The sequence below is a fragment of the Cygnus atratus genome, chromosome 1 (assembly GCF_013377495.2).
Source record: "Cygnus atratus isolate AKBS03 ecotype Queensland, Australia chromosome 1, CAtr_DNAZoo_HiC_assembly, whole genome shotgun sequence".
Lineage (NCBI taxonomy): Eukaryota > Metazoa > Chordata > Aves > Anseriformes > Anatidae > Cygnus > Cygnus atratus.
The window spans coordinates 39,215,113-39,503,470 of NC_066362.1; the positions used below are offsets into that span (position 1 = coordinate 39,215,113).

The 288,358-nt window shown below is 38.2% G+C and overlaps 1 protein-coding gene across 1 annotated transcript; it reads left to right on the forward strand.

Annotated features, from left to right (window-relative positions):
- The first annotated feature begins 7,240 nt into the window (after positions 1 to 7,240).
- On the forward strand, positions 7,241 to 210,744 carry TRHDE (thyrotropin releasing hormone degrading enzyme). Its single transcript, XM_035544377.1, has 19 exons — positions 7,241 to 8,082; positions 12,926 to 13,199; positions 46,841 to 46,967; positions 91,646 to 91,800; positions 97,610 to 97,723; positions 108,915 to 109,052; positions 126,094 to 126,159; positions 142,541 to 142,606; positions 145,112 to 145,299; positions 163,761 to 163,849; positions 171,775 to 171,908; positions 172,007 to 172,062; positions 186,308 to 186,455; positions 188,467 to 188,564; positions 189,101 to 189,208; positions 203,112 to 203,279; positions 203,886 to 204,026; positions 208,295 to 208,376; positions 210,601 to 210,744. The coding sequence occupies exons 1-19, from the start codon at positions 7,241 to 7,243 to the stop codon at positions 210,742 to 210,744; spliced, it is 3,138 nt and encodes a 1,045-aa protein (XP_035400270.1).
- Positions 210,745 to 288,358: the final 77,614 nt, after the last annotated feature.

A 288,358-nucleotide genomic window follows, 5' to 3' on the forward strand; every position in this document is an offset into this window, starting at 1 on the left:
GTTGCAAGCTGTATTTCCCTCAGGTGTTAGATTTCTTCATTTCTTCCAAAATTGTCTGTTTTTACACTTATCCAGGACATTTGGCAAGTCACAGACCCCTAAGTGTTTTGACTGTGTTGTGGTTTAGCCCAGCTGGCAGCCAAACACCACACAGCCGTTCGCTCACCCTCCCCCCTCCCTCTCCGGGATGGGGGAGAGAAACGGGAAAGTGAAGCCTGTGAGTTGAGATAAGGACAGTTTATTAAGACAGGGAAAATAATAACAATAATAATAATAATAATAATAATAATAGTAATAATGTGTACAAAGTGATGCACAATGCAATTGCTCACCACCCGTTGACCGATGCCCAGCCTATCCCCGAGCAGCCGGCCCCCCACCCCGGCTAGCCACCCCTATATATTGTTCAGCATGACGTCAGATGGTATGGAATACCCCTTTGGCCAGTTTGGGTCAGCTGTCCTGGGTCTGTCCCCTCCCAGCTCCTGCTGCACCCCCAGCCTGCTCGCTAGCAGGACAGAGCGAGAAGCTGAAAAGTCCTTGGCTTGGTGTAAGCATTGCTCTACAACAATTAAAACATCAGCATGTTATCAGCGCTCTTCTCATCCTAATCCAAAACATAGCACCCTGCCAGCTACTAGGAGGAAAATTAACTCTGTCCTACCTGAAACCAGGACAGACTGAGAAGGTGAAGATGAGTGTGTGTACCCTTACAATAACTCGGGAGGTCTGTAACAGGTTATGACTGGGCATGGTGGGGCTGAATGAATATGTTCACATACTCACTTAGGGAGTGACGCAGGGCAGGGTGAAGTACAAGTGCTCTTGTGTGAGGAGGGACTCTCCCGCTTTGCAGCACCAGGAGGTGACCTACATATTCTTTGCTCATCTGGAAAATGGGATACTGAAAGAAATAAAACAGTTCACATCATGTTTATAATGCTTTACAAAACATGCTAAACTCTGAATGCATACCTAACACCAGAATTATGAACTTGTGCTACAGAGTTAAATGGACAAAGAACTTACCCACAGATATTTTTTCAAAATGTTTTAAAACAATTTCCAATTGAAATAAACCCTTAGGTTGCCATCTACTGTGTTCCTTGTATTTTTTTTTTCAGTGAAAAGGTGCTGAACTAGCAGGTATTACATGATCTAGGTGGGGAAATGTTGGTTTCTAACATAATCTGGAGTTTCTACAAATTCTTGTTTTCCCCCGAGACTAACTTCTTACCACTAATTGATTCCAATTAGCCAGTTTTAAGTGTAATCAGTGAAAGAAACAAACTTATTTCTACGCTCTGCACCCCACTACTAGCAACATCTCTTTATTGAATTGGTAGAACTGAAATGGCTCATAGTTGGAAAAAAAAATCTTCAAGAAGCTCTGTTTAAAAGACTGAGAAAAAAATTGTAAAGGAATTGAAATGTACTTTAACTAAAACTTGCTAGTGGAGAATGAGGACATTTGTTTTCTGCCTTAAATTGCTGCTTAAATGAGGAAAAAGAAATGAATGGAAGAAAAAGAATCAGTTGCTGAATAGACATGGGCAAATATGAAAACTGAACATCTGGGAAAAATAACGCATCTCAGTCACTTAATTTGGAAATTTAAAATACTTTTCAATTCTCATATGAAAGTAGATATTTTTATCCTAAGATTTTAGGTTTAAAAACATTGGCTTTTAAGTAAAAAAAAAAGTATTTTAGGACTTGGTAGAATACTAATGCAGACTAAAATTCCATGGAAGAGAATAGCAATAGTACTATTTCAAAGAACAGAGAGAATGGGAAGCAGTGGGTGGTCTCTGAGGCCTACTGGTACATGGGCAACACTTCATCAATGCCTCCTCCTCAGATGTTCCTTCCAACCTGAGAGGCAACTGAGGAGCAAGAGGTGATGATAGAAAAGGAAGGGAAGAGGAGAAGGATCCAGGGTACTAAGGAGCCTGCCTACCTTCTGGTAAACTTCCAGCTTCTCTTTCTGTAGGGTTTTATCCACAGCATAATGCAGCACCATGCCTTTTCCTCTTCCGACTGTTCCTTTACAAAGGGGAAAATAGAATTTGTCCAAGCTGAAGATGCATCTAGTCACCTGGTCATCTCTAATTACAAACTAAACATTAATACAGCATAATGCTGCTAGACTGAAGTAAGAGCGGTTATTTATGCAAGCAGCATGAGGACAGTTAGGTTACAGCTGAAGCAGAGGAGAACAATGGAAGGAAAGCTCCATTTCTTGGTATGCTCAAGCCAGCACAAATCACCAAGTTTCAGCTTGTTTTACTATCTGGTGCTTTGGCTGTTTAGACTTTTAATTAGAAAGTCTTTCTCTTAGCATTTTTCTTAGCAGCAATATTTAAAGTAACAGAAGGTGTATTCACCAAGGCAATACATTAAACTGGACATGTTACTGAAAACATCCTCTGGAAAATACCAAAGAGAACACATGAATGTAGGGCCATTGTCCCAGTTCGTCCCTTTCGGCCCACTTGCAAGCCTCAAGAGGACACAACAGTCCCCTGTTTGCAGCGGTTCTTCTTTGGGTAATTATGAGTAAGTTGCAAAACCAACAGATTATAGGTAACATGTTGTGCCTTGAAAACTGTCGTTCCCTAGCTGCCACTTGGTCTCGAGGACTGTAGGAAGTCACAGCCACCTGGAATCTGGGTCTGTGAGAAGTGAGTATTTCATAATACTTTGGGAGGTCACCTTATTTATGTGCTTTTGACCAACATGTTTGTAGGCTGTGGAGTGTGGTCTGTTTTAGTACTTAAACAGAAGGGATGAAGAACTGTGGGTAGCCTTGACTTTGAAGTATGTGAGGAAAATCCAGCTATGACCACAGAAATGCCTGACTGAGGCTGAAAGGGTCAGCGGAGCACTGACTGATGGGGGCTGACTCGGTCTCTTTTCCCCTGTAATTCCTCTCTGTATATATTTCAGTGCATTTTTTTTCCTGGACTTTGCACAGAAAGACATTTTCTGAGCCCTTTACTGTTTTTTTTTTAATATTTTTTTATATCATTTTTTTGTGTGTGTGTTTGTGTGTGGGTCAGTAAGATAAAACTGTCTGTAAAACTTTGATATACCTGGATGAATGAAGGATAGATCAACCAAGTCAAAAAGCAGAAGTTAGGCAGCCTCTGAAAGCTGTAATGTGCTGATCCTCTGTTTGGATGAACTGTACCCTGTTGCATGCTACACAATACAGTTGCTCGTTTATAGAGCTTTTCTGCCAAGACTGTAAAGTACCATTGTGAATACCGAGTGGTGTTTGTGTGCAATCTTAACATAATATAAGCCACAGCTTTATTGGGGTCCCTCATCACCTCTTTGCTGGCCATAGTATAAAGTGGTATAGAATTGGAAGCTGTATTGTCTGAAGTTTATCTGTGTTTCTTCTGATACTTGTCTAGAGAGGGCCATCTCCACAGCAATTCGGTTAAGGTGAGATATGCTCTTTTATTTTGTATGAGTAACTGAAACCCAATCCTATACGCTCATAAAATGTGATTGCATACAAGATGTTGATGGCCTAGGGGAAGTTTTGAACAACTGGGAGTCATTATCAGGATTTTGCTGCAAAAATGATCCATGATCTGATGTGTTTTCCAGCACTCTACAGAAAGGCCAAAGGGATTGCAAGCTTCAGAGGCACTACCCATGAAATCCACGTGTGTGCTTAGAACTGTGGACAAAAGAAAAAAACAAGAATCTTTCCCAAATGTACACAAATTGTTTCTTGGGCACCCCATGCCTTTGTGATTGTAATTTCTCATCAAACTGGCTATATATAGTAACCTGCACATGGAACTGCTTGCAGAGAGTAACGTTTGAGAACAAATTAATAAATTAATACCTCACTTGACCTGTATCTTGTCTAGCTAAATTTTAGAAACCCATCATTACTAATATGAAGAAGAGGTTAATCTAGTAATGTGCAGTTTTAGAGTGATAGATGAGTTGAGGCACAAGGGCTATTTAGCACAGTACCTCCTAGCAGCACCTCCTTATCATAAGTCTCCAGACCGACAAGGATCCCATGGGGTGGCTGCAGACCTCTCGATACTTTGAGTAATGGGACCAAAGCTGGAGGTGAATATAAAGAGCTTTAACCCGGCTTAAAAGGAATTAGCGACATGGCTTCTTACTAGCATGTACCTTAAATCTTTTACATACCCTCTCTGACACTGGCCCTTCAATTTATAGACTAATATTGTCAAAGCTGAGTTGTGTGACTGACTCCCTTAGCTGATCGTGGAAGATCTCAGTCCAGAGAGTTATGTATTTGTTATTTGTGTATCAAGAAGGCCAGAATTATGTACCTGTGCTGTCACAGGCAGCCGTGCTTTCCTCTTTAGAAGTGGCGGAGCTGGCTAGCTAACAAGCACAGCCCAATTGTCTGGCACCAGAGCTCACTGCTTTGCTGAGAAGGCTTCACAAAACCTTAATCTGTGAGCCTTGTGAGCCTTCAATTGTATTTAATTAAAAATATGATTACAAAATAGTTATAAATGACACTCAAACTATTCCATTTCATTCCAGTCTGCTTCTATTCTTGAAGCACATCTTTGCCTGAATGTCTCCCTGATGGGAACAAACACAACTTAAAACCTATTGCAGAAAGCGATAGAGGGAAACGCTGCCTTTTTTACTCACGCCTGATACTGACAGCCTGCATACAAAATCTTAAAAGCACTCGGGCACTTCTTTTGTGCCCGCTTTTAGAGGGTTTAATGAAACATATAGAAACTGACATTTTAAAACCTGTAGCTTTGGATCTTATTTTGCAGTGTCAGTTTGTTTCTTTTTTCTTTTTCTTTTTTTTTTTTTTTCTCCAAATCACATAGCAATACTTTCCTACCTTTCTGCTTCAAATTTCAGTCAACAAATAATGAAGGCTATTTTCAGATAATAAAACATTTCTACTCTTTGTCCTGTTATAACAGGTGGGCAGCTAAATAACGCCACAGTAAATATGTGGGAATGCTAGTTATGGAGCAATTTTGGTCCTCCTAGGATGTACAAAACTACTTAGCAAGTGTATCACAACATTTACGATCAAGACTACTTGAAATTATAAGCCTTTGTTAGAGCGTGCTGCACGATAAAAACAAAGGCTCAGATCCTTCCAGGGAAAGCAGCCCTGTATATATTCCTGACTTAAAGTGGTTTATGTGTCAGTAAATGATCATTCATATTCCGCAACAGCATGCAAAGTCAGATAACGTTTCCAAAAGACATAGTATATTTGGGGAAAACAGAGATCAGGCATTCCTTCGGGAAGTAAAATGGCTAATACAGCCCATTTCAGGAAACTGTGCAGATTTGCTTTGCTTATGAAAGAAAAGTAGGACTTTTTATTATTTTCTTCACTATGGAAATTAAGGCCCTTCTTCTGCAAATCATTATGTACACATTTAACTTAATGTACGGCATATATTCCATAGGACTGAGTGCCGCGGATAAACACATATGTAACTGTTTACAAGATTGGCGCTAAAGAGCTTCCAAAAAAAAAAAAAAAAAAGAGTTTTTGAAGTATGCAAGCAAAATAAGGAGAACGGGGATGTTTTCAGACATTGATCTAGATCCCCGCTGTGTAGATTAATTCTGCGTTTTTGCAATCCCTAGATGCACAAGTTAGGGGGTGGGGGAGCAGGTGGAAGAAGTGGGCTCAGATTCAGTAAATCACTTTTCAGTAAGTCACTTCGCCAGACTGGGGTTCACTCCTAGGACTCCTTAAGCCACGTGTCGGTGCATTCCCCCAGGCAGCATTTAACGCATCCTTAAATACTTCCAGCCGAGAAGCGGGGTTCAGCACGGGCTGGAGGGCGAGCAGGGGTGAGAAGCCCGTCCTGGGGCCGCGGAGTAACGGCGTGGGGATGGCTGCAAGTCCCAGCCAGCACTTAGGGAGTGATTTTTCTCGGCATATTAATCCTATCGATTTGAGCGGAGTATTTATCCTTTTTTTTTTTTTTTTTTTTTTTTTTTCCGGCTCCATCCCCGCGTTAGCATGACAGCACTATTGTCGTCCAAACGTGCAGTCGGCGGCTCTTTATTAAGTCCGTACGAATCTGACACAGTGCCAGCCTTCTGTATCCACACGGGGAGCACAGCCCCGGGAAACCCCACGGCTCGGAGGGGCTGCAGCCGGCCGTCCCGTCCCCCGACCACCGTCCCTCGCCCACCTCCGGGGCTCCCTCCGCAGCCTCGGCGACCTCCCCGGGTGGCAGAGCGGAGAAAAGCCTCCCCCGTCCCCGTGTCTCCCCGGTTCCCGTGTCTCCCCGGTCCCCGTGTCGCCCCCGTCCCGGTGTCGCCCCCGCCTCCCGCCCCCGCCCGCTCCCCCGGGGCGCCGCCGTCACCGCCGGCAGCCGCTGAAGGCGAGGGGCGGCGGGGCTTGCCCGCCTCTCCCCCCTTCCCATCCCTTCCCTTCCCTCGCCTATCCCCGGTGCCTATATATAGCTGCCTCTGCCCGAGCCAGCCGGGAGAGCGCTCTGTACCTGCAGGAGACAGAAAAGCCAAAATAAGAGCGGAGCGCCGAGGAGTGACTCTCCGGAGCCAGCCCCGCCAGGAGGAGGAGGAAGAGGAGGAGGAGGAGGACGTGGACCGGGACGGGCCCAGCGCCGCTGTCCGGTGCCGGGCGAGCCCCGCGGGGGCGACCCTCGCCCCCTCGCCCCCTGCCCGCCTCCCGGGGGCCCTGCGCGGCGGCGCGGGGCTCGCATGGCTCGGGCGCTGCCGGGGTCCGGCGCGGAGCCCGACCCCGGCCCCGGCGGCTCGGGGGGGCGCGGGGGGAGGAGAGCTCCCTGCGGGCGGCGGCGGAGGCGCTAGCGGGGGGCCGGGGCGGCTCAGCCCTCCCCCTGGGCGCCGGGGTGCGCTCCCCGGCATGTGCTGAAGTGCCCCGCAGAAGCCGCACAAGTTGCAGGAGCGGCTCCGGCGGCCGGACGGCGGCGAGAGCCCGCGGCCGCCCCGTACCCTCGCTGCCGACCCCGTCCCGTCCCCCTCCCACTCCCGTCCGGGGGTCGTTCCCCGGCGGGGTTGCCAGCGGCGAGGGTGATGCGGCTCCTCGGGGAGGGGGTGAGGGAGTGAGCGAGAGGCGGTGCGCCCCCCTCTCCGGGGCGAGGATCCCCCCCCGCCCCGGGCCGAGGGGCCCCCCCACCTCGGAGCCTCCCATGCCTTCGGGGCCCCCTCGGGGGGCGGCGGCCCCGCGGGAGGCGGGGGCGGCGCTGGCGTGATGGCCCTGGAGGAGAAGCGGGAGAAGCGGCCGCCCGTCACCCCCATGATGATCGAGGAGGAGGCCGCCCTGCGGAACGGCAGCCGGGGGCTGCCGCCGGGCCCCTGGGCCGAGGCGGCGGGGCCGAGACCCCGCACGACGGAGCGGCACATCGCCGTGCACAAGCGCCTGGTGCTGGGCTTCGCCGTCTCCATCCTGGCGCTGCTGGCCGTGACCATGGTGGCCGTGCTGCTCAGCGTCCGCTTCGAGGAGTGCGGCGCCGCCGCCGACGGCCCGCCGCGGGTCGGCGGCAACGGGAGCCTGCCCGGGGGGGCCCGCCCGCCGCCCCGAGCCGGGCAGCCCCCCGGCCGGCCCGAGCCCGAGGAGCAGGCGCGGGGCGGGGAGGCGACGGCGGCGGCGGCGGAGGAGGAGGAGGAGGAGGAGGAAGAGGAGGAGGAGGAGTGGCAGCGGCGGAGGTTGCTGCCTCCCTGGGCCCGGCCGCGGCTGCCGCGGCACCTGCGGCCGCTGCACTACAACCTGATGCTGAGCGCCTTCATGGAGAACTTCACCTTCTGCGGGGAGGTGAACGTGCAGCTGGAGGTGCGCAACGCCAGCCGCTACATCGTGCTGCACGCCCACCGCATGCACATCGAGGCGGTCCGCGTGGCCGAGGACAAGCTGGCCGGCGCCGTGCGGGTGGCCCGCTCCTTCCTCTACCCCCAGACCCAGGTCCTCGTCGTCGTCCTCAACCGCAGCCTGGAGGTGCAGCGGAGTTACAACCTCAAGATCATCTACAACGCCCTCATCGAGAACGAGCTGCTCGGCTTCTTCCGCAGCTCCTACGTCCTGCACGGCGAGAGGAGGTGAGGGGGGACCGGGGGGGCGTGAGGAACTTGGGCCGGCGCTAGGACCCGGCGGCTGCTGGGGATGGTGGGGGGCTGAGCGCCCCTCTCAGTGCTCTTTACTTCAATACTTAAAGAAAAAAGGCGGTGGGGTGGGATTTCGCATGCCACGGACCGATTTGCTCTGCTTGGTGCAGCTGAGCCGCTGTAGGTTTGCAGGCAGTGGCGGAGCAAAGCTGGGCGGTGCCACCTGGTGCAGGTGGCACCGGGCTCGGTCCTGAGCCGTGCCCGAGGGTGCTGAGGCAGCGGGGTCACCGCCTGGGCCCTTGTCACGGCGGGCAGGTCACAGGGGAGCCCCCGTTCAGGCAGGCAGGCAGAGAGGCTTTATTTAAAAGAAAAAAAAAAAAAAGTTTTCTAACTGCTGTCAAACTTCGTCAAATAAAGGATGGGATGGGTTCTTGTTCGTCGTGTCAGCGTTTGTTCTTTTAGATTTAGTTTCTTTTTATAATCTGCCCTTTCTTGAAACATCCATGCAGTGATGGGTTCTCTCCCAGTTCTGTACTTCCTGCAAAGTTAAGAGTTTATACTTGGAAGAATAGGGCAGAAAAAAAAGTAAGTCGGGCAGAAAAAGCAAGCTCCCCAGCTCAAATCTACATCCCCTGGATTAAAACATACCTTTGTCAATGTGATTGTTGACAGTTTTAAACACTCTGATATTGGAATTGAGAACGGCATTGGAGTTATTTGTGTGATGTGTCACTGCAGTGAAATGAAATGAAAAATTGGAAAAGTACGGCTGTAGAAGATACAGACAAAATGCCTTTTGTCACTGAGGAGTTAGTGAGTGGGTAATCAGAAGTTTTAATGGACCTGTATGGAAACAGGCAAATTGGAAAACAAGACTGGTAACAGCAGGGGGTATAATTCACTTTCCAAACCCAAGAAGTTATCTAACTGTTAGCATTCCTGCGCATCTTAACTTTACGTGCAAGTAGTCGAACTGCCAAGTCTCTGCTGCAGTGACATTCCCCCAAAGTTACCGCACTGTGCTTCCATGTCGATGCTCCAGTTATGATTAAAAAAAAAAAAAAGTTTTTTTTAACTTTTAGAGTCATCAAGAGAGTTTAAGGCACAGGGGTGGAAGGCAATGGTAAAATGTGCTTCTCAGTAACTTTTTGTGTAACTTTTCAATATAAACATTTTCAGCTTTAATACACTCGAATAAAGTCATATTGGGCACGATCCTTACCTTGTGTAAGGTAGCATTGTTATCTTGAGATCCCTGGCACTTTTTCTTTACAGCAGCTCACGCTTCTTTCAGTAAAATGTTGTTTATAAAACTGTAATCAGTTCATGGTTACAGTTTCAGGTGTTTAATAGAAATACTATTTTTCCTTTTGAACTGTCACAGGCTTAATGACTCACTGTGATATAAAATAAATAATACACATTCTAAACCACGAAACTTCTTTGTTCGGAGTGTGCTCTTGCAGTGTAGCAATTTGCATTTTGATTAATAACCCATTTTTAGTGTAATGCATATAACCATTTGTAGCCCTTAAACGTGGAGAGTTTCTGCTGTGATAGACAGAAAGACTCCTCTCATGCCCTCAGGGACCCTGATATTCCAGCAGAACTTTAGCTTTTTGACATCTTTATATTCGACTAAAATACAGCAACATTGTTGGAGTAGTGGTTGCTGTGAAAGGATCTTATACATTGTTTTCCACTTTTCATGTATATGAGGACTAAATAACTGGTTAACTGTGAGGCTTCACAATCATAGTAATGCCTTCACTTTATCACTTTATAATTCCTTTTTTCTTTTTTTTTTTTTTTTGTAAAGTTAGTTCATTTACTGTGCTCTTCACAGGTGAAACTCATAATTTAGCCTAAGATGTTCATAGTAGTATGAAAGTATCTATTTTCTTACTGAAATCTTTAATACTTTAATTGAATAGTGAAACGCAAGTGATGAGCTATTTTGCATTATGTGCCAGAATTTACTATTACTGAATCAACAAACATTTAATGCAGAGATACTGTACAGTACCATAATAATACGCACACATAATTTAAATGAACATCAAACTTTGACATAAATGAAAAAAAAAAAAATCTTATATCATTCAGACAAAACAAACAGACATATTCTTCCATCTTATAACAACTAAGATGTCAAAATAGATAGGTTGTTGAGGAAACACGTCTTCCTTTAATAGATGAGGTGGAATTAAAATACCTGCAAATTACTGCCGTGGGTATGCTGAGAAGAGAGGCTGCAAGGCTGTCATTCCCAGAGGTACAACTTTTTATGGTAATATTTTGGGGAACTGGAGATAAAAATGTCAGTGCCCAGAGAAGTATGTAGAGATGTGGATGAATTACTCAACCTGCTCTTCACTTGCAGTGTGGTATAGAAGTTTTGCTTGGTTTTCCTCCTAATGCAGAGAGAAATAGAAAAACACAGACTATTTTATTTTAGACATGCACGACAGTTTAGTCTTTGAGAAACAGTTTTTAACTTTCTGCTTGTTTTACTTTATGGCACAACAAGCAAATCAATATTTGATAGTAATGCATGTTATAAATATCACAGTTATTGGTAGCTGGTGTATTTTTAGTATGAAGTATTGACTGCCCGATGTTTGCCCAGTTATGTCTATCTGGATATATGCATCTATCCGTGTGAAGACAGAAGTTGCAGAGTTTACCAGGTTTTATTAATCTGGTGTAGAGATTATATCAATGGCCTAACTCATAACAAGACTACTGATACAGTCTCCAAAAAGTGGAAGAAAAATACTCCTTTTTTAGAGAGCATCTGTATTTATACAGTAGTCCCAAAGTATGCATTTACATGTTTGTCTGAGCTCATTAAAATTGTTAATTGCAGAGGAAAGTTCATCATTCTTGCTTTATTAATAACAGGCAGGTACAGTTTTCCATGCTCACTTGAAGCTACTGTTGACTCCTAGTTGCTCAGAGTGTGCCTAGAATGCAGAATCAGGTCCACTTGAAATACTTTGCATATAAATCAAGTTGCTTTGCTTCATTTAATTGGGCGATTTGGCTTTGTTGCACTAGTGTAAATCCACTGATAATAATGGATTTTTTTTGGATTAACACTGGAATACCTGGCATCAACTTTTTACCGTATATTTAGCAACCTTATGCAGAATTTTGATTTGTCTCATTATAAAATGTGGGCTAGTTAAAAGAATACGACATGCTGAATTCCTCCAGTAATTACTAACCAAGTAAGGCTTTCTGTTTTAGACAAAAGACCAATGGTAAAACCTTCAGTGGTAAAAAAAAATTCATGTAAAAAAAAAAAAAAGCCCTCTGAAAGAGGTGATCATTTCACCAAGAAATGATCTGGTTCTATCAGGCACAGATGCGCTATAGCGAGGTAAGAGTAACATTTCAAGAAATTTATTTCTTCATTGTTTTTGTGAAAGAATGCTACTAAATATTTATTAAACCCAAGAAGTTTTAGAAAAAAAAATAGATATTTTGTTTTCCTTAAAAGTTGCCTATTTTTTTTTCTCCCTCAGTGTTTGGGAGTATCGTAATGGAGAATAATGCTTATGGACTAATTAATAATAGGTCCCACCATTTTCATTTCATCAAACATATCCACCTGTCCTCTTCCTCCAGAGGAATAACAGATGATTAATCAACCTCTAAAATTCTGACAAATGTTTACCAAGTATCTAAAGTTGCGTGGTTGTTTTCACTGATGGAACCTTTAAAACAGAGACATGATTCAATACCTCTCAAAAAGCCTACATACTTGCGCTTACGCAGTTAGATCATAGTCATTTTCTTGTCCTGTGTGCCTCCAGAAAATATTACCATTGAACCCCATTGTTCTACCTTTTAAGTGTAGCCCCTTGTTTCTGCAAAGAGATCATCCCACATGGATTTTCTCTGAATGGTGTAAATTTGGAGAAAATCTCTACCCACAAATGTTCCTCTTCCATACCTGGATTAATATATGCTTAGTTCCAAAGCAAATAGTTGCAGATAATTTTATTTTTTCTTTTGGTCAAACTAAAGCTTTCCCATTCGATACAATGGCATAATAAATGCCTTTGACTTCTTCAGAGATCTTTTCATGATTTAACCCGTTAACTGACAACGTGTATTTGTTCTTTATAAAATACACTACAAAAGAAAAGCACTTGTGGAAAAAAAGGTAAACTACTTTGTGCTTTTTAAATCATTTGTTTATATTTGTAATTTTGCAAAGGTCCCAGAATGTTTTTCCTGGACTTGCACAGTAACATTAGTGCTGTATCATAGCGTGTCTCAGACCTGCATGCAACCAGTAAAGAAGCAATCAGCAGTGGAAAACAATGACCCTCTTGAGTACGCGATGTGGTCGTAAGTTGTAATGTCCAAAGAAAGGCAAAGTGTGCTGTCAGTGTCTTGGGGCAGAGCAAGCCCCCCGAAGGCTCCTAAATCCTGGCTTTAACTGAGGACTGTGCTTACTTGTTCTGCATTGTGTGACCAATATTGGCCAACTTTTTTTTCACATATAGAACAGAATTGCTGTGAGAACCCAAAGTTTCATATGAGGCAAAGGATTATTCATTATTCATCAGGGTGCTGCCTGCAAATTTCCTACAAATTTTGTAGGCTGTTACTTTATATTGATTGTGTTACAGTACAGGTAGTAAGAATTCATGCTAAGAAAGGCTACAATGATAAAGCAGTGTTCAAACACGCTATAGGTTGTACTGTTGCATTTGTTGTTAAACCACAATAGTCAAGCAATGTCGTATTTAGTATGTCTGTGAATAGAGTGCTGGTCACAGTCGATAACAGCGTTGTTGTTTTTTGTTTGCCTCTTTTCCAGGTTTCTTGGTGTTACGCAGTTTTCTCCTACTCATGCCAGAAAAGCCTTTCCTTGCTTCGATGAGCCCATCTACAAGGCCACTTTCAAAATCAGCATCAGGCACCAAGCAACTTATATATCTTTGTCCAACATGCCAGTTGAAACTTCTGTTTTTGAAGAAGATGGATGGGTTACAGATCACTTTTCACAGACCCCTCTCATGTCCACGTATTACCTAGCCTGGGCAGTGTGCAATTTTACGTACCGGGAAACTGTCACCAAGAGTGGAATAGTTGTAAGTATTTCTCATGTTGTACACACATTTTCTTACTGTGAAAACCATTGCTTTTTGTAAGGGATCATGACATCAAATACTTAAAAAACTTTTTTGATTAGCATTCCTAAAATTTGCCAGTTTATTTAATGATGGTGTGCACTGCTTGTGGCCTTTTCTGAAGGTTTTTCGTGGAATCATTAAGGTTGGAAAAGACCTCCAGGATCATCTGGTCCAATCATCCCCCTACCACCAGTGTCACCCACTAAACCACGTCCCTAAGCACCAGGTCCAACCTTTCCTTAAACACCCCCAGGGACAGTGATGCCACCACCTCCCTGGGCAACCCGTCCCAGTGCCTGACTGCTCTTTCTGAGAAGAAATTTCTCCTAATTTCCAACCTGAACCTCCTCTGGTACAACTTGAGGCCATTCCCTCTTGTCCTATCGCTAGTTATCTGCGAGAAGAGGTCGACCCCCAGTTCCCCACAATGTCCTTCCAGGTAGTTGTAGAGATCAGTAAGGTCTCCCCTGAGCCTCCTCTTCTCTAGACTAAAACCTGAAATCTAAAATTTTTGGTTTGTTCAATACTTTTTGTAACTTATTAGCTTAGTAGGTGTGTCTGCCTGATGAAGCTTTCAGGTATGCCTTTTCACTTCACTTTGATTTTCTTAGGAAGTTTTCTCTTGTTTTTCCTATGGCCTTTTCAATACTAGTATTTGTCGGACTTTATTCAAAGAAAACAGTAATACTGGAAAGGTTTCTAGTCTTCTTCCTTTAGTACTGACATGACCCTTGGTGTGCTGTGTGCTAGCTCAAGAGGCCGATAAAGCACTTCATATCATAGAGATTGCTTTAGAGCAGGACTTTGCATCCTATCTGCCTCCTGTGGAGCTCCAGGTTGGTGGAAGCACTGACTTTCTGGAGCTGTTGTTTCCAAGTATGGCATGGTTCCAAGAATTATGCCATGAAAAAAAAAGAGGAAAAATCCTTTATTTATGTCAGTTTTGTTTTTGTTTACAAATATCAAGCACAGAACTGTATAACAAGCCAAAATATACATGAGAAATGCTGTCAGCTTAATAGAATATTCCACAATGCTGTCATCTTGATTTTACAGGTGTATGTACAGAGAAACCCTTCCTTCATAGTTTCTGTGAATAACAGATTTGAGCTACTTTTGGAAGCAGAGGGCTAGGCTGGAGTTTTAGCTGTGTGTCTGAGCAAAGTGATTTTTTAAATTTGTGCTTCTGCAAATGCTCTATAAATTTGTGCTGTAGCCTGGGGGCATAAGGAAGGGCTGCAGGCCTCCTTTCCGTGGTTGATCAAGACATGAAATGTCTCCATAATCACTTTTAGCTATCCTAAGCATTCAGCTGCTGTAGAAGGAGCTGATCCCACCCTCTCTGAGCCAAACACCTTCTTTGCCTTCTTGCGCCAGCACTCACCTCTGCACAGCCATACAATATGGCTGAAAACTGATTTGAAAAAAAATAATGGAAGTGTGTGAATATGTTTTCAGCCAAATCAGTTCTTTGCCCCTGCTTTTTGTGTGACTCCCTGAGACCTAGTACGGATTCAGGGCTGTGCTGAAGATGTGGGAGGGTAGATCCAGACCTTTTTATTGGTATGGAGGAATAAAGGAATAATAAAGTCATGAGTTTTTTTTTGTTGTTGCTGCTTTTTTTTTTTTTTTTTTTTTTGTCACTGGAACAGCAGGGTAGGACACCAGGGGACCCTTTCATATAATGGCCAACAGACTGACACTGTCCTTTGGTCCCATTGAAGGCGAGGGAGAAGCATGTTTAGGAAGTGATCGTCTGGGATGTTTTACCCTAGAAGTGTAAGAATGTTGGAACTGCTGAAGCCATGCTTGCAGTCCCAGTGGTCACCTATGATGAGTGAGCTGGTCTTGTACCTCACCATTACCGAAGGGGAAAGGCTCCTAGACCTGCTTCTTCTGGCTGGGACCTGCTGTTCCTTTCCATGTAGCAGCTCTGGGGCAAGCCGAACCATTAGTTGAGCTGATTTGCTGATTTCAATCATTATTCTGAAAAATGAAAGCTTTATTATTATTATTATTATTATTATTATTATTATATTCAGTGAATTGAGTTAATTTAGAAAAAAGATTGCACAAATGCCAGTGCAAAGAAGTAAGAATGGAGCATGGTGGAGCTGATGTCTAATTCCTAGTACAGCTACCTGCAGATTGATTATCTGAACAAGAAGCATTGCTCTTGGGATGAGGAACTGGTTGCCTCTGGCTGTTGTAGTAGTTGGAAGACTGAGCTAAGTAGAACAGGCTAGGATTTAAGGCCATTTCTTACTCCTTATCAGTCAGTACCTAAGCAGACTTCTGTCCAGGTAGGAGTTGATGATCTTCGTGGTAATGTACTCTTCCTGCTGAAGGATTTGGTCTTAAGCTAAGAATGATCTGTTATTCTTCTGCTTTAGCAAACAGTGGTTGCTTGAGTTTCTCCTTTAACTCCTGTAAGATGGAAGTTGTTGCTGAACGCTGTAGTAGCTGGGTCTTATGTTTCTCGCTCTGTAATACAATGTAATACTTGCAAGCTCATCATGCATGATACTCCTGTGTTATTTCACTCTTGACATGTCCTATGGCAATCTAAAAAACGGTTGCAAACAGTTCATCTTCCAACATCAGCGTAAGCAAATACATGCAAGATGAGGGATGAACTATCAATTTGAAAGATACAGCCTATTTCCTTTTTGCCTTAAGGAGAATCTCACGTCCTTGTAACATTATTTGCAGCTCATATGCTGTAGACTTCTGCTGCTTTTGGATATTTGATATCCTGAAGACAGAAGTACGCTCATGTCATATAGACAATAACTGTTACTTTCTGCTGTTCTGATATTTGGCAAAACTGTTCTCAAGTCTTTAGATTTAAGAGGAATCCAAAGAGAACATAAAGGATTAATTTGGTAGGAATTTGTGACTACTGGGGCCTCAGTTATGTTTGAGTCTGTTTCTTCAGCACGTGCAGGACATACATATGTATACTCACTCCTCCAGCCAGACTAAACTGTACAGAACTTTGCCAGCAGTTGCACAAATTAGTAAATCATCTTGGCAAAGACCTGTAGGCCAAAAGCCTATATAGTTTGAGATGGTCTCTTATCCCATAAAATTCTCTAAGTCTAGAGTTGCATCTCTTGTTCTTTCATAGTGTCCCTACCACAGAGATATATTAATGTCACAGGAATACCAAAATAGTTTACAATGAATTGCTGGTTAAATATTTTTTGCCATTTTTCGGTTTGTCAGTGGTCTGTTCATCTTGTTCAGATTTGTTGAAATAGCATCTTTCACAGTATGAACTTACGGTAAACAGTTTAGAGCTGGGTTTGTTCAGATGAACTGCTGAGGTAAGCCATCTTTTCATCACTTTTATATTGCAATCCCAGGAGTTTGTGTACATTACCTAGGTGAATTTTTGAAATTATCTGAACTCCTGGGACATGCAATCTAAACTTCTAAGTTTCCCCTGAAGTTGCTTTCTTGCTCCAGTATCCACGGCAAGTCAACATAAATGTAAGAAAAAATTAAGTTATCTCATAATAATAAAGGAATGTTCAAGAAAAAGAACCTAACCCCCATGATGAAGCATTTTGATGGGCAGTTTCTTGCATGGAGGAACCTTTCTTCAATTAACGCAATGTACATTATACTTACTCTGTAGACCCCTAAAAGATTTCAACTTGCATACACTTCTGCTTTCATGAGCTTGGTTTTGGTTCACAAAATGTTTGGGGAGCATTGGGGAAAATGTCTTTTCAGATTTTGAAAGCATGCTAATGATTAAAATCTCATCTCTCTTTCAGCTGACCAGTCTTACTAAACTGCTGTGGTCAAGGGTAGATAAACTCTCCAAGGAGTAAAAGAAACAGTGATATTAAAAGCAGGTTTGTTCTTCAAAAATGATTACATGTTAACTGTTCAGTTTTTCTCAAAGAATGACATTGACCTCAAAATTAACCTTAACCCAAGCACGAGATTCAAATATATACCATATTACAAATAGAATCTGAATTTTAGAAAACATAGGTAGTCAATCAAAGTAATAATACTGATATATCATATAATTCTTGCAGACATGGAGAAGTTATGTATTTCACACACTAAAATTAACTTGGAAAGGGGAATTAAGACAAGTTGTGCCTTGTGCAAGCACAGCTCAGTGTATGGGAATCATTAGCATAACTCTTTAGTCCATATGGGTCTGATCAGAATCCCTTCCAGAGCAGGTAATTTAAAAGCAGAGTTGCCTTCTTATGTGCATTAAAGTTATATACTTTGTTGCTCAGATTCATCTGGGATTACAAGGAATGATTCAGATCATTGTTGGTACTGCCTTTATCTGGGTACAGCTTGATTCCTGCAGAAGGGACTGAGGTGCAGATACCTCTTCTGTTGTGGGTTAGGGAGCAGTGTAGTTCTACCAGGGTGCTTCCTGAGGTAACGGTATATTGATGGAGCAGGGATATCCTTACGAAGAGGCTTAGCTGATCTTTGTATAGCTTTATACCGCACTGCAGCTGTGCCAGCTGTAGTCGGTGAAAATCATGGGATCTGTGTATTGTCATCTTTGCACAGCGAAATAATCTAGAAGGCTGTGCTTACCTTCACATGCTTGTTTGTTTTTACTTGTGTGTTGTGTTTCCTAATCACACTTCATACGTATGTTCTTTGTCAGTAATTCTTAAAAGCAAGATATCGCTGACTGCATTGTAGTGTCTGGCACATCACTTCTGCGTCTCTTCTCCTCACTGTTGTCTTTATTTGTCTTTTCCATCCACCAGGCTTTTTCCTACTGTTGTAGCTTCATTTTTCCCCTATCTGGATTGATTTTTACTTCATGTTAAGCTGTGCTTCTATTCTCCAAACCCTCTGTTTCTTATTGTTCTGTAGTCAGGTGAACATAAAAACTTGCTGTCTCCTGCACCTGTCTCATAGGTTATTTTTCTTCTTTGCTTTTTTTTCCCTGCTAATTCTTTCTCTTTCAGTTAGTAGAAGGAGTGAGCGCTCAGGGACAGAGTGTATCAGCGGAGATGAATGCATTGCTGGAAAGAGATGTTTCAGGGAGATTCATCTTCTATCATTCTTCTGCTGTGAATGGGGTGTGGAGATAACTATGGAAATGAAGTGACAACTTGCAGCTTTAAAGTGTATGGCTCTTGTCAGGGCAAATATCTGCTAGAAAGAAAAAATGTGTGGAAAGGAGTGGATTCAGGAAGAGTTCTGGGTGAAAGGGTTAGAAGAGCACGTGCAGGTGGTGCTGGAGCTGGTGATAATGATTAGCAGTTAAGAATTGGCTGGCAGACTGGGTGATGATGCTGTTGGAGGGGAGGGCTGGAAGAAGAATTTTGCATGGTTTCACTCTGGCTGCTCCCACTCCTATCCAAACTGGTCATAGCATATGTTGCAGGACTAGCAGTGTGTGGGCCTGACCAGAGCTTGTTCTGCTGCTCAGGGTAAGTCCTTCACTGGGTGTCTGAATCCATGCACATGACATTTTAAGGAGAGCTCTACGGCTGGGTGGGTCTTGATTTTAGTTTTATTAAACATTACTGTACAGTCATCAGTGCTGAGTAATTTGTCATGATACAGAGAAAGACCTTGAGGCTAAGAAAGATCTATGAGAGGAGGTAACTGGAATAAGGCCAAGCTTTATTGCACTGCTGTTATTGTGTTATTGTTTTATCTCAGACATAATTAGAGATCGCAAGCTCCTGGTTAGTAAAGATCTTAATTCAGTACTTTGGTACAGCTAGGTCTTATCCTGTCCAGTGAGGTGGAGCTGTAATAATCTGGCTAAAGGAAAATAAGATAATTACTGCTTCCATAGTGCTAACTGGTTTGCAGAGAGCCTGCATCAGTGTCTCTGCAGTGAATTCTGTTAAGCTTGTGTCTGGGAGACTCCCTCAGTTTGCCTTGGCATCGCTGAAATAGATAGCTCTCAAAAAGGGCACCAATGCAGAGCAGTCACTTGCTTCTGCACACGTGAAAAATTCTTCTTCCTTGAAAAGGGCCTGTGAATGAAGTCGCATAAGCAGAGGTAGGTCAGAATCAGTGAACATCACACAGCTCTTGTTACTTTAGGTTCAGTGCCATGTGAGCATGGTTTTGTACTTGTCCTTAAGACAGGAAGAAGTGTCATGATTCTAACCATTCATGAGATGCTGAAGAGCTTGGCTGGGTATTCCTTCATGTGCAGTGCAGTTTGCCTGAAGTCTGGGCAATCAGCCTGAGGAGACTGAAGACCTGTCTTTCATTAATAGTTAAAAAACAAACAAACAAACAAAAACAGAGGTTGAAAAACTGTTCAGAATAACTTTCTCTAGTGGGTTCCATCATTTGTTAGTTGCTAAAAAAAACCACACCCAGCAAACATCAGTTCTCTGTAAAATAATCCATGCTTATTGTGCAGTCCAGCCTGTAGCTTTTAGAAAATTATTCTATATTTGAAAAATATATTAATATTTGTAGGTAATAGCAATAATGACCTCAAGACCAATCATTTTCTGTCAGTTAATGACTACCTGGGTTAAAGGCCTGAGGCTCTGCCTTAGGCCCTCTCTTCAGGTGCTGGTTATTAGCTGCCAGCAAATAGTCTCTCCATCATAACATAATCAGTTATTATTTATTAATCAGCACTGAAGCAATTACATACCAGATAGTTTTTTGTGGGTGAGCAAATTGGCTATAGCAGAATGATTTAGCTATCAAAAGTAGAATTAGTCCTCAATTAAAATTAAGTTTTCTTCCTCTGCAACCTAAATTTTACCCGGCTTCAAAGTTGAGCTCTGCTTTCTAAACCTACCTAATATGTAAAAAGTAACTTTTGTTAGCCCATCACTCACCACTGGGAGGCCACACATGTATCTGATAAACAGATAGCAGCAGCTAATGCAGGAAGCACCAGGCTTATTTCTGAAGCCTGGTACGATGCCGACTTTTAACATTGTCCTCAAAGGCTGCTATGATAATGATATGATGATACTCATTAATTTCTGGTCATCAACACAGTTGTCCCGCTCTTGTGTTCCCCAAAGAGCTTTCATCAATCTATTAAAAAAGAAAAAAGAAGCATGTCACAAAGAATGTGATGGGAGGTATGCAGTTATACGGAGCTAGAAAAGCACACACACATATGAACAAATTAGTTGTTTGTGCTTTTTTTTGCTTGTATGAAATTTCCTCTGTAGTAACAGCAGTAAAGGCCGGTTCTACAAATACTTCTTTACCCACTTCAGTGCTTACTATTGTGAATTGTTTAGTTAAGTGGGAAGCCCTAGTACATTAGTAATCCAAAGAAATTGTAGCCTTTCTAGATTCACCACATCAATATTTGTTTACCCATTCTGTTTCTTGTATATTGAAAATGACTTTTTGTCTATTAATTTTTAAATACTGTAGCTACAAAATATGCCACAAACAAACAAAAACCTATGTGATCAGCATCCATGCTAAACTGAATATGCCAGGGAATCTGTTAAAAACATAAATTGCAAACTTGCAATCCATTGTTATTGATTTCTGGTTGAATTTGCAAGTCGAATGCCCTAGGAAAACACTGCACATGTATTGTGCTTACTCCTTTTAAAAAATGCTCTTGGTCAGCACTTGTAGTACATGCAGTATTTAAATGTGATATTTATTTTATTAACAAATTCTCAGCTGCACTCTGAAAAGAATATTATTGAGTTGAAAGGCTTGAGTTTGGGAATATCCCGTTCTGTTTTGTTTTTGGCTGGGAAGATCAACCTTAAGTATCTGGTGGTAGTGACGTACTTCATAGATAATAGCAAGAAGACTGTTGGGGGGAAAAAAAAAGCACAATTTGGTCTCTTAATTCATGGCCAATTCATAGGCTTGCAATAACAGGGAGTGGAGAGAGAAGCAGCACATGTGATTGTTGTGACAAGCGTCAGCCCAGGAGCTTGACTGTAATTCAGTACCTTCGACAGCATTGCTGCATCTGAGGTCTCTTCTGGCTAATGACAAGAAAGAGAGGTCCAGGACTCTAAGTACTGGACTCTAAGTACGTCTCTGCCATTTGCTTACAGGACTTAAAAGTCCCTGGAATTCCTTACATTTCCAACATTATAAGCAGGAGAAGTGAGGAGGTAGAGGAGGAAAGACTATTTCATTTTCTTTTCATGTCCTAATGAGCATATGCTTAGTAGTATGTCCTGTGACAATGTAACTCATAGTGAAGCCTGAACACTCTATCTGTGCTCTGCTTTCTGTGCTACATTCTTTTATGTTTTCTTATGCCTCTTATGTTCTGCTGTCATATTTGACTTCATTAACTTATTCATTGAGGTCCCTGTCCTTGGCATCAACATGAATTCTGCTTTCTGACACCCACCGAAGTACTGAAACGCTATTAACGTGTTACTGTAAGAGTCATGCTCTTCCTAGAAAAGCAAAAATGAAGTACTGAACAATCTGTAGGAGGCATCTCACTGCAGGACAACATAAAGGCACATGCATTCCTGCACCAGCCTGAACATCTGTCAGTCAAACCAGCCTTATCCTGCATACCCACCATAGTCACTGCTCTGTGGAGTGAAAATGGATTACTGAGGCAGGTGTCTTAGTTGACATCTAGCTGAGTGACAGATACAGTATTTGTGAAGGAGGAGAGTGATGTGTACTTTTATTTATTTATAGACAAGACTCTCTTCCAAGGTTTAGGTAAGTTTTAATCATATTTTTCATAGAGAAACTAGAAATTTAGCCTGTTTCCAGTTTTTATAGCCATCTCATTTTAGAGATTCATAACTCTTGCCGGTCTAACCCCTCAGTTTTTGACAGTCATGTGTCTGTAACATTCACCTTCTAGGCTTGCCTTTTACCTGATTTTTTAGTGTTGGAAAACCTCCACAAAGGTCATCCTATTTTTGCTTTATCTCTGTATTTTTTTTTTGCTCCCTGGAGTGTGGGAAAGGCTCTCTGGTTTGTGGTGTTACGCCTGTTTGTACTTGTAGAGGATCCAGTTTATTTGGTTTTACATGAAGGTGTCCGTAGTGTTAACGACACTTTCGATTTTTCCAGTTGGGTGCTTTCACACTTCACATACATGCTCAGAAGATTTTTATCAGATGCCAGCATAGCACAGCTTCATAGCGTGAACATGCTTTTCCAGGGCTGGAGAAGGCTGGCTGCAGTGGTTTACGTGTTCTTCCCTGCTGCTCACAAAGGGGGTCCTTTGCACTGGCTGAACTCTGCCACAGTGGGCATCGCTGTGGGGACTCTTACGTGCCTTGCCGGTGGTGGTTTCATTCTTGAGTCTATTATATCTCTCATGGTGGCTGCTGAAGTGCTTGAGCACAGCACATAGCCCCGTCCCCTGGCACCCGTCTTGTACAGCGGGATGGGGACAGGTGGCAGAGAACCAGCTGCTTTGGCTTGGCTCCACGGAGTGGTACCCTTAGGAAACCCTCGATTGCGCCTTCCTGGCAGCTTTCTGTCTGTTCTGTGCTGTTGAGACATAGCAAGAGCAGCCAGAGATGAGGACTGAGCCCGTTATCTTCTTATTTGGAACAGCATAATTTGAAAGCAGATTATGTTTCTCTTTGAAGGGTAAATGACCTAATGTGTATTAAAAAAGTTATCCCGCAGTGGATTATCCCAAAAAATATTTAGCGACATGTTTTGTTTAACAGCATGCAGTGGAGCTATGTGGCGGTTTGGGACAGAACATGAAGGCTAATAATGTTATTTGAAGTGACTACAGCTAGGGAGGGCCTAAGAAGCAGGAGGTAGTTATTAGCATTCATTGGGGGCACCTCTGGGAGTACCCACACTTTCTCCCCTCCCACCCCCCATTTCTCAAGAGCAGCAAGCAGTTTGGTAGTCATGGCAGCTTGGAACCTCAATTAGAGTTTGTATCCTCAGGACAGCAAGCAGTACCTTGGTTTGCAAAGATAAAAGAAGGGAATAAAGGGTGGAGGAGGAAGAAAGGAAGCAAATTCCTATGGAATAATTTCAAAGAAAGAAGTATACTTACTGAATCATTCACGCACTGCATATGCGCTTCTTGTAGTTCTCCAGTCCTCTGGATAATTAGATCACAGTCCATGGTTGAACAGTAGATCACGCTGTGGGTTTTACTTTACTGAAGTGTTCGTGTATGTTAAAAATTTGATAATGTTGTTTTGGAGTAAGCTCATTGTTTTCCTTTAAGTACCAGGAGAAGAAAAAGGAGACTGATCTATACCTGATGAGAAAATTTGATATAATATAGTTTTTTGTCTGACCTCTGTAATTCACATAGAAGCCTCGTTTGTATGTGGGAATGTCAATGAGTGATAATGTACAGCTTCATATAAAATGATATGTATAAGTGTGTATGCATTCATAAAACAAATACTTAAATTTTTGGCTACCACTGTTGACGGAGAAGATGTAAGTAAGACTTTTGCCAAGACAAAAGGAATAATTTCCCTCTGATAACTGGATTTGGGTTATGGAAAGTGAGTGATGCCAGACTTGGTTTTCCTCTCTTCACTAAACTTTGCCTTTTATTCCCTAGCATCTCTATATATTTAAAATGTGTTAACTATGCAGTTCTAGAGCCAGAGAATGGAGGGATCACAGGTATATGTATTTCTGATATATTTCTATATATATATATGATATATTTCAGTCCACAGGACTTCTACTGGATACCTTTCTGAGATAAGCACCAGCAAAGCTACTGGCAGCATTCTGCCCGTATTGGGAGTCTTCCTGTGATCCCATGCTCAGATTGTATGAAAACTGTGTTCATCCAAACATTTGTCTATCTACTTTCACAGAGAGAATGTGATGCATATAAAGTGTATGCTTGCCTTTGTGCATGAATTTAAAAACTCTTGTTATACTAGTTCCTACTACAAAAGGAACTTGTATTATTTCTTCTCCATTCCCTTTGTTTCTTCAGAAGAAGCATGTAGCTGGGGCTTCTTCTGGAACCTGAGACTTTTCTCAAGTTCTCTGAGGTTTAGTTAGGTTTCTCCATTGGGCTGTAGTCTTTGGTATGCTTTATTGTGACTTGCTGTTTTACCCACCTGTGAAATATGGGGTGGTATTTGCTTTTAGTATGTACTTTAAAAATACTGAACAAACAAAACAACAACAACAAAAAAACCATCCGCCAACTACAATAAAAAGCCTTCCTTCCCCACCCTCCCATTTATTTTTCTTGGAGCTGTAGCTGTTTAACATTTACTCTTGACCCAAGCCCAGTTGGGCTGAATTGGAAATGTAGGCAGTTAATAGGAGCAGCTCAGATTAAATTACATTAAATCTGCACTTTGACCTATATGACCATTTTTTAGAGTTTTAATATGCATAGGATTATGAAATACAGTAGTCTCTAAGTTTTCTACACAAAAGTATCATGCCTGTTGTTGTCAGGGATAGCAACGAATATACTAAAGGCCCCAACATAAAAGAAAGATGACTTCCCTGGGAGTGTGTGATAACTTGGTTTAGTAAAGAGAGTTTGAAACTTGTGTCTCTCTATCATGTCGTTTGTGGTGATCCACAGAGGATTGGTCATTCTGGGTTGACATAGGAATTTTTATGTAATTTCTCTGCCAAGAAAAATTGTATCAGCTTCTGGCCATGATAAACCTTTTAAGGCATACAGAGAAGATATGTTGGTAGCTTGGAGTTAAGAACCTAGTATGAACCTTTTCAAAACTGTGATGCGGAAAGCATAATAAGACTTGAAAAAGTGAAAGGGGATGAAGAAGGCTGACTCTGAGAAAGCCTGGGACTCATCACTATGAAACGACTTCAAAACACCTAACTAGCTTGTATGGGAGAGCTGCTTGAGCAGCAGAAAAAGTTCAGAGAAAGCATAATTTAGGTATGGAAATTAAGATTTGTAATTTGTGTGGTTACAATAGGGCACATTATTAACACTTGTCTTTACAACAAAATACTTTGATGAGTCACACATGACTGGGAATGATTATACTACCATGAAGTACTGCGAGGATAAAAAGGATTGGTGAATCATAGTGCAGCTGGTAGAGTTGTCTGTTTTCATAGTTCTGTTATTCAGGGGTTGATGGGTAAGAAGAAATATCCTGAGTACTCTTTTATATATATGTGTGTGCTTTAGCAGCATTTGAAGTATTTACATGTATTTAGTTATTCAGTCTACTCCCTAATCGAAGTCATCAGTACAATAACACCTTGCAATACCTACCTGAGAAAGTCAAAGAACAAAACTGATTTCTGTACAGAACCTATCTGCTCTGAAAAATGCTTCCTCTCAAATACAGGGATTTATTGCTGCTGGGGTGTTTTCATAAAGTTGAATTATTATAACGGTTATGGTAAACATCTACAAGTTGAAGTGCTTTTCTGTAGTTATTGAACTACTTCAGCTAAACTTGCACATGCTTCTCTCTACCACCTAACTCTTAACCATAGATTTTCATGTCTTTGTCTTTCTTCTTCCGTGGCTGCCTTGTAGCATCTAGTCAGTTCAAATTCATTGTCTTTCAAGTCCAAGGACTCCTGTGTTTTCAATAAAGCAGAACAAGTTCAAGTAATGTTGCTGAACTTTAGATTGCACCGTCACGTTGTATATAATGCATTGTAGCTGAAAGCTGCTGCAGAATGGAGTTTTCTCCTCACCTCCCCTGCACACTTTTGCTATATCATTTGTATTGGATCTAATGATCAGTGGCTAAACAGTGAGCCTGTTCAGTGCACTAATCCAAAGGGAAACTACCAAGAAAATTTAATAACCTTTTGACTGAACCATCTTACCCAATATCTGGGTAGTCCACGGACCCAATTTGGGAAGAGGTGGAAATGCACAACTGCCCTTTTTAGCGATATGCTATCATAACCATGGGGTAGTTGCAACATAAAACTGCCTATGCAATTATTTGGGGAATCTCTAACTTGAGGTGTCACACTTTCAAATTTAAGCTGTTCTGATTATTATTGAAGTGGAGAAGTTAATGCCAAGTGTTTGGTCTGTATTGACTACAAGTGAAGCCTTCCATTGGAGTGAGGTGTTTCTACCATTTTCTTTATTTGTACCTCACTTTCCTGTTTATTAAGAATCCACTACAATTATTTCCTGGAGCCTAGTTGCCTTGGTCACATTAGTTGGAAAAATAAAACCTGTATTCTTCAGTAGGAAGAGGTGTTGTGCAAGGGTCCCAGAGCCAGAGCTGGCCTATAAGTCATGTGTTAGATTACGCTGAAATATTGTTTTCAGTCTTTTCAAAAATGTTCCTATTGTAAGAACAGCCATAGAGGATGATATTTTGTCCTGTCCTGTGTGGAGACCAGTTTTGAGATGACAACCAATGGAGCATTTCTCCTCAACTCCAGCTATTGAGGACCTTGGCCTGGAATTATACAAGGGCGACTAGTTTGCTAGCTGCCAAAGGACCTGCCTTCTATGAATGTACATCATCCATTTTGGGAACTTGCTCATTGCTCTCCACAGCAGTTGGTGGCAACATGACCTGTATTTTACATACATGTCTAATGTCTTAAGTGCATTTATTCCACATATTCATTGGCTGCCTCTTTTGTCATGAGGATCAGTGACTGGTTGTTCATTTACTTCTTGTGCACCAGCCCTGATTTTACAGATGGTTTAGCTGTCCTTTTTCAGAACTCAAAAGTACTTAATCTGTCCTTGTATGGGATTCATTTCCCATCTCTTCTTATTCTTATCACCCTTCTCTCTGCCTTTTAAGTTCTACAGCGTCTGTTTTGATATTCTGAGCAAGAGAGAGGGGTGGTGCCACAACTGCCTGCAGTGCTCAAGGTTTATATATGTGAGTTTGTACTATGGCATGATGATGTTTTGTTTTTTATTCTTTTCTTAATCAATTGTAACAGTCTGTTTGCCTACTGAATATCTGCTGAACACTGAGCTGACATTTTCAGGGAGTGACTCCAAGAATTCTTCCCTGAGTTATAGCTAATTTAGACTCCCATTACTGTATATGTATAGTTATGGTTATTTTTGCCTATTTGCATTTCTCTGCGCTGATGTTGAATTTCATCTGCCATTTTATCAGCCAGCCACTCAGTACCATGAGATCCACCTGCAGCATTTTGTACCTATGACTATTCTGAATAATTCTGTACAGACTGCACACTTTTCTGATTATGTGTCCGTGTCAATTCTGGATGCATTCCTTATTGCTTATCTCTGATGATGCGGCAGAAGAGTTCATGACTAGCAAGAAAATGCCAGTTGTGTATTCTGTTTTGTGGCAGGAAACTTTCAAACAACTTTACCAGAAAGTCTTGCTAAAAAAGATTTTGACAGTGTAATACTACATAGGTCTGGACAGGTGAAAAGAGAATATAAAGTTTGTTACTAGAAGACATAGGTAATTAGGGTTCAGGTCACTGCTTTGTGACAAGTGTAGTAACGTTAAAAATTGCAAGACAGTTGTCATGACCGCCATCTATATGAGTGTATTTTAGTCCGATTCAGCTGCCTGGGCATAGGTGTATCTGTCTTGGAATATTCTGAATCACTTTTAGGCTTCTATTGCCTTTGTTGAACAGATCTCTGTTGACATATAGTGGAGGCACAGACACCATCTTGTATGCAGACATATACATCACAGAGACCTTTAAGACCTGAAAGACATCTAAGGCTTCTGCTTTGTGAACCATCACTATAACCACAAGCTGTAGTGTTGTGGCTATAATTCTGCTACATTTATTTTTTTGAACAAATCCTAGGAAATGAAACATCCTGCTTTATTTCAAGAGGAAGGTGTTGTCTGACATGACATGAAATACTTTGCTCTTGTTTTGGTAGGAAAAAGCATTATGACAAAGTCAGTACTGACAAATTAAGAATGGCAAGTTTGGCTCATGAATTGAAAAAGTCAGTTGTTTGCACATTCCTAGTGAGATGCTTAAAGCCTAAGTACTAGAAGACTGGTAAGATTTTTTCTTTATATTTTCTATTTTCATGATTTTAGAAGATGCTAGTGACCTACAAATATAACAAGTTGAATGCCAAAAAGAAAGGAAAATTGTGGTTTTGATAGGTGGAAAACTTTTTGTATTGGTCACTTTAATTTTTTTTTTGTTACGACATCCAACGCTGCAGAGACATGAAGTTTTTTTTTCTTTTTTTTTTTCCTTCTCCTCTTCCTAGCAAAGAGAATATTAGAACCATGAAAGACACATCATGTCATTGTCTGGAAGTCTTTCTAGTCTAGAGGAGGACAGCTAGTGAAATATGTAATCAATCCCTATATATTTGGACAATGCTAAATATGCAGCTTCTGTGGGAACTCCAAAATGGAAAAAAAAGTTGGACCTTCCATACCTGAACTTTTCATCTGAAAGGGACTGTCTGTGGTTTTGTACCGTTTTCTGCTCATCAGCATTCAGCAACACTGCAGGATAGAGGAAAAATACAGAAACATAAGAAAGAGAGATAAAAGGAGACTGGGAGCTGAAAAAAGATAAATGACTTTGCCGTCAGTACAGTATAATGAAAATCAAATCAGTGCTTGGCAATGCACAGTTGCCCCGTATGGCTAACCCCAGACAGGGTTTTAAGTAAAATGTATGTATTTTGTATTTTATTCTTAAGTTCATATAAAGATAAATGACTTGGTTATTCATTGATAGCAGTGAAAATAGAGGTCCTGATTCTGTAAAGTCGTAAGAAAATGTATGACAGTGTTTAATGTCTGTTCAGTTTCTGGCTTTGTGGGTAATGGAATTTTGTTGTAAAGGTAAGGCCTGTTACAGCCCCTCTTTGGTTTGTTCAGGTATCGTTAGCTGGGTATTTTGCAAGTGGGATATACGCACCTGAAAAGTGTAAAAGAATTGTTTGATAATGCACACAAAAGATGCCTAGGAGTTAATGAGCTAGTAGGCTCAATGTTAGTATGCTCATGGCTGCTGACAGGACACCTAAAGAGTCTCTGTTGGCCAGGCAGGCAGCAGCCAGGAGGGAAAGAATTATCCTGCATTGCTCCTTTTGACAGACCCTCAATGGTGCTGAGCTGCCATCTTCCACCAGCTCTGATCACACTGATGACAGGAGGTGGTGATTCCCAGTGGGGCCAGCTAAACTATCTTTTTATTTTCCATCCTACTACGGTTTTATGCCATCGTGTGTTGGTGTTTTCTTCTTGAATCCCTGGATAAGCTGACCTCTGTCTGTAAGTTTCATATTTTTATCTGCCTGCAGACTTTCTCATACCTCTTCATTAGTTACACAGCTAGGTAATATCAGAGATGGACCTTGGAATGCAGACAGGTAAACCCCAGGGTGGTGCAACCAGTTACCAGAGAGGGTTATAGCTTATAGTGGTAGTATTCAGATGACCAAGTTACATTTGTAATTGAAAATAGCATAAAAATAATTTTAAGACTTATTTCTTTTGATAAAATCAGATTAATAATAATAATACCTTTCCTGTGTTATTTGCAAATAATTTTCATAGTTCAAATTATTATGCATTGGCACAGTGCTACACTGTTTGTGGGAAATATACAATGGAAGCATAATTCATTTTAGAACGTGCTTACACTGGAAGCAAAACAAAAAGGAATCCACAACAACTTTGAAAGAGTTTTGCAAACTTGCATTTTGTTCCAGATTGGATCTGACAATATATTTTTAATGAATGTAGTCTTGAACATCTGCAAACTGTTTGCAAGCTGGAATTTTCTTTTCGAATAGCTGACTGTGGAATCACAGACTCTATAATCACTGGTGCTGTGTGCCCACAATACCTATTTGCAATATAGTAATATAATAATCATAATAATAGCAATAATAAAATCCCTTCCCTCCCAGTTAAAATTCAGTGTTCTGGATAGCATTTTATAGCAGTATAATGTGCTATATTGTTTATCATGGCCCACAGATGACTGCAAATGGCCTCCAATCCCCACATACAGCTGAAAATATGCTTATTTTCTGAGTTGCTCCCTTCTACTTTCTTCATTTTAGTAAACAAATCCCAGAATCCCAAGTGTACAAGAAACCTCTAAACCAGAGCTCTTTTTTTACGGTTTATATTAAAATGTACAAACCTGTCAGAGGCATTGTTTCTGTGACCACAGATTGAACTCAGGATACCACTAACTGTATCATGGGAGAGTTATAAACGAGACAGAATTGTTCACAGGGTCATATTCTTCTATCCCTTCCTGTACTTAAGTGCTTGAGTTGATATTGATATTGTTCTAGATTTTAAGTCCTTGAATACATCTATATGAATGCAGTGCAATGTACAACTAGGAGATCTACTGGTATAGAAACCAGCAGGGGCAGGTAAAGTGCCCACTAAGGTAAGGTGCAGAAACACCACTCGTAAATTTAGACTGTACAGTTGTGATCATGCTGCAATCATGGGAGTAAACACATCACAGATCAGGTATTTAAACATTGCAGTGTTCAGTGTAGACAGTCCCTTCATCTTGTACTTGCTTTCTTGGCTCATCTTTTTAAGCTGCAGGGCCAAAAGAGAATGAAGGATATCAGATCATTTCTGTGCTTTCTAATGTGAGTGACTTAGAGTAACTTTATCTGTTTCCATAATTATGGATCCCTCAGTGACCTAGGTGTTGGAGTTGGTTCCAAAATACCTGCTCTTTCTAGCATGTGATGTTACTTCACTTTTTATAAACTCAAAGGCCAGCTATTAAACTGGTATTTTTTCATTTGATGCTATACTAGAAATTTCAGAATGCCTATTGCTCGAGAATCTGAAAAGCCCTGAGCAATCTCAGCAGTAGTGCTGAAGTAAAATCATCATTCAGAGCCACTTCTTAGGGTCTTGCGTGAGTGTGCTTGGCAGAGCATATGAATGCATCAGTGAAACTTGGGTTGGAGAAGACCAATGGACCCTGATGCTTCAGGGTCTGTGGTATGGTGTCCAGATGCAGAAAATGATGGAAAAAATGTGGAGAACGATGGCTTTTGAGCTGACTAAAGCTATCGTACAGCTCATATGTGACCCCATTCCTGCGTTGGTGTAAAACGAAATGCATCTGTTCTTGTAGGGGGAGATGAGTAATCCTGATCAGAGTACAGCTCAAGTACAGCACGGTGATCCCTTAGTTGGTGCTGATATAGCTGCCTCTGGAACGAGAGTGGGACAGCAATGTCAGTACAGCGTCATGGCCCAGGTTGTTTACTGTGCTGTGAGTCGAGGCCTATTAGCTCAGGCACGGCTCGGCCTCTGTGGCCCATGTGTCTCTGTGCGAAGCAGGACTGCATGGTGCAGCGATGCCAGCCCACCTACCAGCTCCTCCCTGCCCTGCTCTGCTCTGTAGGACAACCTGGGCTGCTGCGGTGGTCACTCTTGTCTCCGCGTTCCCTCTCCTCCAAAAGCTTACAGGTTTCTGCAACCAAGCTCACCATAGCGATTTGTGGGTTGTTATTATTACTTGCCAGTAATGAGGTGCTTTCTTTCTGTTAGGAAGAAAACCAGAAGCAAAGTACCCAAGTAGTTGTTTAACACAATCTATGACCTACTAACCTTCTTATTTTTTCATGAGCAAGCTGAGCAAAGATCAAATGCAGCTGTAGAAGTCCGAAGGCCTGTCTGCATTTGTAAGTGTAATGCACGGAGGCACTTGGGAGCAGCTGCTGGCTGCGCGGCGTTCGGGAGGCCCTGAAGTACATCAGCTGGGAGAGCCGGCTGTGGTATTGCTCCCCAAAGTTTAGTCCTTTGGGGTGCTAATGATGGGCTTGACTGGTCCTTGAACCAGGCAAGGCTTTCAACTTCGGCCTTTCTTTTCAGAAGGAATCAATCAGCGCTGTGAGCACAGAAACCAGCAGCAATGCTGCTCTCTGGGATTTGTTTCATGTTCCCTCATCATTTTTTTTTCTTCCTCCTATGTTCTGTCTAATAGGAGACAGTGGCTTTGAAAGACCCTCATGGGAAAAGCATAGTGGATAGCTTGTTGCTAGTGCCTCTAAAATACTTGAGAGCTTTAGGCAAAACTGGCAGCAGTTATTAGCCAGTGATATTTATACAGATGTTTTTCTTAGAAGCTTCTGGTAGCAGTTTCCTTCACTTCATAGGCAGGTCTGAAGGGTCTCAACTGAGTATTAGCTTATACTTTCTCTGCCTAGCACCTTCAGTCCTCGTTCCCATTTTAATAACCTTCTCCCATCCCCATGGCATTAGTTGCAGATTGTGTCTTACAGAAGTCAGATTTTCAAGAGCAGACTCCTACTCCTCGCTGATACCTTTTGCAGATAATTTAAGTACAGAGGCTGTGGTGTGGGATCATTTGTCCTTCTCACCCACTGCCCTGGCAACAGCAGTCAAGCGCCAAAAACTTAGAAAAAAGCTGCTGGAGGGCTGTTGTGAAATACACTGAACCTAGAGAAAGCTTCCTGATAAAGTCCCCACTTTATCCTTTACAGTGCTTACATCCCATGAAAGCTTCCAAATGATTTTGCATTTGTCCATGTCAATATCCGCTGAAGTGTGGAAATGCACTTGCATTCTGCCCATACACTGTTGATATTGCTTGTAATAACTTGTGTTAATGTTTGTTAATATGGATACCTGCAGGTGCAAATCCTCCGGCTGTAAATAGTTTATTCTGTGGGTACGGATAAGATGAGAGCAAATAAAGCCTGCGATTTTCAAGGTTTGCCTGGCGCTGTGCAGTTAAGGTATTTCTCATGAGAGGGAATGTTATCTTAGGCTCAAAGAAAGTGTTAAAAAGAAAGGCTAATGAAGCTGTTACACTGACATGAATGTCAGCTGGAAGCTAAGCAGGGGAATAGCTTTCTGCATCAGCTGAGAAAAGAGAAGGAAGACCTGTTCAAACAGCAGCGATCTGCTCCACTGTCAGCAAAGGAATATATCTCTGCAGTCTGTTTATTGTGCTAGGAGCTGAAGGAATGATTGTGGCAAAAATGCTGCAGAATTCTGGCTTCATGTTTGCCTGATTGATTGGCTCTTTAAGACTTAAAGCTTTAGTACAAGTTCAGTTTTGCCAGCAGTGTGACTGCCTTGCTTGCAGCAAATAAGTTTGGAAAGTCTAGTTCAGAAATATTTCTCTTCTTTCAATTTTACCATAATCTGTTGAACCCCGTTGTTGCATTTTGAGCTAGTTAGCTTCGCGGGGAAGGAATCATTCCAATGTTTGGTGTTTTTTTTTTTTTATAAAGAAGGTTTCTAATCCCGTTTTTTCTTAGACATTATCCTGTTATAAATGAACTTCATTAATCTAACGCTAACCAGCAAGTCAGTAGGAATAAATAGGTCAGCGCTCAATAAATTGCTTTATTTTGGGTAACCTGTGTGACGGTGATCCAGATCTAACCATGTCTTATCTGGTTAGCTGACTTGCTGGCTGTCCAGATGTAAATCAGATGTGGCATTTGAGCTATGCCACTTTTGATCAGACAGTCTTAGCAAATTGGTAATCAACTATTTTCCATAGGTGTGCAGAGGACAACACTGGTTAACTAGCATCTTTCTAATAAGAAATATGTCCTAAATAGTGGACATTTTAAGATGGGGCATGTAATTTGAATGACAAAATGTGCAAAAAGGATTTTTTGAAATCATAAACACCTGATCTTTTCATATATTGGAAGGGCCTAATTGGAATTGGAAGGGACTAATTAATAACTCTGCAGTTAAGTATTTTATAACATTTTCATTTTAATATAAACAATTCATATTTTGTTATGTGTTCTGTAGATAATAACCAACATGCCCCTGAGCCTTCTTTATCATCTTTGTCTAAGTTTGCATATGTCAGAGTATTTGGATTTTGCAGCTTCTTCTCTCTTAAGCAGCAAAAATCCTCTGTTTGCCAGTTCAGATTGTTTGTGTGTGTATGATCTGCCACTTCTCATCTACATCTCTACTGGCTGCTGGCTAGGTGGTTAATCACTTTGATCCCTGGTTGTGGCCTTGATCTTTCTCAGATGGGAGTCATCAGATAGGAATAATGTTCTAATTGACTCAGCCCTTCTATTTTGCTTTACTCTATAATTGTAATTTGGCTTTGTAATTTTTTTTTTTTTTTTGTAATTCCTGTGTTTTACACTGAGATTGGTATGCCCAGAAGGGGGCTGGAATCCTTCTAGCTGTGAGATGGAGACATTATTGATAGGTATCTAACTCCAACAATTTATATTCTCTGGAAGAAGTAGTTCTTGTTCTGCCCATGGTTTTGTCGGAGGCTAGTTGTGTAAAAGTGTTTGGATACTTCTAGCAAGTTTAGCTTTTTTTTTTTTGTGTATTTAGAGGGTTTTTAAACACATTTGGAATAGTTGTTTCTGACATTCAACAGAGCCTTTAATAATTTTTTTTAGTGGATTTTAGTGTATATCCATATGAAAAATTCTGATTTCTTGTTTCCTTATTTCATGGTTTATGGATTTTGCTTTTACTGGCCAAATGGTGTGTCTCTGCTCTGACAAGTTTCTAGCCTGAAGGAACTCTCATTGTTAAAATGGTTGCTGCTGTTATTGATGTAACCTGTTTTTTGTTTTGCTACGTATTTTATACTAGTCAGAGCACAAAATCTCCCATGTACGTCTTTTTTCTCACTCTTAAGGGTTAGGTACAGGTTTTGAAAAAGTATTATGTGCTTATGTCAGCATAGTGCAAAGATTTGTCGATGATGCACTGAGTTTCTTCAGTGCCAACAAGTTTCAAAGGGTTAAAGGGTGCAGCACCTTACAATGCTGTTTAGCTTGCAATCTGTTTACCTTGCAAACAGTTTTTCCATTAAGTTTTAAGCTCAGGAGATACTTCCCCGTGTTTCTTTTGCTTCTTTGTCATTACAAGGCATGCATTGAGTAAATGTGTTTTCCTAGTGCTATGCTTTGCCATGTTCCCTTTATCACAAATTATCATTATTTTCCTTAATACTGATCAGAATTTAGTGCAAAAGTATCATGAGTGTGGCAGAATTTATCTCTGCCAGACTTCACATTGTGGTTTTGCTGAATTAATAGAAAACATGAAAGTACTGACATGCCTTTGCCATAATCTTCTTTGTGTTGTCATGGACAGCCTGTCTCTATTCTCCACTGTTTTTTTCTTTTTTTTTTTTTTTTTTGTGTGTGTGTGCTCTGGACAAGTGGATTGTGATACTTAGCGGCTATTTTGTAGGGAACCATTTAAATGAAAACTCTTAAAGTATTTTATTTTAAATGAATAAGAAAATATCCTTTCCCCTTAAAGCTAAATAGTTTCGGAATGGTTGCCACTTAAAAGATGTTATTATGGGTGTGGGATGGTTACTCCTGGACATGACTGAACCTAGGGAACTTCAGTTTTCAAAATGTCTTCTAAAGTTGAGGAGTTTCAGGGATCCCAGTCTACAGCTTGGGATATAGTTCAGGTCTGTTTTTTATTTTTTTTATTTTTTTTTATTTTTTATTTTTTTAAGCTGTGTGTTAAAATAGGATTATTTATTTATTTTAATGGAAAAGGTGCTATTTTCTAGAAAAAGTGTTTTAAGAATAGTAATTTTATGTTTTATGATGAAAAAATGATTCATCAGTTGAGGGCAGTGAAGACATTCAAATTTTGTGTCCATTTCTTTTTTCAGATTTACTTATTGATATAAAATCTATCATTCTCCATCCTTCATTTTTAAAATGGAGATAACAGTAGTGCATTTTCCATGTGTTTTGCCTGTCTCTTTTTAGACAGAAAGCTCTGAGGGTAACAGTCAACCCTTGTTCCTATTTATGTAACTGGCTTAGCACTGTGGAGCCTTGTTATCATGTTGATGGCCTCTAGACAGTGCTAAAATATAAATCAGCAGTTATAACAGTTGCAGATTGTCATTTCAAATGGAATTGCTCTAAGGTAACATCTATGTGCTTGTAACAGAGCAGTCAGTAGCCAGGTGAATCTGGTCTTGCCGCATAGCTTGTCAAATGTTGTAGGTCACTTGTTAGCACTTTCTTTAAACTTGTGGTCTTCTATAACTCTTTTTTTTTATTTTTATGTATATATCCAAGGTTAGATAAAATATTATTTATGAATGATGTGTGAAGCAAATGCTTCAAGTATATGATAGCCAATGAATGAAATTTTTTTAAATGCCAATACCATCCCAGTCAAATCAAAAGGACATGGAAACTGGTGTAAAACTTCGAGATATGTCTATTGCAGAAGGTTTTTCTTGGAAGATGAAGCTGTTCTCCCATCATCTTGCCACAGTGTTGTGATACAGAATTTTTATGTGTGATGGGTAAATAATGTAAGTCTTTGTGCTTTGTTTCTTAAAGCTATGCTGACTTTTCACCTTCTACAAAGAACTGGAAGGAGCTTTAACTACTGTGAATCTCAACAGTTTAGACACTGAATTCCCTGCTACTGTGATTTTTTTCCTCCTGGCTTGAAGTTCTGTAGTGACTCGAATTTATCTCCATCCAGTCTGGCGTGGACCCCTCTTCCCTCTGCAAATGCTTTCTCTTGCTGACTCTGGCACTGACTGGACAAGGGTGGCCAGGTGGAGAAGCTGGGCTGCCTGGGTACTGCCTGTTTGGTTGGTGTAGTTAGTCTACTCACCTGGTTGAAAGCTGACTGTGTGAGGAAATGAGCCCTAGTGCTGATGTATGGGAAGAACTGAGATTGAATGACTGTGTAGTGGTGGGATCGTGGCAGTCTTAGTTGGCTTAACTGGCTCTGCAATGGCACCTGTAATTACACTTGTTACACATTAGTTGTTAACACATTCACTGTCTGTCCCCGAGCCATTTCAACGATACAACACAGATCTTTGAGTGCTCTAAATTAGTCTAATGGCACTGTGGTCAGTGACATAGTATTTTATTTTATGCCAGCTGAGCATTGGTTGGATTTATATGCTAGTGCAGCTCATTAACTTTCCAAAGTATTTTATGATCTCTTCTCAAGTTAGAAATTGTAGCATGTCTGCAGGACAGTTTTGTCTCCTGGGGGAATATATTGTTGCACTTTTGGCTTAAGCAGTCAGCAAACACTTGGATTTGTTCTGTTCAGATGAGAAATTGATGAGGCAACTAGATACTTCTCCCATACAGTCATGCTTAGTTGGAAAGAAGACGCATAAAACTCTTTTTACTCTGAAAATATTTGACAATTTCTTTGCTTAATCTTCCTCATTTTCTCTCTGTCAGGTGGACTCCAGAAGCTTCTTTGATTTCTTTCTCCTTCGGGTTCATTTGTGCTCAAAGCCTCTTTCCCCTTGTCCTGCAAAAATATTCAGGTATCTCTGTGTTTGCATTTAATTTCCAGAGAAAGCTCTTTCCCGGTAGAAGTCCATCCGTGACTATTTCTTTCATATAAATTTTACTTTTAATGACGGCTTTCTGTTATTTTAATTGGTTTATTAAACCAGTTAAAGCTGTCTTTAATGAGGATGTGAAGGTGATGTTTGTTTACATTTAAAAAAAAAAAAAGTTGTTTCCAACCTCCAGCAAAAGAATGTTTCCTTATAAAGTATCAGGTCACTGAACTCTCATAGCAAAAAGAAAACAAAACAAAAAACCATAAAGCTAATAAAATATTTGTGGTTCTAACTATATCCAAAAAGGCTCAGAGCAGTGCTGTGTATGACTGCTCTGAGTTTGGAGGAAAGTCTTCTCCTTACAAAGATGAGCTGTCCCTTTGGTATTCAGTAAGCACATTTCATTGCTATATAGTCTCTTCTGGGTATTCTCCATGATGAATAATGAATAGGAAATTGAAACAAAGCATTTTTTTTGTCATTTTTTCCCATTATAGAGTTTAACTATGTTCACTACAGCAGATTTGATATTTCAGTCCAGCTATCTCTCATTCTTTCCTTCACTCATCAGTATATCCTTTCTCAGTTGTAATGTTTATTGTATTTGAACACACAAAATATGTGGAGCTATGCACTCAGGTGAAACAATTCATACTGTTTCTTAGTGGAACTTGACTTGGAGCTTGTTTGCTTGTGTAGAGAAGATGATGTCAAAACGGTAAGTCTTTTGAATTTATCAGATTTGAAAACTCACTTGAGATGCAATGTCAGAATTGCAGAAGTGACCCAGTGAGTTGGCAGGCAAAACTGCTGCATCCATCTGTCTTCTCTATTAAATGTGAACATTTATCTCTGTAACAATAATAAAAACAATACCTGAAGTACAGTCAGTGAGCAAATTAAACACCAAAGTGATCTCAATTTATAAGGTAATTAAGTCTTTGAAGTACAGAGGAACTGCGTGTGCTTTGCAGCTTTCACTTGCTGCAGAAGTATTGCAGATCTTCAAATAAAGAGCATAAGACTATTTCCCCCCCTTTATACAATTTGTAAGCTGCTGCTCTATTGAAATGTTAGGGCCTGCTGAAACATCCAAGTGCATGTTTAAGGTTAAAGACATCCTTAAAATTTAACGTATGCATAAGTTCCTTCCTGAACTGAGATTATTAAATCACTGTGAGTCAGACCCCAGATGTAGCAGTGCTGGGCTGAGCCTCTGGGTATAGCCACACAAAGGACTGGAGCGAGTTTGTAGGGGCCTCCCAAGAAGCTGCGCTTCATGTGTAGTCTGCTGGCTTTGAGGAAGGGATTAAAGAACGAACGTTATTCCCAGGGTGGTATTGCTGACACCAGCTGATGTGCAGAAACATCTGTTTGTAACAGGAAAGCACTTTGAGCTGCTTGAAACAACTGACAGAGTTACTTTTAATTCTGCTTCTAGTTGGTGGGAAGGGAAACTGTCCTTAATTGTGAAGTGGGTTCCTGTGTTGATACCATTTTACCTAATCCATATTTGTCTGAGAAAACAATGATTTAAGGTTGTCATCTGACCTTTGCTCAATTTCCATACCCTCATTTGTTCTCAGACTGTTCAAACTTCAATACATCTAGGAAAATGTACAAAAGATAGAAAAATCAGAGAAGGCATACACAGTAGCAAAGTAAGTAGATGCTATCCTTGGAACATCAGCCACATTCACTTGGAAAAATGCTGCAATGATGCCAACTTAAAAGAAAGAGAGGTAGATTCAGGTCTTTGGCAGTCCCATAGTCCTATGTAAAGTGCTGTAGGCAAAGGCTCTGCATGGGGTTACCTTGGAAAGTCTTTTTTGTAGTTGCGTCTGTGGAAATATCCATGGTAGCGGATGGTTTAAACTGGGGGATGGACTTATAGGTGCTTCTTCTGCCCTTGTCAGCATCCAAGCTGGCCTTATTGTACCTGATGCTGTGCCAGAGATAAAAAGCAGTGGCCATTTCTGAGTAAATGCTATGTTAGGATGCTTACAAGCAGCAAAGAGATATTGGCATGTGTGATATAAGATCCAGCCAGTGCTCCTGCTTCTCATGATCTGAATGATCAGTAGCTGTGACCAGAGAATTGGCATTTAAAGTATGCCCCCTCCACGTGCATTGCATAACAGGGACTTCTCAAGTGGTCTGAAAACACAGACTGTAGAAAGGGCAGCTGCTGGTGGTAAAGGTTGCCTTGGAGAAAGTGTCCCTAGCCCAGGGCTGGAGCTGGTCATGCCTTGTCTCCTCTGGAAACCTGATTTAAAACCCCTGTAGTAAAAAGTCATTCCCTTGAGTTCAACAGGTGTCGTGTTAGGTCATTACAGCCCAGTGAGCCATCTGTTCTCACAAGCCTTCCCTTGCTAACAGAGGTGTTTTTATTCCCTTGGAGCAGTATTTCTCTTCCAGTGAGCTGTAACTCCCCCAGGGCATCAGTGAAGGCAGTGGTGGCAGTTGGAGTGGTTTTAAGTCATGGAAAAGATGGATAAAATTTTAAAGAAAATATGACTTGTAGAATTAATTCAGGGTGTGTAGATCTTGAAAACTGAATCTGGTATCTGTTGGACTAAACTAATATATGGCATTATCATGATCAGCAAATTTATAGCTGATGTTGTGGCAGAGATAAAGCAGTGGTCATCACTGTCTAAATTTTTTGTCAGGTTGCTTACGAGCAGCAGAGAGCTATTTTCCTCAAGGCACAATTTCCTCACTGTTGCAATAAATAAAAGAATAAAAATATGTCTAGATATCAAACAAGGTGTCACTCTCCTAAGAAGGTAATTCCACTGCAAAACTGAAGGTTTTTCAAAGGGAATGCACAAGCTGAAAAAGAAGGTGACATATAGATGAATGCCTTCAAGAGTAGGCTTTAAATGTACAAGTGGATATTTAATTCTAAAGTGATAGGTGGGTTGTAGTGTGTGGCACACTTCAGGCCTGCAAGCCTTTTGCTTGTAACATCCTGGTTTCTGCCGAGTCATGAGTTTTCTTAATTCCCCGGGGAAGCAAATGGGCAGGCTTGGGGAACTTCTAGCCAGGTTGTTTGTGTCTTTCCCTAGTGTCAGAAGGAAAACACATAGGTTCTTTCCAGTCTTCCTTTATCTTTGGTGAATTCCTACAGAGGGAGGAGGTTGGACAACAGTCCCTTTGCAATTAAATGTCTATAAAGAATAATAGATTTTGACTTTTTATTCCTGTAGCCAGAATGTTGAATGTATTCCATATTCCTCCTACCTGCAAAGCAAAGCAGAACTGAAGAAAGCCTTCAGTTTGACCCAAAATATTTCACAGAATGGAAAACAATGACTGTAGTTTTTTTCTTACCATTCTTCATCCCTTTCATCCTTTTATTTCTTCACATACTTGAATTTTAATGCAAAACAAACCAAAAAACCAGTTGCATTTTTAAAATGTCAAAATAGAACAGTTCTACTTCTAAACTCCATCCTGAGTTTATTATGAACTGATATCACTAGTCCTTGGTGCATTGGAAACATTTTTTTGTGAACATATTCACCAGAAGTAAGGATATTCATCGCTATTTACAGTTTGTACTTGTCAGAATTCACCCATTGTACCTTGTATATGGTTATTAATTCACATTTTTTTGAAATTTTATGAAATAATAAGACAAGAACAAGTCTTTTTTTAAACGTTAGCTTTCTTTTTGATGAATAATTTTTACCTGCATCAGAGAGGAGGATTTTTCTCATACACAGTAGTTAATAACCTAGCTTTGGTTCGATGTGATTTGTTCTAAATCTCTTACATATTTCTTAGCATATATCACAACTGTCCCTCGCTATGGGAAACAGCTCTCATTTTGCAATCACATTTGTCTGTTTTGGTGACCTGGCATTACAGATATTTTTAAATTACTTTGACATATGTTATGTATCAAATGCTGAAATATTAAAAGATACTACAGAAGCTGTTGCTATATATACAAAATCATTTTGAAAGTGCAGTTTTTTACAGCAAATACTTTTGACTAAAAACAGAGGAGACCACTGATCACTTATGACAGGTATGTGGAATTTACCATACAAGTTTCAGGAACATTTTATGATTTAGCTGATAATGCTGCCAAAGTCATTCTAAGAACCTGGATTAGGTTACTAATATTCCTTAATCAGTCTTCAAGGATGATTTTTCCATGATGGTATCTGATTGTAGTTGTTGTATTGCCGTCATTTAAAGTTCTACTGAAAATAGCTCAGGGTTTCTTGAAAGGAAACAAGGGGAAATAATGCTGTTTTGCTCATGTTAGAAAGGAATGAGAAAATACGCAGTGCAGCAATTTCATTTAGGAACTCTAACTTCTTGCTCTGCTGTTTACAAAAGTGAAAATGATTTCTGGCAAAGTGTGTCGTGTCTCCTGCATCCATGGCTGCACTGTATAAGAACAACAGCACATTATAAATGCTGAAAGGAAGGTCTGGGCTGTATGGCTGAAGATGCAGATCTAGCTCTTCAGACTGGTTGTAGGAAGTATGTTCCATTCAAGAGATTTACGAGGGGGTGATTTTTTTTCTTAATAGTCAAATTCTGTTGAAAGGTTGTTAATGATTGCAAATAGAGATGGAAAGAAGGAGGAAAAAAAAAAAAACACCTCAAAATTTACAGAGTTGTTTCACCATGTGAACTTTGGTTTGTCCACATATTTATAGGTATTACGCAAATATCATTACTACAATGATCACACACAAAATTTTTCCTATATTTGCCTCATTTAGACACATGAGGAACAATGTGACATCAGGACAGCACCACTGGATAACGAATATGTCTGTCTCAACAGCCCCTGCCTCATCTATTGCGATACTTGGGAGGAGGTTGGTGCAGGCTGTCAGGTGGCTGTGAGGCTGTGCCATCTTCGAGCTCCCTCCCTTCCTCTGCCACCGGAGCTGCTATGAGATGCTGAGTGAATTACATAAACTGACACAGTCTCATTTAGTTACTAATCGTGTGTTACTAATTTTCTTAATACCCAAACTAAGACACCTGTGACCAGACTCAAAGCTGCGTAAAGTGTTCACCGCTGCAGTAAGATGTAATGGGAACAGTGCTTTCAATGTGTGCTATAGAGATATTAATTATACTTGACACTGAGAAGTGTCAAAATAAGCACCCAGAATTTGTCTTCCTTTGTTCTCCATTTTCTTAGATGAAAATATTAATATCACCTAATCTTGCAAAGCCTGTGGAAAAGAGCTTCACTTATATTTGCAAGGCAGTAGCATACTCTCAGGTTACTGTATAAAAAGGGTAATAAAGGGAAATCAAATAACTGTCCATTTTTGAAAGAAGCAAAAGTCATGCAGTAAAAGACAACATTTGATTATGTAATCAAGGACTGCACCCAAATGCAGGTATGCAAGAGGAAATGGTTTGTGTGGGTTGTCTTCATGATGAACATTTTTAAACTTCCAAGTCCTTAACTTTGCAGCTGCAGCATTCTAAATATGTGTTTTGTAGTTATCAATGGCATAAAGAATTATTCCTAACATCACCTGCATAGCTCCAAACCCCAGAGATCCATGAGCACTGATCTTGAAATGCTGTGTAGACATTCATTGTGGGTACATGGCTACAAATAAACAGCTAATTGTACTGATTTTGGTGGAAGACAAGATCACGAACCAAAACTGAGTACATTTAGTGTAGGCATCTAACTTTTATCTAAGTCATAGCTGGAAGTAGTCTTCTAAAGGGAGGGTCTAAGTTTCTACTATAGGTTAGGGAGATAAACAGGTGCCTTTGAAGCTTTCAAGACAAAGCTTTGCTGGTTTAGTTTTGGTGACCACCCTTACTGTGAAAGTGTCTTTGTCTGCAAGCCTTCCAGGGCACCTTTCTCTCTCTATTCACAGAGTGAAGCTCAAGTTGTAAAATACCCCAGACTTTCCCTTTATATCAAGTCTGATACAGCATTCTGATTTACATGTATAAGAATGTGTGTGAGATCTGGTTAAGGGAGCAAAAATACAAGAGAGCTGAAGAAATCAGAAAATAATGTTATTTCAAAGTGAATATCAATACTGTGAGCCCTTTCTTTGTGAGTGGTCCATATACACTTGTGCCATTGCAGTAGGTGATGAATTATGCAGATAAGCTAGAATCCTCTTTATCTTGCATAGCAGAACACGTACTACTTTTATTTATATTTAGGTCTGACCCTGCAGAAAATTATCTGTTTGTTTTCTTATTTAAATTAATGTAAAATCAAATTCTCTAGTGTAATGATCAAACAGCCTGTGGGAAAGTATGTAATAATTATGCACTGTTGTTCAGTCCAACATATTTAGTTACAAAGTAATGCAGCTTATCTGCCTTCTGAAATGAAAGCAGTAAACAAGTGGAAAAAAAAAAAAAAGTATGCTAAACACAAATCTTGTGTCTTAATCTTCATTCTGGTTTATCTGCTGAAGCTCCTTGTTAGAGCAGCATCTGAACACTTTACAGTCTTTATTGCTTAACGCTGAGCATGTTTGTATAAGCTAAGGAAATAACACATTCCCTATTTTATGGACTTGGAGGTAAAACAGTGATGGCCAAGATGAGCCTATACCTATTAAAGGACATTGGCTTATAGAAATTAGGGGCTTTGATGTCAAGCTTATGTGTACCTGCCCTCAGATTGAGATCTGGACCAAGCTCCTCATATTGTGAATGAGGGAGACACCTTCGAAAGCATCACCTGAAACAGCCAGCCAGGTGATCAGTGCCACAGGTAGCCCCATGCAGCAGCCCTCTGCTCACCCAGAGGGAATTTTCTGAGGCAAGAGTGAGTCTAAGGTTTCTTCATATGTTTTATGTTCAGTGGGTGTTGGGTGGAAGGCAGAAACAGACCCAGCTCCCAGGAGGCTGTCTTCTGGTATGAGTGCCACCACCACCCAGTTACCTTTTACTCCTTTATTTCCCTTCACACCCTTTCTGGACAGAATGTTGATTTCTTTTCTTAACAGTGGGAATCATTAGATATGACAGGTGAAGACTAAACCTGCATACAGCCACTTCTGTTCAGAAAAGCCTATAAAGAAGTATTTAGAGTATTTTCTTGGGCCATGTAATTTTGAATTCCTTAAGAAAGTGGGAGAAGCTAAACTTCGGTCTTTCATAGCTTGGGGCAAATTAATAACTATCATGTGAAGTAGCCAAAGAAGATTTGTTGTAGAAGAGAATGTCAGCATCAGCTGCATTTTGTGTAGAGCCATCCTGTCATCTGAAAGTGGCTGGCATGCTTTGGGAATGCCTCTTGCCTCAAAGCTTAAAAGACCTAGGCAACAGCACAGATAATTTTTGAGCTGTGTTCCAGCTTAGGAGTGTTAAGCAATACAGCCTTGTTGGTCTGGAGCTGTTCTAAGCAGGCAGAGATACACTTCACGGGGAAAAAATAGAACTATATTCAACATTAGGCAGGTATCAAATGAAAATTTGTAGCATTGCAGTTTTTGAGCTTTGATACCCGGGTGCCATCATCAACACCTTTAAATGCCTTTTCTGCATTTGCCAAAAGGCACACGTTGAGCCTTGATTTTTCTTTTACATACTTTTTTATTTTCTTCCCTTCTGTTGTCCTAATCCTTATAATGGACACATTTGGCCACTGTCAAATTGAATGATTTTTTGCATACCTGGTTGGCTGACTCTTCTTTTTCTAATATGCTGATACAGTCAACTGTGCCAGTAAAGCAATTATGCAAAATTGTGTATAAAGGTTTAATGATACACGACAGTGTTCATCACAAATTTAATTGTGATTCTTAGCATCATTTCATAAACTAAAGGTTTCAAGAAGTTTGAATTAGGAACTTTGTGGTTAATCTCTATTTTAATAAAAAATTATGCATAGTTTAGCTGATAGGGAATGTTTAATATACATGCCACTGTTAACTTTGGAAGGAAACAATAAATGGATATAGTGACTTTGAGGTGCTTAGATAATGTTTGATATGCTTTCAGGTGGTGATTATGAGAAGTCTGCTTTATTACATGTCTCATTAGGTTACACTGTGTTATCCATTTTGCCTTACAATCATAACTGTGTATGGCTGATTGTGTACTGGATCTGTAATATGGCACAAAGGTATAAATATAAAGATGGACACAGTTAGTAGCAAAGCAGAGCAATGTGTCTGAATGACCATAAAAACAGATAGTGGTTTAAAACAGAATTGACAGGTGCAGTGCATTGAGGTTCGATATCTGGTTTCCACTTAGGTAACTGAACTGGTTCAGGAAATGAGCAGTAAAGCAATATTTGGTAATGCTCTTACTGAAGCTGAAAATCCCATAATTTTTTTTTTTTTTGGTTCAGAACAGGGCATGTAGAAACCTTTCCAAACTGAAATTTCCACTTCATGTTTGCATTGATATTTTCTGTTTTCTGCCGTGGTGCTTTCCGTGGAACCCTGAGTGGGATTAAATCCTACCACAGGAAGCATTAGGTCATTATGAACGGCAGGGAGAGACCTTCTGCCACAGCCACCAGTGACAAAGCACACGCTTCTTCCATCACTGGCTGCGGCCATCAGGCTGCATGTGAAGAGGGAGTATGGAAAGTGGCCCCCCTTTCTATGCCTTTCTTGGTTAACAGTTGTCATAAGCTGTATGTCATCTTTATACAGGACAGGGAATAACAAATAACCTTGTGGTGCCTTGCGCTACCTTTTTCATCTGAACAGGAGCTGGTCAGCTTGATGCTCCGTGCAGGCAGATGTGTGCGCAATTCTATATCGAACACAGCAGCCTGTGACTTGTATAAACAGCTTTAACTTTCTGCTTGCTGAAAACAGAGGCCTGAAGCAGTCATGAAGGTTTGGGGAATGTTAATTGTTTGTCTATAAGGATGAGCTTATAAATGGTTGTTTTGCAGTGTTTTGTAGCTTGTCGAGGGTAACTGTGTCACTGCCAGAGAAAAGAAAGGAGAATGATCATTTTTTTTCTTCACAGTCTACTAATACTTTCAGGGTTCGATGTAATGTGCCTTTAACAAACCGTGAACTTCCTCCTACTGAGCCACTGCATCTTGCCTACATTCAGTGTAGGCAGAGAACCATTATACTAATCCACCCTACCATCATATCTCTAGCAAACACATGTAAGCGTTTTCTTTGAATATTTATTTTGATGCAAACAGTGTTAATTCTTTTATTTGGCAACACAAACAAGTAGGAGATTGTGACTTTTCAACTTTTTAACCTTAATTGTCTAAGTTCCATTTTTCAGCCACAGCATGTTTTGACAAGCCGATGACAGCTACATCTTGCTATAGGGGAATAACCCTGCCACCTCACAATGACCTTAGAGTAGTTCACCTCTGCAGGTTGCAGAACTTTAATATGTAGACACTGAAATGATCAGTCTATCGCTTTGTTTTTTAACAGGTACGATTGTATGCAAGACCTGATGCAATCCGAAGAGGATCAGGGGACTATGCTCTAAATATTACAAGAAGACTAATTGAATTTTATGAAGATTATTTTAAAGTGCCCTATTCCCTGCCAAAATTAGGTAAGATTTCCCCTAGAACATGAAGTTCAATTGGAGCTTGGGACACTGTCAGCTTTTTTAAAGGAAATTTAAGACTGGAATTTACTAGGTTTCAAGGTAAGGAATGTCTGGGTTAATTTGGAAGGATCAATAAGTAAGGAGTTTTTCTCTTTTCCCTGGAGAGGAAGGGAAGCCAATTTGTCCCCTCTCCTGTCTTGCACTAAAAGGAGCAGAAAGCAGACAGCACTTGGGTATGTTAGGCAGTGGAACACTAGGAAGAGAATGCAGCAACTGTAACTACTGTTTAGTTTCTTCTTCATTCTTTTTTTTTTATTATTTTATATATAATATATATATATATATATATAGTTTGGCCTCCCTTTCATTAGAAAGTCACTGGGAGACATTTGTTCTGTAATATTTATTACTTGAGGCCTTAGCCTTAGGTGGGGAACAGAATTGAAAATATTTGTAGAAATGGGAGCCTCTAACAGCATAAGGCAGTATTTGTTATGCTAGTTCATGTTGTTTATTAATGATGGCTAACATATGCTTAATTGTATTGTTGCTTACTGAAAGAACTGCTGTGAACTTGTTTTGCTGCCCAAGTGACTTAAATGTTGAAGCTGTCAATTTCATTTATTTTTGAAATAGTTTCCTCTCCTCCTCCCTTTCACCACAATCATTTGTTCTCCTATATGCTTGAATATTTTACACCATATTATTACACCTCCCTCCTTAGGGGCATGTTTGATCAAGATCCAGAAAAGTCTATTGCTCAGCAGCGGGAAGAAAGCTTGTATTTGATCAGAAGTGTTACAGTTGGAACCACAGGTGATCCTCCCAGGAACTCAGGGTCTATTTCATTAAAACCCTTGCCTGCTGAGTAGCATTATTAGTCTTACAACTAACGGTGTAGAAGATAGATAAAGTAATTGATGTTGCTAGATGAGGGTGTCGCATGAATTTTTTATTAGAATGTTGTGGTATTTATTTCTTGTTCTCTTTAAATGATGGGTTACAGGCAGTGTTTGCTTGGAGGTGTATGCAGATGGGTTTATTAAACATGGCACGTGCATCAGATTTCCTGTGTATCTTTTATACCTGGCTTCAGGTATGGAAGTTACTCACACTGGAAGTTACAGATTTACTGGTGCCAAAAATTTAAAAGGCAAAAATAATCAAAAACTTTCCTCTGAATAAAAAGAACAGTGGGACTCTGATCGTTACTTCAGGTAGTTTACTGTGGATGCCAGGTAACAGCAGGCACTAGTGGCTGTATCTGTTTCAGAATATCTTTCACAATTACAACATATGGCCTTTCAACTCAACATACTTTATGGGTTATCATTATGCTGTGGCATATCTTTTTAAAATATCTCATTGGAAGTGAGTATGTTCCAGTTTGGATGTCCTTGCACCAGATTAGGAGGAATTGTCACAGGTAAAATGTATTTTTTCATCAAGTGTTTATAGCAAAATTGTGTTAATATGAAGCACTGGTTGAAAACTTGAGTTATCCTGTAGTGATACTACAGGAAATAGTTTGGAAAGTTTGTTACATGATAATAAAGTTAAATTTATTAAATGTAAATATAATAAGTAAAATTTCTACACTCTCTGTGGTGTATTTTCGAAAAATTTCTTTGAATATGAACATAGGTACCTTTGTATCTGGTTCAACAGAACACTAAGATTACCAAGTTTAAGCATGTGCTAGTGCCTTTAACCTGAAGGAGTGCTGATTTATTTTATTTTTTTACTGGGAAATGGAAAGTTAGGGCCAATAGTCTGGGAGGTGAGGGAGTGCGCATGGTGAAAATGTGTTGATACAGAAAACATGCCTGTGCTTTCTGAAGCAAAAAACCTTGGGACTGTCACCTGGTACACTTCTATCATCATTGCAAAGCATCGTGTACTTCATTAAGGCTTTTGTGTACAGGGTTGTCCGTTTGAACTCTGTGTATAGTGGGCATAGTCAAGGACAGTTAGGCTTCAGAGGTGTTGCTATATCAAAAGGACCTGTGTTCATTTGTTCACGTATCACTGAGATCCCTTTCCACAGGCACTTGGTATTTATTGTTCATCATCTGACACTGTAGTAAGTCAGCTAGGGTGCTGTACAGGAACCACTTGGTCCTGACAGTTTTGTCTACTTGACTGCCAGGCTTTTTTGCTTTACTTATTTGCAGTCAGACGTTTGTAGTTGCTGTTGCCTGTTGTGGGCTTCTCTGACTTCTTGGCAGCCTGTGTTATGATTGGGAACTGTGGAGAATGTGGGGGAACCATTTTTCCACCTAGTGACTAGCATTTTTTGGACTTAAATGGCCTGTGCTGACTTCTGAATATACTGGAACAGTAGATCTATTTGCCAATTGATGTGAATTATGGTAATGAATGTGAATTGGGGATTTTTCTCATTTGAATAACCAATTTCCACAGTTAAAAGTTCTACTTAGCTTGTAGACATGTGCTCTTTTTTTCCACATCATACTCTGAACTGGAAGGTGCTTGTGTAGGGTTTTAAACTAATAATTCTCATATGAATTTCATTTCTGAAAAATAAGTCAGTTCTTTAAAAGACAGATTTCTCCAAGACTATAATATCATTATAAACACTACTTAAAATGAGAGGTGGATAAGGCATTGGGCTTTGCTTAATTCTGAAAAGATATGCGGTAGGGTTTTTAATTGTGTTTCTGTGGCTGGTGAATATAAAATACATTTCTGTATTTGTGTCACATATTTAATTTTAATCCGGTTTGCAATACACAAAGCATTTTCTTAATGTGTAGAGCTTTTTCTTACAAGGATCTTTGAGATTGGAATAGTTTCCCTGTGGGGAATGATTAGGTAAGCAAGAGCTTTTCACACTTGGACAGTTGTGACTCTTTAAGCTGTGAATGATATGGGGTGGAGGGGCTGACTGTCTCTTCCAGCCAAGAATAAAGGGCCATACAATGAGGCTGGCAGGTGACAAGTGCAGAGAACGCTAAAAGATTGCAGTTACTGTGGCAGGTGGTAGATTTGTGAAACTCATCAGAATAGATTGTAGATGCAATCCAGAGGTCCAAATGGAGGCATAGACAAGTATTTGGAAAGGAGTTCCATTGGAGAACATCCCCTGGTCTGAAAACAGAAGCTGGGAAATACTCAAGAGAGTGCTATACATACTTCCCTGGTCTTTCTCTTTCTTTAGCACCTGCTTATGGCTGCTGCTGGAAAGGAGAATACTGATCTGACTAATCCTTTTGACTGAATAGGCAGAGCTATCCCTATGTTCATAGTCTTCCAGAAAGAGTAAAGCGTTTCTACTAAAAGGCTACAGAATTTCTTTTGCAGAATATTTCATATACTGGAACTAAGAAACTTTATACAGGTCCAGTTATAAAGGACTGACAAAATGTTGCATGTACTGCATAAACAAGTTACCCAGGTGAAGAGTTTTGGATTTCTGAGATAATTTTTTTTCCCTGTAATGGGACTGTAGGATTGCAATGTTAGTGGGATGCATTTGCCGCTTCTCTGAAAACTCATTTTAAAACTCACTTTCTTTTATTCTGAGTACTGTATTTAGATACCCATGTAATTAGCATAGCAATTATGCGTTAGATGTGTAAAGAAACATAGGCCTTTCAAGGGTTAGAGGCATGGTGCCTAACTCAAAGACGTGCTAGGAATCATTCAACTGTAGTCATCCAACGTTCAGCTAGGATGTCTAAATTAGCTAGCTTGTTGCCCTAGATGTGTTCCTTACATCATCAGCAGAGGGGAGATCTTCCCGAGAATGGATCAAATCTTATGTGGGCAGACTCTCCCACTGAAGCTGCCTAAGTAACAGGAAGAAAGTTTTATTACCCCTGAGCTCAACTTAAGTGTGGGTAGTAACATTAAATTTTCACAATGTGCAGACCTGGGAAAGAGAAGTATCTAAGGCAATTTAGTGATGCAGAGCTGTGAATAAGGTTTTGTAGGGTTGGGGACAACCTTAGTCTTTGCAGAAAGCTTTTTATTTTCCCCTTTGAAAGTGTTGTGAAATGTGGAAAGATGGACAACTGATGACTCCACTTTTATGTATATGTTACAGAAAGGCTGGGTGAAAGTGAATCCCCTTGCTGTTTTGTCCTCAGGCCTGTAGAGATGAACCAATATTTACTATATGAATACTATAATGTGTGTGAACATTATAGTGTTAAAATATATCTTAAAAAATAGTATATTTTTTCTGGACCTTAGAAAGTCTCTCTATAGAATTGCTGCACAGCAACTTTGGGGTTGCATCTGACACGTTTTTTTTTTCAGGTGTGTTCAAGGTATTAATTACTTTATGCAAAAATGATAAGTTCTTGTTTTCATTATGCAGCATGAAACACTTTAAAGTTCTCAATGCAATCTCAGAAAGTGATTTTCCAAGGGATTCAGTGAATGTGCTGCACAATGGAAGACAAGATTGGACCGTTAACACTTGCTCTTTGAATATTTTTGAAGAACAGGGTTCAGTTTTTTAAAGTGTCATACAGGAGTTTAAACCGTTTCCTGCAATATAAAAAAATGCTTAACCATATAAAGAAAAGGTTCAAAGGGGAACTGTTCTGATTTTTAAAGGAAACTCATGTACATGTGCTCTGTTCCCTGATTCCCTAACCAACCAAGATAACTCTTTTTGTTTCTCCATCTATAACATGAAAGCACTATGTAGTACTTTTCTGGTCTTGTCTTAAGAGTGTTTGAAAATGATTGTCAGCTGTTTGTTTGGTTGCCTCTTGATTAAGAGGTTGCCAATCAAAGAATTTAAGAAATGCTGATCTGATCTGACCTCCAGCATCCTAAGGGCTTGTAGAGTTTCGTAGCATTCTTATGACATCATGGTTATAGTTTTGATCTGAGTGATACACAGTCTTTTTGAAAGATGTCCAGTCTCTTCCACTAAGAGAGAATCCATCACACCTCTGTTGGAGAGAGGGAAAGGAACGTTTGATGGTTTTACTCAGCTGGGCAGCTGAGCTCCACCACAACCACTCTCTCACTCCACCTCCCCAAAGGAGAAGGGGGAGAAAATATGATGAAAATGGCTCAAGGGTTGAGATAAGGACAGGGAGATCATGCAACAATCATTGCAGGCAAAACAGAGTCAACATAGGGAGATTAATATAATTCATTACCTATTACTAGCAAGCTTGAGCAGTGAGAAACTAAAAAAACAAACAAACAAACAAACAAAAAAAACAAAAAAAAAACACAAAAAACTAAAAACACCTTCTCCCTATCAACCTTCTTTTACCTCCTCCCCCTGAGCAGAGCAGGGGAACAGGGAATGGGGGCTGCGGTCAGTCCCTAACACTTCGTCTCCGCCGTTCCTTCTTGGTCACTCTCTGCCCCTGCTCCGCATGGGGTCCCTCCCACGGGATGCCGTCCTTCCTGAACTGAGCCTGTGGGGGCTTCCCACAGGCAGCAGCTCTTCAAGAACTGCTCCCACATGGCTCTGTACCACGGGGTCCATTCCCCAGGAGCAAACTGCTCCAGCATGGGTCCCCCACGGGCGGCAGCTCCCCCCAGACTCCCTGCTCCTGCGTGGGCTCCTCTCCACGGGATGTCCATGTTTAGCAAGCAGAACTGAAACCTACTATGTTTGTTGATCAGCTGTATGAAACACATCTGGTGGCTCTGCACACATTTTGGTTGGTACAGTGCATTTGTACGCAGAATAAACTGTCACTTTTACCCTGACCTTTGCAGCTTCTGTTTTGACGCTGTGGTTTTATTTTTCTGTTTTTTTAAACATTTCTAAGCTCTGAGCACTTCAAAACAGCAACTGGTCAGGGCTCTAGAGGAAAAAAATCGTTCTCCAACCTTAGCAAAAGGTACTGAAACAGTGCTTTGAAATATGAAAAGATGCTGCGAGTTACCAAGTTGAAGCTAATGATGTGTGGGAGATCAGTCCATAGTATAATGATAAGAAAGAAAAGGAAAAAAATCTTCACCTATGACTTTGTCTTAATGTATTGCACTAAAATATGTTAAATGGTAAGCCAATGTATTCTAGTAATTAGTACAATAAGGACCATAATGGGCATAGTAACTGGTTTGGAATTTATTAAGGAGAAGCTGAGCTCTCTCTGGTGACTTGGCATGATGCAAACTTGAGTCTGATATTGTTTGCAAGAGTCAAGACAAGTTATGTATGGAAATAAAGCAGCTCTATATAGAATAAGATGAATAGACCCTGGTGGAAATAATCCTCTTCAGAGTGAAATGTGTTCTTTTTGTTATATAGGTATTGCCTTCCCCTCTTAATTAGAACATGAATAGAAGCCAAACCTCTCAAACAAGGAAAATTCTCAGATTAGCAGCATTACTGCAAGTAATGCTGTTCAGTTAACCCATAGTAAAAAGAAGGTGACCAAATCTGACAGTAACCACTGTTACTCAACTGTAACCACTGTTACTCAACTAAACTACTCAACTAAATCAGCTTGTGACATCAGTTGGCTTTTAAATGATTAATTAAAAATAATAAGAGAGGGTGATGCTGTTATGAGATTGCAACAGAATGTTGCATTGTCGGAGATTTCATGGAAATGCCAGGGCTTTTTTCAAGCCATGAGAATGCCTCGTGCTCCATCTTTCATGTGCATTTAAAGGGTATTTTTCCTAAGTTTCTAATAAATGAGTCATCTGAGCAGTTGGCACCAATGTAGAAGTGGGTGCATTGAACTGTAGCCATCAAAAAACAGCGTCTACTCCAATTTCTTTACCATGTGAGAAATGTAGATGCCTTCAGAAAAGATGCATTTTGTCAATAGTTAGGAGAAATTAATCATCCCTGCAGACGTATGCACGTTAAGGTATCTCTGCTAACCATGGAGAGAGGAAACTAATCTGGCTAGTTTAAATTTGATGTCTGACTTTTAGGTGGCTGAAAGATGGGATGAATCTCTGTGTAGAAGTTATAAAGTGTAATAAGGTCTTTGACAGACACAGAAGCTCTATGGAAATGATGGGAATCACCAGGAAAATGTGTGAACTTCCACTTGGTAAGAGAGTGTTAAATGTCTAAAAACCCATGAATCCAAAATGCGCTTTAGATAGCCATGGCTAAAGCAGTTTTCACTATAGCTCTTTTCACTCTGCTGCAGCAGAGATGTCATCTGTGATTGTCTTCTCCAGGGCTGCTAGTGATTGTCTGTTTGTTAGCTTAACCATACTGTTCTTGACCAGAAATAAGGTTTACTTATGAATATCACATTTTGAAGGGTAGTAGTGATTTCTGCTGTAAAATAGTATTATTGGAACAGGAACCCTCTTGGCCATGTCCGACTTTTGAACACAGTTTTTTTTTTGGTATTGGTTGTTTTTTCTTTTTCTTTTTTTTCTTTTTTTCTTTTTTCCTCTTCCTCTTTTTCTTCTGAAGATTGTTAACAATCTGTTAGATCTGAGAGTTGAGAGAATTTATTAGACTTTCACCAGAAATTTTTTTCACCAGCAACTTTGTCTTAAATTAGCATATGTAGGAAAGCAGCTTAGGCCTCTGCCCACAGTGAGGCACTGGGAACCTTAGTTTTTACAATGGGATAAGGGCTGTATGTCATTAGGATATTGGGAGGGCTACTTTCTGGGCAGGGCATGGCACTGTGAGATCAGAGCTGTGTGGAGAAAAAACATCTATAGAAGGGTTTGGAAGAAATGGAAAATGACATCACAGGAGAATGTGGTAGATTTAGATGGCATTTGTGAAGGTTTACATATGTGAATCCTTGGTCAGTATGTAGGAAGATTGGATTGCAGTAGGAAGTGCTAAACTAGGATTTTCCTTTTAAAATAATAGCTAGAATATTTAGTTTGGATAGAAGTAGGTAGTGTGGTTGGTTTAAATCAGTTAACTAGAATGCTGAGGAGAATGTAGGAAAATATAGTGGCTTCTTTTTCTCAGAAATAGACAGGTTTGAGAGGTAGAAACCTGACAGTCCTCTACATGTGGAACATGGTACAGAAGTGTTATACAATCTGTTCAAGTATATTGTCTGTTGATGGAAAAGGGAAATGACTGTTGTTGCCCTAATCATATAGTTCACCTCTGCAATCTTCCACAGTGAACGGTATTTAAACAGCACGTTCAAGATAGCTGTGTACCCATAACACAATAATAGTATAACACAACTAACAGAGTAACAACAACGTGTTTCTAGTGACACTATTTGAGTAAATATGAAAGTTTCATTAGGTCTTACTTCACTTTTTGTATTTTTGAATGTATCTGGTTCATAATTATAATCATGTGACAACTTTTAAATAAAGATAATTTCAAGTTCATTTCAGCAAACTTCCAGTTTACATATAAATGAGCAGTTACAAATACAGGGAAAAAGCAAGGGTACTAGACTGAATTCTGACAGGCTGGGGTTTTCCTGCACTGTATGTGAAGCAGAGGCTTTTCCTGCATCAGGAATGAAGCTCAATAATACCAAGGCATTGCGCTGAGGGGGGGGAAAAAAATATGGCAGCTTAGGGCGCTGCTTCATCCTGGTCCACATCCAACACCGACATAGCTCAGTCAGACATTTTTAATATCTGCAGTGTGAGCGCACGACTTTTTTTTTTCCCAAGGCTTTTTGTTGTGAATTGACTGAAATGGGTTGTTGTGCCTACTGAAGCAGCAATGCATTTCAGTGGTATTGTCTTTCCATTCAACATTGTGGCAAAGGTTATTGGGCCTCTTGCATTTCGTTTGAAACATAAAGAAGACCAAGTTTCAAGCCGGACTCAGAAACAAGTTCAAATGAGTCTAAAATGAGTTATAAATGGTTGCAATGGACTTTCTCTTCCAGTCTTGTCTAAACACGTGTTCTGTATTTGCTTTAGCTCTGCCTAGTGTTATGCTTTCTGAACCCTGTAGATTGCTGCACTGGCTCCCAAAGCCTGGAAGAGTTAATGTCATGCCAAAGCCTCTACAGAACCCTAGTTTAGAAGCACAATTTTATTTAGCTTGAAACTCAGAGAGCAACACCCATTTAGCCTATTTTCTTGCTGAAAGCAGGCTAAAGAGTCTTAAATGACTTTACTCTTGGCTTTTCCTCTCACTCCCTGCACTTAGAACTTGTTATGGTTTGCCTAGCTCCCTGCCTTCCTTCTCCTAGGTTCATCTGACGTTTGAAGAGTGGTTAGCTGTGTGTTTTAGAGTGCTTTGCTGTAATTTTAGAGGAGCTCTGTAAGTTCTACTGCATATTCAGAATGTCTGAGTGGCTGGAATGACAACTTCCATGGAGAAAGACTGAAAGATAAGACCAAAAAGAGATTTCAGCAATAATTGTACTATATTCCTTTTTCAGAGATAACTGGTTTTGCAGCAATTTTGAAAACACTGCTGTCATATTCATGCTGATTAGGGCTTGTAAGAATGTGTAATTTTTATTATTATATTTTAATCAACATAATAAATGAAAATAGTAAGCAAGTGGTTTTGTGGTGGTGTGGGGTTTCTTTTTTCTGTTTGTTTGTGTATGTGTGCCACACTGGAGAAGCATTTCTGGTAGCTCTCCAGGTTTTCAGTGTTAGAAGGATTGTGCTTCTTTGGGATAGTTCGCTATGCTGTCCAGATGTGCTACCGTGACAAAATTTGTTTTCCTTTAGATGCTGGTTTGAACGCACCAAATATATTACTTTGAGAAACAGAAGTTTCACTAGGTAGAACTAATGAGAAAACACTTCGTCCACCGACTCACTTAAACTGACTTGTGTTTGCTTTTGTTTATTTTCTTTTTTTTTAGCTTGAAATTTGCATTTATATTTAACAATTTTAACCTCATTTGTGCTTAGTGTAACAGCAAGGTCAGGAAAATTCCTTAACTGTTCTACCAAGAACAATCATTATTCTTCACTGAGGATCCTTTGTGCTAAAAAGAGAATAGATGAGGAAAGTATGCCAAAAATTTCTATACAATTAATATTTTCATTTCCTAATAAATCTGAAACGAGTTATGCATTACTGGTACAGTGAGTTACAAAATGTAACCACTTACTGATAATGTCCTGAATATTAGAAATAGTTAAAAGTCTGTATGCAGATGTATAAAATGAGCTTTCACATCTTTCTTCTGTGCCATAAAAAACCCTCATAGATACAGACATAAAGCAGATATTTTCATATATTATCAAAGAGCATGAGAAGTTTCTTTCAGGAGATTATGACAGTGTCTTGGAAAAGATTATAACACATTAAAGTGGGACTTAAATAGGCCAGAGATTGCTGTCTGTACAAAAGATGTGAAGAATTGTATAACTACAGAGCTGAATAAACCTACTGCTGCTGCCTAGTTTCTGTTGGCTTAGTTGTAAACCTTCCACCTGTACTAGGTAGTTTCTGTAAGCTACTGAAATTCAAAGGGATGTATGTGCTCACCTTTTATTGCTTTTGCTAAGGATATTGTAACTGAAAAGATATCCTAACACAATCAATTATGCTATGTTTGCAGTACCTTGCCTGAAGCAACTTCATTTTTGCATTAAGAAGCCAATGATTTTCAGCGTAAAGATGAAAATATTAAGATGGCTGAACAACTTCCATTAAGACAAGTGAATTGTCACTGTAGATACTTTTATTTTATGCATACTGGCAAACATGTTAAAATGGTATATGTACATTAAAAGAATCACTTAAAAATGCTGCAGAAATCTCTGGCAGATACGTTAAACTTGCTTTCCCTGTTCTCCCCTGCTGTATATAAATTTTTCCTTTCTTTGCATCTAATTTATTTAAATGCCATCTGCTTGTGTATTTAAAACATAACATTTCCAGATTCAGGATCAGTTCTGTGAAGGCTGCGTTTTCCTTCCCTCTCTCTCCGATTCTTATCAGCAACACTTTCTAGCAAAGCTGTCCTCATGAAGATATATATTTGTCATAGTGGTAGCACACTTCAGAAAGTGTATTAAGCTAAACCAACTCCCACTGTTCAACTCAAAAATATGTTCCTTGTCATATGCTACTCCTCACTGAAATTAAACTCGGAAAATGTTTTAGACTGGAGAGACCTAGTCACTTTCTCTCATGACTTGTTCAACTTTGGCATGGCTGTGCGTAGTTGTCCTGTTCTACAGTAATGGATGGTTGAATCCCAGAGCAGGTGGGAGGCAGAGGTAAGGGGAAAGTTACACAAAGACACATGAAGGAGAAAAACTTAAAAATGTATTCTAGAAACCCCTATCATAAATGTCTGCAGCTACTACTGCTGTCTCTTTGGTGGTATAGGTAAAGCTTCAGAAACCATCTCAGAATAGTGCCTGAGTCTGTGGCTTTGTCACTATTCCCTCAGCTCAGGAGTGATAGGCAACTTGTTAGCTGGAGCTGATCATGGCAGGAGAGCTCCTATGTGTATTTTATTCAGCAGGTGGTTTGGTCTGTCACCACCAACATTATGATACTAGCTACAGACAGGTTTCCTTGGAGAGTCGTGATGTAAAAGCACAGGTACATTGACAGAACATTAATTGCATGTGGCCAGATTTATGATGTGACTCAAAAACAGTAACAGAAGTCAGTGGTTGAGTTTCTCATATGAAATTATGTGAGATATTTTCATAGTTGTCATAGTACCTAAGCATGTTATAATCACTGCTGTCTGTTTACACGTAATGCATCTCAGAAATGGAGGAGTACAGTGGCTCAGTTGTACTGTTTAGAGACGCAACAGAAAGCCAGAGTGCTGAGAGGTGAAGGCAGTCAGATGTCTTGATCAGACCTGTATAAAGTGCTCACTTGTTGGGTAAGATTTGAGTATGTATTGAAAGAAAAGAAACAGAAGGCAGTTGGAATTTGCATCCTTTCATAATTAAGTATTGATTATTCAGTTTCATGTGAGGGAAATAAATGTGACTCCAGTAGTTCCTACTTTAAAATTAGTCTGAGTGTTTTTCTTCATAGGGTGCTAATTCTCAGGTGTGGAAATACATAAAGCTTCATGAGATTGCCAGAACTGTAACTTAGACACATAGAAAAATACATTATATGGCTTTTCACTGTTAATTTAGGATGTTTTCCTAGGCATTTCTTCTCCATGTTCTTGAAAGGGTTTAAGTTTTGGTTCTGTCTTAAGGTAATTGCAGATAACTGAATTTTGTGAAGAAGCATGGCTGTTACTCAGTAACAACCAGATACACTAGAAATGCAGTTTTATGCTGCATGGTATCTCTCCAGGTATTGCTGTAGAAACTAGAACAGTTTCCAGCTGATTAAAAGGTTCCAAATTGTACTAGCTACTATTGATAACAGAATGATATAATATAGCTCTTAATAAAACCTTCCAAAGATGAGAATGTTGTCAGATGACACCGAAGGATATGCAGGAATTGCTATAAATCATTCAGAGTAACAACGAACAGACAGCTTTCTCTAATGCTTATGTTGCATTTGGGGACAGCTGGATGAAAAGTCCAATCCCAGAAGAATTCACTGTATTTTATCTTCACCAGTCTATTTCTTAAAAAGGAAAAAAGAAGGAAAAAAAAAAGATAAAGGAAAAGAAAAAAGAAATCTCTTTGTAATTAAAATACCTCACTTATGTGGCAACTTTTGTGAATTCACTATTTGTGACTATGGAATATAAAATGGCCAAATCCAAGTACCTATCTGAAGGGTTATTTAAGTTGCATTCATTAAGTGGAGAAATAAAACAGCGCAAGTGAATATAATGCAATTTTAAAATATAAGAGCAAGTCTTCCTAGCATCTCAAAACTCTACATTCATTTTTTTGAGGTCTACTTTAACATTAAACTGTCTTTCCGACCATGCTTAGGTACATGTAGATGGACATATGCAAACATATATACTCGTTATCTTGTATTTGTATGTACACGTGACTAATCCTGTTAATTAAGGTTATATAAATACTGATTTCTAGATAAAAGTCTAATCAGCAGGTGCCACAGACATTTCTGGAGGCTCTCCCAGCTCATAGTTCCCAATGCTTTGCTGTCACATAATCAAAAAGTGAGGGGGCAAAGTCTGGTCACACACCCGAAATGTGGGTGCACCACATAACAGGGAGCCTGGGAGCAGGGACTCTGACTTCCAATCATGAGATGAGATTGGTTTGGTGCCTAATTAAAGAACTGGGGCAATATTGAGTGTGCTCTCTTTCAGTCCCTTATCTGAGGATCCTGGCAGGAAGATGGGTCCTGTTTATGGGCTGTGGGCTGCAATCTTCTCTTACTTTGCAAGTCTCATGACTTTTTTTTTCTAGCTGCCCCCTCCACTTACAGATCCTCATTTCAGTACTTTCTCATCAGACTCAAAGGTGAGGCAAGCATTCTGTATCTTACATTCCATTTCATAAAACATCAGCCTCACTGGTATAAAGTTATCTTGTTCCCTTGTATTTTGGGAGGTTATTTTTGACTAACTCTTTCCAGTTTTTGCAGAGATCTGTTTTTCAGGCTGGTCCCACAGTTTTAACTGTACTGCTGAACAGCAGCAAACTTTAATGTGGACGTGGGGACTGGTGGCTGGACTCTGGGTGAAATCAGAACTTCTTAAGATGGCTTTGCTGACACTGTTCGGGAAACTATAACCCGGGAAGATTACAGTCACAGATGGTGCGGCACTAAGAATATGTTAAGTGTAATTTCAAAGTAACTCGTAAGATTCATATGTAAAGAATGTGTGTTTATCGGTGTTACAAAAATCATTGGACCTCATCATCAGAAACTCCCTGGTTGCTACCTGTTAACAGAGTGAAGGTGGCAGAATCAACTCACCTAGAGAGACAGAACTGTCTGATACTGTACCACCAGCAGCCTGTTTCCATTGTTCAAGTAGTCTATAAGTAAAAGTTGACAGATGCACAAGCTGTAAAATTGTTTCACTTCAATAATCATGTTTAGGAAGAGGGCTCCCACAGGGAGATAATAGCACTGGAGATAATATAAATGTCTCTCTCCATATCAAAACTTTTGACTTGACAACCAAGCTATTTTATATTTTGGAAGGTAATTCCATGTAGAGGCGGTCTTGTGACAGCATATTTTTTGATCTGTAAGACTTTCACTGAAACTCATTTTAACACTTCTAGCTAGGAATTTGCCTTTGCTGCACATCCAGGGTCAAGGCATTTTGACCTGAGGATTATGAACAAGTCCAGGCAGTGCGGTGTTGCTCTTTCTTTGTGTGAAGATGGAAAATTCCTGATAAAGTCTGTATTGGTTCATGAGATTAAAACACAGAACTACTCGTGTACATATATTTAAAAGCTTTTTGGGTGTCTTTATCCATCTATCATCACTTATATGGAATAGTGATTTTTTTTTTGTCTTCAGGTTGCTAAAACCTCGTCTCTGATACAGACTTTTATAGAACAGGATTTAGATAAACACCCACGATATATTGAAAATGTGGTCTCTTCAGGAAAGTCTGTTGTCTGTCCTAGTACTCTTGTGTTCTTCCTTAAATTAAGCATGCTGTGCCACAGAAGGGTAGTGAGTTTGATTTGTTGGTGGTGTTTCTTCAAGTTTCTAATTGGCCAGTAGCTTTTGTATCTCCTGCAGTAATGGAGATGTTGCATTGTGCATTCGTTTAAGATGCATTTCCTTCTTGTCTTCTGACTGTTTCTAAACATGCGAGTTCCCCAAGAAAGGAAGGGCAACCCCTACATCCTCTCACAAATCAATTATAATGGATGCATTCTCAGATGAAGAATATGCCATGTTTCTTTCAGTTTGATTTGGTTGTATTTTTGGTATAATCTATTTTACAAAGTTATACCAGTAAATATTCTTTCATTCTTTTTTATTATTATTATTATTATTATTTTTATTTTCCCTTCCTTCTTTCTCTCCTGCCCCCGCTCCCCGCACTCCCCCCCCCCCCCCCCCCCCCAACTCCAGCAGGGGCAGTGAAAATTAAATGACAGGTACACAAATTGGGTTTTATGATGAACAAATATTAGACCCTCATCTTACATTTTTCTTTATACTGATCACAGAATTTTAATTAAAAATACAATATTTTGATTTTTTCCCCTGTTTTCCTGGGGAGGGCTGACTGTATAGATTGGTTGCTGAATGACAATTATAGAGCTAATTGCCTCTTTCTTCCTTCTCTGATCTTTTTGGGAGTGCCATTTCAGGATGGTGACCAGCTCTGAGGACAAGTGTTTTTCTCATTTGTATGTGATACTTTTCTATGGTGTGCTATGGTTTTCAAACCCTTAATAGGCAGCTGAAGCTGGATCCCGTACCTGATTGTTTAAAACTATTATCTGAGATTTACTTGAGATTTACAATTTATATATACTCAAAATGTGATAAAATTCTTGATTGATTTTTAGCAGCATATTTTTATTCTTTATAAAGACTTTTTCTTTTGTAGTTAAAATAGAGAGGAAAAGGGATTTTTTTTTTTTAATCTTCCTTTATTTATTTCACCTCAAATCCCACCTTTTGACATTGGGGATTATGGATTTACTTGGATCTGACCTTGAGTGTTTAGTTTACGAGGCAGACTGAGCAGTTGACTTAGTGGATAATTCTAGCTTCTCTATGTTACCGTGTTAAGTTCTGCATCCCTGCCAACAAGACCATGAAGGCAGTATAGTTGAAAAACTAAACAGCGTATAAATAACCTTTTGTTTACCTTTTCTGCTCTCAATGTTATTTTTTGTGTCCACTGGAGCTGTTCTAAGGTTGAACCCAGCTGTTTGTCTTTAAACCTGAATGCTTAGCTCTTTTCCATAACAGCAATTTTACTTGACAACTTCCCTTCATGTTTTTATGCATAGTGATCAGCAGTGAGATTGGGAATCCCAGGTGCTGTTAGATTAGAAATTCAGCACACAGCTGGAGAGCTGCCAGGAACTGGGATGAGCTGCAGATCTGAGAATCAATATGAAACACCTGACTTTGCTTGTGGACTACCAGCTGGTTGTCCTTGGTCCTCAGTATGCATATCTGATTTATGTTTTAAATAGGATTGCACCAAAACTTGGAAAAGATGATTTCTGACATGAAGATAATGTTCTGTCTGCTTGATATTAAAAAGGTGATGTCCCATTTAAGCTTTGGGATTATCATAAATCTGATTTAGAATGTTTTCAGTTAAGAGTCTCTATTCAGTTTGGTCAGAATTTATTCACTTCTTTTATGCTTCTTTTGAATCTTGATGTAATTAGAAAGAAATTAACTTTTGTTATTTTATTTGCTATCCAAAGCCAAAATGCTGTACAATTTTAGAAGATGAGGTTGTGGAGCATTGACATTCAATATGTATGTAGACACAGGGCTTAGTGAAGTGAAGTTCTGAGCAACTGCATTGCTAAATGTACAGGTAGGATGTAGGGCATGATCACTGAACATAGGTTTGTGCTTAAATGGTCCATTACTGTGCATTAAAACTGAGCAGAGCCATATCAGAGTATTTTAGACTTTTTTTGCACTCGTCACCATTGATTAATATGTCATGGCTACTGACGGCACATTTATGCGTTGTGGGTTGCCTCAACTAGGTTGCAATCCAATCAGCTATTATAAATCGAACAGGAGCAGGTAGATCAGAATTTGCATGGAGGCTGTCCTTTTGGCAAAATGGTCTTTTATTTCAGTGGGTGTTATTCTGTTCCTGATTGGCTCTATTCTTCTGTTGCTATTGGATGAAATAAAAATGAAAGAAATCCTTAAACACATCGTGCCTTAAAATAGTTGTACATTTTGAGAGGAATGAATATGGATGCTTACATTTGGTCAATTTCCACCATACTGTAAATTGCATTTGCGCATATATATATATCTTCAATTTCTAAAACCCCACTAATCCAAAGTGGTTTCAAAATAGTAAGTAAAATGATTAAATTGACACTGAATTGCCATAAAATCTGTCATCACTCACTGTTTCCCAACCCGAATTTTATAGTTTTCATATAATTTAATTTGTGCTTTTGGTTTTTCATCAGTGAAATTGTATTGTTGGGTGCACAGATATTTTTTCTTCTATATTGTCTATTGAATATATATAGTGCAGATTATGAAATGGAAGTCTTATGTAGTATTAAAAATGCCAGGATAAATTACATCCCATATATATTTTCATATGGTTATGGGTAAGGCTGAGAGAATATGTTTGTGACCAGAAATATTTAGCGTTATGAAGTGCAATGACTATGAAGTTGTAAGTTTTATAAGTTCGTACAGCTTGCAAATTTGATTTATAACAAGATTAACAATGTTAAAGTGATTTTCTGGAATGGGTTACAGTGTAGAATGATATCTAAATGTGTTAAAAGCATTGCTGTTGAATAGCAATTGAAAAAAATATTATTGTATTTTATAGTTAAAAATAACACTGTTAATTCTAGCTTTTCAGTTAGCAGTAAACCTTTTTTTTTTTTTTTTTTTTTCTCTTGGAAGAAAGGCAGTTCTAAAATGTATCCAGTGTTTTCTTTTTAGGCTAGTTAATTGGCATACCCTCAATGGACATAGAAAATAGCTACTTTTGTCAGTAAGAACATAATAGAAGAAAAGGAGTTGCGCCACCCTATACATTTACATGAATGATTTGCAAATGGAGATTTCAATTTAGGAGCTATTTCAACAAGTCATGTATTTGACTGAATTCAAGTACATGATTAGTATTACTAACTTAACCCTAACAAGTTTAAGAGCTTCAGTGTGGTGCTACATGTAGCTGGTAGACGCCAACAGATAATTTGTATCTGCAGTGATATTAAATGTACAGGAAGTTTGGTAGCTAACAGATATCAATATCAAAGTGCTTACAGAAGAAATGCATAAAATTCATGTAATAATATATAAATAAGAGAAAGTTGAGATATATGTAACATTTATTTACATGCAAGAGATTTAATTTTTGAAGAAATGGATATGTTTACTTTTGCGGGGGGCTTTGACTGTGTTGAGACCTATTCTATGTATTATGGCTCCGTTCAGCACTCTAGCCATCAGGATTTTCCAATGCTAAAAAAACATATATTAGCTGTAATAGTAACAGACCAGTAAACCTTTCCACCATCACTTGCATTTCCTTGAAATTGCTGGTTAAAGGACCAAATCTTAAGTTCCTGTTATGTGGATGAAGGTTAGTTAAAATTCATTTTACTTTCCAGACTGAGGACTCCTCAGTTGAGCTTTTGAATCCACGGTCTCCTTCTGAGACAAGGAAATCTTCCCTGTTGTGTCCTTTCAGAGTTTATTTCAGGGTGTGATTGCAACATGTATTGTCTTCAGGATTGAATCTGGCTTAAGAAGCTGTTCAGCCCATTACTGCTTGATCCTTCTTTGCCCCTACATGGGCCGTTAAAACTGTTCATTGGATATTGCTGTAAATCATCATGTTGAAATGACACAAGCTAAAATAAGCTGCTTGGAAATATTCGTTGGACACTTGAATTTTCTAAAGTTTACAGTTAGACATTCACTTTTTAAAAGATACATGAAGAAAAATTACCTTACAGCAAATAATGAACCTCCCCCATAATTTGCATATTAATGTGGGGCAGTATCTTGTGAAGAAGCGTCTGGAATCTGTTATTCAAAATGCAAAAGAAATGGACTGAAGTCAGCTTTTCTCTAAACCACATTTATAAACATTTTGTGGTTCTTTGACAGCCCCTTTTCTATGAGTCAGCTTTTTCCAGTGAATTTTTGTTTTGCTTTCTGCCAAAAAAATGATATTTTATTAGCTTTGATTCTTTTTTTCTATGCTCTCTTGCTATTTCTCTGGAAAAAAAATTAAGTAGTTGAAAATTGTTTTCCTTTGCAAATAAGCCTGAAATGAGTTGCCACTTTCAAGTGTGTCTGGGATGATGTTAAAGTAGCTGGGGAAGGAAAAGGGCAGATTGTTATTGTTGTTACCAAGTTGTTACCAACTGAGAAATGTTCTTCCCCATGAATTTTCTCTCTGTTTGCAAGATCTTTCTTCAAGCTGGTGTTGACAAGATAGCAGTGAGAAAGGTTGTTGAGAAAGATATGGCTGTAGTCCCTTGGAGAACTGCTATATTCCCCTGTACATCAAAAGTTACTACATGCCAAGTAATCTATGTAAAAAGAGAGGATCATTTGCCATTGACTTTTTACTGGCTGAGAAAGCAAATTGTCTTTTCTATAGTGTTGTGGAGAATTTGTGTTATTCTGTTAAATGATTTCTAGGGTAGAATAAAAGCATCTGAAGGAAACAATCACAGAGAAAAACCCAAGGGATAATCTTCAGGTACAGCCAGATAATTAGCGCTTTTGCTATACAGGCTGTTTGAAATGTGATTGCATGCCCAATGGAGTCAATGGGAAAAACCTGAAATGGTGTCCACAGACATCGATTCAAAGCTTTAAGCTGGCAGAAGAAACAAGCCAATTTATTGCAACAGTTCAGTGTGGAAAAAAGTTACACTCTGCTTCCATTAAGCAATTTTTCAAATTCAGAATTTCTTCACCAGCCCTAATCCTTCTCTTAATGCTGGGCTCTGGACCAAAGAATGTTGCGTTACCTTTACTCCTTTCTTCTATGGCTAGAAACACTCTTTATGGCAGGGGAACAGTACAAAAATCCCTAGAAAGAGGCTGCCTCTTTATGTGTAATTATCGATTGTTTCTTCCTGTTTAGACACAGGAAGAGTATTCTAAAGATCACAAAGTCCCCGTGGAATAGCTGAAAATACATCCTGCTTTGTGAGTAGATCTACCTACTGGGCTTCTGGTAGACAGGCCTCCTAACCTGGTTGTGTTGCCCACGTGAAGTAGGTCTGCTGTGCCTTTGTGTTCTAGGGGGGCTGCTGGGCGTTGCAAAAATGAGGTGCCTGAGGAGAAGCTGCTGAGAGAGACGCTAATACTGTGCTTCTGTTGGTATTGATAGAGGCTGAATTGTGGGATGTGGGGAGACCATGTGGCATAATGGCAAAAAGCCTCTCCAGATTTTACCACATCCCAGTTTACTGCAAATCTGGCTTCAGCTTGAATTTTGCAGATGATAGCAGCAAATGTGAATTCCCTTCTGGACTGGGGAAGCAGCTTAGGGACTTCTGCATGGACTACAGAATGAAGAGTACACACTTAGAGATCTTTTTGCAGGATGGACTGTTTACTGATAGGGTGCTGCTGTGGAGCTATTGTCAGCCAAACAAGCAGGAGCCTTCCTGAACTACAGGAGGCAAAGCCTATGCCATACCTATATTGCTGCTTTTGTTGCTGAATTATCATCCCATTCAGTTAATCGGCATTTCTGGAAGTATAATCTTTGGTCAAAGGTTATGTTATCAGGGGAAATGCTGAGCCTGTGCTTCCTCCCATCTATCACTCCCCTCTGAACACCAAAGAATGTGTTCATGCTCCTTTCAGTGCAGTATACTGTCAGAAGACATGAAATAAAGGAATTGAAAAAGACAAAAGTAGAGGTTATTTCTCCTTTTAATATCTCTCTTCTGCAGTGCTTGTGTAAGCATCCCAGACTATGTCTGCCAAGCATAGGGGACAGCGTTTGTTCCCCACATTAATTGTGGGAAATGTCAAGTGGTGGAAACATCTTTTTAGTCGTATTTGTCTGCTTTCCATGTGGAAAAGTGGTTTATATATTGTCCTGGTTTCAGTTAGGACAGAGTTAATTTTCCTCCTAGTAGCTGGCAGGGTGCTATGTTTTTGGATTAGGATGAGAAGAGTGCTGATAACATGCTGATGTTTTAATTGTTGTAGAGCAGTGCTTACACCAAGCCAAGGACTTTTCAGCTTCTCGCTCTGTCCTGCTAGCGAGCAGGCTAGGGATGCAGCAGGAGCTGGGAGGGGACAGAGCCAGGACAGCTGACCCAAACTGGCCAAAGGGGTATTCCATACCATCTGACGTCATGCTGAACAATATATAGGGGTGGCTAGCCGGGGTGGAGGGGGGCCGGCTGCTCGGGGATAGGCTGGGCATCGGTCAGCGGGTGGTGATCAATTGCATTGTGCATCACTTATTTCGTACACATTATTATTATTAATACTATTATTATTATTATTGTTGTTATTATTTTTCCTGTCTTAATAAACTGTCTTTATCTCAACTCACAGGCTTCACTTTCCCGTTTCTCTCCCCCATCCCGGAGAGGGAGCGGGGAGGGTGAGCGAACGGCTATGTGGTGTTTAGCTGCCAGCCGGGCTAAACCACAACATATATGCTGGTTGATTTATGGATCAAAATCTTGAGAATTAAAGCTGTTATTTTTTGCACTGTGTATTAAACAACAACAACAACAACAAAAAAGTAAAAAAGGCCTTTTAGTACCAGATTTCCCAGCAGGCTACAGATGATTTCAACTGACTCTTCTTGGCATACATGTGATATTGGTATCTGTCATATAAGTGACTGAGGAAAAAAGCAGAAGCAAACACAAATAGCTTTGTATGTGAATACCAATTATTATTATTATTTTTTTCTCAATATTGAGATTTCTTCTAAAATGCTTTTGGGCAACAGCCCCAGAGAGACAACTTGTACACCTGGTTTAAATAACTAGGCTTATTTTCAAAGCAGTAGAAACTGAGTTGCTGTGAGACCACCTTGAATAGGAGAGACAATGTAGGGGTTGCTAAGGCCAGGCTGATAGACTGTGTATAACAGGTAGGGATACAGTCTGGAAAGGGACCTTCTGGGTCATTAAGGCTAGACCTATTTTTGTGTTTGATGCATTTCAGCAACTTGTCAAGCTCCACTTTAAATATCTCTTTAAAGTCTTCTGCTTCTGATAATGCCAATAGAGAAATATTATGGATTTAGAATTGTTTGACAGAAGTGAATCTCATGCGGTCTGAATTCTAGTTGCAGTGACTGATAGGATTCTTTATGTCTAGTTTCTCCAAGTTCATTATGGTCTGGAATGTTTCATTTTACATTACTTTTTGTAAGAAAGTTAAAACACTTATTTTAAGGCATGCTATATAGAATAATGTATATACAGGTTTTTTTTCCAACCACAAAAAGTATATCCTGACTTAGTAAAGGAATGGGTGAACTACCTGCAAACAAATTTCTGTTTAGCATTTGGACTCAATAACCATCACTGGTTTGTAAGCAGGAAGGAAAGTGTGTAAATAGGAAAGACTAAACCTAGACCTTATGTGGTAATTTATTGGTTTGAATAAATTGATGAGTCCTTTTGACTTAGTGTCATACCTTAAGCCTGGAGCAGAAAGGAGAAAAAAGTCAGCGAAAAAAGGCTCCTGTTAATCAAGGGAAAGTCTGACAATATAGGAGGAAATAGGTTACAATGTCATATCTAGGACCACTGGCTACTTAAGAAACATTAAAGACAAAATCCAGATTTCCTACTTTGGGCACTTTAAATTAGATGTCACAACTCAGGTCCAGAAGTAATAGTATTTTGTGGGATACTAGAATAATGATGTAAGTGTATATTCTCTAGGTACCAAATACTTTCTCCTTTTCAAACCGTTAGTTCCACATCTCTTCCAAAACCACTCAGTTTCTTTCTCCTTTGTGTATTGATAGGGGCCATGGCCAGCGTTACTACAGTGTTACAGGCAGCTCTTTCCTAGAGCTGGGTCTTAGAAAAATCGTGCTGTGGCTGGGTAGGCAGATTCATTTATAAAACCTGGTGCTTCCCGTTCTCATCAAGGCCAGAACCTTGCAGGCATTGTGAAAAGGAAGAGTCGGATGAATAAAAGCATTCATTTACAGTCGATTATCTGGGACTTGTAAGAGATGTAAACCCTCTTGCTTCAGCACATAATACAGCTACTGATTGACAGGGATGGAAGGGCAGAAGGGAGAGAGAGGCTGGCAAATGAAAAAACGGGAAAAGCTTTTGATTTTTTTTTTTCCTTTTTTAACAACTGTTCATTGCCAGTGGTGCTACTCACTGAAGCATTTGGGTAAAGCAATATTCAAGGTGATGATGAATTGCAATTTCCAGTTCTAGGTGCAGAGTCAGCTTAAGGTATCTTTTAGGGTATTACTGTGTCCTTCCAGACAGGAGTAGAATCAGTTTGTCCAAAACTCAAAGTGACCTGGACAAGCTTGAGAAGTGGGCCCATGTGAACCTAATGAGGTTCAACAAGTCCAAGTGCAGGGTGCTGCAGCTGGGTCAGGGCACTCCCAGACATGAGTAAAGGCTGGGAGGAGAAATCATTGAGAGCAGCCCTGCAGGGAAGGACTTGAGGGTTCTGGGGCATGAAAAGCTCGTCATGAGCCGGCAGTGCGTGCCTGTAGCCCAGAAGGCGACTGCATCAACAGAGGAGTGGCCAACAGGGTGAGGGAGAGGATTGTCCCCCTCTGCTCTGCCCTTGTGAGGCCCCACTTGGAGTACTGCATCCAGTTCTGGTGTCCCCAGAACAAGAAGGATGTGGGGCTGTTAGAAAGGGTCCAGGAGAGGGCCACGAAGCTGATCAGAGGGCTGGAGCACCTCTGCTATGAAGAAAGGCTGAGAGAGCTGGGGATGTTCAGCTTGGAGAAGAGAAGGCTCTGGGGTGACCTCATTGCAGATTTTCAGTACTTAAAGGGGGCTCACAAAAAAGATGGAGAGCAACTTTTTGCTTGGGCAAACAATGTCAGAACCAGGGGGAATGACTTTAAACTAAAATAGGAGATTTAGATTAGATGTTAGGAGGAAATTCTTCACTCAGAGGGTGGTGAGGCAGTGGAACAGGTTGCCCAGAGAAGCTGTGGATGCCCCATCCTTTAGATGGGGCCCTGGCCAACCTGATCTAGGGGGTGGCATCCCATTCCCCAGCAGGGACACTGGAACTAGCTGATCTTTAAGGTCCCTTCCAACCCAAACCATTCTAGGATTCATTCTCATCCAGAAGAGACTTGTTACTACCATAGATGGTCTCAGTAAAAAGACAGTATTGTCACAAATGTGTTCTGTATATCCCCTTAAAAAAAAAAAAAGAAATTAACATGTTTCCATCAGTGTCAGGATATGAGTATGGAATGGTTCATGTTCAAGTGGAAGTAGTCTTATGCCTAGTAGAAAATAACTTGTTGAGGGTTCACTCATGGTCAGTCCAGGCAGCTAACACACTTTGAGTGGCAGCTCACGTTAGCACTTCGAAAGCAGGACATGGCAAAGAGAGATGAGAAAATCCTAGGTTTCTTCCCGCCTGGCCTGAAGTATGCAAGTAAGACAGTTTCTGGCAAAGGGACTAGAATGCGAATGATTCCCATGTTAGATTTGGGTTATGGGGAACTGAATAGATTTTGTTACTGGGCTCTTTTCTGGTGAAGGATGAAGGCTACCCTAGGACACAGGATGCTTACGGAAACGACAGTCCTCAGACAGAAAAGGCGTTGGCTTACTAGCCGTCTAGCATATAAACATAAAGCAGATGTGAGCCTGATTCTTCTCTTTAAGTTGTCATACTTTTTTTTTTCTTTTAACTGTGCAAACTAGTGCTTGGATTTAGAAAAATGAATATTTTCATTTTGCTTTAACTTCTTTTGAGGCTTAGTTAAAGATAACTAGCTAACATTGGGATGCTCCCTATTGCTTGTAACTTCCTAAAAATGGGATACCGGAGTACCCTATCAGTAAAGTATTCACCTTCCATATTGAAGGACATTGAAAAAGCTGCTTCTCCCTTTAAATTTCATTGGATACTTTTTGATTCATTGATTTGGGAGAAGTGTCTACCACTGATCTGTGACGATGAAGGAAGGTTTTTGCCATGTGGCTGGCAATGTGCGTGTGGTAAGGGAATGTCTACACACCGGAGCACAGACTGAGTCTCTCATTTTTTTTTTGAGATACATGCCAAGCAGAATGTGTACACGTAGGAGGGTGGGGACAGAGCAAGACAAGAGAGATCTGCAGTGCTGGAGCAGATGTGGAACTCTAATTTCTTTTAGACCTCAGAGACCTAATTGCATCAGTTTACATTTTCTAGGCATGCTTTGCAGGGAAAACAACTACTTAAAACAACAACAACAACAAAACAACCAACCAAAAAACAAAAACCAAAACTACCACCAACAATGCAGAAAAAAAAAAAAACACAAAAAACAAACAACCCACACCAAACACAAGTGTTAGTGGGAATCTTTTCTTTGGCTTACTGACTAGCTTTGTTGACAAAGTACTCATGTTACCTCCAGGTTGTTGCTGTAAGTTGAAAGCCACTGGCAATTTTGTATGTTAGGGAATTAAACTCTTTAAAAAGAAAGAAAGGAAAAAAAAAAAAAGAAGGGAGGGAGGGAAAAACTGAGGGTTTCCTATAGGGGTGTTTTAAAATGCTATCACCATGCTTTGCACCTACTGAGAAAGTAGGACTTAAACTATGCTCAGTTCCCTATGGCTACTTGTTGTAGTGCCTGTTTTGGCAGCCCCTGAGCAAGCAGCATGGAGCGGCTTTGATTCTGTTTCTTCACCCCTCCTTCCCATCTGTTGCTTCTCTCTGGATCACGAGGTGTGCCAGCCTGCCTGTGCTGGGAGTGAGATCAAGCAAAGGTTTCTCCACAAATGCTGCAGGAGCCCGAGACCTGTATAATTGGCATTATCTATGATTCCCCAAGTCAGGCAGCAGCAGTGGATCAATGCAAACAGAGCAAGGCCTCTTGCACTGGTGTGAGCAGGTTGCTGAGAAAAGAAGCCTGATCCTGCAAGTTTCTTGCAATATCCTTTTAAGGCATTAAGAGCATCAGTTTTCTCTGAGGCTGGTACCTCTCAGGAATCAGACTTAGGGTTAAAGTTATGGGTTAAAATCTTATATATTTTTTTTCCAATATATGCCACACCAGAACTAACATCAGGCTAACAGCAAAAGTGTATAGAAAAGCATGTGTGTACTTCAAACTGAAGAGAGACTATTTTATCTTTTATTTATTCGTTTGTTTTTAATTATTAAGCGTTTTTCTACCAAAGCCGAGAGTAGAACAGCAGCCAGGTTTGTGCCAATTCAAGGATTCTGCCTTTCCCGTGAGTGGTATGGGTGACCAGAGAATATGAGAGATGTGACACTTCCTTCATCAGCTACATACTCATAAATTTGAAGTGTGACTACGAAATTCTTGTAACACACGAATCTAAAGGTTTTATTTAATTCTTATTACCTTTTTGCAGGAGAATGACTTTGGGAATGAAGTTTCCTTTCCTGTTTACAGGAGTTTAGAAAGCTAGTTGATATGCTGACTTTTATTATAGCTTTTATGAAGCTATGTTGCATAAACACAGCTCCAAGTTTGACTGGACCTTTCAGCAATGAAGATGGAACTTTTTTTCTTTTCTTTTTTTTTTTTTCTGTTCTAACATTTCCTCCTGAGTGTTTCTGTAAAATGGATGAAAACAGTAACATCCTTTTGATTTCCCCTGTTTTCAGGAGAAAAGGAGGCTATCAACAAGGGAAAGTATATTTTGCAACATTGAAATGATTTGAAATTATTCTGAGGGATGGAATTAAAAACTAACTCTTTTTTTCCCTTCTTCCTAGTATCCCTTATTTTTATCCAAAACTGTTTTAACTTTGAGAGTATGCACTATATTATTATGGGGGCTCTTCACATAGTTTATTAAAGGGAAAATTGTAAATGAAGTCGCATGTAGAAGATCATCAAGTCAGGTACATTACTGCTAGTGATGGTCATTGAAAGTGGTAGAAGATTGGTTTAAAATAGATAAAATACTTTTTTTTAATAGTCACTAGTGAAGTACAGAATAGAATTTTTGATTAATTTGCTCCAATATAAGATCAGAAGGAAGTTGCCATGTTTCTACTTAGTTTCTGACACTGAGATTGTAGTTACTCCAGATTTAATTTTTATGGTATTGGTAGTGTCTTCTCTTCTAACACTGTCTTTGCTGGTTGCTGGAAGTTCAAATGACACTTTTTATGTATTTGTTTATCTCTGAATGTACCTCTGCTTGACATACTTGTGAAATAAAAAAAGAAATGAACAGCTCTTGTAGTTTCCAAAACTGTCATGCTAAAATAAATCACGAGCATAATTTGAGAAACTTGTCAAACCATAATTAGGATTAGTTTTATTGAAGACTGTTGTGGTGGTTACTAAGCAAAAGATAGAACATAATTAATGACAACTACTTCAAGTCACCTCATATTATATGCCTTTTAACTGTTGATTTATTGATGCAAAATTACAATGAGAAGGCAATGCCTGCCAGTTCAGCTTATTTGGGTGAGCCATTCAATCACCTCCAACACATTTCCTATGTGGGCTGGCAGAAACAGCTCTGCATCAAGTGGCTTCACTGCCAAGAGAAGATAGATGTAGCCTGGAACTGTGCAGGCAAATACTGCTTTGTCAAGTATGTGCTAATTTGGTGCCTTTCCTGAGCACCCTGGCTTAGTCCCTTCTACTTCACCAGCAATGAGCTTTGTTCATGTATCTATGCAGAACTTTGATGTAAAGAGTCAGGAAAAGTGCATTGTGACTGGATTATTCTTTTAGACTGGTTATGGTGTAAGGAAGAAGAAAGATTAGTGATCCTGCTTCAACCAAAATAACCCACAGATGCCTGCAAATCCAGTAGCCCACTGAAAAAACAAGTAGACCTTAACAGAGTATGAAATCTAGGAAGTGGCAGGTAATTAAAGTTTTATGTTGATATCAGTGTGTAGCCTTCAGTCTCAAATCTGATCATATATATGTATCTGTAGCTTTCTGATATCCTGTGCTGGAAGAAGAGTGAGGGTTAGAAAATTACAGACCTACTTGAAAGAGACCAAGTGAATGAATGAATCTAGTCACCTTCAATTACAGATAAACACTTAATAGTTGTTAATCCAGAAGAAACCACAAAATTCCTCTAAACTGCTTGCAATGTACTTTAAACCTTCAGTGCAAATTGCAAAAGTCTGAAAAGTTTCAAAGAAAGCAGGGAAGACCAAGAAGACCAAGAAATCTTCACTGTATCTGGAAATGTATTAAAGTTTTCCATATGAGCCTGGTAAGTTGGTTGTAGTTCATCCTATAGACTAAATAAGAAAAAATACTATTGATCTGTGCCACTGTGACCTAGGCAAAAGTTCCTGGCATGACAGTATCAGACACCAACAGAGCAGCAGCCATGCTGTTTTAGCAGGGCAGCAAAAAGATGCAATTGCTGTTGCTGTGGAAGAAAGGCTGATAAAGCTTTTACATGGGAGATTATTTCAGGTGTATGATTACATAGCATCATAGAATCATTTGGGTTGGAAAAGACCTCTAACATCATCTAGTCCAACCTTTAACCTAGTACTAAAGTCCACCGCTAAACCATGCTACTAAGTTTTACATCTACACCTTTCTTGAAGACCTCCAGGGATGGTGACTCCACCACTTCCCTGGGCAGCTTACTCCAATACCGAACAACCCTTTCAGTAAAGAAATTTCTCCTAATATCCAACCTAAACCTCCCCTGGCACAACTTGAGGCCATTTCCCCTCATCTTATCACTTGGTGCTTGGGAGAAGAGCCTGATCCATGCCTTGCTATAGCCTCCTTTAAGGTAATTGTACAGCACGATAAGGTCTCCCCTGAGCCTTCTTTCCTCTAGGCTAAATAACCCCAGTTCCCTCAGCTGCTCCTCCTTAGTCTTGTTTTCTAGGCCATTTACATGTGTGTGGCTGAATTTAAGGATAAGTGACCATTCTGCTCCTTACTCTGAGCCTCAGTTGAAACTTGCTCCAAGAAACTCTTCAGGAAGAAATGTTCATTCATCAATCGTGAGCCCATTCATCCTATATTATAAGTGGTGTTATGTTCACAGGGACAGTGACGTACGTTTTTGTTACAAAATAATCCTTTACATATGCTAAGACTTAATAAGTAGATCTTGTCCTCAACAACAGAAGCTGTCATCAGAGGTGGCGAAGATTCAGGGCAGCAAAGGAAAGGGATCTGAGCCCAACCTGGTGGGAGAAAGCCTACTGAGGACTGATGATGCCATTACTTTTCTATCTTGTGGAAGGACAGAAGGTTCATTTTTTTCTTTATTTTTCTCTTCAGTCTCTGTCAGCACCCAAACAGTAAATTGAAATAGTGGAAATATACCTGAGGATGTGAAAGCCAGCAGTCTGATATGGGCAAAAAGGGAATAAAAGGTTTTGATCAAGAGGGAAGCATCATTAAAATGCTAGAAAATGGGAGGAGTTAACAAGTGAGCTGGAGGAGAGAAGCTGGAATTCACAATGAGAATTATAGTGAGGCTAAAACATCTGGAAAAGGTTGGATTTTTTGCAGGCAAAGTGAAGAAATCATTGCAGAGATCTAGGTGCCTGGAGACATGTTCCATTAACCGATTTCAGCAGTGCTATTCTGATCAGATTGCCTCTGGATACAAGTCAAGACATTTCTTTGACTCTGCAAAAAAACGCTTCAATAGATGGAATCTCTAGGAATAACAGCCTTTGCCACTGTCAGAGGGACTTCTGTTGTATGGCCTAAGTAGCTAAATGTGAGAACTTTTGTTACCATGAGTTCCTTGTGTTTCTTCACTAATTTCTAGAATGTATTTCTATAAATCCATGTATTTCTGTAGATTATGCAATCACAGAATCACAGAATTGTAGGGGTTGGAAGGGACCTCAAGAGATCATCAGGTCCAACCCCCCTGCCAAAGCAGGTTCCCTAGAGCAGGTTGCCCAGGTAGGCGTCCAGACGGGCCTTGAATATCTCCAGAGAAGGAGACTCCACAACCTCCCTGGGCAGCTCGGTCCGGTGCTCTGTCACCAGTGCAACTCAATGCATGCAACTAATTAATTGTTTTAACATTTGTTTTCAAATGAAGCTAATCTATACATTTTCTATGCAAAATAATTCATTTGAATTTATGAGAGAATATATATGGAAAAAGGTGAGTATCTGGACATTAAATACCGAAGGAATGAATGTGCTCTTTAAGATGTTAAAGTGATGGTAGGGACTGCTAATCTTTTTTCAGATGCTTCCAAAATTTTTCACTGGCTACTTCAAGTGCAGAAGTTTGAAAGGGCAAGTTACAACTTTTTGTTCAACGCTGTCAAACATATTATTCCATTCACTGAAATTCATGTTGTCACCGCAACACTGAATATTCACTTGTAAAAGAAATAGCAATTCGTTGTATAGTATATGGCTATGAAAAGAGACAAAAGTGCCTTTTGATAAATATATGTTTCTCTCTTTTTTTTTGTACTGGCAGGATAGCTGGTTTTCTTGAAGCCCCTAGTACTTGTCTCTGTGGATGACTATCTTTGGTCATCACTGTAATAATATCCGTGAGCTGAAATCAAGCCAAAGTCCCTGGCAGAGCAGACAGCAAGGATTGTACAGAGATCATGTACGGTAATGCAAAGTGCAGTGCCTTATCTGTCATCTTTGAAGAAGAATGTATTGCACTTCTTTTAAACAGGTATTGAAGCATTGAAGAATTAAAGAAAAAAAAAAAGGAATATCCATAAAGAACTAGTCTCAGTTGTGGATTTTTATGCCAGATAGCCAGAGGAGGTTCAGCACCTTTGAAAGTATTAAACAAAACCAACCCTGCTTGTTTTAGCTCTATCTGAAATGCAGACGGAGGCAAAAAAAATCAATGTTTGCTAAATGAGAGAGAACAAAATTGGCTTTAACAGTAAAATATCTCCTTTGGAAGTGTATAAATAATACCATAAAAAACAAACCAAACTAAATTGTCTTCCTATAGAGATACTATAAGAAGCCTTTCATCAAGTAAAACTGAGATAAGGAGATAGCTCCTCCACCAATATCATTGTTCCATTTAAAACAGGGTATTTGTAATGCTTGCACCAAGACAGAATCCCCCAATTGCCCTTTGTTTTTCTTCATCCTCCTTTGTTTCTCTCATTTGTGTTCCTAGTGAAGTGCTAGGCTTTGATCTTCCACATACTTAATCGTTTGCTTTAAGCAAGTCCTTAGTTCTATTAAATCTGAATTACATTTGAACCAACGCTGTTATACACTGTTCCAGCATTGAAAAGGGACTAGGAAGCACATGATTCAAGGGTTATAAAATCCTCATCCCAGACCAGTTGTTCTTTTGTGCCTGGTCTTCATGTTAATTCAAGATAAATTACTGTAGTTAATATTTCCTCCAGTAAAAAAAATAAATAAATCTCAAAACCCACCAAATGTCAAACCAACAGTTTCTTGCCTATGTTACGTTCACTCTTTTCCTTAGTATTATGGAGTGAATTTGTGTTTTATGCAAGACTCATTGTGGCTTTTAGGTATTGAGTTATCTCAGCTACTTCTTGTCTTAATCTCAGCGCTTTTCTGGGGAATGTTTGGCACAAGTCCGATATGTTAAGGCATTTGTGAAACAGTAGGACTAAAATTGGAAGATATGATGAGGGAATCATATGATAGCATGTGAGTGAGTCTTTCTCCTATATCCGTCCTCCCAGTTCTCCTTCCTCTTGTTTTCTTTACATCTTTGAGATTCCCAGTTTTTGAATAACTGTGAGATAACATTGGCTTCTCCCCTATAGTTTACCATGTTCTTCCTAACTATGTACTTCCTTCCTTTGGTACTAGTGCCAATACACTAGTAAATTCAAGCAAGACAGGGAGAAAGACTCTTCTATTTAAGTTCTTAAACTTTATTTTCATATATCTATGGTGGCTTTCTGTTATTATGTTTTTAATTCTATTTTAATTCTTCTTCTGTATATCTGATGTCAAAATGGGCTGCAGTTGTGCTGACAGATGGAATTTGTAGTTTCAGAAGAGCCTTAGCACTAATAGCGATACCGTGGTCAGAATATTTTTGTGATAAATTGTCTCCATAATATAATATAATGGCTGCATGAGAATGTATGTGGCCTCCCAGAGATTACGCCTGTTTGAACACTTGCCTTTGTGACTCTCATGGAAAGACTTGGGGTCACACTGTAAAAGGGCAATGACGTGCTTACTGTCATTTTGTTGAAGATGTAGCAAGTTATTCTCTCTCTTCCCTAATAGATTTTGCAATACTTTTGTTGTGCAAGTCATTCTTATATTTTCTGAAAAGAAAGGCCTCTGTGCTCTTTCATACTCTTCATTACTGATAGTCAAACATTACTGATGCAGCAAAATCTTTAATTGAATTCTTTGTCTTTTAAGTGGAATGATCAGAAACTGTTTTTTCTATAAATAATAATGAAGCAAGATGGTATGGAAAAATTATGATTCTGAAAGAAAAACATCTTCATAAAGGAAACACTTTAAAATGAAGTTATATTATTTTAATGTAAATTATTCATAGGTTATCAAGTTTAGATGAGGTTTGTGAACCTAATTTTTTTATGCTTCTTTAATATAACTTTAATATAACTTTAATGTTTAAATCTATGATGCAGGGAATGAAATTCTACTCAGAGAAACCATTGTGATTTCTGTATAATTGGAAAAGTTTATGTATTCAGTGGGCTACTACTGTTGAGAGCGGACATTTTTCTCCAAGACTTTGTAACTCAGTGGTATGACATCAGATGTAGACAAGATTGTATTTTGACAAGTAATGCTCCCTTAGGAGAATAACATGCCACACCTATTTTAATGTCTTTCTTGTTGCTAATAAAAGGACTGATCAGGAGGGTTCTCAGCTTTTGTTGTTTGGTAGTTGTTGATGGTCTCACTGAGTTTCCGTCTGCTTTACCTTCATTTTACTCACATTTATTTTTTTATGCCTTCTTTTGCTAGTCAGTCTTATTTGCCAGCTTTTCCTTCAACATCTTTGATGCATATGTGGTCATTGCATTTTCTTTGTCACTACCTTTTCTATACAGGTAATTTGCTCTCAAATACAACTTCACCATGTAAAGCTGTTCCTTCAGTAATACTGTCATTCCAAGGTGTTACTGATTCCCAGAGTTCCCGAAAACTGCCCTGCAGCTGTTGTGGCTACATAAAGCTCTTAAGAAAGGCAGAATGCAGGAATGTCTAAAGTGTTGGCATCTCTTATTAATAATCAAGCAGTTGCTGAAGCAAGTTATTTCAATACCTCATAAACCTTCAGCTCCTTCAACTCTTTGTGCTTGAGCAGTGGAAAAGATGTGATTTTTCACAGGTTTTAGGTTTCCTCTTGTTCTATGCATTGAAGATACGGAAAACCTTATTGGAATGAGTGTGAGGAAACGCAAATGTGTCCTAACAAGGTGTTTTTAGGTGCAATTAAATCATGTATTCAAACTTAAGCCTCTATTCTCTTTATGCATTCACTTGCCCCCTCTTCATCTCCTGCTTGTATTTGTAGTCCCTTTGGCAAAATTTCCTCACCTTCCAAGTCCTTACTGATCAGATGTCCCAGCCAGATTTTATCATTTCATTGTCTGGTTTCTCATTTTGCCCATCTGTTTCTCATCTCTTTCACCCAGGTCTCTCAAGCCTTCTGCACATTTTCCTGCTGCATTTCTTTGTGCTCTGGCATGGTATCTTTCATTTCCATCACCACTGAATCTTTGTTTCTTCAAAAGCAATTCAGTCTTTTGTAGCTCATGCTAGTGCTTTTCTGGTGTTCCAAGCTACCTTCTCAAGCTCTTTGTTTATCACTTTGAAATTTGGGAAACGCAAAATACTGAAGTAGCAATAGCTGCTTTGTCTGCAGTTCTTATAATTGTTGAGTATAGAAAAAAATAATTTCTTTTGGACCTTACAGAAGGTCCTTGTTGACTGTCCAAAGTAGCATTCTGACTAAAACATGCACAGTAACAGAAAGATGTTTTATAGCAAAAATACAATAAAAGTGAAAAAAAATGCTGTAATGTAAAGTTTTCAGAGTTAAAATCAGATTTCAAACATAAAGTACTCTTTCTTGAAATTTGAATTCTGATTGTAAGTTGTAGTGGATTTTTGGAGGCCTGACTGACCTGCGTTCTTTCATGCTAACTTAAATTAGAAGTAATATTAATTATTATACTATATTAACAGCTTACTGTTGTAGTTGAACTTGTAAAGAATATCAGACGACTAAACTTGGAAAGGCAATTTTCTAAAACCCATAAATTAGAGATTGTAGAAATGCTCTATCAGTTTTGGGTAAGTAGTTATATCTTCTTGTGGTGCTGGAAAAAAATAAAGTTTTATTTGTGTTTAGTTTAGTTCAATGACTTGTTTAACTTGGAGCCGAAAAAAATGGAAAGCTGACTCTCCTGTTTCAATTTATATTGAAGAACTAAATATGAGAGGGTGAAATTTATTAGTTCAGAAATCAAGAAGGACATACTGACTGCAGAAATGTGTTTAATTTGTACCCTGTAAATAGCAGCAATGGGTGATACATCAACTGAATGGCTGTATTATAACTCCAAATATAGGTAGTTCTGCATTACAGATTATTAGATGTCAAAGCTAAATATTGCTTTATTTTTTATAGTGGTCTTATATCTGGCTCTTTATAGTTGTGCCTGGCTTGACCTCCCTCCAAGTCTGTTTCCCTGTCAAGAGCTGAGCAATATTGTGTTCGTGCATCTGGAATCAGTTCCCCAAAAGGGAATGTTAGGCTGAAGGATTGTGCTAGAAGAGAGAGGTCAAAACAAGAGGACCATGGCCACAAACTGTGCTACCAACTTGTGCTGAAGTCTTTAGCTTGGAGTGGAGTTCCTGTTGGTGAGGGCTCAGCCCTGGGAAAATGAAGTTGCTGGGAAGAAAGAGTCTATAGATGAGTGAAGAAGGGAGACCCCGCTCCACTTGCAGCCTTGTTCAAACATGCTTTTTGCTTCCGTAACAGATTTAATAGTGCTGTGATCCTTTTTTAGCAATCATTATGGTGGAAGTTTGAGATGTCACTAATGTTTCTGATAGTACTTTAGCTAATAAATTGGTGCATTTTAAGTGAACACAGGATTATTTTGTTTTTCATGCCTATATCATGCTTAGCATTGTTTTATTAAACCCTTGGTAAGAATGCTGCTCTCCTGCATTTTAAATTTAATTCCCATTTCCACGTAAAGCCATTTGAAGTGTTAATCTGTAAAACTTGATACCCTGTCTAAGCCATTACAAGATAAATGAATAACCTTTTCAAATGGCATCTGCCAGAATTTTGCGTATTCATCTAATAGAAATATTTAATATCAATGGTCTTTCAAAGTATCTCTCCTTATAGGCAGTAAGAAAAGTTCCATTTTTTACACGGCTTCTTGCTTATATAGAAGTAAGGGAAGAAACCATATTTTATGTTGTCTTACTTGTTAGATCCTGCAGTTTTCTTCCTGTGCTGTCTGATTTCAAGGGCAATGAGGTTGCAGTGGGGATCAGTCGCTACAAACCCACTGCTGTCCCCAAAGTGCTTCATAACTGTTTGTATATGGGGACTCTTAGTAGTCAGTAATGAGCTGCATACATTTTATTCTATTTAGATCTTTGAATAATGTAGATAGAGATTGATATGGAATGTAAGCTCCAGTGGAAGTTGCATTATACACTGAAAAATGCAAATGAATTCCCAAAGGGAGGGGGAAATGTTTTTATCCCCTCATTGAAGTTGTTGAAGTAAGAAGCTGCTTACCAGCCAGTTTAGAATGGAAGGTAATTTCTAGTCTATCAAACAGATATTTGCATATCTGAGGAACAAGTACATTTAAGGAGAATGGACAGACTGTGTCTTGGAAATGGGGGAAATAGAAGGAGTTAGAATGAAAGATTAAGTCTGTTTAGATCCCAGAAACTTTTCAAAGGTGAGATTGGCTGAAAGCCTGTTGTGGTTTAACCAAGGAAGATGCAGGAATGTGAAGATCTCAGAGTGACAAGAGGAGAGCACCTGGAAGTGCTCTGTGAGAAGTTCATCTCCTGCAGCTGAATTCTCAGACCAGGGCTTCTGAATAATTTTTCAGTGTTAGGGAAAACATGAAACATAAGGTATGCACAAGGATCGGAACCACAATTGTCTGCTTGTTGGTGCCAACTGAGTATAGATTACAGTAAATGCATTAAGCATAGATTTCATCTTTTATTTGGTGGCAACTTTCATAAGCATTCATTACAGTGTTGTCTGTTTTGAAAATTATCAAAAAATGTTACCTGCTTTTGACCTAAATTTGACTTAAGTGTGATTTGAGGAAATTTACAAGGCATATTTCATGCAGAAGTATAGCAATTCCATACCGTAGGGAATTTGTGTATCGTAAAGGTACCCAGGAAATGCTATTAGGAGTTGGTGTTGCCATCATCATCCCCTTTGTCAATAGCACACACTCACTCCATCGATGAAGTGATTTAATCCATCACCTTTCCAATATTTCTTCCCCTGCACCAATCACTAGTCTCACTTGTCTGGACTGTCTGTCACTGTGTGTGCAGCTCTGATGTTCTCTCTGAGCTCTGTATGATTTTCTGTCTCTGGTTTCTCTTCTGGTGGGATATTGGATTATCAATCTTATTCACTGTGTCAGAGATCTGTCTAATCTCTATATACTTTATTCTGGGCTGGATGGCTCCTGTTGATGGCAGGCTCTGCTTTTCCTTATTTCTGAGTCTCCCGGTAGTCTGTCTTTGAAGTCCTTGTCGCAGTCTGTCACAACCTCTTCTGTTCTCAGCTGTTATTAGCTCCTTGCCACACTTCATTAGCACAGTTCAGTTTGTATCAGTCACCAGCTTCTCTACAGTGTGCTTTCTTTTGTAACTTCAGATTAAAAACTTCTAGAGTTTTATTTTTGTATCGATCGCAGTATCCTTCCATTTTTTTGTAATACATTTTTGTGTTTTGGTTCTATTCTTTGAGTTAATTGAAACTGTTAAACACATCAAGTGTATCTGAAACCACAACTGTCAGAAATAAGGCTACTTTTTACTGTTGTCTTTCTCTTCACTAGTACCTATCGCTTCCAGGTGCAGACTGAAGTGCTATTTAAATCTCTTCCCATTGTTTTCAGCACTTAGATTTTCAGCCTTGATGGAGGTTTCAGCTACTCTACTTTTCCACCCTGCTAATTTCTTTGCCTTCCTCCATCAGGGAAGCTATGTTTCCTTGAGGTTCGGGTCCTAGCACTGCAAGGGCTGTGGGAAAACCAGCCAAACTATGTAGAGAAGGTTGTTCTTTTTCTGTCACGATGTTGCACTCCTACTTCTTATTGTGAGTTTGCACGTGCCATGGGTAACAGTGCACACAGCACGTTGCTGGCAGCCTGCGTCCATGCTGATTTGGAACAAAATGAATGAGTAAATTTGCTTAGTTAAATACATCCAGGATATCTAAATGTACCAAGAAATTCAGCTTTGACTTTCACATTTGGGTCCCACGAGTTCATCACGTTGTTCCTTTGAGCCATTTATAACAGTGAATGTGGATTCTGCCACAAGACTTAGGGTAAGCAGATGCATGCTCATCCATGCTGGATTTTATAAGAAATGTGTTCTAGCTATGTCTTTAACTCTTATACTAACAAATCAGCAAGAGGACAGCAAATATTTTTATTAAGATAGTGAGAATTTATCCTGATGAAATATTATCTAAAGAATTTGTGTAAGAATGTAAGACAAATTTTATTTTAGAGCTTAGGATACGCAGCAAGACCAAAATCAGTATCTCAGGACCTATCCTTGATAAGTAGTGAGTTTTTGTTCCAGGACAGTCCATTCTTATTTCTTCATCTTCCTCTGGAGGAGAGAAGAAGAGAAATGATACACATTATCCACAAAAACATTGCCTTCAGATACAGTGCGTATGGCCAGCTATACTGTAATTTTGTCTCCAAGTGGAATATTGTGATACATATTTTTGAGAAAATGGTAATGCAATACACCTGCATGTCTTCCCCAAATTCCTATTTCTACTTTTTCTATTAAAATGTGCCTATTGCCTATGAATATCATCTCACTTTAAAGCAAACATGAGAAATAAACTGGATATACAGCGTGTTACTAGTGAAAACATTCATGTCTTTACTACTGTGATGCAAATCAGTTTTATGTCGTTTAAGGCAGATGAAAAGATTTATTTTACCTCATTGTTATAATTCTTAAGTAGTATGGATTTCTGGAGTTTTCTGTGTGCTTGCACCTTGGTTTTGCAGTGACAGGAATACAGCTATGGCACTTGATCATTTTCTTTGCAGCAGTATTCATTTTGGAAGTGTTCAGTAATCAGCAGTGTGTTGTTTTCAGCTATAGAGTCCTCATGCTCTATTAACTGTGGTGTTAGGAAAATGGCTGTTGGCAATTTTCCATCATGTCAATGCTTTTAGTATTTACGTTAGAAATGGTATATATGAAGGCAACAGAAATATTTCTTTTTTTTTCCTCTCTCCAAATATTTTGGTGTTGAGAATAGGAATGTATTTTGTCTGTTCATATGTGGTATATATATTGTACTAGCATTGTGACTTAGAAAATAGTTTATTTCAGCCCATGTCTCTGTTTGTTCTGCGTAACTCTTCTCCAGTGTATGTCTGAGAAGAGTTTAGAATACCCATATCTGACCGACGGCCGGGGAAAAAAAAAAAAGGTTATATAAGACACCATTGTGTTTTTCCTTACTAGAAACTTTGTGAAAGATTTTTTGTCCTTGTTTGTTTTTGTGCAGCAATTCATAATGATCTGTCCAGGTATTATTTAAAAGAAAGGCACTATTCATGTAGAGATCGATACAACCAAGATGATACATAATTCAGTCTCAATGGGCCATTGCATTCATTTTTCATTTCAACATTGAACCATTTGATACACCTTGAAATAACAAAGCAATGATCTATAAATTGGGGTTATGAAAATTGAAAGCAATTTAATAATATGCATGTCAAATAAAATCAACGTGTTTCTATTTTATTTTCTTAAACTGTAAACTAGCCATTACCCAGTGTCAAGGCTCCATTGCTTGAAAAAATAACAGTTTTTCTTTTTATATTGCTGCCTATTCTTTCCTTCTCTCCCACATATTTTTTCCCTCTTGGAACCTTCAGTATTCACATTGCATTAAACATCTGCTATTCATATCAACCACTCTGGAAAATCCATCCATTGTTTATGTCAGTTAATGTTAAGTAATACTTTGTACAGCAATAAGAAGCAATAAAAAAAACAGCAATAAACTGCTGTGTGTCAGTGATTTCTCTTCAGGGTCTGCAACAAGCCATTTGATTTGACTGAAATAATGGCAAACAGTTTTAGACCTTTGAATTAACTCTGCAGGCTGACATCCATGTGGGCTGGTAAGTGTCAGATTTGTAGAAGGTCATCAGTGGTGTAGCCCCAGAGATAAAAACTGATGGGTGCCAGAAAAAGCATTTAGGTAAACAGAAATGTTAGTCGAAGTGTTCCCATGTGAGTGTCATCAGGTGGTTTGTGAATTTGGTGTGTTTGAATATTTCACATATAGTAAGAGAAGGTATAAGAATACTACTGAGTGGTAGTTTAAATAAAAATAATAGTTAAAAAGACAGCTAATTTAGGGTGCCTAGTTCCTAAGTGCCCATATAGAGACAGTGAAAGTGGTTTAGTTTGCAGGAAACGTACTTAGTATGAAATCAGCCTCCTAAAAGTGTCTCAAACTACACATTCAAATCCATTAGTTGTGTTTTGTTCTGCAGTTGAAGTCAGCTGGAGACCTTCCCGTTGGCTTCAGGGAGATTTCATCTAGCCCTGGGATGACTTTTTTTTTTTTTCCCTCAAAGTCCTTTTAAAGAAAGGGTGAAAGTATATATAAGGAAAACTTGATTTTTCCAGCATGACCCTCTCAGTCATATGCCAAGAAAACAGTGCAGAAAATAACACTTTTCAGTAGCTAATTTCAATATTTCTTATAAGGGCTATTATCATGAGTTCTTTCTGAGTAACGCATGTGAAAATTTCCTTTTAATATCTACTGTTTGGTGTAATGGTTTTTAAGCCAGGCTGCCACTTGTTGTGCCATAAATGTCACAAAAACATTTTTGTCTACATAAATCATTGAGTAGTATTCTGTTTCATAAAAGCATATTCTACTTACTATTAATAAAAGAAATGGCTTTGATTAAAGAATCTAAATGGCAGAAATATAAACCCTTTTAGTAAATAGTTCTTATTTTTGTACAACAGCATTCATTTAGTACGTTGCACAAGACCTTTAGGGAGATTTAATAGATCTATTGATTGCATTACACAGTATTAAGAAAGGGCCAAACCGTACTTCAGGTTTCCATTTGTCAAGATAAAAATAAACTGATATTAGATATACTTTCTCTTAATTGAGAAAAAAATTGAAAATTGAGCCAAAAAATTGAAATACCTAGTATCAAGAAATCTACATCTGAAATCTTGAAGAAGGCCTCTCTGAAGAAAGGCATGAAAGTAATGTTTGAGATGCACATAGGTAAATTCAAATTATTTTTAGTGTCATTTTTTGGTAATAAATATAGGGATTAGAAGGGAAAAACGTGGAGTTCAGAGTGAACAGTTTATCTTTGTGTGCCTCCTGATTTTATTAAGGAAAATATATGTGTAAAGATGCTTGTCAGAAAATTGTTTCTTGCTGTATATTCTCATTTAAAGTTGCAGTGTTTCAGAGCTCTTAGATTTATTTGGGATACCGATCATATATGATAACAGAGAAAATTTGCCAACTTTTTTCAAACATGTAGTTACTTTTTTTTTTTTTTTCCCAGTAGGTGCTTTTTTACCTTCTGCCTTGAGTATGAGAAATTTAATGCTGTTGTATGTCCTGCAGAATCTATCCCTTAGTTATATTTCAACCAGCAGCTAAAACAAAATTACAGTACATCTATTAGTAAATGTGTTCATGTATGTGGATGTCTGTCTGTCTGTGTTTATACACATCCTCATATTTGTATGTATAGTAAGGAAGTGTGTCTGTTATGCCAGTATCCCCATTAGACTTCAAACTGTTAAAATGGAGGTAGTTAAACGTAGCGGAATGATAGTGGTGGAAAAGGAGCTTTCATGTTTGTAAATGAGTAAGATGGTAAAGAAAGTGGGGGAAGGAACCCCAAATTCAGTGTACTCTAAATGAAATAATTTGACCTTTTGCATTTAATCCCATTCAGTTCTAATCCCGCTCTCATTTAAAGCAAGAATGATGTTCCCAGTTGCATAGTTTGGGAATTTTTTGAGGGTTTCTGGAAAATACTATAACCAAGTGGGAAAAGAGAAAAACCATGTAATTTTTTTCAAATTACATAGATTCTAAATTAAACAGACTGAAAGTGAATGTGAATTCTCTTTGTTACCAAGTTAGGTGTTGAATTGCTAGTTTCTGTTTTGCACTATGATGATACTCGCTAATAATGTCAGGCAATTATATTTTGATGTAAGCTCACATAGTTATGATTCCTTAATTAAATGTTTGGAAGTAAAAGAAGCTGTTGAGCTATGTACAGTTTTTTTTAAACCTGAAATGTTGAAAAATGAGATTCGCAGAGGAACAGATTTCAGAAATATCCAAATATATTTGAATAATTGTATCAGTATTGTATATTAGTTTAAAGTTCCAACACCTTTTTGTTTTGATGGCTTTTCTGGTGATTTTATTTTAGCTGTATAGTTTTTACTTCATAGTCGTGAATTTAGTCTTCGTGAAGGCCAAGAGGTGGAAACCCTCTATTATTCCAGTGGTACATAGGAACTCTCTGCACTGCTGTATCAGGAAATCTCAAGTAACGGTTTTATGATATATGAGGATATTATTCTCTGCAAGCAATAACAAGCACTTCTATTTCCCCAGCAATATCTACATAATCAAACATTCACAAGTGCTTTACAAAGAATTTAATTAAATAGTGTGCAGAGTAATTGGATGCAGCAAGCACACAAGCTGTTATACACTCAGTAGTTCACATTTTTGCAGCTAATGCAGAACGCTTTTGAGCAGTACAATGTCGTGAATGATATTTCTATCAAAACATGCATTATCACCCCCTCCTTTTGCACCTTGGTCCTCAAAAATTACTCTAAAACCTTAATGGCTGTAACCTGCAGGAGCATCAGATACCTTCCTCAGCTCTCCAATGGTATAATAAACAGAGAGAAATAAAAATTCTTTTGCTGAGGCTTGAACATCAAACATCATTCCTCTGAAATCAAACATTTTGACTCCCCAGAGAACACTATAGATTCTTGTGTCTTTTATCACAAAGCCAGGTGTGTTTGGGATTTTGTTTAAAAGTGGTAGAAATCTGGGGAGCAATCAAGATCAACCACTGAAGAATTTTGTTTCTAAATTAACACTAAGACTGGAGATTCTGAGTTTAGACATGAACAATGAGAAGGAAAGGATTTCTCATTTTGTAATAACAAGAATGTTCAGAGTCCAATCTGTCAGTTTCTGGAGATTAAGAAAGTCTCCTCTTTGGCATTATAGTGCATTAGCTGATGCATGAGAGGAATTTCAAGGCTTGCAAATCAACGGGTCTGTGCTGGAAGAAAGTGATTTAGAATATTTCTCTGCTGTTGTCTACCTGGAAGGCAGCTAGCCATCCATCAGATTGGAAGGTTTTATAGATATGTCAGTGCTATAAAGCATCCATCTAAACCAGCAGACCAATACCAATGAAACAAATACTGAAAGACAGTCTGTAATTAGCCTATAAAGGTGTTTAGGTGGAGGCAAACTCCATTCCTGAGTAGTATGAGACCTCACCCTAGTTTCCCGGTGTTAAAGTTATTCCAGTTTATTACTGGCTGACACTAACAAAATGTCTGTTACGACTGGCAAGAAAGACCAAAAAACTAAAAATGAAGGCAAAATAGAAAAAGGAAATGAAAGGACCAGTGAAAGTAGGAAATAGTTTTTCTTTCATCGTAGTTTTATTTCAGTGTCACTTTGCTGATTTGAGGGAATTGCTGAAAACTTAGTTGGTGTAGATTAGTCACTCTCTGTATTCTTCTGAAGATGCTTTTTAAATGAAAGTTTAATCACTCTAGGAAAACTTATGGCTTTTTTTTTTTTTTTCAGAGGTAAGAATAGGAGAGATCACTGTTTAACATTAATGAAGAATTTGCCATTAACTTAAGTGATTTCATCCAGTATCTTTTGTGTCCTCTTCTTTTTATCCTTATCCCTTCCTTGTATAGCAGACAGAATTTTTTCATGTTAGTTACAACAAACTGTAGTTATTCTAAAAAATTAGTATGTTTCAAGCTTGAACTGAAGAAGAAAAGGAAAGCATGTAATTTTGAATTTGCTGGCATGTCTAATCTTGAGCACCATGCTTTGGATTTTTGCTTTGCTTTCTTTAATTAGGTTCTTGTTCTAATGTCTGCCTTTATATAACATATTTATTCTTTACCCTTTGTAGTATCTATCTGTTTGCAGTTGGGATATTTTCAGTTTGCTTGTATTTAGAAGTAGCTGCTAGAATCTCTCTGTGCCTCCACTTGAGGCCTGTGATTTTTTTATTTTTTATTTTTCTTCTTGCAACAGGCCCTTTTTGGGAGTGCTGGAATATAACCATGTTCTGCATCTATTCCTGATATTTCAGTGGCAACTTCCTGTGAATCCTGAAGGAGAGCTCTTGCTGTCAGGTTGTTCTCCAAGCCAATTCTACCACATGTATCAGCAAGCCCAAACAGACAGTTAGGAGATGTGTCTGCTGTAATAGCATTGCTGCTTATAAGCAGGTCAGGATTTTTCTTCTTCAGGTGGAGAAGTCAACCCAGCGACCATTCATCCCGCACAGTGAAGCACCACCTAGATCTACTTGTGTTAATTATGAATGAACTAGCTTTGAAGCAGTGTAGCCAAATGAAAGGAGTGCAACAGCCAGGCTAATTAATTAAGAGGCCAGGCTAATTAGTTCAACTGAAAGGAGCACCATGCTGATATGACATTATAGCTTCCAGAATTCTGGCTGATTTGTACACGGGTTGCACTGGGCTTCTTACAGAGATACAAGCTGTTTCTAGGCTCTTTCAGGTATTTTGCCATGGAGTAGCACTGCATATTTGTTTATTCCTTATGTGTGTATTTACTGTAAGTTCAGATTTATCTCTGGGCTGATGGTCAATTTGAGTTCCTTCTTAGCCTTTTTCAGTAAGATTTTTCTAGCATGTGGCTAGGCATTGGAATATTGTCTTGTTGAACCTCTTGCCACTGAGAGAAATTCCCCACCACTCTTTTATTTTTTATTTTTTAATAAGCTGAAGGACCTCCCATCTTCTTCCCACCTTCTAAAAAGTAATATTTTATCACTTTTTGAATACTAGGCTGAAGTAATACTTCCAAGTTTGCATGTATCACCATGGTTCCAGCCTGTAGAGCTGAGAGGTGGTCGTCAGCAGTCCCATCCTCAGAGGATGTCTGCTAGCAATATTGCATACTGAAAGATTCCTTGTTTTGCAAGAACTGGTGGTTCTGAACAGTTTGCCATCTTTCTGACTGTTATGAAACAGCATTTCTTCAGTGTTCCCCTTGATGTTATCCTTACATACGGTTTGACTTGTATGATGTTCATAAAGGAGTCACTCTAATGAAAAGATAAACAATACTTTTGGTAAAAGTCTGTGTTACTGCATTGATTGTGGTAGAGTAAACGTAAGAAGTAGTATCAAACTCAAAAGTAAATCGACAACCAGGTATTTTAAGATAAGCCAGATTCTGTATAGAGAATTTCAATTAGAAATACTAAATACTGTGTTACAGCAGTAATGTAGTAATCATTACATATGTTTGAACAGATAGTGATATAAGAACAAAAATAACAATTTTATTAATGTTTCATAACTAATACTGTTAGACAGCTGAAATTAACAGTTCTGGTTTTACATATATGTTATTTAAAATATTTTCTAATTATAGCTTATGGCCTCACCTACAATAGCTCTTCAGCACAGTAGCTCCCACAAGCAGTTAACATATATTTTCTCTATTTCCAGATCTGTTAGCTGTGCCTAAACATCCATATGCTGCTATGGAGAACTGGGGACTGAGTGTTTTTGTGGAACAAAGGATACTGCTAGATCCAAGCATTTCTTCTATATCATACCTGCTGGATGTCACCATGGTCATTGTACATGAGCTATGTCATCAGGTATTAGAGGTGTTCAGATATTTGGTATTAATGTCAGAAACCATGCTTTACTTTTCCAAGCTGAAAATTCATTTGCACAGGCAGCTGCAACTTTGTTGTGATTGTAGTCTAAATAATACTGGGACCTGTAAGATACCTCACTAGAATGCAGAAACTAGGAGGAGTCAGAATGGGGATGAAAAAGAAAATTAGTAGCAATGAACAACTTGCCTATCTTCTGTACCACTATATTCTGTGCTTCAGAGTGTGCTGTGTAGACTATACACATTGATAACTGTAGAAAATGATTTATTGCAGAACTACAGCAGATTCACGCTGAGTTTCATGTTCATGTCAAAAATGTTTTGGCTGAAATCAATTTGTTAGTCTTACTCATCTTACCCGTCTTCCATCACATATACACATACTTTCTTCTTTATTTTTATTTTTTTTAACATTTGGTATTAACCCTCTGTTCACTCACGGATAATTGAGTCTTTATATGTACAGAAATCTTTGTATGAATAAGATAACTTTGTAATAAACTCATATTATTATAATTTACAATTCTTCCATCTTCTTATCTCCAACTAAACACATTATGAGTGTCTAGTAATATTGAGTTGAAGGTAAATTTTATTGAAGAAATGTGCTAGAGGGCCAGGAAACCCTTTCTTGCACTCATAACAGGCATAATCATAGCCTTCAGGTTAAAACAAATGAAATCCTACTGTGTAATCAGCATGGCTTACATCTGTGACTTTACACAGTATTCTTTAAAAGGCAATGCAAATTCTTAACACTTTCTGCAAATGAAAAGTACCATATAAAAGGGAGCCTTTGTAATGGAGTTCTGGTAGATGAACCTGGAAATAATAATGTTTGGTTCATATTCATGTTTCACATTAAATCTGTAGATGAATATTAAGTCCTCAACTAAAACATGACATTTTTATTGATAGTTATTGCTGGTTTGTTCACAATGCGAACATCTTATTTTGTTATATGCTCTTTATTGTGCAGTACAATAGAGTAGTGCACCATTCAGCCAGAAAAATCACAGTGCATTGGGAATCAGGTGTGGAAAACACATATTAGGTCATCAAGTCCCAGCTCCTGGTAGAATTACCTTCTTCCATGTAGTGTGTTTTTCTAGTGCTGGGTTCAGCGTTCCTGATTACAGGGTTTCTGACACTTCTCTCAGAACCTTTTCTATGGCTGATTAAATTTGGTGGTCAATAACTTTTTCCTTGCGTTCAGCTTAAGTTGTAGTTTTTCTGAAGTCATTCAATTACTTCCAATTATTCTTTGCACAGCTTTAATAATTTCTTCTCTTTCCAAAGCGATTTATACTTTAGATGTGGACAGTTATCACATCAGTAACTTGCCAAGTTTATCTATTTCTCATTGAAACAGATTCTCACTGAGCCTTTTTTACATTGTTCTGGAAATATCAGAGGATATTGAAGTGGGTGAAAACCATTTTTGAGTTTATTTTAGGGTAGCTGTGTGCTCTTAAGTGATCTTAGAAGTGCAAATGAGAAGTTTTACTTGGTGTCCCTGTTCATATTAATTCCAGAGCTGTTCGTGTAATTAGTATTTTCATGTTGCTGCTGTTTCTGTTTTAGTACCATACTGGATAAACAGACATGATAGAAAATACTCAAGTGGAAGAAATATTGTTTCTACTCTTTAGATGCAGAATTGAGTCACAGAGAATATGGATTATTCATATGCAAATAAAGTTTAAGGGGAGAAACCCTCCCAAAACACATGCCATAAAACATCAACACTGCCAACTCAGTATTGTCTTTATTTAGCCAGTTTTCTGCTTTTATCTTACCATACTCATAAGCCTCTCAAGGAAACTTTAAGTCTGGCTGACACAGAGAAGGAGCTATAAATGATATTAGCTTAGCTGAAAGTGTATTGATCTGAGGCCAGGTTAGGTTCAGGACGTCTTGCCTCTGCTGCTTAATCATTCACTGCATTTTTATCCTTGTTTGCTGTGCATAGCACAGTCTGCTAATTTGGGGTGGCACAGGAATATGCCTTCCCTTCATTCATTTTTACATGTTGCATGACAGAGGTTAAGCAAAATCACTACTGGCATAGCGAAAAGTACATTCCACATCTCCAGCTTTACTTTTTATTTATTTATTTTTAAATTCAAGAGCAACGGGAACTCCACTAAAATACATTTTTTCCCTTTTAAAAAAAAACTGTATCATTGCCTGTTTCATCACAGAGTGCCCCCTGATTTTAAACCCATAACTTGGAGACGTACAGCACATATCTGAGTGTAGTACCTAACTCTCCTATATGAGACACTTGTTGCTTAGGGTAACACAGCAAATGTTTTACCAGTGGTGTACCCAAGATTAGAAGAATTGGGTGAATGTTAAGAATTGGGATTGTTAGCTTTAGATATGACTGTAAAATCGGTATTCTCAAACCTGTTGGGCATCAGTGCTTGAGTGCTTTTAGTGGTGGACTGCAGTGTTCAAACAGAGAAGACAGCATCACAGAAGAACAAAGAAATTCTGTGGTTGTCAAAATACAGGTACAAAGCATATAAGACAGAATTTTATGCCTGATTTCTTCACAGGAGACTTTGTAATGCTTGACTAGATTGTTATTTTAGGAACATGTTCTAGGAAGGATCTATTAAAGTTACACAGACAGTTTTAGTTTAGTAATTTTTAGGTTATTAATGCTTGATATTACAGCTTGAGTGTTCTTTTAGACAATTTCATATATTTAATTAAAAATTAATAATTGGCAAAAGGAGTGTTTCAGCATAAAAGTTTTCCCTCCAAGCCCCAGAACACAAATGAGATATTAGTCGATACACACGTATTTATAGCATCATAAGTTAATAGCTCCAAATAATTACCATAATTTATTAAAATAATTCTGTTAAAGTAGCAATCCATTTTATTTGCATATCACAGATCAGCTCCACCTACAGCCTTTGAAGAAAGAGTCATTTGAATGATGTTTTTGTTAGTTCTCCCACCTGAGCACAAAATCTACGTTAAACACACATGAATGCAGAGGGAAAGGTAAAAATTCCTAAACCACATTTTTTTTTAATAATCTGTAAAGAAAGAAATTTTAATAATCTGTAAAGAAAGAAATTGTAATAATCTGTAAAGAAAGAATATAGGAAGGAATACCTTTTCTGTGTGTCTGTAATGAGGATAAGAGCCTTCTGTGTGTCAGGATGAACACAATATCTGAGGGAAAGGAGCAATTTTTTTAATCAATACATTTAAATTCATTTTTCTTTCCAAAATGAAAAAAAAAAGTCTCCGGTTCTGCTCCGACTCTGAAATATAATAGTATTCAAGACTATTTAGAAAAATTCCCTACATTTTCACATTCGTATCATATGCTGTTTTAATACCTGTAAAAATATTTTTTTCTTTTAGATGGATGATTAAATGGATGATTAAATGAAAACTTTTAATTGTGTCATTACTAAATAAATATAGTCAACTCATAGAGGAATATAAGAAATCCTCTGTTGTGGCATCATAAATTGTGAATACAACAAAATTAATATTTTCCACTTCTCAGCTTAGAAGGGGGAACAGCGATGTTCCTGCTTAAATCAGATGTATTTTAATCTAACATAATTCACTGTTTTATTTTTAAAAATAATTATATTAATTATTTTGAGTTACAAGAATGTGTATTGTGAACTTTGTAACTTTTATTTTTTAAATCTCTCTCTGAATACTTGTAGCATACCCTGACTGTTACTGGTTTCATATTTGTTCAGCAGTCCTCTTGTAATTCAAGAAATAAACACTGTGATATTGTGTTTAGCCTGTTTATCATTAGAAATTATTTAGCCAACCTACTCTAGTATAAATAGCACTTTCATATTACTCTGGTAGTATGTTACTCTAACTTTTCAATTTGTGGGAAATGCATTTTATGTATATGAATGCATTTCCAGTAGTTCTTTATCTTTTCAAGTAAATGGTCTTAAAATCAGGCTCTATCTTTTTGGTCCTGTAGAGGGTTAATTTGATAGCCTTCATCTAGATTATGTTCGAATGTCCATTAAGTTTAGTTTCACTTGCCATGTGAATATGACTTTTGTCAAGTCCATCTTCTCTCCCTAAATTCTTCAATTGCTTGTCACAGACATTCATTTTCATGTTTCGCTTCATTTTTCCTTCAAATCCTATTTACTGAACATTGTGTGGCAATCTGATAATCTCAGTTTCTGTAGTCTGTTCTCTGGAGCTCCTATTTTCACAAAGGATCTTAGTTGTGGCATTGATCCTCCCTGGGCGCTATTCTCCCTCAACAAAGATGTGCACAGAAGCAAGACCTTTCATTGAGATCCCAGACAAAGCCTTCAAATATGCCAATCATCATAAAAGAAACCTGCTTACTTGGCCAGCTCCATGGTTCTTCATTCTCCACTCTCATTAGTGTCAACAGCAGAGCCTGTGCTCTGACATGTCTCTTTCCCCCTGGAATACTTATTTGCTGATCCCTTTCAGTTTATTTTTCAGAGTTTACAACTCCATGAGAGTTCAAAATTATCTCTTCATTGTAAATTAATCTCTTTTTATTTACATTAAAAAAAAAGTAGAGAATTTTTTTCTGAAACAAGGTTTGGTTTCTGGGAAATAAAAAAAAAGATTCTACAGAGACTGAAATAAGTTTTCATAATAACATGAGTGTTTCTACTCTTACCACTAGTGTTAAGATAGTCCAGGTTGCCCAGGGCCATTCCAGTCATTTGGACAGGGTGGTCCGTGAGCAGTGGAATTGGTGAAGCCTGATTACCCGTGAACTTTTGTCCTCATTCCAGTGATGATCCTGTCTCTGTCTAAAATCCCTATAAGGGATTACCTCGTGTCCTCTGCCGTGACGGGTTTATGGCTACACCCCAGCTGTTTGCCCTGTTAACTGCTACTGAGCAGAGTGTCTAATGGCTAGATTCCTGCCTTGCCCTCATTTTAGGTCCTTCTCTTTTCAGCTGCTGATCTTCATGTAGTTTTGTAGGAGTTTAGTTATCTTGGAGATCTCTGTCCTTTTCTCTAAATTGAGTTGAAGTCAGTCAGGAAGTTCAAGAGTTACGAGGGGGAATGTGACTGGCAGTCAGCTTGGGTATGATTCTTTTGGTTACTATTTTAGGTACCCTGCATCTCTGGTTGCTATTAAGAAAGCCTGCACATGCAGGCTGCAGGGCAGTAAACCCTGTATGAAATTTCCTAGGTCTGTTGTGGGTACCTCACATACCCTGGAGCACTTTTAGGTGGCATCAAGTGCCTGCTTTGAGGCAGCTGAGAGAGATGGCATGATTGCATAAAACAGCCTTTCTTAGGAAACTGGCCATTGAACATCAGTAATATTGTAAATCTTAGCAGGTAGGCAGGCCTTGTAGAGGAAGAAATGCTAAAATTTAGGTCTGGGATAGGGAGGTTGTGTTCCCAGGTTTTAAAGGTTTGCAGTATACATAGTGAAGTTTCCAGGCGATGAATCGGCTTACCTGAGGTAGAAGCATTTTTCTCTCCATTGTCTATGTTCCTTAAACTGAGATGAGAGTACTTTAGAAAACTAAATTAATGCTGTGAATACTCTCTGCAATGCTTCTTTTCCCCTGCTAGTTCTTTTCTAATATTTTACTTAAGTAACTTATGTGCATCCTGTAAAAAGGCTTAGTTCATTATCATATGAAAAAAGATTTGGTGAGTTTCAATGGGTGGTATAAATTAAAACTCATGAAGAATCTGCTCTGTATAAATAAAATGTGTGCAAACATGATTTTCTAAAGATTTTTTTAACTGAACTTTCTTTGCAGTGGTTTGGTGACCTTGTGACTCCAGTTTGGTGGGAGGATGTATGGTTGAAAGAGGGTTTTGCTCACTATTTTGAATTTGTCGGGACAGACTACCTCTACCCAGGATGGAACATGGTATGTTTTTTTTTATTTCATTAATTTTGAAACTCCACAGAAAGGTTTCTCTCCTGTTATACTCCTGCTTCTGTTATAGACGGGGACTGCTGAAAAATACCAAATGATGCATGAAAGTATCAGATGTCCAATAAAGCAAAATCACAAGGTGTGAAATAATCTGACAGCATTCCAAAAGTGTAATCTGCAATTTATTACAAAAGAAATAAGGTCATGTCTATCATAAGCCAGTGTTAAAATAACTACTGTCTCTCTGCTGAAAAACATTTTGGATTAAAGCAGTTATGATTTAACATGGACCATTTTTGAAAATGGACAGAATATTGAATTTAGTCCATGAACACAACAAAAATGAGAAAGAGATGTTAGGCTAAAACATACTATGAAATCAAACATATATATATATATATATTTACAGTATTCTGTTCTCCTCTTCCTAAGTTTACTCTTATTGTTGTATACAGGTTATTTTGCTTACTATGCTTCTGTGAAGGTTGAATCCTTTGTAGTATTTTCTCTTCTTCTAGATGTCAATTTAGGTTTATAATTGCATTATGAAATAGAAAAATAAATCTTTATTTGAACTGACATTTGTCTTGTATAGGTAAACATATTGGCTTCACCTGGCTTTGGCTGTATTAAAACTCATTCTCTTCATCTTTATGAAAAACACATCCTGAATTAAAATGTAATCGTTCTAATTATAAATGCAATGAAATCTGGCAGGCCTGTATGATTTTAGCATAGTGAAATGTCATAGATGACAACGTTTATACACTGAATTTTATCTTCAAATCATCCGTCATTTGTTCTTCACATAATCAGTTTAACAAATGCAGAATAACTTTGTTTTAGAAGTCATTTGGAATGTAGAATATTTGCTTGAGATTTCTGTGGAATGAATATAACATTCACTGTTATGCAAATGACACACCCATCATGTGAAATCCTTATGTCTTAGCAGAATACAGGCAAAACGAATAGTTTGAACTCAGAAATTAGACACATGTGCTGCATAAATTAGAATTAGCTATGGTAATATTGCTGTGCCTGGAGAAATACTCACCTGTCGATATTTTTTCCCTAAATCAAAAAGAAGGTAGACATAAACTTTGGCCTTTGCAATCAAAATAACCATACTGACATATTTAAATAATAAGAAAAATAGTGACAAGATGGAACACTTGATGAGTTAAGCATTTAAACATGATGTATTTTTTTGCAGACTACAGTAGAAGTCAATGTTTTAACCTTATTACAGAGATTGTAAGAAGAGGAAGCAAAACCTACTGTTACTGGAATTTGGCTTGCTGGATATTTTTGTTATTGGTATAAAGTGCATTTGCTGTTTAGATCATACTGACATTTATAAAGTTGAAAAAATAAAAAATGAGCCTTTATAAGAAGAAAAGCTGTTGCAAACAACTTAGTTATTTAAAAAAAAGGATACAGTACAAGCTTCGTGAATCAGTTACAAAAACTAAAACTACAAAACTTATTTTCTATAACGGTGTTTTAATAGAACAATATTCCAGCATTCTGTATGTGTTTTGTTGGCAGTTATTCATACCTGTGAAATAAAAATAAAAGATGCTGTGATGTATGATCACAGAGCTTTTTGCATCAGGAAAAACAAGAGTAATACGCCAAATCCTCTTTCTTTCTAAAGAATGAGGAAAGTTAGACTGTTAAGTTCTTTATCTTGTAGTTTTGAAATTTTGCCCCTGAAATTTTCCTCAAGAAGCCCATGGATTAAAATGTCAAATTCACCTTGTTTTCAGTTTCTTAAAGAATATTTGTCGCATTTTCTTTTGGACAAGTGTAGACGCTAAAGACTGAAAGTCAATTCCTGAAAAAAGAACTTTTGTTTAGAAATGCAACTTGGGCAATATGGATATATCTGAATGAAATTGATCTCTCTTCAACTTCCTGTCTAACTTGCTCAGTGCTTATAGGCCACAGGCACATAAGCTTTTACCATTAAAACTCCTTTTTTTTTTTTTTTTTTCAGTGTGCATCTTATTTGGCATTCACAGTCTTGGTATCTTTTCTCTAGGTTCTTTAGCTTGCATAAACACTTTATCCTTTTCTAAAGTTCTTGATTATCAGTTTTTCCTCAAATGTTTTATAAGCTCCACACCCCAGGAAAGATGGATAAGTAGCAAGATTGCCCAAACTGCCATGGAGCATGAGCTGTTACACTTCACTGAACTTCCCAGGAGGTTTAGAATTTCTTGTGTTGTCCACAAGGCATTTACATACTTCATCAGGCTACATAATCTTAATGAGAAAGGAAGTCCAGTCCTCAATAAACTCTCTCCATCCTTATGCCCTGGATCCTCCTGTTGAAATGTTGCGTGAACGGTATGAAGAATGAACAGAATCATTCTGACAGAGGCTTCTGTTGCAGTAACTATAAGGTACATGAGAATTCCTCTGAGGAAGCAGGAAAAGTTTTGCTGATTTCAAAACAGGAAGGTGAGCTTTCTGTGCTGAGACCCTTCATGGTCCCACCACTGGTCTTAGTGTCCTTTTTTAAATTAAGTTAATTCAGATCAAAGTTAGAAAGTCTCCCTTCCCTCAGCTAAAAAGTAAGTCCCTGCATATTACCTTTTACTTCTTGAAGGTGAAGCTGACTTTGATTTTTAAGAATTATGTCCCCTACTGCAAGGTCATGAGACATTTGCAGTAGTAATGAATTCACCATGCTTCCCATTTCAGCCTTTTGCATTGCCTATACCCCAAATTAAATGTTTTTGAAATTCTTACTCTGAACTGTTTCAAAATCTTATTCCAAAATCTCATTCTTCGAGGTCTTTGAAGTTTAAACCATTGTGGTTTTTTTTTGTTTGTTTTTGTTTTTGTTGTTGTCAAGACTATTTTAAAAAGAAATCTGGCACTGCAAACCGTTCTCCCCAGAGATCAGAGAATATTGCTTAATCTTGTGTACTCAAAATGGTTATTTGTTTGTGAATACCTTGGCTGTTGCTGTTTCATGACTTAGAAAGAGATGAGATTTCTTTGTTAGAGGCATACCATGCAACTTTTTGGTTGTCTCTCCATGCCATCAAAAATGAACAGCAGCTGGATGTGAGTTCTTGAGGTGTTAGATCTTATGAATGATACAACAAGGTAATGTCACCTCCACAGAAGGTCCTGCTGCTTGTTTTAGGATCAGAGAAAAGAGAAAACTAAAGTGGAAAACTACGTACTGCTTATTTTCTCTTCATAGCCCTGTCTTTTCTCATCCACCCTGTCTTCTCACCTACCTTTCTCCTTTCAGAGACCCGATTGCTCCTAAATATTCTATCATCCTCTCTGGCTGTTTCTGACATTATCCTGAACTCCTTCGTATGTGGCTCTCTAAAGGAAGGAATTCCTTCCTTGAATTTATTGATTCCATGAATTTATTGATTGTTCTTTTGCCTCCTTATTTTCTGGTAGAAGGAACCATCATGTTTGTCCTTGAACGTCTCTGGTATTGGGGTAGGTATTGAGGAGTATGACAGCAGGAATTACTGACATGTAATTTTCCCTTTCATCCATCAAACGAGTGTCAAATACTTTAGCAGTCAGTTCCCTGCTTGATGCTGAGAAAGCATTTCACAGAACCTAGCTGTCTTCTCCATTTTCTTTATTATATAAATGTTGGCTTTGGTGACAACTTTATTGGATGAGTCAAGGTGTAGTACACTTGTGGTTACTTTGACTCCACTGCCTTCTCTATGAATTAAAGTTCTGGAATAAAATCTCCCACTTTGATGTGTGCTTACTACTTTTACATACAAGGATTGTCATATTTGCCAGAGATTTTCTTAGTATTAAACAACTGTGATTATTTATTTGGAGTAAAACTTTTTGTCTACCTGGAAGGACATCCTTCGCCTATCTTAGAGTGAATCACATTTCCTTCACACTAACATGTTCCACACTCTAGATGATGCTGCCATTACTGTGAGCAGCTGAAAATAGTGCTGTTGCTTATCAACATTTCTGTTCTAAAAATATGTGCTGCAAGAAATTACCTGTGCCTAGAAAGTTAATAGAAAACAATTTAACTAAACTTCATTACAGTAAGTACTTTGAACATCATGCAACACTCTGCCCAAATCCTTTATAAATGATCTTAATTGCCTATCTTTCTCATTGACAGGATTGAAATAATCAAAGTGAATACTGCCATTAGACACATGCTTATCTTTAATTTAGTTTGATTAACATTGCCTCCTAAAGTGTTTGTCTCCTTCCAAAAAAATTTTTAGGCATCATTTGACTTACAGAAAACCCAGAAAATCTTTATAGGTTTTGAAGTAGACTTAAGACATGGGCATTTTTGATTTATTTCATTATTATTTTGGCGTTTCAGACCTGAACTGTAGCCTGCTCGATCCTTCTAACCCAACATAAATATCATGCTGGCTCAGCGTTGAGAGAGATTCAGACTCCTTTTTTAAAACTACTTTCATCTCTCTCTCCTCTCTCTCTCTCTTTTTTTTTTTTTTTTTTTTTTGGTTAAAGGCTCCTGGTGCCTGTAAGAAGTAAACCTTTAATTAATACCACATGGAGTGTTTTTTTTTTCCTCAGTAAATGCTCACTGAAGTCAATTCTTGTATGATTTTCTGTTTTAACTCAACTATGGGGGAAGCTTTCAATGTAAAATTAACTAGAATCTCATGTATAATTAACTTTGGCAAGAAAGAAGAGGTATGTAAAGGTAAGCTGGAAGACCTGGTTGCTCATTACTAGTCCTTTTTAAGTACATCAGTTTTGAAATCCTTATGCTAAATTTTGCTTATAAATAATAAAATATATTTCCATCTCCAAATTGTCTTTCTTAATACAGTTTCTCTTTTTATGCCCTGGCAAGATGCATTACTGTATGGAATTCTTAGCTTTAAGTAGTTAAACTCTTAACATTTAGAGATCAGACATAAATGAATATCAACATTTAGATGAAACATTTATTCAAGAGATTGAGTACAGGTTTGGAGAATGTCAGTGTCTCTTCTTTCTTCATGTCATTATCTGCTCATCTTGAGAAAGCAGCCAAAATTACATTATTATGAGAGCTTTTGGGTCATGTGAGTTCAAATCTCCTGAGTTCAGGGTTTAGATGAAGCTTTAGTTCCTGAAAGAAACTTCAGTGAACTTGCTGAATTTCATATAATTTTGAATTAGTAACCACTTTGTCATCAGTAAAAATGAGAAAGAATCTTTTTGACAACTTTTTCCTCCCATACAGGAGGAAGATCAAGTCCAGGACTCACTGAAGGGCAACCCTATTGAAATAGGGATGCGCACTTCATCAGGAAATATAGTTAATGTGGGCAGTTCAGTGGCAAAGCAAGTAGCATATATTTGGGGGTGTCCTTATTGAGAGATCACTTTTCAAATGTTCTGTTGTCTCGAATTTACTGCCCTTCTTTTAAAGTTGTTTGCAATATGCAGTTACTTGGAGCACAAACTGATAAGTAAGTTTTGGTGTACCTGCAAAACATGTTTGGTCCCTTCAGTGCTTAGATCACTGACCCTCATCACTTTCAGGATGGTATGGTTTAGGCATGCAAATGTTAGAGTACCTGAAAACTATTCTCATTGATGGTGACCTTTGCCAGTTGTGTCTGGAAGTTGCCTCAGTATTCCAGTCACATATGAAAGCAACTTTTTATTTAGATATTATTTACTATTTCTTAAAGTGAGAAGATTTTCCTCTACAGATTCCTTCAGTTTGTCCAGGAGGAACTTTGTACCTTGTTGCCTAATGTTTTAAAATGCTCTGGGAATAGATGTGTGAAGGGACAGTGGATCCGTGTGCATCCATTTGCTTAATGACTCATTTCTGTGAAGGCAACAAGATAACAAAACAGGATCTTAGAGTAAAGGAGTAAAACCAGCCTTCTCTGAAGCATTTTTGGGGGATAGGGCATCTTTCCTTCTGTAATGCTTCCTGTTGTGTACTGTGTTCTCCATTTCTGTAGACCTACATTTGGCACAATGAATCTGGTATACAAGCAAATTAAAGTTATACCTGAAAAACAGAGTGGTGAGAGAAAACAGCAGTTGAAGTAGTTGGCAAAACTGCACAAAAGCTCCAAATAACTACACATCTGCTTGGCAATGCAAATACTATGCATACATTACCTGAAGGTCATGAATATCTGGTTTGACATTTCATAAAAAAAATACATTTCAAATTCTCTTTCCTGATATTCAAAACTGTCGTTCTTCCTTAACTGTGAGCTTCTAGAACATCTGTATTGCTTTATAACAACAACAACAAAAAATTGTTAGCCAGTGTGAAAATTTCTCAAACACAGGGACAGAAATTTTACAGGAACTTTGACTGAAAATGTAGAAAAGGGTTATGAAGATAGATAAGTAATGGTGACATATTCATAGTTGATAAGTGTAGAATGTGTTGCAGGCCTCCTTCAACAGACTACGTACATAACTGAAGCACACCTGCAGAGATATAAATTAAAAAGCTCAGTCTGTAAGCTGCTCAAGCTATTCACAAACAATTACAGTTGTGAAGAGAGAGAGAGAAAGGCTGTGTTCATTTACCAGTAATCAGGAGAAATCCTGCAATATACACATACTTATACAGTGTTTATACACATATAGACAGAAAGAACTTGCTTTTGGCCCCTAGTGGAACTTTTCTGGCCTTAAGGTATTTTACTGAACCTTTGGTTTCCTAATAGACTATATTCCTTTGCAGTTTCTTAAACTTCACCCTGAAATGTACTGCATTAGAACTGCAGCCTCCTGGCATTGTGTATGCTAGAATTCTTTGCTTTCAAAATCTGCCCCTATTTCTTTTTCCCTATATATGCATTTTACCTATAAACCCAAGTACTGAACCCAAATGCTGATTTTGTCAGGCATGAGAGATCACTCATCTCCTTTGTATTCAAGATGGCTAGTAAAGCTGAATAGTTTGGAGAAGATATTTCCAGCAAGTTTGTCAGGAAAATCATTTGCAGATTTGTTCACCAATATTAAGCTTTATTCCTGTAGATTTCTCAGTCCGTAAACCGTTTGAATGGCAGTCCCAGAACAAAGGCGGTGCCTTTAATACCGAGGCCTTTGATCTCTTCTGCGTACTAATTATCAGTTTTGGCTTTCATTGTGCTTTTCCTTTTGTTCCACAGTTGGATGTTTTCCATTTTTTTTTTCATTTTAATTATATTCTCTGCTATTTCATATTAATTTTTAGAAATTATTTTAATGTGATTAACGAGTATTACATTATTGTCATGCTAACTTGTACTCTTACATTATGTCTCAATATGATATTGTAAAATCACCAGCAGCAACCTCTTTCCATTACATCATCGTTATCCTGTTATGCACAATAAATTTTAATGACTCTTGAAGGTAGTCTTTTCTGCCAAAAAATGTTATTTCACAATTTTTTTCTTTCAATTTAGAGGTAGGTTACTTGAATGGTGGTCATCCTGTTGGAGAATAATATACAAAAAATGACCACATCCTTTCCATAAACCTTCCTCTGTAGAACAAGATAAAAAGAAATTAGAACAAGAAAGCTCTTTTATGGATTGCCAGTTTCCCATTCCCGATTGTTATTGCTATGGAGTGATTTACACTACAGATCCACATTTAAAAATCTTCACATATTTCCATGATGTAGAAGAATTGCTATAGGCGGAAAGTTTCTGACCCCATTATCAATAGCATTTGTGCTGCTTTTACCCACAGCAGTGAAATTTGAATGTTCATAATGTTTAAAGATTTACTGAGGATGAGAGAGATGAGCCACTCTAAGTGTACCAAACAGAAAAGGCCCTATCAGTCACAAGTACAAGTCATTCCTACGAAGAGACAAGTACTTGAATCTGGTGACCACTGATGTTATGGCAATAATCTGAACACGTAAATCTTCAAAAGGCATGCTCATCTGATATAACAACACTTCAGTCTCTGCACCTGGGAGCATGCTCAAGAGTAAGAGGGAAAGCAACAAGAAGTAATTGACTTTTTTTTTCTTTTTTTTTTTTCTTTCTTTTTTTTTCTCAACACAAGAGGACCTGGTCTTCTAGACTTTGACTATTTACAGTTCCAGGAAGGCTCTAAGGAGAAGAGATGAAGAGACAAGATGCCAAGTGGATAGTAGGAAAATAAGGAACAGAGTAACTTCCTGCTTGCCTTTAAAGAAAGGCTCAGGCTTGAGAAGCACCTCTGTCCTTATTTCAGTTTTATTTCAGAGTAGGCTTCTGCTGTTGCCATACCAATTCTTGCTCTGAGCACTGTCTTGCACTTATACACAGCTACTGACACTTTCAAGCCAAATCCCCAAAGACTCATCTGAAGCCCTTGTTTCTTTACAGGCAAATCACAGTCTTTGGCTTCTCTCTTGCAGCTGAACTCCTCGGAGGAGAGTGATCTTAAACAACATTTTGTAATTGTTTCATGTTTAGCTGCAAACTTGTCACCTACCAGGTTGCCAGCTTGCTGACCTCATTAAATGCATTCCAAGATTGATTTTATCTACAATTTCTATGCTATGTGTTTCCATAGTCCTGTAGATATCATGTTAAAATAGATCAATTCCAGCATACTGCATAGGGTAACATAACTAGGGAAAGCCCCTCTTCTATCAGTATAAGCAGTTTGTTCACAGATGTTGGCCTTTTCCTCTTAATGTGCTGGTATGACTTTGATAGGTGTAGTGGTGTTTCTTCAACAAAATAATTAAGGTAGTTTTAGTTTCTTTGTGCTGTTCAGTTTTATGTTGTCTCTTCAAGCTGCATGTCTGCTGTCAACCAGGAAATTCCTTTCTCTTTCTCTCTCTGTGTCTCCCTGGAGCTCTGCGTATATTTGAGTCTCCTTTTCAAATCTATCTCAGAGGCTGTGTACTGAAGGGAAAAGGTGAGAATGCTTTGGAAATCCTTTTAGCTCAAAAAACTTAGCTTTATAGGTCAAAAGCCTTCTTAATTCTCACTAAAATGCAGGTGAACATATCTGATGGCATACTAGCTATTTCTGTTGTATCCCAGTGCTATGGTCTGCCATAAATTTTAAGGAAGACTTTCCAGCTATGGTAACTTGAGTGAGCTGTCATGAATCTAAAATGCTCCTTTTCTGCCCTTCAAGGGATAACCTAAGGAAAACAAAACCAAACAAAACCAAACAAAAACAAAACACCAGAAAAACAAAAGGTATCACGTCCTTTTTATATCTTTTGTATTTTTAATAGCTTTACTTTATGTTCACTACATGCTTATTTTCTTGATTCTGTGTTCTGTATTTGAAGTATTCTTGTGTGATTGTTAAATGTCCGTTTGATGAGTTAATTCTGAAAAATAAATCCACTCCCACAATTGTTTATTAATTGTGATATCCAGATGTGAGTGTGGAGATAGGTCTATACTTGTGTGTGTTCATACTTGTATGCGTTACTTACCATACTTCTGTAGAAACTGATGTTCTGCTCCTGACTAATAGACCAAATCATCTACAATCCTTTCTACCTCAGTAGTTTTCCTCTCACTGGGACTGTCATAATACTTGTTTCCCTACACTTGTTGTTTTCGTGTAAAAAAGGGCAGTTACTAACTGCATTCGCCTGAGAAAGTTTGGAAATGAACAATATGAACAAGACATTACTTTTTCCCTTCACAAACCTTACCTCATGCAGCCAGCTGAGAACACTAAGTGTGTGTTGGGTAATTGGCTTCCCTGCATCCCGTGCTTTTAATTGCCTGAATATGCAATCAGCTCAAGGTACATTTCTTGTGCTCTAATGAATTCTAACATAAAGGTTTATTTCCAGATGGATCAGCATTGGAACAGCTCTTCAGCTGTCTTATAAATAAAATGTAAATTAACACATTGATACCAAAACCTTGCCACCCAAGAAATTAAACATATAATTTATTATGTGATTTTGTGGCTATTTTATCTGTGGACATCAAAGTACTTTTTGACAAACATGCAGCATTCCCTAGAATTTCTTTATACTATGGCACTAGGTTAACAGTAATTCAGGAAATGCTGTACTTTAGATAAAGTTCGAGATATGCCATTTCAGGGGAAAAATGCTTATTTAAACCTTCCATAATTTTTAATTCAGTCTTTACATTTATTTGTGACTTGAAAAAACAAGGAAGTGAAACTCTTCTTTCCCGACACAGTGTTCTGGTGTGGAGACATATATATGAATGCAATATGAGGACTTTTTCAAGCATGTCATTTCTCAACTGAAAAAGTCACATCTACTTGTACTCTAAAAGTGAATGCAGCACAGTTCATAGAGTATACATGCACATTTAATTAATGCTGCTGCCAGAGTAAGTATGCAGCGGTTTTGACATACCTCTGCAATCCATATTTATAGAGGGTATAGAAATGAATTAGTATGTTGGATGTTGTTTGGGTTTGCACCTGCCTTTGATGGAGCTGTGACTTTGACTATGTCATTTGACTTCTACATGCAGCTGTGGTCTCACTTGTAAAGCGACACAGGAATGGTTTTCTTCAGATGGAGGTTATGAAATTAAGGAGATAAAGTTTGTAGAGCACACAAGCTCTTGAGGAGGAACAATTTCTTTACAGGAATTATGAAAGATGGTGCAGATATTTGCTATGACAGTGCTGTGGGCTCTATTCATTGTACTGTCCCATGCTGACCTGCTATGTGAACTTGGCACTAATAGCCAAGTGACTTAAACCTTAATATGCCTTAGGGTCTACACAATAAAGCAGTAATAATTGTATTTACTCATCTCTGTCAAAAGTGATTGTGCCTATGTATGCAACGAGCTCTATGAGTGCTGATCTGTAGCCTACATATATTTTAGTGATTGAAGACTATGCCACTTTCTCCTCTCTCCCTAACCCCTGGTAACTGGGAGTGAATTGTCATGGTAATGAGGATTGCAGTCTGCACCTACAGATACATTTTGATTCATTGAATAGTCTTTAATTTAATTTCAGTCAGTTTGCTTTCAGCAAATGGTCTCAAGTCAGTAGGATCCCTAGACTAGACATAGTTCCTGTCTGTTCCATATACCTGTTCAAGATCTTAGGACGTGATGGTGGCTTACATTCAAACCAGAAGGTCTAATTTCAATCGTCTGTCATATAGAAGCTGCCTCTGATAACTGTGCATCTATATTGTTTTAAATGTATGTGTGTCTGTGATATTACTGCTTATGCTGTATTTCAGGAAAAGCAGAGATTTCTGACAGATGTCCTACATGAAGTGATGTTGCTGGATGGTTTGACCAGTTCACATCCAGTATCCCAGGAGGTGCAGCAAGCCACAGACATTGACAGGGTGTTTGACTGGATTGCATATAAAAAGGTGGGACTAATTAAACCTATCTATCTCTATAAATAGATATGTCAGTAGCTATTAGAAGATTGTGTTCCATCTGTAAAACACATACTCTTGTAAAGATACATAGACAGTTGTTAAGAGGTGGGAAACTTTAATTTGTGTGGAATATGTTTGGAATATACTACAGTAATTTTATCCAATCACCTTCAACAAATCCGGTGTTATTAAATTTTATAAATAAAGTTGGGAGGCTGTCAGAATGCAGCAAGAGGATTTGTGTGTTCTTTTAATTACTATTCATTTTGTTGAAGTGTCTGAATTGTTTTAGATGCTTTAAAAAGCAAAAAGGGTATGTAGTCTTTGTCCTCTTGAAACTCTTGAAAAATTCTTAAATCCTGAAGTTACATGTAATTTTTTTTTCCTTTTTATTTTTATTTTTTTTCTGTGCATGAGAATTTCTTCTAAAAGATAGTGAAAACTCTGCTCATTGCAGAAGAGTGAGAGCAGAACTGACTTGTGGCATGATGAAGGAATATGTATTAATTCTGGCAAAGTATTTCAGTGTTTCAACATGTATTTCAGTGGTAGGAATGATTCAGCCAACTTTGGGACTGAAAAACTTCTATGAAGGAGTGGGAAAGCTGCACAGTTCCACCTTCTCTATCATATGATTGGGCTTGCTGCTAGCTTCTGACCCAAAAGCTGGTGGTTTCCATCATACCACATGATGATTCTCTGCATAGTATGGTGTCCAATATTGTGCTGTAATTTCATGAGCAGGTGTTCTTGATGTGTGATGCAGAGATGTTGCCTGCAGCTTTCCACTAGGAAGGCTATACTGGTACTGTCTGCTCCAGACAGTAAGAGTCTTTTGACTATCACCCTTGGACCAGATAGTATTTTTCTTCTGCATCATTAGCTGCCTAATATCAGGCTGTAACAAGACAGCAGCAGCGTAGGACTGACTTGCCTGCTGAGCCTCCAGTTTATCCAGCACTCATTCTGGGCTAAAAGAGAGGTATATCCTTTCTTACAGTCACCAGCTATTCCCACTCAACAAGTTATCATCTTCCATCTTCCATTAAAGGTTCTTATTCCTTTAAGAGTGGGCAAATGACAGATGTGTGTATGTGCATGTAATAGGTGTAGGACATAATATTCAAACATGAAATAGCTAGGAAAATATTCTAAAATGCTGGAGTTGCTCAAGATCTCAAGTAACGTTTGCAAAAATGCCTCAGCTGGCTTTGAAAATATGAATCTTGGTCAATTAATCTATAGTAACCAGCAACTTTTAGCATACTGAAGTATTCTCATCGTTTAAATATTTCAGTCATGTTTGACGGTGATAGCTGAACCTCGGTAGGTTCAGAGGCTTATCTCACATCAGTATGTTAATATTTCAAGCTAATTATTTTTTTCTAGTTAATATGATAGTAGTAATATCACACAGTAAACTGTAATACTTAGCACTTATCGTTTCATCATATGAACATTTTACAAACATCAAGGAATTTTCATTTACATTAAAATGACAAATAGGACACTAGGACACGTCTATAAACTGTTAGCTAACTTATCCAGGCTGATAGCATCACTCAGTTTTCTCTGTGGATTGGAGTGCAATCTGTGTATTGTATCTGTCTTTTTAAAGGTTCATTTTTACTGTAACAATAGCCATGGCCAGTGGATACAGCAGCTTCCCCACTCAGCTTCTCTGATGGCCAGCTCTCCCAGAACCTTAAGTGACACTGAATGTGTTCATATCAGGGCCTGACCATGTAAATTTTGAACCCAGTTATTTGATCTAGCAAAACAACTTGAGCAATGGCAATGGAAGAATTTACTTAGGCACTTCCTTAGGTGAGGAAATTAAAACACAGACCCTTTCACCCATAAAGTCTTTGTTTTGCTGTCTGCTTTTCTAACTAACCATTCATTCTTTTGTTTTAGATATAAACAGTATCTAACAGGAATAAACGTTACCACTGGCTTCATAGCTTCTCTTTTCACTGTTTCTGTACTTTCTTCCCAGCACCTGACACTGTTCCTTCAGAGGATAAATTGGAACAAATTTAGCATTTTGTAGATCTTGCATTCTTGTTTCCTACGTAATCTTGTATGCAAGCATGCATAGCTTGCACTTAAAATCAGCTTGCTTGTTGATGAAATTAACTCTTTTATGAGATAGCTAGAACCTTTGCCTATCCTTCTAGCTCTCTAATGTCTGCCAATATAAATACTGTGATGAATGGTATGTCAATAAAACCCAAGTTGTACCTGTTTAGCTGTTTGCTCAAATATATTCAGGTGCCTCAAAGCCCTCCTTACACAATGAACCCTGATTTCTATTATTGCATGTGTTTCAGGGATGGCTTTTTGGTTGTTTGCTAACTTATTTTTTAAATTGCTGAAAAATATTGTTTTTTTTTTTTTTTTTTTTTTTTCTCTTGACTCTAGCAAACCTTGGGTCAGGACCATCAGTGAGGCCTTTTCTACTGTCTTTATTAAAATAACCATTTTATACATTCCAGCAAAACATGCATTTTGGTATGGATTTTTTTTTTAATTCTCTTTTATTTTATTTTTTTTTTAATGTCCACCTTGTGCTCCCTGGGACCTTAGACTGTCGATGCGATCTCTTTTCCCTCTTTACTGTTTTCTGTGTGAAATTGAAATGATGAAACTTTCTCCCATCTAATTTTTCTTCATTGAAATGACAGTCATGGAATGTCATTGTCATTTCATTGTCTTTACTGTCATCAGTATGGCATAAATCAGCTAGACACCATTAATATGCCCATGTCTGCTAGACACTCAGCTGTCACCTTAAAGATTTGCCTCTTACTTTTTCTATACATTTTGGAGATAACCATTGAGACTGTGCTATTTAAATGCCTTGTAGCTGAATACATTTTTAATTTCCACTTTCTTGTCCTCAGTGATTGCATGTAAGAAGTCTCACGACATAAACCCCTGAAGAATGGTATTCAGGTAATCCCATAAGCAGAGTGAAACAGGCACTAGAGCACTGCAGCTCACAGCGTTTCCACTGAAGCTGTTGATGGTAGTGTTTGGCTCTTTCAAAAGCATCATACTAGTCATTCCTCAGAGAGGAACATGTCATCATCCTCCACTAGGACCACAAATATGTAGAGAAAAACAAGAAATCATGATAGTTCATTAATAAGCAAACAGTATTGGTAGATGATACAAGGCTCTCAACTCACATCAGAGAGTGGATACATCTTCATAGTGCAGCTGGAAATAAGATAGTGTCCTCCCATGATGGGAAAAGTCGTTATATCCCAAGTGCAGCAGGAAATACAGCCTGTTGAACACAAGAGTGGATCTGAGAATTGTTAAATCAAAGCAAAAAGTGTGACAGCCTTTCCTTACCAGAAATAATTGACAGCAGGAATCATAGCCCTGGAGTGCTGCATCAACAGATGAGGAGAAAGTGCAACAAGTATAACATGAGGAGCAACGATCAGCAAGGAACAGCCAGCTGTAATGGAACAGAAACAAGACAGCTGCATCACAGAGGGAGCAGCCAGACCCAGAACAGTGTGAGAGATATCCCACACAGAACTAAAGAAGTCATACCCTGGATGAGCAGTCACAGCCAGATAAGAGAAGGGATGAAAGGGCACCAAGGACAGCATAGAGAGTCAGATAATATCTGAAGTTGTTTCCATCAGGCTACTGAATGCTTTGAAGTGTGCTGGTTGCAGATCTGGTAGCAATTGGAGCAGGCAAGACCAGTATGATGGAGTATAACTATCAAAGTACCCCCAGCAGAATATGTCTTGGCAAGTGACAAACAATAATCAAAGCAAGGAAGAGTGTGGCTGGAATAGAGAAGAATATTCTTTTTTTTTTCCTCCCTGTAAGCAATATGAGACTCTGTAGTGAGATAGTTACTGGCCCAGGCTTTGTAACACAAACAATTCATTATTTCTTAAATCTTTGTCTGTATAATTTCCTTTTCCATCTTAACTTGGTGCCACAACTTTAAAAAAGTTTTTTGTTGCTTTCTGCATCTGAATGATGGAAGGATTACTATATTTCTAACAATAATAAAGGAGGAGAGGGGGGCACCTCAAAGGCAATGTTTGGTGTTATGAAATCCGTGCAACTAAAAATTTGCACAAAGAAAAGTGGTTACCTTCCCTGTGTGTTGCAAGAAACAGTTCTGGCAAAGGAAAATTTACAAAACTGAAACCAGTGGCTTGCTCACCCTTTGAGTATAGTCCTTTTTGAAAATTCAGAGTAACATGTTCTGCAAGAATTTGGAAGAATAGGAAGGCCAACTGCAGTCAGCGTAAAGGCTCTCTAAAATCCTTGTTCTTTTTTACTTCTGTTCCTCAGGAACTGGGAAAGATACTAGCACTGAAATAACAAATCAAACCCCATCTATTCTGGCCAGTAAAACCAAGATTAGTGTTGGAGTGAAATCCACTCAGTTCATGAGTGTAACATAATTGTGGCAATCTTTCTTTGCCTTACAAAATGGAATTGAGGTGCATTTGTGAAGTGACCTCATGCAAGTGATAGCAGCTCATTAACACTGAAAAAAATACTAGATAAACACTAACAAATAGCAAAATATAGTAAACCAGGTTTTATTTTTAATTATTCACATAACTAAATCGGGAACAAGAGATGATATCCAGATAGTTTAAATTCTTATGAAACCAGGTGGCTTTGCAACCTGTTCCCTTAACACAGTGTAAAGGGAGAGCTTCTTGTTCTTCCTGACTAATTTAGCTGTGATGTCACCTGTGAATGCCATGAAGCTCTTTGCATGCATTTGATGGTAGTTTCTATTCCATGACTTGCTAGTGCAGAAGGTCAGTGCCCAGATTGCAGAAGGTGCTTTCAAAAGCCATTTGAACATAATGCATTGTATCAGAGGAAATATAATGAAAATAATTTCTTTCTGTTTAGATAAAAAGGTTGTAGGTCTCCACAGCCTCCAATATGAGAACCATTGAAACTGGAAGTTGGTGAAACCTTCGGGTTCAAGTTCAGAGCAGTCCCTGGAGTGCCTCAAGTACACTCAAATATGCAGGCCATCCCACTCCAGCCCATGGGGTGCTAGTGTGTAAAACCAGCCAGGTGCTTCAAGATACTTGAAATACTTGTCTTAAATAAGGCATTTGAGCACCTTCCTGACTCAAAACAGTCATTAGCCTATTGTATTGCTTAGTGTATACTGGCTTAGTGTTTTCTGAAGAGGAAACAGAAACCACAGTGTGAGGTGTATAAACAGCAAGATACCTACAATGCTTTAGGAGTGTTCGTTTCCCCATGCTAGAGAAAACTATACATGAGTTGGAGAAGATATAAAAAAAATGGAAAACAAATGTTAATAAAAACACTACATTTTAAAGAAGAAGCTCATTAGACTGCTCAGTCAGGCCGACACAAGGCAAAGCAATTGGGAAGCCACAGCCTGTTGCAGTACAAGACCTTCATCTGCCTGTTCCCCCTCAAAGGCAATCGCAAATGGGAGCTCCCAAGGCCTGGAGCAAGCGATCAAAGCAGAAATGGCAGTGGTGACTCCAGACACCGTGCCCTGCCATCTTTTATTATACTTCTGTCCCCAACAGGGAGCAGGATGGTGCGTCTGTGTCTCAGATGTTTCCATGCCTTAAAGTGATAAAGCTGGGCTTGCAGCAAGACACCCACCTATGCACTGGAGATCCTGAAGTGCTCTTACGTTTTCTGTCTCTCCAGCTCTACTTTGTAATGGTAATTTTCAGCAAAGGCTGAAACAGAAAGCTGACTGCTTTGCCTTCTTAAGACTGCAGATGTAGTTTCTCCTTTTTTTTTTTTTTTTCCTTGAAGGCATCCAAAAAACAGTGATTCCATAGAAAAGATGAAGGATAACTTCTGCTGACACCCATCCTAGTTCAGATTGGTGAAAGCAAGAGCAGCAGTTACAAATGTTCAAGTAACTTGTTGAAAACTGTAAGAATTGGAAATAGAAAACAAACTGTAGATAACTGAAATAGTGTAAAAGGAAAATAGTTGACATAGAAAATATGATTGATAAATTCTCACTAGTCTGCTGTAGATTTTGCAGGCCTGCAGGACCCCTATTCAGAAGGGAACTATCTGGAACAATGCCAGTCCCACTGTTTTGTTCTTGATGTTTTTAAGAAATATTTAAGTACTGGACAACTTCTGAAGCTTAAAAAAAGTTATTAAAAGAGGGCAGGTAGAGTGGCATATCTAATTGTAGTTAGTTGCAAATCAGTTTTAGACAAATGGGTTGAGATTCTTAGGTGGTATTTAGTAAACTGAAAAAAAAAAGGAATATTAATCGTCAGGTTTCATAGAAAAAAAAAATGGTCAGATGATTTCAAACTGATGAGATTAAATGTGTGGTTGGTAAAGATAAATTGTGTAGAGTCACAGACTTTTAAAATCTATTCTATTACAGCATAATATTCTAGTTAAAAAAATAGTGCTATACAGTATCACTAGAGAACACATTGACTGGATTAATAGATATCTGTCAGATTATACTGATCCCCTAGGTAGTAATCAAAGGAGAATCATCACAAATTTTGAGTTTTATTTTACTTAATTTGCTTTTGGATTCTCGGTGGAGCTGGTTGGCAAAGTCGTAATGCATTTTTTCTTTAAAATGAATCAACTGTGACTGTGGAAACACTTCAGTAAGTGTTTCATCATAGAAGAGCAAATTTTCACCTGTTACTTCTAATGGGAAACAAGGAGTTGTGGAGCCAGTTTTATTATTAGACGAGATTCTTAAGATACACTGGTTTACTCACTACTTACTTGGCTTCTGATGATGGCCCATCCATGTAAATAATGTCATCAACCTTTTGTGTTTGTACACCCTTGAAGGCTTCCTCATACAGGCAGTTAATGAAAAAGTATGTGGTGCTTTTGTCCGTGTCAGTGGTGTCAGAACATACAACAGAGATTTTGGTGGCCAGGCTAAATGAAACTATGGTTGTAAATGGAGTCTCAGTAACATTTTGTCTAGGTGACTGATACATTTTATTATTGAAGGAAAATGATAGGATGACATCCACCTGAAGAACATGATTAGTTATGGTCATTTACTCCTGAATTTTGTTCATTGTGTTACGTTCCTTAAATTTGCAAGAGAATTTATGTCTAAGACTAATATTTCACCAAAGCTCATCTTGCCATCTGACCATTTTGGTATTATCCAGCCCTAGAACACCTGTGTTTGTCGGAATAGAAAATGATTATGATTTCCCAGTGAAAACCTCTCCTTGAGTATAATGTTGCTTTTTCAGTGATGTTTTGGCATCAGATAAATGACCTTACAATCTATAAAAACAACATAAGATGCTCTTCTGCATCTTTGATGATTTAGCACAGTAAGCTACAAGTTTATAGGTATATTTGCTGATTTTTAAAATATTAGTTCAACCAGACTGTAAGTAAAACTTTAAAAATAGAGTAAGATTAATTTATTAAAATATGTCCTGCTTTTATTGCTGAACATCAACATGTTAACTTGTGGGTGTGCATTGCTTGATAAACAAATATCAATTGGAAATTAAGCATTATTTTAAAAAGCAAAGAAAACAAATATAAGGACTTTTTTTTTTCTTTCTTCCGTGTCTGTACCATAAAAATAATGTAGGGATAGTTTTTAGCTCCTTTTAATGAATGAAGTCCTTTTCTAAGAATTTGTTACCGAATTCAGGGGAATCAGTCAGAGCCAAATTCAGCCAATTACATACTTACTTGTTTAATTCTGTGTGTAAGCTGTGGCATTTAAGTCAGATTGCTTATACGTTAAGGTACTTAAGTGTGTTACTAAATGATGGCCTGGACTAAGAACTTCAGGATGAGGCTTATATCACAACACTGTATACTAGTATGCATAGTCTGCACATATCGATCTTTTTCCTTACTTCTCTTAGCTTTTACATGTGTTTTCCAAAGGAAAAGCCTCTAGGAATTCATTTGAACGTTTTACATTTTTGCCCCAGGGAAGAAGTTGTAGGCATGTGTTTACTCATTTAAGCAAATACATTCTGTTATCCTAATTGAATACAGAAGTATTTGCATTCATGAAATTCATGTGTATTAAGCTTCATTTTTCTTGTAGTATTTTGAGGTGCTGTTGCAGAATACAGAAAAATAGCCACACTGGTGCATTACAGTGCTCAATTTTGTGAAATGAAAGAGGGGCTTGGTGCTGGTGACTGATGATACCGTCTAATTAATTCCCTGAGAATAATTTCTCAGTGAGTACTTCTGTAGTTTTGAGAGTTTAGGTACTTTGGGTAGAAACATCTGAAGATGGAAGATCTTTAGCAGGGGTATTTCAGGAGCCTTCCACCTTCCACAATACAATACTATAGCTGCAAGCATGAGCAGGGCACTCATACCAAGACTATCAGAGTGAGGCTGTAGACCATGAAATATGGTTCAGATTACTAAAATAGGATGGTAAATACATTTCATTATGATCTGAGTGGGAGATGAGGCATGGCTGGACTTCTCTTGGGGAAAAAATAAGTGTGTATGGTGAATATGTTTGCCTAAGAAAGCCCAATTTAAATGTAACACCTGGATTTGAAAGTAGTTACCTACTTGTCAGTTCTTCTCACAGGAAAACTGAAGGGATGTTAGTTATTTGCTTAAGGTAGTAACAGTTGCTCAACAGACATTACACCAGGCTTCCCCTATCTCTCAGTCCTCTACTTTAAGGTGCTGGGAATGGCGATTCAGTTAATTCAGTGCACTGCTTGTAGTGTAATGCAATAACTCAGTTGAAAATGTTTTTAAAAAGTCATTTACACACATGCACACTGTTCTGTATGGAACAAATTCTGTAGATGTGACAATCAAAACATATTTTTTGTGTCAGATTTTCTGCAAGATTTGAGAGATTTTGTTTCCTAATTTTATGTTCTTTTTTAAATATCACATTTTTGCTACATGTCTGATGTATGTTGTTCTTTCACTGTAATTCATGCTGTGTTTTTCCCAATGAGCTAAATTTCATAGGGCATCCAGCTGTGGTTGCTTAGTACCAACAAAGAATGATTGTTTTGGAAAACGTGACTTGGATATTGCATGTTTGCTACTGTTCAGATTACGAAAATAATGTGCAAATGTGCATTCTTTATATGAGTGCTTTGTAACATGCTCTTCTAATATTTGAAATGAACTTTGAATCACAGAATTATCTAATATTTTGAGAAATTAAGACTAGTTTATGAGTTCAGGAACTTTGAACTGAAAAGCTGAAATGAAATTATACTCATTTACTTAAGAACCCTTTTGACTGTAGACACTCTTAGGCTTCTATTTGACAGAGCACCATAAAAATATGTTCAACTTTTTTTTAAGAAAAAAATGCTGCTTTTATTAATTTTAGAGTTCTAAAAAATCTCTTTCTTCAGCATGTTTCATGAAGAGATACATTTCAGTCATTATTCAAAATGTATTAGAATTCGGAAATGTTGTCTTGATCACACAGTTTGTGTGATCTTAACCGATTTTTAAGGTGTTCCATGCCTGACTTGAATGCATAGCAGGCATGGCTCAGGGTTACTGGGTGAGGGGCCACATGATGGCCAACTTGTATGATTTTATCAGATTTTTAAGGGTATAGCAGAGAAGCATAATTAATTATTTGTATTGGACTTTCTTGCTGAAGAACGGGCTGATTCCCATGCTCAGTTTATTCTTTGTAACAGGTTGCAGGAATGATCAATTTGAGGTAGGTATATGGGAGACATTAACCAAAATAGCTGAGTAGGTTGTTAGGAAGTCTGCAGATCTGGGTGGCACCCACCAGCATGTTCTGTAAGTAAGCAGGTGTGGAGTGCAGAACTCCGGGCAATAGCGTGTAGGCTGTCCTTGCAGACAGCCCCTGTGCCAGAGAATTGCTGGTGGCAATGTAGAGAGAGAATGGTCTCTAGAAGATGTCCTAGGAACTACAGACCGATGAGTCCAGCTTCCTACTCCAGCAAGGTGGGGACTGTATTGTATATAAAGGGTAAGTACCTGAGCACATGGATGATTGTGTCAGTCTTGCTGAACATAGCTTCTGCAAAGGGAAATTCTGTCTCACTGTCCAGCTGGAGTTTGTGCAGGAAGTCAGGAGACACCGGATTTTCAAAAAGTCTTTAACAAGACACTTTGCCAAAAGCTTTTGACTCTCCTGTGGAAAGTTGCAGAGCAACTAGTGTTGCCACAGAGTGTGGGAAAGGTCTTTTTATAGATTGGAAATGAGCAAACAATCCCAAACAAGTACAGCTTGTAGCCTTCTTGTATCCCACCTGTCTGCTTGCCCACAGAACATTTTCTTCTAAATGCTTCAAAAGGGCTGTCCACTCCATTCCTTCAAATCCTTGTTCTCAAAATTTTTTCAGTTATGTTCAGTTGTACCATAGCACAGAGTAAATAGTTTAAGGAAGGGAATGTTTATATATTGAGTTATATATGGAAAAAAAGAATACTGGTATATGTCAGGTATATATTAGTATTCATCAAACTTCATATACTGATTCTAATCTTAAGAGCTCTTTAGGAAAGAATCATACATTTCTGAGTACCTGTATGTGGTCTGATTTGTTAAAATCAATGAAGATGAAAGTGATTATAATAAATTCCTATTGTTAATAATAGCTCTACCAAAGATATGAGTAAAATCAAGTTTAATTGAAGTAGACGATGGAGTAGCTCACGTTTCCCTTAGCTAGAGGGAAAGTGACCCTAATCTGGAATTGCAGGGATACAAGCATAAGGGAAACTAGCTTTAGGCCTCCTACAATTTCATGAAAATTGTATTTTATATGAAAGACAAGTGGTACTATTACATATTAATCAAGACTGATTTTGAACTCACTACTGCACAATAGAAGACTAAGTCTCCTGTGTCTCAATGTTCTTTCAGAAATGAGAGAAGTGACAGCAAAAGAGGGGAGTGGAGGCTTTGTAGGAAATTGATTTTTTTCCCCCAGAAATTCAGTTATGTAATTTTGGTTGGTAGTCCAGTGCTCCACTCCTCAGTACCTCACTCCACACTTAACACCTTGTGTACCATGGTGGTGGTTCCCATAACAGGATACTTCCTGATTTTAGATTTTATGTCACAAAAGATATTGTTCTGAACTAAATCAAAGCAATCAACTTTTATACCTAAACAAGGATGGCAAGGAGGACATTCAGTGAAGAAGGCATATATTGAGATCTTTGTAATTGTTATTACTGATACTTGGTGTTACTTGAAATAAATTGATAAGCAAGCCTTCAAGATGCTGTCTCAGATGTTGTAAACTCAGGAAAGTGTTTCTGCATTGTTTATACTTTTACATTTTCCAAGGTTGCTCCATGACTTGCAGAATAAAATATCTTTAAAGAGATTTATGTTATCGAACTTGGGATGTTTGCTGCATAGACTCCTGCAGTTAACTAGTCATCTAACCTCCCTGTATCATCAGTGAAGGTAAACAGGAACTTTTAGGGTGAAATTTATCTGTGCTATTTTAGATGCATGTTTTCAGATGAGATGAATCAGGATGAGCTGAAGTGCTCACTTCTCTCTCCATTGCCTTTAAAGGGAGTCTAAGCAGCTGGCTCAGCTGTATAAAACTTGAGTAAGCATCAGAAAGTTACCATGTAGGCATCTGCATTCTGTCACATGAATCTCAATCCTACCCTTAGAACAAAAACAACAAAACATACAAAAGCAGAAAGAAAAAAGATGATGTTCTAGGGAAAAAAAAAAAAAAAAGACAAGATTTGGTGTGAAGGAGGGTAGGAGGATGGAAGAGCTCTGCTTTCTCTAAGTCAGCCTTTTATGGTCTCTTTATCTTCCTCCACTCCAGCTCATTTACAAAATGATAGATTATTTCACCCTTATGAGAGTCAGCTGTAGTTCACAATTTCTGTTCTGTTGGTGACATTTTTCACTCACGAGCAGTCTTTAGAATACTGACATAATTTTTGTTTCTTAAAAGAATAATGCTGAATGAGTTTGCAACTCAACTGTATCTCTTCACACATGGCCCCTTGTCCTTGCCTTCTACCTTCTGCATAATCTTGTATTCTGGTTTTCTGATTTTCACATTATCTGATTCTCTGCAATGGCTTCACTAGTGCATAATTTTAAGTGTTTTCTCTGCTGTCTGTTTGGTACAGAATATCCACCTTCAGCTAGCAAGCACACTGCCCTATCTTCAGGGTCCTCTCTTGAATACCTGCCTTTGTAGGTTTTCTTATATGAAAGTTAAAAATGAGATATGATTTATTATACGCCTATATTTACCTATATGCCTTATATGCCATAAATACATATAAGAAAGGGTGGTGCCACAACAGTTATATATTTTAATATTTCAGAAATTCTCTCTATATAGAATGTGTAGAACTCTTGTAGCAGAGTGGGGAATCAATCTCTGTATGGCCTTTTTGGACAAGGCGGTTGAATTCATCTCACCTCACTTTAGATGTCTGTAGTGCAGATAGATGCATATGAGCTAGTGAACCAATGCTCATTTTGGATGGTGCTTTTAAGGTACAAGTCATCTGATCTGTTTGGAGATGAAGTGCATCCAGAATTGACAGATTCTGTCCATTGAATGTAAAGAAAGTCTAGACCACTAAACTAATTGCAAACAGAGGTGTTGCAGATATCTGCATTTAGTCAGATGCATCCCATGCTGTGTGGCTGTACCCTGTAGTACGGTAATAGTGATATTTTTGTGGGTTAAAACTTATGGCACATTTTTTTTTCCTACTGGGGAAAATTCCATTTGACACTTTCTTTTGTATAAGAAATGATTACAGAATGCAAATTGCAAGTGAAACAATTAGTTTAAGAATTCAGATATAGTAAAATTGGATCATTTAAAAAGAGAATTAAATTAACTTAGAGTAATTGTGACCTGTGGTGATGCCACAGGATCACAAAACGCAGGAGTGAGTCTTTAAAAATTAGCTTAATTTAATATGAGATCAGGGTTGAAATCATATTATTTTACGTTGACACGAGAGAATTAGACGGGATGACTTAAGTGTGAGTCTGCATTTTCTAGATTTCAAAGACAAGTTCATCTCACATATAAAGAAATTTTGCTCCTCATTTTATTATGGATGGTCTTTACCATGGTGTGGGTGTGCAAACATGTCTCTTCAAGGAAGGAAAGAGAATAAATTTACAGCATTTCAGCCATTATTGGCTAATTGTCAATGAGCATACTTTTTCCCAGGAGCACTTTGTAGACAAGGTCTGCTTATGCAATTATTTCCATGGAGTAGCTGATGTTCTACCTTCCTTTCCAGCAGTAGTGTCACATTGCAGAGGCTGAGGAACCTCCACCTGTGTCGCAGTTTGCATGATGAATGTGCTAGGTGATCTTCAGTAAATGATTTCACTATGGTGTGCCTCAGTTTCCCTTTCTGTAATGGGAAGGGTATTGATACCAATGTCTCACAAAGCACTTAGAGATTTACTATTGAAAAGTGCTTCACCAGAACTTGGTAGTGCCATTAGTCATTGATTGAATATCTAGTATATTTGCCTGCGTAAACTCTTATTTAAATGGGGTACATAGCTTTTCCCTGTTTTAAGATGAGCCAGATTTGGTATGGTCAGGAATGCAGATATTTTTTTGTGAATAGGAAGGAATTGCTTTCCACTAGATCTGTTAAACCAATGCTTTTTACCTCTTGACAGGGTACTGAGTCATCCACTGCCTGGAGGAAGGCACTTAAATCATCAATAAATGGCCGTTGTGCCCTGTAAGAGAGCCAGGTTCACTTCTCAAGACTCCATACATCATTCCTTGGTTGGACAAATGTTGGCGGAGTAGAAGTGGCCCTGAGAATGAAGTGGGGAGCAGATCAGTTGCATGTCAGGGTGTTCAAGGAATGATGCTGATAGGCTCGAAAGAGCATCCTCTGCAGCAGGACAGATTTGTTGTGATTTAGGATTTATATGTAGGTTTAGGTCTAGGTCAGAGAAGCTTTCAGAGGGTTGGAAACACAGGTTCTCTGGGACCTATAGTTCACTGCTTGCTATGTGGATATACAATGAAAATAGTAGCATTTGGGGCCATTCAGATAATGCCGAAGCTATTTATTCCATTGCTTTTGTAGCTGAACATACTGTTCCCTTGCCACATCCCTCTAGTTAGGATCGTCCTCCAAGCCCATCTTTTAGTAAGTGCCCTTTCCTTATGCCAGTTACTCAGACTTTTCAATCCCACCCTCTGCAAACCTGTTTCTCTTCATCTCCAGAGTATCAGAGTAGTTGTCTTTTCCTTTCCTTCCTAGACCTGGGAATGTATTGATTGCTTCAGTTCTTCTTAGGAATGTGTCACTATTCTGTTTTGCCTGCCTTTGAAGTGCAAAAATGGTGAAATAAGTGTCTTTCTCCCATTCCTTCCTCCAATCTCATTTCCCTCCACACCAAATGCTCCTCTGTTTCTCCTCCCTTCTCCTCAAGACATTTTTTTTACCCCTTGACATTGTGTGGTTTTCTGTTTTCCCTCTCTCTCATTTCCTGTACTATTCTTCAGCAAATAAGTCATCCAGATAGGCAAACTGTGTGGGGAAGATAGCAGAAATGGGTCAGGCACATTGTTGTTCTGGATGTTGTAAATGGACTTCTGGATTTCCTGAAGGTAATTAGAAAGTAATTCTAAAGTATCTGTGAAAACAAATGGATCCAGAGAGAGTAGTTCTGCCTTTGTGCCTTGGATCTCCTGTTCAGTCTTTATTTGCTTTTTTATTTTGTTTGCTGTGTAAAGGCCAGCCATAGTTCCATCCACGATGTGGCTAAATGAGAGCTGTGAGAGCAATTTTATAATTATTTTATGTCTGTCTGACAGTTCTTGGTCTCTAGATAGAAAAAGACTCTGTGGGCAAGATCATATGAAGGCATTTGTTTACTTACTTCTCATGGAAATCAGTAGAGCTAAGGTACCTATAAGAATATGTGTCTGTTGTTACTATGTGAAATTTAAACTCTGAGAAATGAAGAAGGGGACCCCGGAATACTGAGAAGTGAGCAGGAAAAAGGATGTGCGATGAGTGGAAGAATGTCTGTTGTTACGGATTTGGACTGATCTCTTTTATATTTTTATGTTGTTTTGGTTCTGTTACAGATGTTTTGGGTTGCGCTTTCCAAGTTAGTTACCAAATAAATAGGGTTTATATTTTTATTGGATTTTTTTTTGTCTGCTGTTTACCTGCTTAAACAGATTTATCTGCTATTTATCTGCTTAAACATCTCTGAGAACTTTACTCACTCTGTTCCTCTGGTAAAATGAGGGTAATAATGCTTCCTGGCCTATAGTCTTGTCTGTTCTGATAATAATCTGTGTGGATAGGGATTATTTTTTATAGTGCCGTGTGTTCCTGATATGATTGGTCTCCTGGTAAGATTAAGTACCACCATAAAAACACAGCATAGTACTAATAATGCAAACACCATTTTTTTTTTAATCTGCTGTTCATTTCTTATAAGCAATTACAAACATCTCCTGAAGTCATTTTTTTTTTCTTCAGTTACTTTATTAACTATATATTATTTGTTGCTGCCTATGTGAAAAACTTGCTTTCTTATGATTTACTAACAAGTTATTAATCTTTTTGATTTATATTGTTGTTTAAAATGTTGATTACTACAGATGCTTCCTTCATTACTTCAAAAATAGGCACTGCACAAAAAATCAGTAGAATGTGTTAAACAGTCTAAAAATTGGACAACTGTTGAATTCCAAAACTAATTTGAACTTTAATCTAAAAGGAAAAGACATAAACTCTGGTTTTGAAAGCTGAAACTACAGAAACTCAAATTAGAAAAAAAGGTTCACATTTTAAATGCTAGGGCTAGAGTAAATACTAGTTTTGACAAGCTATGTTACACTGTGAAACATTTTCCTTTTCTTGAATCTTTCTAAAATAGATGTTGTTGTGTGAAGAGAAGCAATAGGGTTTTTACCTAAATTACTGTTTCACTTCTGTTAATGCAGGAAGTAATATTACTTTATTATAACAATGCTATTGGCTTTAGTACCTGGGAATTTCTGAATCTGTGATTTTTTTTTTTTAATTTATTTTTTCTAACTGAGCATAAACCTAATTCCTGAACCTACATCTAACATCATGCTCCAACATCATTTTTTCTTATGGCCTTTGATTCACCATTTTGAAATCCAAACTGTCCTCCTTCTCATACAGTGATCAGTATTAAGTATAACATGTTTAGTCGTTACGGGATTGGGATGCTGATTTTCCTGAAATTGGACTGCAAAGTGGAATATTATAGCCAAATCATCAGATTTGTGAAGGTATTTCTGCTTGAAATAGAGCATTTGTGCAAGGGGAAAATGCACAGCAGTTGTGGTTGTTCTGAGAAGGAGTGGGAAAACACAAGGGATGCCTTAAAGAAAGGTAGTCTGGCAAGTGTATGTCTGGTTCTTAGTATAAGTACTGACAATTGGAATCACCTGTGAAACAAACAAATTTTTTTAGATCTTACTCCTTTGCCTGAAGGGGCAAGGGATAAGAACTGGTATATGTACAAGAAATATATTATACAAATACTTAACCTCTTTGCATGATCTTGTGAGAAACAAGCTGACTATTAATAAAGTCAAGTATGGATATTGACATTTAAAAAAATTCTTATGAAAACGATCCACTTCTAGATCACCAGGTCTTGAAGGCTTTTATAAAGGAATTATTATCAGTAAATCCTTATTTCCAGTAGTATAATTAAAATAAAAATATGATGAATAATCACTGTGGTAGAATTTGTCACGGACATTGTTTTTTGCCCACACTAAAAACTGCAGTACTGCTGAGTGCACAGAAGGGTTGGGGCAACCAACTCACTTTTCCTTGTAAATGTTTGCATCTTCTTTCTCTTTTTTTCAATCCAGCAAAATTAGAAATTATCGCAATCACAAGTTTCTAAGATGATATTGTTGAATGGAATTGCATACTTCAAATTGTTGTGATTGTATAATATTGATATGCAAAACCAGTAACTTCTTTTTTCCTGTATCATTTCCCACAGGGTGCAGCTTTAATTCGAATGTTGGCTAATTTTATGGGTCACTCTGTGTTTCAAATGGGTTTACAAGTAAGTAAAGAAATTTCTGTCTTTGTGCAAGTGTGTATTTCTAGCAACTTCTCTTGCTCTCTTTTTTTCTTTTAAAGCTCTATTTGCATCTGTTTGTGGAAATGGTTCTTTACTTCAGGACTGTCTGAGGCACCAACATGTCCCTGAAGCCGAATTTGGTAGAAAACAGTGAGCAGTATAGCAGACAAGGCGGTGCCCCCGTAAATGAAAGTGTCACGTCTATTTCTTGCTGTATCTAGCGATTGCACTTTAGCTGATGCACAGTTTTGTGTCCTGTTTGTGCATATCGTCAAGTATAGGCCATTTTATCCATGAGACAACTGTGTGAAGGGCTATCTGAGGAAGCAGCTACTTCTCTTCAATTACATGTGCATGCTGATAAGAAAGCAATAACAAATGACGTCAAAGCAGATAGAAAATACACAGCGCTAAAAGCTAGTAATGCTTTTCAGGTAAATACTTTTGCCTTCTCCTACCCCATATAAAAATCTTTGAGCTCTATTTTTAACTTTCATAAACATTTAGTGCTCTTTGCCTTAATGATGTTTTCAAGACTCATTTTACCTTTTAAAAGAAATCCGAAGGGGTAACATTTCTGTATGAAGAAATTCAATCTTCTGATGAACCAAGGATGAACTCTTTTCAGCAATAATACAGTGCAAATGAGTGTTTAGTAAACTATTTAAAAACAAACAGGCCACAGCATAAAAAACAATGCGACTCCCTCTATTCCATTGAATTCTGCTTGAGTAAATCATGTTACAGGCAGCTGTGATTGATGAATTATGTATGATGCAGCCTGCTACTTAGAAGTGTCCTTTAAAGTAAATTGATGTTCACCTGAAATACAATTATGCTAAGATGGAAAGAGCAATCAATCTTATCTGTTCTTAGTAAGCTTTTCATTTTGAAATTTAAATAAACTACGTCTGGGATCAGGTCATTTTTTTTAACACAATAATTCTACCTCTAACCAAAATGAATTAGAAGACAAAATATAAAACAAAAGTTACATGAATGCATTGGTTATGTCATAGAGAGGAGTGTTCCATGTGGTATGCAATGAAAGGAAACATGCTGGCTTTTTGGAGGTTTTATAGGGCATTCACGTTTTGTGGATAGCTTATTTATTGGGCCCATTTGGCTCATTTCCTTAGTTATAACATCAGTTCAGATAAGTTACTTAATCTCACCCAGATAAGAAATCTTGAACTCAAAAGTTTCCTTCATAAAATCTTGTTTATGTTAAGGGTGAAATCCTCATCTCATTTAAGCCAATAAGACTTCTATCCAGCACATTCCATATTCCAACCAAAAACTGTTGCTTGCACAGATACATTCATACAGAAATTCAGCTTTCCCACAAAGGCATTTCACTCAGAATTTCAGAAAGGGAAGGTGTTAATACATACATACAAACCTGCTTTTTCTATTTTCTTCTACATTTGCCTGAGAAATAACAATGTGAAAGTTGTCCTGAAATAAATTTTGGAAAAATAAAAAAGTTTAGATCAGACTAAATAATCATAATTACCTTAAAGTTGTAATGGGGCTTTGTTTGTTGGCTTGAGTGATTTCCTATTGTTACTGCTTTTCACTGGTTCTGCTCTAATAGAAATTCTTCTGTTATCAACTTCAGTGAAAAATCCGTGAAAATCTAAGTAGTTAAAAACTTGGCATTAATTGGGAGATGCTATTCTACCTCTTTTTATAAAAAATAAAATAAAATTGAAGTTTAGATGGAGATTTTCCATGTGTATATCTCTCAGTTGGACAAAATGAAAGATAATGTTCATAAGCTTGTTCATAAACTACAAGTTGCACAATTGGAAATGCCACTAATTCATTAATTCTTTGTAGTTTATAGATAACAAAATAGTGTCCCTGTACTGTAGAGTTGGAACGCTAGCTTTGGTAAAGATAAGGGGAACTGGATGACTTATTTACCCTTTCTACTGTGCATTTGTTTAGGCTTTTTAGCTCTTTAGCCCCAGTACTATTACTTGGGATTTAGCATTATGTTCTCTTGAATCCAGTTTTATTATGGAATTCTGGTGTTCAACTAAATGGCAGATCTCAAGCTGCAAAAGCAAGGCTTTATTACTACTATTTTTAAATCTTTTCAAGTAACAAACACTCTAAAAGCGGACTTGATGGTTCATTTCTCTTGGGTCATTCTAATGGCTTACTGAGTAACTGAGTTCTGAAGGACCTCTGGTTTATCTTGTTTGCTTTATTTGTCATTAGCCTCCAGTAACAGCCTCCAGTTAGAACATATCAGTGTTAATAATAATTATCATTATTTCAGTTCTTTTTAGTATGTTAGTTGCATCCTTAGTGTTTCACAGATGATAAGAAAGAGTATTCCTGTAGTCTTAATACACCACCATAAACCAAAATGAGTAACCCTTTATTTGCATTTGTGTTGAGTGTTTGTGGTTTCATTGAAGTCAAAGTATGATTCATCATCTAATTAAGAGCTGCAGAGTTAGAGTTTTATATAAGAGAAGCTACAAAAAATGTGCTAACAAGCCTTTGAACTAAGGAGAGGAAAGGATAAAATTTATAGCAAGAAGCTAATGGGTATCTACCTTTTTTGTTCCTTGCCACCTATATTGTCTTGGTCTAATTACATGCTATCACCTGGCAGGTGGACTTTCTGAAGAACAAGTCAAGATAGCCTGGGGGAGAAAAATCCCTTACATGTCAAAGAAAACAATCAATTGTGTTAAAAAGGAGAAGGAAAAAGTTGATGAAGGGAAGCAGGGCTCTTTGATGGATATTTTTGACAATGATTATGAGCTGAAGCAAATGTATAAAGGAGCCCACGATGCCCGCAATTCAGCAAATGGTTTTATTGAGGAGTCTGCGAGGAAGTAAAAATGTAGCAGTAACACTCAGTTTTATAGAATACATGGGTTTAGAGAGATTCATATCTATTGAGAAAAACTGGCCTGCTCCTGTTCTTGTAAATATACGGTGAATATATAGTGTGGAATTTCCCTTGTAAAAGTGCAGCCATACTTAGTGAAGGTATGATTTTCTGGAAGTCTTCCAAAGACAGAGGGTGTCTTGAATCATGTGACATTTTCAAACACAAGGTTTAGAAACAAAGAGAGAACTTTCTTGGTTTTCACGTAGCAGGCCATAGAAAAAAACAAAAGAGAAAACATTTATATTGACTGCAATGAGTAATTGAATAATGTCAATAATAGCCATAGCTGGTAACAGTTGGACACAAAAAAGTCACAACTGTCGTGTTTGTAGAAAAAAAAAATGACCCTTTCCTTCTTATACTGGGAGATTTCTTTCTTTTTAAAAGTCCTGACATCTTTCTTGATATACCAAGTTCGCTGTGCTCCATGGAAACTGAAGGGGTGCATGTAACTGAATACTATTCTCAGGACTCTTCTTACAGTTTTGTTGCTTTTCAGTCAGAAGGCCATTAATCAGCTAGGATATCACTTGGAATATGAAGAGGCTCGGTCAGCAGAAGACACCAAAGTTGACCTTATTGTTCAGTCATCGCTCAGGGCAGCTATATGCAATCTAATTTTAGATTTGTATGAAATTTTCATCTGTAGGCTCTTGTTCATAATCTACGTGCCTGAAATGAATTGTTGCTTTCATGACTGGTGTCACTGGACACATTTCTAGGAAAGTTTTACTGCCTTAATGTAATGCACCTCTTCAAATTATCAGTGTTCTCTCCCCGCCTCTTCCCCCATTTAAATATAGAGAAAGAGCCCAGTGATTTGAAGGTCTGATACTTAGATGTGTATAAAGAGGCACCCCCAAGTCTGTAATGAGACCTTTCTGCACTTGTTAATTTACATTTTTCTTATATTTGATTTGATTATTTTGGAGCCTCATCTCTATTACTGTACGTTTGTCAACACTGCATTTCATTTGCCATGTGGCAGCTCATTGATCACATAGATCTGTATCCTTTTGAACTTCACTTGCTGCTATGTGTGTGTTCATCACTCACCCTGATTTAGTGCATCATCAGCACTTTGAATTAGTTACTGCAGGAATCCCTGCTTCTGTGATAAATTAACTGCTTTTGTACTTTAGGCTTCACATTGTACCTTTGGAAGAAAAATTTCCATACAGTTTTTTGGATATATACTGTCTTTTTTTTTTTTTGGTGCTGTTGAGTGTCCACTGTATTGAAACAAATTGGTCAACCTTTCAGAAGAGCTATCTGGGGAAATCTGACATGAAGGCTGTTAAATACATCAAGGCTCAAATTTCAGACACTTTTTACTATCATAAAGCCAGCTAGTTAGACTGAGTTTCTTTCATCCACACTGCTTAGTATTTCCTGCTTTTTAGACACCTCTATGCATGCTTGTGTTCTGTTTGAATTGTTGCAGCCATCAATGTGGAACCCTATCAAAAACCTTCTAGACGTAAAATAGAGCTCATATGGGCTGTTTTCCATACTGATTGCTGCTTCTATCCAAGGGCCTACTATTTTTATGTAGTATATTAAACAGGTTTCAGTGTACCCATTTTATCTTACCTTTTTATTGTGTCTTTATTCCCAGTTTACTACAGTGAGCTGTATGGTGTTTAAAATTAGACATAATTAAGTCTTATTAGTGGAGTTTTCTGTTAAAAAAAAAAGGCACTTTAGGATTAGGTTTAGTGAAGCAATCAGCTGTGATGCTCTCTCTAGAACAATAGCTTATATGGAACCGTCTGGGGTTTTCCTCAGCTCAATGGGAGGATATAACTTTTGCTACAAGGCAGGAGCATCTTTACCGATCGTGAAATTCTGATGTTGCAGTTCTGCTGGCTGGTGCATTTAGTGGATGTTGAGTGAGGTACTTTTCAGCTAATTCAGCACCCATTTGCTCTGGTTTAGAAAAGCACAGAGTATATGACTTTGGCGAACATCATGGGTGTACTAGCTATGACCTGTCCTTAAGTTAATTGCCCTTTATTTTTCAAACTCTCTCACTTTTACTGACAGTTGTCAACAGGACAGCTGGAGCATGTTAAAAACGGGACATAGGAAGTCACAGAAAATCTCAAAGGAGCTGACATCACTGTTTTCTACACTGCATGTCATATGAGATTGATAACATCTTTTGCCTTTTCTGGCCCCTCAGCATTTCTTGTGCTTCTTTCTACTCTATATCACTCCGGATTTTAGGTTTAAATTTTTTAAATGAATTCAGTACTAGGGACATTTTCTGTAGCTTTTGTCACCATGACTTAAATGGTCAGTAAAAGTTTACTTAAGAATCTTCTGTGAGATGCAGTGTCACAACGTTTTTTTTTTGTTGTTTTGTTTTTCCTTTGAAAGCGTTAAGGTGTGCAGCATAGCAAGGGCCAGACCCATATATCACTACAGAAAATGGAAGTCTTTCCTCTAGCTCCAAGACGATTTGGAGTTTACCATGTGTACAGCAAAATGCTCCTGTTTAGAGAAAAAAATGTGATTGAAGATACATAGTTAAATGTATGGCTACTGAGAAATGCTTAGTTTAAACTTAGTTATTCCTCTTCTTGTATACACCTTAACTAGGGCTGTTATTTATGCAACTGCCCAGTATTTTCTACATAGGACATGATCTGATTCAACTCAAAAGTAGACCATGCTAATTGAATTGTGTTTCCATGCATTTCTTTTTCTATACTTTTCATTCGCTTAGTAGTCCCAGTTCATAACTGCTACACATGATTTTCTTAAATGCCAGCCAGCATGGTTTCAGAGTGCATCACCAACAGCCAATGAACCGAACACATCAGCTTCGTAGGAAGGGAGGGGGTGGTGCTAGCCTCATTTTAAAAAAGGAGATCTAGGCCCACAGAAATTTAAGTTAGAAGTTACACAAGTGTGGAGCATGTCAAATCAGATGCCCAGTACACAGCACTTTTCCCTCCCATGTGTCTTAGTACTTATGGATCAGAGCAATTTAAGCATTCAAAGCAGTTTCCACTGGCTTCATCTTCAGCTGTGAGCACTCAGCATGGCTACAGCTCAGCCTCTAGGGACAGCCAGGTGGGCCTCCAGAAAATGCCAATCATACAGTTAATGCTGCAATAAATAAATCAGTGAGAGTGCCTGCACATTTGGGGTGAAATTGGACCAGTGTAATCAAGACCAAAGTTTCCATGAAATTTGGTCATGTATTTTGAATCTTGAGAAGATGTTCTTTCAAAGTAGCATTATAAACAAGTTGAGATGTTCAAAACAGACTTCATATCGGTTTATCGGTTTCAGTCACTGCACAGACTCCAGCCTTGATACAACTAAGGGCATAGGGCTTTATCTAATGTACTGACGATTATAACATTATAACAGCAACTGTTCACGATTGCTTTTTTTTTTTTTTTTTTTTTTGTCCAGTATAATCTAGGTGCTATGCAGAGAAAAATGTCTTCCTAAAATGTTGCATAATTACAATATTCTAATTTAATTATATTAACTTATTGCCCTGCTCTGTGCTCCGCTTTTTGTCCCCTGTGCATTTGGGTCAGATGTATTTCTTCCCAGGCTGTTGGAGTGCCTTCTGCCCACAAGACTCCTGAAAGATGGGAAAGACAGGCTCTTCACTTTTTGTTTAAGGACTCTAACCTCATCCTAAGCTTAATCAACTGTGAGCTGTCAACATAGAATGAGAGTGAGACTATCTAGCTGCTAGATCATCTAAAGTTAATCACTTAAGAAAAAACAAGTTCCTGAAACAAGATCACTTTCCTTCTTGGCTTTAGACCTCCGCTCCAATGCATGGTGACAGCAGAGCTTTTCATAGAGAAGTGCCAAGAAAAAGTAAAAGAAATGATTTTTTGATACTTTTGTTTTGGTGTTCACAGAAATCTTGGAGAATGGGACAAACATTTTCAAGATAGGATTTCAGCTCAAGCAGTTACATTTTGGCCAAACTGGAAGTCACAAGAAGGAAAGCTATAAAGAGTTGTAATGGCAGGTGCTGCTAAACCTCAGTAGTAGGTGATGTTCCCAGTGCCGACTGTCAGAGCAAGGTTACAGTCAGCGTCATGGTCATTAAGAGGATGTCGTGCTATTTTGCAGCTAGAATAAAATGTTGCTTTATTTCTCCATTGCTAAAACTTCTTCCAAAAAGAAAAACAATTAATATAAACACAGCTTAAGTTGTTAAGTTTGTTTTCTCGGAACACGATCACCCTTTACAGCAATGTTACTGTCAACCATATTACATGTAATACATACACATTCATTTGGCATGCTTTCAGTGAGCTTTATTCTCTTATTCTGTTGCATGTAAAATTCAGTTATGGTTATTTTCTCCATTTTTATGATAGGAATTATTAAAAGAAAGAATTACAGTTATGGAATCTCAGATAGTATCAGCAGGCTGAGTGGCTATTTAAGAAAATGCTCTCTTTTGGAATAAAATTGTACTGTTTTCCTGGTGCAAGCTTGCTAGCAACCTCATCTCTGTTGCTATAAACCAGCACAATGGAATTTACACAGTGCTGGAAGTACACATTTATATGTGATTGCTTGTGCCATCAAAATTCCCATTAGCTCTTTAGAAATCAATGGGAATATTTCCAGCACTAAGACTGCAGGATTGAACCCCGAGTTAATACTTACTACACATAAGAAATTAAATAAGTCTACTTCTCTTTAGCTCAATGGAGGAGGATCTTGCTGTTTTCCTTCCCAGCAAAGCATATTAAGCAGTGTCCTCAACAGCATCCTGAGCAGAAGGCTACAGCATCACGTGTCTTCGTGTTGTCCGTCTTTCTGGCTGAGGACCACTCAGGCTTGACCTGGGACAGATTTCCACCTACACACAGATATGTTTTGACCAAATTATTATAAGATATGTCAGTTTAGTTTACTTGTTATAGTGCACTCTACTTAAACAATGAGGAATATCAAGTGGATTGGATAATACTCTGTTTTTCAAAATTAAAAAAGCAAATAGAATTAGGTAGATATAGTAGCATGTATGCAGATGTAAATGATGATGATTTTTTATGGGGTCTACATTTTGCAAAGTTAAATGCAGCTTTAGTCACTGTACTGTATGATGGTCGTTTGCACCATGTTTGCTAGATTGATTTAAACAACATATAACTTACAGGCAAAGTCAAAACTTCAATATTACTGCTTTGCCATCTGTTACTCAGTGTTACTGTACAAATGTTGCAGGTTGTTATGATCTAGACACAGTGACATGCAAATCATGTTTATAATAAGTTTTCTCAAGTGATTTATGGTGACCTCTTCACAGTAAGTAGTATTGATTTCTCTCTTATTCTGGGGTTTCTATAGAAAAGAATATTGTAGAATATATAGCACAGATTTTTTTGCATTGTTAGCAGTCCCCGGGCATAGTTCAAGTTAATGCAGAGGAATGAACAGCCAACCTGTCACAATTAGCAGGTGCCGTCCAAATATCTCCGGAAAACATTCCATCATTTTTTGTATTCATTGCAAATATATTTATTGAGCAATATCTGGTTTGGTTTAAATGTATTATGCAACCAAACAAGGCAGAACTAAAATGAATGTACAAATTCAATCAAATATATGAAGTTCAGTTTCAAAGAGTACTTTATTTCTGTAAGTTTTTTTCTTAGTTCAGTAGTTTAGTACCCCTACCAAATAATACATCAAATACATTTTTTCCTTAAAGCCAAGCTTAATATACTAGTAGGTGTCTCACTGCGTAGCAGACACCATCAGACTCTGGTAGGCAATAACTCTTTGATCCTCTTCGATCCTTTCAACAGTTTCCTTTAGTCTTCTAATGCAAATTGTTTTGCCACCACACTGAAATTGCTGTTGCTGTATTTAAAAATGGAACCTCCTTCCTTTCTATGTTAATAGCTAATGGGTGAAGCTGAATTTAATAAGGCAAATGAACCTCCCAATATAATAATTCTGATCTTTTAAAAAGGATTCTCAGCAAAGCAGGATATATTTTAAAGTAATGTGTATGACTCTGGAAATTTGCTTGAGTATAAATTTTTGATCTCTTTTATTTAGATACCCCATTCACCTTGGATTCACTGAGTTGCAATGCAGAAGAAGTATTAATTACAAAATTGTGTCTTACACTGGTTGGAGTTTCTTTTCTCACATTGAAATGAAAATGACAGGGCCATATTGATTTTGTTTGGATTACTTCTGATTTACAGTACTGGTCTCTTTCCTTAACAACAAGAAGCAGATAGAACAAAGCAAGCAGTCCCACTGATTTAATGATGGCTCTTTCCTCCTTCTTTCTCTCAACAATTTCTCTCATGTCTCAGCCTGGACAGAGAGCTGTTTAGGACATGGATTGGGTCCTGTCTGTATCCTCTGAATGTTACACTTTCAACACTATGGGTGAGATACTCTCAACATTGCCTTAATACTTCTCCCACTGAAATCAATGCTAAAAATCTCATTGACCCATAAAACACCAGAAATGTCAGTTCTACTGATCTGATTATTGTTATAACAGATAGGAGTATTATGAATTACAAAGAAAAAAGAAGGAAAAAGTAAAATACTATAATTATGCTGGCATATTCAACATCGTTGGCTCTAGAGAAAATTAAGATTTATTTCTGTATATGGTTCCAGTATCACTCTTCCTGATTAGTAGTTATAGCTTGCGGTTCACATATAATGATTTAATTGCAGATATGACATGTTGACAGTGGATGTTTTCCAGTTGCTGATGGTTGTAAGCATTGTTTTACTCTTGTGTGTGAAAAAAATCTAAATGTACCTTTTGAAAATAAAGGGCTGAAATTTCAGCTGCTGTACGTTGATGTTATTCCACAGACTTCCATCTCTGTGATTTTTTGCAATGACAGAGTTGCTATCCCAAAAAGAAAGCAAAACACAGCTGAAATGAGTATTCGCACGATGCATCTAAAGTACAATGAATACCTCTCAGGCTGTGTTTAACTTTTTTTTTTTTTTTTTTTTTTTTAACCTACTTATGCATTTGAATCTAGAAGTTAGCTAAGAAGTTGCTGATACATTGGATATTTTAAACATGGTTCTCCTGAGGTAGATCAATAAAATTATTGGTAATATGTAAATTGTTACTTGCTGTTAAGAATTTCTATTTGCATAATGCACCCAGTAGCAAAAATACAGACTGGATAAAAGAGCAATTGAGAAAGTCTGATTGTATAAGGAGCAGATAATTATTTTGTGTCATTATTTAAAGACAAAAGACAAAAATGAGTTGGAGATGGTTAAAAAAAGTAAAAAGCAATCCTGTCTGCCAGGCCAGGACATCTTACAGGAACACCACTTTCAGAAAGCGAAGAGACAGCTAGAATTACTAATAATTTTAAAATATGTTAGTCAAGAAATCTCTGTTTGGAAGAGATTCAACAGGTAGCTCCACTAGTATGTGCAGAATTATTAGAAATAAGAAGAAAAAAATAGCAGCAATATGTTTTGATTGTTCAAAGTTTTGTAAAATGCTAATTCAGAGTTTTGTTTTTAATTTCACGTAAATAAGGTAAGGTTTAATCTACATTTATACAAGGACAAGTGAAAGTTCATTCAAAGTAGTTGAAGGTGTGAATTGTAATTGGATTAGTTAAACCTTATAGCCCCATGCAGACACTTTCAAAACCGAAGCTGTTACTTCATCGTGATGTTTTTAGTGTGACTCGAAGCCACTGAGTTTAGTCAACTTCAGTTCTGAACCTCTCTATTATAAGGTTTAATGTAGGTTAACTAATTCACTGTAAAAAATAGCTTATTGATTAGGAATGTTAAAATCAACCATTAGTATGAAAAGAGCATCTGAACATCTCCATTTTAAAAGGCATTTCAAAATAAACTTTTCTCTCGAATATTTGAGGTCTGTTGATGGAGACCTCTATTTGATTGATCATCTTTCTCTTAACAGTCTTCTAAAATCACCAGCATACTTCTTTCTGTCTGATCTTTTTCATAATACTCAGTGCATAGTTTCACTATGCTCTAAGTACTTAACTAAGTACAGAAATTCAAACAAAGCAAAACAAAACAAACAAACAAAAAAAGACCCACACTGGATTCAATAGCCAGAACCTTAGAGCCTGTTTTCCACCTGAAAGAAATGTTTTTATTGTTTTCTTTAAATCTTAGGTCAGATACAGAAATCAGGTATAAAAATGTTCAACAAGAACATACTGTAGGCAGAAGGGAAGAGAATATGGATCCAGGAGTAGGAATAGAAGACAAAAGAGGAAGGTAGAGGCAACACTGCTGTTTCATGAGCCTTGAGAAATAAGGGCATTCAGAAGAATGTTGCTATGAAATATGTTGCTACTTTTTCCTCACTCATCTCATGTAGCAGAATTTCCCATTTATCTTTAGGAGAAAGAGTAAGTTATTCAATGTTAATCTGATTTAGATCTCAGCACCACTCATATAAGTCAGGGACAGTTGATTGGTTCAGTGAACCAATCAGCTTTACACTGATAAACTGAGAAAGGAATTTGGTCCTAGAAATGATGTTTCAGTTCCCAGTTACAGATCTGAAGTCTCCCCTGAAAGTAAGATATGTGTTTGAAGACTTATTCCCCCTGTACACTTTTGTAACTTCTTTGAATTTATCAGTAACTACCTTTTATTACTTGTGAGCATTATCATGTTTGGATGGTAGGGTAGTTCATTTTCTTGAAGCCAAGAGGCTCAGTCCCTCGCAGTACTGAGCGAACTATGATTTCAAAAGGATAAAAGACTTCTTCCCTTAGAGTAATCTTCTTTTTACTTAAAAGAAGTCTAACACAATAAGGGGACTGCAAGCTTAATCAATACAATATTACTGAAAACATCTTTCAAAATCCTTTAGCATTTTTTTTTACATATCTACTACTGTTCAAACCATCTGCTTCAATATTCAAGTAATAAATTCAAGTAATAAAATAATTTGAAATTATTTTTTGGGGAGGATTAAGATTACTATTTGACAAAACATTATATTACAGTCTAAATCTGTTGGGATTTTATTTTTGGTAGATCTTTGGTTGTGCAATAATTGGAATCTGTTTTCATGGAATGACAGATTTTGAATTTCTTTTTGGAATTTGATATTAAAAACTACTAGAACACGTCACAAAACCACATTGTCCAATTACATTTTTTTTATTGATAGAGGTGAAGGTATCCTGTGATATTTTTTTTTGTGTGTGTGTGGTTGTTTAATTTTCATGTTGAGACACTGTGCCAGGACCAGTGAACTTTCTACTACCCCCATGACAAAGAAAACATTTAAAGATAGCATTACAGTGAGAAAGAAAAGGGGAGCTGTAGAAGAGCCCTCTAGAATCTTGGGTAGTTAAAGAGGTTTTCATGATGTTTCTCTCCTGACACATATGCTAGCTGAAAGTTGGGAAAGTGGCTGAGGCTTCTGTCCATGCTCCAGAATACTCCAGTTGATGGAACAGCTTTTCTAGGTGATAGACATGCAATTTTGTGATGGGAAGAAGCCTCGCAGCCAGATGGTTCTGGGCATATGTGTTTATGAGAAAGCTGCTTTAAGTCACTTTACCTCCTTTGGAGCTGTGCAGAGCACAGCTTAGATTCAGGCAGCTGTGTTTTCAGTGTCATCTTCCTTTCATGTTCTGTGGATTGCATCTCTCTTCTTTTTGCTTTAGTTCTTTTCTATTCAATATAAAGGCAAAAAGGTAGTAAATATTCCTGTCCTGGAGAATTACAGTGAATGAGAATATAGCTTCTCTCCCTTTGCAAGCTACTTAAGATTTAGATATGGGTCTCCAGCAGGAAAAATTGATTCTATTCCTGCTTGTTCCATCCTTATAACAGACAACCAGGGTATGGATAGATCTTTTGACTCCTATTTTAATATTTTGTGGAATGTACTTGATGCTGATATGTGTAAGCCCTTTCTTTTTTGAAGGTGAAGGACTATCCATGAAAGGTACTGCAAGAGGAGCTGCTAATTTGGAAATGAAACTTAAGGCTGTGGGTCATGGTAACCCTAACTAGGTTCAACCCTAGCTAGCTTTGAAGACATTAGCTTGGATGGTGGTAACAAATGTAAGTTGGCAGCATAGTGGGGAGTGTCTGGGTCTGGTGGTGTCCTCAGTTTAAAAGCAAAGTCTGGTATGACAGCACTTATAATAGAGATCTGTAAAGCAAGAATGGCTTGGAGAGAGTAGAGTAGGAAGCAGTAGTTCCCTGCCTCTTCTAGAGCCAAAACTAGGGAGCACCAGATGAAACTGACTGGCAGATGGTTGGAACAAAGGCATCTTCACACAATAGATCACTGAAGAGTGAAATGCTTTTTTATGAAGTATTGCAAATGCTCAACATTTTTATGGGTTCAGAAAGTGACTGGCCAAATTCATGGAAGATTACTAAATTCAAAGATATTAATTTGCTCAGGATTCCTTGGGACATGAAGTCCTGGATGTTGGAAGAGTATACTGGGGAAGTATCGCTGTGTGCTTGCCCTATTTTGTACCCTTTCTAGGTATCTGCTACTGGTTATTGTTGAAAACAATATGCTGATAAATGAGGACTTTTGATGGGACTTGGTTCAGTAGCTTTATGCTTTTGTGCCTGTAAAAACTGCACTCAGATTTTGAATTGCAATGTAGATTTACTGTCAGAAACATGTTTTGATGCATACTGTCCCTTAGGACTGCTTTTTCTGTAGTATGCATTAGGTAAAATTCCTGTTTTGAGTTAATGTGTATGGTCTAAATACAGCTTTAATGAAGCAATGAAAAAATGTATAGTCGAATTTTGTGGTACAAGGACTGTACTCTTATGTTGTGTTTATCTTTGTATTTTCTTATTTCATGGTAAATGTTATGATTATCTTTGTTTTCCTTAATATAAAAAACGTGTTAGATTGGAAGATAATGAATTTTTAACCATTGGTGTTGAGCTACCTGTGTATTGGTAGCTAAAAAGCAAAGTAATAGGACAGAAGCATTTCATCCCTTTGTAGTCTCTGTGAATGCGAAAAGTAAACATAAAATTTTATGTCTAATAGTACGTTGGTTAACAGGATTATTGTGAGCAAAGCATAAATCCTCAAGTGTTCCACCCATTTTATTTTGCTGTGTAATGATTCTGAAAACAACTCTCAGAAGAACCAAAACATGCAGTGTTTTCTAGCACCATTTAGAGTGCACATGTATATTTGTTGTTATTTATTTACCTCGTCCTACTTTTGTTTATTCCTATTTTAGCTTTTTAATTTGCAATTCAACTTCTTTAGCTTTGAAAGTTATTTAATATTTCACTCTGCCTCAGATGACTTTGTATTTTTAGACAAAATGGAAGCACAGTGTGCTATAGGTGCAGCCTGTATTATGTTGTCTTTTTTTTCCAAGTTATTCCCATGGCATTGTTAAGACTCGTACTGTGTTTAGAGAGTCAGTGTTCTCATTTAGCCTTCCTAGCCTGTGATTAAATGGGAGTTGCTGCCTGTTGTACTTTGAGTTGTCTGACAAAAGCTAAATCTGTCACAGGTGCTACAATTTGTATATCAGAAAATTTGCTTTCCAAACACTAATTATTCCCAAAGTATCGTACTTCACACAAAGCACAGATAACAAAGTCAGCAAATTCGTCCCAGTTTTATCATTGTGCTGTAAATTAGGGTCTGTCTCCTGCCATTGTGTAAAGTGAATATGGTGGAAATTCAAATGCAGCGTAACCCATTGATTTACACTCTCTGATGTGTGGTTTTTCACTTAATTCTTCCAATCAAAATGCTGGAAATATATGTGATTCAAACACTCATTGCTGAATTTCACTTCTGTATTTGAACGAGCTGTTGTCTAGGGACACAGGAAGGTGGGAAACTAAGTGTTGTTTCTCCAGATGACTGTGAAAAAGAGAAGCATTTTGGGCCTGAACAGAGCAGACCCAACCTGGTGATATGCTTAACCTAATAATTTCAGAAATTAATTTAATATGATGGTAGCTTATCAGGCATTATATTTATGATTACCATGGGAGAAGAATGGACTCTCAGTCATTGAAACTATGTCTGAAGAAGTGAAAGCATTCAGTTTATAACTCCCTCAGACCTTCAGTCGTGTATGTTGTGAAAATACACATGTATACCTGTGCAAAAACAGAGTTTGGTTCCAGTCACCTCTTTTCTTCTGTAGCATTCCACTGTGAAGGTGGAGAACCTTTGTGGTAATCTGTTAAAGCCTGAGTTGTCTGTAGTAGGTATTTTGACATTGACGCATCAGGATTTCCCTAGATAAGAGTTTGTAGTTTTGATGATAGGCTATTGCTCAGTTAAATCTGTTATAATAAATCTAGCAATCATCAGGGTGGATCTAGAAGGAAAGACATATGAGGAGCAGCTGAGGTCCCTTGGTTTGTTCAGTCCAGAACAGAGCAGTCTGAGAAAAGGCCTCATGGCAGCCTGCAGCTCCCTCACGAGGGGAGCGGAGAGGCAGGCGCTGAGCTCTGCTCTCTGGGGACAGCGACAGGACCCAGGGAATGGCATGGAGCTGGGACAGGGGAGGGTCAGGCTGGGTGTTAGGGAAAGGTTCTGCACCCAGAGGGCGGTCGGGCACTAGGACAGGCTCCCCAAGGAAGTGGTCACAGCACCGAGCCTGCCAGAGTTCAGGAGGCGTTTGAACAATGCTCTCAGACACATGGTCTGATTTTCAGGTGATCCTGTGTGGAAGCCAGGCGTTGGATTTGTTGATCTTTGTGTGTCCCTTCCAACTCAAGATATTCTATAATTCCATGATCTGCAAATAATTAATTAAAACAAATAACCACCACCACCACCTATGAGTGATAGGAGTCTCTTTACTTGCAATATAGAGTAGATGAGGAGTTTGAGTGCATTTGTATGAAAATGTAATGAAGCATTTACAGTTATGAAGATCTAGAGATCTCCAAACTTTGGGATCTTTTTATAAGATGTAATACTTTTCTGTAATCACCCTAGGCCAGCTGCACACACACTGGCTCGATGATCCTTGTTGGGTCCCTTCCAACTCAGGATATTCTGTGATCCCGTGTTTCTATGAAATTATTCACACTAGACACAGAATGTCCTCATTCAAATAGCAAGTGAAACTATGTTTCAGAAGCTTCTCCTCTTTGCCTAGGAATCCATACTGAGATTAGACAATTACTTTAAAAGTATATTCAAAATATTTAGCTTATAGATTAACTTACACAGAAAATGAAGAACGTTGAATGTTGTAAGTGAAAATTCTTAGCAATAATTTTTGCGTTGTAAACTAGCTTAAGAAACTGTTTATTTACTTCCTTAGGATGAACATATTGTATATTTCTAGATTTCTGACAAATGCAAACATTAATGTGATTTAACTTATACTAGCAATGATTCACAGCTCTAGTTGTTTGGCTTGTGTATAGTAATACTGATTTGTATTTGTATTTTTATTTCTGTAGGACTATTTAACCATTCACAAGTATGGCAATGCAGCCAGAAATGATCTCTGGAACACATTGTCAAAGGTAAAATGCTTTAATCTATTGCACTGAGGGAGAAGCAAGAATTTATTGTAGTATTTTCTTGGCAAGGTTAGGACTGAATAGAGCATAATGAGATTGTCAGACCCCAGAGCAAATTTAAACATTAATACAAAGAAATTCCATTTGAGTTAACAGTAGCAACACTGAAATGTTCCCCCCCCCCCACACACACACTATTTTGGTTCTTTGTTATGTTAGAATATATTTCCTTGTTTGTGCTATGTCACTGATGTGCAGTAAAAACTACTTTGTGGAATTTGCTATGATTGACTGTAGTGGCAGCAGGCTGAGGCCCATAAGCTAGAAGGCACACGGAAGTGCTCTTCTTTAGCATCTACATCAGGTGTGTTTGTGATTTTGTGTGGAGTTATGATTCATGTGAAGGACAAAACTATTAAATCTTTAAAGTTTGGTCTGAACAGGTAGCTATTACTGTACCGTTTGCAGAGAATAATAGTTTCTGTGTCCATGCTCCCTTTTGTTGCTACAACAAAGTTTGAGTTTGTAGACCCAGGTCCAGGAATCTGCAAGGGCAGAGTTTAATTTTCAAAAAAGTGAGCTAATGATGCCTGAATTCATTACCTACAGAGCTAGTCTGGGCGCTCCAGAATAGAGACAAAGTATAAGCCAATATAGAGGACAGTAAGGGAATTTTGGCACAAGTACGAACTCAAGCCATACGTAAACATGGCAATCTAATTGTAATCATTGACACCAAAGCTGGGATTCAGCTGGAAGTCAAGACATCTGCGTTTATCTAGATAAGTAGGTATCTATGTATAAGCTCCGGTTCAGTTGGACTAGATTCAGTTACGTGTTCATAGACATATAATAACATCTTCCTTAAGGTGTTGTACCAGGCTTCCAGCTACAACATGAGATATTCATGTCTGCTGTAGCTCTACCAGCTCTGTGAGGATGTGTTGAATATTGCAGGACGTTTCAACTGACTGGATAGGAACAACTGGAGTCCCAAAATTTAGTCAATATAGTCAGCAGAGTATAGAGAGTGATCCAATTGACTAGCCACTAGATGATGAGCCTCAACCATCAGCTGCCTTAAGATGAGCCCGAACTGACTGTCGATAGTAGTTCAAATATGTCAGTTTTGTTCAAATATGTCAGCTGGTGTCAATTTAGGTGCTGTAGGGTGTTTTAGATATCTAGTTAGGGGCAGTAGATTTGATCCAAGTTTTGTGGGAAAATCTGTGCCCTTCTGGAGTAGTAGGTCAAGATCAAAGAGCATTAGCTGTTTATGAGTGGGCAACTGAACTGAACCTTATGTCTGCACTGACATGAGAGTTGAGATGTGCAATATTCTTTTAGGCTCTTAAATCTCTGTCTTAATTTGAATTTGAATGTCACTGCAAAAGTTTTTCTTGCTTCTTGCTTCTCACGTGGTAGCTTTCTCTGTTAAAGCCTTTGCAGAAGGGCTTGGCAATGGGAAGAGAGAGGGATGAACACACTCTTGAAAGAACAGCAGAACCCACAGCTAATAGAATGAAAATGAGACTTCATTCTGGGCCATAAACACTAGGGCTATACTGTATACTCAAATATATTGTTAAGGCTAATAATTCTGTTTCCCTCACCTATAAGCACATGTGTTGCCTGCTGCTTTGCTCCTAATGCACTGCAATTGCAGCTTCAGTTCTGAAGACTTCTTGCTGGGTTCTGCTTGTATTCATCAGAGGTTCATTCATCTGTGATCTAGGGCTGTTCAGCAGCTAGACACATTTCTGTTGCTGAATAGCAAATGATGTCAGTCATTCTCACATCCAGTCTCATCTCCCATGAAGCCATAGATTCTTTTTTGTTTCAGATGAAATTCCACCTGTAAACCAGCCTTTTATTGACATGCTATGTCAAATACGGACACATTAATCCTATAGTGTTGTGACATGCAGTTTTTGAAGGAGCTGGGGATATCATTACATACATGGTCTCACTTTAGGCACAAGGGACAATATTTTCAAATTACCAGACATTTGATTTTCAGAGCAAAGAAACTCTGTACTTTCAGAAATCAGGCCCTTTGAACATAACATGCCTTACTGCAGGTACCCTAAATCAACTAACACTGTTGACAATTTTTTTTTTTTTTTAAAACATTTGCTGGTCAAGAACACCTTTTGGAAACAGCCACACAATTTTTCTGTGACACTTGTAAAGACCCTGCAAAACAGGTTGTTTCTTCCTTTACAGCAAAAATGCTTGAATGATTTGGAAAACCTGGCTATGATTGTGGCTTGTGTCTCTGGCAAGATTGTTTAATGTTTGTTTTTAAGATACCCAGAGACTGTTGGTGTAATTATGTAGAATGTATGTCTATACTGAGTGTAAACATGGTTGTATGTACATGCTTGATATTTATTGAAAACTCTAAAACAAGTTACACTCTTCTGGGATAGAAGAAGAAAAAAGAGTTTTACATGTTGGATTGTGGCATTGCTTCAACATACTAAAACCTTTCTTTTTTTCTTGAAGGCTTTAAAAAGGGTTGGAAAATCTGTAAATATCCAAGAAGTAATGGATCAGTGGACACTGCAGATGGGTTATCCTGTTATCACTATCTTGGGAAATGAAACTACGGACAATGTCATAGTAATCTCCCAAGAGCGTTTTGTTTATGATAGTGATGCTAAAACCAAGGATCCTGACTTTGGAGACAACAGGTACTTACATTTCTCAATGAACATCTTTCAAGAGGCTGTAGCTGTTTAAGTTAAGTGCTTCATGTGTTATTTTTATGGCTTCTGCTCTTGCAGAACCAGTAGCATGTGGTGACCCTTCCATTTGAATTTTAGTAAAGATTAAGCTAGTTAAAGTAACAAAACCATTAGAGTAATAGAACTAGATAAAGCTTTAGTGGGCCAATTTGCATTGTGACAACTCTCTCTCTGACTTTTATGCAGTCTTATGTCATGCATCTGTTTCCTCTTCATTTCTTTTGATTTTGGCACACTCCATGAAGTAACTTGCAATGTGGCTGAAAGGTCTGATAGTTTAAGTGATTATTTGGAGTGGACCTCTCAGTGCTCATACCTTAAGTTGGCAGATGTAACCATGTATCAGATAGATAAATCACTTGACTTGGGAAGCAGTCAAGACCTGAACTGGACCCCTGTATGAGGCAGGGGGTTCTAGTAGTTCCATTTTGAAGCTAGCTGAAATGGTCCTACAGGGACCGTTCCACTGACTGAAATCAGTAGGCACTTACACACCTCTGGCCCTGTTCTTTTTCCGCTTACTATATCGATTCCTTGCCACTCACACCTGACTCCGCACAATTCCTTTGTCCCAGAGACAAGCTGACATTCCTCACTGATGCTGGGGAATCCTCGTCCTGTTGTTTAAAGCAGTTTTGATGTCATATTATAAGGCCAAACATATAGAGCTGATTCTAGAGAATTACAGTTCAACCTTAGAAGCTTCAGTGTTCACACCTCTTGCTTAGTGGGAAAGAAGGCATGCTCTTAACCTTGACTTCTTCATGTTTGTAGCATAGATTTAAATCATTAAAAGGTGAAATTTAATACTGGATTTGGATTGACACATCTGGAGTTTATAGAATATTCCTACTGAGGAATGCCTAAAAATATAGTTAAGTTTATTGGGAAATGTTTATAAATTAGTTATTGTTTTTTAGAAGATGAATATTACAGAACTCAAACATGACACAGCAAATTGTTGTTTTCCTGGCTGTATTGGAACAACCTAGTATAATATTAAGCATATGTTTAAATCCTGGGCTGAAGTAAGTTCCTTTGTGAATGGAGTATAAAACAAGTGACTGTGGACTGCTGGAAATGTTCATGACTCACAGTTTAGTGCAGCGTAAGAATGATTCTTCCTTATTCACTTAAAAATTTCTTTTGTGCACCTGTATATACCCATATAAAATACAAGTGGATTTTACTACTCTGTAAAAGTGGGATTACTGGTTTTTGATTGCTTAAAACAGAGATGTTAAGACTTGTAAGTACTGTGGAGACTTTCTCAAATAGATTTGTCAGGTATTCAGTATTTATTGCAATAACAACTACTGTAATTCATAAGTAAAGACTTCTGGGTGTGAAAGTGTTTTGTAAAGTGGAATATTAGGGGTGAGTAGACTCTTAATAGTTTATTTTCATATGTGAATTACAGAATTACAAATGTTCTTGGAGATCATAGAATTACAGAATGGCTCAGGTTGGAAGGGACCTTAAAGATCACCTGGTTCCACCCCCTGCCACAGGCAGGGATGCCACCCACTGGATCAGGTTCCTCAGGCTCTCATCCAGCTTGGTCCTGAACACCTCCAGGGATGGGGCATCCACAGCTTCTCTGGGCAACCTGTTCCACTGCCTTACCACCATCTAAGTGAAGAATTTCCTCCTAACCTCTAATCTAAATTTCCCCTCTTATAGTTTAAAACCATTCCTCCTTGTCCTGTCATTATCTGCCTAAGCAAAAATTTGCCTCCATCTGTGGATATGTGGAAGGATAGTGTTCTGCACCAATAGGTCAAGGTATGCTGGCTTTCTTAGGAAATTTTGCCTACAAATTGTATTACAGTGATAAGTTCTAAACATTGGAAGTGAGATTTAGTGCTATATAGTGGACAGAAAAAGATATCAGAATTGGCTCTGCCGAGAGTTTACTGTCCAAGCAGACAATACAATACATAAGTGTTTCTCCTCTGGGAAGTGTATTTCCTGTTCTCTTCCCCCTTTTGTTTTTCTCTGTGCTTCCATGGCATTTTCACCACAAATGAGGGGAAGCTGCTTGCTTAAGGAAGGCTTTGCAGGTGGGAAGTTTACTATAGCCAGTTAGATGATGGAGCTAGTTTGCTACTTCCCAGTTAAAGTTATTTGAAAGTCATGTTAAGTAAGCATAAATACCAAAGAGAGGCGCTGTACACTCTTAGGAAAAGGTGAAACTTGCCTATGCTATTCACCTTTCACAAGTAACCCACCAATTTATATTAAAGTCCTATGGCTTAGTTATAAATTACAGTCTAGGGTGTTACAACAATGAGCGTGCCATTTGTTGGTGCACTGCCCACAGGCACATGTAGCTTGATATGCACAATGGCTTTGTGTCATTAAATGTCCTTTCCTACCATCAAATGAAGTAGAAAAACAAGAATGACATGCTGAAAATGAATGTAATCTTTTTGTCATCAAGTTTTTTTTTTTCCTTTTCCTTTTTTCTTTCTTATTTTCTTTTTTACCTTTTCTTTTTTCTTTTTTCTCTTTTAATTTTTTTCTTTTTTTTCTTTTTTCTCTTTTCTATTTTTTCTTTTCAATATTTTCTTTTTGTTTGTTTGTTTTCTTATTGCTTTTTCCTCATTGAAAAGTCACCGTTGCTTCAATTCTTGTGAAAACAGTAGACAGGGAAAGTCAAATTAATGAGATGCCATTTGATAATTCATGATAAATTACTCCATTTAGTTTTTAACATTGCAAGAGATGGAGTTTATGTGACATGATAAAAGGGGCCAATTTTTCTACAAGTACACAAAGTGGGGCACTAACTGGTATTAAAACAAGACTTTGATGGATGCTCAGTGCAGCGTTCTGGCCAAGGGAGCAGGTCATTCTGGTCAGGAAAATGGGGGTTCAGTGGGGCTGAATAGCACAGGTAAGTGTTGTGGGAGGCACAGAGGTGTATATAAAGTCAGGCTGCAGGCTTGGAGGGGTTAAGTATCAATGGTGTAATTCACAGTCCAGTAGAGTTGGTGTTCCTCTCCCCTGAGTGACCCATGAATTTGGCCTTAAGATGCATGGACCCTTGGGGAGCTGTAGCAGGCACTGCAAGTAGCGGGGAGCAAACTGCATTTATGCCACATATGGGGCCCTGCTTTTGCAGGGCAAGTGACATTGGCTTCCTTAGGATAGTTTATCTCTGGATTAATCATGGTTATAGTTTTAAACACTGTAAATAGTAGAGCTGACACAACAAATGTACGTGTCCAGGCCTTTCCAGGAGTTTATCATCTAAACAGACACCACAATATGCACTGGAAAGCTCAGGGAAACAGGGAAGGGCTCTGTGTGCATCTGCCACACAATCATCTGTTATCCAGAGGTGGGGCTGTAGTTTAGCATTGCACAGCAATATATGTCAGTACTGTTACCTTCAAAGTGATGAGAAGTTAAAGCTGCTGTTCAGATCCTTTCTAGGGATATTTAACTTTGCTTTCCTTTAGAAAGTCAGTTTACAGTAGATACTTCAGATGGATCTGCATAAGAAATGGAAATAAAAAGGGAAACGAACATTTCAGAACCATTCTACTTTTATAAAATCTCTTTGCTTTTCTGTATGCTATATAATTATGAAGCAATTAACTGTTAAAAATGAAATGTGAAGTAGCACATTTCATTTTTTTCTTGAAAATCAGCAGCAAGCAGATTTTTCTGAGTGACAAACGGTTAAAGTAAAAGCTGTTGATAAGTTTGACAATGGTTTATTCCTAGTCTATTCCTATAAATGACTTTAATTTTACTGCAAAAGAGAATTATTACATATACATTTTCCCACTTCATGTACTATTGGACTCATTGTCACCCCATAACTGCAGAAAAATATGTTACAAGGGCCATGTGAACATAACATATGTGATTTATTTGTGTGCATAGAATTGACTGTATGGCATTCCAAGCTCTAAGGTCTGGCCTGGAATTACAGAAGGCATACTGTTTCACTTCTTTGCAAACTGCACATGGATTTTTCTTGATGCTCATGCCTTTACATGATCCATACTTCTCATTTATGAGAGAATAAAGCTAACAGTGACAGACACCGTTTTTGGAATGCCATTCCTCAGAAGGGCCAAAATCACTGGGCTTTGATTTAAATGTCAAAGCCTGTGGTTGATATAATGATTCAGTAGCAATTTCAGTTTATCCAAGCAGGAGTTTAAACTGCTATAACAACTCTGTAGTTCATATTCTACTTCTGAGTAGCAATCCTTTAGTTATGTGTAGGTTCAATCCTGCACTCATGTACACCTCTCTGAGAATGCATTATGCTCTTACATCATATAAGGCTAGAGGGGATGAGGTGAAATTCCATCTGACAGGGTTCAGTGGGTTTCCCTCCTGACAGAGAAAATGATGATTTTAAGGCACCAGTCTCATCCATCATTACAGGAATGGCTCACAGATATGACAAGAAATCTTATGAAAAATAATCTGTGGTCTAGACAATGAACTAATCAGTTTTGATGAAATCCATAAACCATTTATATGCTGTATTGAAGAGCAGATCAAAGCTTTCTGGTTATGGATATAAGTTTTGCCTTTTAAAAATATGCAGAGCCTGTCTCTTCAAAAGTGGAGAAATAACTTTTCCAATATTATCAGAATAATTAAGTTCATATTGCTGAGGTAATATTAACTTGTATAGTGTTCTTATCATGCACACAGCTTCCGTAGCCAATCTTTGCTTGTTCGTGATAAGATCCTAAAGGGAAATGTCTTGCTAGGCACTGAACAGAGCTAGCTGTGAGGAAAGAGAAAAAAGGGAAAGGTACAAACCTGGATATGGCTAGGGTATTCATACATGCTGGAGCATGGTAATCCTTGGTGCCTTTTTCCAAGTGGTTGGACAAGGGAAAGTTTGGTGGAATGGTGCAAGACAGGGACATGACCAACAAAACTAGAGCTGCATGGACTCATGAGTGTAGTAGTAGCATGTAGTAACAACAACAGCTGAAAGGCTTTACAACTGACAGCAGAGCTGCTTAGCAGTCACTCCACTCCAAGATGAATGATTAACTGCAGAATTTATTTCCCTTCAAGTCTCTTCTGAATTTCCTACACAAAGCTCATTTATGCAGGCTTTGCAGAAAAAGGGCTATGCTTGTCCCTTTACTGATAATTATTTGAATGGTAAAAGCATTCCTGCATTTGGATGTTGTCATGAGTATTCTTACCTATAGGCATGACATTATTGCTTGAGCAGCAATGGAGAAATTACTCTGTCCACTTACCTGCTGGGGGGCTGCTTAAACCTAAGCCAAAATGTTAGGAGCACGAGGGCAGTGCTGATAAGTATCTTTAAGATCTTACAGCAGTCATGGAATAATGTGGTAAATGTAGTATTAATTATGTAATAAAAAAGAGCGGTAAAATGGATAAAGTTGTTCCATAAGTTGAGGAGAAAGGGCTAATTCATTTACCAAATATTTTGCATATGGTAGACAGACCTCCCCATCTCTGGGAAATATTCTCTAATCTTCCATTTTCTCATGTCCTTCAAGTGTTTTCTTGTTGTGCCTTTCATTTTTACTATACCTGAAAGATTAGGCTTGTATCAGCATTTCTACTAGATACCACTTATGTGTCTACCCAGGGATTCGAAGTGGTACCCTGGTTCATCGTGACTGACCTGAGTGTCTCTATATCAGGTATCATAACGATGAAGGAAATGGGGCTCTAGGAGAGGAAGGTACTTATGTAGTAGACCCAGAGGAAATGGAATTCTCAAGAATAAGATTAAAAAATCAACAGTCCTTGTGAAGTACAGAACTGCCTATGAACACAGACAGACATTAATTTAACCAGTTTTTTTGCTGGCCAAGCAGAGACATGAAAATACTTGTTCTTGCAGAAGAGTGAGAAAGTATGAGGAGCTCCTTTTCTTTATGTGTACACTGGGGATATACATCCTGAGGGGACATCTCTATGACACCAGTAAATCTTGTCCTTCAGTATGTTTAGGAACAGCCTTTAACCCCAGCAGCCTGACAGAGGGAAGACTCCAAACTAGCAGACAGAAGCATTGCTTCTCTGAGGGACCTGGAGGAGCCCTGCCTGCCTTGGGTGCCTGCTATAGCTGGGGTTGTCGGAAGGTGGTGGTTGCTAGCCCAGTACTTGTGCCTCATGCTCTGCCTACTGCAAAATGTTTTTGTTTGTTTGTTTTTCTTTTCTGTGGAAGTCACCGAAGAGTGCTCAGTCTTTTGTCTCACCCTTTTACTTTTTGGAGGCTCTTCCGATTGTAGCATTATTATTAAATCAGACTAGAGAGTGCTCTTAAAATTTGTTCCTGCATATTTCTGTGCTGATGTCTCTTCAGCAACATTTTGCTGCTGGCAAAGATCTCAGAAATGCCAATTTAATTTAACACTTTATTTCCAAAACCATTTCACAGCTTCTGTTTGTGAGAAACGCTTCTCAGTAGGCAAACTTCCAGGCTGCTCTGGTGTGCAGGATATGGGCAACTTTCAGTGTTATAATTTCCAGGATGCTAAAGAAGATAAAATTGGTGCATTGTGTCATTGCTTCCTGTGCGGTGGCAGCACTCATATCCTGACAGAAGTTAGGCTGACAGTGAAAAGCTGCTGCTTTTCACTGCTTATTTTATTATCACTGCAGACTATGTCACTTTCCTCATCTTATTTGCTTCTACTAACTCTCAGGAATTCCTAGGTACCCAAACTAGTTAATTAACCCACATTAATTAATTAGATCAGTTTCATGGTGAGAGAAGAAGCGTGTGTGCGTGCAGCAGCACTGTGTTTTAATTCAGAGCAAGGTGGGGAGGTGAAGTGCAGAATCAGTGTGGCAGTGCCAGTGGGGAGCTGCCCATGATGCAAGAGGAGGAAAAGGGAATGCAGTGTGGCAAGGTGCATGCAGGCAGGAGCAGGAGCCTGGAGCATTGAAATGGTGGAGCTACATAGACAAATGAAGAGAATCAGGGAAATTGAGATGAAGGAAATGGAGAGAACCAGGGAAATGAAGGTGGTGAAGATGGGGCTTTAGTGAAGTAGAGAGCAGATTCGTGAAAGCAGCATTTGGCAGATGGAAAGGTAATAGGAGGGATGAAGGTGGATAAATGTCATATTTTGTTGGCTTTGTAAAATCAGTGATGTAGATTCCCCTTTGTAGACCAGAGGATGAAATTACTTATATGCTTCCTTTTTTACTTCTTCCTTTTGCATTCTTATGGAAAAAAAAAAATAATCCATTACTACCAATGTATCTCTGTATTTGAGCCTTCAGGGTCAATAACAGAATCTCAGGTTTTATAGAGAAGATATTTTGGTGGGAGGCCCTTAGGTAAACTTACGGAGGAAGCAGAAACTATCTTAGGAATTATATTTTAATCTTGGTTAAATTCAAAGTATTCTGAGGAAAAATCAAAACTGAACATTCAAATACACTAAAAAATGTTGGCTGTAAGTTTCTAAGAGCATATTGAAGGACCATAGACATAGCTTAAATGCTACTTATATTCCTGTGGCTGAGTAGAGGCATCACAGGGAGTACTAGTCCTCAGCCCATTAAACATCCTTCCACTTGTAATTATGCTCATACTAATCTCAGATCTGCACTGTGTATGCACTTGAGTAAGGTACAGCTCAGAGAGAGGGGTTTGCACGATCAGCATCACATGTGCAATTCTGTAATTGGTGCAAGACAGAACACAGGATGCTGGAGAGAGAGATTAAGGGCCTTTATTGGAGGGTAAAGAGGCAGCTGTTGGAGTAGACGCTTAACACTGCTTAAAACCAACTTCTTTCTATCCATCTCTGACTGAGCACCCAAAAGTACTTGTCACTTCCAAAAACAAAGTCTTTTTTGTTCTAGTGTAAAAAGGTAATGTTAGGTGGGGAGGAGAAAGCATTTACTGAGAGAGAATTTGTAGTACTTGTTCTTTGCCCACAACATTTTTCTAAATTCAGTAAGGTACTCTGCTAGCACCAACGCTGAAATGAGTCAGTTTTAAAGAGCCCCATAATATTTATAACCACCGCAATTGTAATTTATTTTTGTATGAAATTTTAAGATAAAATTAGAGAACTTAATTCACTAATCAGCTAATTATAATCAGATAATACTATATTATTTTCAGGCAATACATTTTTTTTCTTTTTAAATTGGATAATTTAATTTAAATTAACTCATTTAAATTACCTTGACTCTACCCTTAAAAAAGCTATCAGACCAAAGGACTGTGGGGTTTATATGGGCTGGCTGAAGATACACAGCTGTTTTCTAACAGAATATGTCTGCTGTCATCATAAGGCAATCCCACAGTGCAGGGAAACACATGGGCTCTTTCATGAGTGCTGCTGTTAAGGGCATTGAAACCTTTCCTTATGTCTAGGAATTAGTGGTTTCATTGCACTGGTGAGGGAATTATATTTGGCTTAAAACACGAGAATGTAAATTATTTTCCCTGTTCCAGCTCTGGTACTTATTTACAGCTGAAAATCATTCCAAGGATTCTTATAACATCCAGGAAGAGTCAGGTCTATGGCAGAGTAAAAGAAAACCACAAAATCTGCATCTCTAATACGTTGTTGTTAAACATTTTAATCACTAATCTGGCTACAGATTAATTATATTGTCAATGATTATATTAAAATACATACTCTCCTGTGCTTCCAGCAATACTGTATTGGCACTGAAAATCCTTTGCCTTCCATATTTTTGCATTTAGATACTTACGCAGAAAAAAACCACACAATCCATGATCTATCCTAGAAATAGTTTCTCTTAGAAACAACAATCAAGCCTTATTTTACAACGTACTAGTATGATTACCTTTTTAAACATGCATTTCTAAATGAAATCATACATAATAGAATATATAAAATTAGCAGCTGGATTGTGGCAGAATTGCAAATAAAGAGGTTTACCATCAGAAGTAAGTCTTCTCAGAAGTGCTAGCATCTTTCAAGACTAGAATATAAACTTCCCATTTACCCTGTCGTGCAGTTCTAAATATTTCTCCAACTTACAAAGATTATCCATAGTTGCCTCCATGTATGTAGTTAAGTATAATTTATTTAAAATGATAATAGGCCCACAATTTTGGATACCTTCCAAATGCCCAAGTCTTCCTTCCCCCTGAAATAGATACTAGGAGGATCCAGCCACACAACTAATCAGAACCTTTGAAAATCTCTTGCAAAGTAGATAAGTCAGTCCTTTGGGAATTTCTCTTTTTAACAGACAAAACCATTTGACAAACTGATTTCTAGTCATCTTTCAGGCAGCTATGATTTCCACATCTAATAAAATTCAAAACTTGCGGTACGCTCCAAAAAGTGAGATCTATAACTCTTCTGAGCTCAGAGGGTGGAGGAGCCCACTCAGATCCATCAAGAGGTCAGGAAGTCCTCTGCTTTGCAGCCAGTATCCCTTGCTTTTGTAAAGGGACTGGAAATGCCTCTGCCTAGCATAGCACAAGATAATCTTGGAGTAAACACTTCCACAGTAATTTTCGTGCAATCTTTTTCTAATTGGAAAAGCATCCCAAGCTTAGCACCATGTTTTCCTCATTTTGCTCAAGTCCAAGAAACCGTTGATGAGCATCCCATAGTTAGTGTGATGTGGCACACTTACCATGTCCCGCTCTTCTCATTTCCACACTGACCGGTGGAATTTTTCCATCTGTTGGAATTCTGGAAGTCCCGTCCATCTCAGACACTGACAGGACCTCTCCAGTTAATAAAACCTATGTGCTGTCCTTTCTGAATTCAAGTTGGCTTATTGTGATATCTTATTTGATTAAAAAGTCTGCTGTCTGCTTTTTCATTCCACTTGTAGGGGAATCCATCTTAATCAGCTACTTTTACCAGTGTTTTTCACCAGTTTCTCATTTTTGCTCTGAACGTAAGAATTAACATTAATTAAGAGCTATATCCAGATGACCAGTGGATATATTCCAAGCTGTATTCAGTTTTCTCAGTTACTTCAAGTTGTTCTCCTTTATGTGTTTTTCATCTTGTATTTGTCTTTCCTACAAAGTTAGTGATATCTTCCCTTCCTATCTGCCTTCATCTGTGCTGACAGAGTTCTTGGAATCCCTTGACACTCCGCTGCAGTGTAGGAGGTGTAATGCTTGTGTGAGTGGGAATAAATTTTTTTCTGTTGTGTTGTGCCTCTGGGCACAGCCTGCAATTACTTTGCTGGCACATATTAAATCTAATGAAATCTCTGGTTTTTTTTTCAGTCTTGTGAGAATGATATTCACAACATGATTGTGTCGTCAGCTCCTTATCCATTAAACAGAACTAACACTCTGTAGAATCACACTTAAAAGTATGTGATTTCTGGTGATATTCACACAAGCTTCCCCTGGAACTTAAAATACTCTTTACTGAATGAGATACTATGCTATATAACAACCTGGGAAAATCTCTATGATGCTTTTAAATTGTCTTTCCCAACACTGTCTGTCTAGAAAGTATGTTTTACAAAATTTTACCCTGGCACTGCTGAATTCTGCTTTACATATAATCTCTTTCTATGTACAGAAGCTCAAAAGCTGTTATGCTGTTGCACAACTTTCACTTGTTTCCCACATACCACCTTACCACCACTTGTGCTCTCACCCTAGGAATAAATGCCTCCAGGTATCACAGCAACAAGGCTTGTAATTTCATAGATTAGTTGAATGCACTTTCAGGTTTTCTGTAAACAATTTATCTTTGAACCATCCATTTTCTTAGTATTCAAAGTCCACTGAAAACTGAGGCCTTCCTTTGCATTGTTAGCAGGAAGAGCAATAGTCTTGGCAAGCAGAAGAAATGAGAGATTTCTACTCTCTTTTTACTGTCCTCATTTAGTGTCCGAACTTCACACTATCCTTTAGTTAGATCACAAGTTACCAACTCAGCACTGCTCACCCAAGCATCTTGTCTTTGTGTACATGAAACCTGAGCATTCTCCATTCTGGAGGGCTGAGAACAGGAAACTAATGCCAAGGTGACCTTGCTCCTCTTTTCCTCAGCTTCAGCCACTCTGGATGTACCACTTCTTTCTTTAACTGAAGTGACAGGGTAAGCATTTTGGATATTAAGATCTGGTGGTTAAAACAAGGAGAGAGGAGTCTTAACAGGGCAGTTTTACTCTTGGATTTTCTTTTTAACCTTTTTACTCCTAAATTATTTTTATGCCTTGCTTTATCTCTGTGTCAAATAGCTTTAATCATATCCTTCAGCCTTAGATTTTTATGTTCTCAAAATACTTTACAAAGATTAGTAAGTGGTGCAGATGAGCAAGAAATGGATTCCCATCCCACAGAAATTTTCAGCATATCAAAACATTTCCCTGTGCTGATCAGGACAAAAAATGAAGCAAAAATTGGGGAAAAAATGGTTTAGAGAATTCATTTCAATTCTGTCATTTCAGTATCTTACATTTCAGTTTCAATTTAACTTGCCCCTTTAATTAACTTGTATTTCAAGCCAGGATTCATTTTGAATCAGCAAACTGGAAGTTTTTATTTAAAATAGTAATTATAACATGTTTCAGCAGTGTCTAAAACTATGCTGAAGCCTTCTATTTCTCTTGAAATGCTTAGTTTCAAAAATTTTGCCGTTTTCAGTAAAAATGTAAAAATTTCTTTGGGAAAACTCCCATTTACTTATGAAAGGTGTAGTTATCAACATTGAGCAGACGGAGAGGCCAGTTCAGTTGTGTGTGCAGGTAACCGATGCCGTTGGAGGTGCCCTGAGATATTTTGTTTGATGTTCTGCTGCCACTACATGGGCAGGGCCATCCATACATGCTGTGCCGTATCTCACAGCCCCTGGAAAATGTCTCAAGCACCCCTCAGAAGTTCATCTGATGCCACAACTGAATTTAGTCCAGAGAAACTAAGTCACAGCAAAGTGATGGCTGAGATTTCGTAAGTGCCAGCTGATGGGAGATACATTATTTCTGCTTTACCAACCTAAGATAATTTGGACAACTCAAAATTCTGTTTCTCAGCCTAGTAAAGCATTGGAAGGTACATGGAGCTTTTGGTGTTCAGCTTTTGGTGTTGCAGCCTACAACTTCCTCACGAGGGGGAGTGGAGAGGCAGGTGACCTATTTTCTGGAATCACCAGTGATAGGACCCGTGGGAACAGTGTTAAGCTGAGGCAGGGGAAGTTTAGGCTGGACATCAGGAAGAGGTTCTTCACTGAGAGGGTGGTCGCACACTGGAACAGGCTCCCCAGTGAAGCAGTCACTGCACCAAGCCTGTCTGAACTGAAGAAGAGTTTGGACTGTGCACTTAGTCACATGGTCTAAAACTTTGGGTACACCTGTGCGGTGCCAGGAGTTGGACTTGATGATCCTTATGGGTCCCTTCCAACTCGGGATGTTCTATGATTCTATGATTCTATGTTTTTTTTGAAAGTTATTCCATAGATGCTTTGCACTGGGAAGGATTAGAAAAAAAAGCAGATGGCAACTCATTTGCCACATCTAAAAATCTGGACCTTACTGACTTCGTTCAGTGTAGTTGAAAGTACAGCCTCCGTATTCTCTTGTAATCTCATGTTCTAGCTGCAATGAAACTCTACTTTCCTGTGCTGTTAGCACATTTGAGCAGAAGGTAGGATTTCATAAGGTCCCTTCCCACCTAAATCACTCCATGATTTAATTTCATGACTGCCCCTACTCTTTAAAATAATTATGCTTGTTATATCCTGCCAGGAGTAAGATCACGTAATTTGCTTTCATCTATAACATTTTAATTTTGTCCTCGATTCTTTTGTTGTTAGATGAACTAAAAAATAGTATTTTTTTTTCTACAGTCTGTACATTGTTCTATTCTACCTTGTCATGGTTCTCTTCCTTTGATTTTCTTGCTAAGTATATAATCAAAAACTATTAATAGGTGTCTTCTATTTCTAGACATTCCTAGCTTCTTGTCATTTTAACTGTTCTTTATGTATTTTTCGAGGTCCAGCTCCCTCATTAAGAATTCTTGGAGAAAATAATCTGTACTGGGATAAGAGGGAAGATCTCAGTTAAGAAATATAAGCAAAAAGTGAGAAATTAAATGGTTGAATTTATCAGTGGAGAACAATAATACTAAATTATTGAGAACCCTGTGTTGAAGTTGGTACTATTCACTGATCTGATAAAGGGCATGGAAGAGTAAGACGAAATTTTCCGGTAATATGAGGTATGCAAGGCTAGTGAAAAGTAAAGCTAATTACCAAGATTAAAGAAATATCCCTCAATGCTGGCTGACGATGATAAAATGACAGATCAAGCTTAACGTTGGTAAATGTACAGATGATGCACATGGGGAAAACAGTCCTAACTTGGATGCTTAATAATGGGTTCTGAAGAACCTATTCTCCCTCAGGAAGGAAATCTGGAAGTTGTGGTAGGCACTGTCAAGCAAGTAAATAGAACAGTAGTAATTACTAGGAAATAAGTGTATAAGTAGCATAAAAGAGACAAGAATTACACCACACTGATACAATCCGTTGTAGACATGCCTTCAAAACACTGAGGGCAGGTCTGGCTTTCTAAACTGGAAAAGAGTATAATAGAAAAAATAAAGAGGTGGTCAACAAAAAGGACTAAGTATAGGTGCTATATATAGAACAGCAGGATAGACTGAGTCTTTAACCCAGAAAAAGAGATGGCTTTAGGGAAATACAATAGAGGTCTGTAAAAGCCCGAGGAGAGAGGGATGTGGTTGTTCACTTCCTCTTCCATTCAAAAAGCAGATTAGTTAAATTCTACTGCAGTATTTTAGCCACATACAAAGTTCTGTCACTTTACATGAAGCAATCACATTACTTGTATATTCTGAATATTGAGCAGATTTCTTCATTGTTCTATGAGTAATGACTAGGAACAGCTGAACTTCTTTGTTTAGCTTTGAGTCCAGGGAAGTCGGGGGAAATGTCACTGCAAAAATGCATTGTTCACTACAGGCAGTGGGTGGAAGCAAGCTACTAGGAAGATTAATCTTGAAAATGTATGGGATTACATCCCAGCAAAAATGTTCATTAATGTGAATAAGTAGTTGAAGAGGTGTACAAAATATGGAACTCCAGGAACCTTGCCTTTTCTTCTTTAATGACCTGAGATCTTTGTTTCGTCAGCAGAAAAAAACTCTCCTTTCTTGACTTTTCATAGCTCTTTACAAAGAATGAAATGAATTGTTCGACTGAAAATCCAAAGTTTCTACAACATAACTGTTCATCACGGACGGTCACAAATATGATCATTTTCCGAGTGAGATAAAGTACCTCAATACTGCCTATGTAGTCATAACGTAAAGCTCAAGACAAAAAAAAAAATCTATGTAATCTGAGCAGAGCATAATTAGCTAGCTTCTGATATTGCATGCACCTTGGCAGCTGCAAGATTGGATTACTATATCAAAAAGTCACTCTGAATTATTCTGTTCGCTGAATGGAAATACTAGCACATTTTGGTATTATACATTGATGTGGTGCTACCAAACATACAAAAGGCAGTAATACATTCTGTTTAATGGTGGATGTTATCCTACATCAACCTTTATACTACCTTTCAATAGCATCCTCCTCTCCTACAACTCTTCGTCTATGACTGAACAGTATTATGTACAACACAATTTGTATTTACCATATCTATTCCAATTTTAAATGTCCCCCACCTCATCCTCAGAGGTGGATCCTTAATTTCCTGAAATAGTCCTGAACTTCTCAGGATTTAGGTGGTCTGCCATGGGTTCCCTGTTAAGGTGGTCGAGTTTGTATCCAGAGGGACATAATATGCTGATGCCTCTGAGGCTCTGCAGCATCTCAGGCAGATTGGACGCAGTTTCTTATTTACACTACACCCAGGGGCTGAGTGTGCTGCCTTAACAGGCATTCAATTCTTGCAGACATACTTCTGAGTGTAGGGGGACCACATGGTTTCTTCCAGTCCCACTGACTCAAGACTAAGAATCTCTTCACTGGAATTGGTTTGTCAGATCAGGCAGCAGATAGCCAGGTGGAACACTGTTCTTTTTTCCCCTGGTCAGACATATACAGAGAGCACCCTGGTGGTACTTCCAGAATGTAAAAGAGTAATCAAAAGATGTTTACTACTTCCAGACAAAACAGGAGGAGAAAAGGCAAGTGGGCCTCTTCTCTCTTTCATCTTTAAAGTAGAAGAGTGCAAATAGAAATGTGCAAAAAGGTTTGCTTCTTCCTAGTCATATCTGGAGAACATAGTCCATGAAGATCATTCAGAGATGGTGCATAGAGGTCATCCTAACAAAAGGGCTTGGCAGGTGAGCCAGATACGTCTCTATCACATAAATAAAAAAGCAACGGCTTCTTCTGTAACAGCAGTAGAAGTTTCACTGAGAATGAAGATGATTGGAAGGTGAAAACAGGTAAACATGCAGAGCACAACACTAAAAGTAGGAAAAATTGATTTTTGGAGATGTTCTTTGAAAGGAAACCTGTGTTTCATCTGGTAAAGCAAAAACCAAGATGAAATGTGGAGGTTCTGGAGAACGCCAGGAACATTAGCAGGTCTCAAATGTTATGAAAGTTAAATCTACTAACACTAATCTTCCTAACCAAATCATACATGTTTTCTGAGGATGTGTAGTTTGTGTGACTCCCGTTCTGTAGCAAAATCACTTTTCAGAGAAGGATCTTATTTCCATGGGAGTTACCTTAATTGGAAGTGACATATTAATATGAGGTAATACAATATTCTTTTCCGTACAGAGATTGCAGTGTATAAAATCCATCTTTTTATGAAGTTCCTTCTCAAAATGATGAGTGTCCATGTATATGATCATACACATGTATCTGTATATGTTTATATGTGTTTAAATCAGCAATGTAGGCAACTCAGTATCTTTTATTTTGTAGTATAAATTTTTCAGTAGGAGTCGATCTCAAGAGTCATAAAAATACCATGCCAATACAGTTCTTCCATTTTTTTCATAAACCAAAGTTCCTTTCAAATATGTACTAGCTTTGTGCTTAATTTTGCCACATTTTTCTCAATCATCATCTGTCTTTTTCATTTTGGAGAGCTGACTGTTTAGAATTGAGTGTGCTTTTAAAGATGGTATATTGCCTAGAAGTATTTTTGAACAGACTCTTCTTATACTGGTAGGTGTCTAGTAAAGTATAAGCTACTTAAGAGAGTAGTGAATATTCTCTGGTGCATCAATTTGCAGCATCTCCTGACAGCCCTCACTTGTTGAACCCTGAAGTTATTGCCACTGTAACAGGAGTAGCAGAGCAGAATACGCGTTTTCACCTCATTAGTCTAGCTCACTGTCCAGAATATTAGTTGGGGTAACAATGAAGCTAACTTTATGTGAGGACCCCAGAATGAGAACTGGAGAAGCAAATACATCAGTGGACATCCTTTTCTGCTGGTGGTGCTATGGAAGGTGGTAACCTCCAGCACAAGGAATGGGAAGGCAGTAGCATCTTCAGATGCTGCAGCTTAATTATCCAAAAAGTGTCTGCCAGAGCATGTGCTTATCTGAAGTGTGTCTTTGGTGCATCAGTGTATCTACTAATTTTCCCAGTGTGTCATGATACCAGTCAGTATTCAGACAACTCAAAGTCACATGGGACTTTTTTCTTCTCCCATATGGCAATAAATGCCATGTTTTCTTTCCAATGTCACTCATAGCTCTTTCAGCTGTGCAGTTTTCCAAATATCTCCCCCTCTCTGCTGAATCACTGCTGCGTGGAAAACTGTTTCTCAACACGTACAGTCCAGTTTTGTGTGCTGCAAAAGCCTGCGCTTGAGGAGTCAGGTATCAGGGTGCAGCGAGGGGTGGCTGTTTGCGAAGGGTTCTTTGCCAGGACCCCTGCATGGCAGCAGCACAGGCCCAGGGGTGGCAGCCAGGCTCAGCCCAGAGTCCAGATCCCCAGGCAAGTCCACAGTGATGAGGCCAGGCTGGGACACCACACTGACCCTGAGTCTTGGCTGCCAAACCTCCCAGAGCAGGGCTGCTCTCAGGGTGTGTACATCGAGCGTGCAGAATTGCCCATGTGTGGAAGTATTTGTTGGATTTGGACTTTGAAATAATAGAAGCAAATAATCCTTGTCTTATTGATGAAATCTGTGAGAGAACAGAAATTGCTGTAGTAGTCTACTGTTTCTGAATCCACACAGAGAGCGTTCTGGGGTGCGTGTTGCATGATGCATGTGATTTCCAGTGCTGAACAACAGATGTGCTCCCAGGCACAACCCTTGCAAGCCAACATACGCTGGCTCTGGTTATGGCACATTTGGTAGTGTTCACAGTTCACTGGAGCAGGCTTCTGAATAAACAGAAGTGAGCAAACCTAATTTTTTGGGTATCATAGGCTAGTTCTGCAACGCTGCGTACCGGCAAGGGAGAAGCTGATGTAGATGTCAAGAACTTGCCCCCACTCATCCTTGTGCCATTTTGATTAAGTCAGTCTAAAATGATATACTTATTTGGTATCTAAGTGATTGTGTACAGTGATATTTGAGCTGGGACCATTCTCTTGCCATGCTGCCTTGCTTAAAGCACATGTGCTCCCCAAAGGGACCACCTGTACCATTATGGGGTGCTTCCCCTAGGTGTGCAGAATGAGATGGCAGGCCTGTGAGGGAGGTGTTTATTCTTTCACCAGCTAGTGAAATGGTATTCTGAGGAGTTGAGGAGTAGAGATAATGATGAAGGCATGCAAGAGTTCCTCCTTTCCATCTGCTCTAAGAGATTGACTTCATACAGTCGATTTCTGTTTGTTGAGATAAAAATGTTGTAAAAATCTTAGGAAAATTATAACATTTATTCCAAATGAGAAACAATTTGTGATACTCTAGAAGAAAGTTGTGGTCTGATTATACTAGCTTATCTCCAAATCCACATGTAGCACATTTTGTCCAGTTTGCAAAACACATCAATGATAAAAAATGTTGCAAAAAAGTGGAGAATCCATCCCATTCACTTTGGTTTTATAAACCAGCAGCTATGAAAGCCTGTCATAGGTTTTTAAGAAGTTGCTAAAAGTGTGTGTTATTTTTAAACTTTGGAGTCCCTATAAATCAAAGCATGTTTTACCTGGAGGTTCTCTCTTTCTAAGTAAACATACTGAATGCTCTTTCTGTGGGAAATCATTATTTCCTCTTCTGTGAAGTATTTTGTTAAATTAGGAAAACCTTGCAAAAAGTCCTCATATAATGATAGTGTGTGAAAAATGTAAAATATCTTTTTTTTTTAGATGAATTACTTTTTCTTTGTTTTACTGCTAATAGCAAATGCATTTCAAAATCAAAATAACTTGTTAGAATCCACATCTTTATGCTGCTACTGAAATTGTGTTTTGATTTCTTTGACATGATCCCTGATTGCTGTGAGAAGAATCAGTTCAGTATTTTTGTTCTTAGATTCCCCCTCCTTTGTCTTGCAGCTACTTGTGGCAGATTCCATTAACAATTGCAGTAGGAAATACGAGCCACATCTCATCAGAGGCAATTATATGGGTGTCTAACAAATCAGGTAAAAATAAACTTTCCTCCCAGTGGAATCTTATAAAGCATACTTGTGTTTTCCTCAACTGTTTCTTTGGAATTGATCCTAGATAATTGTTTAGTTGCTCTGCACCCAGTGTTAGCTACTTGAAATGAATTACAAAAGAAAGAGTCGGGAAGGGAGGGAGGAGGAATGAAGGATAAGCAGCAAGCAAGAAGATTTATAATTATCACAGACATTACAGTATAATGAAAAGCTTTTACATAGAAATGTGTACCTAAGTGCTAAGTGTTTTGTATTTAGCAACGTATATCAAGTTATTGATGAATGTAATTCAATTTATTGATTTATAAAAGTTAAATGTAATATTTTTGTAGCAAAGCATCTGATGAGTATGACATAGTAAATGCAAATTATTTATAATTCTGGCATTTTGTAATTCCAATCCACAATCTAAACCAGGGCTAAGAAATGTTTACTGCCATTTAAAAGTTTTCTTATTGATCTGTCGAAGTATTTGTTATCTCTATTAGATAACCAGATACTGGACTTTGAATTTTTTTTATTCTGCTTACCACTTATTCTCTCCCTTCTCAATTCTTACATGATCATAAGAGCTATTGTCCTGAGAACAGCTAGGGCTGGATACCAGTGTTTTTTTTTAAAAAGGAATCTCAACATAGAAATTTCATGAAATATTTCTCTATTTCCTTAGCAGTTCATGCAACATCAGCTGACAGTTTTGGACTGGAATTGAAGTGGATGAGGAAAAAAATGTGGAGACTTAAATAGAATGAGTATAAGGATGGGAAAAGAAGGTGCCATGCATCCCCTTGACACATGGGCTGTAGTGGGAGAAGTGACCCCTTCTTGTAAAATTTAAGGGGTGTAGAGATTCCCCCCGGACAGAAATTTAACTGGAGAGAGGAATGAGTCAAACCTGTCTGTGTCTGTGTTTTTCCATTTTTTTCTCTTTTGTAAGTCACCAAAAGGTAATAGTTTGATAGAGCTTAGCAAACAGCAGAAGCAGAAATGATTGGTGTAAGATCAGTGGAAATCTGAGTAAATGAACTTTCTAGTGCTTGAAGGTACCTGTTCCTTCATCCTGATCATTTGCAGCCCATCAGAATGTAGGATGTTTTATGCTGCTCCCATGTTGTGATGGTCTAAAAATGTGCCTGGCACCAGGGTGCTTTTCATACCTGGGAAACATACCCTAGTCAGAGCACACTAAGGTGCTGTCTCACTTTGCAGAAGTGATATTGCATTGGCCATACTTTTTAATATTAACACCTCAGGAATACTTGAAAACCTCTTTGAGCTTTCACAGTCTGCCTTAATGACCTGCTCCACTCTTGTCCTTTAGGGCTTGATTGAACTCTCATTGAAGTTAACAGAAAGATTCCCATTGACTTCAGAGAGAGTTGATCTCAACTCATCTCATCTCATTAGGTTGTACATGCGTGGCTCCTTCCCTTCACTCCTGCCTTGAAAGTTCAGTATATCACTATTATCTGCACAGTTGCTTCCTCATTGCCTTTTACTTGCAGAGCATTGTGGAGGAACAAGACCATAAAACCACTACCCACTCTTTTAAGATCTGCTACACCTATCGGAATGCCTTCAAAAATCAGCGAATTAATGATGGCCAGTGTGAGCAATGATTTTGGGGTTACTGTTATGTAGAAATTAAAGAGGAACCTTTCTGAATCATGAGTTTCCTGTGTAGAGAATCAATGCCACTGTGATCTATTGTCATTATCTTTGTCCTTCCTCATTACTTTCTCAATCACTCACTTTCTATGTCTCGTTAAAATGAGACTGTAAACTTATGAGTACATCAAGGATGCTCTCTTGCTTCTGTTTATTGTTGTCTAACTCACTTGGATAATTCCTCAGCATACAAAAATCGGTAAGAAAAGCCCTAGATTTGCTTAATATCTGATTCATTGTGTATGCTGTTATGTACTGGGGCTGCTGTAGATGTTTTTGTGATAGTTCTAGAGATTTCTGCAGCTTGTATGTTAGTTTCCAGGAGATCTGAAAGGGACTCTGAGACTGGAAAGGGCAGTTTCCAGGACTGATTTGTGTGGGCAGGAAGAATCATGAAGAGTTCCTGTTGTGACAAGGACACATGCTTCAGTGTTGTCTCAGGGAGTAGTCAGAGAACAGCTCTGTAAGCTGGAGATGAAACAAACTATACCTGAGGATGTTTGCAAAATTGGAATCAATCACATTGCTCTTCAAGTGAGAGAAATTGAATGCAGATACTCAAATCAAATTTATCTGACTTTCTTCAAGATTCAGAATTGTAAGAGAAATGAAAAGATACCTGAACAGTGAAGGCTCAAGTCACTTAGCTTAGGCATTGTGGAAATTATTAGTGTCATGAACTTCTGCTCTGTCATAGATCCAGGGCTGGTTTCTGTTTCTTCTAGATAAGTGGCCTCTTTTATGGTCTCTGTAATGATGAATGATCACAATGTCCCCAGTGTTTTGGATCAGCCTCAAACCAATAGCAGGTAAATAGTCAAGGATCTGCTTTGATCTTAGTCCACCCCTACAAGACAGCTGCTTTGCAAGGCTTCTGCAGAGAAGTTGGTGACTGCAGAGAAGTTGGTGACTGCTGTTGTCTAAGAGTACTAAGTATTCCAGTCCTACCCATCACGTTTCTACAAATCCAGGAGAAGCATAGACAGTGGCCTTAACCTCAAGTGAAGAGGTTTAGCTGCCATCCATTTCAAATAGGTGAGCAAAGCTGTGGAAGAAAGCATACTTGCTGTTCCCTGGTCATGAGTGTGCTGGCACTCGGGCTCCAGGTAGGAAATATGATCCAGAAGATGCTGCTGAACTGACTGAAGCAGCTTTACAGTCTGCCTTACTGCCATTTCCATCCTCACCTCCTCTACCTTGACTGATTTGTTTTGTCCCGGAGAAGTACGCCTCTGATGGAACTCTCTGCCTCTGGTAAAGTGGATCATTCAGACTCCTCTTAGTATCTGCACAGGATTGCCAGGAGATGGGGAAAATAAAGTTCAGCAGGGCGCAATTGCCTTCCAATCAGCAAAACTCAATTTACTGTATCATGCCACCTCCAACTAGATAATCTCTGTTTTAGCTGTAAGCCCCTTAGTCTGGTTTTCCTCCATGGTGCTACAAAGAAGACATGCTGCTTCCAAGATGGGGTTTGATGACTGTCCATAGGGTAATAGAGTAGTGTAAAAATAATACTTTATTTATTTATTTGTTTATTTGTTTATTCATTTTATGGTGAGAGTTGGACAGCTGCTGAACTTGACCTGCATTATTTCCACACTCCCTTGTGTTTTCTTTCAAAAATGGGAGGAAGGGAAGTGACGTGAGGTAAAAGAAATTTATAGGTCCTGTTTTATAACTTCAGCCAGCCATGATGAGGAGCAGGGATACAAGTTCTACAATCCTGGCACAATTTTGATAGGGTGAGGCAAAATTACTCCTTTTATCCCAGCAGCTGAGCAAAAATCCTAACAGGAAAATGCTATTTACACTTGTGTAATATCACCTTAGATGTTAGCTGTTGCACCGTATAGGAATGCTAAGGAATGGAAGGATACTCTGAGGAAAGACTAAGTGTAACAAAACATGATCATATTTGCTGATATGATACATTTACTGTAGTGTTCACGATACCAAAACATTTTTTCAACATGGAGCTAAGGCAACTGGGCACATGAGATGGAAATAATTTTTCCTTCTGGTTTGCCTTCTCCCTGTATGAGAAGATATTGGAAAAAGTTTTGCGGTATTTAACTAAAACCAGTATCTTTTCACAAAATAATGTGACTGTGATGAAATTCCTCATGGAACATTTTCTTGGTCAGGAAATTTTCTCTTGCTGCTCTTGGCATGAAATTGTGTTAGTCTCATGCAGTTATTTTTACAGGAAAATGGAGTCAGTTCTATCAACAGTGATTCCACCAGCATAAACCAATTTCCCAGTGTGCTAGGGGTTGTGTAAAATGAAAAGTTAAACGAAAATAACAACTGTGAGTCTGAACACTTGAAGTGGTAGTAGAACTGTCTGTAGCCCACGCTTTTGTCAGCACTGGAATAGTTTCTTGCAGAGGGCCGCCCTTCACCCAGACCTGCCTTGCAAGGTGGTCATGTTGCTGTGTGGAGGAGCAAGCTTCCATCATTCCTGCAGGTTTTGATGGAGTGGAAGTTGCAGGAGAGCTGTGAGAGCTCAAACTTCAAGCCACTTGCAGTTAGCACCAGCTGGAGGATTGTCTCACACTTCTAGAGCAGAGAAAATGAGAATCAGACCCTGACTGTTTTTTTTTTTTTTTTTAGTTCAAAACAAGTGTTGTAAAAATTAACCATTTCCTCCTAAATGTTTTCTATATTTATGTGGCAAAACTGGAAGTTTCAGAACAGTGTTAATTTCTGAGGTATCCAGGCAAAACATGACCATGGAAAAACACTTTTTGATGGAAGAAGATTTTAAAAAAAACACCCTTTAATCTCAAATACAACTATGTATATATTTTAGAGTGAATTTTAAAAGGTGAACCAGAACCATCAAAGGTAGATTTCTTCCCAAATGAAATCTTTATTGTTGTTTAGAAAGTCATGAATGGTTTAATATAGGGTTTGACACTGAATGACTACCTTTTCCCTAACTATAATACTTTAAATGGGAAACTAATAAATGTGTTTGTGATAAGTAGAGAAATTGCACAGGTGTATAGAAATTTTCAGAGCTATAATCACCAAGAGAAATAATTTCTTTTATAAGAAGGCATGAGGATCGACAGACTCAAACATAAAATTCCAGTAAATTATAGAGAACTACGTGGAGCACATGCATCTAACAGTCCCTTAAAATAACCACCTGCTTATATGAGCCAGAAAGGCATGAATGATTCCTGTCCTCTATTTCAGGAGAAGGTCAACACATGAATGGTCTTATTGAAAAATAATAGCACGGGGTTATGGTTGGATTTGAACTGACCAAAACAGCCATAGTGCCATCAGGCTTTGAAATGATACTGTTCTCTCTTAAAGCAGTATGTAGTGGAGGAGTTCCACAGCTGTTATTTATAAGATAGGCTATTTTAAAGTTTTCATATTTGACTGGCAAGTATCATCCAGTACTGTATTAAAGCATAAGTAATTTCCTCACTGCAGAGATCAAAAAAATACAAATAGTCAAAAGAGAAAAAGTTATGTGTACTTGTTTTTTAATTAGAACCAATCTTGAAAATTTCTATTTAATGTATTTTTTTCTCCCAGATATTTTTTAATGTGTGCTCATAGCCCATTTGATAGGTTTTTAGTTGTCGTAGAGGTGCAACGATTAATCCTATATAAGTAGCTATGTTCAGCTATGGTGGCATTTAAGAGCTAGTTTTCTGAAGAAATAACATGAGCAGAAAGTAGTGCTACATTAACACAGCAGGTTCTGCTGTGTAGAAGCAGTCTCTTCCTGACCCCACAAAACTCCTGAAGACCCAGGGAAATTCTAAAAGTTGTTGTTTCCCTCCACAGCCTCTCCTAGTTACAGAAGTGGGTATTTTTTCTTTTGCTTTTAAGAAATCCAAGAGATTGATTCAGAGTATAGCTGAGATTTAGCAGTGACAGGCTGTATTCACAGCACCACGCTGAGTAAATTAAATAGGATAGAGTAGATCTAGATTCAAATTCTTTCTCCTCTCCCTGTTTTACAGCAGGTATTTGAACTCAAGCCCTTCTAAGAAAGTGCTTTTAGCACTATGGTGTAAGTTGTTACGATTTTTTACAGTATGTTTGAAAAACACGTTTTTCTTTGAATAAGATAATCGAATGTACACAGGAATCAGATTTAATTCTTCTCTGTGTAGGCTGGACATGAGCAACTGGTGATTCTGCTTTCAGGGCCAGTGAAAAAACTATTTAAACAGAGAAACAACCTCAGTAGAACAGTCTAACAGAAGTTGCTTAGGACTGAGAGGCAGCCCACTGTTTAACAAACCTCTGTGGAAGGAAGGACGTTCGGTGTTAAAATTATGTTCCAAATCAAGTTGTGGGAATGCTGGAAATCAGGATTCTGCATGGCTACAGACTGTAAATTCTGAGCTGGAGAGACATCTGTTTGGATGTAGGTGTCCTTGTACTTCTGGAAGGCTGAGATTAGCCAGAGCCTGGCATATCTCCTTAATGAGCTGGTCCAGGTCCTCATATAGGTCCTCATACAGTTTGATCGCCTTGTACCTTTCACTTTTAACTACCTATGTCTCTCCACCTAACACTTTGCTTATCTTTTTCAAGGCTGGGAATCATGCAGAGTTGTAGGACTTAGTTCTGTTTTCTTTTCTTTTCTTTTCTTTTCTTTTCTTTTCTTTTCTTTTCTTTTCTTTTCTTTTCTTTTCTTTTCTTTTCACAGTCCTATTTCTGCATATAAAGGACATGTCAGTACTTAATCAAAGATAACTAATACAGTGGTCTCTGTTTTTTTCTCAATCATTTACATAATTAGTCTGAGTCGGTGCAAGTCAATTAGACAAACCCTAAAAGAACAGTAAAAATTTAATCGAATAGCCAACAAGTGAGTTATTTTAGGCTTAATATTTCTAAGAAGGGAACTTTTAAGAGATTTTAATGATGTCGGAACTACCTAGGTGAGAAGACGACTTTCTTTTTTAATCCTTCAGCTTTTTATCTGAATTCATGTGCATAAAGCAGCTCCATGACTTTAAAGATAAACACATAATTAGGTGTTTTTAGGATTGTATCTCACTGCTTTTCATATTCTTTGCACCTTAAGACTGCAGTTATTTCTGTGTTTGCTAGAGATATTTAGTCAAGGGAGAAGCATAACTTTTATCTATAGTTCTAGTCATCTATTATTTCCTCAGAAATTACTTTTTTACAAGAAAGGCTGTAAACAAATCCATTTCTCTAGTAAGTCTAGGAACTAGATGGTGTATGTGAATTGTTAAGACCATATTGTTAACTTGTTTTTTTCCATTAGTTACTTTCAAAGAATTCAAGCATACCAAACAATTTCCTGTTGGAATTACATTTAAAACAAATATGGCATATTTCTTTTTTATTTTTAAAATACATGAGGAACATAAATATGTCAAGAGCATAAACACTGGTTTTATTATAGTAGAAAAAACATTGCTGAATTTTTAGAGTTCTCTCTCATAATCAGTTATGTCAGAATAATTTGCTAAATTGAAGGATTATTCAAGAGACATATAAGCCTGATGCTTCATTCTATGATGATTCTTCCCGTAGTGAAAAAAGCATGTGGTGTGTGTTCCGGGTGTTTTTGTTGTTGGAATCCCTACTTCTGTGAATAGTGATGGACTGGCTGACTTCTAGCTTGTACAAATACTGGAATAAATTCATACTTTCAGCCCCTAAGTGCTTACGTAAAAAGAGGGGAAAGAGGAAAAATGGGTTAGTTGATACAAGGTTAATAGGTATAGTTCTAGAGGAGAGCTTCTCAGTGGTTAGTAGCTTGTAACTCTATAACTGGAAATACTTTAATTTAAAATCCAATAACAGAAGCTTTATTGACTACATGCAGAAACACTTAAGATTATTTATTTATTTATTTATTTTGAATCACAGGTTCAGTCTTCTCTCTGTAGCAAATCCGTTGAATAATAGAATTGTACTTTGATAAAGCTGCTGTAGCAGGGCCAGCGTCAGGGTACCAGACTTAAATGGACACTTCTTGTATAAATGCTATTAGCTGCAAAACGACCCTTGGAGTTCTTTGTGGATAAAAGGTCTCAGCCTCAGCTGGTGTTTCTACATGAAACAGATTAATAATTAACAGAAAAATATTAATTAACCCCACTGCTTTTGTTAGTCTTTGAATCAATTTCACTACCTTTCTGCAGAAAGAATTTAACAAATATGTTTTTAGAATTTTTAAATTCAAAACCAAGTCCCATTCCTATGTTGTTCTTTGTTTCCAGAACACCACAGAATTCCTGCTTTGGAAGAGGCAAGTTGGTTGCTGGGGAACATCAACCAGACCGGCTACTTTAGAGTTAATTATGATGTTAGGAATTGGAGGCTGCTAATTAATCAACTAACAAGGAACCATGAGGTAAGTTCCTCTTCTCAGCCCTAAAATCAGCTTTTATATGTGAACGTTCACTATTTCATCACCCTAAATGTTTCCATTTCTCTGGTTGCTCCTCATAGGTTATCTCTGTCAGTAATCGAGCAGGCTTGATCGATGATGCATTCAATCTAGCCAGGTATGTTTGCCTGAAGATAATTTATCTTCAAATACATTCTTGCAACAACTCATACAATCATTAGCTCAGCAGCTGAGTGCATTTTGAAGTTAAATATGTTTTAAACACACTTTAGTTCTCCTCCCCCCCCCCCTTTTTGTATGGTGCATAAACACAGTCTGTAGCACATTCTTGATCAGTAATTGCCATAGGGTATTTCCGAGTCTAGAGGGGTCTGATCAATTTTGCAGCAAGTTCAATTTAACACTTTGGAGGTAAATAATCTTTTTCCACTTTCTTTAATGAACAAGAAATGTTTTTTTTTCTTCTGTTTCTCCCTAAAGCACCCATTCTCTCCTCCTCCCCCTCCAGCCCAACCCCCCCCCCCCCCCCCCCCCCCCCCCCGCTTTTTTTTTCTAAGCATGCCTTGTGCTGTATTTTAGTTGTGATGGAAGGCACCTTCAAGCTTCAGGAATTTTTTTTGCCCTGACTTATGCTGTTATATCATTTTTCCAATATCCTTCTTTTCCTGTAGTCTGCTAGAACAGACTCTTTTTCCGCATGACGTTTTTCTCACAGAATGTAGTCAGAGTTCTGTTGACCATTTCTGGAATTTATACAGCTTTTTGTGTTTTATTGTGACCAGAGTTATATAATTAACATGTATAGTGCTGGTTAGGTAATGCCTTCTTTATGAATTGAGACAATGAAATCATTCCTGTTTTGAAGTCAATACATCCAATATGTTGGTAATCAAAGTGAAGAATGAGAAGAAAGTAGTGGAACTTTTCAAATTTTGAGATTGTTGAGGTCCCTGGGAACGCTGCATCAGTAAAACACTATGATGTCAAAGGCTGTGTGAAAAGAATTCCTGATGTTACTGGCTTTTCCGTTTGCTAGTGTATTTATAGGCATATTTGAGCAGGGGCTTGCAAGAATTGGCAGTATTGAGGTACATTTCACTAGAAATGGTCACCAGAGATTTTTTGAGATTCAGGCACAATGACACGCAGAAATTATGTCTCAGTGATTTTCCAGCTTCACTGCAGTTAAAAACAGTTTTGTGCCCTACCACTCTGTTCCTGCTGCCTGTGCTAGCCTGAATATATGACATAAACTAGTGATTAGCTCTTACTTAATAGCCCAGAGATGTAGTAGAGAAGGAGGTATGACAGGGAGAGGAAGAGCCCCCTTTTGCTTTTTGCACTGCCTTTCGTTCTTGCCTTGTATCCTCTTCCCATTGGCAACGTTACAGAGTTATAAATAGGTTATCATTTAAGTGGACCGTGACCCATGTACTCCTTGGCTAGTAGAATACTGCAGAATATTTTTAAATACCTAGACTATTGGAAGAACTAATACATATTCAGTCAGGTAACAGTCTGTTCCTTTTTTTTTTTTTTTTTTTTTTTTTTTTTTGGCACCTCAGAGCTGCTTTATGTCTAATAAAACTGAAATAATTTGCAGTTATGCAAAATCAGTATGTGGCTTTCTTCTTTCTCCATGAACTGAATGCAGTCATATGTGGCTTGACTTCAGAGAAAATCTAGGCATTGAAAAAAGCTGTTTCTTAAGCTGATTCCTGTAGGTAGGTGTTTTTCTTCTGAGTCAGTACTGAGCCACTGCTCTAGGATGTATTCTTCATAAAGCATAAAGGCAAGGTCTTGATTAAAGGCCCAACCTGCATAGTCCGGCCAAGTTTTTCTACCTAAAAAACACCCAGACATTAGATAAGAAACATGTTTTCAAACATACTTTCCAAAGCAGTTTTATGGATATTGGGTCCTCCTGCTTTTTCACAGGTAACTATGCCGGAACACTGAGTTTTTTTTGCAAAATTTCATGTTGTAAAAACTTGACTTTCTTCTGTTAATGGTGAACTGCAGTGGATGGCTACTGCATTTGTTACTCATACACCATGGAAAAAAGTAGTTGAGCTAAATATTTACGCTGTAAACCCGTTCGTATATGTAGATACTACATAAGCAGAAATATTCTTCTAAAGGGGATGCACAGATAGGTTCCTGCTTCTTTTAAACTTCTGCCTCCTGTTAGTAGTACTGTCTTGAATATATGCCTTACAAGCAGGTCTGTGTGTGACAGATTTGGTTGAAGGAGAGATCTAGAGAAGTAGAAAAGCATATTTGCAAATAGATTTATAGTTAGTATTCAAAGAATAGCAATAAGATATGTTGACTTGACTAAAAGTGGTAGATAGGGTATACTGTTATCTTTTTTTTTTTTTTTTTTTTTTACTTCATCTATCATCTTTCTAAAGAAATAATAATAACAAAAAAGTAACTATACTTAAGTATAGTTATGTTTAAGATACTCTAATTGGCTGGCTAGCTGTATGGTACCTTTCTAAGAAGTGTTTGGCATTTTTTTCTTTTCATTTCCTCTCTCCCAGGCAAAGACAGACCAGGGGTAGACCTACTTCTTTCTCTGCTCCTTTACCATGAGCAGGACTAGAGAAGCATTGAGAGTCTGTTAGAAGAGGAGTGTTTTGGGGCAGACCTTGGGAGCAGAGCACCTGAACTTCTGGGTGTATGAAAGTGCATGTGAAAGCTCTTGTGGGGACAAGCAGTGGAGTCGCACGCTGATGCTGCAGTACAGCACAGCAGCTCTGCTGTGACAGATGCACAGCAGCATCCCAAAAACAAGATCTGAGGGCTATCAAAATGACACAGACCCTTTCAGTTTCCTCAAAAAGTCCATGTTCAAAAGGCCACCATTAGCCTAAAGGCAGCTTAGCTTTCCCCTCTTGGCTGCAAAGTACAGTTCAGAAAATTGCTTCGCTTTTTGTCAGAGCAGTACTACACTTTGCATGTTACTAGCCTTGTGGATGTAGCGCTGATTCTATCTCATGTCCAAGGCACAGAATGTGTTTCTCCCTCCCAGTATAATGTTACATGGTGGGGAGATTAAAAACAGGCAATTGTCTCTGACTGCTACATGAGGAAAGGTGAGTAACCTTATTGACCAGTCACAGAGGTAGTAATTGGTAGTTTAGACTGACTTCAGAGAAGACTGGCTGTTTTAAAGCGTAATTGTGTCCTCTGATGTGGTCCCTAGTGGTACTGATGGGTTATCATCTTGTCTACCACTATAAACGTGGAACTTAGAAGAACTTATAGAACTGTGGAATACATACTTTTATTTTAACCCCTACATATTATTTTCAGTAATAAAATAATGCATAAATGACTTAAATCCACACTTGTCCTTTTAAAAACAATTTCCAACATAAGCAGTTCTTGTTACTGTATTAAATAGACTGTATTTCTTCAAAATACCCCATCCTTCATAGAGATTTCTAAAGTACTCCCTAGTGTGTTGTTCAACTTGATACAGATAATGTTCATTCCACAGCAGAAAGGTTTGACTCAGTTCTTCCAGTGTCCTAATATGGTAAGTCTTGATATGATATTCCTATATATTAATGCTAATTGATGTTATTTCTGAAACAAGTACAGATCTTATTTTTAGTAAAATTTAATAACATTGAGATCTGGAGAAAGCTGAAAGAATATAATTTATTTTGGAGATTTTATTCTTCCAAAATGCTTGCTATCCTTTTATTGTCCAGCATAATGATTTCTCAAAAATAAACATAAATGAATCGTTACCTCCAAGGAATACATTAAGCTCTATAATTTCCTAAACTTTTGCCCATTTTATATGTAAATATATTCCTTCTTCTTTCTTGGTGCATTTTGGTTCCATAAAATTAATCAAGCAGGGTTGAGCAGAATAATAACAATAAGAGAAAGCTGCAGTTTGCCCACTGTGTTTGAATTCTTGCAAATTTGTTTATTTTTCAGATTTTTAAACATAATTCTGTTCTCAGCTCTAGTACGTGCATACACCCTGCGGATCCACAGTGCTGTAGCCTTGGCAGTAACATAGCTTATGGAAATACATTCCCAAAATTTTTGAGCAAGAACAGAACCTTGGTGCTCTCTCTTCCCTTCTTCTTGAAGATCCTTTATCTATTTAGAATGTTTTGTAAAGGATTTCAGAACAATTTGAAACTAAGTTGATTGTAGTAAATGGGATGTATTGATGGTAGACTGATAAAGAGAAGATGAATGGAACTGTGTATCTCTTCTAAACTTTAATAAAGGTAGTTCAGAGAGCTCCAATAAATAGTGTCACAGGAAATAAGAAAGATCCTACAGTTTCTTGAGAGTGTGAATAATGTTGTCAGCTTCTCCCGTCTTTCTCATTCCTTGGGGCAGGGTGTTAGTGAATATGTGAGGTGGAATGCTTCACACTTTACTTTAGGTGTCCCAAAGGTAGACCTGTAGATCTGAGCTTGTCTCCTTGCATGGCACTGACAGATAACGGAGACAAATGCACTCCCAACCTCTCAAAGCCACATAACATGGGATAAGATAAATTACCCTCTTGAGGTTAGCAGTCTTGTGTCACCCCTAGTTCTTCCTTGCTGGGCTCTAAATCTTCATATTTATCACCACTCATTAAACAGGTTAAATTAATCCAATATTATGTCAAAGAAATACGTCTGGTTTGTATTCAGTGTTAATCAGTATTGAATCAGATGGTTAGATGTAATTGTGGATACTTATTTTACTCTCATCTAAAACAGTTATTGCTCATTCCTGTTCTGGAAGAATCCATCTGTTTTGTCTCTTGAACACTAATGTATATCTAATACCCCTTGTTTCTGCCTCTGCCATAGGCACTTACTGTGTTAAGATGATAGCTGCTTGGTCTGCATGCCAGTTTCTCAGAAACAAGATTTTGATGCCGACATTCTTCCTTGCTGTTGATCATTATCTTGCCTTCTGTTCTACCATTGAAGAGGTGGAGTTCTTTGGATGCTCAGATTTTCATGACAGTTCCCTTTTGAGTCATGGGCCTAATGACGGTGTGGAACATGCCAAGACGAAACTCATTGGATACACATTAACAAAGGCCAAAGATAAAATCTGACAGTAGATTTTGCATATTTCCCTGCCGTATTTCTTAACTGGATTCATGAGAAATCATAGAATCATTAAGGTTGGAAAAGATCTTCAAGATCACCTAGTCCAACTGTCCGCCTACCGCTAATGTTGGAATATCGGCTACCATGACCATGTCCCTAAGTACCACCTCTACCCTTTCCTTAGACACCCCCGGGGATGGTGACTCCACCACTTCCCTGGGCAACCCGTTCCAATGCCTAAATACCCTTTCTGAGAAGAAAATTTTCCTAATATCTGTTCTATAACCTTCCCTGCCACCAAGGTCAGGCTGACAGGCCTGTAGGTGCCCTGGATTCTCCTTATGACCTTTCTTATCGATGGGTGTCACACTAGCAAGTTTCCAGTCATCTGGGACATCTCTGATTGACCAGGACTGTTGACAGAAGGTGGAAAGCAGCTCTGCAATCATGTCCGGCAGCTGAAGTGAAGTGATGTTCTTAAATATATGTTCTTCTGCTCCAGGGATGCTTCTGTGTCCACATAAGTCTTTGTTGCTTCTTCATGGCATTCAGTTCTGTGAACCTGCTTTGGAAACCAGAGAATAGGAGAGAAAGTCTGGAATGCAGTGGAAAACATAGCTCAGTATCTCTATGACAGTCACACCAATACATGGTGTGACTGACAGTGACTCGGTCTTTGAGGAAGTGGGTGGGAGAATTAGTAGACCTGAGGGAAGACGGTTCTTACGGGCAGCAAAGGAAACAGCCTGACCATTTTGCAGTGCTGTCTGTTTCCTATCACAGATTAGGGGAGAGAAGAAGCTGTCGTCTCTACAGATTAAGATTTTTTAAGGACAGCAAAACCTGTCCCTGTAGACTTCACAAATACAGAGAGCTATGTCAGAAATAAGCAATGACAAAAGCATACCTTCAGAATTATCTGTGAACTAAGCAGCTTCCTTCTTCAGATGGCTTTCATGAAAGTTCCTCTCTCTCAGAATTTCATTCAGCAGGCCAAAATCAGGAGCCTGGTGCAGGTATGTGATGAGTTATAGTAATAGTTTTCCTTCTTCTAATCAGTTCTTGACTTGCTTCTTTCCAAGTTCTGAGTTCTGCTGACTCTAGAAAGCCAAAGTCTGAGGGTAAGGGGAAAGGCAGTGTCAACCTACCTTTTGATACATAAATTCAGATTCTTTCCCTGCTTTTGCTTCAGATTTCTTCCCCTGCACTTAGTAGATTTTTTAATGTCCAGAATGTTCTCTCAGCACCAGTGCATCCCTGAAATGTGTTGTACAATTTGCTTCACTGCTCTTAACTACACAACAGAATCAGATGCACAAATGATACATAACTCCAATAGCAAGAATTGATTTTTCGCATGCTTACTGTCAAGAGTCACTTTAATTCTTCTTTTATGAACATATGCAAACATAAGCTGAAATGTGTATCTCCATGTAAAGCAGATATCAAGGCTGTGATATGTCACAGAACATATGGACTGACATACAGCATATGGAATGAATGATGGCTACCTTAAAATATTTGTGGCTTCTATTTCCTTTAAAAAAGGCACAGCTGCTATGGCCCACTGAGAGAGTATTTATGTCAAAGAAAATACAACAACTCTTGCAGAAAGCAGTATCTAAATCAATTGCTTGTGCGTCGAACCACCATCACAATTTGTGACAGTGAAAAAGAGTTTCTGTGGCATCCACTGAAATAATTTTGATGAGGCCTCGTTTATTAAAATAGTAAATCTATACCACTATTAATCAAGCATGATATAAACTATCGAACTAATACTCACTCCATTAACTAGTACTCAGAGGCACTAATTAAGGCAGCTGCTTAGCATATCTGTTTTTTGTATATGTTGAATTATCAGCAAATGCTACGAGGAGTAATAATGAGGGTTGGGGTTAAACTGCACAGTTTATTCATTTAAATGGACACTATATGAATGTTGGGTTTATGAATAAGCCAAGTCAAACAAGGTCAACAACCCTGGATATGGCTGGTGAAATTCGGAAACATTTTGAAGTACAGCAATTAGGCCAGATGAGAACTCTCACTCTTGTTGCTACTTATTATCTAGACCCAGCATTTTAAATGGGGCCTTGAATACCTTGACTTTTCCTGACATTACAAAGAACAGGACTTCAAGTAACACAATCAATTGTAACATGGAACCAATTATCCTAGATATGTTGGAAGACTTCAAATGCTACAAGAAATGAAATCTTAACCTCTGGAGAAGGAAAACTACAATGAACATCACTTCAGCTCCATGGTTTAATTTTAATATGCACATATTTGCACCAGCAACTTCAAGAAAAAAATCCTCATATTTATCTGTAATAATTTTGGATATTATATGGAAGCATAAATATTAGAGGTTTAATTACAGGATAACCAGAGTTGTGAGTCCCACTGCCCAGCAATTGCTTCAGTGTAAATGGTGGTAATCCCCCTGCTGTTTTTTGGCACCAGTACTGTCAGTGGTTCAAATGGGGTTATTGATCTTTGCTACCAGAATTTGGCTTTTGATGTCGAGAAATAAGATCAGCTAGTAGTTAGAGAAGTGATGTTGCCACGAGTAGCTGAATGGTCAGGTGTTTTTGCCTGAATGTCAATACTCCACACCTGGAAGTTAAAGAATAAGGAGGGGGGTGGTTTGGGTTTGTTGTTGTTGTTTTTTGGGCTTTTTTAGGGAAGGGAAGGAAAGGGAAGGGAAGGAAAGGAAAGGAAAGGAAAGGAAAGGAAAGGAAAGGAAAGGAAAGGAAAGGAAAGGAAAGGAGGGAGATATGAACAAGTATAGTGCTTAATAATAAACTCAATTCTGACTTTGTTCAAGCATACTCTTATAGATGTCATTGCTCATTGAAAACTTAAGGAGTAGAAGGGCTGTTTCATTCTGCCCCTCCCAAAAAATCATCATGAAAGAAAATAAATAAATAATACTTTTAATAACTGAGTTATGTGAAATTGACCTCTACTAGCCCCTGAAATACATTCAGATTGCACCAGTTAATTTAAGTGTGGCTCACTTCTCCAAAATCAGTTTGGCAATGATGAAAAACATGACATTACCCAACTTAATCTTAATTTTAAACAGTAATATCATTCCTTTTCATCTTGCACTCTTCCTCTGTTTAAATTCCTTTTTTTTTTTTTTTTTTTTTTTTTTTTTGCATATGGGAAAGAAGAAAGGAGAGATACTAAACCCAGTTTAAGGAAAATTTTTGTTGTATTTTTGCAACTGCCAATTTTCAAAGGTTTGGGTGTTGTTTTTTTTTTTTCCCTCTTTTTTAACAGAGATGATTAATTAAAATTAACATTAGCCTTTGCTTATTTGGCAACTCTAAATCTATGCAAGATAATTTAAACCATGTGATTACTCTGATAATTGCAATGAATTTGAACTGTTCTATGAAGGATGCTTAAAATGCTCTTGTGTGGAGCTAAATGTCACTTGAAGAGTCCTCAGATATTTTGCATGTAAGAAAACATAATAATAAGCATGCTTCACTTAAAACTGTCATACTCTCTGAATCCTTTGATGTTGGAGAGGTTGAATGCTGATTAAATTTAGCACTTAAAATGGGCTTGTTAGCCAAATGGTCCTGTTATACTTATCAAAATGCAGATGTGCATTCCTGTACTAGTTATGTGGAAGTCTACAGCTGTTACAAATAGTGCCTCAATTAAGTCACACTGGATGTCTTAGAAAAGCAGAGTCTTTGTCTGGACCTAAGTCAGCCCAACTTTGAGAGTGGAAGATGAGGTAGATCAGGCTTTTACACTCAAGTTCCCTGAGGCTTTGTTACAGATTGCTCATTAGCCTTCTATGAGAAAGCATTATTTTTCCAGCTTTCTTTCCTGAATATGGATGGCTGGAATCTTAAGTTTTTAATCTTTCAATTTCTAGACTTGTAGAATTGAGACGTTTCTTTTCAGAAAGAGCAGTCAGGCATTGGAACAGGTTGCCCAGGGAAGTGGTGGAATTACCATCCCTGGGAGTGTTCAAGGAAAGGTTGGACCTGGTGCTTAGGGACGTGGTTTAGTGGGTGACCTTGGTGGTAGGGGGACAGTAGGACCAGATGATCTTGAAGGTCTTTTTCAACCTTAATGATTCTATGATTCTAAGTGGAAGGTGACATACATGACTACAGGAGTTTACTTCCCTGTTGCATGAGTTGCCTTGCTGAAAGCTTGTTTTCTGTGTCTGGGTTCAACATATCGGTTCTGCCACAGCATTGCTGTTAAAGCAATGTGGGAGAATATATCCTGAATACATCAACAGGGGCCCCAGTCCTCAGTACTTCCAGAAGAAATGAGTAGGGTTAGAAAAAAGCCAACTACAGTTAAGTTTCTCTGTGACTTAGTCTAATTCAGACACTTAACCATTAAGGTAAAAGAATGAGTCAATGAATAAGAATCCAATTTATTTTAAACTGTGGGATAAGCTCATTAACTTTGTGGGTTAATGAGTATATCATTAATTATTCATATATTGTGCATGCACAGAAACAGAACTCATGTTAATCTGAATTGCATATCTATGTTCTGAAGAGCTGTTTTTTCCCCCTTTGAAATTATCCAAACAGAAAGCTAGTCATGCTTTACACATTTCATAGGAAACAGATGATGCAGGGTGAGTTTTAAATCAGTGGCAAGTAAATCATCTCATTTCCATTGTTTCAACAATGTCTATCCGTTTCCTGCCAGCGTGGATTTTCTAATTTTGATTTAAACACATGACTTATAATGACTTTGTTGGGTGGTGGGACTAAGGGATTTATGGTGCACTTGTATATGGGACTCTCATCACTGTACGGCAACCCTGTCGTTTTTGTGGCAGAGTCTGTTTGACTTGTGCTGGATTTATGATAGAAATAATTCAGAACAGAGTAATAATTTTCCCTTGACAATTACACTACCATTTGGTACTTTGTCCCTAAGGGGAAAATGAATGTGCTGGGATCTGTCCATAAGTTCAGTGGCTCAGTGTAAAGAACAAATCAAGGTCAGAATGCAGCTGAATACACACTGATGTTTCATAATATAATCTAGATCTCTAGCTTTTATCTGACTCATTAACAGCTCATGTAATTTAAAGATTATTTTTGCTTGGTATGGGATTTTTAGTGGGAATACTTTGTGAGGGATATTTCATTGCCACATTCAGTACTTTCTATTCATTGCCTCTGTTCTTTATAGCAATGGCAACTGTAGCAGCTTCTTTGGTGTAAGCAGAATACTAGCTTGTTAAAGGGTTGGTGCTTATGATATTATATAATGTCCTACTCCACTTTATATATATATATTACTTTTGAGAGGTCTTTATCTGCCTCTGCCCTTATCATAAAAATGGGGAATAACCTTTTCACCACACTTTGTCAGCAGCCTCTTTAGACATGAAAAACCTGCTGGGCCAGAATGTTTGTCTAGAGATAATTTGTCTAATAACTAAAACAAATCTCTTTTCTTGCCCGTGTTCTTTTTCTCCTGTTTAGTTCAGCAGGTGACTGAAATCCAGAAACGCAGATGATAAAACAAACCTTATGTTTTGCCATGTTTCTGACTGATGCTAAAGTTCTCATGTGTTAACAGTGGCTACAGAGAGATTGACGTAATGGTAAACAGAAGGATAAGGACAATTGTATAGAAAGTGATAAAACAGCCATGGTTCTCAAATGTAATCATTCTGATTAAATTTTTCTTTTGTAGGCATGTCCTTTTAAATAGCTCAGTATGAAGGAGGCTGGCTAAGAGATGGCTTGTAGAGACTCTTTTCTAAGCATTGGCTCATTTCTATGTGACCAGTGATGCCAATAAAAAAACCTCTAACCTAGAATAGAGTAAAGGCCCCAGCTTTTTATATTTTATAATGAAGCTGCATAAATAACATTTAATTTTAGGATATGTACATGGATCTGCTAGTACTCTTCCATGAATATGTACTGGGAGAAGGACCAGAATTAGAATATTATTACCATGCCTCTGGGAAGAGGAGCACTGAAATTATAGTGCTCCTATGATATTCATTCCTAGATGCCTACAAAAATGAAGTCAGACAAATTTCTGTCAGAAATGGCATTGATATGAATCTGCCTTGGTTAGGGAAGGGACTAAGCGAGTTCTTAAGGTTGCTTTCAACCTTTTCATTCTGGGTGCTGTATGTGAAGTTTTGTAAAGTCTTTAACCTGCACTTGAGAAATGCTTAACCTGAACATTGCTTTACATTCAGCCACTGTTTATATATCAACAGCGGTTGGCCTGAGCATTTTATATGCTGCATACTTGCCATGGCTATCCCAGATTCCTGTGCAGAGTTTTGGTTGCAGATACGTTCTTGCTAAGATTCTCAGATGGCTGCTTGATACACACTGGGAGAAACAATATGATTGTCTCAGACCGGTCATAAGATTTGTCATCACAATGTTTCTGTAGTATTTATGTTTGTTACGTGGTTTTGGTATAGCCTATAATCAGTTATTCCCTGAGTGACAGACAATATTTCAGTCTTCCTCTGAGATGGCTAGGCAGGAAAAGAACCTCATCTCTTAGCCTGTGCTCTGTCACATTTGGACTTTGGCAGACAATATCTGATGGTATTTTTTGCTGGACTTTAAAGATAGCAATATGATTGATAGCCAAAAAGACACAAGGAAAAAAAGGATTTCTGTAACTGACCTTCCAGTGTCATTGTTGGAAAAGACTGATAAACCAAGCTGCATGTGTAGAGTATGTACAAAGCTTAACTTAGGTTATTAACTTTAGGTTATTTTCTGCATACCTTTGGGTAAGTAATAGCAGACAATTATATGACAGTGAAATTATCTTTTTCCCCTTGTTGGGAAAGTTGCTGCTGTTACTTTTCTTATCATTGTAATCACAAGGACCTCCTTTCATCCCTGACCCAACCCTCAGGATTGATTCTGTTGATCTGAGGAGTGGATTTCAATGATATTATGCATAAGTGCTCTTTAGGAGTCAAATGCAGAAAGAGAAGGAAGTTCATGAGGAAACAGGAATAACACAGTCTTTGCCATAATCTGATAAATTTGGAAGTTAGAAACAGTGAGGTGATGAGAGCAGCAGTTTCCATTGTGAACAGGATGAGTAGCATCACAAAGAATCACAATTATAAAAGTGATTAGGAAGGCCAAAAGCTCATGAATAAGTAAAAGATCTCTTTGAGTTCATTTCTTATGTTTCTTTATGAAGAAGTTAAAACAAAAATAAATCTGGTTGTTTTGCAGTGGTGATTCCTCTTATGTGCTTAGTATAGAGACACTTAATTTAAACATGATCCTAAATGTCCATTAGCACAGCTACAATAAACATTCATCTGTTTATTCCTTAAGCAGCATGTTTCCTAGAGCCGTTCCTCTTGTTCCTCGCTCCACACTTTGTCATGGTAATCAAATTATCAGTAGCTATAATAACAAAACCCATAATTACGTATATGCAACTTTAAGCTAGTTCACCTATTTGCGAACATTCTTTCCAAGGTATTTCAATCTGCAGTCGATCCAGCTTGCTTCTGGCTCCATTGACTATAGTTATACAAAGTAATAAGACCTAGGACTCACCTTGATGATATTCTGCTGCTTCAGAAATAACAAAGGCCTATAAAAATGAAATAATTCCTCTCACTTTCTCTGACTTCACATGACTGAACTCTGTCCACTACCCACTCTGAGAGCTCCATTCTTATTTCACATCTGTTCAGTTCCTGAGTGACTCGGTGAACTCCCCAAGTGATCTTGTTTTTCCTGCTTGAGTCTGTGCTGTAACTGGAGCTGAGAACAGCCTTGCTGACAAAATGAGGACAAAGATGACATGAAGCATACCAGAGAGTGGGTCATCACGAGGACAGGGGATAGATCATTTTGAAAACTGATAGATGAACTCACATCTTTCCCAAGAATTCAAAGGGAAAAGGACATAATCCTTCCGAGAGAGTAAGAATCACAATGACTTGCATGGATGTGGTGCAATTTGTAAGGAAACTGTGGATTTGAACCATACCAAAAAGAGCAGTCTATTTCAAAGACTTTAGCTTGGTAGTTCTTTTATGCTGTTACAGCGGAGGTCAGGATTTATCTAAACATGTATGTATTGGTTCATTTCTATAATAATCTGTAATTTTCTTTGTTTGCTGCACTAAACATTCAAAGTATGCACCTTTTTCCGTAGGCAGTGATAGAAATTAAGGGGACCATTGGCAACAAACAAGGACAACAATAGTCTGTGAAGATCTTTCGTATTGTAGCCTATGTTAATTTGAAGCTGGTGGAATCCAACTTCCTGATTTTAAGTGTTTAATGAAACAAAATCATTATCTTCTGTCTAGGCAGGTAGAAAACTCTTGTGGGATTTAAACACATGTATCAGGAGAAGAATAGATCTGTGTGTTTCTGGCAAGTTCACACCCACAGGGTTACACTTTGTTTCTGCAATCTGTATAGTTAAGAAAAAATGCTGTTTTGAAAAAGAAAATGAGTGCAAATCCTAAAACTTGATGTTTCCAGTACTTAGTTCTAACAAGCAGCTTCCAAATGCTTGTGTCTGTATTGCACTTTACTTGTAAAGCTATTCATTTTAAAAACCTTCTTGAAACCCTGCTGAACTCTTTTTCCTTGCAGGGAGAGGTCTTTTCTTCCAGTAAAAGAATAGGACAAAATTCTAGCATATTGATTTATAAACATTTAGAAAAACATAGCTTATATGGAAAGTGCTGAAACATTCTTAACCAAAATAATGTCATTGGATAGTATTTCAGTTTAATAAAGTAAATTATTCCAAAATGGCTAGAAGACAAGGCAGCTATGAAGGAGGGAGAAAGGAGAAGGGAAGAAAACTCTGAAGCTAAAAGATGCTTTTTCACTATTAGATCTTCCCAGTTGCCTGTGGCCAGTTGAAATGTTCTCTGAAACAAAATACCTCAGGTCGTTGATTTTATGCAGATTGCTTTCTATCTTATATATTAGCAAAACAACACCTTCATTTTTTTTCAATATACAGTCAGTTACTTCATTATTCATATATTTTATTGCTACTAGAATCTATAGGGGTATCTTAGGGATACTTTGTCTAGTTTTCTTTCATGTGTGTTCATGCCTTCCTTCATCCAGTAGGTATGCTCACACGAGAGACTGTGTTGCTGTTTTTTATGATTGACTTTTATGTCATTATGGTGTGATGAGTTCATCATGTTTTTCTGCCTTTTAATTTCATTTGAAAAAAAAAAAAAAGGAAGTCATTTTTGCCTTATCATGTATCTCCTGCAAAATCAATTTAATACTAACTTCGTTTATTGTGCAGAGCTGGTTATTTGCCTCAGAATATTCCTTTGGAGATTATCAGATACCTTTCAGAGGAGAAGGATTTTCTGCCTTGGCATGCTGCCAGCCGAGCTCTTTATCCTCTAGATAAATTACTGGACCGCACAGAAAGCTACAACATCTTCAATGTAAGAGATATACAGTCTCTCTCCCTCTACCTCTCCCACTCCCTTTCCCTCTCTCTCTCCATGTCCCCTTCTTTCTCTCTCTCCTTCCCTTTGCCTACCCCCTTTTATTGCCAACAGTTGGACTATTCCCCAGTTAGATACTACAAGTGACCTAGTGTTACTATCTTTCTTCCTAATTGTTCTTTATTTAAACAGCAATTGTCAAGCTTTGGTTCATTTGCATTTGAACAGTGATAACTGTTTTTTGAGACCTATGTGAGTACTGGAAGGAAAGGTAATTATTCCTTCTGTAAAATATTATAACAAATAAAGTATTTCAATAAAGTATTTGACTTAAAAGAGCCAAAGTAATCTATTTACAGATTATCTCTTTTGAGGAGCCACGCAGCTATATTTAGATTGATGCCCAAGCTCAGCAAGGACACCAAATGCAGGCACAACTTAACAGGATGCACGTAACTGAAGTAAAGATTTGTAGTCATTATTTCATCCAAAGAGCCATGGTGAATTCAATGCAGTCACCTTAATTAACAAGGATTAGATCACCATTGAATCAGAAGCCCATTCATAATTGGGTCCAAAGGGACAGCAGTAGCAACTAGAAGTAGTTAATTAAGATAGACATGACAAACATTTTAACATTTTACCTGGAAAAAAAATCTAGCTATGCTGAAGCATGTTTAATGAAGTACACAGGATATGACTGCAGTCAGTGACAATTATAAACTCTTTTTGTTTGTTTGTTTGTTTGTTTTGTTTGTTTTAACTCACAGTGTAGCTTATGTATTCTACATATTTTGAATAGCCAGCATACAGTAATTCTGTGTAATTTGGTAAAGACATTCAAAAGAAGGAACTCTCTAAAGCCAGAAATGTTTAGATGTGCTTTTTTTGTTCTTGAACATGTGTTTGTTTGTGTGTGTGTGTCCAGACACACACGCTCAGAAAGCAGGAAGCTAGAGGTGACTGGGTGTATGTATATATGTATAAATGATGTTGAAACAATTTGTGGTTTTAGTCTGTTAACTGCACAGAAAAATTCTTACCAGACTGCCATTGCTATTTCACTTTTAAACATGTCTGTGTAAGGAAAAGACAATTTTAATAAATAAAAACAGTAAAATTCACAGCTGGGTTGTGTTTTATCGCTCCTGATGAGAGCTTTGAAAGCAGGGGTGATAGCAGAGGAAATAAAAAGTCTTTTTAGTCACAGAATAACATATCTGCTAGAGAAAGCTGCAGTATGAATCTCCTTTTGTCCTAACATCATATATACATACCCATGCATCCATAATAATAAAATAGATGCTATTCTATGCAGTTCTTTATATTTCAGTTCTCTTTTTCAAATTGGTGAATTCCACTGGCAGAACATTATGCTGAATACAATGACAGTTGTTTTCTTCACAACTGGTCAGGATATGGAAATATGTCTCCCGTGTAAAAAGTAAAAGTAAGCTAAAATACATCTTGTGCTGGCTTTTTTATTTAAGCACACCAAGAACCTGAACTTAAAATATAGTGTTATTAAATGTACAAAGCTCATTTGCAGCCACATTGTTCAGTATTCTGAAGTCAATTGACTGTATCTATATAACATTTTTGCCCTGGTTATGGCTATTAAAACAATTTTCTTTTAAAAAATGAACATGCACGATGTAGCCAAGATTAGCCATTGAGCTGTTGACAGTCTTGCAACTTTCCAACCATGTACTGTAAGTTCAAAATAGCATATTAGAAACTCTTTTAAATTGCAAGGTTTTATAAAAGTAAATCAGCTAATATGAGGCATCTGATCAAGTAGCTGTTCTGCAAATTACGTCTGAATGTAGCAATGAACAGAGATTATATGTGGACATGTTACTTTGCTAATTGCAAATCAGAATCTTTGTAAGTGAGACATCATTTAGGGATAAAAAAGAGAGGCAAAACCTCAATAGGCAATAGTATTTTAAGTTTGAACCAAAAATCAAAAATAAATGTTAACACTGAATATTCTTTTCTCCCTCAGGAGTATATTTTAAGACAAGTTGCATCAATGTATCTCAAGCTTGGATGGCCAACGAATAATTTAAACAAATCACTTGTTCAAGCATCCTACCAACATGAGTACTGTTATATTTGTCTTTCCTTCCTTCCTTCCTATGCAAGATATGGTTGTAATAATGCACTCTCCTAAAATCTGGTGTGATCTTTAGCATGTCATACTTTCCTGGCTCTCTCTTCCTTCTGGTTTTCCTTTTTGGGTTAGAGGGAGAGCAGCAAGATACTATGAGATGAATTATGTCTTCCTGAGTTTAAAGTTCATGATTTGCTATGCCTTAAATTAATATCAGTCTGCACTGGATATTTAAGAAATTGGACTCTTGACCACAGAGGTCTGGAAGACTGAATAAGTGTAAATAAAGGCTGGGTTTGGTCCATGGCTATTCTTTAGCTGTTGCAGCAGCTGTAGGCATGTAGTGGACACTGAGATTTGCATAGCTGGATTATCTTTGATATGTTACCCAAATATCAGCTGCTGCCATTGTTACAAGAAATGCATTTTTGTAAATATTCTAACATATTTATTAATAGGGTCTTATTTTTATATATATATATATATTTTTCTTTTTCTTTTTTTTTTTTTCTTTTAATTTGGGCAGAGAGTTGCGTCGGGAAGTCATCATGTTGGCCTGCAGCTTCGGTAACAAACATTGTCACCAGCAGGCTGCAACGTTAATCTCTGATTGGATTTCTAGCAATAGAAACAGGTAAGTAGAACAGAAAAGTGCATTTCCCCTTCCTCCTACTCAGAGGCAATACAGCTGGCATCCTCATCTTTTTGTGACCCCCCACAGTGCCCAACTCCACAGTGTGGTATAGGGGAAAGATGTCACCACCTGTTATTTAAAAATGGCTGTGGGGCTTCAGAATGAAGGATTTGACTTTGAATGTATGAATGGGTGGAGGGGACAACAACGTAGCCTCTGCTCACTCCTGATAACTTGCTGTCGAATAATGATATGCTAGAGGGCAAGAAGATGGGTTTTAAGGAGGAGTTTAAAGGAAGAAAGATGAAAGTACATAGCATCAGCAGACAAATACCTAACCTGCATCTGGTCCAGAGAGCAGAAGGTGCTAAGTGATAGAAAAAGTGAGAAAGGTTACAGGAAGAATGACTGAGGAGCAAGAAAGGAGATGGAACAATATATTTTAGGGAAATATTATGTAGGTCTTACAAGTGAAGACTTGGAAGTTAAGTGTGGTTCAGGAATACATGGAAATGCTCATGTAAGGTTTCACAGAGGGGGGTGAAAATGCAGATGTGTCAAGCATTAGCAGTAATGTACTGGTCTGACAGCAAATTTTAAAGTTAGGCTGTCCTGATACGGGGTTACTCAGATGTGGAAAGGGAACACAGGCCATCGACAGTGTATGAAATTTATCTTTTAAATGCAAGCAACTAGGAAATGTTAAATTATTGAAGATAAAGGTATTGATATAGTAATCAATAGGCAGTGAGATAAGTACGGCCTACAGGTTAAGACCACGACTTCTTGAGAAAGAATGATGGATTTTTTCATGATGTGGAATATGGGTGTGGTAGTATTTGTGTAAAAACATCACGTGATATTTTGATTTAAGGAAAATATTTGACTTTCATGTAACAGAGGAAAAGAGAAGAGGAAAATTCTGTTCTTTTTCAGTCCCAGTCTCATATTAGCTCTGCAAAAGAATCACATCTCTATAGACATAGACATGCAGCATTAATCAAAGACATCTTGGCCAATCAGATGTTTATTTCCAATTAAAATATGTCTGTCTCTCTGTCTGTCTTCATAATCTTTGAAAATCCTTTACAGCTATACCCAGTTACATAAGTACCTGAGTATTTTTTTAAAAACCACCCATGAACTGAACGTGGCTGGAAATTGCATTCCTACATGACTTTGAAACTTCTGAAAAAATTTTGAAAATATGACTATGTACCTTTAAACAGGGTGTGTGGGGGGTTAGGATTTTCCAGTGTACATGTACATGAGTTCTAACAGTCAGCAGCAACAATCAGCATAAAACTATTCAAAGAGGAAATTACAGAGAAAGAATTATTGGGAACAATCTGAAAAAGTAATTTGCTTAGATATTCATTTGCAAAATTAGTTAATCAAGCCTAGCACCACCTATTAGCATGCACAGCAGTAGATTATTCAGTGTTAAAAAGCTGTCACCCTGCAAAGCTTTCTCCTACCCTGTATCTACATCCCTTCCAACAGGATTGAAGAAGGAGGCATAAGGGAAAAAAAAAAAAAAAAAAAAAAAAGCTTATTGCTTTACTAACAATAGCAAGAGAGGAAAGGAATAAATTTAAGGAGCCATCTGAAGATTCATCTTAGCTTTTCTATGGGGCCATTCTTGGGAGCACAAGATTGTGGCTGCCAGCATATGACGAGTATTATGATAAAAGCATCACAGCAGGGCAGAGGAAGAGAATAGCTACCAAGTTAAAGCAGTACATTTCTCCAAAGAAACAGCACAGTTTTGAAAAATAGCTGCAACAAATAATGTAATTACAGAATATGGATTGACAGTCAGCTGATAAATAGGGGTACTACTTGCAAAGAAGACAGAAACATGTTTTTATTTATTTATTTAGATTATAGGATTTGTTCTGTTCCCCACCCAAGAATTTACCAGTTGCTATTCTCACAGCAGTTTCACATACTGAATATAACTAACAAACAAGTAGACTCATTTCATATCTAGTTATATTCAAAAGACATTGCAAAGGCTAGTAGTAGCAGCAGCTTAGCAGACATAAAATCAGCCTATATTTTACAGTGAAAACATTTTTAGGGATCTGTTAGTGCTCTCTCACATGTCAGATTCCTGCTGCAACTGAGGTACCACATATCACCTTTGCTCACTTTAAATTGACCTGAAAAATCGGGGTCTGTTATTCCTGCTTCTCCACCAAGCGAATGATGATGATTACAGAATAAGGATTGAATTACATGATGTTTGAGTCATGCCTTTATCTCCTTTAGCACTTCAGAGACAATAGCTAGCTGAAGTACAAAGGGCAAACAGATAACAAGATACATGCAGAGAGCACATCCAAAGGTGCCATTTTGTCTTCTTTTGGATCACTAAAATATTTTACTCAGTTTGATGGCCCTAACAGCTTCTTGGGAATTCACTGCAAACAGCCACCTCAGAATCTGCAGGAATCCCTCAGAGCTTGTTTCCTCAAAAAGAAGGGTAAACTTGTTCTGCTTATTTTTCCCCTCTGGCAGTGCCTGGTGAGAAAAACAGACAGGTACAGAAAATACTTGTATCCCTGCCTATCCTATTGATAAGGAGTGGGAACTTTATCAAGTAAAGTTGTATCTGCTGAAAACTACCCTAAAAGTTCTTGTAGATGCCCTTCTGAAACAGAAAAAGGATATTGACAGAAGAGCCGCCAAGCATGAAGTTAGAGTTCCAGAGATCGTGGAGATCTTCAAGGAAAGAGTGTCTCTACCTGGGTGGTTCTGTTTCTTCTTGAAATCTCTGAGATTTGCAGTGTTTGTGAACAGCTGTCCTTATGTTCCTCCTGGGAATTAAGTAGTACTGTCTCCAGCAAGAAATGTTGGAGAGGTTTTGTGTAAAAGGGAAGCTGGAGGTATTTTTAATGTCATGATACTTTTTTATACAGGCATAACTTGAGTTTGGTTATGAAAACAAAAGTAAAGGCTAATTTGCAACCTTTCCACCCATTTCCTCCCCAAAAAACTTATTCTGGGAAGTAAGGTGTTTCATACAATGAAATAATTCACAACCAGTGCATGTTGGAGGGATCACAAATTCTAAAAAGCAGTAGATCCCAATAAATGAGACTAGAGAATTAGGCTTGTGTCCCAAGATCCTAATCAATACAAAATTAGGGTAGTGTTAAATTAATACCACATAAATGCACAGGCTGTAAATCTTGTAAAGGTCGTTGACTCTCTGGCAGTTACTGCCGTCAAACTTTGAGCATACCTAGTTAATAATGCTGTAGAAATGCTAAAATCCATACCTTTTGACATATTTTTGATCTGTAGCTTTTTAGAAGTTCTTTTGAAATTGTTCTCTATTTCACTTGCAGCATTTAATTATGGATAGAGGGTTAGGTAATAAACAAATAAAGTAATGTCTAACTCTGTTTTACCAGCATATGTCTACAGTTGCTGTGGTTCCTAGTAATTATATTTAGTCTAGTAGGTCCAGAAATTAATTACCATCTACTCTTCACAGTAGGGTATTGAAATAATCATAATAATCAGTTATGGTTTGTACTTTGTAATTACATGTTCTTTACCGTGCAAATAATTTACCACTGTTCATGAAGTAAAATAGTGGTCATTTATAGCACAAAGCCAGAGGTCCTCTTTGTGTTTCCAGCACTACTTGGAAAAAAGCCATTAGATTTCCAACTGTAGCACTTCAGATTTTCTTAAGGAATTAGTAAGGAAAAAATGATCTGCAACATTAGCCTCCATGAAGTGGAAGTTGACTGAGAGACATGAAGGCTTGAATTTCTAGAGAGTTAGGTGTTGCAATGCCTCGTTTTCAGATGCCTGGATCACTGGGCAGAAGCAGATGCTTGGAGTTACACTTCCTACAAGGAAATATGGGAGCCTCTAAATGAGCTTGGAGGCAGCCGGCATGCGGAGTAAAGAGCCTCTTAACATGGCACTGTGGAGAGGGAGTGAGCCCTCTTAGGGTCCAGCACTAATATGTAGATTGCTATCATAGAGTTAGGGATCCTTACAAAATACACCTTCAAAAATGTCACTAAAGCAGGAAAAGGTCTGCTCCCTCGCTTTTCAAACAGGAGATGCTCTTTGACCCCCTTTTAAGCAGTTATTCTGTGATTAGGTTGTAACTGAGACTGCTGTAGAGCCTCAGTGTAATACTTCAGCCTCATGCCTGCCACACGCAGACCACTCTCATCACCTCTCTCTGAGGTGTCTGGGACTGGCTTAAGATGCTGCAACATACTGCCCTCCTCTAGTTGAAGTTCTGCCACTGAGATTTATCTCATTAACGAGAAATAATTCTGCTCTTCAGCCTAAAGATGAGAGCATTCATCTGAGAGAGGGAGGCTTGAGCACCTGAAATATCAGGATTACTTATTACATAAAGGGTTTTAGGTGGTATTGCTAAATACACGCAGGATAAACATGATGATTAAACAAGGAATGTAACTCTAAAAAAACTTGGCTCTACAAGGAGCAAACTGAACACATAACATCACCTAAGTAGCTCTAAGAGGACAAGACGTCTGTTTGCATCAGTGTGGGAACTGATATGATATTTTAATCCTTAAAGTTGTTAAAAAAGATTTGATTATTTCTTTCAGCTGAAAATCTGAGATCATAATCAAAGTATTGGTTAATTCTTTTTAGTCACTGAATTTAAATCATTTTGCTCTTTTAAAATGGCTGGTGGCTCTGAAACAATTTGCTTGAAAGTCTGCATTGTTTTCTGACTTGATATGAAGGCAATTTTTTTTTTCTCTGCTAACTTGGGACATATGCCATTCCTGTACTGAAGCGATGAAAACTCTTGAAGCTTCCATGTGCATGTTTAGAAGAATACAAGCCTAGCAGAAAACATACAAGCACAGTGAAATTTCACTCATAGTTTGAGAATGTAAGGTTACTGGAATTCAGTCAACAGCAGAAGGCTATACAAGAGAAGCTACTGTTGGCTGAAAATTGAGATGTTTGCTTCTACCTTCATTTAACAGGGCTCATCCCTGTGAAGCTCTTTCATGTGTGAAGAAATAAATTATTCACACTCCTTAGGTATAACAGTATTGTGGTTCAGCCGAAAAAATTAGCAAAATTACCATACAATGCCTGCCTGAGCTTGAGACTCATCCTTGTTAACCCCTTTAACCTTCACTGCATATCTATTCTGAAAGAAAAACACATTTCTAAGAGGATTAGCATTTTCAGACTTTCTGCCTTGGCTAGACAGAGTAAATGCATATTTCTGAGGTTCGGGAAGGAGAGCTGCAATCTGTAAACTCCTGGCAGGAGGTATCATAACAATGGTTAACATGCTAATACTCAGCATGATGGCTCAAAGCATAACATATCCGCAGACACAAGCATGTTTTTGCAAACCTCTCTGTGGGTTGCAGGCATGATTTTCTTCCAGCTGCTGTTACCATCCATCAGCTACAGGTTGCCACAAACACGTTTCTGCTGGCAAAACGGACTGTGAATGTATGCTCGCTTGAGGCAACGTTAGACAGGTTAGCGTGAATACGTGAACATGTGAGAAAGCTGCTTTGAACCAAGATGGCTGATTTTGCCTTCAGCAGATAAAGGCATCCTTGTATTCTTGTTCTGTTCGTAGTGCTGTGGTGATGCTATTCTTTTGCTAATGGGGAGCAATGAGCAGTGGGAGATGATAGTATAGTATTGCTTCAGATTGAATTACATAGTGGTGTTTCTCTAAGACAGTACTGAAGCCATTGGAAGGCCCCTTGTTATTCAGAACCACTTTGGTTTGCTCATATTTTTTCTTTATAAATGTAACCATTGCTGTTTATTGGTTGCTGTCTTTTAAATAGAAACAAATTATCTTAATTAATTAATTGCATCTCAATCACTAAATACCCCTAGAAAACTTCTAGTAAATGCACTTGATTGATATGGACTTCATGTCACCTCAGGGCAATTTTAGGTTAAACGCTTTTTTTAAAATTATTTTTACTATTATTCTTCTGTCACAAGCACTTTGATCAGTTGTTTACTTAAAATACTGCCTTGCAGATATCATCAATGGGAAGTTCCAATATCTTACTCCACCAACCTTGCATAATTCAAAGGTTGCATTCTGATGTCTCCTATACAGGTGATAACTATCTGCTAATCCTTAATCAAGAGAGCTATGCTTACTGTATTATTTCATAAGCAGAGCTAATGTTGAATACTTAGCTTCTTTTTTAATATTTTTTTCTTTTCTTTTGCACTTCTGAGTGTACTTCCCCTCCCCCCTCCCCCTTTTTTTTCCCAATGAAAGCAATACTTAGATGAATAGATGATGTTTGCAGTGGAATGCAAACTGCTACGTTGAATTAGACTGAAGTCAGCATCTATTTGGTATCCCATGGGTCAACTAAAGGTTACATTCTTCTGTTTTCATGAATGAGGAGAAGGAGAGACAGCCAGAATATCCTGAATGCAAATCCAGATATTTCAAGTCTGTTCTGGTCTCAAGTCATCTGGTTTGTTCTGAGGACTTCTGAAGTGCTAAGTTGGAGTCAGAGATATGGAAGGAGAATATGCCATGAATTTTCCTGTTCTGTGAATTTCAAGTCAGAACACATCTGTGTGTCTTTTTGCACTACAGATAAACTATTTTTTTTTACTAAAAAATAAATCATAGTCTTGGATGATTGCATCCTAGGACTCAATTATTTTATTTAATCTTTTTAACTGTAATTATGTGAATATGGGCTTTTCCAGTGATTCCCCATCTGCCAGTTCAAAGACTTATATTAAACACTGCTTTGGCTGTTAGGAACCCTAGTTAATTCTTTATCAGTTTTAAGAAAGGTGCAAGTAATGAAGTAAAATGGCTTCCCTCAGATAATTTGAACAAAGACAGAAGTAACCAACAAGCCTAATTTGAGAATGCTAAATCCCCATAATTGCTGTGCAGAATTTCTATTTACTCTGCAAGGGACAATGGATTCATGTTAATCCAGCTGCCTAAATTGGCAGTCTGCTTACTTGGATGGACCTTTAACTACTCAATGGAAATGCCACCAGGAAAAAACAAATTGCACTGTTGGAGCGGCTGTAACATTTCTATAAATGAAACTATCCATAGATCTGAGGGAGTGGTAAATAACACAAATTACAAGTCATTAATTGAGATCAGTTTCCTTGAAGTTGGGCTTAAGTGATAGAAAATCAATTGTTTTTCCAAACAAAGCATTTTCTCTTTCCTTTTCCTCCTCTCTTATTTCTCTCTCTAATGATTTGAGATACGTGATTTCGTTGCTTTGTTTCACATGTGTACATTAGTGCTACAGTCATGCAACAACTTGGAAGTGTACCTACGTTTCACCACTTACATAAGGATTTGTGGGAATGTGGCCAACAAATTAATTATTTTTGTTAGTTGCTTGGAAGAGGGACTAGCTTCTTTTTCACAGGTTTGATGCCCATGAGTTATTTTTGGATATTTTTAGCAGCATACATGAAAAAAAAAAGTTATTTTTATTTTTTTCACACATGAATGTCTAAAAAATATAAAACAATAAAACGGATCCCTTCTTCTGTGTTCTCAACCCCTAGAAGTTTTAATTACTGAAAAATTCAGGCATAGCTGTTCATGCATTTTGAAAAATTTTTGGAGCTTTGCCAGCTAATGTCAGCCAATGTTGCTGAAGTGATTTAACTAATTAATAGCTTGTTACAACATTTGAGTAGAATCTTGCACTCCAGTCAATAAAACTGTTTAAGGAGGAAGAAAGTAGTGTTGAATGCACAAGTTAATCAAGGAGTTAGTGCTTTGAAAGACCATCTGGGGAGTATGTCTGAAAAGAGGGAGGATTTTGTCTTGTGAAAGACAAAACCGGGCTTTTTAGGGCAGATGGTTCAGGTAGCATTTTTATCTTCTGACTTCTGTGTTCAATCACAGAAAAATTGCTATACATAGCAATTCTGGATTAGCGGTAACTAATTTGCAGTCTTTAGAAGTCAGATAGATTGTTTTCCAATTTTTCTGTTCAGGAATGACCTCTCCACAACTCTGCAAAACAGTTGAACAGAAAGGACTGTTTTTTTTTCTTGCAAATAAATGTCCAGAAAAGGCAAAAAAAAAAAAAAAAAAAGACCTATCTACTCAGAGATTACTTACAAAAGAGTGCATAACTCAGGCATACCTTGAATATGTAAGTAGTGTGTTAGCTGTGGGGTATCTTCTGTAGGAAGGGAAAGGACCAGTAGCAGTAACCATCACTTTAGGAATGATACAGTCTCTGCCTGCCTCAGTCAGACTCATGTGAGTCTGAAGCTCAGAAGCACAGAACTAGGAATGTGGAGAACTGGTGTCTATGCATAGCTTTGCCACGTAACAGAATTGCAGAATTGAGAGTGGTTCAGGTTGGTAGGGACCTCTGGAGGCCATCTGCTTAAGCAGGGCCTCCAAGGGCAGGTTGCCCAGGACCATGTCCAGGCAACTGTTGAGTGTCTCCAAGGAGGAAGACTCCACAGACTCTCTGGGCAACCTGTCCTAAACAAATTGGAATCCTCAGTTAATATCCCCTGTGTGACACACAGCTAATGTGTGATACACAGCTAAATATCAAGTCCATCTGTACTTCAGTTTTCAAGGGGTAATTCTGCCCTTGCTCTTCAAGCTAGATATGTGCTATGGTAGAGGACATTCCCCACAGTGGAGTAGGCAGCATGGCTCCTGGAGTTTGTAACAGTGAGTAAAAGTACAATCTTTGGGATTGCCCTCTCAGAAAATACAGTTTTTGTCATGCTGTTAGTTGTAACGGAATCTGTATTATATATCTGCAAACAAACTACCAATATTTAATTATTTCTTATCTTAGCATTGTAACCTATTAAACAAGACTATAAATATAGTCATCAAGAAAAATAGACCTAAAACAAGACTATAAATATAGTCATCAAGAAAAATAGACCTAAGTTAAATGTCAAATAGTTGCAAAAATAAAGAATAATGTTTCTGATTAATTTTCTTTGTCAAATATTACCCTAAATTGTATTAAATTTTGTCACTTAATCAAAGAAGTCTAAACTGTGTGCTATTACATTTTTAAAAATTAGAATACAGAGTTTGCCCAGAAGATAAATAATTATGGTTCAATTTTATAAATGTATCTCCAATTGTTAGAACATACTTAAATAGGAGCAAGTATGTACCAATTAATTATAACTTAGAAGATTATTCTTAGCTCATTGTAGAGCTTTATTATTCGCTCTTGAAAAAAATCCCTGTAAAGACACAGCATGATTTTAATTAATTTTTTTTCTGTTTAATTTTTAACTTTTTTCCCAAAGTATTTAATTTTTAAACATGAGCTCTGCTAGCCACATATTTCATTCTCACCATCATATCTCTTAAGCAAGAAAAATAAAGTTAAATAAATTGGATCAGTATTCAAATAAAAGCCATTTAAAGTGATGCTTTCAGAAGTTTATCTTTATTCTTCTGAAGTATCCATCAATCATATTAGCTCTTTAAAAATGAGAGCAGCCTTGAAGGCCCACATGAGGTTTAATATAAGAAGGGGATACGTTCTGCAGTGTTACTACTTAAGCAGAACTGAAACAATGGTTAATTTTATCCACTTGATTCAGTTAATACAGGGGGCTAATGTTCTATGTGTTGATCCAGTGCCATGGAACTGCAGTTTTGGAAAACCATTTTTCTTTAATCTATAAAATTTAAAAATTCTATAGACTGGTAAGATTTTACATGTTTAGATAACAATGAAATACTGGCACCTAATGATTGGAGAGGAGAGAGAGCAAAAATCTGTACAAATGGAGAAAATTCAATTAAAAGGGTCTCTGTTGAGGCAATAGTTAAAGAGAAATTACTTTTGGGATATTCACATTTTCATAAACAATTTTCATTTCCACGGAAGGGAACCCCCTGTCTATGGTTCTGATTACAAGCCTCTCACAGGAGTAATTTGTAGCTTTTCATAGCTGTAAGTTTCATCATTTCTAAAGCTACAGCTTTTAACATTAGTATTTGTTTGTGGGGGTTGATTTTTTTTCACACTATCTTAATGACAACTTATACAGAGACCTCAAAACCTTCCCTGAAGCAACTGGAGCACTGTGAGTATGACGTGCAAATTTGATTGCAGTAGAGTTTTCTTAAACATGGTGACATCCAGGCTGTGGACATGGGATCAGTGCCATCACTTATTGTTAAGTCCTTCTTCCTTCTCAGAGCATTGAAATGATCCTGTGGGTCTAAAATCACTACTTAGGATATAAAAGAGAGTAGCTGGGAAAGCCTATGGAGTTGATATGTTTTGACGTAACTTTCAAAAATGTAAACCTCACCAGTGAGGAATGCCGACCTTTCTGGGGCTTAGCATCCACTGTGAGTTACCTCTGCTTCTGACTGGACCCAAACACAGAGTGACAGGCCTTCCAGCATACAGTTCCTTTTTACCTGAATTAATGGCAAAATCAACCTAAAAAGAAGTGCTTTTTCCAGGTGCCTTATAGTTCCTTAGAGAGTCAATTGGCCAAGTTGCATCTCTTGCAGTAAACCAAAGACAACATTTCTGCTGTCAAAGCTCAGCAAGAACTACATGTGCTTCTAAAAAATGATTTAGTGTTTTTGTGTCAAGATATAGAGTGCTTTCTGTCATTGAAATAAAGCTTGACTGGCTTCAGTTCTTCATATTCAGATAACATGTGTTAAGACAGATTTGGGGCAGCCAGTCTGGTTCTATGGTCAGGAAGCATCCCCTACTCCGGTTCAGTTACCATTTGTTCTTTTGACACCTGTCAGTGTATTAAATCCCAAATTAAAAGAAAAAAAAAAAAAGAGACATTAGCTGGCAAGGAAGTTGTGCTTTACAAATAACCCAGTGAATCTGAAAATCACAACACAATCGTAAATAATATCACTTTCGAGTTCTATTCAATGTATGTGTACATGGCTGTGTATTTATGTTACTGTAGCTGCTGACCCAAGGTTTTGACGGAGCTGCAGTTTTTAAGAAAACTTTAAGTCTCATCTCTAGTAATATAAGCCAACACAGTGGCAGCACCTAAATACCTACTGTATTAATTTTAGCATTTCTTGATTTCTTGTGTTAAAATATGTAGTCAATTTTCTATAATAGACTCTAGTATATGCACTTTCTTTTGCATTTGCTTTTTGAAAGATGGGCTTACTGATTGACTTTCAAGTTAGAAATATGAATTCCATTGGTGTGAAATAGAAATTCAGTACCTAACTCACATGGATAATTCTGTAAATGATAACCAAACTCACATTTTACTAATGATAACTCAGTTTGGGGGAATCAAAACTCAGTAGTATTGAAAGGCTTATGAAAGTGATAACTTGTCTTCTTCACTAGATATGTATGTCTAAACATACTCTTTTAATGGTTCTTGCCAACTTTCAGAATTGTCTGGTTTCCTTGGTCTTGGTGTAGCAGTTCTATAGGAACCACAGAAGCAATTGCTTAGATTCAATATAAGCCAAGGCTGACTGGTCCTGGATAAATTTGAGAAGAGTTACTTTTTCCAGTGCAAGCTTTTTAGGTCATCAGAACTTGACCGACAAAAAAAAATAAATAAATAAAAAAAGAAGATAGAAAGGAGCGTTCTTAAAAGAACTATGGAACTTGCATTTTTGGAGGTCCCAGCTAAGTCTTGGTGACACGTAGGAATTGCTTACAATATGTGGTCATAACCATAATAATGTTGATTTTGTGGGACAGCTGGGGATGGAGATGTTACCACACAGTGATTGGGTGGTGGGAGGAAACAATAAGATCTTGGACTATGTCAGGATCTGCACCATAGCAGTAATCCACCATGGTTAGTTGCAGTTCATGGCATAGGTGAGCCACTGTACCTCCAGTTTTGTTTTAGAAGGCAATATTGCTGATGTGTGCTAAGCACAATTAGAAGTTTCATATTCCTAGTAATTTTATAATGGATTACATTTCTCTTGCCTACCCCTTCTGTTTTTCTTTGGAGAGTTTGCTCCTTAGCAAGTGTCTGGATTCGTCTGCATCAAATGCAAAATAGCATTCAGCACTAGTCGAGTCAGCCCCGTTAGCATGGGTCCATGCTAAAAATTTTACAGGAAGACACACGATCTTGTTCTGTGTCAGCTCACCATAAGCAGAATTTATGTGACTACCTGCATCTGGACCTGTAGATGTGCCCTCAGAGCTGATGACCACACTGATGGCCAAGAACATGAATAAAGCCTCAAACTTAGGCTTTACGTTTTTTTTTTTTTTTTTTTTTTTTTTTAGTAGTAACTACTTTTTTTTTAGTAGTAACCTTATGTTACTACTTAGAAAAAGAATAGCAAAAAAGCAGCAGGCATTAATTGCCCAAAGGTCTTCAGCCAGGAGGAGGAGGGGTGCACTTCTTTCCTGTTTGCTTTGATTTAGCTACATATTCTTTATATTCTTTTCCTCAAGAAACATCATGGTTGTTGGGACTGGTTAACCCCTTAGAGGCAACAACAATTTTTATCCCTTCACAGTCATCAATATAGAGTTTCCTGCTTTGTTTCCTTCCTTCTGAAGAACTGAGGAGCAATCAAAATTTTGAAATGTTAAAAAACAATGCTGGTTTTATTTTCTAGGGGTTCAAATATGGCCAAAATGATCAGCTGAAACTTCTTTAAAAAAAACAAACCACCACTAAATAGGGCCTGGCAATAGAAAGTTTCAGTGGAAAGATTTTTTATTGTATTTTTTTCTAGAGGGGAAATAGATGGGGAGTAAAAGAACTTTGATTCTTGAGTGGTGTGATCTGGCCTCTGGTGTAAGACATTGGTGAAAGTCTTAAAATAGTAATGAAATCTTTTCTTTCTGTGCTGCATAAGATTTGATATCAAATTTTACCATAGAAATTTCATTCTCTGTCCCACTGTATTACTGCCCAGACACTGACAGCAGCTTTCTGTACTTCTAGAGTCTCTAAAGAGATTTTGCGTATGAAGTTCCAGAGGTGATTCAAGCCAGCTATTGGTAACCAGATAAGGGTATTTTGCTACAGTTTTTACCAGCAAAAAGAGAGGGCATTTTCCTTCAAATCAGAAGCATATTTCTCTGAGAAAGGTCTAGCTTTACTTGTAGGAATATCCTGCAGCTGGCAAATGCTTCAGCTTCTATGCTTGTATAGGAAACATAAGCAAGGTAGGAATTTGAAAGCCCAGCTGAGATCTTTTTAGAAGAAAACAGTACAAATGCACATCCTATACTAGGTCTGAATTTGGCTTCAAGAAGCCGTTTCATTTAACTGTAGCCTGCATTTATAATACTTGAGTAGCTCATTGGTTCACAACTATCCTATAGCATGGCTGTTATTGTATTACTATTGATAAGAAGAACAAATGAACAGATTTCTGTGTTTTCTTTGCTTCTGAAAACACCGTTTTTAAGTAGAGTTTTCTCCTTCTATGTTTCTGTATGAGTATGAAGCTCTTTACGACACAAGCAAGGAGGAGTTTCTGGCTGATCAGCTCCCACTTTGAAACCTCAGTACTAAGGACAGGAAGAGGAGTTTTGGCGCAGAGCCCAGCAGCAGGCTGATAAGATCCCGAGCTAATTTGTAGAGCTTATGTTACCTGTCCTGCAGGTTATGTGGTACATTACATGTTGATGAACTGGACAACCATGATTTATATTCTTTTGACAAAATGATGGTTATGAAAGGAATGTCAAGCGTGTGTTGCCTATTAGAAAATCCATCAGGATGTCTGGGAAGATTTTGGTGGAAGTAAAGAGACGTAAATGTAGTTTTCCAAAAAGTGATTACTGTTCCACTTTAATTTTGGAGTCTCCTAAAAGTAGTGATGTTCTTCCTTAGTTTCCAGTGTCAAGAAGCTGCTTATTTAACACAGTGCTATTACTGATTTCTTTTTTAGAATCCCACTTAATGTGAGAGACATTGTCTACTGTACAGGAGTTTCACTGATGGATGAAGACGTATGGGAGTTCATTTGGATGAAATTTCATTCTACCATAGCAGTGTCTGAGAAAAAAATATTATTAGAAGCCTTAACTTGCAGTGATGACAGAAATTTGCTCAATAGGTACAAAATATTATGTATCTGTATCTGACCGTTACTGATAATCATTTCAATATTTATGGATCATCACTTGAGCTTCGGTCTAAATGAAAAAAACTTGCTTTTAAAGCACAGGCATCTATCTATGTAAACTGTCTCATGTTTTTGCATTATTACACATGAAAATTAAAACATTATGTCATTTCACTTCTGAATTGTTCTAAATTCATAAGAGGTGTTTGAAATCTTATAATAATTATGTTTTGTTGGCATACCCTTTACATAAATGTATTGACCAGTCTGATCTTATTGATTTCATAAAAATTTACATGGAAGGTTCCACTCAGCTTTTGCTGAAATCCTTTTCCATCCCTCCAGCTATGCTATCTTCTAAAGTACCAGCATTCAGTACCAAAACTAAAGTTTATTCTGATTCATAAATATGTCTGATCTTTGGAATTATAGAAATAAACCAAGAAACCTGGAGACTTAAACAAACTGGCAGGTTTTTTTGTTTGTTTGTTTGGTTTTTCTTTGTTTGTTTATTCTGAGAGTTTTTAGACATGCTGTTGTCAGAATATGTGTTGGCAGATCTAAATAGGATTTTTTTTTCCTTGTTATTCCTATTAGGCTTTTGAATTTGTCTCTCAACTCAGAAGTTGTCCTGGATCAGGATGCAATTGATGTGATAATCCATGTAGCTCGAAATCCACATGGAAGAGATCTTGCGTGGAAGTTTTTCAGAGAAAAATGGAAAATATTAAATGCCAGGTAAAGATAAAAAATTAAATTTATGTTTGTTTTCTTGTTTTGATGTAATTCATGTAAGTATTGTATATGTATTTATTCATGTAAGTTCCTGAATCTAACCCACTCTCTTTTTATTTGTAAATAGAAATATGTCTCTAAATATGAAATGTATACATAGGAGTCACAAATACATGTATTCATATATTATCATACATTCATGGAAACATTTCTCTCTTAGAGATCATCTGTATATATATACCTGTTACTGTATTGTATCTATGCTTATGATAATGAATTCTAGATGCATGTCAAGTGCTGCAGTTCTACCTTTATGTAGATAAAAAAGCAGTAGTTCCCAAAGGAATTTTGCTGATTTTAAGTGTGGTAGAAAAAAAACCATAATATATACATGTATATATACATATATATATTCAAGCACATTTATTCAACTGTGGAAAAACAAAACCAAACAAAACCAAACAAACCTCTTCTTGAAATATTTCTGCTTTCAAAAGGATTTCTGATGCTAATATCATGTCATCCCCTTTTCTTCTGGACTTTTATACAGAAAGTAGATGGCAGCCAAGTGCTGCCCGGTGCAGTTTGTTATGCACAGGATAGGAGCTAATTTTTTGTGTTCCTCCAGGAGTTTATACAGGCATTTATGCCTAAACAATTTAGGCATAAATTGTCAAAATTCATATTGTTGCAAACACATGTGCAGAAGTTGCATATGCAGAAGTGTCCTGCCTCAGCAAATATGTTCATCTGCCAACCTAGCTAACACCTGTGATTTTAAGCATGATCACAGTTAACCAGTGTAGGCAAATGGACGATATTTAGAAAATTATGCCAGATGCATTTTTTTTGTGTGTACGTGTTTTAATTTTAGATAGCTTAACTGCACTTAAAAGTAGAATTTTATTTATCTCATTTGGTATGCATCACCGTGTTATCTGACTTCACAGCAATCAGCAAGGCCTCATCGAAAAACCTGTCGTATTCTTTTTTTTTTTTTTCTTAAATGAGAAAATAGCAAAGTCTACTGCCCAACATGGACTTTGTATTACATGCATTCAGTTTGATCTCCAAACACTACTCAGAGCCATCAAAAGGATTGTAGTAGTTGACATACACCTTGTGCTTTTTTCTGAAAGGGACATCCAGTGGAGTTTCTGTCAATTGCCAAAGAATTCAATGCATTGGAACAAAATACTTCATACAAGCATGTGTGATGCCTATTGAAAATAATTTAATTTTGTAATTACAGATTAAAACCTTTCAAGAGAGAATTGCAGAGGGTAGAATTGGTCTAACACCTTGTCCCTTAAAATATTCAGTGAAATACATGATTAAATGCAGAATTAGGCTTCTAATTTAAGCTTGACACACTGGTACTTTATTAAAATGAAAGCTTTCCTGCTGAATTATAGTTCAAGTATACTCTGTCCCAAGACATTTTTCTGGCATTATAATTCATCATTTAACTTTATTTAAAACTGTAATACTTTGTAATAAACATTAATTTAATAAGATGATATCTCTATGGTATTTTCCATTGAATTTATTATAAAAGATGTTGTCGTATCAGATAGTAATATGAAATAGCTGAGGGCGATTGAATTATGCTATAACACTATTTCCTCTAACTTTAAAACACTGCATATCAAACAGTTAGAATGACAACAAAATATTATTATCCCTTTATATTTTTACATTATACTTGTATATGCATTGCCCAGAAGATACCAATAATGATGGAAGTCTTAAAAAAAAGCTTATATCCCATTTACAAAGATTACATAGAAACTGAGGTGCCTTATAAGTCTTTTGTAAGAAGTTAGTGGGAGTAAGACTGCCAGGTTTTAAAAAAGTCTGAAAAAGAAAATTGAAAGTTCTCTGCTTGAACTGTTAGTTGAGTGTGCAATACTTGGGCCTCTAAATTATTTTGATCGTGTGTGCACATGTGTCTATGTGTGAAAATTTACTCTAACAGCTGCATGTATGAATTCCTCCATTCTCAAGTGCTGAATCATTTGTCATTTGGGGGGGAATTTGTCAATACGTGGGAAGTCATTTGCATCTGTCCAAAGTAAATGGAATATGCTGCCTTCCAAATTCAGTTCACATAAGTACAAAGCTTGTACAAGTGTAAGGCATTGGAGGATCACTTCCCCACAAGTACATGACAGCCCATGACTCTAAAATGTTTCTAGGAAGTGTTTAAGGTTCTGCTTCTGGAGAGCCCTTGTCTTTTCTATGAAGTGTAGGAAGACTGATATTTGCAAGACAAAACACTTTCTCACATATTTATATCCATTTTTATGTTTCACCTGCAAAATACTATTTTAGGAGGTATCTTTACTAGACGTTTTGCCAGCAGAGGCTGTTTCAAAATTGCTATTAGTGGCTGACTTTTTACCAAATATGCATAATGGTCAGTAATCAGTGTAGGTCTTCATGAAGGCATAGTTTTCAATGGAAGGAATTTTGCTACTTGTTCACACTGTGGCTACAATGCAGACTGCAGGAAAAATAAAAACCTTGCAATGGTTTTCATGAGGTTGCTTCTGTAAAGTGGATTGGTAACCTTGTCAAAAGACCCCATCAAGAGCAGCTTCCAATTTTCCAAGCAATTATGAAGCTAAGCTGAGAATGTAATAATAAAGGGCTTTGTTAGAAAGCCTAAACGTGCTTAAAGGACCATGAAATCCGTACTTCCCATAGGAGGCGTTTGCCTCTGGATGGCTCTATATGTCAGTGTGACTGAAGTTTTTGGAAAAAGACATGTACTTGCTGAAATATCCATGAATAATTCATGGGTATTAGTGGTCAGGGAGTAGGATTTTTGGTCCCTATAGCAATATTTCCCTTCATACAAGCTCAAGGTACCAAGCAACACAGCACACACCTTCCTTAAAACAGAAACTTCTCAAAAAACATAATTTCTCATTTCTTTCCACCTCTCTATTCCTCTCTCTGTGCCTGTCCCTCTCCCTTTCTCTTTCTCTCTCCCTTTTGGATGACTGTCTGGCTTACAGTACTTAGGTATTTAAGGGTAATTAATTTAGGGCTAATAGAAGCAGAACAGAAAGCTGTGTCTGTACTAGTTCATTTCACTTTGAATTTTGAATTCCTCCTCTCTATCAGTTTGTAAAAGCAGGGTATGAACTGAATTGTTCCCCCAGATAAACTTAATTGTAGTGAAGTCTATTAACATTACTTATGAATGTCTGACAAGCGAGCTGAATTCTTTAAAACAGTCTGGTTCAGATTAGCTAGGTATTGCTTTGGATGTATGTGCAGATAAGGATAACTATTTGTAAAGTGCCTCTTGCTACGCTGATGGCTAACTTGAAGACCTGCTTTCGGTTTCCAGTGGAATTGCATTCTCCACACTAGAAACATTTTAAAAAAACACCACCACAAGCTATTCCAACATGTGATGCAAAACTTCAGGCGTAGTCTGGTTCTTATCTTATCTTATCAGCAATATAGCTGCTTTGTCTGGGAGGGTCAAAAAAAAGCTTGTGGACAAGAAGGTGGAAGAGTAGTGTTTGAATGGCCAGTTTCAAACTACCTGCAGAACGTCATTGCTGATTGCCATTGAATATCCTACCCAGTAACAACAAATTGGCTTTTAAATATCCTTTGCTCAAGCTTTTGAATTTTCATTGACAGGTTGGTTCTTTGAGCATGTTACATCATGGCTCTGGGAATTATTTTAGCACTGTTATTTTATATCAGCATTATTTTAATTATCAGGTACTGGAACAAGAGGATTTGACTCAGTTCACTTATCCAGAGGCTATTTGTAATGTAGATAAGGTGGATGAATGGAAAATGCAGGGAAAGCTGCAGCAATTCCAAAAGTGCATGGTAATGGTACAGCTCCTCCGAGTATTTCTCCTTAGTTGCTGTTTCTCTCCTTCTATGGTGCCTGTATTTGAGCTTCTTGGTGTCATGATGTGGAAAGCTGTTTTGTTAAACATGGGATGTTCTTCCAGTTTGGTCCTCTCCTCCTTTGGAAATCTCATCTGTGACTGCAATTAAGCCCATTCTGCTTAGTAGTGTCTGACTAAAAGTTAACTACAAAGAGCTCAGCTTAGAAGGTCTCAGTCCAGGTTTTCGGTATGAAACACTGGAATGCCAATGTCTGATTCCAATGCTATACTCTTGGACCTCCAGAATTGTCCCACATCTTCCCTTGCTTACAAAAGACTACTTTTTCATTTTCAGCTGGCCTGGTTCTTGCACTAACTCTCTGAGTCTTCTTTTTGTCCTTACAGGTATGGAGAAGCATTATTTATGAATTCAAAGCTTATCAGTGGGGTCACAGAATTCCTTAATACTGAAGAAGAACTAAGAGAGGTAATTTTAAGTTACTTTCAGTATGTGAGGCTGTTTTTGTTGTAAGGATGGAGCAGGGCAGGAGCAATTAAGTGTCAGCAGCTGCTAAGGTCAGAGAAGCTGAAAAAATGTGTCTGCTGAATGAAAGCAGGCCTGGAAGGACAAGGAGTGACTTTGGGTTCCTTTACACTCAGTCAAGGGCAGCACTGAAGGACTGGGACAGCAGTGTTTGTGTAGGAACCCTGGCTGCTCAGCTGGAGTCGGACAGCATTAGGATGAGGAGCAGACTGCAAAGGCACCCCAATGTGTAGGGGAGGTACCAGGAGGTGGGTAGTATAGGTAGCTCTTGGTACTCTAAAATTTTGTATTTCTTCCATTCATCTGGCAGGATCTTGCTACAGTAATTCTTTCTTTTTCTTCCACTAAGATGTGGCAGGCCCTTATCTGAACATTTAACCTGAAACAGGGTTTTTCATCTCTAAAATATAGTATACTTTACCTAGGAGATTGGGATCTCACTTTTAAGTGTTCCGATGTTGAAAGAAAAACTAGAAATAACTCTGGAGCAAAGGCTTGGCTGGATAAGTAGGACTGTTTTTTTTTTTTTTTTTTTCTCTTTACTTTTGGTTGAGAAGCTGAACAAGAGATCTTTCTGTCCAGGTTAGCTGATGCTGCAGAGAGCAGCCCTAAGAAAAACCTCAGTGGTGAAAGTAGAAGCTACAAGAGCCTTCTCTGTTTTTCTATTGCCTACTGTATTTCAACGTGAGAAAAGCTGTAAACCCTGATATTCTGACCAAATAGCATCACAATAATTTGTTCTAAATGCTAATTACTCCTTATTTAGATTGCCATGATCTCTCATTTTAACTTAACATCTGCCCTGACTAAGGTATTTGTGCAGTTGCCTTACATTCTGTTTATGCTCTGCTCAATGTTACCCCAAATGGATCAAATGATTCATACGCAGCATAATCACCGTTAATTGAACTCTGATTCTGCTGTGATATTTGTGCCCAACCATTTGTCTACACTCAAGTCAAGTGGCCTCTGGTACTTTGGGAAGAGCCACAGCTGTCTCCTCAAGGCTACCCAGGTGGGAAGGATGGTACTGGCTGACACTTGAGTATCTGACCTGCAAAAGGGAGCCTTCTGTACTCTCAGTTTCTACCTCCATGACAGCATTGGCAGGCTGCCTGTTCATACTTCCCGGAAAAGAAACTGGACACGTAAAAAAATTTGTTATAAAAACTACAGAGATCAGGCAAGGTCTGATTTTGATAGTTCCCAGGATCCTCCCATCCTTTTAGCTGGGACGGGAATGAGATATCTGCAGGACCAGCTTTTTCAGTTTTGAGCCCATACACAAAGGTAAGCAGTTGGAAGTTAGATTTAAACACACAAGGTGATTCTGGTATCACCAGGAAACAAAAATTTACTAATCATGAATAACTGCAGCTAAAACTACCTAATTTTATACAAGTCAATATAACCAGCAACCTACTGTGCAGATCAGCCTTGCAGCTCTCACTTAAAAAGAACAGTAATTCAAAGCACACCAGTGCCATCAGCTATAATAATCCAGGGGCTAGTGCTATAATTTGAGTATACATGAGAAGAGGCCTTTTCAGTTTGCTGAAAAAAAGATCAAAGTTTTCTCATAAGGGAAAGAATCTGTTACAGGCATTCAAAGATCAAAAAAAGATTCAAATATGAGTGCCCGCTTGCTTTGTTGCCATCCTCTTTCCACTCCCTTCCTTTTCTAAACAACCAGCTTGTATTATATCATAAAAAGGGTTCTGCAAATCAAAAGTAAATAAATTTAGTATGAAGTTTGATTGAACCAAAGGGCATCAGGGCTGCATTCTACTGACATTTGCACATAAACCTGAATTAGAAGCACTTAGAGTGCTCCCAGTTTAGTTTCTTAGGTAGGAAAAAGTTCAGAGCAGCCCATCTGTCTGTGCAGTGCAGCAGCTGGGCTATGAGAGAGGTGGAGGAAATGATATTAATGTGATCCAGCACTAACATGTCAATATCTTCCAGTGCAATTTGAAGCAATTGCATCACATATAATTGACAGTCTGCTATGTTATTACATTTCCTTTTAAATCCTTCTATATGATAGTACATTTACTGCAGTGGTGATTGTGGAGGTTTGTTCTAAATGCCTGACATGTTTACATGAACTGAAAATATTTACTTTCTTTAGTTCTTGCAAATTTAACCTGTTAAATTGTACTTCCAGCTAAAGAACTTTATAAAGAGTTATGAAGAGGGAGCTGCTGCCTCTTTCTCCCGTGCTGTGGAAACAGTGGAAGCCAACGTACGGTGGCAAAGGCTTTATAAGGAAGAACTATTCCAGTGGCTAAGAAAATCCTTGACACACTAATCTGTCTTTCCAACTGAACTTTTAACCTGAAGCTCTGCAAAAGGAAAAGAAATTTTAGAAATGTTCAACATTAAAATCATGAAGACAAGATCAGATTCCAGGGAGAAGTTTTCTTTTTCCTTTTTCTTAATTGTGTTTTGTTTGTTGTTTTTTGGTTTGTTTTGTTTTTACACTGGGTTCTTGTGAAATTGTCAAGAAGCTCTTCAGAAGAGAAGGTCATGAATGCTTGTGAAATCCAGTCCTCAGTGTACACAACCAAACATTATATTAAGTGGTGCATGTAAATGGTGAAGAAAAACTAACAAACAAAAAAACCTTCAAAGACTATTTTGTGCATGCTTGTATTGTCCCTGCCTGTATTCTAGCATGCTTATGTATAACAGCCACATTTTGTATGTGAATTCCAGTTACATCAACAATGGGCATTATACAAAGCACAAAGACTATCTATGACAATCAGTGTTGCAACGAACAAAAGGAAGGGAAGGAAAGGGAAATGCAGAAGGCTTCCAACTTTGGGCAGTATGAGATATAAAGTTGTCTTTCCCATTAGCTGCCAATTAGTCCACAACTGAAATTGTCTTTTAATGATTACAAGGGTGCCAGCTCATTTTTTGAGTTGCCAGTTGTCATGTATGCAGTCTCCATATTCCTATATTAAAATTAGCATTTTGTGGGGGGAGAGAGAGAAAATGAGAATAAGAGAGGACATCATTGATGCACTATAATTATATAAATTTATTCACTGCTGATCAGTGAAACCATGTATATTTAGCTGTGAACGTATGCAGTGTTTATGAGGAGAACTTTGCATTGATTTTATAGAATCCATGAACCACCTCTTCTGAGCAATTTTACAAGGCAGTGGTATTCATGTCACCCAACCTGTGCAGTAATGACTTATGCAGCTGATAATGCACAAATATTATAAACACAGAAAGGATTCAAATGGAAATTAGCAAAAGGGGAGAATGTCTTGCATTCAAAGACAAAATTAATCAAGAGCTGTCTTGAATCTGGTAGACCGGCCGCAGTAGTGTTTTATTATAATACAGAAATCAGATTCTCCATGTGGGCAATATTTTGCAAATATGGGATATACATTTTATACCAACTTAGGAAAGTGAAATATGGAGAAAGATTTGTGTGTGGATTTATTTGTACTGGCTAATACTGTGAATGTTGTTTTTCTCTTTGCTTTTATTTCATATAGACTGCTCTAGATGAGTGATGCTTTTCTTAATCATACGCTTGTTTCTTTTTTTTTTTCTCAGTCATTAATCTGTGAGATGTTACGTAGTGAAAATGTTAGTTGTACAAAGACCATCTGCACCATTGGTGCTACGTGAAAAGGATAAAACTGATGCATCTTAGGGTCAAGTACTCTCCTATGTCTGCACCATGAAGGGAGGAAAAAAAAAAAGCAACAAAGCTATAGAGAGTTTACAGGAGGCAGGTTGCAGCAGCTTCAGTGTGATTGTAGATGTACAACAGTGTTTCTTTACCCCAGCCCAGCCCACCACAACCATCTGACCACATCATTGCTTGTAAACTGGGAACATGTGGCCAGCCTAATTAGAGAACAGGCATTATATCTGGTTGTATCCTTCACAGGGCATGGAAATTACCAAAATGCTTTACAGTAGCAGTTGCTTATGCCCAGTAGTTGTTTTTGAATTGTAATGTTAGTGCAGAATGAACCCAAACCTGGCATCTTCAGGCATTATCAGAGTTGTGTGGAGACAGTATTGCTTTCTGGGCTGTCATTCCCTTGGCACTCTGATCCTCAAGAACTGGTAGAAACATCCCATAACTAAGCTGCCCTGCCGTTATCATGGGCTAAAGCACCCATCTTGAGCCTCTTATTTTGTGTCTTTTACTGCACAGAGGATGCTGTTTGTGGTTGAAATGCATATGTGGTCATTTGCTTCGCAGTTTGGTACGTTAGCTTGACCATATTTAACTAAAAGAAGAGGGAATCCTGTGCTCTTGCACAATTAACTCTTTGCCTTATAGTAAGCCCTAAAGCTCTGTCATGTGTTGCAGTGCTAGTGAACCTAATGCCGAGAGATGTTATCATGTCCATGCTGAATGAAATCCTCCTTCTCCTATGTGTTTTACCTACCTCACAGGGGTGTTGTGAGGCTTGACTAATGTTAGCAAAGCACTTGAATATCCTCTGATGAAAGGCATTTAAGACTGCAAAGTATTATTTTATGTGGTTGACCAAACTCAACCTCAATGCCAGTATATAGTGTAACATTTTTAATTTCTACTGAATGAAATCATATGCATATTTGTTATATTAAAAAAGAAAGCCAAATGGAGCCTCTTTAATATAGCCTCTACCCTGTAATGAAGCCCAAAATTATAATATCCAAAGAGTGCGACGAAAACCAAGCCCTCAAACATAAATTGCTTTGGGGATTTCAGAGAAAAGAAGTGTGCATAATGGTCTGTCCATTTCATATTCTTTTCAAGATTGTCTTTGATGACTTTTGTTTTTCATCACCACAAATTAAACCACATACCTCCAGGCTGCACATAGAAGTTTCTGGTCTTTTCACTGACAAAGGGCAGACTAATCCAAAGTCAGAAATTTAATTCAGCCTGTGTATTCTGCACAGTGCACAGAAATTTCCACTGTTGCTCATTAAAATTGAAGTTTCTTGCACATTTAGCTGATGTTCGATGTAAATTAATAATTTAGTGGCCTTGAGCAACTGGTCTACCACAAATATCAAGCCCTACATGTATCTACATACCTACTAATGTATTGCTTATAATTGTATTATAGTAATGTTGGTATTACTGCTATAATTAAGGTTGAGTTAGCCTTTCCATTATAATTCCTTATTATTTTTATTTTTATATTTTGTATTTTGCTGTTTCATACTGAATTGGTATTAAATTTAAATGGACTAAATCCAACAAAACTACAGCTGTTTTCTAAAATACACTATCCCCTTGCATTTAATCATATATCTTTAGAAACATTTTTATAAGAACTTCCACACAACTATGTGTGAAAGAATGGTTGATACCTCACGGAAAACTCTAATACTGTCTGCTTAGAAAATCTATTAATCTTATTGATTTTTCTTTCTCCTTTACTGGTCCTTTTCTTCTTTTGTTCTTATCGAAAGATTGGCCCATTTTTATAATTTGGATTGTGATTAGGAAGCCAAATACCCCAAACTTCTCATCATTTTCAAATCCAGTATTTAAATTTATTCTTTTTATTTAGTGAGAGGAGATGCTGCAAAATGTGGAGCCAGTGTGGATGTGGCCCTTACCCAAGCCTGGGAGTCATTTTATAGAGATTTCATGGGCCCTGTGTCTGATTAGCCTTTGTGTGACTCAGGATCCTTTGCAGTTATTAATTTTTATGGCTTACTAAATCATATAGGGAGACATATGAATAGGCACAATTTTATGCTGGCATAACAATATGGCAACCTATTGTATTTTTATAACATTGTCCACTACAAAAATTCTCAGCCTATTACTTTGTAGAAGTGCTTGGTAGAATTATTCTTATATCCACCGCTGACAGCTATTAAAATGATAGTAGCTACTAATTGAGACTAGAGCAGAACAATATGGAAGCTTGCTTCTGAAATGAAATGTCACTTCTGCTATTATGGGGTGTACTTGAACATTAATTTTGACTGATTTAGATGAAAAAACTTCAGATGTCATTAAGTACATACATATTTGTGACCTTTGATGATCTTTTCAGTGAATATAGCAAGAATTCCAGTACCATGATGGACACTGCAGATGAATTTTGTGTAGCTTTTGGGCTGTTTTGGATATTTCACTGAGCTTTAGTATGTCAAAGGAACTATCTCCAATGATGCAGAAAGGAGCTTTCACAGCAAGGATCCTGAACCATACAACTAAAACCTTAATAGTAAAGAATAAAAGAAAGAAAATATTGTATGTATATACGTGTATTTATATGTGAAAAATCCTCTGTAGAGATCATTTTCCCATAAAATGTCAGTAAGTCTGATTATGTGGATAGAATACAGTGAAACAAAAATTTGCAGATGAGGGTGCCTTTGTTTAAGTATCTGTGAGGTTTGGGTTTTGCACATGATCATAGCCAATACTGCAGTCAGTGAAAATAGATTTTGAGTCAAACATGGAGTTTTCTCTTTGATGAAAAGCGATGTGGCTTTGAAAACAGTTTATGTATGTAATCAACTTACCTCCACTTCTGTTGGGAGTATGCAGAATATCAGGCTGCCTGTCCTAAAGCTGGGTTTATCGCCCTGGTGTCAGTATGAGCGCAAAGGAGTAAAAAGACTGTCCTGCTGCTGTGCAGCCTAAATACAGGCTGAATACAGGCTGAATACAGCCTGAGTACAGGCTGTTCCCCAGAAGTAGGTGGAGTAGTCTGAAATCTGCTGGCTGTGCCATCCACTGCTATCACCAGCCCACCTGGGTCAGGAAGGCAGCTGGGAACCCCTGAAGTGCACAGAGGCCCCATTCAAGTTTCTCTCGGTTAGGGACGAGGGACAGAAGGTCCCTTTGCTCGCTATGGGCGATTTTGAGAGACTGGCATCATTGCCTTGAGCAAGCTTGGCAACAGGTCCAGCTAGTGAGCCTGCACTGCACAGAAAAATCTAAATCCCTGCACTGTGGTCATTCTAACAGGAAAATGTTGACCAAAATCTTTGTAAAAGTCTAGAATATTGTAGCATCAGTTGTTCAGAAGTCATTTCAAACAGTCAAAAAATTTATTCAGTTTTCGAGTATGCATAAGAACACTGACAATCTTTATGATATTTTTGTTAATGTTGAGAATGTGCTATGAGTTTCTCAGGCCTTTTTCTAACAAAGGATTTGGAAGGATGTCACTACAAATTAGTGTGGTAATAATAGCAGTAATAGTAGTTACTGTACTAATACCATCAAAAAAATTTAGATACCTGTGCAAACCTGCATGGCACTAGTGTCTGTGCACTTCTCTTTTTGCATACAAATCTGGAAAAAAAAAATAGCCACCTTGTTTCTGACATGAATGTGAAACCTCCTGCCAAGCTTCAAACCGATCCTGAAATCCAGTAAAACCACTCTGACTTGAGCAAACAGTCCACACTGACACGAGGAATTTAGTTTTCGATGTGAAGGAAGGGAAGGAAGGGACTGCTGTGTGTAAGAATTTTTGACCAAAGTAAGACCACATGCCCTAGTTAGGGCAGACCTTTTTAAGCCGAGTATATTTCAAAGAAATTGGTCGAACTTAACTCCATCTCGTGTCTGGCACTGGAGGGCAGCTTGACCTCAGAACACCCTACATTGTAACACAGTTGAGGTCAGATGTATAAAACCCTTCAGTGGGGGCTAGTTTCAGTGAGATGAGGTGTTTAAGGAGAACCACCCCCATGTGCAAGTGTTGTGGGATCAGACGTAGTGTCCTTTCTCAGAAAACAGCATTCATACTTTGCTGATTTGTAATGACTGAAGTGTGAAGTTACAAAAGTATTTCTGAATGCTTTGCTTATTTTATGTACGCTGTGTCCTAGGGATGTCAAAGAATTGCTGGTAGAGAACATACAGATGAGCAGCACTGTAACAGTAGAGGGGACTGGGGTGCAGAAGACAGTCATGAGCAAGGAGGCTTCAACAAGAGTTCCCCAGCATTTTCTGCACAGCATCGCTTGGATTTGCCCGATAAGGACGTCACTGGTGCAATGGACGAGGCCAAGAGCCAAGACACCGTCTCCGTTGTGTACAATGCATTTCAATCTACCTAATTTGTTCTTCTCTGTAATTTCAAAGTAAGCTGTAGCCAAACTGATGGCATGCATGTGGCCACAGATCCTCAGTTGGTGCAGGGTGAGGTAGATCCCTTGAAGTGACTGATGTGAATTGTAGCTGAGGATCTAACCCATTGCTTTCAAAACATTCCCCTGAGGTGCCTGCTGGGCTAGTGTACAGACTGGTATGCATATTCATATGTATGTTTCAGTAGCACATATTTGATGACAAATATTTTTTTTCTTGTTTTGTTTTCCTTTTGCTTTTTTGTTAGAATAATGCTTTGTGATCGGTTCCAACGTGTTAAAGCTTTATAATAAGTTTGGAGAACTGCAAAATACTGTACTGCAAAGAGTGGCTGCTACCCTCTCTTTTTCCTGCAAACACGAGATTTCAGCAGCGTTGGAGTTCCTTGGACTTAGACACCCTGTGGAAAAATATTCTGAGCAGTTTCTAATGGAAACATCATTGTAATTACTGTATAATTACCCTGTACAAAGACAGCTTTATTATATGTGTAAATGTAATTTTGCTATGTTGTTTTTATGTTTGAGGGACAATAGGCTTTAGCGTGGATGAGATATACAGCTTTATAAAATCAGAGATTGCAGCTCCTGTCTGATGTTGAACTGAAAGGTGTTCAATTGTTCTATTTCTGCTGAAGATAACATATACATAAACCATTTCCCAGAAAAATAATGATCTATTCCACTACATACACAGGAATGACATAAATGGATCATAATACTGAAAATAAAGTCGATAATAAATTGCATTATTTCCCCAAGAGACTCTACATGTAAGATCTTTTGACACCTTAAGAAGAAAGAGAAAGACCAGCAGTTATTAATGCTGGTTGTAATGGATGATTCCCTCTATTAATTCTGTCTCAACCACAGATTAATTCTGAATACTGTAATTAGAAGAACATATTTTTCCATCACTTCACAAATCTGTGCTCTTCTGGAATTCAGTTTGTCAAATTAGAGGTGGAGCTGGCTCATTTTAGATACAATTCACTGATGGCTTCACACAAGCGTTTGCAAGATCAGAATGCCATTTTCATTTATAAGAAACATAGATCATTGCATTATGTCACACTTTTTTCTCTATGTACCATATATACATGTATATGTAGCTTCTAATTCTGGACCATTTGCTTTGACAAAGTTTTTGTTGCTTAGTCTTTTGCTTACAACTCTTACTTAAAAGTTTCAACTCAGAAAAGCAGTTGATCACAACTCAGCCATGTGTACAGGTATGTAGGCAGTCTCCCTGATTTCTGTGGGATTAATCACGTACTTCAAATTATGTATCAAATCATGGATCTGGCTGAAACAGTCTAACAGTCTTTCTGGAAAGTGATTTAGTCACCAGTTTCAAGTGCAGAATATGGTGATGTGTTTTTGATGAATCTCAAATCACAGCATTGTTTATATTGAGCCAACTGCTCTTCTCTCTTTTCTTTCCTTTTTTATTTATTTATTTTTTTTTAATGGAAAGCATATATTTTGCATATAAAGGAGAGATATTAATTGATTCTCAGTATATCTAAAAATACCAAATTTAACAAGGTTTTTCATTTATTGTTTGAAGAATCCTAGGATTTGGGAATAAGAGCAGAATTATTCTTACAATGTTAATTAATGAATATACAACATGAATCAGCAAATTAAGCCATTAACCAAATAAAATAAACAAATTTGTTACAGTTTACCAGAAAAGCATTTTTCTATGATATGCCTTTGAAAATGACTCCATAAATATGGGACCAGTATATGTTCAACATAAAATTTTTATTCCACTCTTAAGAACTGACTACATGGATTTTTATTTTTTTTTTAATGAGAAACTTTATCTTCTGTATTTTAAGCAGAACAAATTTGAATTTTGTCTCTGATAATAAAATTTTGTACAGTAATGTGTAATTCATCACTGTCTTAATTTTCTGACGTGGAGACACAGCTAAGATGAATAATACCCAGCCTTTTGATTATGTTCCCATTTCAGTTGAGATAACAGTTTAATAATGCTGAATAGATACACTGAGGTTTTACAAAGAAAAACAAGCAAGAAAATGTATTTTTTTGACAAGAGGAATTTTTCAAAACATTAAAATGCTGAGACTAGTAAAAAACAGATATCCTGAGAAAATACAAAATTTGGGCTTGGAAATATTCTTAAGCACTCCAGGACTAACAGGACTGAGACTGGAATAGAGAGCAATGCCTGTCTTTTGTGCTTTTCTAATTATGCAAATTTTGAATAAGCAAAAAGATCTTTTCATTTGTAAAAGTGATTTCAACTGGAATGCAGTTCAAATGACTTTTTAATAGAGTCCTTGAATTCAGACTATTATTTTCCTTTTTTGAAGAACAGTTTTCAGTAACAATGAGATGTGAAATATGTGCAATTATTTACCCATTGGATACAATCATGTTCCCACTGAAGTCAATTGGAGCTTTGACATTGACATCACTGAGAGTAAAAGCCAACCGTGTATTTTTCAAAATATACCTTTCAAAGTCAGTTTTTTTTTTCTTTAGCAATAAAGATGTTTTCTTCTGTACTGCACATCTTAGTCTGCTGAAAAGCAGAAAAGAATTGTTAAGGTCCTGATTTTGAAAAGCACAACAGGCAACATTGATGCTTTGAGCACAGGTAAGCAGAGCTGGGCCCTAACTGAGTTTGTTTGTAGTATCCTACCCATTGAGCACTTCACAGCCTTACGCTAGGGCTAGAATTGTGACATTTATCTTTGGAATATGGAGACATATCCCTCATACCATTTTTTCCTGAGTTCAGTTCTGACACAGAAATCTGGGAGGCCTGAAGAGGTGGCTTGGGAGCCAGTACAGAAGTTTCACATTAAGAGGGGATCCTGGTGCATAGGAAGAACAGTGAAAGGCTAGAATGTACTGCCCTGAAAAGGTGCCTTGTCCTTCCCTTTTCTTCGACTCTCCCTGGGAGAGTTGAAGCAGCTGAAACAAACTGCACAACCAATTTGGAAGCATCCCTGGGAGAGGAGGCAGGATGTGAGGAGGGAAAAATAGCACTTCCTTCTGAAATCCCAGTGGCAGCACCTCTCCTAATCAAACATCAAAAAGAACATGCTTGTTTCTTCCCCAGTGTGGCACTGCAATCACCAGCACTTAGTCAGTGGCTGAGCTACTTTCAAGTTGAACATTTTCATACAAGACCGGATGAAGAGCTGTTTATTTGCTCTCAGCTCAGTGTCTTCAATAAGAGCAGAACTTTAAAGGCACCCATTTGCTTTGAAAGCTCAGCAGCTGAGCTGGAGGGAGAGAAGTTAGAGCCTTTGGTTTATAAATTGACTTAGGAGTATTTGGTTATTCAGACCTATCCTAATAATGGAAAATCATTTTTTCCTGACTAATTCCCTATTTCATCCTATACTTAGCAAAGATTATCTAGCTTCTTTTAAGCTGCACAGTCTGGGTAGAAGCCATCATGTGGAGTCCCACTGCTATTAGAGATACTTTGACTCCTATATGCTGGAACTGAGCAGGACCAAGGCTCTGGGAGAGGAGAGAAGCCATTCTGTTAGCTGGTGATAATCCTGGCTTTTCCGAGAATCAAACGCATAAACCACATTTTAGAGAAACGGTACTGAGAATGACCTATTTTGATGGCTGAGGCTGTATTATGGATAGGATGGGAAACTGAGAACAAAGATAATTGTCAAAAAAGTGTAATGAAGGTAAGGTTGGTATGATGTGAAATAATGAGGATGTGCTTGGGAAATTAAAGCCTCATTATGTTGAAGCTTAGTCTTTGATTTAGCAGCTACATACACTGAAGCCACAATCTAATTAAAGCAAACAGAAATTGCTGAATGGTTAAAAGGAGGCACGCTACTGAAATTCCAACTAGTGATTGTTGCTTGCATCTTGGGCTGATGTCAAATAACAGAAACCCCTCTGTACTGAATCTAGCCTGTTCTGTACTGTGTGTCTGTGGTAATTTGAACCCAGTTAAGATGTTAGAACTGGGGCTAATCCGGCAAGGCTGAAAGAACTGCATCAGCAGGGCCACAGTGAGACTTAATCCTCAGGCATGCTTCCCATGCTTCACCTCCTTTTTCCATTACAGTCCTGATGCTCCTCTTCTCAGACCACAGCAACTATAGGAACAGCAAGTAGAGTCTGGGTGTATTCTGTGTGGTTTTGGCCTTTGTATCACCTTGACTCTAGGCAGTAATCAGAGGGCTGCAAGAAAGAAAGCAGTGCAGGGAAATCTAAGCGGCCCTGGTCTGGCATGGTGCTAACCACCCTGCCCCTGATCCACCAAAATGTCTCAATCTACTTAACTTCAAGGACACCCACAGCAGAATTAGTACTTTCTTTTTTCAGTGTATTGAACGTGATGTTAATTACTCACTGTACTGCAATGGCATTACCTTTAACAAACATCTTTTTGCTTCTCAAACTTACTCGGAATCACTTTTGTCTGTTATACTTACCATCATTTTTGACCTGCTCATTGCAGAAGGTTAAAAAAAAAGAAACAGGAGGAAGAGGGCGAGGATAATGAGATGCTATTACCTGACATGTCTATTACAGTAATTCATTTCATGTGGCACAGAACTGTTGCCAGTGATAAATGCATGTTCCTGGTGCAATTATGAGATGTACCTTGAACTTTTCAACAATACAACTGTCAAAAGGTTGCAATAAGCACAAGTACAAATGTGAAACAGTCCCTTAAAAAGATGAAATAGCTCATAAATATGATTTCAATAAATGGTATCATTTTCAGGGATGTACTTTTGGATCCATTAGCTATTTATAGTTAATACCAAAAATGGCATTTTTGTATATTGTTTCCACTCTACAATCATGGATGGAAACCATTTGTTTCCATCCCACTCAGTTGCTTAGCAGATTGACACATTTGAAATACATTTCTGTGGAGGTTAGCGTAATTGTGTCATAACAGAAGTCTTCGCAAAAAATCAGCCTGTATTTCCATATGGACAAGCAGAAATCAGAGCAGTTCTGTCCCTTTCAAAGTGCCTACTAGGTTTTGGATGGTTGATGTCACACTGTTATCGAAGTAGGTTAACCCAGGCATGTAAGTAACCCAAAGGCAGATATGTAACTCCAAAGGAGAACATGTCAGCTTGGAAAGCAGAGAGGGAAGGAACGTGTCTTTCTTGACTGTTTTCTGAAGATTTGTGCAGCTGTAAAGGACAAGCAGAGGAAAACTCCAACCAAAGAACCTGGAGGAAATGAACAGCAAGCCAAGACACAAGCAAGAACTGGGACTGTGGCTCTGCAAAAAGCTTATGGAGAAGGAGCTTTGGGCTAAATGTTGATTTAAAGGACTGAAGGAAAAAAAATAGGTACAGAGGGTAATTTTGCATCAACAGCTTCCATTTAATGCCAAGCAGTTGCAATTAATTCCAGTGGAACCAGTGTGACAGGAGAGAGCTCAAGTATTTATGCTAAAAATGGGCCAATGCTCAGTGAAACAAATACATTTTAAAATTACTCCTGTAGTTATCAACAACAGTAAGACAAGTTATGTCTAAATTAAGACATAAATATCAGGTGATGGTTGTCACTAAATTTGGTGGGTTTGAGAAGCAGTAAAAGTTGAAGACTTCATTAGTGCCTTATTGTGACTGGTCTAGGCTGGTAGGCTGGAAGCCTGGTGAGGATTTCTTCAGGTGCACTATGCAATTGCAGACTTTTCCCTTTAGTTTTAAAACAGCATAAGCCACAAGCTGTACCATGTATGCAGAGTGTTTGTACCATATTAAAATATATGAAGTACTTAAGGGAGCTCTTGCTTGAGCTAAGATTAGTTCACAGAATTCAGTAGCAGATAAATGCTTGACTCAGGATTTTTTTTGTTCTGTTTAAATCTCCTTATCACTGACGGTATTTTTCAGTAACTCAGAGTTCAGCCTGGGAAGAACAGCAAGCTCAATAAAAAAATAAAATAAAATAAAGAAAAAATATCAGGATCATGGTTCATAAAAACTGTCTCTGCCTCTGTCTTCACATAATTCATTCTTCTGTGACCTTGCCCAATACTAAAATTTCAAAGGCATATATGGGATAAACATTTTACTATTTTTGTGTGCACAATATATGACACAATTAAAATGGGCAAATATTTAATTGATACAGCTGCATGGAATGTCTATGGAAGCTAATTACTCAAAATTACACATATAATAAATGGAAAAATGAAGGTCATAGTTTTAAACATAGGTGTGCAATTGCAGTTACAATTTTAAAAGTATTTCTCAGTTGTGTTCAGCAATGGTACTTTGTAATAGGTTATAAAGTGCTGCTACACATTTTAAGCGTCTAAGTGATTTGTTTAGGCTATAAAAGGACAGAAGTCCTTTACTTCCTTCCTACATACATTATACCTGCAGCTTCTGCTGACCAGATACAAACTTGACAGGGCATAAAGGTACAAAATGCTAATTGTGCTACGTTTGAAAAACTAAAGTAAACAATGAGATTTTCTAAAACAAAGAGATTGATAACTAACTCTATGAACTTCAGCAGGGTAAGTGCAGGCATGTATAGACAAGTGAATAGACATGAATAAATGGAGTGGGCTCACTTTCAGCTGGGCAAGATAGAGTTTGTCTTCTTAACAAGTACGTGTACCCACTTTCTCCACATTGTGCTAGCAACTTCTAATTTGTACTGAAGTCAGTGACAGAAGAATTGTGTTCACTGATCTGAAGGCACAGTAGGACTGGGACTTCCAAGTGTTCTGGTAGTAATGAGTCAATTAATATACTATCCAGTCCTATTTTAGCAGAGCTAGAGAGATCTGGACAGTTGAGACAAACCAGTGAAATACACGCTACTTCCAAAGAGTCTGTTTCTAGCAATGTGTGTCAGATTTGCTAACTTTAGATGTCTTCTAGACAGATGACTATACCTTGTTATTGAAGTTCCCTTAGTCAATATGGAGTAAACACATAAAATATGCAACTAATTCAGTAAGGTGGATGAAAAAAAATAATATAATGAATTAATTTAAGACTAGGCTAAAGTATGTAGGAAATTCTAAGGCATGACCCAAAATGAGTTATGAACTTTGGGGAAAAGGTTACTTTGTTTATTGCAAATGAAATTAGCCATTGAAGCCAAACTCAGGGAGCAGATCACAACATGCTTTTAAAACAGTAACTATCTAACCAATGAGGAAATTTGATGGGAGGTCTTCTTGTCTGATATAGAAAAACCTTTATGTTGTCCAGGTCTTTTTGTTTTGTAATGTCATACATTGTAAAAACAGAAAAAATGTAGGTTGCAGAAAATAAAATAAACCCTTATGACCTTGAATAAAGGCATTGGAAAGTAACTGGGTTAGCACAGTACTTTTAACTGGGAAACTGGGACAGAAAAAGAGCACCAGAGAACTCAGCATTTAGTGAAGAAAGATACTGAGAGAGAAATATGGAAGTGGAAAAATGCACTGCAGCATCAATAATCTGGAAATTATGTAGAAAAATGAAATATTTCCTTTGATCAGGCAAGAAGTAGCTTTAGACTTCACAGCCTCCACACACCTTTCAAGCCACTATTAGGTACATAGTATGCAAATGATGAATAGAAATCGAGAAATAGATTAAAACAATTATTACCTAGTACTGGGCTTCAGAAAATTGAAGGTGGCCAAACGCAATGATTATGCACATTTAGGCAGCCAAAGTATTGCCATCTGATAAGTCTAACTTTAATCTTTAGAATGCTAAAGAAGAAGTGTTGGGGAAAAAGTCTTTTTTAAACTTCTGGAGGATAATGAAAGAAACAGCAGTTAGTACTGTGAATTTACAACGTACTGATCTTGCAAGACAAATGTGATTGATTGATTTTGATAACTTGCAAAATTTTTGGATGAATTCAGAGCTGTAGCTATCATTTATTTGGATTTTAATAAAGCATTTCACTGCAGCTTTCAAAATTAATTCAAATTGGCTAGGGAACAAACTTCAGTCCATGTTAACAAAAGATAATGAGAAGTGACAATCTAAGACTTGGGTGAGATACCTGGTGAATGCCTCGGTTTGATGAAGTTTTAATATCTTCATTAATGATTTCTCAGAAAGGAAGAAAAAATTACCTATTAATAAAATTTACAGTGTGATAGACTTGCTAACAGTAAGAATGGAGAAAAAGTTACAAGAGCTTAGATAATTGAATAATGGCCAGAAGATAAAATAAGGTTCACATCTAAATGCAGGGTTGTTCTCATGGAAAAACACATTCACAAACTCAGTTACTCAGTGGAATGGAGAAACCTGAATAACACCAATGCAAAATAGTCCAGGAGTTAGCAGAGCAAAGCAGGTACAAGCTTCCAATGAGTTATAGTAGCAAATTGAGCTAGCGTCATTTTGGGATCACACTCTAATGTACAATGTCACTGAATAATGAGTAATAAAAAATGTCTACCAATTTTAATTTCACTGCAATTGGAGTAATATATTCAGTTTTTCATTCTCGGAAAGAATTTAAGAAATTTAAGAATTTAAGAAAGAATTCAAGATGAGAAACAAAACAGGATTTACGGAAACAGAAGCTGATTGCTTTATTTAGGTGTCTGTTTGCTAATAAAATGAAATCTTGGTCAAAAAGATCATGAAAATATAAAGTGTCCATGTATATACATGTATATACATGTACTCTGAATAGGTATATGATTGAAATAATAAATGAAACACTAGTGACTAAGACATGATCTCATAGACTAAGTCTATGAGTAACAAACTCAGTAAAACATAGGAAGTTTCTATGATTATATGTGAATATAAGAGTCCTAATACCATTAGAAGAGAATTTGCAATGTCATCTTGAGTTATCTGGATCATTTTGTGCTTCATATTTTTATCCTTACATCAGCTACAGTAATATGTGTCTTTAGAGACAATAGGAAGGGGAATGAAGAGGCACCACAGCATAGCTATCCCAGATTTCCTACAATGGACAGGGTGAAACACCCAGTAAGAATAATGGGATGAAGTTAAGAAAAGGAGCACCAGAGCCAAGTGAGCATCAAAGTCTGCAAGTGCTCCCTCAGTATTTTCACTGACTCTCCAGACTGGAAAACATATTATGAAGAAGGAATCAAAATCACCAGTGTGGCAGGTTTACTGCACTGCCACATCTTTAAATTTCTCCATCTGCTGTCAATTTGTGTCTTTAAAAGGTGTTTGAAGAACACTGAGCACCTTCACTCACAAGCTAAAAAATGTGCAGATTGACATCTGCCACTGGAAATGGATTGTACTTACCTGCTGACACTGGGATTGCGAGGACCTTGTGAACCTTCCTGGGACCTGCAAGATCCCTGGCACCACCCCTGTGCCAGGGCCTGGAATCGCACACCAGTCCATGACAAATCTTAGTACAGTTGTTGTCAGAAGGGATGGCTTTGGGGTGAGTAGTTACTGATAAGAAAATATAAAACATAAAATTTAGTTTATTTACATCTTTAGCTTTTGTGTGTGTGTGATTGTGGCTGCACCTTGAAAACTCTTACATGACTCTGATTTCTAATCCTCAGACTCTCCCAGAAACAAATTATAGCAGTGCTTAGAAGCTCACCCCATTGGTAATTGAAAGTACTTTGGGCATCTTAAAAATGAGATTTTGATGCGTAGATAAATCTGGTGACACATTACAATATTGCCCTCTGAAAGTGTGCAAGATATTCCTGGCTTGCTGCATATTACATAACATAGCCATTAAATGCAGATTATCTTTCAAAGTAGAGGCAGAGATTAATGAGTCAAACGAAAATGATGAATTAAATGAGCCCGATCAGACACACTTACAAAATTAGCTAGTGAAGAGTTCTATAGAAACAAGAATTATTAGAGCTAGATTGCTCAAACACAATTTTAAGAAGAGTGGCAATGCATATAAACATACATTATCACATTATAGTATTCTTATTATATTCTATTTTCTTCTGTCAAATACATAATGCAAAGACATTGCAGACATTACTCTGAAAACAGTACCTTGGGCAATAAAAAGGGTGACTGCTTTCTCCTAGACCAAGTACTGAGGCTCAGACTGATGGATTCTGGCCCTGCTCTTTCTCCAGTGGGGCTCCATGAAAATCCAGAAAAGTCTTCCCCTACAGTCAGACCAGATCAGAGCTATAAATCAAAGCCACTGATTTGCTCTGTGTCTGTAGGCAAATCATTTATCCTTAGCAGAATGCAAGTCATTTAGCTTTTGCATAATAATACTTTCCCCCCAAGGGATATCGAGAAGTCTAAGTTTTGAAAGGGTGAGAAAAGTTCAGAGAGCCTTTGGTGGAAGCTGTTTTGTGAATATGAAGTTGGCTTGGTTTTGTATACCATAACAGGCAGGAAGATGGTGACTTGCTACTTGCCATTTTTAATGTTTGTTTCCTGATCATATTTGTAAATAAATGTCCTCGTGTACAGGCAAGGTTGTCTCTTACACATTTTTATCCAGCTATCACTAATATTGACCCTCATACTGATGGCCCAAACTATTTTAATGCAAATTATTCTCCAAAAGGAATGTAGCAGTTTCAATGCTCATCTTTGGAGCATCTCATGGGAACCCCAGACTTTCAAGGAATCCTGGGCATACCTGCCAGCACAGTGCAGTAATGTGGTCTCTATAGTCCAGCTCACTGCCTGGCCCAAAGCAGCCACCTTCCTACCTCCCCACTGCAACCAGCTTGACAGCTTCAAGGCTGCAGTGTTCAAATGCAAATGGATTTCTGATGATTTCTGATGATTCCTCCTTCTTAGATCCAAGCTACTGTTCTCCCAGTCCCACTGATTGACTAACACAGCTAAGTTATGCAGCAATCTGAACTTAGCTGTAGGTTGTTCTGTTTCAAAATTAAAGAAGGGTTTTTGTTCCTGAAATCTAAGGGATTTTCTCCAACTCTATCAGTAGGTTGAACAGAAGACATATTTCTGCCTATCAGCTTTGTACAGCCATCATCCAAACAATCCTAGCTTAAACAACAGTACCTCTGCAAAAATTTATGAACTGTATACTCAGCAGCAACCACCAGGATGCCTTGCTGACACTATTTTAATTACCATATCATCTGATAAATGACTGCATAGCTTAGCAAGATTCCTTTGGTGATGGAGATCAAGACACTGGCTCCACCAGACTGAATACAACCTCTTCACTTAATTTATGTAAATCTCTGACATCAGTCATATCCCCAGCATATGTTTCTGGAACTCCATCCATCACCGTCATGATGTCTTTATCAGAGGATGCTAATTCTGCTGTTTCTAACTTGAAAGCTAAAAGAAGATGTGAAAATTGATGGATAGGTGAATAGCTGCTACCCTGGAGATTTCTTACTCTTGATGGAGTTTGGGCTGCCAGGTATGTGGTGACTGAATTCATCAAGATCCTCACTGTGTTTGCAATTATGTTCTCCATTCTTATTTTTATAATAATTCAGTATTTAGAAACAAAGTTCCAAAACATTGTCATAAAAAATATGTGTTCTATAGCACTCTAACCAGAGTTTGCACTGAGAGCAATATATTTGTTGAAAATGGGTAATGGAAATTACTAGAGAAAATGAAATGAATTCACATGCTAGATAATTGGTAGAGGCGCTAGCCTTAGATAACGTGACTCTATCTAAAAAGGAACACACAAGATCTACGTGTACCTGTGCTGTCTGGGGTGCTGTTTAATTAAGATTCCCAGATGCCATCTAATGTGAGGTATTTTCACCATCTTCTTTACAAAGAAGATGGAGAGGACCCTGAGCAGCGTCTCCAGAAGAGTCAAAGCAGGGAACAAGCACTGACACTGTGATTCTTGCCCCCAGAGGGCTGACAGAGAAGGTTTTAGAATGCAGACCTGTGCCCAGCACCCTTGGAGTGGCAGAGGACAACTACCAAGTGGCTGCTGGGGCCAGTAGAGGTGGCCAACCCTGAGGCCTCTGCCACCTCTCTCCTTCCAGCAGTTCCCACCTTCAGGCCAGGCCAGCGGCTGCTGAGCCCTTGGCTGGCCATGCAGACAGCCAAGACAATGTCTGTCATTGACACAAGACACTGTGGTGAGGTGGGCTGGGTTCTGCTTCCAGCTGTGCCCCGGCTTCCCAACATCAAAGCTTGACAGCCATAGAGTTTGCCAAATATCTCAATGTAAAAGTTGGCTGAGGTCTACTTCCACAGTGGAAATACCAGTTAACTTTTTCTTCTGGTTCAACTTATCTGATTATTTTTTATCTGTGTATTTGGTTTTGACACATTTATCTGTTACTGTTCATCTGCAGTTCCTGGCACTGTTGATTCCTAGGAGTTATTTGACCCCTACAACAGCCTGAGAGAGATACCAGTGTAATTTGGGAAGATTCCTACCAAGTCCTTGCACATGTTTTCCCTTGAGAAAAATGGAGACAAAGAAATCCAAGAGCAGAGCACCTCTTCTGGACTTCTGGTGCTCTACTTCAGGCCAGAGGGTCTTGACAAAGCAGCAATAATTTCAGCTGCTAGTGATCTCATGGGAAGAGCAGCAGTGCTTGATCACAGAAACACTTCAAAGCACTATCAAAATTATGATAATTCCTTCATTTAAGAAATCTTTCTGGCTTCCTATCAAAGTGTATGCCTACACTGCAGCTACACAAGTGTTATTATAGATAGCTTTAAGCTAACTATGTAGCTTTTATAACAGGACAAATAAGATGATACTTTTCTGCATGCTGTTTCTGAATTGAAAATGTTTAGACACAGCTCACAGGCAGCTCTCACGTGATGTTTACTCTCTTTTGCTCATGTTTCTAGTCTATCATAGTCTACCTTCATTCTACGATCTTTTTCAAGTTCCTAATTGAATCCTTCTTGTTCTGGAGCCTCCAGAGAAAACTTGTGCTTAGAAGCTACTCTTCTTAGGACGTGCAAATGTCATCATTTCAATGAATGCCACTTCTGCTTCAGACAAATTCAAAGTTATGTTCTCCTTGGGTCTAATCTTCAAGGACATCTATACTTTTTTTGTGAAATGAAGAAAAGCCATGGTCCACATTTACCTTCTAGAAGATGACTGAACTCACTGGATATCTATAGCCTGAGCCAAAACCTGGGGAAGGTCATGGGGTCAAGTCCAAACTTTCCAAAGGACAGTAGATGCAGTCATAACAGATGATTTATTGCATCTTCAGATAATGATGGTACTTTGACTGCAGTCATTAAAATGTTCCCAGTGACTGGCATTACCAGACAGAAACATACTCACCAGTATAATGTTATCTACCTGCAAGAATAATATTTCAGAATATGTTATCATGAGCAACACACACAACAATTGTCTTCTAAAGAAAAATGATAAAATAGAAGTTAATATAGACATTTTTCTTATATTATAGGTAGGAAAACATTCAGCAAAGGAAGACTATCATTTTCTACCAAATAACTTTGATCAAGACTAATGACTTTCCTTCAAACCCCTGTTTTTCTTCTGATCTCCATACTTTCGGTAAAAACTGAGGTTTTAATTATATTCTTCTTCCCTAGAGAAGGCCTTTTATGAAAACAAATCTTGAGCCTTGCAGCACTTCAGTATTATACTCTTACTTCCTACTATTAGTATAATTAAATGAGTTGATTTCACAGAGCCTATGGACACATTTTTATTATACTTTGCAGGCTCTCCACGTGTACATCCTGCAGAATTCTTTCCACAGGATCCTGTATTCTCCTTTCTTTCTTCAACCATGTAACTCAGACTTTATGAGAACAGTTTTTAAGGGATTGTTCTCAGCTTGAATTTTGACAGACAAAACAAACAACATTTTCAAAAATTCTTGGCAGGCATTGTCCTAATTCCTTTACCATAAGGTTAATTGTAAATTTCTATTTATTTTCTTCAGGCAGTTTCACAAAGCTACCATCATCTCCACACATTTCTATGCATTAGACAGAGAATTCTGAGCAGCTTGCTCAATCGATATTTATTAAATGATCAGTCCCAACAATGAAGTGTAGCCAAGTAAGCAGTAGGCCTAAAATACAACTTTTTTGATTACTAGAGATTTAATCAATTGAAGAAAACAGTGAGGCTAAATAACGACTGATTGAAATACTGCACATGAATCATTTTAATAGTCTAATTAAGCTAAAAGTAAAAACACAGCCTTTCTCAAGCTTGTCTATAACAGAAAAAGCTACTATCCTGAAACTCAGGAATCATATTTCACATTCTTCATCACATGGAGCAGAAGAAAGCAAATGAAATAAATTACAGCCTGGAGTGTCAAAGGAAGGCATGTGGAAGATAAATGTATCTACATATTGTCAAAGTATAATCAATTTTCAATTTACATCAACAATACACACTACTGGGGAGAGAAGGGTGTAAAATGACAGAATTAGATTTTAGGTATCAGATACTTTAAGGAGTGACAGAAGCTGTGCTGCAGTGTGCCATATTTTGAGTGAGCTGAGTCCTAGCGGACTCATGTGCAGACATGTACATGTGCAGACAACGAGATGGAATTGGGAGTATATCCCCTTATTTACAGCATAATGGAGGGATGGAAAGCTGAGTGTTTCAGAAATTCAGATAGAAGCATGAATTCACTGCAATTATTTTTCATTCCTTTTACATAATGAAATGAGTTACTTTGGCGCACATGTGGCACAAAGCACTTGAGCCCAAGGAAAATGCAGCTTGAGCCCTGGCATCTTGGCTCATGAAAGGATTGTTAGTAAAGCAAAACTGTAATACTGTCAGACATCACCAAGGATTTGTTCAATTCATGCACATATTCAAAGAAGAAGTGTGATATTGTTCAGAATTATATCCCATGAAGTGTGTCATGTTCAAGTGTGACACAGTGGGTAACCAGCTAAGATGACATTAGCAACTGGTGTGTGCATTAGGAGTAGCTCTGTAAAGAGAAACAGGACCCAACACCAAGGATTTTGTTTTGTCCTAGATAAATTTGCTTCAATGGACTAAATGTTGGTTAGTTGCTAGAGTGCGTCTTCAGGATAAGTTTCCTCCAGGAGAAATCCAATGCAAGCTTTCCAGTGTTGATCCGTGATGTGAATCAAAGTGAAATAAATCCGGGGGAGGTGGGAGATTCCCTTTAACTCCTGATCTTTTTACTTGTGATGCACAAGTATACTTTCAAGGTTCTCATCATAGGCTGGTTAGACATGTATTGTCATATGTTACATATACATATATATTGTTGCACATACACTACTTCAAAAATGTAAAACCTTAAAGGCACCAAAAAAAAAATATTATTTTAGAGTGCAAAACCATTGTTTCTTTGATCTTATTCATACTTATTAAAACTTATTAAATATTTTGAATATTAGCACCTAAATGTATGCAGGGTAATCACACACAAAAAAACTAAAACTGATAATCACATGAAAACCATTAAGCTGATATTATTTTAGTGCTATCTGAAAAAGAACTTTAATATCAAACTTTGTAGTCTTAATTTCTTTTATTTATTTATTTATTTATTATGACTGTGCATAATGGAGTTGCTTGGAGCGCTTAGAGTTTAACAATTTTCAAATAGGGACAATAAGAGGAATATATTTGAGTAAGCCATCCAGTCTTTCATAGTTAATGAAAAGAAACATGGTATTGCTCATCCCATTGTAATGTAGATATCTAAAATAGGTCATGTGGTCATGCAACAGATTGCATGTACTATCCATGCAAAAAGTCTAGGTGGACACAGATGCATACAGGTGCTTGAGGGGAGAATGATATCAATCGTAATAGCTAAAGAGTACAGGATATTATCGAACCTACCTTTGGTGCATCATAATAAGTCTTCTATAATTATTGTTTGATGTAAAAATAAGATATCACGTTTTCTGTATCTATACCTCAGCTTGTATATACAAACTCTTTTGAAATCAGTGATATTAAATTAATATGAAAACAGTATAGAGGGCAGGAAAATCACATTTATGATAAAATAGTGCAATACTGTTTATTTACCTGAAGCTAATTTAATTACTCAAAACTCAGAGATTTCAAATTAAATCTTAAGCCCAATTTCCCCATTTTCTCTCAGTTAAGTGCTTGAAATGAGACATAGAAAATGTCAATAATTTTAATCCTCAGTCGTTTCAAATATTAACGTATATAACGTTCATCTTTGTTTTCACATATTTAGAAATAAGAATGTTGCTGGTCCTGAGTCTTCAAGAAATAGTAATACACAAAAAATTACCTGGATTTTATTTGTTTACTGCACAGAAAAAGTGTGTGCACTTACCATGGCAACCTTACTTTCTTCAATAACACAAGGCACATCTGTGAGCCACTAATCTTAATGGAATAAATTCACTCACTTAAGGTATGAATGTATTGAAAATTGCATCTAAACATGGGATAGGACACTGAATCAGGGTGAGATACTCAGCTTCTGTCCACTTTATACTGTCCACTAATATACTGTCTATTTCAAATAAACTAAGTCTAAATCTTTGCTTCTTACCCCTACCATTTCTCTGCCTCCCCTTGTTAGATAGCTGTTTTACTGTGGTTAGGGACTTCAGCTCATTTTGATGCTCACACAGCTCCTGCCAGGAGGGGATCCAGCTTCGCAAATGGCCTGCTGCTGAACTCATACCACACACAAGACTGTCTTGCTGTGAGACATTATTGGTGATCAGCTCTTGTAAAGCTGTCTCTTTCTAGTCTTTGTAATCAGTCCTGATTATGTGATGGAAACGAGTTAGCAACTATAGGGAGAACTGTGTACTACTCTGCACATATTCATGTATTTATGTGCTCATTTACCTGCACTATTATAGCTCCTAGCATGTGCTTGATGGTTAGCAGTCAGGAGAGCCCCATGCTGCTGGCAACACAGCACAGAGCCTGAGATAATATCCCACTTCCCCACCAGTGACTCAGCTAGTGACTCCAGATCTAAATGGTGTCTTTTCACGAGGTATGGTAGCTACAACAGGTTTCACTGCAGAATTCATTCTAGATTTGCTCCTTCAATGTCTCTAGGCCAGAAGATGGTCTTGCTCACCACCATGAAAAATCTCCAGTGACTGGTACTTACCTGGGCGAGGGAGTAGAGGAGATGAGGTCCCTCCAGAGCAACTGTGGTTGCCTCAGTGAAGGATTCAGGAATAAATACACAGTGTCAAGGTCTGAAGTGACATTTTCATGGCTGGCATTTTGTTTTCCACATGTGACATTTCTTAGGGCAGTGGCTCAATTTCTGAAATTGCTGGTATCTAAGGGCTTTGCAGAAAATCTCCACCATTTTTTTTTTCTTTCTCTTTCTCTTTTTTTTTTTTTTTTATTTTCAGCACACAACCTCTCTATAGTTGTTTTAAGATGCTTGTGTGGGAGATAACTCAGGTGACGTTCATGTCTTGGACGATTTGGTACAGACATATTCCACCTCTAGTCTATGTCTACACTGCTAAAAGGCATCTGCTCCAGGGATGTCTGGTTCCCAGACCAAATCATAACATGCTTTTATATTCATTCACATTGCTCAAGGTTAGTCACCCTGTGTTCTTGCTCTGGGTTTGTGTCTTCTTTTGGCTCTGTGTAACACGCTGATGGCCCTAGGAAATAATTGCTTGCTTTCTTTGCATATGTTCTTCATTTCAAAGAAAGCACCTGGAATAACACGAGGCCTGTGTTATAGCCTACCAGGCTGTTCTCCTTTTTCTCTTCTGTCATGGTGCTGTTGGTATGTGCTGTGTGCCCTAAGGCACAACAGGAGAAACCCAAAGGAATTTGAGGTGTGAAAAGCCTTTTGGACTAGTGTTTGAGGGCTAGGGTATCTGAAGCTGACTGGTCGTGCTTGGCTTCTGTCCATGTGTTGCTTCACTTCAAAAGAGAGCTGATGAGTGACCCGGGGCAATTAGGTGCAGTTTGTATAAGATCAGGGGAGCAGGGCCTGGGAATGAACCAGGGAGCTACACTGTCTGGCAGCACAGGCTCATCCACTGCAAAAGCTGTGCAGAACAGCTCTGAGATTTTTTTGCAGGGCAAAAAAAAAAAAAAAATTGCATAAAAGGCTGATAATTATGGTAGCAATCAAAATGGATAGTTCAGAAATAAAACAGAGTGTTACAAATGTAATGACAGGCTACATATCATCAGAATAAAATAAATGGGGTCAGCTTTTGCTTTGTTTTTCAGAAGGACAGCATGGCAAGAAGGCAGGGTGTTTTCCATTATATTAGTGTTATGCAAAATTACTTTTTAAAGACTCCATCTGCTTAATTTAGAAAAGAGTGTCATCCTACAGACAATATCCAGTGGGTTTTGTCAAGATATGCTGTTTAGTCTCATATATATATATATATATATATATAAGCATGGTCTATGCACAGTACTGTGGATTATATGCTCCATAATTGTTTGCATTCTGAGAATATGGGATGTAATTGCACCATTGAACATTAAAGAACCCACTAAGGCATTTGCCCAGCTATACTACACATATTGTCTAGGGATGGAAGATAACTATTGTTTCTTTTCTGTGTGATGAATTTACATTTTCGTTTCTGTACAGCGCAAGTTACAACAGCTTGTCAGTCCTCAGTGAAGGCTTTGGGATTTGCTGTAATGTCAATATTTACTCCTTTTCTACCAATATGTAGCAAAGCTTTTGTTCCTACCCTTGTGTGTAAGTGTGTGCATGTTTGTGTCAAGAAAGTACTCTACAGTGTGTAAGGGCTAATCAGCTAGAGTTCAAAATTAATATAACTTCCAAAGAGAGAAAATACTGGACATAAAATGTTTATGCAAAAGATGAAATCAATCTCATTGTAAATGGAAAAGAAAATAACACTGGATTTAAAAATATATGGAATAAGATAGTAGCTTTCTCAAAGGATATGCAAAAGGGGAAGGAAGCACTACAGATTAGCCAGTGTTTGCAATTTTATTAGTGTGATCATGTATTTATGTGTTAATGAGAGGATAAGATGAACGCTTGTTGAGATATGATCATGATTTCCTTGTAGAATGAGGAATTGTGACTGCAGCAGTTTAATTCGATACTCTTGGGAGGTGTGAGTTTAAGACCTCTTACACCAGGAAATTCCAATATCTATATGGTGGTGGCAGTGAAGAGGAAGAGATGAGGCAGCAAAAGGTGCGCTATGTGTTTAATTTTAATGAAATAATGCATGTTGCATTAGAAAAGGTAGACCTGATGGGAAAGTCCAATGTAAATTTTAAAAGATTTCCATAAGTTTTTGACCCAAACTTTAACACCTAGCGAAAATATTATGCTTGCTATAATATTCTATTTCAGTTGCCCAGTATATCAATAGATAGGGTTACGTTCTTTGCTAAAACTTTCATTCTAAAAATAAATTTGTACACTGTCTTTATTTCTGGCCTATCATTTGTGTGCAAGACAAAGCACTCCAAATCTCTCTCTCTCTCTTTCTCTCTCTCTTTTGAAAAACAAACAAACAAGCAATGTGAGGTCAAACATATACCTGACACCTTTTCAATATTTTCACTCCCTGTGCTCAAAAGACTATTAGGGATGTGTTCAGCAATTTCTTTGCAAATATGGTTTCTGAGGTGTATTCGTACATATTGCCTGATCCACCCTATTAAAATCATACTCAAGAGTCTTACTGATTTTGCTGGACTTCACTTTAGATTCTGAATGGACTTGTAAGAGCACTGTAGTGTCAATGCCTCAATCCATATTCTGTACAGCTTATCTAGCCTGCGGAAGTACCGCAGGATCACACAGACGCACCATGGCATGTGTGTGAGGAGTTGCAGGCTGGAGCAACAGAATGAATAAATCATCGTGAATTATTAGATGAATTGCGCACCTTGTCCCCAGCAAACAGAAACTTTGAAAGGAGATATTTAAAAAGGTGACTTAAAAATACTATGGAGTATATTTTCGTATATATATATATATTTCACTCTGATGATATGTGATTTATGTCTATTTAACTCTCAAACCTGCACAAATCCTCTGCACATCAGACTGAAATGAGGTCTTTATAATTTTAGAAAAAGCCTTTTGCTGACAAAAGTATATTTTAATGAAACTACATACTTTTAGGTAGTGTCTGGCTACTTCCCCATGGAAGCTGTGAAGCACAGATTAGTGATACAAGCAGGGAAAGGGCAATATTTCATAGTCATCCCTCTTAAAATGATAAAAAAGCCCTAAAAGAAATATGAACACTAAAATGATAACAAAACTGATAATAACTGGCTTTGGGCACAAAAGAGTCTATTTTGGGGTAATCTTGGGGGTCAAAGTGCAGTGTGCTCATAGCTACAGTACAATAACCACATGAATAACAAGCATGCTGCCAGTTAACACCTTTCCTATTCACAGTAACATGCATCCTTCTTGGCCTGCAGTGTGTCTACAAGGATGAGAGCTATCTGGAGTGGTTTAGGAAGCAGGAGCTATCCTTGCTGATACTGTTGTCAGTTTGTTCTTCTTGCCACAGCAGCCTTGCAAATCTGCTAGGGATGCCAGCTGCTTCCTTCCCCTCGGACTAGCTCGGTTGCCCTAATCTTTCAACCACATCAGCAAGCTCACAAGCTCTGGTGGGCAGGATCCAGGGCAGTCAGAGAGCCACGTGTACCATCTCATCCTTCCTCAGCCAAGCAGAAAGCTGTGAGTGCTGCAGGGCTCTGTCCGAGCACACAGATGATGGTTATGCAGACTCTTTGCCAGAAGCTGGTCTTGCCTGAAGTATCATCAGTCTTGCCAAACCCATTTTGACTGTTTTATGGTTTTTACCTTTCCAATTGAAATAAGTGTTTGCAGTGAGGGCTGTAACAGAGTTCTGGAACTGTAGTCCCCAGAGACAAGAAGTCACACAGAAGGAAGAGAGAGGGAGAGAAGTTACAGGTGAGATGAAGCGTGTGTCAACTTGCAAATAGCTTTGATCCTTAAGCTCACCCATTGCCATCTTCAAATAACACTTCACTCACACCCCAGACTCAAGCATTTTCCCAGGTTGATTTGATTTGGGACGATGGTTGAAGAATAAGGATACAGCCATGCAGTGCAAGATGTGGTTAGCATTTGGCTCTGGGAACACTTTGACAAAGTGGCTGTAAACACAGCTCTTCAGTGGTCACCACAATATATAAATTGAGAAAAAGTGGAAAAGAGAGAGAATTAATTCATCGTACAGTGGAGCAGAAAACTCACATCTGTCCTTTATACAAGTCAGTACACCCCATTTATTAATGCTATTCTCTGCACTGGCGGGTCTAGGCAATTAACTTCCCCTGACTGGCTTCCCTAATGTGAGGAAGAATAGACAGTATGTTTATCATGGGAACATATTGATTTCTTTTCTAAAATTCTCAAGTAAATTGCATAATTCTCAATATGTTAGAGACTGGAAGATAAATTCCTGGTCACCTGCAATAATTAAGGGAGGAACTTAATCCTCTAAATTCTGGGGCTGAAACATCCCGTAAAATGTAAACAAGTGAAAGGCAATTCTGGGTAAAGAAGGAATTGTTTTCTTTAGCCTGCAAATTACAGTCTAATTTCAAAACTCTAGGCACTTTTTTACCCCAGAAAAAATGCATAAAATTTAGCCCTTTAGATCTGCAAACATTATAAGCATCAGATTTTCTGAGATAGACAACCATGTGCATTGTGCATCTGAGATTAAAATCCACTAGCCCTAAGGCAGCTATTTGTAAAAAGATATTTAGGTCATTTCAGTGCCCATTCTTTGTGTTTTGATGTGGAAAAATATGTAACGCTAGCTTTTATGTAAAGCCCCTGCCCTCAACTTGTTAACTCTCCACCCTGACTCCTCCTGTCTCTCAGCCATGTCTCTCATTTGCTGTAGCCTATGATGAAACGAAAGAAAGGGTACAAAATTAAGGACTGAAAACTTTCAAAGCAAATGGCTGCACTCTATACGCTGAGAACTGGATGATTAAGATGTGTTGTCACCTCCAACATTTTGGAAAGATCTGGCTTGTTTACGCTGAACCTCCTTACCCAAATTTTATTTACCCTGATGTTTTCCACTTTAAACAGATGGTGAATCAACCTTCTGGGTGTAAGGCTGGCTAGTCTTTTTGCAAAGGATTTAAACTAATAAATAAAAGGCAGGATACAGTGCCTCACCACAGAGAGACTTTATGAGCACATATGAAGCACAGAGCACAGCTAAGACTAAATGTAAAAAGGTGGATGATACATCTGTTATGAGCAAGGAAAGGGCCAAGGTAAAACATCACAGGCTCATCCTCACAGAGGCCCAGACTCTGCCAACTGCCCCGATACTGCAGGGTGCCTTGTGCCATCCTGGGGAAGCAGGGATGGCAATGCATGGCTGACCTGTGCAGGAACTGGCAACTTGCAGCAAGCTTGCCCAAGCCTTGTGGCTTTAATGAAATTCAGGTGGCTTTCCTTTTCTCAAGAACTGCCCTGGACCTGGTGATATCAAGCTCAGGAAATCTGAATTCCAAAGGCCTTTTGAATGAGCCTCACATAAAAGAGGTAATTTAGGATCAAAGCCAGGAGAAAGTGTTGCTCTAGAGGCTGAGAGCAGCAGCTCAGAGTCAGGCTAATGGCAAAGGCAGTAACAGACAAAATCAGCAGGGCCATATGAGAGAGACAACAGCAAAAAATCAAAAAAAAGAAGTGGAGAATCATCTAACAAATATTAGGCCAGCAAATCAGAATGCCTGAAAACAAAACGTCAGGAAGAAATGACCTCAGAGGAATATGTGGTGAAGATGTGAAATAAAACAGGCATGGAAATGTCCATATCTAGAAAAAGAGGCAAACACATTAGTGAAAGAGAAGTAAAACTAGGTATGTGGGGCTTACATGGCAAGGTTTTGGTGGTGGAGGGCTGCAGGAGTGGCCTCTGTGAGAAGAGCCCAGCAGCTGCCCCTTGTCAGATCAGAGCCAGCTCCAGACAGCTCCAAAGGGACCCACCGCTGGCCAGAGCCGAGCCAGTGAGAAACGCTGGTTGGGCCTCTGGGAGAGCAGAGTTAAGAAAAGGAAAACACCTGCTGCACAGCAGCAACTGGGAGAGAAGAGTGAGAAAATGAGAGAGAAGCAGCCCTGAAGACACCCGGGTCAATGCAGAAGGAGGGCATGAGGTGCTCCAGGCATGGAGCAGAAGTTCCCCTACAGCCCATGGGAACCATAGCAGAGCGGAAGTATTTTTAGTTTGCTTTGAGTTCTCACTGCTCTAGTCTGTTAGCAATGGGTAATAAATTATATTAATCTTCCAATGATGAGTCTGTTTTGCCTGTGACAGTAACTGGTGAGTGATCTTCCTGTCCTTATCTCAAACCATGAGCCGTTTTTCATTATATTTTCTCCCCCTGTTTCTTTGAGGAGGGGGAGTGAACGAGCATCATGGTGGAGCTGAGCTGCCTATCAGTGTGAAACCACCACAGTTTAAGAAGCTGATTAGTAGAGGGTGGGAGCCCCAGCAGCTCCTGGCACCATGCAGGGCCTGGGGGCCATGATTCTCTCAGCCATGGACCTCTCTGCACCCAGCTGTCCAGGAGATGTGCCGGCAACATGCATTTTCCAGGCAGTTCCTGCTGGATGAGCAATGTGAAATCTGGCCAATGTTTAAAGCTATGCTGCTGTTAACCACCCACTTGGGTGGATGCTTCCACAGGCAGAGAACCACTGGCAATGAATCAAGCAGTCAGGGAGTGAAAAATAAGTACAGCCAGACATTTGATAGCAAAAATATTATCAGAGAAAGTGTCTGGCTCATTTAGAGCTGTCTGTTGTTCTGCTCAAGGTGTCTCTATGCTTTGGGAACTGGGCAGAAAGCAGAAAACAAGCCATATTGCTTCAGTAAAGTGTAAACACACCATGGATTTTGATCTGTTTTGACAAACTGTTTTTGGGAACATTTTCAATGATCCACAGAAACTGCTGGTAAAAAAAACAGTACTGGATACTGTAAGACGTAAGAAGTTTCTCTAAGCAATACAAGGGGTAAATACCTGTTCTGCTTAACTGGAATTGATGTGAATTGGCCTTGTCACTTCTCAGGTGGATACTGTTACCACTGCATCAAGAACTAATGCTCTGACAGAAGACTTCTGATGGATCCAGCTCCAGTTTAAGATGATGTTGCCCTTGGTTGTCTGCTCTGTCTCACTGCCAAAGGCTGCTGGCAAGAGAGAATGCAAAGCAAATACGTACTTATGCTTCATTTCACAGTCCAGCATATTCATGTAACCCCCCTGGTAAAGGTGGGTTTGTATTAAGATGTCAGGCTATGAACTCCAGTGGCCAACATATGGGTTTACTTTAATCAAGCCTGATTTGTAATCCCTGGTGAAGTGTCGAGCTAAACAGTGATTAAGATGGTCGTAAACCACCTTGGTTATTAGCTTCATTGCAAGTGAGACAGAGCTTTCACATAGTTCTTGACCCAGTGAATATTTTAAATAATTTAAATCCATATTAAATGGAATAGCACCAGAAGAAGATACTGACTAATCTTTATAAGTAGTCTGAAATAGTTTAAAAGAGGCTCAGGTGAGTATCTCATGCTGCACCAAACCAGTAAAACTAAGAACCCACCTGGACTGTAACTTTGTGTTTATTCTTTGTACCAGTATCATTGGTGATTTGGAAAAAAAAAAAGTAAAAAAAAACACATGTGAGTTCTCAGATTCTTCTAGATGCAGGAGAGGAATAAAATGTTTAAAAAGAAAAATCCTCAGCATATGAATGCATCAGTGTCTCATCGTCGTTGGGCTAGTATCTTATTATAGACAGCCTTCCTACTGATAATCAAACTGACCTTGTAGTTTCATGCATCCATTTTTGTCTTTATTCTTCAAGATATATATTGCAGAAAATCTTTCCATCTTCTGGTTGATATTACTTTCCCTCCTTTTACTTTTTGTACTTTGCTGCTTCTATTCATTTCACATTTCTCTTTTTTTTTCCCCATTAGTCCCTTTCTTCTATCCAGTCATTTTTCTTCCTTCTGTTCTCCTTTCAGCAACATTTCTTTCTTCTTTCCAGTGACACCCTTTTCATCACAAGAGATACGTGGAAGAAAAATAGTTCAGGAGTGTTTTCTCTGCCTCCCTGGAGGAAAGTCACTGACACAGTGGTCCTTCCCTCAAAGGCAGAGGGCTGGGCTCCTGAGGTGCACACACTGCACCAGGCCTGCTTTTCTTCTGCTATTATGTTACATACTTTTTCCAGGCAGCCCTGGTGTTAAGGTTTGTCTTCCCCTTTCCTGCATATCTCCTATAACACCTCTTCTGTCTCTTTGTGTGGTGATATGTATACATATATAATGTCCCTCCTTTAGACTGTTGCCCTACATGACTCTTCCAGGTGGGAGGTGAAGGCCTCTTCCAGCCTGGAGCTTCTCCCTCCGATCTTGGATCCGGTGGTATAAATGCACAGAGAAGGCAGCCGGCAGGATAATTACCCAATTCAAGCATGGATGAATCCACAGATGGACTATTCCATATGAGCATGCGTTCTTTAAATAAACAAATAATAAACCAAACACTTGTTAAATTAGTACAAATCCAAATAATGATAAAGCAGATTCAGGATATGGACCGAGGAGTCAAGGAGAAGAAATACATTTCTTATGTCTTGGAGAATAAATGACAAATATTAGGTTTTCTTGTACCCATCCACACAAATGTACCTAAACCAGGGGAAGAAGTTGTGGTAAAGACCTAACCTTGATTCAGCAATTACAGAATCTAATTTGTGAGATTCACTGAGACAAACAACTTTTAAGGTGTTTTTCTTTTGTCTAAATTTGTCTTTGTATTAACAGTGACTGGAGAGAAAAATAAAACATTGCCATGGTAAAAGTAGATTAGCTCAAATCAGTTTACAGACAACTAGAGGTTGTGGTTTTATTTTTTATTTTTTTGGCTTTAAATATTTCGGCATTAATTCAGAGTGTGTGCAGTGCTGTAGCTGCCCGTGGAAACTGCATGTTCTTGCAACCACAGGATTGTGAAACACAGATCGATATCATGGAAGGGCTATAATCAACATGTAGATTAATGAACAGGATTGCATCCACCAGGGAACAGTAGAACAAAGACTAGTTGCTCAATTTAATTGCTGAGTTGCTACTAAATCTCAGCTTTCTATCAATCTCTCCCCATTATAACCACTGATGCATAGCAGACATTAGGAAGAAAACAATAACACAGTAATTCAGAACTGCTGGTGTTTGAGTGAATGGGGAAGCTTCATGAAAAATAAAGTCAGGATTATTTTGTACCTCTGAGCCTGTGGAAAGATCCCAGAGGTTATTCCCAATTATTTCTTTGATGCTGGTGTTTGAGTGAATGGGGAAGCTTCATGAAAAATAAAGTCAGGATTATTTTGTACCTCTGAGCCTGTGGAAAGATCCCAGAGGTTATTCCCAATTATTTCTTTGAGTAGGATCTTTTGGTAATCCTTTTGCTCAGAATAGTACTAGTAAAGCAAATTAATAGTTAAGCAAAACCTTCCTGGAACAATTTTAAACCTGTTTCAATGCACTTTTGACTGAAAGTTCCAACTTTTCATTAATTAATTTAAGTGAAGTTCTGTAGAAAACTAGTTGTGGAAATGACCTCTAGGCATTTATTATTTAGCTTAGCTACCTGTAATGAAAGCTTGTTAACTCCATCTGACTGTCTTTTTAATGCTTTCTTGGGAGCTTTTTATAGACATATGGTTCAGCAGCTCCTGAAGAGGCTGTTCTTCACTTTCATAGGCTCCATTTGCGGGACACTATCTCACAACACTCATCCTGAAATTTCCTGCTGCTTCATATAATTTTTCCTCTTTCCCACCCTTATTCATATCCTTGAGGTTTTTGAATCTTTTTCCTTCATAGTTATACCTATTCATGTAGATGCCTTATTAAAACTTTTCTTTCTTTCTTTCGTTTTTTCTTTCTTTCTTTCTTTCTTTCTTTCTTTCTTTCTTTCTTTCTTTCTTTCTTTCTTTCTTTCTTTTTTTCTTTCCCTCCCTTCCTTCCTTCCTTCCTTTCTTCCTTCCTTCCTTCCTTTCTTCCTTCCTTCCTTCCTTCCTTCCTTCCTTCCTTCCTTCCTTCCTTCCTTCCTTCCACAGAATCACAGGATCACAGAATTGTCTAGGTTGGAAGAGACCTCCAAGATCACTGAGTCCAGCCTCTGACCTAACACTTGTTAGTCCTCCACTAAACCATATCACTAAGTTCAACATCTAAACGTCTTTTAAAGACCTCCAGGGATGGTGACTCAACCACTTCCCTGGGCAGCCCATTCCAATGCCTAACAACCCCTTCAGTAAAGAAGTTCTTCCTAATATCCAACCTAAACCTCCCCTGGTGCAACTTTAGCCCATTCCCCTTTGTCCTGTCAACAGGCACGTGGGAGAATAGACCAACCCCTACCTCGCTACAGCCTCCTTTAAGGTACCTATAGAGAGCGATAAGGTCGCCCTTGAGCCTCCTCTTCTCCAGGCTGAACAATCTTCTCCAGACCCTTCACCAGCTTCGTCGCCCTTCTCTGGACTCTCTCGAGCACATCCATGTCCTTCTTGTAGCGAGGGGCCCAAAACTGAACACAGTACTTGAGGTGTGCCCTTACCAGAGCCAAGTACAGGGGGACAATCACTTCCCTAGACCTGCTGGCCACGCTGCTTCTTATACAAGCCAGGATGCTGTTGGCCTTCTTGGCCACCTGAGCACACTGCTGGCTCATATTCAGCTGCCTATCAACCAGTACTCCCAGGTCCTTCTCTGCCAGGCAGCTTTCCAACCACTCATCTCCCAGCCTGTAGCTCTGCTTGGGGTTGTTGCACCCCAGGAGCAGGACCCGGCACTTGGCCTTGTTGAACTTCATACAGTTGGCCTCAGCCCATCGGTCCAGCCTATCCAGATCCTCCTGCAGAGCCTTCCTACCCTCGAGCAGATCGACACACGCACCTAACTTGGTGTCATCTGCAAACTTACTGAGGGTGCACTCGATCCCCTCATCCAGATCATCGATAAAGATATTAAAGAGAACTGGCCCTAGTACTGAGCCCTGGGGGACTCCACTAGTGACAGGCCTCCAACTGGATTTGACTCCATTCACCACAACTCTTTGGGCCTGGCTATCCAGCCAGTTTTTAACCCAATGAAGTGTACGCCAGTCCAAGCCATGAGCAGCCAGTTTCTTGAGGAGAATGTTGTGGGAAACGGTATCAAAAGCCTTACTGAAGTCAAGGTAGACCACATCCACAGCCTTCCCCTCATCCACTAAGCATGTCACTTTGTCATAGAAGGAGATCAGGTTCGTCAAGCAGGACTTGCCTTTCATAAACCCATGCTGACTGGGCCTGATCACCTGGTTGCCCTGTAAGTGCCGTGTGATGACACTCAAAATAATCTGCTCCATGAGCTTCCCTGGCACTGAGGTCAAACTAACAGGCCTATAGTTCCCCAGGTCTATCCTCCAGCCCTTCTTGTAGATGGGCGTCACGTTTGCTAGCCGCCAGTCGACTGGGACCTCCCCTGATAGCCAGGACTGCCGACTGCCGACTTCCTTTCTTCCTTTCTTCCTTTCTTTCTTCCTTTCTTTCCTTTCTCTCTCTCTCTCCCTCTCTCCCTCTCTCCCTCTCTCTCTTTCTCTCTTTTTCTCTCTTTCAACAAAGCTGCGTACTGTGCTTTCTCCTATCGGTGTTACAGCACTGCTAGCTGATTTCTTTTCACTCCTTGTACCATTTTTTTCTCTTCAGCTAATCCCTGCAGAAGCATGATTGTTAATTACACCTCTCTAAATTCTTTCCTAGCACGTGGAGGAAAGCTAAAACCCCAGGACGTGATCCCTTAGCTTATGCAAAACAAAATTGCACTGACTTTCTAATGACCATTATTGCTTATTATAAACTCATCTCCAGTTGGCTGTTTACAGAGAACGTTCTCAGCTTTCAAATATTTTTTTTTCCATTTTTTTAAACCTCATTGATTTCCAAACATCTGTTGTGTTGACCAGATAAAAACACAGATTCTTGCTGACCCAGTTTAACTGAATTTTGGTACTTGTGAGGCAGCTGCTTGTGAAAAATACATTCAGGTTGACTATGATTTTACGGTTTTCTTAACTATCATTCCTCATGTTCTGTATGACCCAATATTTGAAAACTGCACGTGGCATTTCTGCTGGCACATCTTGGCTGCTCTTTTCTTTTGAATTTATTAAACTGATTGAACACACACAGCTTTTGCTCGTTGTTCGTTATATCTTGTTGCAAGGCACCTCCATATTATTTTTTAAAAAACTTATATTGAAAGTAAAGGTCAATGTAAAACTCATATTGAATCTTAAAAAAAAATAAAGAGTAAATTTCTGCCAGTTTTATTTCTTTCCTACAGATTACCTTAAGTCCTATTTGAAACTGGTTTTAGAGGAGACTTTTTTCCTTTTCCCACTAGTTTTCTGACTGGTTTTCTTCCTGTCACTACCTCTGCATTTATAAATGGGCAATTATCTGCTATGTCTATTCCTTTGCTAACACAAGATTATCCTAGAGTGGATCCAGCCTTTAATTTCCCTTTCAAGGTCACAGAAGCCACCTGAGAGTCTCTCCTACCTCTCTCCAATCAGAGGTTAGCACACAACAAATGGAAATTCCCCAGCACTCTTCAGTCCATCCTTTGACCTTCTTGTCACAACTCCTGTCCTGGCACCCGCAAGGCAACATGCTGTCCTGCTCTCTCTATCTGGGTCACAGATGGCCCAAGCCACATTCTTCACTTACTCAGTGAAGGAACATCCATGAGATAAATTAGAACAGATGTACGGCAACTTTTTCTTTTGGCATTTACACCACCCTCTGGTCTAATTAATCCTGACATTGTGACCATCATAATATGAACTGCAGCAAAGGAATGAAATAGCAGATTGTCCTCTCGATGGCAAATATGTTTATTTTCCCTCCCAGTGAGACATGCTTTTATTTTCCCTTTCAGTGAGACAAGCTCTGCTATCTCTGAACTTACAATAATGAGACAAAACATCATGAAGCTCTTATGTTGATTTTTTTTTTTTTTAAATTCCCATGAAGGGAAAGTAGATATATTTAAGAAAAGAACAGTCTGTTTTCACACATCTCTTTTGATACAGAAGTCTGTACCAGAATCCTCATTTGTTTTTCTCATAATAAGGTACTGTGCTAACAATGTTGTGTGCCTGTTAATAATATATGTAGTAGTTATATATATTTTATACTAAAGACTGTCTTAAAAGCTACATCTTTATAGGTAACAACTTGCTTAGAAAAACACATCTTGAATTATTTATACTCATTTGGAGTAACAAAATCAACTATTTTTTTAATAAGGTCAGGTACCAAACAAGAACTATTAATAATATAGTTGCATATCTTAGGAATAAGGTAGCTGAATATTTATTTTTTAATCACATAGGAGAGACATTTAGCCATAATATAACTAACCAAGCAAGACTTTTCCATAAAGCATTCTAATGTTACTTCATAGGTTAATTGAAAATTTACTAAAAGGAAAATGTCTGAGAATATTTTCACGTAGAGGGAGAAGAGGAAAGGGAAAATAAGTTTGAAAAAACTCATCTCTTTTTTTGAAAACTTTTAAACCAGCAAGTTGACAAAGATGTTATTTGAAAAATTTACAAAATTATGTTAACACTTATGTCAGTGGTGATAATGGACAATATTGGACTGAAGTAGAAAAATGAAATCTGCCAGAAATCTAGCCTCATACAGAGGTTCAAGTGGGCAGAAGTCTTGCCTAAATGGACCACACTAAATTTAATGGCCTCGAGTCTTCATTGCCTTACACCTTCTGCCATTGCCTGCAAAGAGTGCAAAAGTTTCTTATTGTCACGTTATGGCATTTTCACACAGTCAGTGCTGAGTTTTCTTTATTGCTATTCATACTAACTCATAGGAAGAGGAGTCACTATTTGTGGGATTCTTCTGTGGCCAAGAAATGTGGCATATTTCCAGGTTCATCAATGAGAGGCAAAGGTAGAGATGCTTGCTGCTTAGCACCAGCCTGGTCTCCAGCCATGTTCAGGCCACTTACAGGATCAAAGTTACCAAGGTCTTTGCTTTTCATCATATCTGGAATACACAGCACAAGTCACATCACTGGAAAATTTCCATCAGAACTAGATAGTAGCAGTTTTGTGTGACTCCAGGTCTGTCCTTTTCCTATGTACTCTGGCTCTGCTTTTTGAGGAACCCTGGAGACAGGAGCAGCCACAGAAATAGCTCACAATTTCTGTGTGAAAAATGGAGATGTACATTCATGGGAGTATTGGCATTTAGTAGCTTTTGTCAATAATGTTTGAGCTTTTGCAATATTGCCATGCTCTAAGAATAGAAAATAGCAGTGAGACGTTTCTGTTTCCTCACTGAGTGATTCCCAAATCCACAAATAGCTTTCAAGACCGATTTGTGAACACCTCCTGAGAAAATGTTCCTATGTAAACATACAAAGAGAAATTCTCCACTGGCCTCCAATTCAATGTCAAAGCTACCTTACTTCTGACACAGGTCTGGTGTTACTTCATTTATATCACTGAAGATAATTTACAAGGGCAATAAAGAATCGTGAAAGTGAGATTAGAGAATTTATTTACATTCAGAGAACAAAACTCACATCTCATTTTCCCTATACAAGTATTTTCTTTGTCTTTCTGTCTTGTTTTCTGTAACTCCATCCTATGTTTATGCACCAGAAAGCACGAAGGCCTGATGCACATTGCCATTTACCAGCACTCTCCTGTCTTTGAACATTTTTGTAACTAAAGCTTTTTCTGTATTTGTGTGTATTGCTTAGTACGGTTGTAAATATTTGTGAACCCACTATTGGAGAGGAGTGAAATGAGAAATATTAAATGAATCTTTGAATGTACTTTTCACCATTTACTGCCCACATTCACATAGACAGATCTTCAGTGTTATTTCCTTTAGTGTTTGATTTTATTCTTGGCTGGGGAGGGTGCAACCTTTTAACAAGAGACAGGTATTAATGGAACTACTGTTGCAGAGAAATCAATAGTCTGTGAAGCAAACTGCTGCCTCCCAGTCAGAGGAAGAAGAAAGCCCCACATGCTCCGGTCTTTTGGTTGTAATCTTGCCACAGATCTGTGTAGAAATAGATTGTTGCTGTCATTCATATGAAGGGCTGTGACAGAACTTTGAGATAGGAGTTAGATTACACCACAATGGCAAGTTGGACCAGATCTAACCTTTACTAACACTCATCGGAAGTTTCCAATCAGCCTCTGCTGTGTGATGCACAATGGTTTCTAATCTCTTTTCAGTGAAAACATTAAAGCTTCATCAAGAATCTTTGGGCTGTTGTTAGCGGCTGTGGAAATACTGGCAAACTGTTTGTTAGACACCTTTCAGAACAGAGAAGAGGCAGTGCTGACATTTTAATGCCAGTTGATGCTTTTGAAAAATTTACTGTAGTGAACCAAACTGGTTAATTTCAGCAAATTTCTGGAAAAAAAATTGCACTCTTTAAAAAAAAAAAAAAAAAGCTAACCATGACTTTTCATTTTCATGTTTTCTTCTTTGTGTTGCTTTCAATTTTTAATAGCGATCTCCACCATGTTTTGTTAAAATAAAACCCTTTAGAGATGATCTACTTAACACTACACCCTATAATGTGTTCAGGAATCTCTGCCATTGGATGGAACAAGTTTTGCTTGAGGCACCACTAGTGCCCCGGACTAGCAAAACACAAGAATTCATATTTATAACCTTCCTCTTTCTTCTTTGCTTCTTCCACCATGCTCTCTTTCAAGTCCACCTTATATATCAAATTGATATTCTATTTGTTCTCTTCACTTTAAACATTTCAGTATGGACTGAAAACTTAGGCATAGTATCTGGTAGCTTACTGATTTGTAAGAAAAGCTTGTTAAAATATTAGCAGTCAAAAGGAAATGACCAGAGATTGATGTTAAATAGTCTCTACTTCAAAACAGAAAACACTTTAGGCTTTAAAATGCCCAGATGTTTTTTCATAGCAGCAGAGGTGTTTTTTGTTTGTTTGTTTGTTTGTTTGTTTTTACTCCACTATTATATAGTTCTCCCATAATTATATTTCCTAGGTATTAGTCAGTGAGTGACCTGTTAAACTGTAAGTGAACCACATTGATAAACAAAGTGGGCTGTAAAGAAAACATTGGTTTCACAGGTTAGCAGGTATGAAATTTCTTTTGCTTTACTATCAGTTGAGGTTTGGAATGAAGACTAGTAGCCAAGTAATGTATTTCAGATCAACTCACCTTGAAAATATTCAAGCTGAAAATATTTTTTAACAATTCATCATTGTTATAATGTGTAAAGCATTATATATGTGTAAAGCAAACCCCTGAAAGGTCTAGGAATATGACGATGATGAGTTCACTCTGTGAGAAAATGCAAATTTGGTTGATAGATGTAAATAATAGCTCAGTTTACTAGAATTTCATAAGGCCTTTAACTTAGTATTGCATGATATTTTGATTAAATATCATCACTCTGCATTGTCACTCAAGCACACATTAAATAGATTAAGAATTCACTAGCTAGCAAATCCCCAAAAAACAACTGTCAGAAGGAATCATTGACTGAAGGGTTTTCTAGGGGTGTTGATGGGATTTAGATGAGGCTGGTTGTTGTTCGTTGTTATCTTCAATGATCTTGAAATGTATTTATGATCAGAGTTGATAAAATATATAGATGAGATGTTATAGGCAGATAATGATGAGTATTAAGTGTGTCCCCAGGGTAAGTTAGGTTATATAGTAAATTTGGCTCATTCATATGTGATGTGTAGTTGAATACTATTTTAAATATCTCACAACTGTTAATGCAGAGCATCTGCACAGATAAGAAGAATCCCTCCTGGAAAGCCATGTCTTAGAAACAATGGTAGTATTCCAGTGGAGAACAAATTTGATGTGAAATTTTAGGTGATGCAAATGGAGAGTGACCTGAGATGTGCAAAGTAAGGAGAAGCCTCATGACTCATAACTTTCTCAGCCTCTGTGGTCCTCCTGTCTCATGTCCAAAATTTAGACACCACTATATTACTGAAAATAATTGTCTCACTGTTGGTTAACCTGGAATGTGAACTACCATCTCTGATAGTGGTTTGCTCATGGTCACACAGTCAAACCCACATCTGCAAGTCAGGGTAAAATCCTGAAATCAGACATTCTCTGACTCGTCATGAGCAAGGCCTTATTTAGCAGGCATCCTTAGAGCTGGATTAGACCTTGCATAAGTGCAATTTTCTTGGATAACTCTATTGTCATTGCATGAAATAGTTCAATAATGCTTTGGACTAAGAAAGGAGAGGAAAAAGATGGACCGAGCAACAGAGCTTTGAAAATATTTCCTTCACCTTCCAGGTGAGTGCTCCTCTGGTTGACCTATTGGTTACATGAAGTAGGTTTTTGTTCCCTTATGACTCCACCTCTAGTTAAACCATGAGCACATTCAAATGAGTACAACAATTTTTTTTTTTTTTTTGCCACACATTTGCTGTTCAGAGGCTGCCTATTTCTGGGTGGATCACACCGAGCATGTATACACTGCATACAAGAAAAATGGTGAGGATAGTACTTGAACTCTACCTTAACCAAAATCTTGAGGTGTGCATGACCAACACAGCAGTTGTAGCTTTCAGGCTGTGTTCTTTCTCACTGAGATGGGAAATAGCCCATTGTCCCATTTCTCCTGGCCACCTTCCAAGAAAAAAAACTCATACCTTTTATAATGACATAATGATTCTGCAATTCTGATGCTTCTTTGTTTTGTTTCTCTACCCTTTGATACTCTGTTCTGTGTAGATGTGAGACTGTCCAGGAGAAAAACTCTCTCATACGACATACAAAGACTGATGTGACCTGATCTTATTGGAAATAGCAATATATTAAGGTGGTGATTTTCTTCCATTCTTATGTTATTCCAGAGTTTAATCACCTTCATTTTAGCCCTTAGTTTTGTGAGTAGTAGAAGTAACATCTTGTATTCCCATGGCTTTATGTCTTGCAGTCAGATTCTCCAGTATCTAGCAGCATGTAAGATGGAATGGAAACTTTTCTTATAGTTAAAGCATGGATAACAGATTTTCCAGTATGGATTCTCTGCTGCCTTATGGGAGCTGAATGTGTCTTTGCCTTGCTGGGGAGAATCTATGCAGTCTTTCTCCTCTGGTTGCTTATTTTCTGGCAACTTGTGGAGACTTAGTTATTTCTGAGACAGCCTTTCTGAGATAATAAATCTACTTCTGTGGCAAACATGGTGGTGATTTATCAAAAGGCTCAAGAATGAGCAGGTCTAGATGGACAGATGGACAAAACAGACACAACACAGTTCCCCTCTTTGGAAGCCAAATGAAAAATACATGCTGAATTTTAAAATGTTAATTGTTTACCTCCAGCCCCCACAGTTGTTTCTTGGTGTGCTGTTCCTACGGATTGTAAAGGTGGTTGGTACTTATTTTCTTCCTGTCAAGGCAGTTTCATGCTATAATCAAGTTCCAGCTCCTGTTTCTTTTGTCAGACTCAACAAATTGTATGCACTAAATCTGTCAGTGTGAGGTATTTTTATTCCAGACCTCAGATCAACTCTATAGTTCTTTTCTAAACGTTTTCCACATATTTTAGTATCCTTTACATAAAACTCTTACCACACATGTATGCACTGTTCTATTACCAGTCACCGCTTGCTTTGTAGGTGTATGTTCAAATTTGACCACGGATAAAGTCTGTTTAAAAAAATAAAAAAGAAATCTGTCTATTTTAGTAGACTTTTTCAAGCTTCTAGCGTAGCCATAGCTCTGATGAATAAGTTACAATTGCTGGTTTCAGCAGACACTGGAGGTTTCAAGTACCTGACATCTCATGCGCTGCATTGTAAAGTGTTTAAAATGAACAAAATGTAATAATTTACCAGACAATTAAAAAAATTGCATTTAGAAAAATAAAGTAACTTTTCTGCTCCCCTCTTTATAAAATAACAACCCAATCCTCTTATTACATTAAATGAATAATAGAATCATAGAAACATAGAATGGCTTGGGTTGGAAGGGACCCTTAAAGATCAGCTAGTTCCGACCCCACTGCCATGGGCAGGGATGCCGCCCACTAGATCAGGTTGGCCAGGGCCCCATCTAACCTGGCCTGGAATGCTTCCAGAGATGGAGCATCCACAGCTTCTCTGGGCAACCTCTTCCAGTGTCTCACCACCCTCTGAGTGAAGATTTCTTCCTAACATCTAATCTAAATCTATTCTCTTTTAGTTTAAAGCCATTCCCCCTTGTCCTATCACTGTCTGTCTGAGTCTGCCTTGTCCTATCACTGTCTCTCCATCGTTTTTATAAGCTCCCTTTAAGTACTGAGAAGCCACAAGGAGGTCTCCTTGGAGCCTTCTCTTCTCAAGGCTCAACATCCGCAGCTTTCTCAGTCTTTCTTCATAGGAGAGGTGCTCCAGCCCTCTCATCATCTTTGTGGCCCTCTTCTGGATCTGCTTTAAAAGATCAACATCCTTCTTATGCTGGGGGCCCCAGACCTGGTGCATTACTCCAAGTGGGGCCTCACAAGGGCAGAGTAGAGGGGGACAATCCCCTCCCTCAGCCTGCTGGCCACTACTCTGTTGGTGCAGCCCAGGATGCAGTTGGCCTTCTGGGCTGCAAGCACGCACTGCTTGCTCATGTCAATCTTTTCATCCCCCAAAACCCTAAAGTCCCTCTCTGCAGGACTGCTCTCAATGAGTTCCTCTCCCAGCCTGTACTCATGTTTGGGATTGCCCCAACTCAGGTGCAGCACCTTGCAATTGGACTTGTTGAGCCTCATGGTGGGCCCATTTCTTGAGCTTGTCCAGGTCCCTTTGTATGGCATCCCTCCCTTCTGTGGTATCAACTGCACCACTCAGCTTGGTGTTGTCTGCAAACTTGCTGAGGGTGTACTCAGTCCCATCGTCTATATCGTTTATAAGATATTAAACAACACTGATCCCAAGAGAGATCTTTGAGGGACACCACTTCTCACCAGCCTCTACCTGGACATAGAGCCATTGAGCACAACTCTCTGGATGCAGCCAGGCAATTCCTTATCCACCAAGTAGTCCACTCTTCAAATCCATCTCTCTCCAATTTAGAGATAAGACTTACAGAATCCTAGGTAGATGGCATCAGTCAGTCTTCATCATAGAAGGCCACCAGATTGGTCAGGCATGATTTGGCCTTGATGAAGCTGTGCTGGCTGTCTCAGATAACCTCCTTGTCTTGCATGTACATATTGTTTCCAGGAGGATCGGTTCCATGATCTTCCCAGGCACAGAGTTGAGGCTCACCAGTCTGTAGTTCCCTGGGTCTTTTTTTTTTTTTTTTTTAAGAATGGGAGCAATATTTTTTTTTTTTTCCCAGTCACTGAGGACTTTGCCTGACTGCCATGATTTTTCAAATATGGTAGAGTGGCTTGGCAACTACATCAGACAGTTCCTCAGGACCCTGGGATGCATGTCATCAAGCCCCATGGACTTGTATCTGTTCATTTTCATCAGCTGGTCTCACACTTGCTCTTTGCTAACAGTGGGAGGGACTTTGCTCCCCCAGCCCTCATCTTCAGGTTCAGGGAAATGAAAGACATGTGAAGTCTGAGTGGCAGTGAAGGCTGAGACAAAGATGTTGTTGGGTACCTCATCCTTCTCCATGTTTGTCATTACTAGTTCTCTCTTCTTGTTTATCACTCTCCTTGGCCTTTCTTTTCTGGCCAGTGTACCTACAGAATCCCTTCTTGTTATTCTTTGCATCCCTTGCCAAGCTCAGTTCCATCTCTGCCTTGGCTTTCCTGATTCCATCCCTGCACATCTGGACAGCATCCCTGTACTCTTCCCAGGCCACCTGTCCCTTCTTCCACTGCCTGTGTATATCCTTCTTGCAACTCAGCTTTACCAGCAGGTTCTTTCTCAGCCACATCAGTTTCCTGCCTTCCCTGCTTGATTTCTTACACAGGGGGATGGAGAGTTCTTGTGCTCTAAGAAAAGTGTCCTTAAAGAGTTGCCAGCTCTGATCAGTTCCTCTGTCCCTAATGACAGAGTCTCAGGGGATCTCATCTACTAGTTCTTTAAACAGCTGGAAGTTGTATTGGGTTTATGTGACAAGATTTTGGTAGCAAGGGGCTGCAGGGCTAGCCTTTGTGAGAAGAGTCCAGCAGCTGCCCCATGTTAGATAAGGGCCAGTTTCAGCCAGCTCCAAAGGGCCCTGCTGCTGGCCAGAGCCAAGCCAATAAGTGATGTTGTTTGTACCTCTGTGAGCGCAGATTTCAGTGAGGGAAAAAAATAATGCTGTGAAACAGGAGCTGGGAGAGTGAGGAGTGAGAACCAGCCCCGCAGACCCCTGGTGAGTGCAGCAGGAGGGCAGGAGGTGCTCCAGGCACGCAACAGCAGTTCCCCTGCGGCCTGTGGAGAGGCCCCTGGTGGAGCAGGCTGTACCCCTGCAGCCCATGGGTCCCACATGGAGCAGATCTCCACGCTGCAGCCCGTGGAGGAGCCCCCGGTGGAGCAGGTGGATGCGGCCTGGAGGAGGCTGCGGCCCATGGAGAGCCCCTGCAGGAGCAGGCCCCGGGCCGGAGCTGCAGCCTGTGGAGAGGAGCCCAGCAGGAGCAGGGGGTCTGGGGGGAGCTGCCACCCGTGGGGGACCCGTGCTGGAGCTGTTTGCTCCTGGAGGATGGATGGATCCCGTGGTACGGAGCCATGTGGGAGCAGTTCTTGAAGAGCTGCTGCCTGTGGGCAGCCCCCGCAGGCTCAGTTCAGGAAGGACGGCATCCTGTGGGAGGGACCCCTCATGTGGAGCAGAGGCAGAGAGTGACCTTGAAGGAGCAGCGAAGACAAACACTATAGACTGACTACAGACCCCTTTCCCCTGTTCCCCTGTGCTGCTCAGGGGGAGGAGGTAAAAGAAGGTGGATGGGGAGGAAGGTGTTTTTAGTTTGTTTTTAGTTCTTATTGCTCTAGCTTGTTAGTAATAGGTGATAAATTAAATTAATCTCCCTATGCTGAGTCTGGTTTGCCTGTGATAACTAATGAGTGATCTCCCTGTCCTTATGTCAACCCTTGAGACCCTTTCTTCCCCCTTTTCTTTGAGGAGGGGGAGTGAGAGAGTGGTTGTGGTGGAGTTGAGCTGCCCAGCTGGGTAAAACCAACAGAAGTTTGTTTTTTGGATTCAGAGTCCTGACTTTGCTCTTAGCAAAAATTCCTCAAGATCACAAACTCAGCCAGGGTGTGGTCACTGCAGCCCACACTGCCCCCAGTCTTAACCTATTTAATGAGGTCATCTGCACTGGTGAGTGTCAGGTCCAGTAATGCTTCTCCTGTGGTTGGTTTGTCTAAGATCTGGACCAGGAACTTATCCTTGACATGCTCCAAGAGTCTCCTGGATTGCTTACAGCCCCCTTTGCTGCATTCCCAGCAGACACCCAGGTTGTTGAAGTCCCCCATCAGGATGAGAGCCTGTGAGTGTGATGCTTCTTGTACCTGAAGCAAGAAGATCTTGGCTACCGACACCCCTTGATCAGGCAACCTGTAGTAGCCCCTAACTACAAGCTGTTCTTTACTGGTCTGGTCCTCAGTTTTTACCCACAAGTTCTCCAGGTGTCTGTAGCTGTTTCTCAGTGGCAGCTCTTTCCAAACTGTCCATTCCTTAACATAGATGGCAACACCTCCACTCCCCCACCCCCTTCCTGCCTCTCTCTTCTGAAAAGCTTGTAGCCCTCAGTTGCAGTGTTCCCGCTGTGTGACTCTTCCCACCACGTTTCTGTGATAGCAATCAGGTTGTAGTTTTCTAATTGCACCACGGTTACCAACTCCTCCTGCTTGTTTCCCATGCTGCATGCATCAGTGCAGAGGCACTTCAGCTGAACTATCGGCCCCATCACCTTTTTGGAGAAGCCCTCCCTAATTCTTTTGGGACAATTCACAGGTATTTCCCTGTTGCTTCCTAGTGTCAGTGTTCACAGGTTCTATACTGTCACTCAGTGGTACAACCCCTTCCCCTGGTGAATGTAGTTTAAAGCTCTACTAATAAGCCCAGCCAGCTTGCGGCCCAGAAGGCTCTTGCCCCACCAGGTCAGGTGCACCCCATCCAGTGTCAGCATGTCTGATGTCTCTCGAAGGTGTGTCCGAGATCATAGAACCCCAAACCCTGAGCATGGCACCAGCCACACAACCGATCATTCACCTGATCCATTTGTCTCCTTCTTGGGTCTCCTTCTCCAACTGGGAGGATAGAGGAGAACACTAACTGTGCTCCTGAACCCTTCAAAATCTTTCTATGGGGCATAAAGTCCCTTTTGATATTTTGGAGTCCCCTTGTTGCACACTCATTTCAGCCAACATGAAAGAGTAAGAATGGGTGGTAGTCCTCTGGCTTTACCAAGCTTGGTAGACTCTTGTTTCACAAATGTGGGCCCCGGGCAGGCAGAAAACCTCTGTAGAAAAATTGTTTGCATGGCAAATGGATGCTTCATTGCCCCTTTGAGCTTTTTTTGGTGATATGGATTCTAATACAGGTGGTTGGTTGATCCAGCTTCATATGGTTGTTCTTTCCTAGGTCTTGACTATTATTCACACACGCTCTTTTTTCCAAAAGATGACAAGAAAAGATGACATGTCTGAGCTTTAAAGGTGGAGCAGCATGTTGCAAGCTCATTATGTGACCATAATGTTCCAATGCCTCCCAGCTGCTACATGACCCCGTCGTCTCTTATTTTTACAGAATAATAGATAACAGAGTTTCAGAATTTTTCTTTCATAAGCTAGAAGGCAATATTTTTCAAGAAAAAGACCTGTTTGGCCTATAACTATTTACCAATTTAGTTTTCAGATTAGATGAATTATTTAATCTCCTTTGCAATCACATTTTCTATTTTCTTATATGTCAAAAAGAAAAAAACAGAAGAGACATTGTCCTCTCTAGACTCACATACCTCAAAAACTCTAAGGATTTTTTTCTTTTTTTTTTTTTTTTTTGTGTGTGTGTGTGTTTGTTTTAGCCTTGAATAATGGAAGTTCTTAGACTCTTCCTGCTGTAAAACATTAATTGTCTCTTCAGTGTGCGAAAGTATCAGTGTAAGCTGGTGGGCATCTCCTCTGTAAAGCCTTTGAAATACAGCAAATTAGGGTGTAGAGACTCTGTATTGTAAAGAGAAGCATTTTTAACTTCCTTGTAGGGAAGCTCTGACTCTCTCTCAAAGTAGAAAAAGAGAGAATTTTTAAACAAAAATAATTTCCTACTTAAGAAGCTGCTGGTTCTAGTTAAAACCTTGAAAGTCTCACTTGCGTACACTTTATGGTACAACACAGTAAAAAATGATGGTTTATCTCACAAAAGAAAGTTATTTTCACTTTAAAAGAATTTCTCTGAAGCATGTGACTAGGATATAAGTTTGGATGAGAAAAAAGGACTGCTGCTGTTTTGACCCTATATTTATCATATCCAAGATATCTAACACTTCTGAGAATGGGTAGCCAGTAAAAGTTACAATGTAGAAGCTGACAGGAGGCCATAGTGCCTTAGATCTTTTCTAAAAGCATTTCAAGACTGAACAAAATTAGAATGGAATTTGAATCACAAACTTCAGCATAGGCATTTGTGGACATAAATGGTCAACAAGGGGTGTTTTGAAGACTTAAATGGTTCTAGTCCTTCTGCAGAGCCTTATGAAAATGTGTTTCAGTAAACAAGTCTTGATTGAAGCAGATTAGATCTGGCTCTAATTGTTTACATATATTCAGCCAAGGAACATTCTGAACTAAAACTGACTGCTTTGTCTTACACTTCAGAAACACCCTGACCCTCAACAGCCTCAGGATTTTGAGAACACAGCGTCTTCTTATGGGCCATAATTCTTAACCACTCAAAAGTAGCACAGGTTGCTTTCAAAGGAGTGCCACAGTTCATTTTAACTGCTCATTAATCATGGTTCACGATTAGTCAACTCAGTCTAGTTGTTTTTTTTTCCACTCACTGGCTGATAGCTTTTTAAATACAGAAGATTCAATAGGCAGCAATGAATACCTCTCTGTTTTTATTCAGTGTTTGAAAACATTTCCATGGAAACATGAAAAATATATCTGGTCATATACCAGAGACTTCTTAATGATCTGCATGACACTCATATCACATTTTCCAATGAACTCATGTCAAGCTATTTGGTTATGAAGACACCTGAGTCTCTGTATTTCTATTATTCGTCTCCTTTAGACCTTGCAGTATTTGTTTATGAAAATAAGCAAAGGAAAATAAGAGAAAAATCTAATTCCTTATAATCTGAAGGCACACTAAATGGTTAAACTTAAAGGAGTAAAGAAAAGGGGAAAATCTTGTGATACTGTCTTCTAAGTTACATTCTCAGTTGCCTTTTCTAGGATTTTTTTTTTTTCATTCTCTTCCATCCACTTTTCCACTAAAAGAGCCCAGAGGCCAAATCTTGTGCAAAGGCCAGCAATGCAATAACAGGTATTGACAGTAACTTCAACAAGAATGAAGCATTTCTTGAAGCATTTCTTCTGGATTGCTCACTTTATTCACCTGTTCTTGCCTTTATATCCCCCCCCCCCTTTTTTTTTTTTTCTGTAACAATGATTGATTTATTTTCAGCATATTTTGCCTATTGTTATGGTACCACATATTATAGTGCTTTATAAAGGCTGGATTGCAATTAAGTTAAGAATATATTTAGGGTCAAGGACATGAAGTCCACTTTTGCTTCTGAAGCAGCTCTTAGAGTGATTGTCCCTGTCTCAGGAATTTTATATATTACAGCAGGTTTGTTGATGTAGTTAAGGTGCTTTAGTTCTTGTGGCAAATGCTTTTTGTGTAGACAGCTTGTGGCAGGAAAGGGAAGTGTGCTATAATTTATATCATTTCTTCCTATAAAATAAACTATACTGGCAAAAAACTTTTTTTTTCTTTTTTTTTTTTCTTTTTTATTTTCAAACACAACTGTATAAAGCACTGGCTCAGTGCTTTAATAATCTCCAGCAAGTCATTGTACTGGCACAGAATGACTATTGGTCCACTAGAGCTGGCTGAGAATTAAATATACTGCCCATAGAAACTTAAACTCCTGGGATTATGGACTGCTTTTACTGACACATTTGCTAGGAAAGATTTTTGTTCCGTGACTGAGACTTCCATGTTAGGCAACTCCCTTTTGCCTGGACTGATGATAACAGACTCATATGTGAAAGCAGGTTTTTAACTATGGTTATTGTAATTGAGATGTGAAACAGAAAAAATATTAAAATCGCGAAAATTTCTGCAGTGTGGAAAGAGTCTTTCCAAACACCTCTACTGGTTGCTAATATTTCCTCTGTGATGGTCTTCTCCATACAAATGGTGTGGAAAGGAACAAGGGAACATGTTGCTCTCTCCACGTATCCTATAATTTTATAAAGCTGCTAGGTAAAGATGCATCTTTTCCTCGTGGTCCTACAGAAGTGGTGACTGGGAATGGTTCTGTCCCATGGTGCAGCAGAAGATGAGGAAGATTGTTTATATTCTTGCTAAAGCAAATGAATTGGTAACAGTTTAAATGTTGCTGTCATACAGTGAAGGCTAGAAAACAACAACCAAAAAACAGATTCTGTGTTTATATAAAAATCAGGGCTTTTTGCTAGCTGTTGTATAAGCTGCAGTTTGCAACGCTATTTGTAATTAAGGCTCATATTCTGTAAGTGCAAAACAAAAAGACATTTATTTCATTGGACTAAGCAGTCTATGCAGCTTTGGATAGTAAAAAAAAAAAAAAAAGTTTTTTTTTCCTTGACTTATCCAGCGTGTTGGATACTCAGAACACATTTTCCACCCATCAGTTATTTCCAGGTAATTATTGGTTACTGGACATCTGCGTTCTGGTGGTCATAGGAGTGAAAAAGGGTTTCCTTTGACCATTTCCCTTCATTACATGACTCTCATAGCACTCTAATTTTTGTTGTTTTTTAGGATATTTTTGACAGGAGAGATTTTGTCTTCTGCAAAATGTTCAGTGTGAACTAACCTGAAACAAGTTTAAATAAAGAGCTGTGTTTTCTACACTGTTTTCTCAGCTCTAGTTTCTCCTTTTTGAGGCAGGGAGCAGAAAATCCGCCTATTTTGACCTTTTCATTTGAATTGCTGTTAACTTGCAACTCTTCTTCTTACTTTGTCTGCCACCATTGAACAACAGATCATATTCTCTATCCATACAAAGGATGTTTACAGCTCTGTATTGCAGAGAATCTTATTAACCATATCTCTAATTAGCCAACCATGAATTATCTGTACCGATGTGGTTTCTAGAGCTGCTATTTTGATGTCCAGTAAATGGATATAGTATACACAGTCCCTGTTTCAATTTGAAGATGAGGATCATGCCAAGCTACCACAGACATATAGAGTGATGATTTGCACAGCAGGAATAATTCAAATGTCTCATAAATACTCCTGTTCTGAAGTGATTTCTGCTGATATAAAAGCTTTGAAATTCTAACTTAAATTATACATACACCCATTTAGTATTTCTTGAGCGATACTGCTCTGAAAAATTTCAAGTTACAAACATCAAAGTTTTCATGCATGCTCAAACACCTCCAGATCAACAAATGATTTTTGGAACTTATTAGCCTCAACAACTTCTATTTTTATATGACAGTTAATGATAATCTTCAGAAGACTTCCTTATTTTCTTCCCTTATGTTCTGGTCTTACCAGAATTGACAAGTGAGAAGGGGTGGTGATCTTTGCTCCTGAGGAAGCTCCTCGGCAGACTTGGAGGTTCAGTAGGAGAAATGCTTCCCTCAGATTTGAAAACTGTATCAGAATTGATCAGGAATATTTTCCTGATGCTTCAGAAGCTCCAAATTTTTCAGAGGTGAGTGCAAGGAATTATAGGCTACCTATCTCTAAATTGCAATATGCTGAGGCTTCAGGAGCAATAGTAATGATGGGAGGTATAATAATTTTCCTGGTGTATGAAAATACATGAGGAGGAAAGAGCCTGTGATCATCTGTTAGATAATCTTTGCAATCATGTAAAAATAGAATTCCTACATCATTTTTTACATGTATAAGTTTCATGGAGAAGGGTTCACAGGCCTTGGTTCTAAATCTTTTTCTAGAGCCTAGTTTAAGCCCATGGCTTCAGCACATGTGAAGGGAGATAGTGTACTCTATATGGTGCTGTCCTTGGGGGAAGAAAGTCTGAAAGAAACTGGTCTGATCATAGTAGAGATCTGATTTGACTTCTCAAGTATATATCAGAATTACCCTCAGATCTCTAGTTAAAGATCTATCCCTGGCAGCATTGAGTTCACCAAGGGTCCCATTGCCTCTGTATTTTCACTGTCTTTTACAGGTTTTAAATTCAATCCACCTACCAAACTAGTGCCTCTAGATTTCTGCTAACATTTGATCCTACTCCAAAACTTGCTCAAGGGGGTCTTAACCACCATGTAGAGATTGTAGTTGTCATTCAACTTTAATTTGCAAAATTTTCATCAATTTTCTATCCTGCAGCTATAGATGTAGATAATGCTTTCTTTCAGATCCTTATTCTAAGTGGTAATGCTAAGTTACAGTACATTTTCAAAGCTACTTTGTCCAATCTGAGATGTCTCTTATGGTGAAACCACTGAAATACATTATAGTTATGGGTGACATTTTTAAAATGCTTTGGTTGAGCTGAAAAGCATGACCTTAATCTGAAGTTCTTATACAGTACTCTTGTTTGTCGCTTTTAGCAGAGTTTTAAAGAACTTCATAGCTTTATTAGAATAATAAGTATATCTGAAATTGTTCAAAGGTATGGAGTATAAATGTGTATTAATATTACTTCTGTTATTTTGTCTCTGATATTAATTATTAATAAGATTTTATGTAAACTCATAGATGTAAAATACAAGGAAAGTGGAAAGAAGTAGTTGCTAGTTTTAGTATTGCTAGTAGTAATATGTTTCCTTTACTGTATCAAGTGGCACAGAAATCCTGAGCTGTGGCATTGTACCAGGGTGTGTGAGTTGGTTACAGACAGAGTTGGTCCCATGGTGGCGTGGTTCCAACCCAGAATGAATCTGGGGGAGCTTAGTCCAGAGGTGGTGGAGGAGCACACCTGGAAGAAGGTGCAAACCTGCTGCCAGGGTCCATGAGCAGAGTGAGTGAGAGCTTGCTTTTTGTGTGCATCTTTGACTGAATAAATCTTTATATTCACCATGCAAAATGGATCAATGGCATCTCCCCCAGAATAGCTGGTATTCCAATGAAAATTTAATCTTTTGGAGAAATAGATTTTTCTCCCATCAGATGATGGAAAGAAATTAGCCCAGGTCCCTCTGAATTTCAGTAGATGCTCTAACTACAGTGGTATGGTATAAAGCATACATCCAAATGTAGTCCCTTAACTGTCATTTTCTAAATAAAAAGGAGTTGTACTGTTAGTAGATTAACAGATACATTTAAGAAATATCAATAGAGATGAATGCTCAGTGCTAGACTGTGAGATGAATCCAGTGTGGTTTCTGACAGACTGAAAACACTCCCTATAGCATACCACTGCTTTTTGAGCCTGTAAGTAAACATGATGACATCAGTTCTGCTACATGCTGGCTTACACAGGCTTTTTCACTGTGATACAAAATATGCTCTTGAAGCTCTCTGTAGGCATGGAAACCTGAATTTATTCCCAAGAAAATGGTCTCAGAAATGTGGGCAAAGATATGTGGGCAGCAGCATCCCAAAAGGAGGTATACAAAGATTCAGTTAAAATTTCCTTTAGAGGTAGTGTCCTTAAGAAGAAGAAGAAAGAAGCATTCTCTGTAGTTACAGATGCTCACGTCTGTGATTCTGCGGACAATTTCTTGCTTTCCCCAGTCTTCAAAAGTTTTAGGTGCTTGGAATATAGGAATACATATGTATAAAATAAAAGTTCATTTAAGAATCAGAATCTTTTCCCTTCTCAATACAAATATAGATTATTTTCAGTCACAAATACATTTGATTATTTGAAACTGAAATAAATGAAAGAAACCTTTAGTACTCGTTAGAATATATATATATATTTTGTCTTAAAGAGATGAAACTGACAGTAGAATCTCTTCGTCTAAAGATCGTATTTTCAGGTTTTGCTGTTGGCTACAGTCTGCTATGTAACAGAGGAAGGGAAGATGGTGTGATCTTTAAATGATAGCGAAAACACATTTTTTGATATAATTCTTTTTTAAAACTTATATTAGCTACTCATTATTCGCTGTTGGAATACATTAGCCTATGTTGTAATATTTTCTTGAAAACACATAATCGAAGCTCGTCCTTAAAATTAGGTGCAGCAGCAAAAGTTTGGTGAAATTCAGGTACAAGCTGGAAAACTAGTATTTGTTTAAACAGGAAAATAAAACATTAAAAAGTTTTTGTGACTGAAGACCATGAAAAAAATATAATGGCAAACAACCTGAATCATCAACTCAGACTGCTAAATTCTGCACTAGAGAAGAACACAGTGGAGAGGAGCGGTGCATTCAAATTATGAAATATCTAATGTTTTCCATTATATTTTTGGGGACTGTAAGAGCATAATCATTAGCTTGTGAATAACAATTACAAGGCAGAATGAATACATAGGGAAGACATTGATTTTTTAGTTTTTATTTGGTTCATGACCAATAGACTATTTAATATAGAAAATCTATCACAAAGAGCTGTACAATAGAAATATACAAACTATCTGTGACTAAAGGTTTGTAAATGCATAATTAATATTCCTAATCAATAGATCCTGTCTGGCTTATAGTAGTAGGAAAACAGTGAATTTACAATTTAATGTAAATAGGCAAAGGTAATCACAAACAACTGCTAAATCATATTTTCTTTCAACACTTTTACTGCATTATTTTCTATTTTTTCTCAAACTTCGCCCTTCCTATTTTCTCATTTCCTCATCCTCATATATTTTTGTATATAACTTTTTTCATATTTGAAAGTCTTTTGATCATCAACAGCAACAATAAAAAAAAGTGTTTTTCAAAATATCAAGTCTGTTCTGTACATGATTTTTGAAAGTGTTTCCTGTAATTTTTCTGCCAAAGGAAAACAAATAAACAACAATCAAACTAGGAAAATGCAAAATAGTTTTTGAATGTTTGAGGTCATAAAAAAAAACATACAAAGCTACATGCTTCCTATGGTCATGTGGCACAATGAGCTACTTTTCCCTGGCAATAATAAATAAATAATAATAACATTAATTCTTTTTCCCCAGAATGTTTAGAAAATGTTTGACTCTGGAATGTATAAACCCTGCTGAAATAAAGTCAGCTGCAAGTTTCCAATACAGAAATTTGTTTGTGAGTTAGCATTTTGGGAGATTGCTTTGCTTTTGGAAAATTTTACTTTCTGACTAAACTAAAAATTTCACATGACAATATTTCCCTTCTTTATCTACTCTTGTCATTTAATAAAACTAAAAAACAAGCAAAATGTACATAAGTCAGAGGCACACTTCATGAGTCTTCTTTCCTTCCCAGAGAAAGAAGAAAAATGTGTATTTTGCAAGTTGATATCCAGATGACCTGAGAGTCTTGCACAAAAATGTGGATGTCATACAATGTTACAGAATAATTTTGCGCATTTTTTTCTAGTTGTTGTTGTTGTTGTTGTTGTTGTGAAAAAGAGCATTTCAGTATTTCGCGTTTGCCAGGTTTTTCTTCACTGTGTAGTAGCTGGACCTTGTAGCTTGTATTTAGTTATGGTCATTTTGCTTTTAAAAAGTCCAGTAATGATATACAAAACTGACTGAGGATGTGCCGCTTCTTATCATGGGATTAGCACAGTCATTTGTGAGATATTCATAAAAATACGTATAGGGCTTCTGGTGGAACGCTCTACATGTGTTGTTGTGTCCACTGCTAAGGATCACAAAGAGGACAAATTTATGGAATATTTTTAGCATGTTTTGAAGAACCAGGCTGATTAGCTCCCCGGTGGAAAAGTGAGAACAACTGCAAGGTTTTAACACGAAGTTAACCCATTCAAAATCTTGATAAGAACAGAAACCCTGACAGAATATGTAGTTATCACTGTGTTTGTGAAACAGCCTCATGCAGAATTCATTTGTGAGCTTTGTAATTTAACTTTGTACAGTTCCTCTTGACCTTTTACATACATGAGAGCTGCACTCTTGTAATGTACACACAGTGAGCTGGCAAATGAAATGTAAACTTTTATATACATACATATATGCATATATATTCTTCTCTCTGAGTATTGTTGTTGCATATGGCTTCTGGAATGACTTCCCTAGGTCTGCCTGGGTCTTACCTAGGTCTTCTGCTCTGCCTTCCCTAGGATGTGGTCAATAATATGGATAAGTGAATTTATAAAACAAACAAACAAACAAAAACAATTTTTTTTTGGGGTGCTGTTTTGCATATGCCTAATTTTGATATTTTGTTTAATGTCCACTCTTTATCAGAATCTATATTGCAAGTGAGTCTGTGTATTGAGATATTGTTCAGTAAAATACTCTAGCATATACCTTCTGCAACTTGCAGACAGTTGGTAGTTTCTACCATGGTCACACACTTATTTCCCAGCTAGTGTGCAGTTTTTTGTCATTCTTTAAGATTTATGGCAAAATCTCCTAATAGTTCTTTTAGACTCCATATGATGCAAAGGTAAGGCAAGGTTTGAAGAGAATTAGTAGTAATTCATGAGGAATGCCATGCAGAAATTGTGAAATCAGTGTCATCACTGGCTTATTGAACTGGATCTGTACATCATATTCTTTCCACTTCCATTTGGTTTATGTATATATATTTGGTTTATATATATATTTTTCAGTAACACTGAAAATAGAACATCCTTGGCCTTAGCTTATTTTGTGATAATCTCAATGTTTAAAGCTAAACATTTTCTTGATTACAGTGTTTTTGACTTGTGAAGTACTAAATAACTGGGGACTTGTCTTCTTACCTGATAGCTTGATCAATAAAAGCATTTGAACTGGCAATCTATGATCTCAAAGTGAAGAAGATGGAAGCTCAGGAACCCAAAGAGTTTTCCTGAACATCATTCTGACACAGCTAAGAGTCATTGATCTTCAGGGTGTTCACTGTGATTCATCTCTCTCTCTGAACATGCCAGTGAGGGTGGCTGCCTTCTTGATTTTTTTTTTCCTCATTTGAATCAAGTAGCAGCACTCTGTAGAGTACATCTGAAATATTTTTCCTTAAATATTTATTTGCCCTTTTCAAGTATGACCAAAGTGGAGCTATCTAAAATCAATGTGACCTCAGGGTTTTTGAAATAGTACTGACCTATTTTTCTTTGATGTGATTTCAGAATAACCTTCTTTCCTCTTTTAGTATATTCAAATTTCTAAGATTGGTTGTAGGCTTGCTTAAAATTTTGATTCAAAACTTCCTTTCTGCAATGAATTAATTAACTTTTAGAAATGCCAAATACTTCCCCTCAAGATCAGAAAAAAATGTAGGACTAATATACTGCATATCCCTTCTGGTACGCTACAGGACCATTGTCTTTACTTTTTGGCAGTCATTTGTGCAAAGAGGTTCAAAGTATTGATAAATCTTTTCCTCACTTTTATACATATCATCCCTTTATTTCTGTGTTGCGACACTCTATAGGAATGCTAATTAATGCATTTCTGTGGAATGTAGAATGAACGCCTTTCTGCTAGGAACATGTACAAATCACCACATTTCTACTTGGCTTGGAATGGATTGTTTTACTGTAAGCATTAGGTAGCTGATGTGGAGATAAAGAAGATGCTGATCTAACTCTGAAGTGCTGTGTTTAGTCATTATGAACTTTGAAAGAATGCTTAGGAATGGTGTTCAGGAATCAACAGTGGATTTTGGGTTGGTGAAATTTCACCAGCATCAGTACACAGTAGAGAATATGACCTTTGAACAGTATTGCTAATCGCTAGGCCTATCCAGTACTTTAGATCTCATCTTTAAAAATATTTTATGACAAATAAAGTTTGAGGATTAAAAAAAATACATTTCTTCAATCACACAAACATTTGGTCCAAAATCTCTTACCTGTTCTTGTATAAACAATGTCTATTCAGCTCAGCATCTGATAACGCAGATGTCTAGGACCTTATTCTGAATAAGCTATATAACAGGTTCAATATTGAGTTTACACACTTCTGTGAAATTGGTGTGAAATTCATTGTTGTAACCCTGGTTTAAACAGAAGTTTTTATCATCAAATTTACTTAGTTGAGGTGATGACTTTTTCCTCTTAAACTTAGATACTTTCCTTATTATAACCACATACAATATATGCAGTGAAATTTTATAGAAATGAAGGTTTTTTTTTTTTCTTTTTTTTTTTTCTGTAATGTAAGTTGCTATCCACAGTAGAATAGTTGTGACTTTATATATCTTTAAAAAGTATAAACACACTGCTGGACAGCAATTCAAGTCTGTAACAATGGAAAAATATTAATTCTTTAAATTTGTCTGAAGAAAACCTGGATTAGATAAATAAATATGTCATTTTCATTTTCAAACTCTGTGGCCAGAATCCTGGTCTAATATATGCATGAGGAACTCTCATTAATTTCAAAGGGAATTTCAAACATCTGGCTGAGAGCAGAACTTTGCACATGCAGATTGCTCAGTCACTATTTCTGAGGTAAAAGCAGAGGAGAAATGACAAGGGCATTCCCTTGTAATTTCTCTTTGTCCCCTCTTAGCATACACTTGATAAACATTTTATTAATTTTCTTACTTCAACAGTCAAAAATGAAATTATCTGAATTCACACGCTATTCAAATTCTAAAGAAATGTAACAAACCCCTTTATTTGAGGGTTTGTTACAACCCTTTTCACTTATTGTGAATAAATAAAATGAAATAAAGTGAAGGAGCTAGACTGCAAACATAATATGGAAAACAGAACTTATAAAGTATGAAAGAATCTATTTTATTTTTCAGGTGCCCCTAGAAAAATTATATATCCATTAGAAAAATGCCCTATGATGTAAGAGGAAAAAAGTTTATGCTGGAGAAATCAAGAAAACAGTTGTTGGCAAGAAACTACTTGTAGAGTATTGTGTCATTAAATCATAGAATCATTAAGGTTGGAAAAGAACTCCAAGATCATCTGGTCCAACCATCCTCCTACCACCAATATCATGCACTAAACCATTTCCCTAAGTACCACATCCAACCTTTCCTTCAACACCCCCAGGGACAGTGACTCCACCACTTCCTGGGCAACCGGTTCTAATGTCTGACTGCTCTTTCTGAGAAGAAATTTCTCCAAATTTCCAACCTGAACCTCCCCTGGTGAAACTTGAGGCCATTCCCTCTAGTCTTATAACTAGTTATCTGTGAGAAAAGGCTGACCCTCAGCTCCCCACACCTTCCTTTCAGGAAGTTGTAGAGAGCAATAAGGTCTCCCCTGAGCCTCCTCTTCTCCAGACTAAACAAACTCAGTTACCTCAGCTGCTCCTCATAGGACTTGTGTTCCAGACCCTTCACCAGCTTCGTAGCCCTTCTCTGGACATGCTCCAGGGCCTCGATGTCTTTCTTGTAGTGAGGGGCCCAAAACTGAACACAGTACTTGAGGTGTGACTACCAGAGCTGAGTACAGGAGGACAATCACCTCCCTGATCCTGCTGGCTACACTATTCCTGATAAAAGTCAGGAGGTTGGCCTTCTTGGCCACCTAGGCACACTGCTGGCTCATGTTCAGGTAAGTGTTGACCAACACCCCCAGATCCTTTTCCTCTGCGCATATTTCAAGCCACTCTGCCCCCAGCCTGTAGCGTTGCATGGGATTGTTGTGGCCAAAGTGCAGGACCCGGCATTTAGCCATGTTGAACACCATCCCATTTGCCTCTGCCCATTGATCCAACCTGTCCAGATCCCTCTGCAGGGCCTTCCTACCCTCTGGCAGATCAACACTTCACCCGAACTTGGTGTTGTCTGCAAATTTACTGAGGGTGCACTCAATTCCCAGCTGTCATGTAATGCTATAGAAACAGGAACTAGTATACTAATATATACTATACTAATACCATACAAAGATCCACTGGAACACAAAGCAAATGAATCTTAAAAGATTCAGAATTAGTGATTTCTGTTAGAATTGTTCAGAAGATTACTATAGAATTTCCGAATGGAGAATTTTGAAAGTGTTCCCCAAGCAGATATTCAATCTGTTTCTTTGGAGAGATGTTCCCTTCAAAGATCACCTTCTGTTCTCTGTTCAGAATGATGAACTTTCATGTGGATGATAAAAAAAGTTACCACAAAGTAAAAAAAACGTCATGTGTTTGGATCTACAGACTGATCTACAAAAGGAGAGTATTTGAGACAAGAAAAGCCATGCACATCTCAGGCAAAATATATTCAATAAAAAAGCCTTTCAGCTTTTCAATTGCAGAGCTGCATGTAGTGCAGTTTTCAATTTTGCTTTCCAGAAAGCTAAGAATCAGTATTTCCCAGCTGAAGTACACACGGTTATCCAGCTAAAATCGTCAACATTTATAGAACAGCTTTACTGCTGTTAGTCCTGCGCCAACAAGTATAGAGGCCAGACTTGAGTTCAGGTGCTCAACACAGGTGGGAGCACTAAATAAGAATAAGTCTCTGAGGGAGCAAAGAAGATGAGAGCTGTTCAGGGCACCTGGGACCTTTCAGATCTGTCAGGACTCAAAATGATTTTATATGATAGAAATCACCAAACACCAGCATTAAGTTACTACTCAAAACATCTGCTTGTCTTATTCTAAACCAGATATTCTGTGAAAGGAGGTAAAGAGAAGTCATCTCCAAGGTTAAGGGCATGCCACTAAGCAGGGAATATTTTCAGGCACTGCAATCTCAAAGTGGCAGGCCTTCTGAAAAATGACAGTGGCTTTTCACTTTTTTTCCCACTTGAATTTGTAAATCACTCAATTTTATCTAAAGTAGTCTCAAGCCTCAGCCACAATTCTAAACTTCTTTTCTAGATCCCAAGGCAGAAAAAGTTAGTATGATCTGATTTTTTTTTAAATTAGTCTAGCACAGTCCTTTAACAATCACTCTTTTGCTAGGATGTAATACAATAGTAAAGAAAGGTTGAGCCATTGGATAAGGAAAAACTTTGGCTGTACGGGTATTAATGGAGTTAGTCTATTCTTACCCAAGCACTCAACAGAAAAAGAAAAAAAAATAGCTCTATTTGTAAAAAAATAGTCAATACATTTTTTAAAAATAAAAATGTATCAACTCACAGATTTGCTATCAAATATGTTTAGCAAACCTCTTCAGTAAGGGCAGATAGAATATGTGACTAGGGAATAAAAAATGTAGGCAGTCATGTTCAGGAAAAGGGAAGAAATGGTATGAATTGTATACACTGTGGTAAATGGTAAAAAAAAGTAATTGGTGTTTACCAAAGAAAGTATGTGCCAGATTTTCTTGAGAAATTTCTTTGATGAAAGCTAGTTTTTGACACATAACACGCAGTAGATCGCATCTTTTTTTTTGGACTTCAGAAAAGCATTTGACATAGCGGCACATAGGAAATTATAAGTTAAGAGGGTTAAGATGGGGGTTACTAGGAGAACTGTAATGCATTAAATGAACTGGCTAAAAGAAGATGAGAACAAGTTTCATTGACAGAAAAAAACCTGTCAGATTCATAAGAAATTACCAGTGGAGAAATTCAAATGTTCTTTGTCAAATTAAGTTTAAATATTTTAGAAATGCCCTTGCCACCAGAAGTGTCAGAGTGCTGATGAAATTTGTTGATGGTGTGAAGTTCAGAAACGTCTTTCATACAGAGGAGAGAGATCTCACAGAGCAAGAGCTTAATGACTCTGAGACACAGTTTAATAGAAATGAAATGATACCAAGACATGCTAAAATTTATTTATTTATTTATTTATTTGCTAAGGGGGAGATGACTTGTGCAGTAAGCAGAGAGCTTGTGAATTGGAAATAAAGTTTGGACAGGAAGAAGCAAAAGGAAATAGCTGATCTCGAGGTAAATCTGAGTTCATAACAGATAGCAGTTTGCGTGTTGTCCCACTTGGGAAATGTGTACAAAGAAATACATACATTCAGACTGGAACAAATGCAGAGAAGAGCTACTGGAATGAGAATGGTGAAAGAATGTAGAAACCTTTGCAGAGGGTCTGCTTAATCCAATAAGCAAAAACAAAAACATAAAACCCACCCAAACCCATGAACTCTTTCTACTTCCGGATTGAGGCAAACAGCAAGGAAGGGAAAGAGTTGTTTAAAAACAGGAATGAATGATCTTAAATAGAGGCAAGTTGAAAATGAAAGTAGTCTAAGTATTCTAACATTCAGAGCAATGACTTTGTGGACAGTCTTCCAAAAGAAGATTAATAGCAACCATTTTGAATAATGTTCTTCATCAAACTCTGAGGGATTTCTTGCTGAGTCCCTGAGATAGCATGTATCCCAGATCAGTGGCTGAAAATCTTTCCCAGCACTGTGGAATTAGGTAAATACCCTACTAAAAGGGACTGGAATACTGCAGCTAGAATTATAGAATTGTTTTTCTTCTCTGAGAACTACTGGAACAGTACTGAAAAACTGATTTTGTTTTGTCTGTGAGACCCACCACATGGTCTCCAGCAAGCATGGGATGCAGTGGCTTAAGTGCCCAGTTCTCTCATTGCCCTCTCAGGATGGGCAGCACTGTCTCTTACTGGTAAACTGCATTATGCCTTATGAAAACTGTGGCTGGTGGAGAATTGGGACATACAGGGATGTCTGAGAGAGCTTTGCTGCTTTTAGAATTTTTAGTTGTTGTTATTGTTAAAAGTAATGCATTTCCATGGAAACACTGGTATTTGAGGAAGTTTAATTAGTCAAAAATCCAATTTAAAACAACAATATAGTTTTGTTGAAAATGTTTTTTACATAGTAGTAATTAACAAAGCAGTAATGTGAATAATTCCTATACTATGGCTAGCTATAAGCAAAACACAGGGTTTGGAGACAGACAAAACTTCTTATGACTTTGATAATTTGCTTTCTTAGAACTGAGCAAACATCACTCTGATATCAGGAACCTCATCAAAGCTTGCTTTTGCTGTCACTGGCATCAGTGGGAACAAGACTGGATCCCAGGTGAACTTATGAGATCAGAGTTAGCTAGGTTAAATTAATTAACCGTCTTCTCCCCTCCAGCAATAGCTGCTGTTAGCAAACTCATTTCATTTTCTGAATTGAAATTACAGTAATGCTAATGCATTTAACTTTGCCTCTTTTATATGACACTATTTTTGACATCTAATAGGAAAACTCTTCTGGCATTTACAATCATTCCTTTATTGCAAGTCTGCCTTCCTTTCATTACATTTTCATTATTCTTATGGTGACTATATTTCATATTTATCATAGTGGTTAAAATGATATCAGTCAGAATCAGCAATCATATACATTACTGAAATGTTTATTGATTTGTAATCAACAGGTACAGTAAATTTAAAAAATGTTGTTTCCCAAAGGACATGAATTAATTCAGGCATTTTGGAAATAGGCAAAATACAGTTACTGTAATAAGGATGTTAATTTATCATGCAATAAATTTTGCTTAACTGGTCAATATTGATTATGTGCAAAAACTATGACTGCAGTTGTAGGCATTGGAGCAGCAGAAAAAAAACTTTTTGTAAGATCTGTTTTCATTGCTATTTGAAAACAACACTGTTAAATGACAATAGTCTTGCTGTTAACGAGTTCGAATAGTAAAATATAAGGAGTATAAACAGCCTGATTTACTAAAAGACAAAAGCTCTTAACACATCTCCATTCATATTTTTAGTTTTTTCATCAACCTCTGTGTTTGAGATGAAGGGAAAAACATATGTAAGAGATGAAATACAGCTGTAAACCTGTGCTAAAATGCTTTGACAAATATTCATTGTCAAAACAAATAGACTTGGTTTCACTTCCAAAGTTCACTGAGAAATTGTTTCCAGCTCTAACTGAAAGAGTGTTAGAAAATAGTCAAGGTCAATTCTTCTTGGAATTCCACTAAGAGTCACACAGTTATCCTGCTGCCTTGCTTTCTTAGGAAATTCTAATTATCCAAGGTCCCTAGAGCACATATAACCAGCCTATTAAGGGATATTTCAGTTTCCTGTAAATGCTATCCCATTAAACCACTGTTATTTTAACCAGAGAGCTATTTAGGTGCAATCTTGTGTTTGTGAGGAAGGAGGGTGCTAAAGCTATGGCTGATGTAATGTGACTTTGTGCCTCTTCGTTGACTCCATCTCTCTCATTTCAGCATCTAGACTTTCCTTTCTCAATAGGTGAGATTCCCAAGAAAGCTAGTATGTGAGCTTCCTTACCAGTGGGTGCTTGCAAGGTGATGGCTCTGGGGTGCTCACTGCTGTGGATCCTCAGTCTGTAGCCCTAAACAGAGGGGGAATTTATTGCTTTAAATTTGTGTTGAATTGAAGGTCAGGCTGAGGAGAAGGTGCGCCTTCCAGCACTTACAGACCTATCCCGGTATGTCAGATATTTAGTATAAGTCTCTGAGTACCAATATACACAGTCAAGTGACACCTTCATCAATACCTCTCCTGTCTCCCTGCTCCCCTGGCTGATGACAAAATTGCTTGCAACAACTCATTGCTGCTCACAAAGTGATATAAAAAACAGTTTTCCATCCTGAATTATTCATGGAGAACAGCAACTAGCCTGCTCCACCTATGGAGACACAGCTGAGGAGAAGGCAGGGCAGAGAGAAAATATAAAATATTCTGAAGGAGTCCATAGAGTAGAGGGATGATTTCTGCTAATAGCACATCTGTATAAAGTGGCTTGAATGGTAGCATACAGGTCAGGTGTCATCTGCTGGTCTTCACTGCTTAATGAGGACATGGTCTCCCAGTTCTTTGTACACCACTCAATGCATCGAACTATTCAGAGGTATAACGTGAAATGGCTGATATTGGATATGGGTTCACCTGTGGTGCAAGGCTGCAGATTTTCTCTGTACTTTGGTTTTTTTTTTTTTTTTTTTTTTCTGTTTAAATACAGGCAGGCATTGATGTGCTGCTGGAGTACTAAGCGCTGTTATTCACTATTTAAATAGACATTGTGCAGCACATAAAGCACTGCTTGTTTTGACAGGTGAAATGAAGTTTTCATGTTCTCATCGTTCCTTGTTTTGGTAAAATTGTCAGCAGACAGAAGGTGTCTTAGGGAAAGAGTGCAGCCCATAGAAGCCATTCAGGACTTCCTTATCTCATCATTCAACATCATCAGATTCACACTTTTTCTAGACTTTTGAGTAAATGTCTCAACAAACTGGCCTAAGACCTTTTCAGCATTAAGCCTTTTAGCTTAGTATCTTTACCATCTTTCAGACTCAGTACAGCATTTCTGAAAATAGTGTAAATCAGAATGTAGATTTTCAATTACTTAGAAAATTGGTTTTCAAAAAAATAGTTACTATCACCTGCAATACTTCAGCTCCTGCAATCTGTATTTATGACATAAAAAGTTCCCTGTCATTTATTCCCAGAGCTTTTCTCCCATGCATTGGGTTTAGCCTTTCTACCACATTTTTTCCTTTTGCTCCTGGATAAGGTGTATAAAAATCACAGTGACCTCAGATTTCTGAGTTATCCTGATTCTTAGATATGTATTCAGTTCCTAACCTCTGTCCATTTATTTTCTCTTTTCCTGAAAGTTGCCAAACCTGGCCTTGGTCAAGCTGGATCCCTAAGACGGTTTTCTCATGCTGCCATGAGCAGCAAACACTGCAAGCAAGAGGTAGGTAGCTGAAAGTGAATGAAGGAACAAAGATTCTGTGACAAAAAATAATTAGGATGCATAAAATAATCCAGCTGTCATTGTTGTGGTATTCTTGCCCTATAAATATACCTAAAATCTCAGTCTTTGATCTTAAAGTGCAAATACAATTATTTTAGGGGCTGACCTCTATGGGTGTATTTTTCTTCTTGAAGAAAAGGAACTTTTCCTCTGAGAGATTAATCATTTTGAGGTGTCATTTTAAATTTGAAACTAGAAGGCAAACTGTTAGAGTTTTATGTTGCCACTACAAGAACTGGACATGAATTATTTCTTTACAGGAGTGAGGCAATAGGACCCAAAATATTCCTGTTATAATATTTAATAGAAAATTATTCCTTTTCAGAAAAAGTTTAAATCAGATATGGATGCTTATATTAGCCAGAAAAAAATATATATGTCATTTAATAAAAAGAAACCCCTTTAAAATGATATACAGTCGGAGTACCTGAGTTCAGATGACCAGATCTGTGGTGGTGGTTCAATCTACTTTTGTAAAAATCACATTTGACATTTACATCCTGAGTTGTGTTTTCATTTCAAAGTCCATATTCACATGAGACCTTAGGCAAGCAGGGCTGCAGTTTGGTTTGTCTGAGTGAGATTTTTTGCTTTAGTGTGCTTTACTAAAAGCTCAGCAAGAGCTTCTAGCATTGTTTTGTTTTCAGCAGATGCACATCCATTTATTTTTGACCATGGAAACCCTTCAAATACTTCCACTTTCCCTTTGCTCCCAAAGGCTCTTCAAAGTAGAGTAATGAGCTGTGAGTTCTGGAAGGCTATTGATTGAAAGTCTCATAAAGCATCTCTTGCTGTATGGAAATGGAATAGGTATTGTTTATTTATTTTGCAATGTAATGCAAAGAACTCACATTTTCCCCATTTGGGGAACAAGATAACATTTCAGACTGAGATGCAAAAAATAACTTTATAAAAACATATCCTTTTTATTTTTGGAACATGTTAGGCACTAATTGTACCAAAGCAAGCTACTTTCCACTGAGTATTAAAGCAAGACATCTAAAACAACCTGTCAAGTACATGTATATATAATTTAATGAACTTGCTTTAATTTTTTTAACAGCAGAAGAGAGCTAACTGTCCCTTTGATGCTGTAAATGATGACAGTGAAGAAATCAGAGACTGGGTATAGCTGTGAACATGGACCATAAAAGGCTGCAGACACTGCCAGGAGCTTACTTCAGGTACTACTTCTTTTGCCTTTGCAATTTACAGAATCAAAAGAGATGAAAAATGAGATGACAAGATAGTCTCTCATTTTGCATAGCTGATTGAGAGCTCAAACGCTCATATCAAATACTTTGGCAGAATAAAATAAAGATGAAAGGTAAATGAGGAAAACATTTAGAACAGATAAAAGAAATCCTATCTATTTCTTGGAGGCATAAATACCCCATATGAATCAGTAGTCTTCATTGGATTTCACAGAACCCATGCTTCTCTAGCACCAACTCTCCACTCCCACTCCTGTTCCAGTTTCCTCCAAAATAATTTTCTAATAGGACAGCATCAAGAAAAAGTCAAGGGGTTGGCTAGTGTGTCCATGGAAACAGTAGGAGCTGACGGAGCCATGCGTATAGGGTTCTGGCAACTTTAACCCTGTTACTTTCAGGGCTTTTTCTATAAAGCTCAAGGCAAAGCCAAAAGGCTATAAAGAATATATCAAATAGTATTTGAAGAATTTTAAAAAGGTACAACATTCATGGTCTGGAGACCTGAGAGATGCTTGGTTCTGCCATAAGCATCCCAACTTTTCTGAGCTTGGTCACTTCAATTGCTGTTTTCCTCTTATACTTTTTTTTTTTTTTTTTGATCCAGACTACCTAGACTGCCACTTGAGGAAAGTGCTCTCTCCTACAGCTTGTTTGCTACAATGCAGAGCACTTTGGGATTCTGACCTTTAATGCGCTTTAAGGTGCTACTACAGTGTTAAATCTAAGTAATAAAAATAAGTACCAACATGTATTCTTAATAGCTTTGGAAAGATTGAAAATTATTTCACTCTTGCTTTATTAAGGCACAGCCAATGATACTTCTCTTTTCAAAGACCGTACCAGTGAAATGATTCACCGTTTCCCCAATCTTTTCCTACATTAGGCATTTTTTAAAGCTAAAATACCAAACAGATTAAGGTATGAAGATTGAACAGCACTATGAATTATTTCCACTTCACTTTTCTAATAGATTACTGAATTTTAGTAGCATCATTCATCTACATCTACCACCAGATGCCCACAGACCTGGCTGTCATTTTCTGCTGAGGCCATAGATCCATGACAGAGCACATTAGTTTGAGGAGGGCATGCTCCTAATGCGGGCATTCTGCTTTTGGGGTAGATCTGACTTGTAGTAAGCCAGGTTAGCGTGTGCATAGAGTAAATTCATCTGGCAGCAAATCAAGCAGGCAAACAGACTCAGATCTTGCATTTTCTCATGACTCCATTGTGTTTTTGCACTGCATCTGTTGCTGGCTGGCTTTAGGTGCAATGCCAGAATACAAACCTCTCAAATAGTTTCTCAGAATAAGAGGTGTATGAAATGCTGTTCAAAAGGTGATTCAGCTTACAGTGAAAAGTTTTGTAGTTCAAAGCAGTTTCCATTTAAATGCAAAATTAACCTTTCTGATTAAAAAAAAAAAACACAACACACTCCAACCATTCCAAAATCCAAGCCTACAACACTTTCCCTGATCTATACAAAGCAAATTTTGAAGTTATGATATGATCCAGAGTAGAAGTTTTCATTTATTTCCTTGATGAGATTCAGTTACTTTTTATTATGTTTTCATGTGCTGCTAGTACAAATCCAATATATGATACATTTTTTAATTAGCAGGAAATGAAATAAAAGCAGCATTAACAAACAAAAGTCTAAAATCAACTCCAGAAACCTTTGTGGCAATTTTCTCTGGCACAGTTCTCAGAAGAAACTTGCATCCAGCATGTTCTTTTCTGTAAATCTACTGCTTTATTTGGTACATACATGGATGTAACTTTTTCTGAAAAAAGGAAAAAAAGCCTTGTCCTATCTTTTTATGTGTTTACCTCTCATATAATTCACACTGCTTTAAAACTAGAATGACTCACACCTGCAAGCTGCAGAATTGTACCCCCTAACCTCTCCATCTTTTTTTCTGTCCAGGAAGAGAATGATGATCTATTAGAGATAGGTTAAAAAACAAATAAGCAAACAGAACTCAAATTTGATAACTCTATTTTTCCTGAAAGTAGTGATTGTAAAAGAAACACTAAGGAATATATATATATATACCAAAGGAGAAACAGTTTAGTCTAAAATAATAGATTTGACGTGCTTTCTCTGCTCCATTTGTACAGAGTTTGTCTTAAGGAAGGAGTGTTATCAGAAAACTGCTTGCAGGCTGTAGTGCAGAAGTTACTCTCGTAAGGAAAGCAACCTGAGATCAGTTGTGTTAAATCCTAAAAAGTTGTGTTAAATCCTAATAAGTGATCAGAGTGCTAAATACAACCACAAATAGCACACATTTCTTTTTTATTGACTGTATTCATGGCTTGTGTTTCATTTATTTCACAGATTCAGAAGTGCTAGCCAAAGGAAAAAAAAATACTGGGTGTTAACTGTTAGCACTTGAAAGGAAATACCACAATACATTAGTTTGCTACAACCTAAGAAAACACCATTTACTCCAAGATCCAAGACTCTCTGGATGTTACGCAGATGAACATAAATATATACATATTTCTGCACAGACTAATGAGATCTTGACTACTTTTGCATTGAGATCACATAATTAAGCCTGAGGGGCTTTTGTTTGTGTTTTTTGTTGTGTTTTTGTTTTTGTTTTTACTTTGTTCTTTCCATATGTAGTATTTGAGGCCTCATCCTGCATGGAGAACCCCAGGAGGGTGCTGTGACTCTTCAGCTGCCCCAAGGAGTAAGAGCTGCTCCCCTGGATGTGCTTTCTCCCATGCATCCCAAACGGCAGAAGCAGCTGAGGATGACCTAACATATAAACATATTCTTCAAATGCCCAGCCCTGATATATACATGCTGATATATATTCCTGCAGTACTGACACGCACCCCATGTTATGGGGATAGTTTGTGAGAGCAACAGTGAATGAGTAACAACCCCAGGGTCCTCCAACATTCTCCTTACCTGTAAAACCTTCCATCCCAGAAAGGGAAGCCAACAAAAAAATGACCAGGGTCATCCTACCCATTCACCCTGGGTAGGAGACAGTGGTACTACATGATGGTGAAGTCATGGCTAGAAAAGTATTTTTATTACTTCTTCTTTTTCTCGCTTATTTCATTTCTTCCTTCATCTTCCTCTCTGTTATTAAAATGTATTCAACCATTTATTTATTCAAAATATCCCTTTGACCTCTAGTATCATGCTTCAGTTCTCATCTGATTAAAACTTATTTTAACCTACTTAATATTTTTCATTAAAATTTACACATTTCTCCTGACTTGATGAATGGATAACTTTTTTTTTTTTTTTTTTTTTTTCTCCTGTAAAAAAGACATGGCAAAGGAAAAGTGACAGGTATGATTGTACTCCATATTTCACAGCTAATTGTTGTACTTAGGAAAATTAAAGATTTGAAATGGAAATTTAGCTTTACATTTCAATATAAAACCATTGCAGGAGATCAATCTATACAAGTCTGACAATATGATTGACTAATCCAGTCTTTTTGCCTGTGGTGGGTATTTTAGCCTAAACTTGTATTGTAATCTATCATGATAATCAGTAAAATGTGGATATTTTACATAATACTTTAATAAGTGTGTTTGCGCACTGAATAAATCTTTAATTGCTCTTTTGAGGAGGCCAATTTTAGCAGTTCTCTGTCATACTTATGATGATGAATCAAGTTAATTTATGCAAGTAGCTTACTTCTGTGTGTGAATTCACCTTGTATTTCTACTGTCTTTTATTGGAGGAAATCACAGGGCAGATCTCCAAGACTGCAGGGCAGATTCCAGGCAGAATCCAGGCAGATGTTGCAAGAGTGAAACAGCCACATCTTTCTTCCAGGTGGGCATTGGGCAAGGTGGGTAGAGGTCACAGATGGCAAGCACAGACCATGAAGTTTGCATGGTGGGTCAGCATATCCACAAAAATACTCTTCATGAGTGCCTTCAGCAGAGTTTAAGTTTGTTATGTTTTATGTGGAGGATAACAATGGAAACACCATCAGATTTCCTTATGTAGGTATCCTTTTGGGAAGAGAGGGAGGAGATAGGGTCTTTTCTAGGTAAGGTGAAATAGGTTGAATCAGTCTTCTCTGCTTTAGTAAATCAAAATCACCGAGTACAAATATGGGCCCAATCTGGCAAGCTCTGATACATTATTGTGTACTCTTACAAAAAAGCATATTCCTGCAGTGGCCCCATTAAAGTTACTTGGGACCATTTCCATGAATAAAATTAAGCATATGTATAAGCATGTGTGGGATCAGGGTTTATATCTAAGACAGCTGCTGAAGCACAATACAGCCATGAGCACTGATTTATAAATGCAAATTTTCTTGGCTAATGAATAATTCTCTTGATAAAAGAGAAAGATAAGGGTCACTTAGTAAGCATACCTGCACCTTTTTTCATGAGTTGTTCTGCATTCTGTTATACCCAATACTAATTTTTCTCTGTACAGCCTGAAAACAGAGCAATTAATTTATGGTGATTTCAATTACCGTTTCCCACACTGACTAGACTTAAAACACAGTATCAGGTCAGTATATAGTTGTGAAATTACAATTTTCTTTGAGCCTCTGTAGTATTCAGACAGCTGGCGTAGGTTCATTAGGAAAATTAGAAAAAAACAAAAAACAAACAAAAACAACAACAAAACAAAACAAAACAAAACAAAAACAAAAAACCAACAACAACCAAACAGAAAACAAACTACTGAAATGAAACTATACAATATATTTCATTCTTTTTTGGGTTAGATTTTTCCCCTCCATTTTCCAGTCTACTAACTCATTCAGTTCCATTGCAGTAACTGCAATTTTGTAAGCTTTAACAATAACTGTTAGACATATTATAGCATAAAATCTCTAGGAGAGACCGGGACTACAAATCTCTAACAGCTTCTTCAGTATTTAAACACCAGGTCAGAAAGTTAGTGTTGACCTCTTCATAGCAGCTGCTTACCCAAAATATAATTCAGCTTTAAACATATAAAAGTGATCCTCTTGAAATAAAATAAATTGAATAATTCACTGACATTATTACATGTCCTCAAAGGTATAAAAAGCCCTGAAAAAAATAAGTTATAGGGACATTCATGCTCCTCACGCTGAGAAAATGGATGCGTTTATTGTGACAGACCAGGAATCGCTTGTATTGAGGACACAGCATAGTGTGTCTGCCTGACTGCGGAGGCACCTGACGTAACCAGAGCATCCTAAGAAGTATGCTGAATGGCAGCACTTTCAACATCTTCAGGAGAGAGAGCAGCATTCGCCTGAGGCAGGTGATGAGGGGAGAGATGGGCTTATCTACATCATGGCCCAGTGGACAAGGTCCAGTGTGTGGATGTAGAAACAAGGAACTGACAGGTCCCTGCACAAGTAGATCATGGTGGAATGAAAACATCTTTTCTTCCCCTCTGACCTTTTCATACATTTCGACAGTCACAGGCCTGAGCTGAAACTCTGTAGATGACTAAAAAGCCTACAGACACAAGGAACCCCTCACAATTATGAGTTTGATCGTTAGCTGAAATCAAAGGAACAAAGATCCGTGGGTGCACCACTGCACTCAGTAGGAACCTTACCTCTGGCTGTATGAACATAAAATTAAATTGTTGTGGCAGAGCTGACCCTAAAATTGATAATAATTCAACTGAGCCTCAAATATAACAAAACCACATCTGACTAATATTCATTGTTTGCAAGAATGTCTGTGACTAAGATGCTAAAATTCAATGGAATTTGAAAAAGCTAATGAATTAATGGGTTTAAAGCACTGTCCTTTTGAAAAAATGATTAAAATCATTCCATAGCAAAGACCATAGTTTCCCTTCTCCTTGTCTGCAATGACAACAACACTATCCACCCTTAACCTTCCTGTCATTTACAACGTTTCATACCATAGCTACAGACATTTGTTCCAAGGCTGAATTTATGTCATACAAGTTCTCATCTCTGTAACAATTTGGGCTTTGACTTGTGAAATAGAGGTACCTCTGGGGTCTTTAATCTATCTGTGAAAAGGCTTTTCTAACTTTTCTGAAATGTCATGTAGGAAACCGATGTATATAGGGACCAGATTACGGCCCAATTACCACCTGTGCAAATCCACAGTGATTACACTGAGTTCAGTGGAGATGATGAGGATTTAAAATTATGTCAGCTGGGATCAGAATCTAGCTTGTTGTCTCTGGTTCTAGCTTCAGATCTAAATATTACAGTAGAAATATTAAAAAATTAATTATATCTTTTTTTTTTTTTTTTTCCCTAAGCTCAGATATTAGGAAAATAAATCTCCCCTTTTTTATACATTGCCATTTCATCATTTTTTTTCCCTAAGATGAGCGATAGTGGGGAATATAATTTTCTGTTGGAAATTTGTTCTTTAATAAGCTCTTTAGCATTCAAACTATTCAAAGCTCCATGAAGCAAACTTACTGCTGGTTGTATTTTACTCTAAAAGATAATGATTATCAGCTAGGTAGAGTGCTGTAATATAATTCAGGTAAACTGAAATGGCTAATGTAGATTACACTGAATTAATTATTTAGAGATGTTCAAGCAAAGGATTGTTAAAACTGCACTGTAAACTCTCTGGGTTAAGGACTGTGCTTTTATTCTGTGCAAAAATCCCAGAACAGCAGCACCCATGACTGTGGCAGCTAGGCACACATATACTATGAACTGCAAAAATAGAGTATTAAACAAGCAAATTGACAACAAGTGATTCTGATCTCAGAGCAGCAAGATGGTGTTGTCTTTAATGGTGTTATTCCCTATTTACTGCATTGTAACTGTTGCCTACTATACTTATTCCCTGACCCAGCATTTTAATTTTATACCAACAACAATGAGTGTGTCACAGGGCATATTCAGAGGGTCTTTATTGTGCTCCGTCGCAGCTTCAGTGCTGCTGTGGGAGATGCAGAAACATTTCTTTAAAGTACCAGCCACAGCTCTTTGTTGACTCAGAGTGATTTGTCTGGTACAGAGGGAGGCATCCAATAATGCATCCTACCCAGTGAACACCGCAAGCTCAGCAGCATTCAAGTGGTTAAAGGATTGAGCATGTTTAATAGCCTCTGGCTGCACCTCTGGCCATCAGATTCCTCCCATCTGGTCATTAATCCCTGGGAAATGCCCTACAGAGAGATCGTTAATACTTACATATACAATTAGGGATTTACAGTACGCTGCTGTCTGCTGAAAAATAACAGGGAAAGAGGTAAGAGTTCAGAGGCATTTGAGCAGAAATGTAAGTCAGCTATAGTAGTGACTGGGGAGTCCATGTACAAAAGCATGTAACTGTCTGCCCAGAGCTTTGTGAACATGCTGCAGGAGTCTCCTACAAGCTCTCTTCACCTTCAGCTTTTTTCCCCTTTGCTTCATGCTCTTTCCCATCACTTTCCAGATACCATTTGCTGTGAGGAAGGCTAGAAAAAACACAGCTCCTTTCCCCCCAGGACTCTATAAGGCCCTGGTATACTGGACTAGACTTGTACACAGGACCCTCAGTGCTGATACTGGCATGGACCTGTCATTCTACTGAAGGTGTAGCTGCATGGCCAGTGACTGCGCATGAACTCTACCCCTTGGTTCTGTTTCCCCTGGGACATCTCTCTCCCATATATTTTTCCTGTATGTGGGAATAACAATATCCCTCCACAAAAGGTTTGATATTTTAGGCTACAAATGAAAAGCTTTAACACAGACTGTCATTCATCTCTCTATCACTTTTTAAACACCATCTTGCACAGAAATTTGCTGTGGCAGCTTCTGCACAGAACAAAGTAGGATGAAGGAGTGATAAAGGATGGCAATTAGCTTTTGACATAGAAAGCCATAAAGGGTGTACTGGGGACTAGTGCAGTAAGAGCACCTCTAGACGGAACTGCTTTATGATTGTTCTCGCACATACTCCATGATTTTTTTTTTCCTAAACAGTGCTCAAGGCCAGGGTTTTGGTTCACATGATGGGGTTTGGCTCACCTGGTGAAGAGAGGGTGCTGAGCCCCAAGGCTGCAGGCAGTCGCAGTATGCCTGGAGGTAGGTCTCCTCTGGGGGTGTGCATGGCCTCATTAGATGGCCAGGCCCTGCAGGAAGTGTATGATGCCTTGCTGGCCATTTGCTGCCTGGCACAGAAAACAGGAAAAGGTAGTAATTCATTCACATGTTCCTAAGCTTTGGGTACTGCAGTGGGAAAGGACCTCTGGAGCATATCTCAGCTGTGCTGCCAATTGCATGGGAGATAGGAAGTTGGACGATTCCTGGGGAAAGTTTTCAGTGCAAGTTCCTTCATTTGGTTCTCTGGATTGGGGAGGATTCCAGGTGTCTCTCCTTTTCCCTGCCTAAAGTGCACAGGAGGAAATTCATTCCCACACTGGAAAATCTTAAAAAGAAAAAAAAAGAAAAAAGAGCTTCTCAGCTCAAGGTATCTTTATTTTGTGCAGTTACTTTTCTGTTCATCCTTGAGGATGATTTGAGTTTTGATCCCTATAAGGTTTATTCACATGGGAGCACACATGACAGGACAGCTGGATAGAGCACACCGAGGAAGGGACATTCCTGGATTTCACACTGTTTGGAGCAGATGCTATTTCTTTACTCTCTGTAAAATGTTGTGCATATCTAAGATGCCATAATAAATTCTTAAATAATACCATTTTGGCATATGACCAAAATGGGTTATATTTACTGGGAAGATCTAGAATGCCTCAGCTTTCCCAGATTTAATAAGGGATAAAAAGGATAAGATTTGTTTTCAATGAAACATATCTAAAAGTCCTTAGACAGGAAAGAAGAACTGCTAAATTATTTGTAAATGCAGCAGGATCTACCAGTCTCAAAAGAGAGAATACAATTAAGCTCTGAATTGAATTCTCGGTGAAAGGAGTGAATACAGACATTTATGTCACTTGTCTCTTATGCGGACTTTTTCTCTGAGAGCAAAGACACACCAAAATATATGAACAATTTTAGTATGATATGGGTACGATTTAGATACCTCTAAAACAGAAATCCTAAGTTTTCTGCTTGAATGTAGCTTTACTGTGAGGATGCTTATATGTTTTATTTTTTGTGTCTGGCACTTTTACCTGTATGTGGCATGACATCAAGATCTCCTGCGTGTGCCATATGGAGGACTCAGCTTGCTCTTGTGTTCTAGATGCACTTCATAGATTCAAACCTACAGGAAATGCAGCTACTTCTTTCCTTTAAAACAAGACCTTTATATATATATATGTGTGTGTGTGTGTGTGTGTACACACATATATATGTGTTGTATATATGTATGTGTATATATATATGTATATATATACACACACATACATGCAGATCTACTGTGGTTTATAAAATATTGAATGGGTTCCCTAACATCAAAGAGGTTCTGGGAGAAACGGGGCAATTCTTCCTCCTTCTAAAGGGATGTACCCTTCTCCAGCATGTGCACTAACCAGCAGATTAGGATGACTGACTGATCAAATGACCACTTTAGTCTGTCTGTCCACTTGCAGGGAACTGGTTATCTAGAAGCTCACTGCACCAGAACGTGAAGCTCCTGAAGCATGCTAAGGGATAGGAATGTCATGTGGAACTGGGGAGATCTGAACTCAGTCCCTAATCCAGGGGGAATTTTTATTTTTTATTTTTTATTTTTTACTCAGTTTACAGCAAATAATCAGTAAATAAAAGCATTAGAGTAAAGGTGTAAGTCTTCCCAAAGGAGACAGCTTACCACAGCTTACTCACTGAATCTCTGAGGGCAACGAAAGGTGAAGAGCTCCTAGGGAAATTGCAAGTGAGCAGAACCTTCCCTTAGGAAGGACTGGTGTGGTGCTGACATGGTGTTTAAGACATTCTCCTCAGAGATTTTGAAATTCTTCAGGCAAAAAGGGAGGGGAAAAACCGGCTGCAGGGCTGTCATGTTCTGAGCGTGGGCACTGACAACAGCTTAATGCAAAGAGATCTTTGCTTCCTTCTGCCCCGTGCTTTTCACAATATTAAAGTTTTGAAAGAAAGAGTGTTGTCTTACAATCTCAAGTGGGAGTTCAGGGCAGTGTGTACATGTCCAGGGAATTTTCTGCCAGCATGGCTGAGTAAAGGACATGTTCTCTCAGATAGGTAGTTCACAAAATGCACTCCCTGTTCAGCCTGCTGACTTCATGGACCCTGTTCTAATGTGACTAATTCTTCCCATTCATGAAGGTGGATGGAGAAGGCCTTATTCTTGGTCATTACACCCATTTGTGGATGTGGGGCTGAGAGGAAAAAATAGAGACTAACCCTTTCTGCTATACCCCTTCTGCTTCATTGGATGAAAGGCATTCTGAACATTGGTAACAAAATTTGCTCTGTTCTAAAACTGATGTGAGCAAGAGCTAACATTTATGTTACATTGTAGAGAGGGAAAATGTCCAAAACCAGAACAAAACAAATTTGAATTTTCCCATGAAATAAGATTGCATTTTTTTAAGCTTGACACAACAAATTTCAGAAAAATTGAAAATTTCATTCAGAAGTTGTTCCTACAGCATCTCTATTTATTTATTTATTTATTTATTTATTTATTTAACGTAAAAGCCATTTAATTGCCCCAAAGTGATTTTGAAAAAATGAAATGAAACATTTAATTTAACTAATGTAGATATTATTAAAAGGTTTTGCTTTGTTTTTTCCTTAAACAAAGTGTTGTCAGAATTGACATTTTTTCAAAACGTGCCAATTTCAGTAAATTTTTTTTTCCCTTCACTGATATTCCATATTGACAAGGGAATTCAAATGGAAACTAATGCTCGCGGCTTTGTGTGAACTACTGAATCTTTTTGAACCTGCCATTGAATTTGGATACGTAAGAAATAATTTGTAAAGAACTGCTTTGTGAGCTGCTGCTGAAATGGGTTGACTCCAGTAATATTCACTTGAAGAAAATTTGGACCAAAAAAGTCTGGAAAGCACCAGAGGCAAAAAGACATAATGTTTCTAGTCTGTAAAATAACAGTGATTTTCTTGATTTCTTTTTAGAGAACTCTTCTTTTTTAACCTTCTGCACCAAAACATATACTTCTGGTGTTTTTGCTTATGCTGGCCCAGCTGTAGGGATAAACAACCTAGGCAGTTTATACAGCCCAGTCCACCTGGGACTCTAAAGGAATAATCCCTGCTAAGCAGGGATTCCCTCTTAGAGGAACATGACTGTAGGTTTGAATAAACTCTTAGTCCATGACTGTAGATAATTTTCATATAATTTCCTACTGATATAAGACCTGGTTTAGACTATTTGGGGGAGGGGGATCTGTGAGTTAAATCAGTTACTAGCATGGAAAGTAAAATTTGGCAGTGTATGATTCCCTGTGATCACATCTGAGTTACTTCTGGCATGCTGAGCTCCACCAAACACTTTTATGTGACACCGTGTTAAAACACTGAGAAAAATGTTTTAGGAACATATCAGAAGATGACCTGTACTTGAGATTTCTACTGAAAAATTGAAACATGACACCTAAATGAGAGTCTGTAGGTGTGCATTAAAGGTAGCTGTGGTGACAGAAGAGGCTGAGATCTCCCGAGGTTTTACTGTGATGTACTTAGTTGTTGATAATTTATGTTTTAAAGGTTTCCTAAGAATAATTCACATGCACAAAGTACAGACATATAGGTCAATAGTGTACATTTGAAAGAGTTCATAAGCATGCAAGATCTATTAGAGTTTAAAGGATCAATAATTCTCTAAAGAGACTATATATATGCATTGACAAGACAGGGAGGGTTGTTTTTATA

Excerpts from the sequence above, each read along its gene's own strand:
- TRHDE (XM_035544377.1), top strand. The coding sequence starts at position 7,241 with ATGGCCCTGGAGGAGAAGCGGGAGAAGCGGCCGCCCGTCACCCCCATG. Across the intron at positions 46,968-91,645 it reads CTATTCCCTGCCAAAATTAG|ATCTGTTAGCTGTGCCTAAA; the intron begins GTAAGATTTCCC and ends CTCTATTTCCAG. Across the intron at positions 142,607-145,111 it reads TCTGGAACACATTGTCAAAG|GCTTTAAAAAGGGTTGGAAA; the intron begins GTAAAATGCTTT and ends TTTTTCTTGAAG.